Source organism: Platalea leucorodia (genome assembly GCF_965183815.1).
Source record: "Platalea leucorodia genome assembly, chromosome: 3".
NCBI classification, from domain to species: Eukaryota; Metazoa; Chordata; class Aves; order Pelecaniformes; family Threskiornithidae; genus Platalea; species Platalea leucorodia.
Window position 1 is genome coordinate 50,052,117 of NC_138825.1, and position 288,358 is coordinate 50,340,474.

General features: G+C 41.6%; 4 protein-coding genes across 5 annotated transcripts; all 4 read left to right on the plus strand.

Annotated features, from left to right (window-relative positions):
• Positions 1-32,879: 32,879 nt before the first annotated feature.
• RPS6KA2 (ribosomal protein S6 kinase A2) lies at positions 32,880-205,104 on the plus strand (the record flags this gene model as incomplete). The annotated part of the gene is made up of 21 exons (XM_082306308.1): positions 32,880-32,978; positions 104,835-104,951; positions 109,147-109,228; positions 133,146-133,226; positions 134,043-134,122; positions 137,277-137,383; positions 144,294-144,331; positions 145,075-145,217; positions 153,290-153,360; positions 154,210-154,298; positions 162,593-162,657; positions 171,382-171,484; positions 175,352-175,482; positions 177,229-177,354; positions 193,297-193,386; positions 194,869-195,027; positions 196,212-196,373; positions 200,705-200,781; positions 203,141-203,258; positions 204,428-204,565; positions 204,935-205,104. The coding sequence occupies 21 exons, from the start codon at positions 32,880-32,882 to the stop codon at positions 205,058-205,060; spliced, it is 2,202 nt and encodes a 733-aa protein (XP_082162434.1). The 3' UTR covers positions 205,061-205,104.
• A 22,341-nt stretch (positions 205,105-227,445) lies between these two features.
• Positions 227,446-238,871, plus strand: MPC1 (mitochondrial pyruvate carrier 1). Its single transcript, XM_082305979.1, has 5 exons — positions 227,446-227,585; positions 232,583-232,586; positions 235,215-235,311; positions 236,973-237,105; positions 237,858-238,871. The coding sequence occupies exons 1-5, from the start codon at positions 227,515-227,517 to the stop codon at positions 237,874-237,876; spliced, it is 324 nt and encodes a 107-aa protein (XP_082162105.1). The 5' UTR covers positions 227,446-227,514; the 3' UTR covers positions 237,877-238,871.
• Positions 238,872-252,098: 13,227 nt separating this feature from the next.
• Positions 252,099-272,159, plus strand: SFT2D1 (SFT2 domain containing 1). Of its 2 annotated transcripts, XM_082307930.1 has the most exons (8): positions 252,100-252,250; positions 258,519-258,605; positions 261,329-261,411; positions 264,260-264,341; positions 267,338-267,373; positions 268,147-268,205; positions 269,623-269,652; positions 271,893-272,159. In XM_082307930.1, exons 1-8 carry the CDS (start codon positions 252,188-252,190, stop codon positions 271,930-271,932), a joined length of 480 nt encoding a protein of 159 aa, XP_082164056.1. In that variant the 5' UTR covers positions 252,100-252,187; the 3' UTR covers positions 271,933-272,159. The 2 variants fall into 2 exon arrangements, with proteins under 2 accessions (XP_082164057.1, XP_082164056.1); XM_082307931.1 differs by lacking the exon at positions 267,338-267,373 and having other exon boundaries at positions 252,099-252,250.
• Positions 272,160-275,434: 3,275 nt separating this feature from the next.
• On the plus strand, positions 275,435-276,535 carry PRR18 (proline rich 18). Its single transcript, XM_082306357.1, has one exon. It carries the CDS (start codon positions 275,456-275,458, stop codon positions 276,260-276,262), a length of 807 nt encoding a protein of 268 aa, XP_082162483.1. The 5' UTR covers positions 275,435-275,455; the 3' UTR covers positions 276,263-276,535.
• Positions 276,536-288,358: the final 11,823 nt, after the last annotated feature.

A 288,358-nucleotide genomic window follows, 5' to 3' on the forward strand; every position in this document is an offset into this window, starting at 1 on the left:
CTAAATTACTTCTAATTTCTTAAAATGGGAGCAAGTGTACAAATCTGTATGATACCACTTTGTGAATGCTGAGATTTTACGGCAGTTACTATCTTCTCTGTAAAATTGATTTCGGCTGGTTCTTTTCCTTTTCTCTGGGAGCAAAATATTCATTTCCATCCATTGTAGTTATTAATCCACAGCTGAGACATCGCTATTTGGTGCTAACAAGACCAGTTAAATGCAAAAACATTTTTGGTCACTGTACTCACAATTTTCCTTTCATAGATAATTTCCTTCTGTTCATAAGGGAAAAAGGAGCCTGTCTGAGGATTTGTAAAAAGGGACTTCATGAGCCTTAGGTTACTGTAGACCTGATTCTATCTGTTCCTTGGACCTCCCATTTCTTCTTTGCTGCTAATTACTACTCCATACAAGGAATAATCCATGTTACAGTAGAATTGGGTGTGCTTACAGATGCTATCCATCTTTATATTTAGGGTGATGCTGTCTAGCCCTACAAATTATGTAGATGTCTGAGCGTTCAGGTGCTTAAGTGAAATTCTGAGCTGTCTCAGGGTCTTTGTTAAAATAGCTCTCTGCTGCCCTTGGTAGAATGGACAACCAGACATCAGTGAGGACTGCTGCTGTTTCAGTGCTCTTCCTCAGGTGGCTTTTTCTCACCCTTGAAGTACCTTCTTAAAATTTTCTTTTTACCCATGTAGTAGGTGTTTCATCTGCTTCCACGTGTTATGTACTGCAGGCTCTAAGGCAGTGCAGGAAAAATGTTTTGCAAGGGAAAAGTTGAACTGTTACTTGTTTCAAGCGGTAACTTAATGATGAATGTATTTATGAGGTTAAGTATTTTAAAATATATTTCTAGGTTTTGAGAAAAGTCTTCAACTTACAAACCATTTGTATAAATATGGATGACTTCCCCAACATCTTTTTTTTTTTTTTTTTTTTTTTTGCTGTGCTTTAAGTTTTTCCATTTCTGAATACTAGAGATAGCAGAACGACAGAATTAATTACAGGAAGAGCCATGAACAAATACTGCAATTCATGAATACTACATTGACTCTAAGATGCAAATTTAGAGTCCCTTAAGATGTTATTTTGGAAAGAGCATTAGTGTAAAGCAGGTGGTTTAGGAACTGACTGCTGTTGCTTAATGGCTTTCCAGCAACATTAAGTGCTGCCCCACCCAGAAAAACAAATGAATAGCAACTAGAACTGAAACATGCCTCTTACTTCCATAATTTTATCTTTGACAAAGTGTGATTTTTTCTAAATGTTTAAATGATCCAAGCAGGTATAATTTGATCTAAAATATTCCAAACCCATGCCATTACCATAATTTTAAAAGGTTTTGCCAGAGTCTTATTGTTGAAAAGTTTGTTCTGATATGCAGCCTAAATATTCCCTGTTAATTTTATCACATTGCCTCTAGTTCTGATACACATGATCCTCCCTAATATTCCCTTATTACCATCCCAATTAGTTTCTCCTTGCTTTTCATACATTTTAATTATTTCCTCTTTTAGCTTTTTCTTAGTTCTCTATGAATAAATAGCAAAGTAAAATAAAAATCACTCTCACAACTCTGTGTGCTACCCTTTGCTCTTGGAATAGCAGGTGAGTGTTGCCCTGGCCCGGAGGGAAAGTGTGTGCATGGTCTTGCTGCCCTGTGAGTTTCCGTGGGGCTTCTTGGCAGCAGGAAGGCTGGAGAGCGGACAGTGGTGCTGCTTTGAATGCTGTGGCAGTTTGGTTGGGTAACAACAGTCAGAGGATGGTCAGAAATGAGGAAGTTTTATAGCATCTCACTGAGAATTTAACCCAGAGTAGCAGCAACTCGTGCTTTGGTTAAAGATGCTTTTTCAAGGACTTGAGAGAAGGTGACACATGCTCTTCTCCTCAGATGTTGCCTGGTGGCTGTTCAGCTGTGTTTCCACTAACACAATGAGCTGCTCTCCATGAGGTGATGATCCAGCCCTTCTTGGATTGCGTGATCTTACTATGTCACTGTGTATCATAACAATATTGCAGAAAATGTACTGAGATAAATAGTACTGTCAATTGGGGCTTGGATTTTTTTTTTTAAACAATTTTGTTACTATAAGCATAGAATAATAACTGTAGTTGAGAAAAAAAAAATAAGCACTATAGACATCCCATGCTGAACCTCTGTCACAGACTCTGCTAGCTATGTCTGTGGCTCCATCCCTGTGTAACACTTCATTAGTCATTTTGCTTGAGGAAGCAATGATCAGGAGATATGTAAAGAACCAGCTATCTGTGATACAATTCTGATTGCAGAAACCCTCTGTATTAAAAAAAAAAAAAAGAAAAAAATTTAGAAATGCATATTAGCTAGATATCTGGTAAATATGCATATGTGTCTAGTTACTTAGTATTTCTTTTAAAGAAAACAGCAACAGAATGATTTTTGTCTTGCTAACAGCTGAAATTCCTCCTGCAGCTTGTATGATAGCTGTGACTTTGCACACCAAAAGAAGCAATCCGCTGCTCCTGCTAATCCTTTCAGCCCCTCCTGAGTATTTCTGGGGCTATGTAGCCTGAGTTCACCAATGTTAACATGGAATCAAATAAATATTTTTCAGAGAGTATTAAAAATGTTTTTTATAATAAAAGTCCTGTAATTCCTATCTTAGTCTGTTTTGAACGTGCTAGCAGATGGAAGGCTCTCCGCAGGCTGTGCTGGCAGAACACCATCTGCTTAGCTGGGCCACCATCTCCGTGCCTCTCTTGCCAATCTGGTTCTGAAGTGTGGCCTGAAAACACTTAGCTTTTGTCTCCCTTTTGTGGATGCTCTTCAGACTGTTTTGTTTGGATCTGTTCCTCTTGCACCTCTGTGATTCAGCTTTTCCTGCTGCATCTCTGCAGATCACAGATCTCTGTACTCTTGGTGTCTTATGCCCCCACAGTGATGGCAGCCTTGACTTCCCAGTAGTTTTCATGATATCCTTTCCCAGGACACAGTACTCCTTGGGTAGAGAAATGTAGTTTTGAGACTTTTCAAGCTAGTGTAGTCTATATAAAATTGAAAAATTATTACATTCCTAGTCAAGCCATTTGCTTTTCTAACCTGAGAAAGTGAAGAGTTGATAGCAGCAAAATCTGAAGTATAAATGCAAACAACTTGCTGTTTTATTTCTAAAATGTAAAAATATAAACTGAACTGGCATGTTCTTATCCCCCTGGTGGTATAAGAAAAACATCAAAATGGATACTTGCTTGGAAGGAATGCTTTGTTTTAAAGGCATTTTGCCATGTCCTAAGAAAATCTTGAGAGATACATTATGTTTCTGTCTTAATCTACAAAATGGGACTTGAACATCAGTTTAATTTTCCAAGATGTCCATTAAACAGCATAAATACTCAAATGTATCAGCAAATTGAGTCATCCAGTTACACTCTTAGCATTGCATGTTTTCATTTCCCTGCTCCAGAGTAAAGCAGGGCAGCAGTAAAATTGCAACAAACTGCTGAGATACAGTTTCTGGCAAATATGGCCTTGTGGGAATGCATATTCATTAATCTGCCAAGGCTGTGACCCAGATCCCTGTTCCTCCTGTGTTGATTGGATTCACCTAATTACATCAGCTGTCACCTGATTTCTGGTGACATCACAGGTTCACCTCACCTAAGCCCTACGCTTGAAGCAGGTAATTAAGATGAGCAGAAAAGAGCAGCAACTTGGAAAGGCAAACTGGCGGAGACCATTCAGCTTCTATCTTCTTTCTTTCAGAATTAGTTTGGAAGGGAGACTGTTCAATGAATAGCACTCTGTAGTTTTTGCTTGGGCAGACTGGTTATAAAGAAAAGTTGTCTTAATGATTTTAGAAAGCCAACAAGAAAACAATATCCACCTTCCCCTATTCAAATGGTCTTTTATGTACATGGGCGTCCACTACCCTCAGGCCCCTTCCTAGGGCACCTGTCTAGCTTTCCTCAGTACCACCAGACGTGGCGTATATGAGTTTGGCGGTGGTCTCAGCTGTAGCTAGCTGGTCTAGAGATTTCACCCTGATGGCCTGGAGACTTCCATCATGGGTATTCTTGTTGCTTTTCCCCAGGTGTGAGAAGAGTTGCCCAGGGTCTGCCGGAGGAGGCTGCAGCCTCAGGAAATGAGAAAGCCTGTACTTTCTCAGATGTTGCACTCAACAGATGTGTGCCGGGGGTTAGGTTAGAAAATTTTCATTTTAGTCATGTGGAAAGGCAGCTTGCATCTTCAGAAGTAGTCAAGGGAGTTGTAATTTTGACCTTCATTCAAAGTCTATCATTCTCTTTTGCATGGTGTAGATAGGCTCCCAGAAAAATTTCTTCCTTTCTGTGAAAAGTATGGAAAATGCTTCAAGCCTTCTACTCTGTTTCAGCCAGTCCTGGTCCTTTTCCTGCTCATCTGTGCTGGAGAAGAATAGCAACAGTCACCGTGAGCTGCTCTCTACCTTGCATTGACCCAGTGTGAGGGAAGCATGTGCCAGAGAATAAGGGGGCACCTGGAGAGCTCAGTTTCTTTCTGTGTTAGTTTAAGGGCAGGACAATCCAACAAGTTGGTATTTGCAGTGTGTGACTTTCTGTTTGCCTTTCTTAGATGTTTCCTTCCTTGCTCGGAAACAAGCAACGATTTATAAATGAAGCTTAAACATTCCTATTAGAATAAAGCCTGTAGCCATAAATGCACATTTACTCAAGGAAAATTCTACCTGAAATAAATGATGGCTTGTTTATAATTTTGAAGTCTTGTATTGATCTAGGAGATTGATTGGTTTTCAGTTCCATAACTTTCCAGTTGGCATATTTTGTACTTAAATGAATAGCAGAAGCTTTAATTATTGGACTTGCTAGAGTTATCTATTCAAATTATCTTTTAGTGGAAAGATGCATAACTGAATAGCAAATATTCCAGTAGGAAAATATATGCTTTGATGGGGTAGAGAGGCTCTAAGTAACCAAAGGTTTGCTGGTTTGGGGAGGGTTTATTTGTTATTGTTGTTTCTTTTGAAGAAAACTATTTTTCCCTTGAAAACTCAAAAATTCTTTTCCCCTGCAACTTTGTAAACCTTAGTCAACTGGAGCTTGACTGTCTTTGCAACCTGCCTCTTCTTTATGAATGCCTTAGTATTTAGTTCTGAAAACTATGACTCTTGTTCTCATATGTCAATTTAGAGTATAAATTCTTGAAAATCAGTTTTCCAGATAAACTCAGGAAGAACTATTTAACATGTTGTATTTAATCTGCACAGTGGATTTATAAATTTTGTGTATGTACATCAGGGTTAGAGGGATGATAGTGAAATGTATGTATGTTTCAGCCCAGTGTACATCTAGATTACTAGCTATGTGAGATCCATTTTGCACTGTTTAAAATTATAAAGCAAATTTCAGAAAATATTTAATCTTTTTCAGTCTGAGAAAACAATCATTGTTCAGTGGCAAAAATTTTAAGTGCTCTTGTCAAAGTCACTTTTTGGCCCTCTAGAACCACATTTTTAAAGGTAAGTCTTAATTCTACTCTAAGTGCTACTACTTTCATAAATAACATATATCTAGCAGTGTGTTTTACTGTATTAGTGCCTGTCTTCATTTACAGTTTCATGAATAAAGTAGTTGGCAGAGGGAGATGTCTGTATTCGTAATGCAGGCACCACTTTTTCTTTTGTATTAAGTATCAAGGCACAACGCTGTGTATTTACTTCTAAGCTCTATAAATTGTTCTGGGACTCTGCCAGACAATTGCAGTGCGTTGGACCAGTCAGCTCTCGTTACTCTCAGCTGGGTCGGCTGCTTCCATTAGTGCTTGTTCTAATGCATGCTGTGCAGTCATCGCGGGTCGCTATGGATAGGGCGATTGCTGTGAACCACTACATGAACCAGATAGAAAACTATTCTTCCCACTTCCCAAGCAGAAAATCTTCATTTTTGACTGCAATGCACAGTGTCGTTCACAACCTGAGCCCTATAGACTGACTTTTATATTTTTTAATTGACTCAGTGTCAAAGGAAGTAAATACATGGAGAAATCACTTCATACCATAACACACAATATGGAAGTCACTTGACACTCTCCAGACAGATTATTTTAAAATGCTTTTTCAGTATGTGTTTAATAGGACTTAAGAATTATTTCCTTCATTATTTGATTTCTTTGAAGAAGACATCAGATTCCTTGAGGCAAATTTTGGTTTAAGCTATTACTTTCATCATATTAGAAACAATAAGGAGTGGACAGGCCTAAAATTGTCAAATTGTAGCTTGTCCTCGAATTTCCTCTTGCTGTGGAGAGGAGCTGGTTTGATTATGCCTCAGAATGAAATTTTAAAGATGTCAGATGCTGTCTGTTAGCATCATGCTTTTTCCCTTTTGACCAGCTAAAAAGATTTCATTAAAGGTCCTGGCTGCGTATTACATTCTAGTATAGTACATACTGTATTTTAGTATAGGTCCTGGTTACATGTTACACAATCTACTCTTGCTTTGTAGTCCTTGGCCCTATGTCTAATAACAGTGTAAGGTCAGCTGACCAGCACTGGGGCTGTGCTGAGTTTGCTGAGCAAGCCGAATGCTATACAATGGGAAGAAATGACCCAAAATAAGTAATGTCAAAAGCTCTGATTCCCTGGGACCTGTTACATGCTGTAGCTAGTCTTATCTCAAGTGAGGTTGTGGAGTCCCAAGGAGCCCAACATCTCTGTCCTGTAAAATATTCTTGGAGCTCTGCCAGATAGGTGCTGTCTGAAGATTTCTTGTACAAGATACTAAGTCATATATATTTCCTGACCCAGCCAAGTTCTGGAATAACAGTTTCTTTTCAGTAGAAACTTTTAGGTTTTGAAGTTAGGAGGACATTATTCTCTTTAAGCCGCATTGAAGAGAAAAGGCGACAGTGAGCAAACAGAAGCAGTTTCTGCAGTTTCAGGTCCTACCTCCTGGTTTGCAGAGAGAGTCACTGCAGTCGTCCTCATGAGCTCACGAGTGCTTCCAACCAGTGCTGACATTTGGGCAAACTTATTTTCACCTCTAACCATCGTTACTGTGTGGGGTAGCACAATCTCCCTCCTCCTTTTCCTCTTCATTCAGTGGCTCTACATTGCTGCCACTGCCAGTTTAATCCACTGCTTCATTTCTCTGTCAAAATATCCAAGCTGCTGTACTTTTCACTAGCTGACTAGTACTAAAGGAGTATGACTGAATTGGGGTACAAATGACAAATTTGAAGTTAGCATATTGTATACCACGTGTTGATGGATGTTAATGAGCTCCCTGTTTTCCCAGCCATGTCACCTCTGATTCAGTCATTAAATGACAAGGCTCCGAATAATAAAATATATCTGGAGTACTGGCAATTTATTTCCTGCCATCAGAGAAGATTAATCTATACCCATCTTTGGAAGAAAATCAACTCGGATTAAATTTTGCTTTGGCCTTATATGGTACTAAATTACAGCATGTGGTGGTATTTTCAGGGTCAGGAGGGGCAGATCCTCCTTCCTGGAGCTGAGGGGTTGGAATAGAGCTCGTGTGGGACCCGTCGCTCTGCGGGGGGACCGTGGCCATTGCTGTGCTTTCCCCTCATCCTGTGTGTTTGCTGCTCCCTGCCCTCATGGCCCTTCAGAAGGGGGACTAGGCTGTGTGGCGTTCTCTTTGATGAGGTCAAGGTGGTGCATATATGTCATGTTGATCATAGAATTGTTAAGGTTGGAAAGGACCTCTGAGATCACAGAGTCCAACCTGTTAACCTAACTGCCTGGTCCACCTCTAAACCATGTCCCTAAGCACCACATCCACACATTTTTTGAATACTTCCAGAGACTGTGATTGCACCACTTCCCTGGGCAGTCTGTTCCAATGCCTAACCACTCTCTCCATGAAGAAATTTTTCCTAATATCTAATCTAAATCTCCCCTGGCACAACTTGAGCCCATTTCATCTTGTCCTATCGCTTGTTACTTGGGAGAAGAGACTGACCTGAGCCTTTTTTTCACTGTTTCATGTGTTCTGGGTCTGTCTCTACTTCGACACAATATGCTGGAGTTTAGTGTCACCAAAAATGGCACCTGGAAGCAGAGGCTGGAGGGGTCTGTCAGGAACCTGGGCAGCTGTGAGTAGGATTCAAAATAAGAGAAGCAACTTCCATGTCTTGGTACCCCTGCTGGGGTCTGGCCTTTACATGTCATCATCTACAACTCAACAAGACAGGAGAGCGTGTGCAGAGTCAAACGCAGACATTGTTCCACCAAACCCTTCCAGTCGCTGTTGACCTTGTGCCAAAGGCTTTGGTGAGGCCACAGCTTTCTGTGCTTTGCATTAGCCCAAAACTCAGTGTTTCTGGACAGTCTGACCTCAGTGTAATTGTCAAACAACTGGTTAAAGTATTCTTTTTCTCTCTTTGGTTTGGTTTTGCCTGTAAGCCTGTTTGAATACAAAGTGTGGTATTAACAGCTCATATTAACACCATTTGTCACTAATGTATTATTTAAGATGAAGATAAGAGTAAATGATCATGCATTTCCTACACAAATTATAATACAAACTGTATTACATTATTTCCTTGTTCTAGGAGTTTTCATTACTATGAAACAATGATGATGTACTACTATGAATAAAACCTAGTAATATGCAAAATAAGTTATACTCATTTTATGTCACTTTAACTTGGATAGATACTGAGCACAATGTAGAACATAGTCCAGAGTGACAAATATCATTCAGTGGTGGGAATTTCATTTCACATAATTTTTTCAAGGTCACAATATCTCTGTCATCTGGGGTTTAAAAAACAAAAAGACGAGGGTCAGCTAGTAAAATCATAATGAATTCATATGTACAGGTTTTTAAACATATGTTGGATGAATATATAAAGCAATTGTAGTGTTTGAGAGATGCTATCAGTCTTTACCAGTATTCATAATCTGAATAGGGGATATCTCCAAACTGTTGTGTCCAAAATCAAAATGCAGCCTTTGTGGTGTGCCTGCTTTAGATTTGAATCTATTGATCCATAGTACCCACACATCTCTCTACTCTTTTAAATGTCTGCAATTAATCAATAACTTGGGTTTTGGCTCTGTTGTGTTTTTTTTATACTTCCCCTTTCTTTGATATGATGAAACTTTTGAGAAGCACATTATGCAGTCTTTTGCACTCCTCAGAGAGGATCCTCCATTAGATTTCTGAATAATTAGGAGAGATACTAAAAATAAGAAATTTCTCAAAGATAAAGTCTCTTTTAAAGTTGTAACCCCCTTGCTGTTGGTATGAACCACTTGTTGCATTTCAAAACAGTATGTGCTCATATGCATACATACAAAATTATCTGGATTAAAGACACTGCATGGCGTTTTCAAAAGCACAGATGGCAGCTAAGCAGTTCAATCTTTTTTGGCCCAATGCAGGACCAAATGTTCTGTCACAGCTGTGGGAATTAATAATGTAGCAGGAAAACTGATCGAATGTTATAAATGGGTCACTTCTCATTTCTAGAAGTCAAGTAGAAAAGAGAAATGTCTTTGTCTAACTAAGTGTTGGGACTACATCTATTTGCATTGTGGCCCCTTTCCTTCGTTCTGGTGATATGGAGGAGGCGGTACAAGTTGGTGCAAACTGTAGTTTCATCCACTTTTAGCTCTCTTTCTGCTGGCAGGGCAGGTCAAGGGAGGTTGTAGTTAAATGATAATGATTCTATTAATTATAATGTTCTGCTCTATGTTATTTTAATGAGGAGAGACTTCAGTTGGGAGTGTGAATTTGCTCAGCTGTAGGTGATGTCATCTATTACCCTTCCTTGAAGAATAACCATGGCTTACACTTGTGAAGCAGCTTTGATTAGGGAAGGGGCTAAACTTGGGAGGTGCTAAAGAGCACTCTGTGATGGATGTGGCAAGTGAGTTTTATGAAGGTGCTTACAGACCAACTTGCCTGAACATCACACAGCTCATTGCTTTTGCATGCAGATTTCTTCTGCATGAAAATTGAGGTGCAAGGGGAATAAGTGCAATTCAGGATCATCTCCTAAATCTGCAAGCAAGGAGGCACGTAAATCTCTGAGATCTGATGATAGGGGACTGAGTACTAACCCCGTTTTGATTCTGAATGTCTCTATAATAGCATCAGCTGTCATTTCAGATGACGTGTATAGTTCTGCTATGTCATCTGCATACTGTTTTAGGGAATTAGAAATAAATTACAGCATTATGGGACTCAGTCCTGCAAAGATTTATGTGGAACATTTTGCTCTCTTTCATAAGTGTTACAAGGTCATCTGTGCCATTCTGTAGGAACAAAATTTACATTTGTTTTCCTTACTAGGAAATTATTGCAGGAACAATAGCAAAGAGTATGATAAGAAAGATACTTAGTAACTAGTCCTCAGGTCTGGTTTCAAAGAAAGACAGGATAAAGTATTATATTCTGACATTCTGTATAAACATGTTCATTCTCCTCACTCTTTTTTAAATTTCTATTTTAATCTTTTTTTTTAAAATGAAAATTAAAATCTGTAGTTTCATTCTGGAGCAGAAATCAGTGGCACAAATTTTAATAACCCTGAAGTTACATGCCTGTCCAGTTAATTCTTCCTCTCTCTGCAGCCCTTCCTATTCTTTGCTGTTCTCCTGTTCCCTCCCCGAGATTCCTGAAGGAAAACAGGAGAATAAAATCCATGATGAAAATAAAAACTGCTGTGCTTTATCAGTGGCTAATACAAAATCTGCTTTCCCGAATGCTTCTCTAGCAGAAAGTCCAAGTGATTGAGCTGCTGGGTAGCTCTTGAAAGCTGTGGCACTGAGAAGGAATCAGTTTGACCTACTGAGTGGGTGCTAATCCGCATTGGGATTGGCTATCTAATAAAATTAGGGTGATAAATGTTTGAGGATGGGTGAATTGCTTATTGATGTTGATGAGAAGTAGGTAAATCATGGAGGCAAACCTTATGCTATTTGCTTTCTATGATGTGTTTTGATTTTTTATTTTTTTTTAATGGAAATGCATAAAACTGCAAGGAAGTTAGAGCCTTTGCACAGAGACCTGCTGGCTGTATTGGCTTCCAGAAAGACTCTTTTGCTTCTGAACACAAGCATCACGACCCTGCGCCCCATACCTTTTCTGTCCCTGCAAAGTTATGCCCTGTTTTCTGAGTTGGGAATATGTTAATGCCTTCCCTCATGGTCATTTGTCAAGGCTAAGTCCAGTGATTAACATATGTTAAACTTCTCTGGTTTATAGGGGAGAGGGTAAAATGTTCCAAATAGGAATTGTCATTCCAGTGGAGGGAATTTTTAGAGGAGACTGCTGTTGGCACAGAATTAGAGCATTACTTTAACTGAAAGTCTGATTTAATTTGAGAACAATGAAAACCTGAAACAGAAGTCCCTTTAGAAGTGCTTTAACTCAGATTCTGGATATAGCAGGCCTTTTGAGATTGCAGGGGAAGGAGGTGTGTTGTGCATGGCTTTCCACATAGCGACAATATTAAACTAACATAAATGTGTTGATTATTCAGAAACAAAACAAGTAATGTTACTGCTCCCCTGCTTCCTTTACTGCTGTGCTGATTCATGTTCAGTGAATGGCCCTCCACTGTACTACCCGATTTTGATTTCAAGTGGACTGTTCACAAAGTTATCTACTTAGCATAACTCTGCCTGGCTGGCAGTGTACTCGGAGCACAGAATATAGAGCTAATTCTGCTTGTGCATGCTTTTGCTTCATTCAGCCTCACAGATTTCAGTAGCATTCAGATTTCTTTATAGCGCCAATTAGTGTTAGTGAAAAATGAAAGCAGCAATGTTTAGGAATTTATCTTTGAAAAATTGTTGACATTATGGTAACACTTAACAGTATCACCTAAATAGCAAGTGTGGCAGCTGTATGCTGGTCTAATTAAGCTTTTCAGAGCAGGTGTTTAAAAACAAAAACAAAACACCAAAAGTGCACACATATTAATGAGTAAATATTCCTCTAATTATGTGCTTACCAGTCATCTGGGTTGAAACTAAAAACTAGCCTGCCTTTATTCTGGATGTTCTTTGATTCCCTCATTGTTTAATTTGGACATGTCTATTTTACACATTCAGCTGTTGCTGTTGGACCACAAGTGGCTGTACATACTCAGTGTCTGCCGTATCTATATCAATGGGCAGAAATTCCTGCTGAAGGAGGAGTCTTTAATATCATGGATTCTTTACAACAAAACAGACTTTTGTGGAGACAATAGCAGTAAGGTCTTTCACATGATAGAGAATGAAGGCCCCACCGAAATGCATCTTTCCCTTTAGAAAGGCACAATTATGTATGGGGAAAGGAGGGTGCTGTTGGGTTGCAAAAATTTGTGCTTAAAAGCACAGAAAGTAATGAGTTGTTGTAGATGTCTGTCATGTTGTTTGTTGTTTTATGATTGCTGTGGGAAGACTCATTACAAAGTACGTGAGCAGCATCGTACCTAGACCTGGGAAAGATTATGGAATAGATAATATGGATAAAAGCAGGATAGGGTTTCTCAAAAAGGAGTTTTAAACAAAATGCTAATCAAAATAAGCTTTAAAATTAAGTGTTACTATTCTATCTCATTTTCTAGATGTGAGAGATACTACATATAAATTAGAAAAAGCAAGACAAAAGTCTTTGACCTTTTTCAAACCTAAATCCTTCTGAGTGCTCAACTTTTAGGACCTGGATTATTACGAAAGTTCCCTAGGAACTGTCATGAGCTGTATGCTGGGATGGCATGAGGCTGGCATGTAAGCTAGAGTGACACTGCACCTTCTCAGGTGAGATGGAGGTCAGGTGTATGTGTGTGCTATATGAGGAAGTCGTTATATGCTAAAAAGACAAGAAAAAAGTCCTGTAAAAAATAATTCTTTCAGGAATTTATATTTGAGTCTCTTCAGCATGCCCTGACAAATCTGTGTGAGCTGACAGTAGTAGTGGCATAGGAAATCCTAAGTACTATATGGGACAATCGAAGTATTTATGTATAATGAGCCTCTTACGGCAGAGTTGTTATTTTTCATTCTTCTTTGGCACACAAGGAGATTTGGGGAGAAAAAGTAACATTTTGGAACTTTGTCTCTACTTTAATCAAGATTTTCATAAACTTTTAATGTGAGGGTGCTTATTGCTACTTCTTTTCTAACATGCAAGCTTATTGCATCTAAAACAAATTGAGTGCTTTTGGAGGAAGGTTTGTAATGAAGCTGAATTGTCAGTTGCATTTTATATTAAAAACTTATTTGTGGAAGCATCTATTGGAAAAAATGCTTTTTAAAGGATAGTGCATAAAGACATAGCGATTTGTGTTTAGGGTTTTTCTTTTTGGCCATGTGAACTTTTCCCTGAAAAGGAAAGTCTTCAGTTGAAAGTATAACAAAAACTTTTCTAATAAATGAAAAATACAGTGGTGATTTTGCTGTTTATTGAGCATCAGGTGTGCATTAGGTGTGCTTGAAAGCTGAATACAGCTTACATTCAAACAAGCATGCTTTCATTATCTTAGACTTCCCTGAATTATAGTCAGTTGGCTGTAAACTTGTGTTAAAGAGAGAGATTTACTTTAATTTGGCATCTGGGAAAACTCAGATCAATGAATAAGACAAAAAAGCATTTGAAAGCATAATCAACAGCTATTCTGGTGACTGAAAAAAAAAAAAAAGAGAAGTTCATGCTGTTATATTTAACATCGTGTTATTAGACACACAATGAAGCCAGCTATATGAAATGCAAATTGTTGGACCATGTAGTTATTAAATAATCTGTTACTGTTTTCCTATATTTGAAATAATTAAAGGTTCCGATTTCTTTATTTGTGCTTTTCCACATTGTCTTTGATTAGCTGTTTTATATTTTACAAAATGTTTTCGGTCCTCAAATTAAGATGCAGTTACTGATTTTTGCACTGTTATTTTTGTATTAGTCAAGCACCTAATACGTGCTTAATGCTTATATACACGGGACATGTGCCTTCTCCGAACAGCTGACTGTAAAAAAAAAAAAAAAAAAATCCTGATCCTGCGAACGCTGAATGATGCAGGTAGCTTTTTGCAGATGAGTAATCCCTTCCTGACCAAAAAACTGCTTGTGTATATTTTCCTCTATTGGATTAAATGGAAATATGCTTGTATATACTTGCCATGAGTCCTAAATAAGAAGTAAAAAGGCTAAATATTTGTGTTTGTGTTGTAGGTGCTCTCTTTTCTTTTTGCTTAATTTAAGCAAGTTTTTTTTTGTTTTGTTTTGGTTTTTTGTTTTTTTTTTTTTTTTTAATCAATTACAGTATTGCTGTTTTCCTAATAATTCACAATATTGAATCCTGCAAATCTGTTTAATGGCAAGAGATCTTAGGGAATTTTACGGTGAACTTTCAGAAGGTATAATGCTATTGTTGGATGCAGGTTGTCCTTCTTCGTTCCCACTTTTCAAAAAGAGGGGAAGAGGTGTTGTGTCATTGCCTGTATCAATTAGTAAATTAATAGCTTCTCATTAAGTGTTTTGAATGCAGTAATTAATGTCACTTCATGTCATGTTTCAAAGCTTGGCAACCCCTGAGCTCAGAAATGTTTTGAAGCTTCCTAGGTTCACAGGTAAAGAGACATGGTGACAAAACGGATAAAAGAGCTTGCTGTTGCTCCTAGTCTGTGTGTGTGTGTGTGTGTTCCAGCCTTGCTCTGGACCTCCACCCTGCATAAGCACGGTGCACCCACAGTGAATTGTACAAGTGATTTGAGCTCCAGTATGCACACGCTGTACATAGGCACATGTACGTATTTACCATGGGGAATCTCAGACAGAAGCGTGGTAGCCCCAGCATTCCTGCTGTAAGTCCGCACCGGGATCATCAGGGCCATGGAGCCACCGACAGCTAATGGCATGAGCCGTGTGGCTCCTCTGTGTGCTGCTGGCTGCACTAGCTGGCTTGTCTTGCCCATGGAAACCTCGGAATAGACCTTTGACAGCTCTAAAACAAAACACTATGTTCTTATCAGTGATCAGAGCAATTATTCTCAATTCAGTTTAAAGAGGAGACCTGGCTACCAGTAAAATATATGCTAAAAAAAGTGTGAAAGCTATAAAGCTAAAGGCAGTTCAAGGTATGGAGGCTCAGTGCCAGGTTAGGTCAATTTACTGTACCAGGTAAGGTCCTGTTTGGCATTGCAGCTAAGCCCACTTCATGGCCAGTTGTCCTGGAAGGGTGCAGACCTGCCTTCCTGCTTCTGCATGCTCCTATCATCTCCCTTTGCTCAGCTACTGAAGCTCATCCAACCCCTCAGGGTTCAGTTCAGGAGCTAAACCAGCAGAAAATTTGTGTATATGTATTTCTCTGCTCCTTGGATCAATCTGCTGCAGGCTCCCTGGCAAAAGGCAAGAGAAAGTGTTAAGGGAAAGGAAGAGGGAAGGTGGCAGAACATGGGAACCCCTCTATCAGTAGTAATGGGGTGTTATAATCTCAAACTGTACCACTGTAATGATCATGAACTAAAGCAGTGGATGCCTATCAAGTAAAGCAGATGGTGTTATGTGATGAGGCATGGAGTTGGAAGGGCATGACCATGTATTTAAGACGGACCCAGTTCTGTTCTTAACTCTATCACAGACTTGCTGAGAGGCCTTGAGCAAACGGTTTCCTACCTCATTGCCTGTTTCTCTATTTAAAGTGGCAATAACATTGCTTTCTCATGGACAGCTGCTATTCAGGTGCTTAGATGTCCTCTGGTAGGCAATGTTATGAAAGCAAAACCATAAAGTGCGTAACTCTAAATATGGGAAATTAGTAAAAGAGATGCTAATTGTCTGTACTTCAGTGTTGCTTGGACCTACAGGCTTAAAAAAAGGAGCTTCCTTTTAATTAAAGTTAAAGCTTCATTACTCCTGAGTAGAGAAGAGCTCAATATGAAAATATTACTGCTATTCAGAACTACCAGAATCTATTGCAAATCATCTGTGAATCATCTCTAATTAACAAGGTGCTCTATTACAGGGCTGTCTGAACAATGACAGGCTATTCTTTGCAACCCTCTAAGCTAAAGTCTATTAGCTTTTCATTATCTCAATTATTTTTAATATTCTGGAAAAGCAGTTGGTGGGTTTTGCCTGCTAAAGAACTCCAAAAATCAAAGTTGTCATTGGAAAATAAGGGCACGGAGTTTGCCTCTGAACTCCCCAAGAAGGATATGCAGATTCCCTGAAATATATCAGCTCTGATTTCCATATGGAGTTTCTGTGCAATCTGCTTGTGTGAGCTTTAGACCTACTGTTCATTTTCAGCCAAGATATCATCAAAAAATATGCTAGGTTTGAGAGGCAAGTAAAAGCAACAAAGGTGGCCAAATCATCTATGTTTAAGTTGAGAGCAAAGATTTGCAACATGCCAATGATTGAAAGACATTCAATGTGGCTTCATGATCTCCCTAAAAGACAAGTTACTGAGCCTGATAATAGGTGAGGGAGAAAAGAGAAATAAATATGTATTTTCCATGCCTAGAAATTGTAAATAGTAAACTTGAGCTCCTAATAGCAAGTTGTCTATATAGCTAGTGCCTATTAGCTTCAGCAGCCAATGGTCTCAGGGCATTTGAAGAATTCAAACCCAGCTGGATATTAATTCAACTGTCAGTATTTAGTATATATGAAAATAACATATTGTGTGCCTGCTGATTTAGAGATAATACAGTGGAAAGGATACTTATGGAAGTGGTCATGAGGAATGCATTTCCCACTAAGCATAAAGGCTCTGACGTGGTTAGGCAATGACTCTTTGGTCATTGAAGGCTTAGGGCAGCTGCATACCCAGTGTGACCCATTTGGTAGCTGCTAGTGTCAGATATGCTCTTGTATTTTCTAACCTGTATTTGCTAAATCTCCATTCTATAGTTCACGAGTGTTTCTTCCTCTTTCCAGGGACGTGTAAATTTTTCAGATACCTTTTGTTCCTTTTTCCTCCTTGTCTCTCTTGTTTGCTGGTATCTTCCCATGGCTACAGAAGATAAGTGATGCTGGGAGGACAGTGAAGATGAGGCTGGTTGTGTTTTCGCTGGAAAGGTGGGGGAGGCAGTATCATTAGCAGAAGTTATTAGCATTACTTCACTGAGATTTGAGAGACTAAGTGCCAGTAGTTTAGAAAAATTATTTTTGGGCGATGAAAGTAGTTAGAACAATGTTAATGTGGTACCGTAATTCAAAACAAAAAAGACATTTACAAACAGGAAAACTGAAATAGGAGCATTCCATAAATTTCATATTCTCCTGTTAACCAGTTTGACGCATGTCATTTTGCTGATGGGACGCCTGGTATGTGCTTAAGAATAGGAACAGAAAAACTGAGTGACACAGTGGCTGTATGTGCTCTGTGCACACCAGCAGTTGAAAAGGTCAGGTGTTTGGGAAGGGGTTGCGGAAGGATGAAGAAATCACACAGTAATGCCCCTGTAGTATGAGAAGTGCCTAATGTCCCATGTATGTTATCTGAAAACATAATCACAGAGGAAATAAGAAAAGTCTAGAAGAGTAATGCAAATGTCTAGAGACATGCCAGGATTTAGTTGAGATTGATATTATCCAACTTGAACAATAGTGTCTTCAAAATCACAACACACAAAACAACTATCTTACCAGGTCATTGGTACAATCACATAACTGTAGGAAAATTCTCATTAAAAGATACTAAATTCAGATCAAATCCAAGGAAACACAGTGAGCTTGCTGTCAGAAGAGGTTAACAGCAAGGCCTCATTGTGTTGAGAAATTACTGAGGGAAAGGCAACTTATTTCAAAACTATTTTCAAGTTGTATAACCAAAACAAAGGTAACCACATATTATCCCTCAGGATACATATGAATGCACACAACTTTCAAGAATATGTGCCATCATGTCCAGTGGCTATTATGTAAGTGGCTAGGTGAATTGTGTCTTGTTGTCTTTTTTTTTTGTTGTTGTTTTTAAACATTAAATATTGGTTAATGACAGATACTTCTTACTGAGTTGTAAGGAACTTTAATCTGATGAGTACAAGAAATCCCATGTATCCTTGAAGACTACTTTAAAGAATGCAGGTAGCGTTTCCACAATTTATTGCTTATCATGAATATTGCTTATTTCTGGTTCAGGGGCAATTGCTGCTTTTTTTTTTTTTCCCCCCCTCCTGTTTTGATACAGCAAAGTTGCCTGGAGAAAGCAATGTTGCTATTGCTAGTAGTCAGTGTATGTTTCGATTCTGATGCTGAGGTACTTAGAGATAAGAAAGATTTGGGCTGCTTCACTTCTACAAGAATCAAGCAATCTGGTGAAAAGCACATAGTTAAATGAAAGTAATAGATTCAACTAGTTAAATGCCTTTGTAAAATACATGGGCTTATATACTTTTAAATGAAAAACGCTGAAGTAATTTAAATCTGAACTAAGATGGCCAAGTTGTAGAGTACATTGTTTACAAGAAGTTGAGGGAGCTGGGTTTGCATACTTCGGTAAAGATGATGCTAAGGCATGATGCAAGAGCAACCTGCATCTATGTGAAGGATGGTCAGAAGATGAAGGTGCCAAACTCTTGTTGGTAACACCAGGCAAAACAGTTCTGGTCAGTGGCTACAAGTGCCAGCAAGGGAGGCTCAGACTGGAGATCAGAAAAAACTTCTCCTAGAAGGTAGAGTAGCATGGGCCTAGGTCACCCAGCAAGACTGTGGAGACTTCATCTGTGCATGTTCAAGACTTAGCTAGAAGAAGTCACAGCTGACCTGATCTAGTGCTGACGATGGTCCTGTTTTGGGCAAGAGACTGGGCTAGGGACCTTCAGAGGTTCCTTTCCATTCACATTTATGTGCTTTCTATTATATTCTGCTATGATGAAATAATTCAAAATATCGCATGGTAGGAAAGAACGTGCAAGCCATTTAAGAAATGTTCTCAGAGTTTTTCTGAAACTTCACAGGAAATCTTGAGAATGTCTTTTATTTTGTCTGCCAAGTTGTGCATATTTTTCAGAAATACTGAGTTTTAACCATCTCCAAATCAGTGTGCTCTACTGAGCCACAGGCTTTAAAACTTCAAAGTTTTAAAAGTGATTTAAGAACTGTATATTTATCTAAGAAATACTATATGGTAATATTTATCCCATGATGGCTTAGTTTCATTCTTTTTCAAATAAAAATCCTCAAGAAGTATCCAAACAAAACCCAAATCCAAGGTTAGGATAAAATTCAGATTATGCATTAGTGGTCGGGGAGGGAAATTTCTCACAGCGATGTTGAAGTTGTCACCAAAACAAGCATTAATACATTCCAAGTTAATGGTATGCTTAAAAGAAATGCTTATTTATCAAGGGAAGAAATATACTGTTAGGACATATGACTAAGGTGAATTTTGACTATTGGTGATTCCAAGAGGCAGAAAAATATGAAAAAGCCCATTAAAAAAAAAATTCTTAATGCTTCATAAAATTCACAACCTAATAGAAGAATTCAGTTGTACAGAAAAGGTCAAAATACTCCACTGGTGTGGTGATACAACTAACTAATGACTTCAGTGCAGGATTATAAAGTGGGTTCCTGTCCTGAGGGAGCCATGAAGGAAGAAAAGGGAGATGGTTTATCTGCTGTAATTCTTGCCTTCTGAATTTATTTGTGAGAGCCCCCCCTTTTTTTTTTCTTTTTATCTTTTTTTGCCCCAAAATTGATTTCCTCCCTGTTCCTTGAAATCCATCCCTTTCTAACCCACTCTCTGGAGGATCCACAGCTAGATAAAATTAGTTTACTGCTGTGTGGTTAGGGCAAGTGACTCTGCAGCCTCACAGAACAAGAACTAGCATTATCAAGCAACCTCCTTTTTCTTAATGTGCTTTTCAAATTGGCAGCATAACAAACTTTTCTTTGTCCTCCACTACTTCTTATCTCCCATGTGTCTGAGAAAGTAGGTTATTATTTGGAACTCTCTGATAAAGGAAATTGAGAGAGAGAAGCATGTGAAAGGTCTATAGACAAAGTTTGACGAGTGCTTGATTTGCTTTTATTCTGTCAATCCTTTTTCCAAAAGTTGGCTTCATCCTCCTACCTCTTTTCTAACTATTGCTTGACATTTTTGCCTGTTGAATGAGCATTAAAAAAACAGATGTGTATTCACACTGTGGACTTAAAGTAGCCTGAGAAATAAACATCCTTGGTGCCGAGTCATGTCAGTGCCTGAAGTAATTCATAGCAAGAAATGTTGCTTTAGAGTTGTAAAAAGTCATCGTAGGTTCAGCAGAACACCTCCCAGCCTGCAAGAAGCAAAGGAAGGGGCCTTAGGTCCAGTTACAAGCTAGATGTATGCCATTAACTTAGCAAATAATTAACAACACTTTGGTTATAGTAGTATTTCTAGCTCCAAATGTGTTAAAGATTTTTAGCAAAATCCAAAAACCTTAAGACTGTCTTTTAAAATGATACTATTAAAAAAGTTATATTTTGGGTGAGTTTACGTTTCAGCCTTTACTGTGTATGGCATGCAATCTTCAGTCTTTGCCCCCCTCTGCTCCCCCGCCCCCCCAACTGAAAGAATATAATGTTGTGAAATGAAAGGGAATACAATATGCACTGCCCGGAGGAATATCTTTGGCATCAGAAAGGCATTGCTGTGAGAGGTCCCAAAGGAGTGATCTTGAGATTGTTCTGGTTTAATATTTTTATAAATAGCATCAAAACCAAAGCTAAGAAAAAGGTGAAATTTGCTGATAGCATAAAATTAGGAAGTGCCAACAATAGAGAGAACTGCATCATTGTATAAGAAAAGTGGTTAATGCTTGTTTCTGTAGTATTAAAAGTAGAATGAAATTAGTAAATCACTGGGCCAAATCAGATACTGAAGGAAGGAATTTGCCTCACTCTAGCTGCCTAAAGTTAGGCATCTAATCAAAGATAATTGTCTAGGCTCCTTTTGCAGTCAATGTAAAGGCATTCCAGAATATAAATAATCCCTCTTACCCTGTGCAGCTCAGAGGATCCAGAGAGGAGATCTGAGAGCTTTCTGTCTCTCTCCATTGAGTACACAACAGGTGTAGAAATCCCAGTTAGAGTACACCACTGAACAAGACTGGTTTTGTCTCCTGCTCAGTTACACGGCAACAGTGAACCACAAATCTGAAATAGTCATGGAAAAATTGAGGAAAACGCTGAAGTACTTCTTGTGATGAACTTCTAATTAATGTTACTACTGAGGCTCTGATAAAACCTCTTCTGTTCATGGCATTTACAAGGAAGATGAATATAGACATGAACAAGTCTAGGACAGGGCTGTCTATTGGGACAAAAGCATGGAGAGATGGTTGAGTGAGGGGAGGCTAAAAGAGATCACTCTCATTTAGCACAGTGAAATCAAGACTGGGAGGAGGTATGATTAACCTTTAAAAAACAAAATCTGCTTATAGGTAGGGAAAAGAAATACTTAAAGAAAGGTGCCGGCATAGGAGCAAAGGATTTTAAGTTGGCTATGGTGCATCTAGGCTAGGCACTAGAGTGAATAGGAAGGTGAGTTTCTAGACAGCCTCCCAAGGGGAGTAGCAAGTACTGGAAACTTAACTGTATGATGACTTTGTGATGGCATTAAACCAAGTTTAGAAGAGTTCGAACAATTTATATGTTGATTGGCTGCCTGTGGTTACATTCATGTTGCGTTTGATAGTGGTTCTCAAATTCACTGAGCAATGTGCATCAAACACATCCAAACTTCAGAGCTCAGGTTGTGCCATTTGCATTCACACTGATATCTCAGACCTGTAGCACCTAACCTGTACTCAAGTTCTGCATGTGCTAGTATAAATGCTAGTTACATACAGAAATTTGTAAGAGGTGTGTGTTTGTGGGTGCAGTTATACAGATGTAACAGAACATGGAATAGTCTGACAGGGAAAGTATTAGCAGCCACAGAAGATTAGATCAGACAAATGCCAGAAAATATTATTCAGAAAATCAATTAGTGTGGTGCCTGTTAACACCCCTGTAACTTGCAGTCTTAGTTCTGTACTAGACTCCCAGTGGTTGAGCTTCTGCACTAAAAGGGAGCTCAGTCAATTCTAGTAGGGTTCTTGGCTTTCCCAGTGGGTGGACTTGGCACCTCTGAGTCCATTAAACAGCAGTGTAGCCTCCTGAATTTCTGCAGCGCAGCTATAGCTTACTCTTTCTCACCCTTGGGGATCTTTTTCCTTTTAAAGAAGCTGAGAATCTTTTATAGATTCAACTTTTTGGAAAGCGTATAATGGCAATGCGTGATTCCAGTTTCTGTATGTTTTTAGCCAATTTACTTCTGCTTGTTTTATAATAGAGAAAAATACTTCAGGACATTTTAAAATGCTCTTTCTATACCGGAGCTATTATCTTAACCTTCGCTATGATCTAAAGGGTAGTTTGATGTGGCCTGCTCAGTGATTCCAGCACTGCTGGGCCAGGCAGCAGCAGCGTGCCGCTTTCATATCTCGGAAGCGGGCAGTTTATGTTGGCATAACCGATCCTTGCTAATGGAGGAGGCAGAGCCACTGTGCAAGCACACGTTCTTGCCCCCACCACAGGAAAAAGTACAGATATTTGTGTAGCGAATCAGATCAGGGAACTGAACTGGTTTAAAATTAACATTCTGGGGGTGTGTTTTGGCCCAAACCAAAACTTCGACCAGTTGTTCATTTTGGTTCATTCTGTGGCTGTGTGAATACTTGTGCCAACAGAGAGGAAGGAGGAAATGGTGGCCTGGAGATGGCAGAGTGCGGCCACAAGTGATGGCTTATGCCAGGACTAATGATACCCCTCTTACAAGCCAAGATCTTTTTGTCTAAAATGCAACAAACTTCCACACAGCCTCCAAACCCACCACTAGCTGTGTGAGAAGCAGGTGGCATTAGCTCCACTCCTCCTTCCCTTGAAGAACTTGCTTCAGTTCCTGCTTTCCAGCATCTCTTACAGCTGCACCTATCTTGCAGCAGGTTAACTGGGCCAGGGTGAGCAGTTGTATTTTCTTCTTCAGTGAAATGTGATGTTTCTCATGTATTGCCATGACTCCAGAAGCCAAGAGGTTTTAAAGTCAGCTGTGCTAGGAGATGCCCAATAATACTGCAAAAAATCAGTCATCCTGCTAAAAAGATTTCTCTCCGTCTTTCTGTTACCAGCCTAAGTGTTGCTACATGACAGGTATAGCCCCCTGAATGTCCTTTTCTAATTCCCTTTCCCTCATATTTCTTCTTGTATGTTTTTGGACTTTGCGAATTCCAGAGATGTGCCATAAAGTAGTCCCTAAAAATAAAGTACCAGAAAGCAATCCTTCTTACTTCAAGCTAGAGGGGTTTGTTTTGTTTTTAATTATTTCAGCTTTCTTGGTTTAAGGCAAGAGGGATGAAGGTAAGAAGTGAGTCGCACGTTTGAAAAGAAGATCTGAGGAATAGGAAGTGAGAAAGGAGACGAGAAGAAAACTAGGGAGGGAAGGAAGAGAGAAAAGAAGATATTGTATTGTATTGTTAAGAACACAGTAAAATCACAGTGATAAATAAAGCAGTTTTGAGTCCCTAAGATGTACAGCTGCAGGCTCTGCTGTGCCTTTTGAAATGCTCCTTGATGGCCTTGCTTGTGTCCTTTTTCTAGGCAGCCCAACCAGAGCAATCTGCCCTTGAAAAGCTCTTTGGAAGATGTAAAAAGTTTCTATTGTCTGTAATGGAAGGAGGGGGAACCTAGTTACAAGCTTGTGTAGTAATTGCATTATTTGTTCCTCATATCTGAGGTATACATCTGTTTTCTCCCTTGGGAGTTGAAGCAAAAGAGAAATCTTAGTCTTTGCCAGTCTCCTAATGGGTGAATGTTCTGTCCCATATCACTGTGTGATAAGATTGCATATCAGACACCAGAGGAGGTATCTGAATACAAAACCAGATCCCAGTAATGTATTGGGACAAAGGTGTCACGTTTCAGTGAATATATAATGTGTGAATTGCGCACTATACGCAGCATTCTTTATGAATTTGAGATGGCTGTTTTGTGATGTTAACGTAAGTTTACTGTTCAGAGAGAGGTGGTCCCTACAGGAGTTTTCATTGGTTCAAAACTTTTAAACATCAGATTGCTGGTGAAGTAACAAATTTAAGATTTGTGTTTTGTGTTAAAGCGTGTTTCATTTTGTTTGAATACCAGTCACTGTATTTAGGCAGACAGTTTCACTTAGAGTTTTATAACATTTTGGCCATAAGTGTGCATTGTGCTACATAGCGTACTAAGGAGGACAGCAGAAGTTCTGTAGGATTTTAATCAATGCATCTAAGGTTATGAATAAGCATTTGAATGTCTATTAAATGGTATGGCTTACTTTATTGTACAATTAATTCTACGTTTTAATCTCTAGTTGATAAAAAAACAGACGAAACAAACTGCCAATTTGGCATTGCATATACGGGAAATAGATTCTTGTTTCATATGTGTTTGTTATACATAGTCACTGTTGTTTATTTCTATCTATACCTCATGTTGAATTATAGGGTTATTTCAGGATTTGAAAGGATATACTAAATTTACTGAAAGATGTCAAAGGCTTTAATTGACTTAATATGATGAGTTGGCATTTCTTTGTCCGCTAGGTTGTCATGAGGTTAATCAAACATTTGGATGTTGTATATTCTACATGTGCTCTTTACAACTAAATTCACAGACCTGCTGGATGAGTAGGAAGACATATACAAGATGTTGAAATTTCTTCCAGATATTTTTTGAAGCATCAGTCAAGAAGACTCATCTCCAGTGTGGCAGAAAGAGCATCATGTACTTCCTGCTGCCTGGTGGCTTAGGTGAGAGAAGTGGCACTACAGTTAAGAGAAGGTGACACTTTATGTAGCTGAATTAAAATAAGGAAAAGATCATCTAACATATTGAAAATATCCAAATTATAGTGGGCTCCAGCCCTGTAACAGCAATCACTCCTAAACCAGAGGAGACATTTCATATGGCTTGTCTTTCTTATCTTTACCTAAGATGCTTTCACTGAACTGCGACACCTGTCTCTGGACCCACATAGTCCTTGTGGTAAGTGGATCCCTGTTGTTCATCCCTGTGTCTTTGGGACAGCTATTGGATGGAGGCCGCTTTGCTTTGATCCCAAGTGAGCTGCCTACACATACACAACAGTTGAGCACTGCTGTGAGGTTATACACGTGGGGACTAGGGCATGTGGATGTTTTCAAAGTAGCTCTAAAAACTCAGGTTTTATTGCTTCATGATGCCATCAAATCTTAGAGTAGATGCTAGCATAGTAATTTTGCTCGTAGGATTCCCACATCCTTCTCAGTTTCTGGTGTTATGAAATCCTGATGCAAATTTCTTTAGCTTTACTATATCAAGTGGATGGAAGATGAGTTTAATACTGGTTTCAGTTTGTTGGCAGTAAAATGGGATATTGGGCTATATTGTTCTAGGGAAATTAAGAAATCATTATGTGGTTTTATAAATATCAGATGGAACCTAACTAACTTTTTTGGAGGTTAAAATGATCTTGCATGACTTTTTTCAGTTTCACACTCCCAATGTAGCTGTATTAGAGACAGAAAGAGGGTGTGTATCACAACACTTCAGACCTGTTTTTTTTTTTCCCTCTGCCTGTTTCTTCAGCTTCTATTTCAAAAATAGGCAGGAAGAGCTCTGCCTGTAATCAGGAGTTTAGTACTGTTATTACAGTAATTTAAAGCAGTCCTTCAAAATTTGTCCAAAAAGAAATAAAACAAGTCCAACAAAGAAGGAAGCCAATGCTCAAGATTTCAAGAGTGACTACTAATTTTTTTATTTATGAATCTCACTTTTGTGGTGTCTAAACACGGGGTAGGTGTTCATACAACCTTCAGCCTGATTTTCAGTGTTAGGTGTGCAATATATTTTGAAACTATCCCATGTGTTATTTGCTCTGCTAGATAGAATACCTACCAAGGTAAATTTGCATGTCTCATCGGTTTATTCTTTTTTTGACACTACTCACAGTTAATCTGTTTCTGTAAACAAAACTAGCAAATATATACCAGGCTTAAACTGAAATTTTGGCTATGAGCACATAATAATGATCATTGTGTTTACTCTGAAAGAGCTCTCATGCAGTGATGGAGTGCTCCAGCCCTGTTTTGTAAAAGGAGATTTGAAACAGAGATGTGACTAAAGTGCAGTGCAGGTGCAAGCCTTTAGGGTCCTGAGTTTACACATCCACTTGTCAAAATCAGGAACCTCACCCCATTCTAATAGAGGATTTAGGACATGGCTGGGTTTTGTACATGCCCTGGAGCTAGACATAGCCAGAGAGTTTAAGGTTCTTCGAGGTCATACAAAATAGTCTCAGATACAGAGGGATATTAATTCAGGTCACTCAGCTCAACTAAATATGATGCTTTTTGTCTACCTGGTTTGCTTTTGTACCTTGGTGTGTAGTTTTGTTAGCTAATAGAAGGGAAAAATTTTACCTAAAATTGATATGTTCCTGAATAAAAGTTCACAAGCTGCATTCTACACTTGTCTCTCTCTCGGGATTTCAAGGGCAAACAGTGGTCTGGCTTCTCTGCTTAGTGCAGTGTCAGTTTAGTCTGTTGATAATTATTAAAAGTAAAAACGAGGGTTTCAGTAAATGTTCGATGTGTTATTTCTCCTGTTAGGTGTATATCTTTCAGAGCCTACCAAGATAAATTTGCCTATTAGCAGATGTCTAATGAATGCATTCCTTTCTAGTATTGTTCATGGCTAGTCTGAATAAACAGTAAACATATGCTGTGCATAATGAAATTCTTCCATCCAATTTTTTACTGTATAATGTTCACTCAATGTGGATGCTCATAAATATTCATGTGATAAGACTGTTCATACTTCAGTTACCAAGTAGCATCCTTCTTTCCAGAAAAATTCTAGTCCATTATAGGAGAACAGTATGATTTTTCTGCTTATTATCCAAAGGTAAGAAAGCAGAATTGTATCTTCAGCGAACTCTTTCAACCGTGTTGGAGCTTATATAATATAAAGGAGATCGGGCTTTTGGGTTCTTTGCCTTATACTTATGTTTAAACCACCAAAATCCAGCAAGACCAGTATACAGTATCAGCCAAGAAAGTAAAACTCTTAGTGACATCAATAAAAAGAAAAAAAAAAACAAAATTGAAGCTGACACTTTCTGGCCTGTTTTCAATGCAAATTGCTAGACGACCTGATCTCCGTCCTAGAAGTAGTCCACAGCCAACTGACATGTATGTGGCCAGTGATACTCTTGCACATTCGTGTGAGTCTATAAGTAGCAAAGCACATATGGGAGCAGTCAGTGTAGCAGGTGTAACACTTGCCAATCTGATGCTCAAGCACTAACACAAGAGGCTTTTGTGAGAGTTAAGACGTCTGTCATCTGCTGAAAACTCAATCAAATCTTATCATGTTGTCCTGGAACTATTATTTCTGCAGCAGTCCCAGTTCCTCCTGCACAAATAAGAACGAGCCATACGTCCTCATAGTGCTCCTCATTTGATATCTCTGGAAGTAACACTACTCTATCATCACATGACTACAGGGTGTTTAGGAGGGTTGAGGAAGTAGATTTTTAGGCAACTGCAGGAAGGAGACCTCTTCTGCACCAGCATGACACATACAGAGATGGTTCTCCTTCTTAGTGCCACTAAGTAATTTTTTTAATCTCATCTGCTGAAGTAGTCTACTAGAGAGAAAAGTACAGAAGACTTTCCATCTAAGCTAATTGCTTAGATGCAAAATATTGGTTTCAAATCTACCAAGAACCTATTTTGATGCCCAGTTTTAAGAACATCTGAAGGTATAGAATGGAGTTCACTAATCAGAATATCACCATATTGAGCAAAACTGGTCTTTTCAAAGTAAGTAATTCTCTCCTGTGATTGCTGCACTTGTATGTGTACTTGTCACCTTTCATATAATTGCCAACGTGTTGGACAATGCTTCTAACAATTATGGAATTAAAGATACATGGGTATAAGAGATCCTCTGTCTTTGCCCAGGCTCCCAAGGCCTTGAGACTACAAGTACAAGATCAAACAGGTACTGTAGGTCTGTTACGTTGCTCCTTGGAGCAGAGAAGACTGTGGCCGAGGAGTCTGCATCTTGCCAGTTCATCGGACACAGTTAGACAAGTTGTATGATTTTGCTTTCTTCTTCCTTCTGAGCAGTGATTTTAATTTGAAAAATGTCGGAAGGGTCCTGCACCTCCATTGGAAGCTTCTCATAGTTGACTTATGGAAAAGGTTGAAAATTACTGAAGCTCATGATACACCAACAGGAGGAGGAGGTGAAAGAAGAGAGAATAAGCACTTTCTTTCCTGCCTATTCCCTTACATCCCCAACATTCCTGATCACCTATCACTGCTGGTTGGAAGCATGTTTGAGATGGCAAGCTGCTGCGTGTATTCCACAGTGCTGGCAGGGCAGCATATCCTTTTTTTGAGAGAGAGAAAACTCCAGTCAAGTAAGTGGTGTGCTAAACTGGACAAGGTATTTAACTAGGTACAGCAGCTGGAAAGGCTGGGACCCACACTGGTACACTGATCTAATGAGATCAAAGCCCAGGCATTTCTTTGAGCAAAGCACCTTTTTTTTTTTTTTTTTTTTTTTAGAAACATCAATAAGAAATATAAGCACTTATTCACTGAGTAAACAAAAGCCATATGGAAATTTGTCCAGCATTCAAGATCAGGAAACAGCAATCACAGAGTGTCATGTGCCATCTAATCACTTGGGGGAAAGTGTTGTTTCTTACTCTCTTCATTGGTGTCTCTTGGAAACATCTGCTCTTGCTCCTGATTTTCTTTAATGAGAACAAAAATGGTACTGTGTAATTCACCTTTTCTGTAACATTGTCTCTTGGGCCTCTGTTGTGGGAGTCTCATTTTCCCTTTCTCTGCATGCCATGTTCTGCTAATCTTATTTGTTCTGCCTATGGTGTCTGTGTCTCTGATGCTTTCTTACTTCTCTCTGGATTTTTTTTCTGTTTTTCTGATGAACTTATTGAGGAAGGATAGGTAATACCAATTGCATTTGCAAGGAAGATACTATCAACTCGTATGTTTTTACTTTTACAGTGATCTCTAAATTTTCTCAAGTAGCAGTCATTCTGGTTTTGCTCACAAATTGTTGATTCACGTATAAAAGTTAGAAGGTCCATTTTGGAAATAAGGCATGATGTTCTGTGTAATATAGTAATACAAAATTTTCTCAGTAATTTTATCATCCAGCCTGTGGTTTGTGGTAGATATCTTGGACTTGGGCGTTCTTTCATGCAAACAATTAGCTCAAGTTTTTTTGTTTCTTTAGAAATTGATGATTCATCTGGCATCGGCCACTGGCATCCTTCTCGTTTGGGTTCTGTGCAGGCTGCTTTGCTGCCCCATGTGAATTTCCTAAGTCTGGTCCTTCAGTCTGTTACTACTCTTCTTGGTATGTTCCATCTGTACACGTGAGGAAAGGACCTTTGGCTTTCTTTGGATATTAATTGGGAATTCTCCATTTATCTTTCAAAAATTGGAACCTGGGTTGTGTAATATCTAATTTCAAGTGGTTTCAGTTGGAGAGTTTGTCTTGAATCCTGGTTTTGGGCTTTCTTTGTTTGCTTGTTTTTTTAAGCCTTTTTCCAGTTGAAGTAACCTTCATTTTACTGTTAACTTCACTGGGAGCAACCACAGCCATGGTCTTGTATTTATTTATTTTGTGTTACAGCAAATATGACTCTAGTTCTAAAAAGTATAATTCAGAATACAGAGTATTACTGATTGATGCCAATGTGTCATATGCCCCCTCCACCAGTTTTTTTAATTCTTCTTTTTCTATCGAGTTCCTCAGCAGTTAAAATTGCTCAGAGGGGAGCTAATAAATAATTTACAGCCATGAATTTCTAAGTGCAATGAATTTTTCACGTTGTAGGTTGATCTGACAGTTGTATGTTTATAAATATAACAGTGAATATTCCAATTCGATTTATTTTTTTGCTTGCACCTTTTTATTAGTCATTGGGAAAACTGGATACCGTCTGACTAGCTCAAAGTTTGAGTTAATGTTTTTGAAGACTCTTCTCCTTTGTTTTTCTGAAGCAAAGTTAAGTTCCATGTCTTGAAGCATACCATCTGAACGTAACCATAGTAGAATTTGTTCTTCAGGTATCTATCCCTATGCTTTAGTTTTACATGCTTACGTATTTTGTTTTGTTTCTTTTCTTTTTTCCTACATTTTTACAACTCGGTTGCTTTTGCTTTTTCCAGTTGGGAGATACACTCTCTATTATCTCTATTGCTCTGCTCCCTGATAGTTGAAGAGCAATGTCCTGGCACAGGTGGTTGGTTATCCTTCTGTATTTAATCCACCTGGTTGAAAGGGGAGTAAGAAAGCAAGGAGATCATGCCTATTTCCATGCGTGTGGCTTGGCAGGGATGTAAGAAGAGACTTACCTCCTAGCCTGAGCATGCTGTTTGTGTTACAGTCTAACCTTAGCATCAAAGGCTAACTTTTGCTCTGATGTTCACAATAAATTGCCAATACATTGTAACTGATTTTTTTTTTCTTTTGTGGTAAAGAACAAAATTCTGAATGTAATAAATGTACGTGACAGGTATTAAGTCGTAGCCCATGTCATCTTCTTGGAAGTTTATTACAGAGCAGGTACATTTAACGGTGCCTGTGTGTCCTTGTATGTTAAATTACTATGTGCATAATGGGATGGGGAGGCTGTGATAAATCTACTAGTGTAAGTAGTAACAGCCTGTCATATACTACTTCTTACATAGAGCAGAATAGTACCCTGTGTATTCAAAGCTGGGAAATTACCATCTTCTCTGCATAAACAAACATGTCTGTGTCCAGGTGGGACTTTGTTGTATCTGTGATGGGAAGGGTTCAGGGAGTTACCCTGAACTTGTCTGAATGCTATTTAAAGCTCAAGTGGTTTACAAAGGTAAGAATGCGTGTGGCTGCCAAAAGCCTTTGTCAGCAAGAAGCCTAGCCTAGCTCATGTCAGGACAACTCTTTGCCAAACACGGGGCAGGGTACAGGAAGAAGCAGTTTAACACTTACACCAACCAAATTGCTTTTTTTACTTGTTTATTGTTTTGCTTCTAAAAAGGGGTTTGGTATACCTACAGATAGCTCAGGTTTTGCTGGGACAGTTGCCTCTGCTCCAGGATCTTTTGCCAGGAACCAACACAACTGTAGTGGCAAAGGGCTCCTAGGCTTGCCACAGCTTACACCAGGCCAGCACCTTGAAAGCAACCCCAGAAGATATGCTTTTATTGCAAACCAAGAGAATCAGAGAAGCGATCAGAAGGAAGCGCTGAGAAGAGAAGGGGGTAAAGCAGATTGCCACTGGGGTGCAGTTACCTTAGGCTGGGGGAGACAGCAGTGGTCCAGGCACAGAAAAGTCAGAGGCTGTAGGAGATTATAGAGCCCAACACTGAAGGTAGCCACTCCAATCTGACTGCCTTCTTAATGAAACCATAAATGCCAAAATATTCTTTTTTTCTTTTTTTGTTTCTTTTCCAGGTACATATAGACTGTGGTGAGCTCTAGACAGAAGAGAGGGACAGAGAACCCGTGAACAAAGCAGGTAGTGACAGGCGTGACCAGCCAACATAGTTCACGGCAGGGTCCAGACATGCAACTAAAGCAAAATGCATTTCTCTCTGTTAGAGCAGATTGACCGGAGTGGTATTGTCATTTAACGTCCGAGAGTCTTCTCAGGCTGTAGCCATGTCAGCTTTCTCTGGGCTTATTTATCTGAGTCATTAATAAGTCATCAGAGTCGTTCACTTTCCATATGAGGTTATGGGAGAAAGGCATGTCTGGGTGCTCCTTGGTAGTCAGAAAGGAAAGGCTGCCAAGGACAAGGAGTCTGAGCTGTGTGTGGCAGGCAGAGAAAGCTCTTTGGTCTCTGGATCACACTGAGATTCATTAGTTTTTTGAAGAAAAGCTGAAAAATGTGATTATGTTGGGGAGATGGGGGTGCAGCTGTAAGTCTGCATGCTTGCAGTATAGTGAGCAGCTCAAAATTACAGCCTGCAAATAGAGGTACATATTTAACCTCTTAGAAGGGCTGTAGCTGCCTGCTGTAGTACAATAAGAATAGTAATACTTACCATTTAGGTTGTGCTTTCTATTTTCAGGGCTGTGCCAGCATTAGGTATTTTAATGTAAAGTGGGCGGGTAATCTGCGAACAGGATTTTTAAGCTTTTTGATTTCGGGGCAGGGGGGTAGTGTTATTTTGCATACTCCCCAGAGTAAAAGGAGCTTCGGACCCTTCTGCTCTGGCAGTGGGGTCATGGCGTCTTTCAGCCTTCTCCCAGGAGAGAGACTCATGCGGGAGCTGATTTCTTCTCGGATCTGACCACCATAGCCCTCAGTAATTATAGCAGCGCTGAAATTCTGAGCTAAAAACAGAAGTGCAGCATGTGCCTATTCCCCATGTGATTCGGCAACCAGGAAATTGAAAGAGCCTGACTGAGAGGAGAGGGAGTGCAAAGCAATAGACGCATCTAATATTTATCTCAAACCTGCTACGCCTGGGACGCAGGAGCTGTCATCTGCCGGAGCTAATTATGCATGCAGCCAAAGCAGAGCCTGATTGGATGTAGTAGGACCTAAGGCGAGGGGGAGAGGGAGTGGAGAGAGAGTTCGGCTCGCCGCACCAAAATGTAAACACTGGGAAGCGAGAGGGAGTATAACGCCTCTATGCTCCGAACTGCAAGCAGCGGGCTCCTATGGCTCCGGCAACGTACCTCTTGCAGGTCTAGCTGTGCCCGGCTTGATGAACAAAAGCAGACGCTTCGGAGGATCTCCTGCCTGTGGATATAAAGAGGGGGCAATCGGGATGCGCTAGCTTTCTCCGGCGGTGCCGCAGCTCCTTCGTGCTCCGCGCCGCAGCTGGGACGGGGCAATGGACATGAACATGAAGAAGTTCACAGTGCGTCGGTTCTTCTCAGTCTATCTCCGCAAGAAATCTCGGTCAAAGAGCTCGAGCCTAAGTAGATTTGAGGTAAAATTCACCTTAACTTTGTTAAATGTAACAGATACCGTTAGGTGCTGGTAACAGAGATGTAAGAGAATGCCTGCGCTTACCGGTGTGATAAATAGCTAAAGGTGATCTTTCCCTGGAGGTGGTGATGTTCGCACCTGATGTTCTTTGTTTCAGTGTAATTCAGTGCTTTTTCTCGGTAGTATTCAATACGTTGCATAATATATTTAGTGTGTTGCTAAGGATCCTTTTATCAGCCTGGCAGGGGAGGAGGAAGCTAGTTCAGGACATCATGAAGTTGTAGGAAATAATTACGGATCCACTTGAATTAGCACAAATGGCACCATACTTTGCAATAGCCTTATATTTTAGTCTTCCTCCCCTGTGCACATACGATTTTTTCTCAGTGCCAGATTTCCAAATAATTAATCAGTTTGCTAGTGCCTTTTATATATATGTTATGTTAGATGGGGATTTTCTTGCTCGTTTGTCTGTAGGTTCTCATGCTTGCACAGATTTTTGCATTTATCTTCTCTCCTATGCATCCTGGTATTTTTTTTTTATTATTATTTTGTTGTAAGTAGAAGTTGTTCTTCAGGAGCAGGGGACAATGTCAAATTAAACCTACAACGGTTTAGCAGTGTGGGGAGATGAAGGCAGTTCAAGTCAGAGGTATTAGCAGATAGGAATGTGTGAATGGGATAGAACCAGGATTTCTGCCTCCCTTCCTTGAACCATTGTTCTTCAGCCCTATATTTGGAGCTGTGAATAGTCGGCAGGATGTGAGACCAATTGAATAGATGTCAGTTATATTTATGTTGTTCGCTTCATCATTGCAGATGATCTGCAACCTCTGCATTAAAATAGAGGTAGATGGGGCCTGATTCCCCTCTGCCTCACATTTGTTTTATGCTGGTGTACTTCAGTTGACCTCCGAGGAGTTACTCTGATTTGTGCCAGTATTCCCAGGAGGAGGATTAATCTCATGCTGTGTGAATACATTTTAATATGTTATTCCCTTAGTGTCCTATTTAAAGTACCAGGTAATTGTTCGAACATAAAGTTCTTCATGTGTCATTGCTTAAACAGGACATGCAGAAAAGCAGAGTTTTTGGATGGTGTGTTTTGTTGGGTTTTTTCTTTCTTAACTGTTTAAAATCAGCTTTCTTGAAAAATGATCATGTAAGGTACCTAATTTTATTTCAGTCACCGAATAGTCATGCTATGCATTTAAAACAAACTAATAAATGAAAGTTGTTAAAGCTCCCTCCTTGTACCAGCCCTGTCCCTCTAGGACTGAGGCAAGAGCAGGGGAACCCTTCCTTTCCCCATAGTGAACCCAGAATTGCAAAGCCTAATCTGAAATAGGTATTCCTTGTAATACACTGTAAATTCACTAAGCTTGTGCTCCACCAGAGCCAACAGAAAGTACACCTGGAGTCACTGAGTGAGTTACATGAAAGAGTTCTGAGACAGACGACTGTCTTCGCAGCCTGCCAGTGTCAGGGCGTGATGTTAGGAGGGGAAGTGATGTTGAGACAGCAGGGCTCCATCAGACCTCATAACTATTCATTTGACAGTGCCATAGTTTGGGAGAAACCGATTCCACCACACTAACAACTTACTGGGTAATCTAGTGTGAATGACCAGTATGGGTCAGCATTTGTAAGAGGCCAGACCCTTGCTTCATTTAAAAAAAAAAAAAAAAGTCTTTACAATCCCTTTGATCATCAGTATTATATTAGATTTACTGGACTTTTTCAGTATCTATGAAATAGTTTGCTCTTACGTGAGTTGTCTTGTAATGAATTTTTTTTTTTCCTGATTTTAAGTAATTTGTTTCAAGAAGCAGCCTGATACATATCCTATCACACACGTATGTTCAGAGCATTTTGTCCACTTCCCTCCTCTCTCCCTTGACTTGGCAGTAATGACCAACTTCATGTAAAGTGAGTCAGTATTATAATGCAACAGGGGAACAGGGGTTGTTCCAACCAGGAAGAAAAAATGATTCATAAAATCTGTTCTGCTATTTAAGTGTGAAAATCATCAGAGATGTTCCTGCTTAGAGGGGAAAAACCAAACATATGAACATCAAGCCCCCTCTGTGATTTCCATCCCCGAGTACTTCTGTGTATAAATTTGTAATTGCAGGCTAATGAGCTCTTGTCAGCCAAACAGAAAGTGCAAGGAAGCCTGTTGGTAGTTGGATTTTTAGAAGTCAGAATATTTTTTGTTTTAATAGGTAGATATTTTTAAAGAGGCAGTAAAAAGGCACATCATAGAATGAGTAAAAGTAAAATAAAGGTAAGAAATTTGGAGAAAACACATGTGGCATTGCTTTGCTTAGTGTGCGTTAGCTAATGTACCTGGCAGAAATTGTGTGTTGCTAGATGTCATCTGAAATTTGGAAGGGGGTTGCTGTTCCCAGGTTGTGTGCGATTTTTGTTGTGGTGTTCTCTTGGCCAGGCAGGAAAGAAGGTTGAAGGGTTTAAGATAAATACTTCTGGATTCAAGCCTTTGATATCTTTAAAATACCACTATTAGAATAGTTTCAAAATAATATAATATTAATTATTAATATCATATGATTACCTTTTCTACTGTGGTATTCTGCTCTGCTTTAAATGTACTTGCAATGAGCTTCGTAACTTACAGTGCAGGGATATAGATGCAGAAAATGACTTAGCAAATCACAGCTTGTAACTTGACCACGTTTACTTAATCGTTTCATACGCCAGTATCATTGCTATATGTGAGACAACAAGATCATTACCTCATGTAGATAGCTAGGTTTCACACTTTGTAAATGAGATATTACAGGGGTTTTGTTTCATCTTGCCTAAAATGTGTGCCCTTTTTATTACTCTGGGAAAACCTGGCTGTAATTTGAACTTCTGGGTTTTCAGTGTATATTATTTTTCAGTATGGCCTGCATTGCCCTTCATTTATAAGGTATCTAGTGATGTAATTTTATTAAATGTGCAGAGCCAAGTTTTGCCCTTCTGCATGCACATGGAGTTCTTATTGAAGTCAGCTGAAAATCCAGCGAAGTCAATGGGAACTGCATGTGTGCATCTGAGGGAAGGGCTTTGTTTATGGTTCTTGCTGAGTGTTGATGAACATGAATGTGAAACCATCAGGAGACAGTACGCACAGTGTGGATCTGCTAAAGACTTTGAGCCCCAGTGGAATGCATCTTATGGCAGTGAGAAATATCCCTTGATTTATAAATCAAAAGTTAAATATGTCATTCGAATAAGCTAGGAAAGACCTAAGCATGCAAAGAATTTGATTATATTTATTCCAGTGACGCAGAAGCCTTTCTTTTTGTTGTTTGGTTTGTGTGTGGGGGTTTTTTTGTGTGTGTGGTGTTTTGCCTTTTTTTTTTTTTTTTTTGAGAAAATGACCAATTAAAACATTGCTATTGATTCTTTTGGGAGATGTTTCTGACTTTTGCATTCCTGATGTATTTTTAATTCATTATTCTTTATTTTTTTTCATTCTTGTTTTGTCTTACTGGTAGTGGTGAATCCAAATTCTGTTTAGTCTATATATGGGGCTTAGAGCCTACCAGAGTTCTTGCAAATTATTTCAAAATTAATTTGGAGCCTGGTGTGTCTCAGCATAGTCAGTTGTGAGAGGCAGGACCTCCTGTGGGTGATTCAAGTGTGGGTTCTCCTTGGGTTCCAGCACTGGCATGTAGGAAATGGAAGGAAGCCTATCCGGTCTGGTAAGGAATAGCGCAGAAGGACTGGCACGGGCTTTATAATACTTTGTTGGGAGAGATTTTTGGTTCTAATCTTCAGCTCTGATTCTGATTTCCTACAGGTTTAAGTTACAGCAGCCTTAGGAAAGCGGCCAGCAAACGCTGAGCTAGACTGCTCCTTTTGCACAGTGGACTGGGGCAATGCTTCACTTGCAAACGCTTCTGAACTCTTCTGTGCTTGTATAAAGAACAATTCTGTTCTTTATCAGTAGCGTGTCCTTTATTCTGTCTTTGCTTTTTTATATTTATCGATAATCGTTTTGTAGAAGAATGTATTCTTTCTGTCAAAGGTTAGACAGAAAGAGGCAAGTTAAGGAATAGAGATGGGGATTAGCAGCCCAACATCAGCTCTGCAAGGTGCAAGTCCTGAGGCAGCTTTAGGTTTGTGTTTTGTTTTGGTTGTTTTTGGGTTTTTTTTGTTTTTTTTTTTTTTTCCTTGGTATGAACATCTTTATGATGTGTGTTCTTGTTACAGCAGAAGTTACCGACACTATTGTAGTCTGACTTCCCCCAGCTGCAGGCAAGACTTTTATGAGGAAACACTGCAATTCTTGAAGTCTTGCATGGCTTGCTGGGGGGAAGGGAGGCAGGGCAGGAGGGGCCTGTGGTCCATCAGATAGGTCACTTGAGGAGCCAGGAAATCCAATTTTCAGGCTCATTTTTATAACTTGCTGTGTCATTACAGATGGTTCAGACCTCTGTGCCCTGCATTCTCCATTTGTAAAATTAAAATGATGATGATTTTTCAAGTCCTTTGATACGATTCTACCTATTTACATTGGTTTTGGTGGTAAGAGAGCTTACTCATGTGCATACGTGTTCATAATAAAGAAATCGCTCCCCAGCTCCCCAAATACTTCTGACTTTATCCCAAATAAACAGTCTCTTGCACCTCACGCCTGCTAAGTTAACTGCTGACCTACAGAAAGGGAAGATTAAGCAGGTAGATGTAGGGATAACTTGTCCACAGAAAAATCATAGAAAAATAGAGCTGGGAGGGGTCTAAAAAAACTTTAATGTGGACTCCCCTTCCTCCTTTTCAGGCAGCATCAGTTATATCTAAACTGTTCCACCAAAGATGTTTTTTGAATGTCTTCTTAAAGACCTCCAATAGTAAATGCTTGTAACCTGCCTAGGAGGTTGTTTTACGACATTATCCTTAATGTCTGAGAGCTTTTCTAATGTCTAACACAAGTTCTTATGGCAATTTAAGCTTGTGTCTTCTTGTCCTGCCCATTATAACTGAAAAACAGATTGTTTCCTTTTCTTTGCTGTGGGATTTTTATGCTTTTGAAAGCTTTTCAGGTCCCATTCTCAGTCTTTGCTGTAGTTGGTGTCGGTTTTTCCTCCTTCCTGAAAGTTAGAGACTCAGGAGCATGACCCTGTGCCAGCCACAGCAACGTTGTTAGGGAGAAGCTCTTCCTTTCTTTTGGATACTAATGGTCTGTTGTAAAAATCACTGTTGTAAAAATTTCAAAGGACCCTATCCTGTCAAAGGCCAATCCAAATTTGCATTTTATGCTCCATTTCCACCATCTAAATGTCTGCATGATGCCTTAATCCGATGGTATCTGGTATCCAGTCCAGAGCTGACAGACCCTATCCATGGGCTCTGATGTTAGATCAATTCTGACACACCTCACACAATTAAACACAGACTGGTCGCAGCCAGGGTACATGCGCGTTTGGGCATAGAGCAGGGGCCCAATATCCTCATATAGCAGAAGAGGTCTTCATTTGTTTGTGGGATAGGTCCTGTCTGATCAGCTGATAGGATGTGCACATGCATACCTTCTGTGACTGGTGGTGACGCAGTGGTATGGTGAACACGTGTTTCGTCATGATCACGAACAAATGATGAAATGAATGACACAGAGGTGTCTGTGGGCCAAGTAATGGCCTGGTTCCCTGAGCCTGGAGTAGTTGTGTGTGGGAGAGCTGAACCTGGTGGACTGGTTGGAACCTGTAGGCAGCTGAGCCCCCACCTAGCTATAACTTGGTTTTATGCAAGTGGAAAATGTGCAATTTTATTCTAGGTTTTAGCTCAACGTTAAAGGGCCTGTCTGACCCTGTGACACAAAAAGTCTGTTCTCAGAGGACTGAGCTCTCCTGCACCTATTTTTATTATCAATAGCATTCAATTCATCCATTTTTTTGCTAGTCTCAGGAGAGGACACCTTTTGTGCATGCTTTTTCCATTTCTGTCCTCACGGGTGGCTGGAAATATTTCTAAAGACAGAAATCAGAACAAAAAAACTCCTTATGTTTATTTACCAGTTACTCAAGTAGAAATACTTTTCCTCTAACTATTTGCAAGTCAGTTGCCTTTTGTTCGTGTAACAAGACTTACGGTCCTACTTCTGCAATGATTCTGTAAAAGTATTTGCTCTTAAGAAAGACTCAAAGTACTGCAGGGAACCAGCAAGTTAGTTCTGCACTCAGGACAGAGCGTGCATGTGCGATGCCATCAGCTCTTACAGGGCCTTACAGTTTCGCTTCCTGGAGAACAAAGTCTCAGGAAATGGAAAAGAATGAGTGGACCACTGAATCTGCCTTGCAAATAGCTTCCTGACTGAGGATGTGTAAGGAAGCAAGCAATAGGTCTATTCAAGGTCCTCGCAGTACAGCTACCATTCGCACACAGGGAAGCACCTTCCAGGCAAACAGTTTGGGATGCAGGTTCCCTGGGTGGGTGCATGCGTGGTGACAGGGTGGCCACAGCATGGCTTTGGAAGACTTTGAAGGGAGCAGCCACCCTTTAGCTGTGAAATTTCTCTCTCTACTTTGAAATGTACTGCCGGTATCAGCATTTCAGCAGAGCTGCTTTTACTGTGGGATGCAGGAGAGCCTAGAGCTCTCTTCTAGCTGAGCATCAGGAGTTCAAGGATACTGGAAGTGCAAACCATCAAGAGCGCAGAAGACAGAACTGCAATGTTTCCAATGAGGAAAACCTTTTTCTCAGATTGCAGTGATATTATTGGGCATTGTGTAGCAGTGCACAGGCAAGAAGGGGAAATATAGGCTGCTAGCGTCCTTTCAGATGATAAGTAATGATGGTAATCGGCTAAATGCCAGATATCTTATGAAACCTAAATAAATGAGCTCGTATAAACTCCAGGTATAATTAAAGGGTGTCGTGCCTCTTTCCTGCAGGGCCAAATTTGGACCTATTCATGACTGGTAGAAGGCAGTAAATGGTTCTCTTCAAGAGTTGTTATGAATAAACTGAAGGCTTTACAAGGGGGGAAAAAGTGTGTGTGGTTTTATCTATAAAATTCACCTTTACCTGTTGTTAAACAACAGAGGTTAGCCGGTCCTGCTTGTTGCCAGAATTGCCATCCTCCAGACAGGTTTGTGGTACCCTCTTGTGTTGCCCAACAGGATGATGTCAGCTTAGTGCTGCAACATGGGGCTTCTTTAGGGATATCCGAGTGCTGGGTGGTGTCGGTTCCTGCTATATGTTATGCATAAAAAGTAGCGGTGAGCTGAGTGATGGTAAGCAGGAAAAGATATTTTTTTTCTCATTTCGTATAAACATGTGGAATATGTTTTATGCATATGTACATATGTTCAAGGTCTGGGATTTTATGTTGTGCATTTTTTTTGAAGTTCTGTAGAACTCAACAAGGAAAAAAATGGGTATGATTAGACTTTTTTTTAAAGTTTATATGGAAATTTAGTTTAAAAACTACAGAATTCAGTAGAGGCTGCTGTTTTTACTACAAATAATGAAATAATGTGTAAAGCACAATAAAGAATGACATTTCTATTCTAGAGGAATATTAGAGGTTGGCCTTAAAAACTACAAAGAAAACTTAACTCCTTGCTGAATTTGTGAGTCTTTTCTATCATTATTAGCAAGACCAAGCCTTAGACATCTCCATACACAAATTAACGCAAAGATGTATGCCAGAGTCAAAGCTTTACCATGTACTTAGGAGAGAAGGAATCCAGTAATTGCTTCAGCTAGTAATATGGCACAAGCTGGTGTGTGCCATAGAGAGTAAATGAACTAGGTGATGATGAGAACTGTTGTAAAATGCTCAAAAATGTTTTAAAAAGTTCAAACCTATTATTTTAAAAGATTTGTGTATTATAGAATGTGCTTTGGGATTGAGCCTTTTTTGGGGTGGTAACACTGTGGAGAAATAGGGTGTGTTCTTGGCATTTGTCAAGCCTGACCGTCCCACAAGTCCGTACTTTGGTCCCATGTTCTGATGGAGGACTACTGTGCTATGTAATTTATATGCAAAGTGGCAAGCATTGATAAATGGTACGAAAGAAAACCTCCGTAATATATGCTTACACAAGCAATTTTCCTGACAAATAAGTAAAAGGCTTGGGCGGATATTTGGTTTTTTTGGTTGGTGGAGAAGAGTTTTTTTTCTCTTAGTGGAAATTTCTGTTGTTTTGCTAATGAGTAACAAAAAAAATCCTGCAGTAGTTCAACTTTGTCTTCTCCCCTTCCATGTTGAGGGCAATGAGTGGACAGGTCCTGTGACTTTGGCAGATATCTTTGCCTTTAACTTCTGCGTCAGCACATCTCCACGCCAGTCTTTCCTGTATGAGGCAATCTCCATCTGTGACTAGAAAATGCCTGGGACAGCAACTGATGTTGTAATTCAATTCATTTTGAAGTCATCTGTCTAAATATCTTAAACCCTGCTAGTTCTGCTGCTAGTCTGCACAGTATCTACTTTGTTCTTGTATGATTATGCATTGCAATTTTTACTAAACTGTAATCTGAAACCAAGGTTTTATATTAGATTATTTCCATGACACAGTTCAAGACCATTTCATATCACTGAATTTGAATTTTTGATGACTAAATGTGTGCAGATGTTAAATCGTACATACTTCAAAAGTTTTTTAATAACATTTCATTATGTTGAAAAGACTTGAAGCTTTTTCCTGGCAAGTAAAATCACTAATTTTTCTTCCGAAATGAACTCCTTAACGTTTCATTAAATCAGTACTATCAAGATAGCTAAACCAAGACATTTTGAAAATGTGAATGGTTTTCGTGTAACGGCAATACAAAGGAATTTTAAAGTGTTGGCATTTTATGGCTGATTTCAAACACATTGTAGAGCCTTAATTTAAAAAGAATATATGCTTCTCTGGAGATGCAGAGCCTTAATTTGAAAGAATATATGCCTCTCTGGGGAAGACATTGTATCTGTCCTTCTTTTCCAGATTCTTGTACCCTTGGGAGTTACCTTCTCCTTTGTATGTGGCAACCAGTGAAATAGGCACAAATGGAGGAAAGTGTGGTAGTTAATCTTGGCTCTTATTTCTGCATACTGTCAACTTCTCTTCAACTTCTCCTTCCAAAGAAGGACCACGTGTTTAGGCTCACTCGAGAAGTGGGTGGAAGTGTGTTATGTGAATCCACACAGAAAAAGCGCTGTGTGGTGTGAAGGCAGGAAAGCCCCCGCTGAAGTAGACATCAGCTAATCCCTCTCAGTCTCTCCACCATTGCAAAATTGTCTGGGTTTATGATGCCTGCCAGTCTGAGGGAATAAAGCTTCTTCATTGATGTTATTGAAGCCTCCTTTGTCCATGGGGCATTAGCTTAGGTCTGAAAAAAAAAGACAGTTGCATGTACCATGTTAACTGCAAACTGATAACAGAAGAAAAAAAATCACCAGTGTTACCAGAGCTGGAGAGAAACCAGTTTCCCATGATCTGTAACTCAGAATTTTTTTTCCTTGTGATTTCAATTTTTTTTTTTTTTTTGCATTTGCAGAATTGAAGAATCCTTACTAAAAGCATACTTCAAATGCACCTGCATTTTTTTCCCACATTTTTTTGAAAAAGTTAATGTCATATCATAATATATCGAGCGGCAATGCTGGTATGGATGGTGGGCAGCAGAACTTACTATGCCTGCAGAGTAAGCGTAGATAATATTTGCTCACCTCCTTCCCTCTGTTCCACCAGTGCAAATATGGCAGCATCCAGATGTTCTCTTTTTCCCTTCCTACAGCTGTTAATGCCATTGATGCTATAGCATCCCTTCTTGCATAGCAGAGAAATTCAATATGTATATACTTTTCTCTGAAAGGCCATGTGCTGAAAAAAAGAAGTCTAATGGCATCTTTTGCCTGATGGTATGAAATGAATTTCTAAAAGCCTTCTCAACAACAGGGATTTTGTGATCTAGCAAACAAATTTCTCCCCCCCTCCCCGATGGGAAATCCCATATGGGACATTAGAAGGAATACCATTAATGGTTCTGAGGCCCGTCACTTCCAAAGCATACACTACTATAGTGATTATCTGCCAAAAGGTACTCATCCAAATGGTCGTTTTGAAAATATTCTCTCCAAACATTAGGATAAAGTTTACATGCTAATTTACATTTGAAAATTGGTATTCCTCTATCAAAGGGTGTAAATTGCCTTTAGTCACATTGTTTGCTTAGGAAAAGATAATGGTGCCAACTACCTGTTCTTCCCCTGCTTTGTTTAAAAGTGTTTTCTCCTTCTGTAACAGGCTTATAAAAGAAGCTATAAAATTCGTTTGAGTAATGTTTGTATTGAAAGAAATGCTGTAACAGGCAGACGTTTGTGATGTTGTGGGAGGAGTTGTTCTTGGTCATCTTTCTCTGTATGGAACTTTTTCCCTGGAGTTGTAAGGGAAGTCTTAAATTTTTGATTTAATATTTCCATCTTTCTCATAATGCATGTTAAATGAGTGGATTAAAAATGTAATCTTTTCTAATGCAGACAATCTGGGTCATTTCAAAAAAACAGTGTTTTGCAGAGCCTTATTTATGAAAAATAGGTCAGTCCTTTACTTCCCCTCTTGACCACTTGTTCTTTTCTTGATCAGTTTAGGGTTTTTTTATCTGCCTCTTCTTTTGTGCTCATCTGTTCCTCCCTGTTGTTTTCCACAAGCACAACCACGGCAATTACAACCCAATCCTGGGGAAGTGGGGACTTACAAAACATTTAACCTACTGTACACACCACAGCAAAGAAGAAAGTTTGCCCTTTTCCCTTTGCTTTTTAAATCTTTTTGCTGGTGTGACATTCATGGGACTGAGACAGAAATAAGAATAGAGCGCTCTCCATGGAGTACCACTATGGTCTGCAAGCACTCATTTATCTTTCTGGTGATCAGAGAGCTGTTGCTGTCTGGGATTTTGTATCATCTCTTCAGGGAGGCACATCAACTCCCCATTTTCCAGTTACTGAGGAGAAGAAACTAAGTTGTTCTGCCCTCCTGGGATATGATTCTTTACTCTTGTCTTCAGGCTTTTCTTCCCTCTCATAAATAAAGGTTGAGGATTTGAACGTGCTGCGTGCTGGCGTGTAGACTCCCATGGCTGGACCACGGAAATGCTGAGCTCTGCACAGATGAAAACCGTGCCCCTGAGGCCAGGCTCTTGGCTCCTGGTGTCTACCGAAACTCTCACTTTGCATTCTCGGATGTTTCCCTTGTAAGGTAACAGTTCTGCTTTTTCCTTCTCCCTGGCCCTATCATTCATCTGATTCAGCTTTTTAAATTCATGCTTTAGACACAGACAATGGGAATCACATGTTTTTGCTTTGCTTGTACTGCCTCTGTTTTGGTACTTTCCACCCTCAGTTTACTGAGGTAACTTAAGAGTCATCAGTAAAAAGAAAGCTTTGTTTGAGCGAGTGCTGATTCAGAGGAGACACTCAGCCAGAGGCTGGGCAATGGCCAGATAGTTCCAAAGCAAATTCCAAATACAGAGCTTACTACATATCTCAGAAATGTTCCCCCCTCATATACCATAGTCCTTTACCTATTTCTCCTCAACTGGCTCTGCATCCTGGCTTTCCATAGTTCCAATGTCTTGTGATCGTTTTTTTTTTTTTCAGGGAGAGCAGAAGCAAAAGCTCCTAGAGAGTCCCCTTGCATCTCAGGCTCCCGAATGTATTGTTGAGGGTTTCATACCTATGACTCAACTCTGCTTCCAACTGAGCACGAACGTCTGTCTGGGATTTTAGCTCTACATAGTAGCATTTTCACAGCACTGTACTCTGTTTTTAAAGCATGGTTACTATGGTATCTACAATATCTTGGAAAATAGTGAAATGTTACCATTTTGCTTTGCGTGATAACATTTGTTCCTGTTTTGCCTGTATGTTTTCACCCTCCGGGTTTTCTTTTGAACTTTGAACAAAAAACCTCAAAGTGAAATTCAGCTGCCAACTTTGGTCCATTGTCATTTCAGATACGTGAAATCGTGCAAAGCCTGATGGCTTTATTAGTAGCCCAATTAAGGGCTACTTCTCCTTTTAAATTTACAATGCTATAAAGCCTAAACCAGTGCAAACCTACGCAAAGCCTGATGGCTTTGCATGGTTTCTGCTCAGTCATCATCCATTTCAACTTGCTGAAAGAAGTAAACTTGTGTAGTTGTTCATCTTGGGATTTTCATGACAGATTTTCTACTAGCCTGCATTAATTTAGGCATTTATGATAAAAAGATCTTCCATTCAAAGCACCTTACCCTGGTAATTAAGGGCTACTTCTCCTTTTAAATTTACAATGCTATAAAGCCTAAACCAGTGCAAACCTACGCAATTCAAAGCAAAAGGAAAAGCAAATCAAATTGCTCTTGCCCCCCCCCCCCGAGCTGTAATCAGATCTGAATCAGAAGAAAACTTGTATTGCTTTTGTTGTGACACTTAACACATTACCAGACTGGCATTGTTGTTGTTGATACAGCAGTATTCCTTCCTCCCTGCCAAAACGCAAGATGTAACAGAATGCATTAACAACCTACTCTAGGTAAACCTCCTTGGCTTCTGTCTGTCTCCTGGTTGGTGGCCTCAAGTTGCCAACAAGGACTGCACCAAGCAAACGTTGCCTTCTGTTTAAGTGCATCTTAAATTATCACCAGCTTCTGGGCTAGCACAAAACTGGCATCCTCATAACCAGACATGTAAGGGAAAGCTATCCCCTGGCCAAGCCTGTGAATGTGGCAGGCTAAATTTGCTTGAGCTGGAGGTTAAAGTGTAGGATGGCAACATGTTTGGATCTGAAATCACGATATTGTATACATTTGGCCTCTAAATTTATATTAAGATTGTTAAATCTGGAATCTCCCTTTTTCTCAGCGTAATTCTACCTGTTGCCTAACTGGATCTTACTGTCTTGTTCTTTCCTCCTAAATTGAAAAATCTTTAAGGCAAAGGAGAAAAAAAAATAGTCAAGTTGTAGGTGGCAGGCACTTTGATATATGTGTGTGCACCAAGAGAGCTGTATTCATGGAAAATTTTTTTCTATCTATCTATATTCATTAAATAAACCCAAAGTAATTGAATTTTGAGCTGCTGAGGTGCCCAGCCCGCAGTGGATGGATGAGGTGTTCTGTTACCTCAGAAGGGGCTGGTTCCCTTGTATGCAAAACAGAATGTCAGGGTTTTACATTGTTTCTCATTTACTTTTCTGAAACGGTGATCTGTCAGTGTGCTGTGTGTCTGTAGTACAGTCATCTTGATGGGGATTGTCTGTCTATGAATACAGGAAATTACTGAAAAACTGAATTGTTGATTTGGATTCATTTTTAGCCTAGTTTTCTAAAGAAATGAGACTCTCTACATCCCCGCCCCCCCTTTCTGGCCATTTGCTTTGAAACCATTGTCAAATTCAACAGACAGACACAAGAATAGTGTTCTTAAAGACAAAATGTTCATGTAAGATTCATGAAAATACGGGGCTAGAGAAAGAGACCCCGCTAGTACCACAAGATGAAGGAATGGGGGGAACAAGAGGGCAAGCATACTCCTTAGCCACTAAAGAAGCCAAGCAGAGGGAGATGGCAGGAGAGAGGGGGACAACTTGATAAGAAACTGGGATTTATCACTGCACTGTTTACAGAAAAGTTTCTGTACTTCAACACCAGGAAGCAAGCTCGGACTTTTTTGTGAGGAGTGTATTTGGATTTGCTGCAGAAACAAGTGGATCCGTCTATTTACCTGTATAAATATTTGGGCTTTGAAATACTATAGTCCCCAATAATGAGATTATTTACCGTAATAGTGCAGTCTTTTACTAATATTTTTCCCATACTACGAAATAGGCTAGCTCTTTTGTTTTAGCAATTCCTACTTCTAATCTAATGGATGAGGCAGAAGAAGTAACTAGTAGCAGTATTTTGTCAAGATTACTGAGATGCTTTTGATACAAGGGGGAGGCAACATAGCATGATGCTGGCTGTTTTTCTCTTTGGACTCCAGTGATGATCATTGTGTTGGAATATATTAAAGATGTTTATTTGGAGCTACTTATAATATGGTGTACTGAGAGGGGAAAGGAGGCATTGTAGTATAATTTATGGAGAAATAACTCACAGAACATCAAATGACTGATTTATCAGTAAAATTATTTTAACAATTGTATAGATGTTAATGGAAAGTGTAGGCTGCCAAAGTAAGAATTCCTCAGAAAAATTATCATAATACAATAACTCACAAGGTTTTTAGAATGCTTGTTACAGAATTATAATTAGAACATCAGGGTTTGCTTGAAACATCCTGTCTTGCTAGCTGATGTTGGCTTTGCTGACATGAATAATTAATTTCTCTGGATAAAAGTGGATATTTAGACTGTCTAGTAAGAGAGGCTTTGGAATGTACAGTGAGGAGTCCTCAGGCAGGAATCTTTGGAGCAAGCAAGTCTAGGCAGAATATTATTTTTTACTTGTGCTCTCCTTGAAATAATGCATTATAATAATTATAAAGTTTTGTTGGGTATGACTGTAGTTATATGCTATCAAATTACTTAAATAGTTTGATGTCCCATATTTGCATGGTGAATGGTCAAGTGGGTCAATATACAAAACTTTGACATTTTGTGATGATTGCAGTATGTATAAATAGCAAAGCAAGGTTTCTGCATGGTGACACTGTGCAGCTGCTAAATTTCTTAGCCAGGCTCCGGCTATATACCTGTGCCCCACAACCTGGAATTAAAACTGACCTGTTTTGTACAGCCTCCTTACACTTTGCCTCTGAATTACATATGAGACATTAACGCATACAGACGAGACAGGGACTTATGTAGGCATGTATAACAAATGTTTTACACTAACTGGATTACACACATCTTTTTGTCAGACAGTCTGTTCTGTTGTTTGCAATGAAGGGAACATAAGCAAATAATGCCTAGTGGTATTTTTGCTCTGGTTTAGGCCAGTTTCTGAACTGGATCCAGAATATACCATATATAAGGAATATGTTGTAATTACAGCCACGTTTTATGTGTATGTATGTAGCGTTTAATATGAATAATGCAGGTAACTGTGAATACATATAGTATGGCAGTTTCTCCATGGAAAATGCTACGAAGAGGATTAGAGTTTGATCTCATACCACATGCAACCTCTCATTGACTCGGAGTGGAGGTTTGTTTAGTTCTGCTGGACACCAAACAGATCGGCAGCTCAGGTTTTTGCTTTTGTCATTCTTTCTGGACTGAAAATTACAACAAAGTTCACTCTCTTATTCATGGAAATCTCTCATCAAAAATGGTACTGTGTAACTTACTTTAAAAACTGTTTCTTCCTTTCAGGATCTTCACTCCTCCTAAAGTGATTTTTCAGGGCATGGCTGAACAATTTCTGACCTTGTTCCTTCCCTTTTGTTCTCATGATTGTGCTGTTTTTCTAGATCATCTCCTGTCCCCACAGGTGTAGGCTTTTCCCTTTTGGTCCTTAAGAGGCTCTTCCTGCTCCTGAAAAGTGCTGTTAATGAAATCATCTTTCTCCCAGTTGCTTCAGATGTATCTGTTCCACTGCACCCTGTATGAATAAAGGCCAGCTGAACCCTATCTTGTAGACTAAGCCACTTCCCTCCCCATGTTTAAATATCTTATAAACACCTGTTCTTGCCACTAACTGAACCAAATAAGCTCAATAGGGCATGTCATGCTGCCAGTGTCCTTTCCTTGAAACTCCTGTGATCCTTCTGTTGCCTTCATTTCCACTCTGTAGCCTTTCCCTTTTTTGTCCTCCCTTCTGGTGCTGTAGCAAAGGCTGTGGGACCCGCTTTGCTCAGGGAACGTCTGCTAGTCATTGAGGGCAGATCCATGTTCATATTTAAGCCCTAAGTACTAAGAGATGTTCTTACCATCACACAGGCATTTTTCTAATTCACACTATGCACTATCTACTAGTCACACACAGGTTTTCACCCACCAAAATTAAATGTGAAATCACTAGTTGCGTACCTTTTTGGAGTTTTTCAAATATCTGTGATGTTTTACAAAGTCCTCCAGCTTTTGCTTTCATATTTAGTGATACCAGGGAAGCCAATGACTTGCACCCAGTCATCCCTCTTAGCTTCTTGTGCTGCCAATGCATTTACTAGCATCACGTTAAAGACTATCAGAGTTATTGATTCTGTACGATAATCAAAACTGTTTTGCACGATTATAACAGTAAAACTCCAAAGCAGAATTCCAGACATTTCTTTTGATCCAAATCATAGATTTCTGTGTTTCCCACTGAAGGGCTCCATTTCCTGATGATAAATAGGTCTTACTTACAGAGAATACCCGTGCTATCAAGCTTCCCCAGTATTTGTGTGTGTATATGTTGTATTTCACAACCAATCCCTACCTCCACCCCCTGTCCACAAGCTACTTACTATTGGAAGAAACGTGAAGATGGGAAATGCTCTGTTTATTTGCTGTGCAAGTGTCCCTGAGACCAGACAGATGCTTTCTGTGGCGTGGGCACTGGATTGCTGCTGTTTACTGTCCCAGCATAGTGGCTCCGTGCATTCTCATCTGTCCTGATTTCACTTGTGCTGCAGCCAACTTCTTGAGAACCAGCTTTGTGCTTGCTACTCCTCCACTGAAGACACTTTAAGTGTCTCTGGACAAACCAATACTCAACTCCTCAGTAGTCTTCAAGTACACTTTTCCCAGAGCTTTCATCATGTATGCACTCTGGATTCACATTCAGGGGCTCCTGGAAGTTTGAGCAAAGGGAGACGGATATTGTAAAGTTTCCAAACCCAAATTGTTTTATCTTACTTTGGGGGGGGAACACCAAAAAAAAAAAAAAAAAAAACCAAACCAAACAACAGAAAACTACAGTGTCAGAAAAAGAAAAAAAGTGTGCATGTGTTTCCTTGCCTTTGTTTCTTCCCCTATTTCGGTGTTCTTTGGCTTTGATCAGGCTGCTCTAAGCGGTTTTACGGATTTATATTCAGATCTCTGTTTCTGATTAATCTTAGGGAAAAGTTTTATATCCTACACAATCCTGTACAGCTTCTCATCCCAATTACTGTTCTGAAAGGTTTTGTGCTCTAACCACATTGTTTCTCTTCCTGAGTAGTCACATTCAACAATACCTCTCTCTGGAGGGGTGTATAAACAGGAAAACAACTAAATATAGATCACAGACAGAGAAGGAATAGAATGCAACAGTGTGCATAAAAAGGAGTGCTTGGACAGATGGTGTAGGGCCTAGAGGAAACCTGGAGGGAGAGAGAAAGAGGCTTGAGAATGAACAACAGAGATGGGGGGGGGGGGGGGGGGAGATATTTACCTGTGGCATAACTGGTATATGGGAGAAAGGAGGAGGACAGAACATCCCTCTGTTCCTTGGAGCAGCCTGTGATGAACTGGGTTAGCATGACCAGAGAACAGGGGCCAAACCAGACTTGAAACCTTTTATACTTTGTGAGTATCTCCTGCCATGATCACAAGCTGGTCAGCAGAACAGTCCTGGGTACTGCAGCCACGTCCTCCTGGGCAGTCTGCTTTGGCAGAGCAGAGGGCAAGGGGAGGTTAGTCTTTCTATTAAACAGAACATAAACATTATTTAATGGAATAGCAAACCATGAAATTCAGTGAGGTGCTATTTCAGACATCTTCCTGCCTTGGTCTCTTATTGTTTCTAGTTTTATTTTCTTCTGTATTAACATAAGTTGATGACCCAGAGCAGTCTAACAGACTGGCTTAGAGGAGAAAGGGGAGCCTTGCATCTCTCCTCCTCCTCACTGCAGCCCTTACCCAGCTCTTTCCCTTGCTGCCCAAGCCAGGTAGGAGGTGACTGTGGCACATTGTGCTTACACATGTGCATTAGGACCCGCCTGTATTCCCAATTACCACTCACCTCAACTCTTAGCAGGCGTGTGTTGTTACAAGTGCCTCTGTAAAGTGGGAAGATGAAGTGCTCCTGTGGTGGGTTATCTGCCTTGCAGCGATGGCAGCAGGAGGGAATGGGTGGCCATGCTTTGGCAGCCTGTAGACAACTGCTTGGTGTGCTGGCTCGCGTCATGGATGGAGCAGGGCTGGCACTAACGCGCCAGGCTGTGAACTAGGTCAGCGAGGGGCAGATGCACTATCTGTTCTGCTGCCTCCTCGGTGGTAATCTCCAAGGGAGATGGAGCAAATGGTGGGAAGCAAAAACGTCTTTGCCGTTGCTAAATCTGCCAAACCATGATTGTTGGAGCCTCCGGTCATTCGTTGAAGGATGCTCAGGGATCTGGGTAAATTAGGGCTGGATTCAAAACCTTCTGCTGCTTCTTTCTGTGCTCAAGTGGCTTTTCTACAAGTGCGTGCTGTCTTTCTCTTCCCCAGCATCCTTCCAACAAATCTGCGCAGGCTAGACTCTTAGTTGCTGATGACCTGTTTTTGGAACTGTAATGATTACATGGGGCTTTTTATGTTCCCAAGCAATTTTATACTGTTTCGCTTTCCTTTCTATGTTTAAGTCTGCAATTACTCATATTTCTTGTTTAGAAACACATTTGGGAAAAAAATATAGTGACAGAAAATAGCCATCCTATGTCCTATTTAATGTTTGGAAACATTTTTCATCCTGTCTTTTATTCTTTAAGTGAGACATATGTTCATTTGAGGGAATTTTTTCTTGTTTGAGCAAGCATGAGAAAAAATAAGATCATTATAGAAAAGCTTCAAGAGGCAGAGTTTTCTGGAAATTAGGCAAGCAGCACAAGTAACAACATTTTATAATGAGAAACCATTTACATCTTTTGTTCTAAAATGAGGAATAATTCAGTTGTTATTGTTTGGGGTTTTTAAAAAAAAGTCACCAACTTGTTTAGAAGAATATTATTTTACAGTTAATGTGTTTCTTACAAACTAAACATATCTGTGTGAGTAAAGCACTGGAGAGCTAAGTCTGATATTCATCTGATTGTGGAAAGGAGTGTCATCTTTGAGACTATATCTTATAGGCACGAGTCTTTGCAGGATTGAAGCAAAGGTCTTTGTACTGTTTAACTGTTTCACCCAAGTACCTCAGCTTCTGTTTTTCAGGAAGTGATCACAAGGAACTTATTAATTTTGATAATTTGTGATTTTTTAGTCTTAGAATATTTTAATATTGCCATGATCCATACAGAAGGACACGGAAGTTGGTAAAATTAAGTCCTCTCATGGCAGAAACATTTGTAAAGATCATTGTTAATATAGCCTGAAGTATAAAACATTCTCATGTGCTTGTAATTACTTGGGCTTTCAAATCAAAGATATGCATAGTCAGATATTTTGGATTGAGTTTACTTTTTTTTGATCTGACTGTCCAGAAATACTGCTTAATGCTGAGGAAGAACCAGTAATTGTATTTGTATTACAGTAGAAAATTAGGAGGAGTAAAGGCAATGTACACTGTTTGTTCAATATTCTTTAAAATACTGCAGACTGGCTCCATTCCATATTCTCCTCAATGGTAAAATCTACGGGCATACCTGCAAGGTTTTGGTTTTATATCTTTTTCTTGATTTCCGACTGTCACAGCAGATACTTTCCTGTTTGAAAAGATTAGACTGATTAGAGCACAGCAATAAAAGACCGCAAATCTTACCCCTTCTGACCCCAGCAACACCAAGGTGCCCCTGGCAGGGGGACCAAGGCAGGGAAGGCTGTAAAGTGCTGTACCCATCCAGTGTCAAATAGAAATACACCACTGGCCCTTTAGAGCTGGGGGCCTGCTGCAGACTCCAAATTGTTCCATGACTTTTTTTTTTTTTTTTTTTTTTTATCAAGGAGATTATCTAAGATAGAATTTGGGTTATTTTCTACTGTGGTATTAATTGGCATTATTTTTGATGTTGAAAGTCTTTAATGGCAGTACTTGTTACATACGTCTAACCTGTGTTAGACAAGTAACCGTGAGTTAACAAGAAGGTAAATGGTCAAGAATCTGGTTTCTATACACCAAATAAAGCTTATTGTCATGTATTGCTAATGGAGGTCTGCATTTTTTGAGTGCTATGTATTAGCTCTTAGCTCTTATTCTAAAAGTATGTCTTATGCAAATTTAAATGTTATATATTCATGTGAGATTGTAATTCAAATGGACAGTTGGGTAGTGATGAGTTTAAGCCTTCAGTTTTTTTACCCAACATACACACATACTGCACTGCAGACTTTCCATGGCCCCTGCCTGCTTTCCCCAGTTCTAGCTCCTGACACCATCAGCAGTCTTGCTGCAGTCCCCGGATGCATACAGGTGTGTGCACAAATTCATGCACGCATGCATACACATGTCTGCCTCTCCTACCTTGTCCATGCTCCAGACAGCTCGTTCCCCAGACTTTCAAGCCTGTCCTCACCTGCGGACCAGCAGCCACCACAGCCTGACTCCTTTGGTCCATGCCCTGAGCCTTGGGCATGCCTGAGAAGAGGCTGCGATGTGAGGGAGGAGTGAGGGATTACAAATACTTTTCTTTTTAGAACATTTTGCCACACCAGAGATGTAAGAGGAGTGATGAGCTTTCATTTCAGTTGAGGAGCCATTACTATGACTATGGCTATTTTGTGTTGGTACCCACCAGCTAAGTAAGAACAGGAGGTGGCTGTGCTAGGTGCTTTGATTGTGAAGATAGAAGACACCCTGAGGACTTTGTCAGTAGCGGATGTGATGGGGGGGGGCTGGAAGTGAGGGGCTACAGCAGAGAGAGGAAGTTCAGCAAAACTCAGACTAATGAAGACGCAGTGCTTCTGGAAGGGAGGACGGCTCACTTAAAACTAAATCTAAAATGAGGAAAAGGGAGGAGAGATGAACATGGCAGAGAGGAGGAAAGGAGGCACAGTGAAGTAACAGGCAGAGAAACAAGGGTGTGGGGAGGGTTGGAGTGAACAAGCAGTCAACATAAGGCTGAGAAACTCTCATCAGAAGCATACAGAGTGCTGGATGTCTGGAAAAAAACCCTGTTTTGACTGTTTCAGCAGCTGTTCCTGCCAGCTGGTTTTTTACTCTGCAAATCTTGTCCCCCCCGCGCTCCCCGAGGTGCGTGGTGGTGAATCACAACTGGTAACTCCTCCTGCTGTAGATGCAGAGTTTGAGCTGAGGAAAGCTGATATGCTCTGGTGTTTCCAGTTTTTGGCTGGAAATCCTGTGAGTGATAGATAATCTACAGGCTCCCGGTTTTTCTAGCATAACAAAGTTCAGCAAAGAACATGCAGCTTGCACCCACAGTATTACAGAGGAATGCAGTAAAACATCTCCCTGAAAGACAGAAGCAAACCCAACAGAAGGTCTGTGGCTGGTCAAAGTTACATCTGTGTACCAGGCAACATTTCTTTTTCATGTTCACAAATAACAAAGCTAGGCCAGCAAAAGCTTGATGTTGTAGATCAAACCTAAAACACTAGTGACATAAGCCCAGCAAACTTCATTTCCCATTTTGAATCACATCTTTTCCAAGTTAGATTTTGCTGTTTTGTAGCGCATTCAGTAGAGCATCACTGGCAATCTGCCATTTAAGATTTTGTTTAAGTGCTTTATTAAAAGAAGAACCTGCCCTTTACAACATCCACTGCATGTATATGGGGCTACAGTCATGATCTGGAACATATCCCTGGCATGATATTTCTAGGTTATTATCTGTATGTTTTTTCTAGATCATGTTTTTAATATTCTCTAATACAAAAATGCTAATAATTCTTAAAATCTCATTTACACTTTTCTTCTTGCTTGGTTTATGTACTTTGTATTCTTCTAAGCTTAGACAATGAATCTAAGCCAACAGATTTTGTTGGGTTTTTTTTTCTTTCTTTCTTTCTTTACAGTCAGAGTCCATTGTGTTAATTTTATTGGAAAAAATGGGCCAAGAGACTTAAATGCTCATGACCTTGACAAATGTCAAGATTACTAGCTATTGAGAAAAAATGATCCATGCCAGTTTTTCAAAAAAATGCTGTGTTAATTTCTGTAGAGTATATGGGACTGCAGAGAAAAACATCTGTGTGGCTCTATCGCTACAAAGAATTAAAGGCGTGTACAAAAAGAGTATCTCAGTTAACTCTTCAATAATTATTTAATTTACTGAAAAGTAATGCTACTCCTTTCAAAACCAGTTCTATTGACTTTAAAAATATATTTTAATATCGCTTCATTTAATTATATGTTTAAGCAAGGCCTTCAACATAACTTTAAATTCAAGACCTAAATTTTATAACATACATTTTCAGGACCTAAGCCAAAGTTACTTGCTGAGACAAGGCTCCATTTAACACGGAATATAAAAGTAATGCTTCAGAGTACAATGAAAGCTAAAGCTTAAGGCTTAGCTATTATAAATTCACTCTGAGGCCTTGACAGAGGCTTGGACTGATGTGATGGCCTTTTAGATCAAGTTTTCATCTGAAAGGAACTTTCCTTGCTGTTGTGTCTGTGTAGTACTGCAAACTGTATAAAACAGCAATAGGAACCTACTAATGTACGCTCCCAGTCCTGTGCTTATAATGAGTGTGCGTTTCCAGTTGGATGCAAGTCAATGAGCACCTGATAGTAAACTGGACCATGGTACTGAGTAATGTTTCCAACTACAAGTCAGAAGCATGAGTGACTTTCTATGAGCATGAGGGGTATGCAGATGATCAGTTTTCTGTTGGGATTACATGTTATGGTGCAGTTGTTCCTGGGCTGCCCAGGCAAGTGATTCCAGGGCTGCTGGTGTGCAAGCTTGCTGCCATAAGCAGCATGGGCTGGGTTTTTCTAAGCCTTCCCCGGTACTTTTAGCAAACTGTGATTCTCTTCCTTTGAGCTCTAAGTCTGTGAGGTCGTGGGATCAATAGTGTTATGTGAACTAAGCATTAATGTGGAACAACAAATCAGTAATACACAGCACACTTGTGTCAGTAAGTGAATGTCCAGCTCTTAGGCTATCTTGGGCGCTAGTTGATGTAAAAGCCTAATGCATCCTCTTCCTGGCAGTTTTGTGCCCTTACTGTTGACAGGATGTAGTAAAAATAATCTCCAACCTATAGATATATAAACAATGAAATTGCCTATACAACTTAGCGGGGGAGGGAGGTGGGGGGGCGTTGCCTCCGAACTATTTATTAACACTAAGCAGCAGTAGAAGGTAAAACTTGTTTCAGTAGATTTAGCTTAGTAAAAATCTCTCCTGAGGTTAGAATATAATTTCTTCCTTATTTTGTTTTCAGAAAATAGTTGAGATAAGGTAGAAATATACTTTCCCCTTGAGGAGCGTAGTAGTTTGTTTTACATTTCTATGGTAATCTGTACACAGCTCAGAAATTTATCTAGCAAACCTGACGGATAACTGAGCTCTAGCATGTAGAAATTAATGAAATTTTATGTTATGCTTGGGACAAATACGGCTGTTTCCAGTTACAGTGCCTGATTAAAAGGCTGTAAGTCTTAATGGGTATGAATAAGTTTATCTCAGAAATAGGTGAGTTGGTCCTGGTTCATCTTCTAAAACGGAGCAAGGTAGAGATGAAAATCTGTACTCACCTCAAGGCAGAGAGTGGATTCTGCCTTCTTAAATACGTTTCCTGTACCGGTCTCTGTTGAAGCAATTTATGCTCATCCCACTTGTTGTATTTTTACTCTACAACTTCTATGCTAATGTTGCCAACAAGGGCTACAGCTGGGGTCTTTGGCCTTTTCCCACCACTGCAGGTCCGTGGGTGTGTTGTGACAAGTAAGAAGTGTACAAAGGAAACTGTTTGCTCTGGGGGGCACACGGGAGCTGAAGCTCAGTTCCCCCTGGACCTGCTGGATGGATTCCAGGAGTCCAGGCAGGGCAACGAAGGTATGGATCCGTGGCCACGGGCCAAATGCAACTCATATTAAGCAGTTTATGAGAAAGGCAAACCAGTTTCTTTTCCCATCATATTAAAAATTTGATATGATCTATGTTGGAATGTATCATCTGAACTGTTTTTATGCTCTTTGGTGGGTGGGAGATAGGAAATATATTTTACTTTGAAAAACAATGTGTGACCTTGTAGCGCTATTTACATGCTTATTATTGATGGTGTAGCTTATTGCATACTAGGAAAAGAATGCAGATGTTAAACCACTGCACTTGTCACACAAATCATAATTGCTAGGCAAGTCCAGGCAAAGACTGCTAAAATGCTTATGAATAATCCAGCACTATGTGTTTTAGTTGTGACTGGCTCTTTGCAAAAATTTTGACTATTTCAGGAAAGTGAATGAGCTGCTTCCTCTTAAATAATGCTTGCTGGCTCTCAGAAGGAAAAAGATTGTTGGTCTGCACATCCTGCAGCTCTTACTTCTTGCAACCACCCACTATTTTGTCCCAGTTTTTTTTTGTTGACCTCAGGCTGTCTTCTCTGCTTTCTTCTTCTTCCTCTGTTACCTTCTGCATGGTTCCCTGTGCATTCGCCACTGTTGATTTCTCTATTTTTAATAGGTCAAAAACATTGTCCTTCTTGTATGGAGGCACACAGCATTAAGCCAGGGAGGCTGCCTATATGGCATGCACGCTTCTTATCATCCATACCCATGACTGCCAAGTAAGGTCAGGCAAGGGAGGACGAAAGATATTTGAGAAGAAGTTGTTAGGGACACAAGCAGATGCAAGCCAGCAGCCTCCCCGCATCAGTTCTACTCCCAGATTTGTTTAATGTCATGAGGCTGAAGAGATACAGTATACTATGTGCCTCCCTCTACTCCAAGGCCTGTCTCTAGCCATGACTATGTATGGCTTGATGTCATGTCACACAACTGAGGGGCTACAGATCACAGGAAATTTCAGGAACCCTCCTTGACCAATGCGTCCCAGGTTCCACTAGGCATACAGGCTGACCTTAAACCTCCTGAGATTTCTTTTCAGGCAAGACAGTAGAAAGCTAGAGCTGAAGAGTGTATTTTGGCAATGAAACAGCAATCTGAATGTAAAAAAAGATTGAATTTTGGAAGCAGCTAAAAAAAGGGAGATTGACAGAAGGGATTTACATCTCGATATCGGATCCCAGTGTTCTTTCTCTCCTCCTCCTCTGGTTATTCAAGGGGTTTCCTGCAGCATGTGTCAAAAGTGTGCATCTAAGTACTTGGCTGGTGAATTATGCCTTCATGATGAAGTGTGCCTGGAGCCTTCCACTCTTCTGCTGTCTTTAGGTAGAGAGGCATTTCTGGGGAGTGGGTACAAATTGTGATAAAAAACTGCCTTAAGAGAGTCTTATAGTGTGCCTTAGAGATGGTCTCATTCCACTTGACTTCATCCCCTCTGGCAATGCCTTTTACAGCTCAGGCTATTCATCTGGGAGTACTTTACCTCCGGTTCTCACGTGCTTTGCTGTGGTCTCTGCATCGACATGCAATGGTGGAGTTCCCCTAGGCAATCACGAGGAAATGAATGCAAGTTGTGAGCTACTTCATACCTTCCACTCCAAGGAAAAGTAATTAATTCCTAGATCAAGTGGCAAAAATTGCAATGAAAACAATGACGCTAATTCCTATTGACAGCTTCCTTTGGTAGATAAAATGATTTTCCACTTACCTTAAAGATGTATGCATGACTGCAAGTATTAAAAATCAGATGCACTAACTTTAAAAATACATTTGGGAACAGCTGAGTTCTGAAATGGTCAGATATTACCTACAAGCCTCTACTTTTTCCCCTATCTTACTAGAAACAGATCTTTCCTCAGTAATAATTGTCATGAATCACTGAATAGAGGGATTTGCTTGGCAAATATGTATTTATACTCTTTTCATCAATAATAAGGCCCATTGTTTTCTGCTGTGTGCGTTTTTTTTTTTCTTTTTTCCTCTTGTCCTTTTTTTAAGAACTCCAAACAAGAAGAAACATTTTTTTCTGCATGTTCTGAGTGACATGTCACATCTGACTGCCTCCCAGCATGTTGGTTCCAATAGACATGAGTAGTAGCACAGTCCAAAACTGCCATGATAGAATGACATATTTTAATACGTCACTTGGGAAATGTGAAAAGGGTAGGAGTCAATGGAACGGACAATCAAAGAACTTTGGTTTTCAAAGAAAGTATAAACTTTAGGCAGCCATGCCTATTGTCCTTTGAAGGACTGGGGTGGCAATGTAGCTATTAGAATATGCTGGAAAGTGCAGGAGATTTCTACTCTTGCAATTCCCTTTCTATTCTTCATCCTTTCCTTGGTGTATTCTCTCACTTCCATCTTTGTAATGCCTTTTACAGCTGGAGTTACCATCTGTCTGTTTGGAAAAAAAACCAAACCAAAACAAACCACAAAACCAAACCTACCAAACAACAACAACAACAACAACAAAAAAACACAAAAGAAACCAAACCAAAAAAACGACAAAAAAAAGGTGACCTCAGACAAACAGTTGCTGTGTGCAGATATTGGATACACAAAAGCAGCATCTTCAGTGAATCCAGGATACAGGAGGCCTAGTACGAATGTGCAAACTGACTTGTATGTGCCTGGGTTAGCAAGCTGAATCTTGTATGCTAACCGAAAAACCAGCATGGCCAAGCGAAAAACAGAGAGGCGGCAGCCCATGTCTCGCCTGCTAAAGTTCGCGCAAGTCAATGGATTACTTGTACAAGAGCTGTTCTAATACACAGGTATACGTGTAGCTTAGAAAACAAGGGGTTTTTTTACATTGGGGGCTTTTTCTCTGCCTTGCAAAATCCCTGGCATCTGAAGGGCAGTGAAGAACTGTGCCAGCTACAGCAGTGATGTGGAACTGCCACTTGAGCTGTCCCAAATTTCTGGAAGTGATGGGTGAACGTTTGGACATTTTGAATTTACCTGAGTGTCCAGCACAGGAGAAGGAGGATGTTCAACTGCTGCAAGTTGCCTTAGCTCACATTAGCTGTTCCCAAAGATTTACTAAAGCCTTATCAACAATTACTGTTTCCTTCAATTCTTGTAGGAATTTAGTGGGGGAGGAAAACTGATGGGGTCACAGCTTTGGAAACCAAGTCTTTTTCTTCATAAACAGCAGAATCAAGCATCCCTTTGCTACTTTACCAATGCACTTCAGATGTAAGAGAGACAAGACAAGATAGTAATTCAGTTTTTTTATACCCAGTCATATTCCTGCCGATCATATGGTACGTAGTAGTAATGTTTAAAACACACATTTACAATGGATTCATTGCAGAGCATAAAAGTCATTTACACAACTTAGTTTGCTTCTGATAAGTACAACCTGGCAGCATTTTAGTGAATGATGAAATTAATATCTCGCCAGTCAATTTTGTAGCCTTGGCCTCTTCAGTCTTGCTTTTCCCCCTCAATGCCCCCATTTCTGTATTCAGAAAGGTGGGTTTTGTTTTGAGCCTCACAAATAGTCTTCAGCTGCAGCAGAAAAAATTCTCTTGCAAGCATTAGAACTGTTTCAGAGTTGTTTTCTCAATTTCTCATTTTCTTCTGTTTCCCTTCTCGCATGTTGTTACTGTTCCCCCTCACCATGGTCTGGTGAAAAAACAGCTGCTTATGGTAAGCTGTGTGAAAACTACAAACAGAACACTTCACACCTTGTGGTAGCTGCCCATAAACATCTGGGAGTTTTCTTTTTTCTTCTTCTTTTTTTTTTTTTTTTTTTTTTTTTTTTTAGCCTTGAGAGCTCGAAGGTATTGCAATTTTATTTTAGAGGGTCCAGGACAGATAGCAGCTCATTAACAGTCCTCTTTTGAAGGCATGTCATATGCTGATGGTGACTTCTGTCATAACACTTTTGTTCTTTGTGATTGCTGTCTGGGCTTGCAAATGAAATAAGGCCTTTGGAGGTTTATACTGCATTGCTAGCAGTGCGTCTAAGGTGGCAGCAACTGCTCACAATCATAGAGCAACAGTAGCCAGAATGCAAAATTTGAACTTGTTTTCTATGCTTTGTTAGTGGCTCTTTAATGAAATGGTCGAGAGAGATTCCAGACGATGAGTAAGATTATCTTCAGCATCAGGGGCCAAATTACAAAAAAAAAAAAAAAAAAGTGGAAATACAGATCTTTCATGTGGGCAAGAGCAGTAAGATGAAACAACAAAAGCCAACTGTGAACGATTGGACAAGCATATTCATAAAACTGGAGAGAGAAGTGCCTTTAGTTTCCTCTTGCGTCACTGGAACTCTTTATCTGCTTCATGGCACTGAAAAACAGTAAAAGATCATGGAAAAAAAGAATCTTAGCTCTCTGCTGGTCTGTTCCATAGATGAGAAGGATGAATGGGAGGTGCCCCCTTGGAACTGATGACAGAACTTGAGTCATTGTATTTACTTAATCTTTTTAAATGTTGGTTTTAGTAATGATTTTTAGTGGTTTACTTAGAGTGTGCAGGGACTAGGGATATTCTTTGTCAGAATTGCTGAGCTGTGCCTCACCCACTTGATCCTCATGAGATTTTGGTGTGTTGAATGTTTCTGGTTCTCAAAGATACCAAATTAGAATTGTGGAACTGTTTCTCCAGTACATTTTCTTTCCATTTATCAAATTCGTATTTTAAAATCTTGCTTCAAGACTGTACCTGTCATTTCTTTTTATGGGACAATATACCATTGCGTTCTTTTCCACTATTTGATTTGCAATTGATTGCTTTCTTCAGTGAGGCTGGAAAACTAACTTGGATACACATGAAAGCAACATTTAAAAGATAACACATTTTTGCTTCAGTGGAAGAGAAAAAAGGCTTTTGGTGAAATAACATAGGGTACCGCTGAACATGCCTTTTACTAAATCCAAGGGCTTTGTTTTGTTGCGACAAATGTTACAATTTTCTGCTCTCTTGTTAAGGCTGTGGATGAGGAATTGGGAGTTATGCACTTTACTGCAAGACTGTGATAAATATTTTCAGGCATGTATAGAAGAAAGCACAGTGTGTTGCCATGTTCCTATACTAGCTGGAGTTTCAAGAACACTATAAATCATCAGTACAGGGCTGCACAATCCTGTATAGAGACAGGATTAATGACTCTGGCAAAGTGTTTGCAATAATGTGGTTCATGCTTTTCAGATCCCAAGCCGGAGTCTCTGTTTAGCTCCATGTTATGTGAGGTACTTATGTCCCTAATTGTCATATAATTGTTCATAGAGTGATTTGGAAGTGTGGTGTGCTGTGAGTGACTGGAGTTATTTATTTTTGTTCCAAAGTATGGATTGGAAATATGAGTGAATTGAAAGGAAACTGGGAATTAGGCCCATATCCTGCAGACACTTGTGCAGATGTAGCAGATGAGTAGGCATGCTTATATTTAATCATGCACATAAATGTTTACATGAATAGTCCTTCGGTTTCTATTTTTAAAGGGAGGAGGAACTTTTAAATTGTTGCCTTTTGTCAATTCACTTCACGTATTACAAAATTTTAATACCTTTTCTTTACAGCTTCTTGAAAAATCTACTTGCAGTGCAAAAAGTCTGTTCATATGTTTCACAGTAGCCGGGGAATTAGAATAGAGCAATAAACATTGTATAGTTCTAAATAAGCAGTGCAGATACCAGAATTATCCAGTAAAATAATTTTGGTCAAATCAAAGTCAGAATTCAGATGCATTTCAAGTAAGAACAGTATAGAACATATACTTTCTGGCTTTTAAAACAAAAGCCCTCGATACTTGCAAATACTTCAGACACACAAGAAACTTTGTGCAGATGAGTTGTCCCCTTGAACTTCAAATTATTGCAAATTGCTTCAAAACGTTGAATTTGGAACATTGCAAATATGTGAATGTGGTGGGCTGACCCTGGCTGGGTGCTAGGTGCCCACCAAAGCCGCTCTATCATTCCCTCTCCTCAACTAGACAGGGGAGAGAAAATGTATCAAAAAACCCTCGTGCGTTAAGATAAAGGCAGTTTAATAAAAGCAAAAGTAAAGTCTGCATGTGGAAGCAAAGGAAAACAAAAGATTTTTTTCTTTCCATCAGCAGGCGATGTCCAGCCACTTCCTGGGAAGCAGGGCTTCAGTACATGTAGCGGTTGCTTGGGAAGACAGAAGTCATAGTAATGAATGCCCCCCGCCCCACTCCTCCTCCTTTCTCTTAGCTTTTATTGCTGAGTGGACATCATATGGTGTGGAATATCTCTTTGGTCAGTTTGGGTTAGCTGTCCTGGCTATGTTGCCTCCCAAGACCTTGCCCACCCCCAGCCTGCTGGTGAAGGGGGAATGTTGGAGAGACAGCCATGATGCTGTGCGAGCACTGCTCAGCAGTAGCCAAAACACTGGTGGTGGTATCAACACCTTTCTAGCTACCGATACAAAGCATAGCACTATGAAGGCTGCTATGGGGAAAATTAACTGTGCCTCAGCCAGACCCAATCCAGTGAAATCCCTGCTTTGCTGACATTGGAGCTAAAGCACAATGCAAGTAAATATCAACAGTTTCTTACCAAAGACCCAATCTCCAGTGTGCAAATGCTTAGTTGACTGTAATGCAAGACAGACTGACTTTATTGCCCCTTACCCAGGTAAGTAAATTGTAGCTATTCCTTCAGAATGCATAGGGTTAACCCCTTAAATTAACTAAAGCAAACACCACCTTACCTGAAAACAGTAGTTTTTTGATGAAACATGATATGATCTCAGGAATGTGAATATTTCAATTAATTTTTAGTAAGTAAGCAAAATTTGGGTGGAAGTTTAGCTGAGGGTTTGTGTCAGCTTTCAGTTAGCCTTAACTTTTCATGATATCTCAAAATGCAAATTGGAAATGTAGTAGTGCCCAATGCTGTGTGGCAGTGGAGCCACACCACGAAGGTTTCAAGTGTGTGCTCAGCGAAGGCGTGGGTAAAATCTTGTTGAGACTGGTTTAACAGTTACCATTCATTTAGGGTAAAGGTAAGCAAAGATGATCCTTCACAGAGCTCACAGGTAAAACAGCAAGGACTACTAACATAAGTACAGGTTACATGCAAAGCAGCCTGAGATGGTTTGCCTAAATTTAGGGGAATGAATAAAGCTTAATGAAATGATGTGTGAGAAGAGGCGAACAGCAAGGAGGCCCACAGAGGAGATGCCTCAGAACCTGGATTGCACTTTCTGCATGGCCTCAGGAGAACGTCTTGGTAGAGAGTACTTGCTGGCCAGGGTCTTGCACCTGGGATCAAAGGCACAGTTTCTCCTCTTCTATGGCTGCCCTTGCTTTGTAGATAGGATCACATAAAGTAAGTAGCTACTTCCATCAACTCTATTCTAGTAAAAGTGGTCATAAATATTAGCTATTCCTTGGATGAAAGAGGTCAACAAGTATGTTATTAAATAAACCTACCAGTTTTTCATCATACTGCATTAAATTGAGGAAATTAACGTAGTTTAAGCCTTTACATCAGAAGTGATTATGGGGATTCACTTATTCTGGTGGTTTGAATCAAATACGTATGTGTAAAACGCTCTCTAAGTTTCATTTGTGGGTTGATGGGCAGGCAAATATTTGTAGAATATATTTGGGTTGAGTTGTTAGGTTTTCAATAGAGGAAGTTGATAGCATTTTTCAAAGATATGAAAGATAAGGGAAACCAGCAGATTTGAAGCAGTAAAAGTATGAGTTACAATAAGCAGACATGTTGCTTGGAATTTACAGAGGACCCACAGGAATCAGCTAACCCTATTGAAAATCCTGGCCATTGTATTTATATGAGCTATTGTACTTTATATCTGATTTTTTTTTCCCCCCAATGTGTCTTCTGTGACTCATCTTTCTTAAAATAGTTCATCTGGTAATTCAGCAAAGACAATGCATCACATACACTTTTTCCTACAGGACTACAGGCTGATAATGACAATGTGGGGTTGGGGGAAAGATGTAAACAAACAGATCTGTCTACAGAAGAGACCAGAGCTGAGGCTGGCTGCAAGGAACAGTAAAAGTTCCATCTCCTGGATAAAACACACATAGAAAAAAATGTATTTAACTGAGAGGAGAGTGGCAGGCAAATGAATCAATATTTACTTCTGATATCAGTCCATCTAAAGGACGAATATGAGGCCAGAAAAAAGAAAGAGGGCTTGGGCTGGTTTCTGATTTGTGTTTATCAAAATACTGTTGAAGAACATGCCCAAATTCCAGTGTGCTCTAATGAACTTTGGAAGACAGCAGAAGCAGTAGGAGAGAGACAAAGGAAGCCAACAAGGGCAGAGAAGTAAGTTACAGGAATGAAAACTATTTCCAGTATCAGTCCAGTATCAACGGGAAAACTATTTCGAGATCAGATATCCAGTGAATGAGTTCTATCCATAGAGGGGACAGGGGAAAACAAAAGGATAAGAAAACTTTTTTTTTTTTTGGTCCTATTGTGTGCTAGCAACTTAAATATCCTTTGCAGTATCATCTTGAAACTACTATTTACCATTCATTCTCTGCTCCTCTTAGATAGGAATAAATATTTTCAATAATTGTCAGAGTAGATAATGCAGTTTGTTTGTTTGTTTGTTTGTTTTTCTTTTCTTTTTTGGTAGACTTGTTGGTGAGGACTGTAGCATGACGTAGACCAGTAAAATTAGCCTTGTAGTAAAGCAGCTAAAATGGTCCAGCCTTCCTGAGGAGGGTTACAACTACAGAGACTGCTTTGTGGGTGTCATTGCCAGGATACCTGTCCTTATGCTGTTGGAGGAGCTCAGCCATAAGGGACACTGAGCATGTGTAGTGTGTTGTGCAGTCAGAAGGAGCCATGGAAGAACATGCAGAATGGAAAAAGTAACAAAAATTGCATGCAGACCTATGCCTCTTCCATACATCTTTCAAGAGCTTTTCAGACTACCAGTTTTCAAAAAAATACTTTGTCTAACTTCTCCTGTCCCACTTCATTTTCTGATCTCTTCCTGTGTTTTCTTTAAAAGCTCTTGGAAGCACACCCTTTTAACAAAAAATGTCAGTTTTGATTCTAACCTACCTATGACTCTTCTCTAAGGGCTTCAGGTTCTTCAGGTGATTGATCACCTGCTCATATATCACCATATATTGATATCATGCATTCAGCAGGTTCATATATCTTTCCAGTGTTACACTTCAGGATGAGAGAGGTATATGTATAAGCTGCTTGTTGGTTTGTATTCCTGCTGTTAAGATGAAACAACAGCTCTGTTTTGGGAAGGCTCTCTCTCCACTCCTTTCCATACTGATCATACTGGTCTCTTAAAGGAGTGATGATCCAGGTGGACCTTCTGCTGCAGCCCACAGGTGCAGAAGAGCACACAGTCCAGGAGGCAGCCAAGGAAGAATCAGATTTGTCCCTCCAGAGGCACAAAGCCTGGTTTGCAGAGAGGATGTGATCGAAGAGAGCAGAATTATCCTTGCAACCACAGCACTGTTTCTCAAAAATCCATCCAAATTACATGCTATGTGCTCTCACGTCCCTTTGGCTGATGCCATTAATGCTCAGTTGTTCAAATTGGAATGGAGGAAAACCATCATCCTTCAGCTGGGACTGGGACAGGGGAGGCATGGGTAAAAATCACTATAGGCTCCAACTCTATTCAAATCTTGGAGGTTTTAAAGCATGCAACGTAACACACGTGTCTATCGGTGTGTATAATTTCTACATTTTATTTTCATGTTCTTTACTTGGAAGTACTTTCAGGATTTTTTTTTTAATGAAATCCTTATGGAGAAGGAAAATCCAGATTAGAAATTAGTGTCAGCTAAATGAGGGGAGTTAAGTAGATGGCCAGCTGCTGCATAAAGCTTAGAAAAAACTACCTAGTGTGCAAACTTGGAGTTGGGGGGGTTGGCCTTTTGTTTGCATTCAAGTTTAAAAGCTCAAACAGAGATTAATTAAAGTTATTTACTGTTACTTAAAATAGTTTTATTCCTGCTGTGAAAATACTTTCAAAGGTTATCTTTCCAATATTGAATTAAAATGGCTACAGTCTTTAAGACCAACAGTCTTAAAATATATCAAATCCCATAATTGCTATTCTTTTCCTCCTTTCCCTACGACACAGAATCTGTCAAAAAATCTCTGCGTTGAACTCAAATGCATGGCTATATTTAAAGTATGTGTTATAGTTTCCTATGTTTTTTTTAAATGGCATTGATTCTGCTGGATTAATATACAGCCTTCTGAAAATCTTCACTGCAGCAGAAATCTAAGGTCAGTCAGTTTCAACATCACCTCTGAAGCCACAATTCCAAAACCTTCCGCCTCCTGCTTTTTTTTTTTACCTTTCCAGTTATAGACCTCCACTTGGCCACATTTTGAGATACAATGAGTAATTTCAACATAATAGAAGGCACATATTATTTAAAAACAGTTGAACTGTGGAAGTCCTGAATTTCAGGGCTTAAACTGTGCCCTAGTCTACACTGTCTGTTGGACCTATTGAAAAAGACTATGAGAATGTGTTTGCGTATCATCCACAGTGTGATGCTTTGCTGTGATTTGCATTTCTCCTAAGGACAATACTGGTGCAGTGAGCAGATACGTGTTAAGGACCAGTTTATAGTGGTGTGTTGTAATTTGGTGTAATGTACCTGCTTCTATTTCATGTGTATGTGCTTGAGTGCTCCTAGTAAGTAATAATAAAGTCAGTCCTATGGACTTCAAGCGTTTGAAACAGACTCTAAATCCCTTATTTAGGCACATGTTTAAAGATAGATTTGACAGGAGCAGCAGTATCTTCGTGTAGTTAGTTGTCAAATGTATTTTGTATTTGCTTGGCTACAAGTACTGCACTGCACAACACATTGCTTACTCTTTCCCCACACTCATGAAAAGTGGTGAGCTAAGTTATCTATGAGGCTGTGAACATGTATGACATTTCTGTGAAAAGGCTTTGCTTAGAGGATGAAGCTGCTACTTCACAAAATGAAGCATTTGAGATCTTTGTCATCAAAATACTGGGTCATTTTATGGATTGACTTGCCAAATACGTTTGTGAGTATGTGTACCTCTCATTAGTAATTCAAAGTAGCTTGCTGACGTTACCCTACTTACCTTTGCTTCCAAGTGCACGGGGTAGGAAGTATATATGTATCCCTGCCAAGGAACTGTTAGGTCTGGATAATGTTATTGTCTTTGACTCTGTAGAAATGTGTCTGTGGATACTATACACCTGTGTGGTTTATTTGCTCTACGTTAATATTATATTTGCAGCTACAGTGTGTAAACGAAAGTTGCCTGACAGCGTGGTATGAGGCATAATTTCCCAGTCCAAGGTGGAGGCCTGCAACCAAGTCAGTATTAACTCTTGGAGCTCCCAAATTCAGGAGCCTCTGTATGACCCCCCCCAATACAGATGAGATTGATTGTATACTTTGGAATTGCTTTACAACAGAGGACTTGAGCAGAATTTAACAGGTCAGCAGCATGTGTCTTCCATGGAAGCTGAAAGGAGCATGCATTGGAGACTTCCAGTGTCTTCAAGGTTGTGAAGGGGGTTTTTTCCTTACTGTGAAATGTAGTGCTTTGCTTGGGTGCTAGTTCCTAAATGCCACAGGGCTTGTTGTTTGGCTTTCAGATCCAAATATAATATTGGTGTGTTTTTATATAGGCAAAATGGTTTGTGTATTAACTTTATCATTTGGGAGTGAAAATAAGACTAATGTTTTGTCAACTGATTGTGCTTGCTCCTGGATTACCTTGGAGAAAAGTGAAGCACTGATGTGTAAGTTTATTTATCTGCAGTTGTGGAGGAGGATCTAGAAGCTAATATGTAGCGTGCAATGTCAAAAGTTTCAGAGTGTTTTGCATGTGGTATTTGAATTGCTTAGATGGATTCCAGGAGTACCTAATGAAGTACCTTGCTTAAGCTGTATGGCCAAAGCAGACAAAATTGTCAAATATGGCCTACCTTTTTTAATGTCTTTCAGGTGAAGATCATCTCGACAGAAAGAACAGTAGAAGATTAAGGACTATTCTAAGTTTTGTTAATCACTAGAAAATTTTAGTTTGTAGTGTTATAGCCTCTGAAAACTACTTTCATCTTTAAAATATAGCTAGAGGAGAAAATCCCATTAAAGGGAATGCAGGATGACACTGTTTTTCTATTCAGATATTGAGGTTTTGTCCTTTTAAGTCAGGACCAAAAGCAATGCTTGGATCTTGATTTAAGTCTGTATGTGGGATTGGGAGAAAACAAAAAACAACAATAAAATGATATTTAAGTAATGTGAAGTTTGATGAAGGCCATTTGGGTTTTGGCCCATGAGGTTTTTATTTGGGGAAGGGGATGTGTAGGGTTGTGGGAGGAGGAAGAAATGGTAGTTGACCCAGCAATGACCGAAAATAAGCTTGATGGTGTCGGGTTAACCAAGTACATTAGGAACAGCTGCTTTTCATGTATACCAAACAGGATCGCTGACTATCAGCTATCGACTTTTCTAACAGGCATCTGGAGTTCCAAACGTGATATGAAGCGGCCCATTACTATTTTGAACAAGACCTCGTATTTCTTCTGAAGATATATGAGAAACTGCAATTCTGGTGACCTCTAGCAGACCTGTATGACTTAAGCACCCAGGATCTCATTTCTTCCTTGATAATTGTTTTTCTGCTCCATATCTCCCTTGAAAATTGAAGGTATTAGCTTGTTTCAATCATGTGTGACAGTGGTACCCTCTACGCTCTGCATTAGAAATCAGCGATGTGGAGCCAGCCTGACCTGTCATGCAGGAGGCAGTTCTGGAGGACAGAAAGTGGAGGGGTCCTTGCTCTGAGTCCCTCCCTGATAACCCCAATTAGTAATGAGGAATTTGCTGAAATGGAATTTGTGTAAAAATTAGCTAAATTTTTTCGTATAGAGCATATACATTAGAGTAATACCAGAATACCAAAAGAAAAAGTAATTTACAGCAGCTGCTTGTATAAATACCTTTCCTGTTCTGTGCTACACTAATGAGAGGATGAAGGAGTCACACCAAACAGGGAAGGGTGAGTAGCTTCCCAGCAGTTGTCCCTCCTGAGGCAATCAGCCAGCTCCCTTCTTGGGCCCAGACCCTACTCAGAAAAAAAAAAAAATTATGTTGGCTTTGGCACAGATGTGTGTCTGTAGCTCTGGGAATAACTTGTCCCTGACTGAGTGGCATAGAGGATTTGCATTCAATTTTTATGAACCTTCATAAGGCCATTGTTCTCCAATTTCTGATTGATTGTCTTTATGTAATGGGGACAACTAATATAGACTTGTCAGAGTGACTGAGGAAGGTCAGCTGTGACTGCTTCAGTTTAACACAAGCTGCTGAGGTTGCAGGATGAATTATGTTTTGTTGCATGCGGCGAAAAGCACATCAATATTTGCGTTGTTTTTTTTTTTTTAACTGACGTCTGAGGAATGTGCTTTCTCCTTCTAAATCTTATTTTATCATACAATAGTCCTAATCACAGTTTAGCTCAGGTTGATTGATATCCTTTGGCCGCAGTCCCTCTGTCAGTTTTGGAAGGTTGATGTGGAGTAAATGTTTTCAAACGTCCGTGATTAGGGGTGCTGTTGAGGAGGGGTGTCAATTTTCAGAGCAGGTAATCAGTCACAACTCAGACTGAACAGGATCCATAAGTATTCAGTATCTCAGAAAGTCAGGCCCAGGTGTTTTGGTGTGGGCATCTGGTATTATTCATTACTTGTGCTGCCATAGAGTAGGGGTAGGAAGGTGAGAGACTGTAGACTCTGCAATAAAATCTTTTTAAGGTCTGCAACTTTGTACAATTCCCAGCTCAGCTGCATTATATTCATTACAGGGTGATGTTGAAGGGTGTGTTGATGTGGGTATGACAGTGGTGTCTGAATCACCTGTCTGGACTTCTGCAATAAAAAATTTCCTCACTTTTGCCAGACAGCCTCAGTCACAGACCCAGAGCCCATTGCATCAGCCCTCCACAAAACCAAAACACAAAGAGGACAGTTCTGCAGAGAAGTAAAGTAGTCCTGGGTGCACCCTTGCCCCCAAGCTGGAGTAGCAGAAGGGGAGGTACTGGCTGCATTTAAGCTCAGATGAGATTCCTAAACATCTTTTCCTGGAGTCCTTTCTGTCTCTTCCTCCACCCAGCCCCCACACACAGTTGAGAAGTCCCTACACCAGCCCCAGAGCCTCCCAGCACTTCCACCCTTTCTGGAGTTCCCCATTGATCCTATCACAAACCTATTCATAGTCCTTACTCTGCCCCAAATAGCCTTCCACTTGATCCACATGCACCACCAACCTCATTTATTGTAGGTCTCTCCCAGGTATTTCTAGTCTCTATTTTCTCTCCTAGTCCTAAATCCCTGCCCACCTGCACCATCTTCCCAATGCCAAGCTTCCTCTTGGCATTCTTCTCTAACCTCACCTCTAGGTCCCCAGGGTCCTACACCCATCTTATTCCCCTCTGCTTCTTTGCTGCTGCAACTGTCTTTTTGGTGGCCGCTGCTGCTGCCTTGTATGCCAGACCTGACCCCACTGTGGACTCTTAAGGTCACCTACATTCTGGGCTCCCCTTTCAGAAGAAAATTCTTGTCTCCTGCTGTGAGGCTGTAAAAAGCCCAAGTACCAACTGCACCCATCAAAATCATACAAGGCAGAAGGCTCAGAGGCTTGCTTCTCTTTCCATTTGCTCTGCTCCCTGTTCATTGTCCACCTTGGAGAAGCTTGTCTGGTGGGCCAGTTGTCACCCTGGAATAGGTGATTCAATTCTTGAGGCTCTACAGCCATCCCAGGTTTAGTTTGTCTCTATTTTGCTGCTGGATACTGGGACCCTGCGCCTAAGCCGCCGGTCCTCATGACACAATGGCTCATCTTAGTCTAGTTATTATGCTGGTCGCTCAACATTGTCTCTCATAGGGCTCTCCACTTCGTGGGTGTTCTTTATAGCCTGAAGTCTTCTACTTCAGCCTTAGTCTGCCTGTCCACTGGGCAAAACCACCTCTGGGACAGGATAAGAGCCACACAGTCCTTTTGCCTTAAAGGGAAGGGAGTCTTCCTAACTTGAAGGGCTTTTTCTTTCCCTTGAGAAAAGGACTCTTGGAGCCAACTTTGCCTAGCAGTTCTTCACACCAATAATGAAAACAGCAGTTGTTCAGCATGGGAGCACAGGCACAGAAGGGTTTGCCTTTTCTGAGTATGACTATAAATGTCACAGTTTACTGGGCTTTACTGCTGAGCTGGTTTTAGCAGAAAACGCCCCCCAGGTGTGGTAAAAAATACTACCCCATTGCAAGCAGTTCCTGTTCTCCAACAGTGGCCAAATCAATGTGCCTCTCCCAGTGCATAGGAATGGATTGCATTGCCTTCTCCGGTGTCAGGCTGCTAGGCTCACAAAAATCATAATAGCTCTGTCTGTGCGTATTTATAGTTCTGAGGGTATTTTTGGTGATCTGACTGACTTTCCAGCCCTTGAGGCAGAGAAACTGGAAAACCATTCATGGAAGTCTTGTCAGGGAAAGAGGCTTTCCTAAGTGGATGAAGAGAGAGTTCCTAATGAGAGATGTGTTATTGCCTCATTTTTATAGCTGAACAGATTTTAATTCAGTTGTAGTGTGAATTACTATTATAATCTGAGAAGCAGCTAACTTAGCATATTTGCAAGTACGTTAGCATGTGGAAAATATACAACCAGTACTATGCTATTAAAATAAATGGCCATTGTATGAAGTTGGATCAAACATTTTCCTGGTTATAAATTCTGATGGCCAAGTCATGCTGTAAAAGCCTTGCTGTCAGTCTCCACAAATATGCTGAAAATATTTTCTGGAACTGAGGCTTTTACATCCAGACACTTACAGTGGCACTTTAGTGTGGTGAGATTCCCTAATTACAGCTCTTTGGTCAGACTTTTGTATGCTGCGTGGTCATGCCCTCAAAAGGGGGCAGAGCTTCAGTAAAGGTTCAGGAGGTTTCCCCAACATGTTGTTTGTGGGATAGGTGGGTGATAGGGTGGATATTTTGGAGAAAGGTGGCACTCAAACTGGCTTTGTCTTTTGGTTTGTTGCCAGAAGGATTTAGCTTTATTGCTGTGTTGAACAGTAACTGGTGCCCAAGGTTTGGTGGAAGAAGGTTCTGGGGACCTTTTTGGACTCTGCCTGTACAGCATGGCTGCATCTTCTTGTGAAACCTAGTGACTATGGCATTTCCATCTAGGCTATTTCTCTGTCATTATAGAAAGTTTTGGTGGCAGACCTTTTCATGTAGGTGAAATAAAAATATAAAGTTTAACTGTATAAAAATGAATCATGAGCTAAGTATTGACTGTGAATTAAACTTCTGTTAAAATAATGGCATTGATAAATCCATGGATCACTGCTTGCAAACACAGCTATCAAAAAAATCTGCCTTAGGTACTGTTGCATAATCCATGGGAGAGTTGTGTTAATTTTAGGATGAGAGATGATGTTTTTTACGCTGTGCTTCTATACCCTGTAAATAATCTATGAAATTGTGAAGATAGATGTTAAGAACAAAACGCTCTTACCAATAGGCAAGATGTTATTGTATGGAAATTGGTGTAGTTTAGACAGTGGGTCTTGGCTCCTGTGTTTGTTGCTCTTACAGTTTGAAGGGACCCATACTGAGCATATATGTAATATATTCCTGCTACAAGGCCTTTTTACATTTCTAGAGCGGCATGAAGGAAACTGTAGAATACTATTAACTGCAAAATAGAAACAACCTTGTAGACGTTGATTTTCATTTATACTCAGATCCTCAAGAAAAAAAAAAAAAAACAAAGTACCATCAAAAATGTCATTGAATGTAGTAGAGGAGTTGAGAAGCTGGCACTGAGAGAGTAGAATTTATGAAAAAAGTCTCCTTGCCTACAGCACGGCCCTCAACATCATCCCCATTCCAGTTTGCGACCCTGTCTGACCTCAGAGCTGGCTTCGGTGGAAACACTATTTTCAGCAATATTCCACCCCAGGTCGCTTTTTGTTTTGTCTTATTTTATATTTCTTCTGCCTAACAGAAAATTTAGTCATAAATCTGTATGAGAAATTTATTTTTAAGTTGTCTTTAAAAATGAATGTTCCTATTTGGTATCGTTGCGTTCCTCTAATCTGCCATCTGTAGCTTTTCAGTGCTGGCAGAATAGAGACTAGCTAGAAAATCTGATTTAGGATTAGGGTCAGTCTCTAGCTAAATTTGACCTGGATGGCACTGAACACTTAAGGATTCATTGCTAATAAATAATTTATCAATCATCTTCACAAAATCAGGATGAACATTGTCCATTAGAGGATTAATTTATTATTTTAGCTGAAGAATTTTTTAATACAAACTTCAAAACAAAAATTAAAGTATGCTTTATGTATCATATAGTTCTACAGAAATTTAAGAATTTTGCTGATAAAAACAGTGATTATATCATTCGCAAAGAAAAAAAGATTAATTATTGACAAGTTGATATGAAGTACGATTATTTTTATAGCTTTGCATACCTATCTATAAAGATATTTATAAAGGCATGACTAATGCAATAGATTTAGCAAATTAATCAGAACTTTTTTGTTGAAAAAAGGTGCATATAATTTATTTGGGCATTCTATACATCACTGCATTTGTTGAATTTCTTAACTTGTCAGTGCTACTGTTAAAGGTATATTAATATAATTTTATTCAGGCTTGCATCTGATTTTTCAGTAATAGTTACCTTATTTCTTTCAATGTAATTTAATCTTTGAATTCCCAGTAATTCCTGTAATAATCTGGATTTATATTTAAATATTTTTATTTCTCTTTCTTTTTAGAAGTCAAATTTGATAGAATTTAATTTGTTTCCTGCAAAAGTTTTGCAGGCGGTATTCTCTGTCTTTTTTTAAAGGTCAGGCATTTCATTCCTTCAATTTCTGCGTTTGAAAGCCAGAAATTCCAGTCCCTATGAAACACTTGAGACTTGTCCACCACCAAGTCAGGTGCATCAGTGTCGGTAGACAGGTGGGACGTAGGAAGTGGCGGTGAGCATTGCACGTGGGCTCAAGGGCAGCGACGAGTCTGCAGCCTTCCCTGCTATGCCTCCGAGACTGAAATCTGCTATCTGTAACACGTGGCTACACCGCAAGACAAGTTATTAGAGAAGCAGTTGTAGCAAGTGAGTGCCCTAAGCTGCTGCCATACCAGGTGCTCATTGCAAAAAAGCAATTATTTACACAGAGTGTTACAGGTGCATCCTTTGAATGTGGAGATGTTTCACACTTAGCTGTTTAGAAACCCTTTCAACGTAAGGCACATCAAGTACCCTGTCTAATACTGTCTTGTCTCATGACATAAAATCCATGCATTTCAGAAAAGTGTTTTACCATTTGATGTGACTGCTTTGCGGCAAGAAATGCAGTTTCTGCAGTATAGGGTCTCTTCTGCACCTATGGACTGTGTTGTGTTTGTAGGTGTGTGTACCATTTTCAGTCTTACCTCTAATAGAATTAAGTGCCTTTAAAGTACAAGAGGAGTTTTTTAATGAGACTTAATCTCATTATGTGCATTTATCTGATCCTATCATTGCTTGTTCCCTACATCATAGGAAAAGAAAAGCTCCCTGAAATCTTGTTTCAAAGTGTGGAATTGGTGTGAAATCTTTCTTTCTTTTTAACAGGAGGCTGGCAGGGAGGGAAGGGGGTGGATCACAGATCAGAAGCACAGTGCACCAATAAAGTGGTTCAGACAACATTTTGCTTTGGTTTGGGGTTTATTTGTTGGCTTTTCCCAAAGCTGCATGGTTAGAGGATTTCAGTGATTTCTCTCCTTCACTTTGTTATGATTCTCATTAATTATATTGCTAATCTCTGCACTATAAATTAAAGCTCTGGTTCCTTTGAAGTTGTGACCCTCTTTTTGATTTATCCATAGTGCTTGTTAAGCATCTAACTATAGCAGTTTTTGTGTGTTACTACTTTCTGTAGTTGTGCTCAAGCCTACAGTGGAACAGAGGTATTACTCAGCAAATGTCTGTGGCAACAGTGGGTTGTAATTGCTAATTAGGCAAATGTATAGTAATTTAGCAAGTGAGGTATTTTAGCCATCCTTGATTTAATTATGTGCTGTATGGGTTTGAATAGTACATGAAGAACTAGAGAGGGAAAATGCGTCACAAATTGGTCAGATTGCTTCATTAAACAGTTTGGATTTTCCTTGGGATACAGCTTTAATAAACCAGTTTAAGCAGACGATTCCTTTAGAAATTCAGGCATAACTCACTGCCTGAAAAAATGTCATTAATTATTCACAGCAGGTCTCAGCCATTGCTGCATTGTGGTCCCTGCTTCACAGGGGAAGGTTACCTCCTGTCCAAGTGTTGTATTGCTAAAATTCCTGCAGCTTTTCTATAGGCATGGAGCACTGCAGATTTGCTGAAATGATATATTATTATTTCCTCCTTACTTGCATAATCTGTGAAATACTTAGAATCTGCTCAAGTAGTGGGTGTACTCTTTTCTTCCAAAATATATTCATGGTGTGTGGGGGGACAGGAGGAGGAAGGAGCGGAGAGCAGTGGCATGATCCATTTTCAATTTACCAACATTTTTAAATATAATGGGCTGGGTACTCCACTCCAGCAAGTTTCTTTGCTTCATACAACATGGTATGTAGTAAATGTGGAAGACAAGTGGAAATCCTCATGGAAAACTCTTCCTTATCAGGGTCATTTCCGTCTATGTAGTCTTCTCTTCTACAGAATACCCCCTTCTTTCCCCCTCTTGGAATAGAAGAGATGAGGCAGAACATGGTGGAAGGGGAGGATATTGCTCCTCCACTGGAGCTGCTCTTATTTTTGCCAAAAATGGTGCTTACAGCTCAGGAAGCCACAAACCAACCTTTCCGCTTCTGAGTCTGCTGCTTGCTGTGTCGGAGTACAGCTTGGGCAAAGGAGAACTGAGTGCATTGTTACCTACAAGATACTTTAAAAGGGTTGAATGTTTTCTAGCCATAAGGTGGCATGCAGAGATGATGGAGCTGCACCTGCCAACACAGCTGCATTAGGGCTTCTCACATCACAGTGATGTCCTCCTACTCTCCCGGCAGCGTAGTATTGCTGCCTGGATCTAGTGTATAAAACAGATGATACTCTTCTCTTTGTCACTTTTGTGGGCAAGAGGGAAGTCAAAGCAGAATTGAGACAGAGTCATGCCTCTTCTCATCACGATGCCCCACACTTCAGAAGGCCTTTAGGGAGGTCCAAAGAGCTGGGTTATGCACAGAGTCTGAGCTCCGGGCAGGAAAGAGGGAATTGAGAACAGCTTTTTGGTCTTCAATTGCAATAAGGTAACAATGCTTTACGCTACTAGTTTTATGTTCCATAAAATATATGTTCTATAATAATTTGTTGTAAATTATTTATGGCAGAAATCAGCTATTCCAGAGTTATATTCCCTTCCCCTTTCAGAGCATATCCACCCTTCTCTGCCTGACATTTCATCCTTATTCATGAGCAGCATTAATGAAGTAGGTGTGTAATGTAATTCTAGTTGCACAAGAAATATCTGCCTATAGTATCCATAGTTCATTCCAGTGAGGAAGAGGCATTGAGGTAGACTGCTGAAAATGAAACCTGTTCTCTCTGCTTCTGGAAGCTGTAAATATGTTCAAATGTTAAACAGAAGAACTTCACTTCTTCAGGTTGTGGCAGTAAATAGTGGCAGCAATCAATGCTGAGAAGCAATTAATTTGCACAATAATTAGCAATTAGTTGCCTTTGGATGGAAATCAAAGGTTGACAGCCTTTCTCAAGCACTGAATGATCTGAAACTTGGTTCCAAAGCCAACTGAGTCTTCCATGTCTCAGCTCCGGTTGGGTAAAATTTGCTGTAGTGGGTTTGCTGCCAGGCACTGAGGCTGAGTGACAGATCTGTATTAGCAGCAGGGCTGCAGATCTGCATCTTCTCTTTCACGGTGTTTTCAATCATACTTTTGTTTATGCTTTACCTTTCTGCAGTCTGTTTGTTACTGCCTGACAGCATTTATTTGTCTTTCTGGCAGGTCACAGGTAGATGGCTGGGGTTAGTTCACTGCATGTTCCGGGCCACTTTGGTGATACAACTTTAGGATTTTGAAAGGCGTTTCAGTACTCGGAGAATGGGAACTGAACTTTTCAAATATCAATGCACACATGTGAAATAAGCCACATTAAAATTCTGTTTAATGATTCATAATTGCCAGGAGGCTGTGATATTAACATGTAGACAGTTACATATTGTTTAAATGTGTGCAATTTGGTATAGGGGAAAAATAGAGATAGGTGCCTAGTAACAAGGTTTCATGCAACCTGTTCTGGATAAATCCAGGTCATATTTATTTTAGATTGATTTCCAGAATGATGTCTCTTGGAGTGTTTCCAAAAGATAATCAATATATATGGTGTGATAAACAGACTATTTTTAAAATGTGCGTGACCAGTTTCCAGTTTTGGATCGTTCATGACAGGCAGATTATCAGCTCCCTGTGAACTCCTAAGCAAACTAAATTATTCAGCACAATGATGGGGTCAGATTCCTATGATTAGGGGCCTGGAAAAACACCAGTGAGCCACCCAGGACGTTTGATGGGAATAAGAGAGAAGTTCTTCAACCTCCCGGGTTCCTCTTAGGAACCTCCTCCCTTCCCACTCCTCTCAGCTGCACTCTGACAAGTAGCACTGTGGAGTTTGGGCAGGATTTTGCCTAGGGACAGAAGACAAACATAAATACAGAAGACTAATAGTCACTAGTTACATCAAATGTGAGTGGAATTTTCCAGCATTGTTATTGCTTATTGTACATATAGCCGAAACGAACAGCATCCCTGGCTATGGTCCTCCACTCTGGCGCTTCTACGGGGGACAGAAGATGACTTTGCCCAGGGATCTTGCCAGGTACATGCAAGATGGTGGAAAACAAGACCAGACAGACACAATGGCAGACAGGGGAGTACAAGGAAACAATGAGATAAAACTGAGCAAACTAAAAAGCAACATGCTCAGCAGCCAGTAACCCTAATGATGAACAGTTTTGTTTTCCTTTTTTTTTCCCCCCATACAGTAGATGTTTGATACATTCTTTATTTTTTACTAGTGAAATATTAATTCTGTCAGCGATTCATCCTTTACAGTTCCTACCACCTAAATCTCGGCAGTTTTCCAGAACACAATGCACATAACACAAAAATGAAAATATTAGAACAGATGTGGAGAAAACTTGCCTACTTGACCTTAAGAGAATGAATAAGAAGATGAAAACCTCAGTACAAAAGGACATCTGGCATGTTTGAGTAGTTTTATCAGGAAAGGGTAGATGGTCAAGAACAGGGAAACAAATGTTTTCATTCGCACCCTCTGCATTCTAACACTGTTCTCATCAGTGGCTTGCTTGAATATTGCTCGACATGTTAAGGCTCTGTGTGATGCTGTTGAGGGCTGCCACAGTTGCAGAAGAGCTTGAGGACTGTTCTGCTTTGCAAGTGATGTTCTTTCAGTATTGGCAACTTTTGAAAGTCACCCGGCATTTATGACAGCATGTAAAGAACATTGGTAGCAAATATTAAGAACAAATTTTGGGGATATTTGAGGAATTTCCTCTGGGAAGGGTAGCTGCCTGCTGTGGAATGTTTTATGCCAACATTTGTGGGTGAAAAACAAGGCCAAGGATTGTAAATGGTTAAGAGGCATCATACAGGTCTAAAAAGCAGAGTTCCTTTCCTGTTAATTTTATCCATGATGAAAACTACAGATTCAAATGTTAACATTTTAATTCTTATGCTATGAGGAATCTAATAGATCTTCTAATTTCTTTAATATATTTCTGGAATGTGCAGTAGAAATTTTCAGCAGTGAATTTCATTTCATGTTAGAAATGATAGTGACCCATATGAATGATCCCCAAATATAACACTGTGGATTTTATATGTCAGATTCCATTTTGGAAATTTCAGTTGCAATTAGGAATTCTTATTCAATATATATTTGAGATTGGGTGTAATTTTAAATAAAAAGATACTTTACAAGGTCCTAAGGGCACTTAATACTGAACTAATAGATTCTGTTAGGAAAATCATAGCCCCAGTTCTAAAATCTGAGGGAGCGACCCGAAAATATTATCGTCTTCTAAAAATGAGAAATAAAACTTGCTCATAGCTTTCAGCTTCTAACACTAATGGGTACTCAATGTGTAGGTGTGATTAGCAGCATAATAGAAGTCCATTTTCTCTGTAAGAGGGAAAAGAAAGTTACTTTGCCCTTGATGATAACGCTGTTAGATGTGAGTAATCTTTAGGGCTTTATTGAATTTATGAGCAATCATCTGAAGTAACTGCATAGAGCTTTTAAAACTCAGTAGAAGTTTTTTAATTAGCCTTTTTTTTTTTTTCCTTTTGGTCTTAAATTTAATTCCTTATAGAGAAAGCTAATATGAAATTGGCATTTTTGTGCTATTTAAATGTTACTTTATTGAAAAATTACCAAAATCTTTATTTCTGCTAGGAATAAAGATGGATCAGTTTGCTAGTGATTGACTGCAGCAGATAAAACCAAAGTATTACAGCATTGTGAACTTTGTATAACTATACTTGTAGCAAAATGTAGCAAATAATATTCTTCAGATGTGTGTTATGCCTTGCTATCTGCTTGCAAATTATTTCCTGCACATTATATTAGTCATAGGAAAAATAAAAAGCTCAATTAATACTTCAGGAGCTCTGCTGCATAGAAACTGGTGGTGTGTCACATTCCTTCCTATAACAAAGTTGCCTAATTTTTCCCTTTTCTTAGAAAGATCTGAACCACATATTGACTGTGACTGAGAGTTGAAGAATTCCACTGGGGAATGTACCATAGGCACGCTTAGTGCTGGCCTTGACATCAGTTTGGGAAGATGGACTTTTCCCTGGGAGAGCCATTGTGGGTGCTTCTGAAAATGGCAGTATTCCCACAGCTCTGCTGATTGACAGCTTAATTATCTGGAACTGGAGTTATCTTGGGTCAAGGGAGAGGGGGAATGACAGCACTTTGGGAGTTGAAAGCTCCTCTTCATCGCAGACTGTACCAGGAGGGGAGGTTTGGTTGCTGATGTGGAAGGGGCAACAGCACCGCTAAACTAGGCTGGACCACAAGCTCCATAGCACAGACTGCTGTAACACAGGCTGCACATGGTCAAATGACTGCCTTGAAGGGGAAATTTGAACAAGAATAAGCAAAAAGAGATGAAAGAAGTGTGCTTAGAAGTAATTTGGTTCAGTGGGTTTCACGGGTTGGTGAATTCTGTGAATTACTTTTTGCATAAACCTTTTTTTCAAAGCACCTCCACATCTATGAGCTTCTCTGGTACTTTTCTCCATGGTCAGCAGCCCGTAGCACACAACCTGCAGGGCAGTAAGTGGCACTGTTATTAAGGCTGAGCAACTCTACGTTGCAAAGTCAACAGGATAACTGCGGTCACTGGATTTTGTGGTGAGCTTAAGCAGCAGAATGTCTGTTTGCCATCTCCTTAGTCTTCAGGATTGTTTGGAAAACACTGGGTGTGTGAAATGAATGAATTTCTTCATCTTTGGTTTCTGCAGTCCTTAAAAATCAGGGACAGTGCACGTTTACCTCCAGCTGAGGAACCAGAAGAAGAAGGTGGTGGTGATCAGAGACGCAGAGATTTTTAACCCCTGCAGAGAGTGCTACAATGGTTTGAGTGAAAATGCATTGAAGTCATTGATTGACTTCAGCTGGCTTCAGTTCAGGCCTTAATTCCCTGGCAGCGCTGGGCTTTTCTTATTGTGGTGAGCCTATGCTGTAAGCTGGACTGTGGAGGACCTGCCTTTTGAGGCCTGGCTAGAGGGGACAGGGGTGGGAGGTCTGTGTGTGTCCCGGCACAGCCTGCACCTCCTGGGGCTCCTGCAGCTGAGGCAGCCCCTGCTCATCTCCCACCCATCCCAGTTCGCCACGACAAAGGTGAGGAGCTCATGGATTTTACCGAGCAGCACAAGCTTTGTTTGTTTCATGCTGCTGTCAACATGCAAGTCCTGACTTTACTTATTTTGAGCCTAATGCGAGGTACTGCATAACCTTAATTTTGTTCTTTTTGCAGTGCTCAGCCAGTGGTACCTCAGGCTGGGAGAGGTGGTGTCCTTAGCTGCCTTTATACAGGGTTTTTATGGCACTGGTTTATATAAGCCACTTAATGCTTTTTTTCCTTATGTTGTTGCCAGATGGCACCCCTTGTATGTATTTGCCCTTTACAGCTCACTTAACTTTTTTTGAGACTGGTGCTCTGCCTCTCTGCTGTGCTAGAAGGACTTGCCCCTGCCCAAGAGGGAGCAAACAGCTCAGAAGGGGATGTTCTGCTTGACCGAAGACAAGGGAGCAGAGCACGGTCCCACCATGCCCAGCAGTCATTCCACAGCTCCGACCAGCTCATTTAGCTGAGGATGAGGAGGCTCAGAATCTGCTCCATGCTTTCATGTTCAGTCCTGGGGAAAAAGGAGAGCGCCTGTACTTTCTGCAATGGCTGTTGACCCCACATCAGTTCTGCAGAAAAAAAACTGTATACAAGTTTATGAGTGCAGCGACTCTTGAAGCAAGTGTGTCACGTTGCGGTCAGTGTATTTCATTTATTTTAAATAGGTGCATTGGCATGTCCAGGCTGCTGCCACAAAATTTTCCAGAATTTTAAATTTACTGAGATCTTTAAGATTTCCCCTTTTAAAGTCCATACAAGGTACCTGTTCCCCCGACTGTCAGGCTTTCCTCAGCTGGTAGGTGGCTGCATACAGGGTTGCACAGTGAACTCCCTCCTTCCCAGGACAAGCGTTCAGTCACTGGAACGATCCAGATGACACCATCGGACCTCGGGTGTCTCCAGCAGCATGACCAGTCTGGTCTCTGGCAGGGCAAGTGGTTTGGTCCAGGCTTATTTTTTTAATTTGGGAATGAATTGGTCTGTCCTGTGGTGTTCCCCATGTAGAGAGAGGTGCTATGAAATGATGTCATTTGAGGTAACAACAGGCCCAGAAGATTTTGTGCGTATGTATGCGTGTGTGCCTTCCATCTCAGCCTTACCCATGTCTCCTCCTGTTACTCTGGTATGTTTACTGCTACAATACCTAATTTAAATTACAGCTACCTAGCCAACATGATTTTCCATCCATTTTTTATTTAACTGGGGGGACTTTTTTAAGTCACTAAGTCATAAAGTTTATAACAGTTTTCAAAAGTTGCTTTAATTTTACAAACACTTCCCCAGAATTTTTGCTTGAAAACTGTATCATGCTTTTTGTATACAACTTTTCAATTTTTGTCTTGGTATGTTCTTAAAAAGAAACATCTTAATTTTTTAAACTTACCTTCAAACTAAGATCAAAATACAATTTTAAAAAATGAAGGAAAATGAGTTTTTACAGCATATTTTGAAGATCTATTATAAAACCCCAGCTCAAAAACTGTTCTGAAAACATTCTCAATTAAAAAAAAAAAATCTAGTTATCTATATCAAGTGAAATTTGTAACAAAATCCAAGATAGTTAAATAAAATTTCCAACAGATTCCGAGTTGAGTACAATATTCTTTCCAATAAGTAGATTCTTCAACTTAAAACTGAAACAAGATGAAGTCTATTAGAGGTCAAAAAGTGTTCTTACGTTACAGTTGAGCTGAAGTTCTTCAAGAAAGCATGTCTTTATTTTAGCATTATCCAAGTAACTGGGATAACTGGATGCCTCTGGCTCCAGCATTAAACACATGTATGCTATTGTACATGCAAGTAGTTCCAGAAGTCCATGAAGAGGTGATTGTCAGTGAGAGCTGAAGCTGTTACTGGCTAAATGTTTCTGGTTTTCTTTCCCTCATGCGAAGTAGTCCCTTATTCTAGAATCAGTTGATCATTAGAAGCATGACACAATCCACATTTAGTGACATTACAAGCACCAATTTCACTGTTTATTTCCTGAAATACTGGAATTGACGTTTTTGGAAACAGAGAAACCTATTTCACTGTGGGTTCTACTTATAAGATTAACATACTCTTTCTATGCAAATACTCTAGGAATACTGTAATTGATGGCTCTGTCTGTTGGATTTGGGGAGATGACTATTTTCAGAATGTCTCCAGGTAATGACCGTTCTCTGGCTTGTTAATCTCTTCCCTTCTAATTATCCAAGCAGCTGTTGCTTAACCCATGAAGTGGCTAGGACCAGTAAGATCTGAAAGACCAATAAAGCATGCAAGTCAGGGGAAAATTTTTACTAAAAACATGGGGAAGGGACAGTCAGTTAGCAAGAGAGATGAAGGCACAGTGAAGACAGTGAAGCTAAAAATAAATTTTGAAATTGTATTTTGCATGTGCAAAACTTTCTGGAATGGCCGACTTTGGTTTTGGGTGAGTACTGGTGGTAGTTTCTGGACACAGAAAGGATTGTTCGCCATTATGTTGGTCTGAAGCGTGCATGCTTCTCCATGCTTTTTCTGTGACCTGTGCAAATGATGAATTTCCAAAGGTTTGTTACCTGCAGCTCGTCTTGGCTCTCCACATTTAGGGGCTCTTGGGACCTCTGAAAAAAGAGAATTTGGGGTTCCTGCAGAGAGACGTGTTGGGCACACACGTGCCTCAGTAGAAATGGGACTGGGGAACAGGCAGTTGAATCCTCTAATGGTTCCTCTAACAAGCTGCTGTTTCATCTTTTGGAAACCAGAATATCCTTTGAGTGCAGGGTAAGTAACCCACGCCAACACGCATTTGGTACTTATCCCACATAGTGAGCATACACTGAAGGTCTATAAAATCTAATGGGACTGACCTCTCATTGTGGCATTTCAAGGGAGCCGTGCCTGCAAGGGCAGGGTCAAGGTTACGCCTGCCTTACATAAAGAGGAGCTGTACGGAAACGTCCCAGGCAGTCCTGTGCAAGCTGATCGGAGCACTGCATTGCCAGCTCTGATGACATGAGTAATCAAACACAAGAGATGCATACCTAACATGTCCATACAGTTCTGTAAACATTAGCATGCTCTAATCAGCACAGTGTTTTGAGATGGGCTATTTCATTTCCATTAAACTAAAAACAGCTTTTGGTGTACTTTGTGCTTTTGAACCTGAAGTAAAACATTAATACCTGCTGTTACAAACTCTGGAGATTTAGAAATAGGAATTGTACAGACCATTAAATTAAAACTTAGCAATCACACCAGTGTTGCCTTGTGATAGGGCTGGGGAATCAGGAAATTTGGGCTTTATTCCTGGTCCTGTCAAATTCACTGTGCAACCATAGACAAGTAGCTTAACCTCACAGCGTCCGAGGTTAATACGTACCCAACTTGCAGGGTTTTCTGAGACTAGGTTAATGTTTCTGTTGTTACTTTGACATCCTGCAATGGATAATGTGCACAGTGCATACGCTGTTGATGATAACAGTACAGAAACATGAAATGTAGATTACTGGTTTTTTATTTGTTATAGATGAAAAAATGCAGATGTTACAGCCTCTGGTTGTTAACATTTTGAAGAACACTGCATAGTATTTGATAGAAATAGTTACAGATAATCAAGCAAGTAACTTTATGTAACAATTAATTTTTTTTGTTTGTTTTTAAACATGTGATTAATCCTAGGGTTTTGATGACCCAAATTAGGTCAGCATTGCAGTGACTTTAGTAATGCAGGAATACAGAAACTCTCCAATGGAAAATTATAGCAATGGATTCCCCGAGGAAAGAAATGTACAAAGCAGCCCCTTTCTATGGCAGTCAAAAGGAAACCATTAATTTTTCATTGCTTTATAGATGCAGCTACAAATTGCAAAACTCATTTTCTTTCAGAGTAAGTGGTTTTGGGACCTTTGGCATTGGTGGTCAGTGGAGTAAATCCTGTATTTGGATTGTTGAAATGTTTTTCAATGGCAGTGGAAACTCTGAAGAGAATTTAACTTATCCCTCACAGAGAGGGAAAGCAAAAATGAAGGGACACTCCAGTACTAATGTAATGCTGGGCTGTTTGTCAGGCAGTTACTTTATGTGTTTATAAGTAAAGGTTGTGTATTCACCTTCTGTACTCAAGCAGTTTTGTTTGGCAAATCATTTTAACTGGATTAGTAAAGGTTCTGAGTCTTTCATAAACCAAGTGAACCATACAACTTCTCATTTGGCTTTCAGCTGAATTAGCTTTGAATTGCTGGATTTGATAAAGCTCTATATTATAGAAAGATTTTTGTAGAGACTGTAATGTCTGCTGGCATCCTGTGCAAGGAGCTTTCAAATCTGGATGAAAACCTAGATTTTCATAGCCATTTTCTATATATCTAGGGCGCTTTTGTTTAATTGATCATGTGTTCAGACCTGTATCACTTTAGGAAAAGTTTCCTTAAATACCTAGACCACTTCCCGGGATTATTTTTAATCCAGTTTGTTTATGGTTGCTCTTTGTGTAGCATTATATTCTGGAACTGAGCTTTTTCGCACTGAGGAGTGCTAAAATATAAATGGGTATGGTGCTGGAGCTCTTCTGGCTGGGATCATAGCATGGTTTGGGTTGGAAGGGACCTTAAAGATCATCTGGTTCCAACCCCCCTGCCAGGGGCAGGGACACCTTCCACTAGACCAGGTTGCTTAAAGCTCCATCCAGCCTGGCCTTGAACACTTCCAGGGAAGGGGCATCCACAACGTTTCTGGGCAACCTATTCCAGTGCCTCACCACCCTCAGAGTGAAGAATTTCTTCCTTATATCTAATCTAAATCTACCCTCTTTTGGTTTAGAGCCATTACCCCTTGTCCTATCACTATGATCCCTTGTAAAAAGTCCCTCTCCAGCTTTCTTGTAGGCCCCCTTCAGGTACTGGAAAGCTGCAATAAGGTCTCCCCGGAGCCTTCTCCAGGCTGAACAACCCCAACTGTCTCAGCCTGTCCTCATGGGAGAGATGCCCTCCATCCCTCTGATCATTTGTGTGGCCCTCCTCTGGACTCATTCCAACAGGTCCATGTCCTTCTTATGTTGGAGGCCCCAGAGTTGAATGCAGTGCTCCAGGGATGGTGTATCAGGAGCACTGGGAATTCCCCCCTGCAGATGTTCACATCAGGAATACACGGTCTAGGTGCCCTTTCTGAATACAAAAAGAGTCAGTGGCATTTATCTTTTTCAGAGAAGATTTGCATTCTGAAAGGAGATAAACTGGTGGAATTATGCGTTTTCCTTCTACTCCCTTTTACAACAAGAGGTGAAATAATACAACATTATCTGGTCATTGTCTAGACTGCTGCAGCAAAGCAGCAAGTAAAATACAGGTCTAATTCTTCAAACTTTTATGCCTTCATCGATATAGTGTAGTCACGCTGTTGGAAATCCACAATCAGGATCTAATAATTTACGCTTTTCTCAAATAACTTTTAAAAACCCAAGTGATGAATCTGCTCTGCATCCTTGACTTTCTTTCATGGAGTGACGTTATTTATGTATTTTGATCCTGATCTAAAGTCTGTAGAAAGTCCTTTAATCATCTTTGAATTGAGCCAGTAATTTGTTAACAGGATGTTTCCATCTTCTTTTACTGCTTCAAACTTACCAAAAACAATTTTAGAAACCCTCCCTGTTTACAAAGGAGATGACAGTGCTAGTTGATTAAAAGGGGCATAATTTGTTGCCCCACTTATCTCATTTTGTTGATTAGCTGCAACAGACGGTGATGCCCAGTTCACTTTGTAAATGAGTAAATTTGGCACGTATGCATTACAGTTCCTCCTTCTCTTGTACCGTCATCAGCAGGCTCTAACTAACTGGCATTCTGCCACCGTGGAAAGCGAGAGTTGTTTTCACTCAGTGTGCATCTTGTGTTCACCATCTGTATCCTCCGTTTTTAGGGCCTGATCCTGCAAAAATATTACAAGAGCGGTTTCTTCTCAAACATCTATTTACATTACTGGTAATGGAGCTAAAAGCATAAATCAGAATTATGCCTATTAACAAAGTGAGGGTTTTTTTAGATCTGGGCCCTATATTTGTAAGGTGGATCCTGGAAGTCTGCTATAAATCTTGTAACAGCCATCATTTGTTAATAGTATTTATTGTATTACAGCCATGTGCACACTCTGTGGGCACTTGAAAAACACACCAAAAAAGTGTAATATCAGGTAGGATAAGACAAAAAAGAAGCAGCTGAAGAGAGGTAGGATACAAGCAGGTTACACATTGTGGCATCTGTTCTGGTGTTTCTCTGCTCTTGCCAGGGAAGGATTTTCCTGATGTCTAACCTGAATCTTCCATGCTGTGATTAGGTTTATTGCTTCTGACTTTATCCATAATATAATTTAGGTTTGGTGAATGTCTCTAGTCTCACATAATCAGCTAATTAGTGTAGGTAGACATCATTACAAGCTTGGTTTAGGGCTTGCAGTTTCCATGCGCAGATTAGAACGGCCCCAGTTTAGACCAGCACTGTTACTGGTTTTCCTCAAGTCCCAGAGTGGGCTGGGAGATGGTTGCGAGACAAAGTCTGAGAGCTCCCCTGGTACCTGTCTGCAGTGTTCACACAGGTTACAAACCTGTTTGTTGCCTTTGCTCAGGATTTCTGTGGCATTTATAGTAGCCAAGGGATTACCCTGCAGTGTTGAACAGTTGTGCGGCTGTGGTGGGCTGGGAGATTATGTCAGCTTCATTTAGTGTGACTCTTCACAACCCAAACCCTTCCGTCATCGCTTCAAGGCTGCACAGTTGGAACATGCCTCGTGTTTTGCCTTACGTGTCTCCCAGAGCTGACCACAATTACAACACGTCCTGGCTCCTTTCATTAATGCCGCTTTTCTCGGGTGGTATACTTCATGCAAGCTGCAACCTCACTCGCCTGCTGCTTGGTTTCAAGTTGGCATTTAAGAGACTGGTTACAACTCCTGAGCACAGAGCAGCTGGAGACCTCTTTGAGGCAATGCCTCAAAGAGCTGCCGAGGGGTGGCTGCTCTACTCATCTCCCCATAGTGCCCTTCATGCCATGGCTCCCTGGGACCTGCAGCTGCATCCCACCCCAGCTCCCACTCAGCCCAGACCTGCTGCTCCCCTCAGCATTCTCCCAGATTCAGCTTATGACCCAAATTTTTGAGACGGGATGACTGGAAGGAAGGCAGGAGGTTTTCAGGTAGGGAGGGGAGGAACCTGGTTTGGTTGTTTGTTGATGAAGAAAATACTGCAAGGGATTATGTGCCTTTAATTGGTGACTACTGAGGGAGAGGTGTTCAGTAGCTAACTTGGTTGATAGTCACTGTTTAGTATGTGATGGACTCTTTAGGTCTTTAGATGAACTTTTATAATAAAAATAATTTGCTTCTGATTTTACTCCAGATAAAACCCAGTATATACATGTATATTTTTTTCTTTTTAATAATTGGAAATAATGCTGTGCATTTCCTATAATACTTACTGTGTTTGGTATACGGTGCCCTGGGTCAACTTGCAGCCTGTGTACAGAAAGCTGGCTCTATTTTCAGTACCCTTAACTGTGAGAAAAATGGCTTGGATTGCTCTTCTCTCTGCAGTTCCAGGAATCTTAGTTATAAATGCACTTAATCAACCTTTGGTGTCCTTAAAACATACAGTTACAGCTTGTTGGCATAAAAGTAGTTACAAAAATGAGAAGATGATGTGAATTTTTACTTCTCTTTACTCTTACCTCCAAATGAAGACTATTTACACAGCAGTGTTATATGTCACCCAGCTTTACTTACTACTTCATATAACTGGAAGTTTAGATATTGCAACCGTGCAGGGCTGTAATTCTTACGTTATTTTGCTTTTCAGATGGATCTAGTAACATAGCTTAATGGAAACTCACTGATGACATCCATGTGTATCTTCACAAGCATAAGGAGTTTTATGAGGACTAAAGATTTTGATATTGCCCTGTACAAAAGTTATAAGGTCTGGATAAAGTTCAAGGATAGCAGATGTCAATTTTCTCAGCCGTTGTGGGTAAAGAAACATTTCAAACATTGAAAACCAATCAGAAGAAACACAGTCCAAAAATAATGTTTTTGAGAAAACTGAGCATTTAACAAAGCAAACTGGAAGTCTGCTTTGGCTCAGCATGTAGTCGGCAATGAAAAATAACAGTTTTAAATGTAAATAACCTTAAGAATACAAACAATGCAATATTTGTGGCAAATTCGTAATCAGCTTTACACTGTGTTTTACATTAAAGATTTTTTTCCTTAGGGTATTGGCTTAAATATACAGAAACTTTACCTCCCATGGCTTCTTGGAAAAACTGTGGTGTTGCTCATTGTTTATGACAGGGCAAATGGGGAAAACAAATGAGCACTGGACTTGTGTGTTTGATTAAACACTTCTTTGAAGTAAAACTTTTGTGTGGTTTCAGCTTTCCTCTTTGGCTTTCACTTGTCATCTTCTGATTGTATTGTCTAGTTTTCCTTTGTCTATAAAATTAATTTTAGCTTCCTGTTGTTACTGATTGATTGAATTACTTCACTTACCATTCAGTTGTCTTTATGCTATTATTTATGAAACATTTATATAGTAACAAATGGTGCAGATATGGTTAGTTAGCTATGGTTATAAAATAAGACTCAGTATAAAGGGTAGAATCTACTGCGTACATAATCGTCTACAATTCACTGAGGAGCACAATAAATGCCTTATCTGCAAAAGAACAGGAGTAGCTATTGCTTAGTGTCCTGTGTTTTGTACAGGATTACTGAGTTCAAGTGAGCTTCTGATTTTTATGCGGCAAAAAAAAGCTCATGATTATACTGTTGCATCAGTTTCTTCTTCAGAATTTTGTCTCCCAGCTGCATTAAGGATTTCACTGGCATCACAGCCTGGTGGAGCCAGCTGGTGATTTTGACTATCACTGTGATAGCGTCCACCGTATAGAGCATCAAAGAGCATTTTTCTTTTATTAGCTTGATATTAAAAAATTGGATTATGCATGTGTGAAGTGTGGCATTGTATTTTGCTGTTCATTTGTCTTTGTTCAGGTTACTAACTGAACCTGTGTTTGAAATGAACGTTAGAAGTAGAATAGGAAGAACTTTTTTAGTCTGTGCCCATTCAGTTTTCTCTGAATGGAAGGTTAGCCTCTTCCAGGAGTCCCAAGCAGCTTCATGGCTGCTCTGAGCATAGGAACAATCTTGCACAGTTTGCTGTAGGGTAGTCTTTAACTCCTCTACCTTGTTGGGGATACGCTTATGGGAGAGGTCATGAAGTTGCACTATGCACCTTTCTGTTGATGGCTCAAAGATGATAAAAGATTATCTCTGCTCTGGTTTTTTGTAGGTGTAGTTCTGTAATCACTTATGAGCAAATCTGTCTGTTTGGTAGGACAGTAGATATGGGTTGGTCTTCTCTCTCCACCTTGTCTATTTACAGTGTGCAGCAAAGGGGACTGTAGACTCCACTTATCCTTTGGGACTGGGTGGCCTTAGTGGGCCAGAAGGCGACTGTCCCCCACACAGAATCATAGAATCATTTAGGTTGGAAAAGACCTTTAAGATCATCAAGTCCAACCGTAAACCTAACAATGCCAAATCCACCACTAAGCCATGTCCCTAAGCGCCACATCTACTCATCTTTTAAATACCTCCAGGGATGGTGACTCAACCACTTCCTTGGGCAGCCTGTTCCAGTGCCTGACCACCCTTTTGGTGAAGAAATTTTTCCTAATATCCAATCTAAACCTCAGGCCTGAACAGATCAGGGCTCTGGGTTTGTTGCTTGCAACACAGAACCATTGAGCTTCACAGTAAATCCCTTTGTGCCATGATTTCACCCTGAAGATGTGCCGTATGTTGTCAGGAAAATGTGTGTAAGTCTAGGCCAATCATAATTTTTAGTAAAGCCATTTGGATCATCTTTTATTTTTTAAAAAACCTTCTAGCTGTTAAGATGCCATGTGGATTTGTTATAAGTTTTCAGCCAGAACAGGAAAATGTTGAAATAGCCACAGGTCAATGAAAAATACCTGGCAGGAACTTGGTAATTTCAGTTTGACCTTCTGCATGTTTGCATATACGTTAAAAAAAAAATAGTTGTAGAACGGAGGCTAGAGCAGTGAATTTGCTCTAAAACTGGTATCCTCAATATTTTAAAACCCTGGAGGCTTCTGCACAGAAATAGATTAAACAAAAAGAGCTCCTTTCCACTGCCTTCCTTCATCATCATGTACCTTTGCTTTCAATAGGGCTTTTGTGAATAAAGTGACTGAAGATGAGAACCAAGAGCCCCTGATGTAAACGTCCCTTTACACGGCTGTGACAGAGTAAAAAAGCTGCAGGGCATCTGAAAGCCATGTCTTGCAGTCTGCAGGCACGTGGTGGTGAGCACTGCGATTGGGCTCAGTTTTAAGTTGTCTTGCTAGTCTTCTAACTGATGTCAGGGGATCTAATGGGCCAAATAGTGCAAGGATTGTGGTAAAGTGTAAAATGTATTTCGAATTACGGGACTGAAGAAACTTGTGTTTTCTCATATTTGTGGAAGCTTTCCCCAGTGTGAAAGTTTGGCATGATGTTTGACAGCATTGTGGTTTTGCTTCCAGTTTCATGTCCAAGGAAAGCCTTGATTTCTCTGATTCATCGTGGCACATCATGGCAGTAGCCAGGCAGGGTAAGAATGTCCCTGCAGAAGGATGTTGCAATAGTTGGTACAAGTATACATCAGGCCAGAAAGATGAAATGATGGGAGCATCTCGCATTGTCTGTTAGAGACTCTAAAAAGTCTATAGTGAAAAAGGTGGGTCAATCAAAGGCTGGTCTGGAAATATCCAGTATAATGCAGCATACATCTTTTTAAAAGCACATATGCTCTATCCTATGCTAAAGGAGTCATTGAGGGACATGGGAAGGGAGAATTAATCTGTATCTGAACTCATCAGCGTAGCCTTCTTTTACAGTCAGTAGAGAGAAAGGGGCACATTTACTAAGTCCTGTTTTAGAGGCCTGCTTTTGTCCAATGCAAACCAAAGCCGAAAAGTACCCATTTCTCTGTCAGCTACCTAAGACAGAGATGTACATTTGGATGAATCCTACTCTGGAAATCCTTCCAGACTTTGGTAGACTGTGGATCAGCTTTGGCTGAACTGTTGTTGATCCATTTCTGTATTTGAGCATATTTATTTAATGGCTGTTTTCCACACTTATATGTATAGTTCTTTTATAAATAATAATTAAAATTTAATTTTTTTTCTGGTGGTATTTAGGCATTTGGCATTACAATATTATATGCAAAACTTTTGATTGTTGCATCTGTGAAGCTGTAATAAGTTCATCAAGATCCCAATGAGCTGAGAACCATCAAACTTACCACACACGTGCTTTTGTTATACAAAAACACATTATACGGTAGAAATCTCTGCATAAAGGGCAGGACTGGTGCAGCAGTTTGACCTCTTTGAAGTGAGGAAGTCTTCCAAACAATGTTGCAAAAGTGTTTCTTTGCATCCAGATGGATTTTCTGCGTTTTGTTTATTCTTATTCCCAAAATACGCATCTTTTTAGTGCAGTGTATATACATAATATATGCTTCTGTTTAGTACTGTATACCATTGTAATTGTAAACAATTTTTGCCTTCATAGAAAAGAGCATGTGTGATAATCAGTTAGCAGCTCGTTCCTTTGAGATCCACTGTGTGAATCTTTGAGGGACACGAACTAGACTAGAGGCTTCTTAGTAGTTCACAAAACCGCAAAACATAATGGACCTTTTCCTAGGCCAGATTTCCAGTAGACTGCTGAAAATCTGTTTAGATAGGTACTTGTGCATGGTAACAGTCCTTAGGCATTGAAATATGTACTTCTGCAAATAATGACCTGGGTCTTAGCCATGGATGTAATAAAAGTACACAGCTGAAGAGGTAAATATGCAGTTCTAGTATTCCTTGTTAAATATTTGTCTGTGAAATTGGAGCCCAGCATGAGATGAGGTATTGTTAGGTACTTTATGTCAACTTTTTTTTATCTGTGCATTTTTTGCGTAAGTTGAAGAATTAAAGCCGGAGCCTACATAAATAAACAGAGCCTGGATCCACAGCATTTGTTTGTGTTTTTGTGGTCCAGTTGAGTTACTGGGTAAGGCTGGACCCCCAGGGCCCTTAGCCAGCAAAGCCTGGTTCCCATAGTGCCCTCACCCTTCCTTTTGGGAGCAGTTCTGAGCGTACAGGGGCTGCTTGCCAGCTTCCCCGTCGGATCGCTCCAGTATGTACAAGTGTGCCTGCACTTCTCTCTCTTCAGCCCAGGTGGATGGCTAGGTATTTAAACGGGATTAAGCTGCTGCATCAAAGGGACAAAAGTTACATTTCAAGTTGTTTAATATTACAGTTATGATAGTTTGCAAAGTCAGAACAATTTTCTCCCAGTCTTCTCTCAGTTTACTTCTCTGTTGGCATAGGCACAAACCACAGTTGCCCTTGTTCTGTAAGTCTGGTGTCTTTTTTGATACCGCTTTTTCTCTCTGCCCTCCACATCTTATTTTTCTGTTAATGTTGTTGCTAAATCTTGTCATATTTTCTGTGTAGAATTTCCCTTTTGCCATCTTTTCACTGCCTGATTCAGCTCTATCACCCTGTCTCCTTCAGTGCCTTCACTGACGCTCCAAGCTGTGAACAGTAGCATTAAAACTAATTTGTATTTACCTTGATTCCGTAATGACCTCATGTTAGTCCGTTTCCCTATTAATACTCTGCCTGTAAAATCCCACTGAGATAGTGAACCTCATTACAACACGTTTTTTTGCTAACGTAATAGCAACAGTATTCCAGTTTGTGAAGTACAAGCTGGTTGAACCCTTAGCTGATGCTTAATTTAATTAATGGGAGGACACAAAATGTGCTAGCAGGCTAATAGTCCTCTCAGAGAGAAAATGATAATTATCAAACCCTAAAAGTGATTTGTAAACAGCAGACTGGTATTTTTCCTAAATCAACTAATCCAACACTTCAGTAACGTGATTATCTCTTATTATAGCCTTTTGTCCACTCCACCTCACATTTCAAGATTAAACCTGATATTTTTCCTTTAATATGCATATTAAAGACGATTCAGATCTTTAAAATCACCATGCAAATATACCAGGGCTTTGTTACAGTATTTTCCACTTATTGTGTCATGGTGCTATTTACACTGCTATGGTGAGGTGTGTTTTATTTGGATCACTTAAGAAATGGTGAGGAAATGGTTACAAATATGTTTTGCTTAAGCAGTTTATCTTTCTAGTGCAGCTGGAGTTTTTATTTCACACTCAAATGTACTAGTAAAACATCAGGCACTTTTTTTTCTAGTCTATGAAGCAGCTGAGTACAGCAATAAGGGAACTGGAGCCCTTTAGTAAGTATTTATATTTCTTGAATAGATAGACCTTTTTGTCTGCCTTCCTTCTTATCTGAGCCTAATATCATGGTATCTGAGCATTTCATAGTCTTTCTAAAGCCCTTACACTCTGGTAACCCTATGAAAAAGGAAGACGGCCTCACTTGCATTTTACAGATGGAAAGCTGGGACACAGGGGCATACGGGGGCTATCTGTACCCTGTAACAGAAGTGTATGAACGATGGGTTGCCATCACATTAGGACTGTCATTAGGGCTTCCCCATGAGGGCTGGCACACTGCAGCAGCTGCCAGGCAGCTCTGGTGAGCGGGCTGCAGCAACGGGAGGTGGTGGCACCCCTGGCAGTGTCTCTGGCAGGAGCCACCCAAGCCCCTCACAGGGAGTTTGCAAGCAGTACAGACCAGAGCGCACAGGGCACATTACTGAGCTGGGAGCAGGACTTGAGCTGTAGTGGAGGGTAAAAAATGAAAGCCTTCTCTATAAAGTTAATATTTGAAAAAAAAAAAAAAAAAGGGGTGATATATACTGTCCCCTACTATTGTATGTAGTCTTCATAACCCTGTTTAGTAGTGACATAGCATTATTCTAAGGAAACAAGAACACTTATCCTTCTACGAGTAACAACGATTTCTTCTAGGCACTGCATGCAGACTTACTTGTAGTTAGTTCCTTGGAGAAGGAGCAGCAAGTGTTCTTTTGCCTGTTCACCAGCAGAAACAATCAGCAGTGGACCTTACAACTCTTCTGAGATTGTGAAGGCCAAAGGCACACCGGTAAACTATGCCAAGTAGGACGTTGATGAAAATGTTCCTGTTCTTATTTATGGTAGCTTAGAGCAATATAGCTGAGTTCTTTGTCCTTTAATGGTGTGACTCATTTTGAGACTGTTTCTGTTAAAGTTCACAAATGTATTTGAGTATTTGTAGAGTACTGCTGTATGAGTAAGGCTGGCCAACTGTTTGTATTTTTTTGTGACCATATGGTTCGGCTTTTGTTCTGCTTTTTTTAACCCCTTGCTTCAGTCGGGTTTTTTATGAGCTCTTTCTACTCGCCACTCCACATAAATCTTTGTAGTTTGCACTGGAATTAACTCAAAAATTAGAGTTACCCTGGCTAATGATTTGAGTCCAGAGTTGGAAGTTAGGTCAAGAATGGGTGTCTTCCTCTACTTTGTGTATATCTGCACTTTGAATAGGAAGATGGTTCTCCTCATGCATCTTCACAGTCATATTTGTCCTAGTCAGGAACTGAGGCTGTAAAGATGCTATAATCATCAGATAAAGAGCACCAGTCTTCAAGACCAAGATGTCTCAATCTGAGCTAAAGAAGAATCCGCTTGTAGGCCACCTGAATTACGCATTACTGGATACATTTCAGATGGTTTGTCTATCCATTACCGCAGTATGAGATAATTTCACATTTTTTTCTGTGTTAATTCTCACAGTACTCTCACAAAATAATAAGAAGCAACTATCCCTATTTTTCAGGTTGGGGAGGGAGTAGAAATAATGTCTAATTTACCAGAGCTGTAAAGCCCTGATACCTGGATTACTCCAAACACATTAGAGTATTTTTTTAAGTGCCTGGACATTTCAATTATCTAAGTTCTTTTGAAAAATATTTAATTTCAATAGAAGTTTTGTTAAAATTTCCAGGGCATGTATCTGCAAACATCTCTCTTGTAATGCCATTAGAAATCTGGCCGCAATACTACTCTGTTTGAGTGTTTTTCAAAATTTTACAGTAAACGTAAATTCATCTTACGCAACTGCGGAAGCCCCCATCTCAACAAGTTATCTTAGGCTTTCTTTATAGTCAGCAGAGAGAAATGTGCACTTTTAGGATGTGACTTCATCTGATTTCTTTTAATCATGAACTGGCTGCTCATGGCTTGGACGGGCATACTCTTTACTGGGTAAAAAACTTGCTGGATGGCCAGGCCCAAAGAGTGGTGAATGGAGTTAAATCCAGTTGGTGGCTGGTCACAAGTGGTGTTCCCCAGGGCTCAGTACTGGGGCCAGTTCTGTTTAGTATTTTTATCAATGATCTGGATGAGGGGATCAAGTGTACCCTCACTAAGTTTGCAGATGACACCAAGTTGGGCAGGAGTGTTGATCTGCTGGGGGCTGTAGGAAGGCTCTACAGAGGGATCTGGACAGGCTGGATTGATGCGCCGAGGCCAATTCTATGAGGTTCAACAAGGCTCAGTGCCGGGTCCTGCACTTGGGTCACAACAACCCCAGGCAGTGCTACAGGCTTGGGGAGGAGTGGCTGGAGAGCTGCCTGGCGGAAAAGGACCTGGGGGTGCTGGTTGACAGCTGGCTGTATATGAGCAAGCAATGTGCCCAGGTGGCCAAGAAGGCCAATAGCATCCTGACTAGTATCAGAAATAGTGTGACCAGCAGGACTAAGGAAGTGATCGTCCCCCTGTACTGGGCACTGGTGAGGCCGCACCTCGAGTACTGTGTTCAGTTTTGGGCCCCTCACTACAAGAAGGACATCGAGGTGCTGGAGCGTGTCCAGAGGAGGGCAACGAAGCTGGTGAAGGGTCTAGAGCACAAGTCTTATGAGGAGCAGCTGAGGGAGCTGGGGTTGTTTAGCCTGGAGAAGAGGAGGCTGAGGGGAGACCTTATTGCTCTCTACAACTACCTGACAGGAGGTTGTAGTGAGGTGGGGGTCAGTCTCTTCTCCCTAGTAACAAGCGATCGGATGAGAGGAAACGGCCTGAAGTTGCACCAGGGGAGGTTTAGATTGGATATTAGGAAAAATTTCTTCACCGAAAGGGTGGTCAGGCATTGGAACAGGCTGCCCAGGGAAGTGGTTGAGTCTCCATCCCTGGCGGTATTTAAAAAAAAACATGTAGACGTGGTGCTTGAGGACATGGTTTAGTGGTGGACTTGGCAGTGCTAGGGTAATGGTTGGACTTGATGATCTTAAGGGTCTTTTCCAACCTAAATGATTCTATGATTCTATGAAGTGCCTCCTTCTCTCTATTGACTGCAAAGTAAGGCTAGACAATTAGTTCAAAACATTGTCTCCTGTACTATAAATTTGTTTAGCTGAGTCCAACCCGAAGTGATTCATCAAAGGTACATAGGAAATCTGGTAGCACACAAGATTGAACCCAGATCTCCCAAATACTCATACATCCAACTCGTAGACTTCAACAATTTATTTATATTTAATAATTTATTTAATAATTAATTTATTTAATTATTTATACAATAGATTGTATCTGCTGCTTTTGCTCTCTGTGATTCCTCTCTCCACATTTAGTTTGTTTGATTTCAGCTGAACCTCAACTGTAGAGACATGCATTAAGGAGAGAAAAAAAAAAAAGGTAGGATAAAATGTTAGAGCTGGAGAGGGGTGCTAAAGAGAGCGTAATAGGTTTTCTCTTTGGAAAATGGTCTGCTGTATTTAACAGGGACTGATATTATTGCACTCCACAGAAATTGCTCTAAGGATTTTATTTTCCACTAGGTTTTGACCTGCTTGGTGGAATTCCATATACCAGATAACACTTTTGTATTCACATTTGTGAAAGGTCTGGGAAAGAAATCCCAACCTTTCTAAAAACTATTGTGTATTATTTAATTCTACATGATCTTTTGAGAAGGTAGGTGACCTTATGCTTGAAGGCCAAATACAGACCTGGCACAACATCTAGTGAATTCAGTGTGAGTTCCACATACTTTTCTAAGGGCTCAATAAGTTCAATCCATTGTTGCTAAAGCAAATGTTAATTTGACAGTAGAGGACAAAACAACCAGACCCATTTACAGTATTATTGCTCGGTTTACATCTATCCAGACCACAACAGAAGCCAGAACTTGGATTACAAACCATTTAAAATGGAAGATTTCTTTTTCAAATTTTACTCCAGCTGCTGGAAACTGGCTTGGGAAGAGGCTAATGAAAATGCTCCTATAGTTTTTTTTTTTAAATGTGGATACTTGTCCTCAAAGAACTGAACACAGGCCAGCAATTCATTTCCTGCACTAGGCAGCATTTGAATAGCCTATTATGTCCTGACAAAAATTACTCTCCTATGGGTTGAACCAGATTAGAACCTGTGAAACAGAGGTGGAAACCTGGCCTCATCTCTATCAGACATATCCTGTCCTAACTATTCCCATATTAGAGTTTTAAACATGCTTTCTTAATGAACTGTATTATTTTGGAAAGTTGTCTGTGATAATTGAAAGTTAAATAGTTGTGATTTGGGTTTGTATTAGGTGGTAACCTGCCAAGTGGCAAGACTGGTAACAAAATAAAGTCTGTATCTTGAGCATATGCTATAGACGAATAACTGTTCTCTCAAACAATAAATTCTCTTTAGAGTTGCTATTATTTCTTATTTCCTCTTGCCACATTTTCATTTATTTCTTCATTGACCTCAATCCCTAAAGCATGAAAGCCCAACGTATCTGAAGACTGGAGAACTTAGACATCAAAACTGCACATATTTTTACTGGAAAATGAAGCTTACCCTTCCTTACGGTCATACTTGCAAGGCAGTCTTGATCCCATGATAGTGGGGAGATGGCCAGGCAAGGAATAAAAATAAGAATCTTGTCCTACTGATTTTGCAAAACAATAATCATCTTACATTAGCACCATAGCTTTTTCCCATGTGATATGGTTGCATAAAATTGTCCGTCGCTAAAAGTAGGTGATTCTGGAATGACCCTCTCTCCAGATGTTTCAGACTGTTTCAGGAAGTCTTGGTGAAGAGAGGTTTTGCATGTGGTTGAAATATATTGAGCATAATTAAGGTGGTCTCTGGATTTGAGGATGACCTCTGCTCTGCTCCTTTAGAAACTTGTTGGGGATGACCCAGACAAGGCTCCAAAAGGGATTAAACCTCCCCGTTTTCTAGGAAGTATTGTTTCCATAACGTTTGCTGAGAGGCTGTGGAGCAGGCAAGGTAAGAGGCTGTACAGCTGAAGAGAAAAGAGCTACTCTCCAGGAAGGCCTGCCCTTTTGCGTGATTTTTTATACCCCATTCCTAGGTCTATAACCCTGTGCTTCCTGATCCTACTCAGACACGTGACAGTGAGTTGGGAAGTATTGTTGCAGTTGGAAGAGTTTTCGGTGGTTGCTCTCTGGCAGCCACCGAGCATTAGTGCATCTCTTTCTCCAAGATCTGCATGAGGAAATCTTGTAAGTGGGCTGAGATCAGTGCTAGAGGGAGCAGCTGCCTCTGGGAAGCACCAAAACCAATGTGTCTGTGCCATCCAAAGTCACAGGGCAAGAACAGAGGCTCTGTTGTCCTATGTCCCAAAGGAAAGGAGATCAAAATGGCCTTTCCATTCAAATACTGGGTTACTTGTGTGTCCAAAACTTCTGCCAACTTGGGGGGCTTGGGGGAAGGCCTTTAAGTGAAGAATGCAATATAGAATCAGGCCCTGAATAGGTCTTTCTTGTATTAGCATAGAGAAGCACTCTCGATTCCTCTCTCATCATGTATTCCAGTTCATTGCCCTCCCTCCCCTAGTCTCTGCTGCTCGACTATGTGCTTTCTTCAAGCTGCCAAGAACATCCATCTCACTTCTGTCACAGGATGATACTTTTTGTGCAAACATAAATATTTAGAAAAGTTTACAAAAGATTAAGCTTCATCAAGTCAAGCATTCCTTCTAATGCAGTGTTGGGAGAGGTCAGCAGGGAGCAAGAGCCTGGGCTGCTGTGCACAGCTGTTGCAAGACCAAGCTGTGGAACATTCATTTTTGACTCCACCAACTTCACTGATCAAAACTATTTTGGAAGTTGGCTTGTGTTTTTTTTCCAGAGTGAAATCCTCTCCATCAAAACAGCTTCTTCAGTATGCAGGCCTCATCTCTGTTGTGAATCTCTTGCCTCAGTTTTATTGTTGTTGTGCAAATTCCTAATGCAGATATGCCATGCTTGCTGGACCAGTGAAAAAAATCCATGTTAGAGAAGTCCCTAAGATGCAACTCAGAGCAAAAATAGTTGGGAGATCTGCCCCCAGTGCTTGTGCTCTGATAGTTTGTGTTTCACTCTGATCATCAGTACCTGAGAAAACTTAAAAAAAAAGCTTAAAAAGGCATAAATGATAGGGTAAAATCCCAAGTAAGTAAGAATATTAAAAGGGAACTGTAAAACCCTTGTGGGTTTGTGGTTTTTTTTTTTTTTTTTCCCTAGTAAGGTAAAACAAACAAACAGAAGTCACTGCAGAATTCATGCAGCAAAATAAGTAATAAAAATATAGAAATACATGCAAGAGAAATGGATGCATGTGTGCAAACACATCAGCGTACATTTCCTTTAAGGGGCTGTGTCCATCTTCAGTCTCAAGTACTGACAGTTTGGCTTTTTGTTCCACTGGGAAGTGGATTTGTCATACCAGCTAAAATACTATCTACCTCTTGGACAGCTCACAAGTAATGCCGCTGTAGTGACAATTGGTGAAAAAAGAGTTGTCTGGCATGCTTTTCTTCAGTGCTGCTTTGCTGCCCTTTTCTAGCAAGGAGACCACAGGAAATCCACAAGAAATCCTGCCTTCCTAGAAAAATATCCTGCTTCCTCCTAAGGACCCGTGGAGCAGGCAGCTCGTCATGACTGTGGGCATTTCTGAGTTAGGCAAATCGAAAGAGACTAATCTTTTGTAGGAAGTGGCTCAAGCCTCATTGTTTGAGACACTGAGAACCACAGTGGACAAAAACCAGCTGGCCTGATCAAGTGTCGATGATATTTTGGGCAGGAGTGTTGGACTAGATGACCCCCAGAAGCCCCTTTTAACCAACATTTTTATATTTCTGTGAAGTCACATAATCTAACAGGTTTTTTCCATCTTTAAAATCTGTGTTTTTCTGATAAATGCTGCTAGGCCTTGTATTTGATCTCATTCTTCTTAAATAATGTTTTTCTGAGATTTTAATTAAAGATGCATGTAATTAAAGTGTTGGTTTTTATTGCAAGTTATGAATTAATTATGCTATTTTCTGGGAATGCTAGAATTTTTTAAAGCATTCTTCCAGCAAGCTGAATTATCTTCACTTTAATACTTCCAATATATTCCTGTAACTGAACACATTTCATGAACCTAAAGAGGTTATATTAAATTTAATAATACAATGAAAAATATGCTTAAGGTTGTAGGCCTGTGACTTTGATGACTAATATGAACGGATAAATTGAAACTCACTTACCATTTAAACTTGAAAATGTAGCTGAAATGACTCCATGGTTCATGCTGAAATACAATCTAACTGAATTAAAAAGGGTTTTGCTGTTCCCTTAAGGTGGTAGATCTCATCACAGTTTTTGATATTGAGGTGTCAGCTCAAAGGAGAAGTAAATCTGAGGAAGATATATACTGTACGTAAAATTGGGGTTAGTTTCTTGTTTGCAGAGCTTTATCTCCTGAATATACTGCAAAATTTGGATCCATCTCCTGTTTCACCTGGTTCTAGCGGATGGTCCTTGCTTGCTGTGCTTTTGTGCAAAACAGAGATGGGCAAAATCATGAAATGGTGACTGAGTGCCCTCAAGCTGCACTGACTTAAGAAAACGTTATGCAGTTTTTTCATCGTATGATAGCTGTCAGGAGGGCATCCCCACACAGAGACTGGCTTGCGGAAGCCAGTCCTCCCAAGCTCTGCCTGCACTCAATGGAGAGTAAACTGCCAAGCATACGAGGTCTAGTGTAGACAGTAAGGGGTGATTCAGGGCAGGAGCCTGACTCCATGGGGAATCATTTTTAGCTTAGTGAGTAACTGCTGAACAAGATTGGTGATGAGACCTGCAGTCCAGATACCTCACCTAAGCTGTAGTGTGGCAGGGTGGGCTAAGCTCGAAATAATGTTTTTAACAGTGTGCAAGTCTCTCAGCTGCAGGCAGTTTACATAAAGATGCATGTACCTCAGTATGAAAGCTCATCACTTCAGAAATTGGTAGAACCTTTGAAAAGAGCATGTAGGTTATTCCTGGTAATGCAGTACATAGAATTTGCATCAGTTGACCATTGTTTCTGTCACATAGAAAAAATTGAAAAAATGAATGTTTTTAATATCAGAAAGATACTCTGCCTCCCACAGCAATTAAAGCCAGAAAAACAAGAGGAGAGATCCTGGCAGTTATGTACTTGGAAAACCCTTAAATCTCTCTGTGAAAACTGGTCATTGGTTTCAAGCATTTCCTTTCAGGCAAACCTTAAACTAGAGGGATTAGGATCAGAAAAATGAGTTGCTGTCAGATGATGATTATTTTCCATGATTCTGGTAGCATGCACAAAGTAGAGGAAGTTTTCCAAACCAAGAAGAGGATATAGTCCCTGTTCCAAAGCACGTGAGTGTAAAGAGGCGGGGTAGGGAAGAGGAGGGATGGACCTACAGTATAGGGAGCAATCCGGGTAATGCTAGCCATGCGTCAGATGAATTACAGCTGGTAGAAAGGGATAGCAATTTTTCTGGAGGAGAAGGGAATAAAATTTATTCTCGTTTAATAAATGAATGTGGTTTGGCCAAATGTTTCTGTGAATGCATTTTCATTTTAGGACGTTATTTCTATTTTCCTCACGTCAATTTTTAAGAATGGGAAACAAATATTATACTTCCAGGTTTTATCAAAATATTTTCTTGGTGAAAAAAAGGACAATTGTAGCAAAATTCTATTTAAAAATAATGTTTATGATTATTTCTGTTGAGTGCAAAAATATTCAAACCTATTCCTAAGTAAGAAATTACTGGGAGTAGTAGAAGTCCTGGAAGATGAAACAAAAAGATTTTGTACTCAACATCTACATTTTAGTTGTAGGGAAATTAGAACAAGTAGTTTGAATAGGAAAAAAAGCTCAAATTTAGGTGTACAAAACACTACAGAATTAAAAAGGCATGTAAATATTATCTTCCCTCATCATTATGTCCTTGAAGAGCAGGTCTTTTCTTCCAGGTTTCTTTTCAGCCCAATGACTTTCTGGGTTGCTGCAAACTCTACGTAGTCCCTCTGGGTCTCACGTGACTCAGTCGCTCTTTTTTTAGAGGAACATGCCATAATAATATAAAGCAAACAACTAAAGTAAATGCCATATGTCACAGCTTGCGAGATAAAAGTTCCAGTTTAGCTGGTGTCTTTGAAGAATGTGCAATGGAAATATTTTAACAAAAGAACCTGGAAAATCCGAAGTGTTTAAAGCTGACTCCTGAAAGCAAAGAAGTGTGTGTCATTCTTCCTTCCACCACCCCCCCATTTTCACAGCTCATTAATTTGTTTTCTGTTTAGGTTACCAATAGTAACTTTCTATTCTTTGAGGTAAATAGGGAGATCCACTTCTAGCAATGCCTTTTCTTTATTGCCTACTTATAAGAAGAATTACTGCTTATGACTAAGGGAGCTTTTTAAGATGGATTTAAGTGATGCTTCGAGGTAGAATGAGAAAGTACGGGGAGGGAAGTGTGCTGGAGCCCCTATTGTACAGATTTGAGTACATGCCACTCTGGTAGCAAGGTCTGTGATGGGGGCATGCCAAGCTCTGGACTGTATTTCTGTGTTTCAGCTTGCGTATTCTGTCTTTACCTAGTCATATTTTGAGGCTCAATAAACAGAAGCAGCAGGCCTGGATGTCCTGACATTACCCTCCCCAGCCAGTCAGGCACGTGGAATATTTGGACAAGCATTTGTTTCTGTTTTCAAAATCTGATACATGATTGCAGCATCACAGAAGAAGAGATTTTAATAAACAATATGTTTCCTTAGGATAACAGCTCTGATTTGGGGATTTTGGTTTTTGTTGTTTCCTTTGCAGGAAGAAGGTATCGTGAAGGAAATAGACATCAGTCATCATGTGAAGGAAGGTTTTGAAAAAGCAGATCCTTCTCAGTTTGAGCTGCTGAAAGTATTAGGACAAGGTTCATACGGAAAGGTAATTTTTAACGCAATCTAATCACCTAGAGCAACATTGAAAATGTCGCATCCTTTCTCTGAGTTCGTGTACACTGGTAACATTGGCCCTGTATAAATTATATTGTAAGGGCAGATAAGCAAGCCCCAACCCCTTCTATCTTCGTTTTAATAACACTTTTGTCTTTTAGCTGTATTTCTGTATATAAAAGAGTTTAGGAAACAGTGCTTATGGCTCTGGACCTGGACTAATGAGCACAAGTGAGCATTAGTAAGCATCACCATTTATAAAATCAGACCCCCCCTCCCTCTTTCTGACATACCCACCAGGGAGGTGAGTGCACCACTGCTGCTTAGTTGAAGAATGTAAACAGGAACATTTAAAGGCTTAAAGCAGCCAGCTGCCCAATTCCCACTGAGAGCAAATGGGATCTCAAGCACATTTCAAAGTCCCACACTGCTCTTTAGCTCACACTCAGAGGCCCATACGCTTTGCCAAGAGGATTCTGGAGTCAAACCCCAGTGCTGAAGAGAGCAATCGTTGTGGTGAGAGCATGGGGGGAAAAAACCCTACCTGTACGACCACAAGCTAATTTGTGGAGAAACAACATTTTTATCATAAGTCCAAGGCTTTTCTTAATCCCAAAGATAATTCTTCTTCAGCAGGATGTGTCAGTTAGGAATGAGAATAGGAAGGAAAGATGGAGAGGAAAGAGGGAGGAGTCAGTTCAGTCTTAAACTCTTTCCATGGTTTAAATCAATAAGACTTTGAAACCTGTGGGACAGTGTGCCTAATTTAAACCAGGCATGGAAGTCCTTATCATTTTAAGTACATTATTTTGTGGAGTTTTAAAAAAATATTTCCCATCCTGCAATTCAATGGTGGATCATTCTGGCTAACTTGAAGAACTGACTTATACATAAAAGTTGTTGAGGTACCCAGCACAAAGCTGAGCACCCTGACGATGAATCAGGGCCTATAGTTTTATTCCTGAAAGAAGCTATTTTGAGAGTATTTATCAAATTCCTGACTATTCCAGAATTATATTGATAAGCAAATCCGTTAGAAGTTCCCTGAGATGAGAGATATCAGGAAACTTAGTGTTCACTACCAAGTTTTGAACTACAGAATTTCTTGAGAGCACAATAATGATATTTAAGTTTTAAACGTTAAAGATACGTGAAGAGTCAAACAGCTCAAAATTAGATTTACTGTATGTCTCAATACAAGAAGGAGACAAACAAGAGAAGAAAATCTCTTTTGCAAAAGTAATAGAGGCAGAATGGCCAGTTTTCAGATTCAGGCAGTAAGGATTTTAGAAATGGTTCACTGGCTATCTTAGATTGAACTGATGTATTTCATTATTAACTGCCCAAGTTGGCCTTCTAGCTTTAGGCATTTTATAAGCAAAATGCCTGGTCTCTGCCACCACTTCCCAAAAGGAGATCTGATTTCTGGCACATGCTCCACCCAGTTCACTGGGGGATCAGAGCGTGAGTGTGGATATCATACCTGTTTGGAGCTGTGTGTGATTACAATTCACTTTCTGTATCTTATGTGAAACAGGTCAGTAAACTCCCCAGAGCAGCAAAGACACAGGGGAGGGGAGTGTGCTCTGTGTTTCTTATGCAGTCCCCAACCACCTAAATTTTCGTCAACTTGGTATTTGAGCTAATGGTTCAAATCTGTAAGTCTCTAGGGATGCAGACTGGTTGGTTTTCAAGTTGTCCACCTAAGCCCTAAAGAATTTCTTGCAGGATTAGAGAAAATGCCTTTGGTGTCAGAGGGAGTGCTCTCAACACTCTTGAAAGTCACAGCACTTGCTTAGCTTTCTAGGTTGGGATTTGGGTGATATACTTATTGGTCTAGCTAGGGGAGTTTTGCTAGTTGAGGTATTAATAACCTGAGGTGTTTGCATGCATATCAGACTAGAAAATTGAAAGTCATGCTCAGCCACATGCCTGTGCTATTCTGGCAAACTAGTATAGTATAGCTAATATAACCAGTTAAGTAAGCACTCTAGGACCGCTTGGTGGTTTCAAGAACAATATGACTTTACTTTTAAGAATAATCAGAAGGATGACATCATTTTGCAATACAATGCATTTTCATTTGTTATGTTTCCTTTTCGGTCTGATGATTATTTTGATGTCCTCTGAAGCAGCACACAGTGTTCTTGACTCATCTGTTTTGGAGGGACTGCAGACAAGTGCCCTATCCCATGCTACAGGGAACAGCTGTTTAGTGACTAGTAATGTAAATTGATAATTTTGCTTATTACAGCAATATGGGTATTACAAGCTTTGCAAGGTTACATGGTAGATAAGATATTTCTAGAACTGCAGCCTAATATTTCTGCAGATGCAGTATGCTGTGCTGTTCTGTGTGCAGTACAGCTTAAAATCATTATCTTAAGGGTGTAGGGTTTTGTTTTTTTGGATAAAGATTCCATAACCATTTTTACAGAATAATAATACAGTTGAAAATTGAGTGTTTGGGTAAGCTTGATTTTGATTTTCTCCCGCCTTCCAATGTAATGCAAAAATTAAATCTTTTACTTGGGCTGGATAGAAAAATATCCTAACGTTTCTCTGTCTAGCTGAACTTCTAAATGAATTGACTTCCTGTTAATGCTGGAGCAGCTGAGCTTAATTTATCATGAATGTTAATGAAAAACACTTCAGAAAGTCTTACGTGTTCCTGTTGCATCCAGATTTCATCATTTGCTCCTACAGTTGTGAGTACCGGAGGTATTTGTTCATTGAGAGATGGGAGCAAGCAACATGTGCCCAAGCTCAGCTAGTTAGGGCAGCTCAGCTGAGGAACTGTGCATATCTCATATGCACAGGAAACATCTTGAGAAGGAAAATCTCACCAAAAATATATGAGATTGTACTGCAGAAGTGTTGTATCTGTGATGCTGTACAGATGTAAGACCGTGGTTAAGGTGTTCAGGGAGAATGTAGTCTTTTTTTTTTCTTCAGCTTCTCTAGCTGGTTGTTAAAAGTTGTTCTCTCTCCCCACAAACCTTTCCTCAAAGGGTGTTTCAGAAAATCATAACTGTTTACAGATATTATTATTTGCAGGAGGAAGAGTCTTTCAACTTGCAAATAATGTGCTAGAAACAGACTTCCTCCGTTCTTTTTTTGGCTTTTTATATTTTGGGTGGAGGCAGTTAAGAAAGCTGCATGGTTCCTGAACAGGCAAGGAATAAAATAATTGCCATCGATTTTTGTAATCCAACTAGACATTCATTAGTTAGGTAATTTCAGCTAGCCTTTGATAATTTATAATGTTACAAGTGTATGCTATGTATGTGGCCTTATATTTCATTTTGTATTTGGCTTTACTTCCTGCTTCTGTCCAGTAACAAAAGTGCTGAAATAGAAGAGACACTGTTGTCTGGTATTTTTGACCTCAGCAGGCAAAGTCCTAGGAATCAGCTAAAAGATTTTTTTATTTTCAATTATTAAAACATTAAAAGTCTTATAAAGACCAAACTAAATTACCGATTTCTTTGTTTGCTACCCCTCCAGTGCTCAGATGCACTCAGGGGCAAATAAGAAATAGTTGCATGGAGTAAAAAAAAAAAAAGATCAGAATTTTAGGTACAATTTTATTTTATTTTATTTCCATGACAAATTGACACGGTCAGAAGAGGTAGCAAACTAGCTGTAACAGGGAAAACTGTCTTTATTATAATAACCTATTTGTTAATCAAAGTAGTCCTGCCTTTTGTTAAGTACGCGCAACCAGATTTTCAGCTGTATGAACTTTTTGCTTCAGTTATATCTTAGGCTAGTCACCATTCATGATTTACACTATAAATTAAACCAAATTGTTTTTTCTCCTTAATTTAATTGATGGCAATAATTTTAAGACACTGCGCTTTCCTAAGCACAAATGAGACATAATTTTTTTCATGTAAAGCTGGTCAGAATATGAAAAGATGTGCACGCTCTGATTACGACTATTCACACATCTTTAATAGAATGTGTAACTTAATAATGTTGAATGTATTTTCTTTGTGAGGGAGTAAAGGTTTAAAAATGAAGCTTTCCAGAGCTAGCTCAACAAATTGTAGATGAAATAGATACGAAGTGCTTTCAGCTAATAGTTTTCATTTGAATTCCTGCATCTATTCCTCTATCGAATGCAGCAAGGCTTGTAACTGGAAGTTCAGTACTCATCTACACAAGATGTCTGCTTTTTACAGGTATTTCTAGTGAGGAAGATCAAAGGATCTGATGCGGGTCAGCTTTATGCCATGAAGGTACTTAAGAAGGCAACTCTGAAAGGTAAGGATTGGGACAGTGGCTGCAGTCTCTATTTCTATGCTACTTCGTCATTTACTTGTCATTTTTTGCATTGCTGCTGTCTTAGGATATATAAGAGTACACAAATATGTTTCTACCACCCTCCAAAAATCTGCCTCGCTGTAGTGATTGTTCTAAAAAAGTGCACACAAAAATATATTACTTATATACCATGTGGGAGCAGGAAAAGAGGGCTTGGGAGTTTTCTAGCTGCATGCTTTCTTCACTTTCTTTGTGTTATTTACAGGACTTCTATTGTGCATATATTAATTTGTATCATAGTGGCAGTATCCGTCTGTTGCTGAAATAAACAGAAATAAGTATTTTTAAATAAGGATATTGCTGAAGTAAAACATGACTCCTACTGGGCAGAAAGGCCCTCCAGCTGGTGCTTCTCACTATACGCCTGAAAATTCGTGGAAGCATATTTTCAAGTGCAACGAGTCATTCTGAGGTTGTTGAAATCATGCTGTTTCCTAGCTCAGGACCAGTCAGCACATGGTCTCCAGAAGGCTGGGGCCAAATGACTGATGTTTGAAGCTGGTTATCCTCTCCTGGGGCCATTGGCTGCTACAGCCTCACTCAGACCAAAAAGAAATTTCTAGTAAAGCACAGGATTGAAAAGCAAACAGAGTAAGTTTGGTCTCAGCTGAAGTCCTTAATGTTTGTTCCTCCACAAAGTTAGGAAGGTCCAGTTGTTCTCTTGTTTCCCTGACCTAGCACTGTACTCTGTTTTTTCCCCTCAGAAGCCTGACACTTTTTGCAGATAAGGTGGACAGCATTCGTTTTGCCCAGAGCAGCTCTTTCGATTTCTTGGACAATGTGGGTTTGCACAATGCAATATGGTGACCAAATTTCTGTCCTAATGTGAAGAGAGATAATTTTGAGATAGTTCTGATGACTTAAACGTCCAGATTGCTTTAGCGTGCCTCAGTTTGGGGAACCAAAAGAAGAAGGAAGCTACTGGTAATTGCAAGGTAGAGTTACAGCAGGTGGTGGCAGGCAGACACAGCACCTCTTCTGACTGCTAGTTAAAATGGGGAAGTGGCAAACCAGGTATTTACACAGCACTTTTCCCTAAGACAGCCTTTTCAAAGAAATGTTAGTTTGAAGTGATGCTGGTGTGCTGATCTTTTTGTTTGGAATGTAGATGGGAAAGTTTGTTCTGGCAGGACAGCATGGTGTAAATAACCGCTTAAATAGTACTGGGCGTAACATGTAAAAAGTGAAAGGTCAGGCCTGTGTACGCAATACATATAATAGAGTGATTTTCTGATTTCTCAACCAAGAGCAAGACTGTGAAGTGCCCAGACTGAGCTGAACTCAACTCTCAGAGCCTTCCCCGCTGGGGAAAGCTGTCTCCTGCCAGGCATGGCATCTGAGGAAGGACTGTGTGACCCACCCCTCTGATATCAACACGTACCAGAGACTTATTTCTACTTCTTTTGACAACCTAGAACTTTTCACCCAAGGTGAAAATCAGGTATTCCCTCTTTTTCTGGATAACTCTGAGGTGTGTTGAGCAGCAAGAGCTTTGGAGAGGGGAAGGGTTTCTTCTACATCCCCAACTTACTTAATATTTAATAGCTAAATCTGTAATGTTAGATTCTACTGGGAGAAAAAAAATCTGGTTTATGGCAGTATTTTAGGAAATCTCAAAATTTAGATGGTGATTTCAAACTACCCAAAGGGTTCCACCAAATTTCTATTCTATTAAGGACAGGCACCTCTGTGTTGACAGTGCCTTGGTTCATGATACCACAGAACCACTGCTTCTCTCCTCCTTTGGTCGTTGCATCAGGCTATTTATTGTTTTCTCAAGTGTGGGTCACAAGATCCAAAAGCTAAGGCTGCTTTGTGATTTTCCTGGATTGCACTTCTCTCCCATTCAGACTACTTGGCCCTCTGACTGGTAGCTCTGGATTTCCCATTAATCTCAAGATAACTAGCGCGTTGGTAGGAACTAATTTTTTCCACATTAGTTTCTACAAATGAATTAAACTTGACAGCTATTTAACTGGAAGTACAAAAATGAAGGCAAAACCCTATTGGTACAGGGCAAGCGAGAAGAGCAACAATGAGGATTGCTGTCAGTGAGCTTCCATGTAACTTTTGGCACAGAGGTAGTATTTCTGACAGCTTAATTTCATCTTTTAAGTGAGAGTGCTGAATTGTTGCTGCCTACCTACACTCAAAAAGGCTGGAAGTCACTCCAATGTGAAGTATTTGTTATCATGTCAAGTAATGGGAGTAAAGCTGTAAGTACTTGTTAGCACTGTGTTCAGTATTTACTTTACAAAAGGCACGCTACGAGACAAGTTTCTGAATGATTTTGCTTCCTAACCTGTACTGCACAGTACAGCATGGAGCAGGAAAGTCAAAGCTCTTGGTGCTAGTGCCATTGACATGGCCACACAGTCCTAAATATCATAGTGGTTATTTTCTTTAGCGAAACAGATTTGCAAGACCCATAAAATGGAGAAATGAGAAAGAAAAGAAAAGAGAAGGCGGTATCAAAACTGTTTTTTCTTTTCTGGGTTAGTCCAAAGAATTAAAACCCGGATAAATAAAAACGTGAGGAAGTTAAATGGCTTCAGGAGTGATGGGTTAAAATTAGCTTTGTACCTTGCTCTAAAGAACAACCATAGTGGGTCCTGCCAAAGGGTTTCCTGTCCCAGGAGCCTGACTCTGGCCGTAGCTGGCTGGTAATTTTAGGAAGCAGCAGAAGTACAAAGCGGTGCTTCCTTCAGTGAGTTTGCTGCCTCCTTGCCTCATTCCAGGGTAGTTGTCCCTTGTTAGCATGACCCAACTTCACCAACAGCAAAGGGTAGTATAAGAAGGGTATAGCAATCAGCAGCAGCACTCTTCAAGCATTTACAGCTCAAAAAAGTTGTTTGATACAAAAGAGGCTTTGTAGATCAATTACATTTGTAGATTTAAGCTTGAAAAAGATCTGCTAAACAGCAGAACCGCTCCTGCTGTGAAGGGAGAATTAGACTCCAAAATATTCTAGTTTAGATTGTAAAAGTTTGCAGAGGCACATGCTGTACACACAAACATTTATGAAAATGAAATTAATCTTTACTTCATGAAGGTTTATGTTAAATGTAGAGTATATCTGAACAAGTACCTATAGCAGCATGGATCCTTGAAAGTTAGAAAGCTACTGCTCTTGGTTGTAAATGAGAGCATCACACACAAGTTTCTTTCCTTCATGCCTCATTTCCTTTTGCAGGAGCTTGTGGGTATCTGTTTTTTTAAAGCAGAGACCTTCCTGAAGAAACTAGATAAGCGTTTCATTCTAATTATTAATTTTAGGAAAACCTTGTCCAAAATGTTTGAGAATATTATGGCTGATAGGTGCCAGATGGCAAATACATCAGGTTCACGGCTGCATGTATTTATAACTGTAACTTATCTGACTTTGAAACACTATTTATTAAATTACAATACCCTAATAGCTACCTTTGCAAATATAAACCCTTTTTTGGGGGGGTCCAGGTGCTCAAAGACATTTAGGCATTTAAACACCTTCCAAGAGTGAGACTTTTGCCTTTCAGAATGTCATTAGATAATACTATTAAATACCATCTTAAAATGTTGCTTTTGTGTCTTCATTACAGTCTGCTTTTTTTTTTCTTGAAAATCAGATTTTTAGAGAAAAAATTGAAAGAGAATAAAGTTCATCTATATGTTTAAAAACTTACAGATATATATCAGTGACTCTAGACTGCCTGGCCTGAATGCACTATGAGACTTGAGGAAACAGAAGGAAAACAGGGACTGTTTATTCTGTGTGTATGTACACCTTGTCACCAGCAAAGCTGGGACAGAGGGAGGGGGCAGGCTGATTATTTTTATTCACTCAATATTTCTCTCAAGGTGTCTCAGGCTCCATCGGCTTTACTGGATGTGCTTCAGGATTCTGCAAACAAGAGCTGTTTAGATCGCTAACAGTGTAAGCCTCATTAAACACCCGTGAAGCGCCCATAAATCCCCAACAGGTTGCTGTGCTGGAATGTAAGGGCTACCTCTGGAGCTTGAAAATCAAAGACCCATCCCTCCAGGAGACATGCAGTCTTAGAGAAAGCGGCATGAAGTCATAGTTCACTGATATAATGCTTATGAACTTTGTAAATATTACAATGATGATCTAGTGAAGGCTATGTGATGGGTCACGAGGAAGTAGTTTGCATCTGCCCATCTTGTTGGGAGTGGGCTGTGTAAATCTTGGCACTGGAAGCTATTTGACCCTGAGAACTGAGAGAGTCTACCTGTTTCTGCTTATGAGGTTTAGAAATTATAATCCATTTTGTCAAAAGCTCTGAAGTGCTTTGCAGTTTGTGATCCCCTCAGTCTAAGCCAGTAGGCTTATATGTTTACAGTTGTGCTGAGTGCACGTGATGGTTATAGATGTAGTAAGCGGTGAGAGCAGCTTTACTGACTCACAGAGAGCTTGTGATGTTCTCAGGGATGTTAGATCAAGGATATTCATTATAATTAATCATAAACTGAACAACTAACTTAGATGTCACCAGCTGGACTGTGATTTCCATCTAAACCATTGATAAAATTGTAGTAGTGGCTTCCCAGTTTGAACGCCAACTGAAGCGGCTTCTTCAGTTTTCCCCTGTATGTGACTCAGTTTCCCTGCAATGATTGTGGTACTTAGATCTAAGATATTGAACTCCAATTGTTTCCCTTCAGTCTGTAGGGAACGGAAATCCAACAAAACAAAAATCTAAGGACAACTTAACCTTATAAGACAGGATTTAGAAAGAGCCTTCACCTCAGATAAGATTAGCTCTTTGGTGGCCAGGTTTTTAAGGTGTTCTATCCTATTCCTTTCAACCCCTGTGTTTGGTGAGAGGCCCTGTTATTCACCCAGATTCACCCCTTAGTTTTTGGTTTGTTAACTTTTCTTAAAGTTGTTATCTTTTTAATATCCTTCTGGGCCTCTTATTATCCTCTTCTAAACAATTCACTAGGGAAGTCCTGACCACACATTCAGTTTCCTCCAAGTCCAGACCCCACAGCAGAAGTGCCCTTGCTCTGCTGGTCAGAGGAAAGGCTACATGCTCTGCATCCTGGGGAACTGCTGCCTTCATATGGCTTCTTTACTGTGAGAATTGTAACTGTCCAAATGTCAGGGCTCTGAGCTCAGAAAAAACATTGCTGGACCTGGAAGTGTCCTTAAAGATCCAGCTGAGACATAGGCTCACCCCTCTCCAGAAACAGCTGTACACTAGATTTTCAATGGGGAGACGAAACTCTGGGAAGGAAATAGCAACTTCTGTGTGCACAAACACAATGACATTTGATTCCTCTGTATATTTCACAAGTGGCTTTAAAATGTAAAGATCAGCCTGGTCGGTATGTGCTCAGCCACACGGCAATGCTCTTGGGTCACCGTCTGGACCTTGCCTATTCGCATGCAAGCTTTGGGGCCGGGAGTCAAGGAGAAGTTCTCCAGCTTTGTGCTGAGCTGCAGCACATGCCAACCTTGCTCATCACAATTTAGGAGCAAGCTGGAATTAGTAGGTGTCATCCAAGGAAGCAGAACTTTCTTTCGTCCTGTGGGAGTTTTGAAAATGAAACCTGGAAGATCTTCAACTCTCAGTGCTTAGAGGTCACCATCGGGCTGTGGCTTTACTGTGCCTTTGCAAGGCTTCTTGCATCAGACCACCTCTTTCTTCCTCCACTAAAAAGTCAGCTTATCTAGGGCTTGCTTTCTGAAGGAGGAAAGGGTACAGTACGTTTGAGAGAGCTTACTTAGGCTGTTTCTAATGGACTGGGGAGAATAATGTGTTCATATGTTATATGGAAAATGAAATGTGGTTAGGATACTAGCTCATTGTGTGTCAGCAAATATTATAGAGCATCACAGCCTGAATATACAGTAGACTGGGCAGGACAAAAATGACAAAGAGCATTGCTGGAAGTTTATTTGCATATTGTTTGGTAAAGAGCATTGACTTGTGTTCATTGAGATTGTAGCTGCTGAGTTAGATACTTAATATTCTTTAGTGATTCTGTACAGCGTTTGGATTCAGGTTTGGATGAGAAGGGAAAATTTTGCTATAAATATAAACTGAGCATGCATCACTTAAAGATTTTATTATCTGTTTCTATTCAAGCCATGCGGGACTTCTCATTGTATGAAGTCCTGATTAAATTATAGCCTCTTCACAATGCCAAGCGCATCATGAAGATCCTGTTATCAGGCAAATATTCCCACCGTTAAGACATTTAAGAAATGAACTCTGAATATTCAAAATGCTCTCTGCTTTGTAGCAAGGGAACATTTTGGCTAGTTTGTTTTTACACAAAAACCTGTTGTTCCTCATGGAGCTTTTCCTAAATGCCAAAGAAAATTCAGCTTTCTCTTCATGAAAATTTTAACTGTTGGGTTCTGTATAGAATCACCTTGTTAAAAGTGTTGCTCAGATTGCTAGATAGCAAGTTCTTCCTGTTTTCCTAAGGAGGACAGAATTATTAAATCTTTGCCTAAAAACTTGTAAAAATTATAGTCAATCTCCCTATCTTTCTCCCTGTCTTTCAGCCAGACTGATTCACATAGGAGTGCACACTTCTGCACTTGTCATACATGCTGCAGGTAAATGCAGCGATATCACCCAGTCCTTTCCTGTTCACACATTTGTTCCAGTGCAATTCTGCTATGACAGTAATATCAAAATATAGCTCACTGCATTGTTGTATGTTCATTTGGAACACAGCTTCAATAGTATGTTACTGCCTGAAATAGCTTTGTTTTATTCTCCTCAAAGAGAGCACGGGACAGGACTCACAAGCAAACCACAGCTTTCCCCATGAGAAGTTCAGTAGTGTAGCAGAATCTGTGATGGGTGTCCTAGCACCCAACAGCATTGGTGTTTTGGCTCGGACCGGGCTTTTGAAGCAATTCTTTGAGTCATCCCCATTCGCTATGCCTTGGTTTGCTGGGCACAGCAGTTTCAGAGCACACAAGCTGGGTTCCCTCCTGATGACACTAAACCAGGAGCACACCCAGTGCCCTCCAGCTTCTCGTAGGCATTCAGGCCATGGGACCCAAAGGGTGACATCAACCACCAGAAGGCATATAGTGCAAAGGGGACCTCAGGTCCCAGCACCCACTGTTACTTTCCATAGATTGCTGGCCGCACTACACTGCTTGCTAGTGTAGTCATAGGTTTAAGCCAAAGTTTCCGATGTTGCTATGAAGACATTGAGTGCACCTGTGTTCGCATTTTTCACTAGGTATAGCACAGAGCTGTCTTCATTTTTTCCATCTTTTTGCAAAGTTAACATGCCCACGCCCTTATCTTCTAATCCTTGAGCAGTTCCATGGGCCCCATTAGCAGCATCTGAAAGTATTGCGTTTTTCAGGTATTTATATGATGATTCCCTAGAGAGCACAAAGGAGATTCTAATCCGAAGTCAGAGGAAGAAAGCACTGAAAAGTCTGCTGATTTCTTTGGCAGAAAGGATATGTTCTTCGCCTGTGATCAAATTATGCAAGTTTATTCTAAGTGTTTTTGAGTCACACTCTTCTGTCAATGAAATATAGAAAGAATTATTTCTTCAAAGTTTCTAAAAAAGCAGTAGCTCTTGTAGGTTGCATTTGAACGTGTCCCCTGGTTATTCCAGCCAGTCAAGGTATGGTGGCTGATTTTTTTCAGGAATGAGTAGTCTGTCATACCCATTTCATTTTTGATAGTAAAAAGCAATTTTCCAAATTCCCTTGTAATTTTCCGTCAATTTGCCATCTACCTGTTTAAAATGTCAATTGACCCTGCTGTGCTTGACACAGTGAATAAGTAGCAATGGAGACACTTGAAACTGCAGCTTCTGTAGGGGCCATCAGTAAAAGGCTTTCAGACACAAACTCATTCTTCAAAGTCCCCATAGTAGACTTATCAAGGGCTTTCACTACTTCTTGCTTTCCCCTGGATTATTCTTTTTGTCGTATTCATTGCACTGTATATCTAATGACAGCTATTTGCAGTTATTCCCAAATTGGTTGTCGCTTTAAGGAAAAGACCACTTTTGGTATTTTTTATTGTCAAGTAGCAGATTGCTGTTAGTTGCTTTTGGTGTAGTTTCAGGAGCTGAGAGACTACACAGACAGTTGTCCTGAAGCCACAAGTGAAATGTTTATCCGGTTTGACAAATGCAGTGCAATTTCATTTTATCTGTAGAAAACCTACTTTTACCAGGAAAGGACCGGGAGGTGTAATGGCCTTTGCCAGCCCTCACCCCCCTCATTAACAACAGCTGGAAGGCACAGAGAGAGGAGAGGAAAGCACAGCTTAGTTTAATTGGAACAGGTCCATGAAGAGTGATGTGAAGCTCCAGCTGAATGAACGAGTCCAGAGTGAGACAGGCACTGCTGGCTGTGCACAGTGCTCTGCCTGGGCTGAGTACCTGCGAGTGAGGACTGGCCGATCCCCAGGACAGCCGCAGGGGCTCAGTGGTTCTGCTTTGGGAGCTTAACTCATGTCCCTGCCTGGGTCTGAGACAGGTAAACCCACCAGTGTGGGACTCTCGGAGGGCAAACCCTGCCTTGCACTGCTGCTAAAGCATCAGCTGGAAGGCACCTGAAGTAGTCCCGCAACCCACCTCTGACCTAGGCTGGCATAGCTATGCTTTTGTCATTCCTGACAGATGTTTGCCTAACTCATTCTTAGACTGTCTCTACCCCTACTATTACAAAATGCTTCCTAACATCTGTCCTGTATCTGCCTTGCCACAGCTGAAGCCATTAGTTCACATCCTCTCCACTGAGAACAGTTTCCTCTCTGCAGTTTTCTTCCACATCTTGAAGACTGTTGTCATGTTTAGTCTCCACCTTCTGTAGGCTGTGAATCTTTCGTCTTCCTTTTCTTCCTTAGGGTTTGTTTCTTCTAGATGTCTGGGTTAGAAGAAGATTTACTTTTGCTAGTTCTGGGCAAGTTGCAGGTAATGGTTAAACAGTGTAATCTGCTCTGGCTGTGTGCTTCAGACCTCAGATCCCCTGCGAATGCTTTGTTACTACGGTAGTAGCAATGCCCCCATTCTACCAAGTAGATTGTTGAAAGTTCAGGGGTTTTAATTGAACAGATAAAAATGTCCTTCTGCAAAGACAGCAGAGTGGTCATATTGCCCTCAGGTAGAAGGATTTGTAATACGGCTCTTGCTTGCATGGCTGCTTGAGACAGCAGCATTTCTGGAGGGTGTTTTCAGTTTCTCATGGTTGCCCACAGCTGTCAACCTCCATTCCCCTTCTCGCATGTGTTCAGCTTCAGAATTAAGCAGAACATCAGTGGGCAGGATGTACCCAGGCCAGTCTGACTTTACCAGTGTTAACGTAACACTGGTTACTGTTTTATCTTGCCTGCTGCCCTTCTTTTGCCTTTCTGGCTGGTGTCCTGTAGGCCAAATGGGAATCTTCAAGTGAAAGTCTGCTTTTCTGGTTTTCTTTTGACTTGGTCTTGGGGCTTGGATTTCTTTTGTGTCTTGTTTATCTTGCACTGTCTTTAAGGAGCTTTTTAAGCTTTGTTTGCTTGTAATGCTTCTAATTTTAAGAAACCCACTGCTGAAAAAGAGCATCTCTTGCTGGCAAGCCATTGAGTCAGCTGCACAACACGTGAATGAACCACTGGGGAGCCTTTTAATCCTGCCCGATTACCTGCTGTTGGTACCATGAGGCTGCATGAATTACAGGAAGAGAAAAATTACTCTTTTGGCAAATACAAGCTCAAATGCTTTTAGTCTTCATCTCCTTTGAATTTATGTCATGTAGTCTGTTCTTTCATGGCAGGCTGTGTTTGGTATGGGAGCTGCTATCTCAGTTTAGGAGTTACAAGACTTGGGCTCTACTCGCATCTCTGCTGCCAGCCTGCTCCGTGAACATAAACCAGCTACTGTTACTGCTGCTCCTCTTCTCAGTCTCCATATCTGTAATGTTAACCTAATTATGCCAGCCTCCTCTTCACAGTGCTCAATGTCCTTATGAAAAGTAATAGTCAGATATTAATGGAGATGTTATTAACACTCCTTCCTACTTAAGTGCAATCTGCTACATTATGGTATTTAATGGCTAAAGAATCCAAAACAAGAAATTGTTAGGAAATGTTTCTTCTGTATAATGCATTGACTCTTTGAAATAATCAGAGCTATGAATCAACTGTACTTTTGCATAAATTTGTAGCTGTAGTGGAAAGCTGAACTGGAAACACAATAGCTAAATATCACTGGGATTTTTAACCTCCCTGATGGACTCTGCAAGTCTTTGGCTGTGATACAAATCCATTATCTATATGAAAAGCATTTCTTTGTTCTGTTCACTGAATAAGTTGCACCAGTTGGAACATCCAACGTAATTGCCGTTTAACCAATTTCAGCTGCCTGCAACTGCAGTGCATTTATAGTTGGTTGGAAACCAAATTCATAAGCATCCTCTGGGAGCTGCATCCCACTGCTTTTACTGGTTCCCGTAATACAACAGAAAAATGTTATTTCCTTTCAAGCACGAGGACAGATTAACAGAGAGGTCAACGCTGCCACTTGATGCCATTTTAAGTCAGAGTGACAGCAGAGGGTAGGGGGTCAGTTGGCACTGGCGACGGTTTGCCTCACAGCATTGCAGCTGGATCACTTGTAAACCTTCACCAAACAGCTGGCCAGGCGTTCTGTTCACAACTGCTGCTGGAGGTGTGCTAGCATTCAGCTGGCTCTCCATAAAAGTTAGATGGCACAGTGTGGGAGACTACCATCTGGGATTTGTTTCAACGGAAACAAAATTATTCTCTGTGTTTTTATACTCTTCATGTGGGTTACACATGTCAGTTACGGCTTCCTTATGGCTATGTCGTTTGCTCCAAGTTGGAGGTTTTGATGATGTTCAAAGAGAGACCAACAATCAGCGTCTCCAGCAGCTCTTCCTTTCTATTTTGTCCACAGTGTTTTCTATCTGAATGCGACCGTATTTGACACACTCGAGAGGTTTCCATGGTGCAGTAATTTAACTGACATTTTCTCAGCAGCGGTAGATTATTTTTGTAAATTTGGGCAAAGCCTGAATTGCTCAGATAATTGCGCTGTGTCTCTGGTCATCTTTCAGACTTCGTTTGTGCTATGACATAGTTGCCATTTCGTGGGCAATTGTCATCATTAATGCTGTTAAGTCATAGCTTCCTTTCACATTCAGAGGGAGTTTCAGGTTTATGAGATTGTACTGCTGTATAGCTTTTGTCAATGCTGATCAATTCAATTTTGTTTTCATTATGGATACAATAAGCTATACAATGTAAAATACTAATGTCATACATCTAGGTAGGATGTAAATAGATGCAGACACTAACTTGACCCTTGCATGTTATCATAAAAAGTATTTTCAAATGTACATTTAGAAAGACTATTTTGTATTTTTGTTTTTACATGGTGTTCCCCACATTTGGGTCGCCTTTACCACCTACCTCGTTCTACCTCATTCAAGTATTCTACCTCTCCTAGAATACTTGCCCATAAAGGGGCAAGGATGGGCCTCTAGCTTGTGCCCACTCTCTCTTGCTTTGTTAGGAGAATAGCCAGCAGCTTTGCTCTGCAGCTCCAGCGAGCCCCCAGGGGCAGACTTTTACACAGAAGACGTCTTCTTAAACAGCACACTTTGACCTCGGTACCAAGAAAGCCAAGAGGTTCTTCCTAGACCATCACACTAAACTCACGGCCTTCATTTAACTGATTTTCCAACCTACTGAAATTCAGACACCCCCATTTTCCAGAAGCCCCTCAGCTGTCCCCAGGCAAGCTGGTGCCCTCCAGATTCCTGAGGGCAGCTTTCTGGGGCAGCGGGACACTACCACCCCTCGACCCAAGCATCAGGGATAGTGGTGGGCTTGGAGATGTGATCTGGTGTGTGAAGCTGAGAGAAAGCAATAGGAAGGGCAAAACTGCAAGTGGAGAAGCGGAGGGCCAGGAAGAGAGAGAGGATCATGGGCAGCACTTGCTCCAGGTGTCATTTTGAGGGGAAGACTGAGCTTTGCGGCGGGAGCAGGACAGGGCCAGAGCTAGTCTTCTCTGCAACTTCGGGAAGGGCGCAATAGCTGACTGCCAGCTTCCTCAGAGCATCCTCCCTCCTCCCACCCCTTTCTGGTTTGGACCCGAGAGGGGGCTGCGAGGGAAGAGGGCTGCTCAGTCCCAGAGCTGGCAGAGCGGGTGCTCGGTGGCTTCCCTTGGAAGAAGCGGGAAATGGCAAGAGAAAGGCTGTTCAGCCCTGCCGCAGGGGTGGGGAGGGAAGAGATTTGAAGGGTGGCTTATAGGTGAGACTAACGGAGCAAAAAGGAGGCACTCATGAGGTGTAAGAGCTGACTTTGCTGCATGAGATTGGCCAGTGTCAGAGGACTCTTTACATGCATCTTCATTAGGAATATGCAGAAATGCTGCATGCTGTTATGACTCACTTGTTTTTTATTTTGCGATAGAGAGTTTATCACATGAGAGGGTTTGAGAGCACTTTTTCACAAACAGAACAAAGCAAGCGACTTCCAAAGCAAAGCTTTGAGCAAGCCTGAAAGTTTGCACTCTGCGTGGGAGCAGTATGATTTGCTGAGCAGTCACTGGAAAGGCTGCTACAGGGTTGGTGGCCGCTGTGCTGGGTGGCCCCAGAGGAGCTGCATTACCCCTCTGACCTCCAGCTATCACCCACGGAGTAACAGCCGTAGTGATCTAAGGCTCTTGGAAAGGCTATTTGAGATCTCAGAATTCAAAGCACTGTGTGAAAGCTAAACTGCTCATGGTTATTCTTCACAGGGTTGTCAAGTCCCTTCCCAACATGAATTTTTAGTTTCTGATTTTTTTTTCACTTTGCTGGAATATTCTAACATGATGTTACAGGCATTAATCCTGGTACAAATGACTGCTCTGTTTCAGTCAGTCTCCCAAACACTTGTGCGTAGTAGTGAAATCTAGAAGGTTTTTTTTTTAAAACTGTGCTTTATTGAGGTGGAGTCACTGCAGCACAGTAGCACGCAGTGAAAGATGCAATCTCATTCCCCTGCAGCCAGGGCAGGCTGGTTTCTTACTAAATCATTATTTAACTTTTTCTGTTCAGTTTTGTTTTAAAATGTGTCAGGTGATGAGGTTCCAATCTCAACCCTTCACTCTGCTCCATAGGGGTTCATCCAGTTACGGTTTGCGTGACAGCCTACATTTCCTTTTTTTCTGTTTCACTTACCTCCTCCTATTTATATTCCTTTCTTTCCTTTTATTTTGAGAAATAATTCTTCTCTGTCCTTCATGTTTATATCCTTTAAATATTTATCTGCTCTCCTCCTGTCTCCCTTTAGTCATTGCTTAGTACGGTTTATGTTTAGCTCTTGGCAGTTACCCAGTGACATAGGAAAAAGGAAGATTTCCTCTTCAGTTAGGTATTCCTTTAGAGTTCAAGCAGCTACATATATTTTCAGAACTGTATACAGGGACTGAGATGTAGATGGTGAGATCCTATTAATGTCAACAGCAGTTTTACTACTGACTGTTTTAGGGCCATGATTTCACCCGGAGACTCTCTGAACTTAGTCATATCTTCCACAAGGCTCCCTATACGGTAGTGAAGTCTAGGCTGAAAAATAATTTGCAATAGTTTGAGCACTGTGTTTCTCTCCTCGCAGGAGAAAACACTAGATCAGCCTTTTTTTCTTGTTGTTTGTGTGGCCAAGGCTTGCTGGTTGCAAAACTTTAGTCAGTGTGTCAGTAACGACACGAGACTAGGCTTTTACTTAGGCTCTAATTTAGGAAATAACCTTGCCTTGACTTCACACCCTACTTGCTGATGGGACTGGAGGCTTCTTCAGTGACAGACAGCCGTCTTGCAGATGCTCATTTATTTTTACGAGGCAAACATATCAACGGAGCTATATTAAGCATGTCTGCGTAGTATGTCAGGGCCTGGGCAAAGCAAAGGTTTGGTTTGCCTGAATGTTGACATTAAATGCCACAATTTTCTTGAAATATTTGAGTTCTAAATTCCCATCTATTTTATGTGCAAGTAGCTCAGAGGGCTGGATTGCAGGCAACCTAATAAACCATGCAGGACGAGGTTTACAAATAGAAGCTGTCTCAGGGCTTCATATCTCCTAAATCAATGGAGTGTCCTTGGTTTTGGATGATAAGCTACTATCCCAGCTTCCTCAGTGATGCCTTAAATATACTAGTTGCTCATTATACAAACCAAAATATTTAGAATTTAGTAACTAAAATGTAACTAAAATAATTTGTTAGAGCAAGTCAGGGTGGATTGGCTCTGTGTTTATCACATCCAAGCAGCCTAATGGAAGAAGTGTTTAGAGTGAGAAGTCAGCCCAGTGCAGTCGTGGCCAGGGCTGTTGTGTAGCTCAGGGTGAATGTTAACATTTGCCTCATGCTCCGTGACTGATCCATCCAAACCCTCTCTTCTGAGAAATGTACCTCTCACTGTCCAGCCACAGCCTTGCATTACCCATATGAGAACTAAGCTGTCAAACCGCTAATTAGGCCAATCACAAAAATGTTACTTCATACTTCTGTATGATTACCCTACGTTTGGAAGACATGAGGTTGGGATTCTTTGTTTTAAAATTCCTGGTGGGTTCAGTGAACATATGTTTCCTGAAGCACCCGTAAATCCTCTTTTTCATTATTCCATCTTCTTCTGAATGTGCATTATGATTGATAAAGAAAAGATTCAATGTATTTATCCACAGGGACAGGACTGTTGAGTGAAAGTTTGCTTGAAAAAACATTGATAGTAAGCATTTCAGCAGAATACTTCAGTTTGATTGTATATCTTTTTAAAAATTATTTTATAGTTGTATGTTATAATCAGCATTTAAGAAATAATAGATCAAAAATAAATTAAAACCCTTAACAAAACGGTACTTTGATGCACCCAAAACAATTTTTTGCAATTTAATTTTGGCAAAACTTGCTGAATTTAGGCTTTGTGTTCCAATTCAGAACAAAAGCCACAGCAAAAACATGTTTGAAAATGTCCAAAATTACAAGTTTCAAGCAGCTCTAGAGAAAACGTTTACTGAGGTTAGTTCAGCTTATGAGCAAAACTGCCCTAGTAGCAAATGACAGCATCCCAGTACATACATTCTCCACAGAGGGATAATACCACATTTTTGCTCCTTCCAGGAATTCTCACTTAATATTATATAAAAGATTGTTGGTCTCGTCCATAAGTATCCCAACTGGACCAGGCAGAAGGTTCCATACTGTGCCATTAAACAAAATAGTAGGGGTTCATATAACAAAATAGAAAGGCCTTGGGTGGGCTTTAAATCACTCTCACGCAGGGGCACTTTGCCCTCAGTTAGTGTCCCAAGGAGCTCCCTGGGGAGCTCCACCACCACCCCCCTCGTCCCCTTCCAGCTCTGCCAGGCTTTGCAAGTGAACTAGTAGTTGCTCAAAGATCCTGAAGGAGAAGAAACTTCCATTTCAGTACGACTGTATTTTTGGGCCCAGAGAGATTAAATAAAGGAAGCAATATTTTTTCTGTAGAAGACTGGCATAAGAGGGAATGTCTTTGCATTTTCACCGCTAAGCTAGTCATCACTCCCAATACTTTTCAATCATAAAAGCTGTATTTTTGCCTTTGATGATACACTGCGGAACATATTTGTGGTGAATACCAAAGCACAGACAGCTTTCACACTTCCAGAGTAAAGTAATCTGCAAACCTTATTCAGCCCTGCCTGTAAAACCCACAAAGCAGGTGTGTTTTAAGAGCAAAGAGCAGCGACAGTTGATTAAACCACGCTGGGCTTCAAGCTTAAAAGGCAAGCAGTGAAACTCATTACCCTGAGAGACCCAGCAGTTCCTGGACGTCTGGATCATCTCCATCTCAAGAAGGACAAGAGAAAAACAATTTCTTCGTTGCGCCTGTTGACTTAGCAACATCGCAATAGCAAACACAAAGCGAACGCTCATTTAATACTGAAATGCCTCACGGGTAGGAAACATTAGGCTTGGTGCTGCCTCTCCTGTGCAGCTGCATGCCAGTTAGCCAGTGCTGCAGCAGGGCAGTAGCTACAAAGGAATTAGAAATTAACAGAAGACACCAGAGAAGTCTGATGGAGAAAATTCAACCCTCTTTGAACTGTATATGAGAGTAGGATTGAGGACTATATGTACCTGTATATTTTTTCTCTGTTGGATTCTTGTAGGTTAGAACTAAATTTTAAATACCTATTTTGTGGGGGGAAAAAAGGTCAACTGTCTCATAACTGTTTTTAGCAACTTTTCTTTATTGCAAAACTATATGAAACGGCCACCGATTTCTCCCTTCAGGTCATCATAATTCCCAGAGCTACTGATGAATGGGATTTACTGGGACGTCTGAATTCTAAGGCCAGCCCTCTTATTGGATTGTCATTTTGAAATTATGCCTATTCCTAGAGCATAGGTAATTATTGCCTGCCAGTAAGAGTTAATACTGAAATTCTTGCTGTTGCCTGCAATAGTAATAATAATAATAACAACAACAACAACAACAACAATAATAACACATCTGTTCAACTGAAGCAAATATAATAAAAAATAGGAGTGTGTTACAGTAGAATTCAAGAAACAAATATATCGCTTCATGGATCATTTGACAGGATATCACATCCACTAAGATAAATAAATTTAAATAAAACATCTGCTTTACATAAAAAAAAGATGACCCAGGTGCAGCTATGCAGAGGTGTTGAAGGCTTTCAGTTTTGCATAAGTCATGGACAGATGTGTTTCCAGCTGCAGGTTTTGGCTTTCTGGAAGAAGTTCCATTCTAGCAAATGGCAGCTTTCTCTGCTCTTCATCAAGCCGTTTATTCGGTTTGTTTTTAATGATATTAGTTAGAACTGATTTATGCAATTGTAAGGGGTGTACTTCTGACTTCATTGGTGCTGTACGTCACCATAGGATTTGGCTTATTGGATATCATTGCACATCTGCAGCTCACAGACCTTGGGGGGGAATGGGTTCACCTGGGAGCTGTGCACAAGCACATCTGCATATATTCAGTTGGTCCAGTTCCGTTTAAAAATACACAAAAATTGAAATTTCACCCCTGCATAAGGACATGAGGTTTATATGATTATCCCACTGGTCAGTCCATCAGTACTTCTCTAATGACAGGGTTGAAGTCACTGGCTAATTTCAGCCAAAAATCTAAAACACACTTAAGCTCCTGCAGCGTCTGTGGGATTTTTTGGCCAGGGAGAGAGATCCAAGTTGGTGTCCCAGCGGGGAAAAAGTGGGAGGTTGCAGCCGCCGGAGGCTCTACCGGGCAGGAGGGAGCCCACTGAGCAGCACCCGCAGAGCTCAGACCCGCTGCAGCCGCTGCGGCCTGCTCCTTACTGGGCAAGAGTGTCAGGAAAATGCAGGGACAGCTCAGGTTACCAATCTGAGGGTTTGTTTTTAGCAGAGTTAGTATATCCTAGGAACGTGTGTTTGCTCCTGACAACTCCCGTATGATTTTTTCTTTTGTAGCATTAAACTTCATCAATCTGTTCTTTCATTTTCCTTGCTGGAAAATTGAGCAGAGGTACTTCAGAGGGATATTGTGAGATTTAATTAACTTCTCCAAACATTTCGAGACAATTATGAATAGGTGATAAATAATATAAATGGAAACTCAATGTTAAAAGTTTAGGATTAATTTAGAGACATCTGTCATTCCAAATCTCAACAATGAAGCATCCAAGCTACTTAAAAAACAAACAAACAAACAAAAAACCAAAGAAAAGTCTTTGATTTCTTTAAAGCCAAATGCGTTGTTTCATGTAAAAAGGGAAAAAAAAGAAGGGGAGAAGAGATAAAATGACCTCCTCCAGACCCTGGAGTCCTAAAAACCAGTCTGTGTTCGTATTGATTTTTCAGAGTGCCCTTCTACAAAGGAGTGTCTCCTGCTCTGTAAATCTGTTTTTTTCCTTTGCTACAGCAGCACTAGGGCTGAGTGGTAAAGCTCTCTTTTTAACAGCTCTTTCCTCATCTCTAAAAGATTCTATATTTGGGGGCACAGAGCATCTTTCTTCCAGAAAAATAACCTTCATGAAACTATATGCATTTCAAAACAAATGTGCATAAAATCCCTACATGACATTATTGGTATACTTCTACGTTCAAGTGTCAACAGGACACTTTCTGTTTTTCTTTGTGTTGTAATAATGCTCTGCTGATAAGGTACAACATGAAAGGCTGCTCTTTAGAAGATTTGAGTATAATAGTGTGTGGAGCAGAAACACATTAATGCAAATAGTACTTCCAAGCACAGCCATTTAAGTTCGATTATGATCTTTTTTGGAAAGCCTGTGTTTCTCCATATCTTGGGTAATTAGTCACCACACAAGTACTTTGTCTTCCAGATGTACACAGTGTGGATTTGAAATTAGAATCTAGCTCTCTGCTTTTGTCTACAATAGCTAGCATTAAAAACAGACAAAAATAACAGAAATAGAATTGAAAAGCATGTTACACATAGTTTTATGTATATATTCTATTTTCTATATCACTCATATGTTCCAGTGCTATGTGAAGAATTTGAAATTGAGTTGTGTATTTCTGAGTTATATTTTGCTTTTGTTCCACTCGAGGAACGGTGCTGAGTTTTAGGGAAGTGAGGAGGGTAATGGATGAAATTTAAATCCATCCTTTTATTCACTGATTTATTTCTCCTGGTACCAGTATTTTTGATGGTAATTTAATTAAGTTAATATAGTTTCTAACTCCCTCTGTTCTTGCTTTGTATTAAGAAACATTAATTAGTGCCCTGCTCCTGGCTGAGCGGGGACATTTCTTACTAAAAGGTCATTTTGAAAGGTAGGAACAGGCAAATCATTTATAATCAATAATGCTTTTTGCCAAACATCTCTGAGCAGATTGTGAAACCTTTGATGTTATTTGTGTATCTTCTGTGTGTGTCTTCCTGCAAGAACAGCTTTCTGTAAGGGGCAGTTGCAGGTCTGAGGGATTAAGCAGCACTTTGGGTAAAATTGTCAAAAAGGACAAAAGGCCATAAGGACAAATCAGTGAGGCACTAAACCCATCGTCTGACAACCTATTCCTAGTTTAAAAAAAAAAATTAAGCTTTCAAATGCCAGTTTCAGCCTGGTGACACCACAAAGGTTGCCTCCAAAATCAGTGGAGAGAGACTGGCCCATTCAGAGAGGCAACCAGAGCACCGGGTCCTGCCCTGAGCCACCTCCAGAGGACTCTGGGGGGGAGCCAGGCTCCTGTGCCTCAAGGCAGCCAGCAGGTATTCACACTGGAACTAGAGTTGTAAAAGGATCTATGCACCTAACACCAACTTACAAAAAATAAGAGTTATCACTTTAGCGATATTGAAGAGTGGTAGAACCTTTTTCAGCTTTAGATGCCTTGCAGAGCTCACAAAATCAATCTCCATCCCCTTTTTAAAACAGGATTTAGGCTAGAAGTCATTTAATTGTTTCTAGAAGAGTATTGGAGCATCCAAGTGCTTTGCTTGCATTCGCGAGGCTGCATCAGTAAGGCAGAGACATTCACAGCGCGTGAACAGGGAAATGACTGTGGTCATGAGCAAAGCAGAATTGTGCTGGACCTCAGCTGATGTGTACAGAAAATATTTCACCCATGAGACTCTGGCTCCCCATGCTGTTGACTGACAGAGGTGAGAGCAACACCCAACTTCAGCATCTATGGAGGAAGTCAGAATATATCACATATGTCTCCACGCCGTCTTCAGTGGCAACCAAAGCCCGGCTCCCTGCGCTGTTGCTGGTCCCCAGAACAAGCAGGATGGAGGCAGACATGCTCCCTTGCTCTGTGCTGGTCTTTGTCATAGACATACGTCTCTGCTCCTGTCACTTAGCCCTGATGCACCACACCGTGGTTCCTCCTGTGGGTGAGCCTGAGCCGGGTTTCACTGCATTGAGGATTTTGCTGTTTATCAAGTCTGATTTGCAGCTCGGTGCTCTTAGCTAAGGCAGTCCATTAAGATGTCTGTAATATGCACTCCCTTGCTGGATATTTCTCTACAAAAACCTTTTAAAGAGGAAAGCTGTAAGTGGAAAATGGTATCAGTCACGGGAACACGAACTTAAAGTGTCCATGCCCTGACCGGATCCAGCTGGCACCAAGGGAAGCGTGGTGTGGGACACGTGGGGCACCAGGGGGGTTTCAGCCCAGGGAGGAGGGCAGAAGGAAAAGCTATTTCATTTCTATTTGACACTTGAAAATTGAATTAACACCAGTGTCAATTTAATGCATGTGTTAGCTTGTACAAGGCTGTAGGTAAAACCCTCATGCCTTGTAACACCAAATCTATTTGCAAAAATCAAAATTGTACTGCAAGTTAAATTGAAAATTACTTCTCTTGAAGTAGAAACATCAACTTTTACTCTAGGTAAGTCTGAAGACAGAGAAAAGACTAGCAAAGTATTACACACAAATTTAGAAGATAGCTTCAGAATAGTTTTCTTCTGGTAGAACTAAGAATTACTTTGGGCGTCAGTGAGAGGGGTACTATTAAATAAAAATGTTTGGAAGTTATTCTTTGGCCAAAGAGATCCCAGAAGCAATACTCTGGCTCCACTGAAACTAGCGTCTGAACGGTGTTTAACTTCACAGAGCTGTGACTTCAGCTCAGCTATCCAGTCACTAGATAAATGACAAGTTACTTTCCCCTTATGGTGAATTAGCTATAAATTTTAATCAGTATTACAGTGAATAAATTAGTATCTCTTCTATAAACTCCCCCTGTACAGCTCCTGTAGGCCATAGCTTCACTAATTACAGTTCTCATTGGGTCGGCTTGACATCCTGCTGAACTGATACGATGTCATTGCATGTGCATCAAGGGATGTCCCTAGATCATCATTACTTGACAGTGTACATAGCTTAGAGATGCACTGACTTAGTTTTTAAGTGAGACATATGGACAAGAAGTTCATTGGCTGAAATTTCATTTATATTTCCATATTTAAATCTCTACCAAAGTTGATATCATGAGAGCTTCAGAGGGGGAAGCAGGATTATGGTTTTATTTTCTTGTTCAGAAAATATACAGCTAGTCCGTTATTGAGAAGGAACTTTTTTTTTCTCCTTGGAAGATGCTCTGAATATACTTTTCCCTTTTGCTCTTTCCCTTCTGTACTTTATGGTTATTAAAATTAAAACAGCTCAAGAAGTAAAAATTCATACCTTAAATAAAACTCTCTCCTTAAGCATTCAGTGTTAAATAAAGTAAGCAGTAACATCCTCCTCTTTGATGTTCAGAGCTAGACAGACTGAAGTGGATAAGCTCTATTTATTTGCATGTATCCTCAGCTGCCTCCACTTCTCTTTCATACCACATTAATACCTGGAAATGGGAACTGTTTTTATTTCAGGTTAGCAGCTGCTTCCTCCGCTGTTACAGGCTCCACCAGTCTGGGCTCTTCTGTGTCGTGATACCAGGGATTATTTCAGGGATAGCTAATTTGTCCAAGATCATGCAAACAATCTTCATGACTTTGTGCTCATTGCTCCAGGTTATGTTCTCTGCCTCTGTCTGACATATAATTTAAAGATAAGCGGCAAACCCCAACTTTGAAACTCAATTCAATACTGGGTAGAAAGGGCAAGAGTTTAGTATATGAGCACGACTTCCAATGAGCATTTTAATGATAGAGGTAAACATCTGGTGTAAGCATTACCTGCCCAAGCCGCCTGCGCTCCTCACTCTGTGTGCTGCACTGAGACCCCTGCAAGTGGTCAAAATGAGGATGGGCAAGCTGAGTTATTTGCACTTTCCTCTGTGCCTTTGGCGTACAGCCCTTGTCATTCCCAAGGGGTGGGCAGAAGGAGAGGCTGTTCCGCAGCACCAGGCAGGTACCTGTGCGGGGAGAGGCCAGCCCTGTGCTGCATGGTGCTGAACTGAGCCGCTCAGTCATCTGCCATGAGGCTACTGAGCTCCAGTGCTGGTTTTGCAGCTCTTTGATAAGACCATCAGAGAAAAGGGATTCACTCAGAAAGGAATCCATAGAAATAGGTCCTTGTCAGAGATCCAGTCATTTTGGAAATGAGTGGAGGAATTCATGGTGGGACATGTTCACTGATCCCCAAATGAGACTAAGCAAAGACACGCATGTTTGCTTGGTCACCTCCGTAGAAGAAAATATCTTTAATGTTCAGGCCTCATTATCTCTGGCACTGCAGCAGCTATTCAGACCCTGTCCATCTCTCCCCATACTGCTGGAGGAGTCCTTCCGTAGTCAGGATCTAGCAGGCTGAATAAGCAGACAGAACTAATTCAGATCATGCTTGAGAAAATCACTCTAATCATCTAACTGCCACGATGTAAGAACTAGAAGGGAGACTACTTCAGCAGAGCAAACTGGGACCACTGAATACTGGAAAAGCCTCTGAAGTGCAGAAGAGAGGCACTTTTCCAGTCACTGTACCTGGAAGATGACAGAGGAGTCAGACAGAGCCAGAGCCTCATGCTGTTGAAATGTTATGTCAAAGTGCCATGTCTTCTTAAAACCCTTCCTTATGCATATCAGACCCAATGCTTACCTGTCTAACAAGAATTCCTGCCGGGGAGCATCACTGACGTACAGTGTGAGAAATACTCTGCCTTCTCATAGGCTAAACATTTTGTGAGTGTATAACGTGTGATTTTTACTCATGAGATAACATTAAGATTCTGAGATTCTCTTTGTTTTGATTTTTAGCTACAAGGTAGCTTAGGCTGAGTGAGTTAGTAAAGCTTATGTTGCTATTGACCTAAGTATCAAAATAGCAAGAAATCTAAGTGTCCCTCCGCTCCTATTTAAGGTTTTCAGATCAGCTGTTTCAGACCTACTTCTGTGCATCAATTTTTGAAGTACAGCAACAGAATATGTGGTTTCATTACGGCATGTTCATTACTTGGGTGCTGAGAGTACTCGGCTTCTCAGCAAATCCACGACACATGCAGGCGATGACAGAATCTCACTGAGATCTCAGGCTTTACCGCCTAAAATAGTCTCATAACGTCCCTTGGAGATGCTTTCAGCTGAAAAGCATATTGGCATTGTGTAACACAGAGAAAGAAGAAAATTTCAATGCTTTCATTATGGAATTAGTAAAATTGTGATTGACAGAAAAACAAATCTGTAAGATCAAGAGCTGATAATGTGGGGACTTGAATCTTCCTCAATGTCTGAACGTTCTGCTAAATGTTTTTCCTATGAAATCTACAGCGTCAGTTTTGATTAGTTTGAACCCAGCTGACCTCTGTAACTATTTTTTCTTTTACTCTATATTAATCTCAACCACAAAAAGTATTTTTCTCACTGCTATCACACAATAATTTATCTCTTCACATAAAAATAGTTTTTTACTATTTTTAATCAGCCTTTTTTCTTTATTGCTGATTGTTTGAGTGGTTTATTGGAAGCTAAAAATATTTTATATAAATCACTTCCAGAGAGTGCTATTCAGTGATATCTCATAAACGCTGCTAGCATCAGCACAATACAAAAAGTTAATTTGCACAAGGTTAACCCAACAGGCTCTGGGACTGGTACATTCTGTTTAATCTTAAATGAGAGAGAGTTATTAATTTTATATAGTTTTAATTTTCACGTTAACATTCTCTTTTGCAAAGCATAATTGCATCCTTGTTGTTCGTAATACTGTCAACCTTTTAGTTAAGGCAGTTCTTTATAGAGGAAGACAGGGTGCCTTCCTGAAGAGCTTACTCTTTGCATAGACAGGACAGGCAGAAAAGGGGACACCAGAGTGTGACATGGTTTGCCAAAGGTCACACCACAAGCCATCAGCAGAGTGAGAAGCAGAATCCGAATCGCCTGAACCTCATTCCAGTACTGTATCCATTGACCGTGCTCCCTCTTAATATATTGCTGTTCTTATTGTTCTTTCTTTATAGTTCGGGATCGGGTACGATCAAAAATGGAGAGAGATATTTTGGCAGAAGTGAATCATCCTTTCATAGTCAAGCTTCATTATGGTAACTATAATAAAATACAATTCATGTTTGTTCTTAATTTGGTTGGGGAATTGTAACTAGATGTGTTATAATTTCATACAGATACCCCCTGCCTACTTATGACTGTCTCTAACAAAATCATAGAGGCTACCTGTGTGAAATTCTTCATTTATGCTAAAGGAGAATTTCAGTATAAGGAGGTTTTAGCCATTCCTCCATCAAAATACATTTGTCATAAAGTCTAACGTGATAGATTGTGCTGCTGGGGTAGCTGGTGAGTATACATCTGCCAACCCCCTCACCTGCTGTCAGGTATCATTTAGAAAACCAGAGAATCTAAATAAAAACTATTTTTAATAATCAGTACTAGTCCAATTTTGTATATGCGTGTATATGAATGCGGTGTCTTGCTGGAGTTGCCTTCCTCCACCTCACCAGCTCCCTGAGGAGCCCCGTTATTACTGTAAAGGGTCTTCTGAGGACATTTTGGAGAGTGCAGGCTCTCCTCTCACACAAACGTGGCAGCTTCTCTCTGTGCCTAGCCCTCAGTGACTCCTGGTATCTTGTGCAATGGAAAGCAATATTAATTCATAGGTGCTTAGCATAGAAAAGCATGTATTAGTAATACATGGTTGTCTCTCAGCTGATAACATTTTTTCCCATAGTCTAAGCTCAACTGCTTAGTTCTATAGAGAGATTAAATTTTTCTGTTCTCAAAGTGCTGAAATGACAGGGAAGCTAATGGCATGAATGATACACTGCTAGTCAACAGGATTAATTCTTTGGAGACTTTATCTTGATTCAAATTTCCAACATCTCCATCCTTTTCTAATACAGCATTTCAAACAGAGGGAAAGTTGTATCTAATACTAGATTTCCTGCGGGGAGGGGACCTTTTCACAAGACTCTCCAAAGAGGTAAGCTGATAGATTTTAACTTTAGAAATTAAAGACTATTCTGATTTCCAGAACTCAGATGAAGTTGGTGGGAATGAAAAATGGCCTTGGGAATAGTCCTGCTATGTATATGTAATAGACCTGTATCATCTTGCATCTTTAAGTGTGTTCTTAATAACTCTATTTGAATTATGCTATAGGTACTGCAGCAGATAGTATGTAAGCATCACTGTCGGAGAAAACTGCACCACTACTAAGCCATTCCCATAGCAAAATAGCCCCAGACTCATTGCTCACAAAATACATCTTGGATCCGATGAGAAACAGTCTGAGAAATCAATCCTCAATACATTTTGCACAGGACATGGGCAGAGAACTGCTGGAAAATCACAACAGCTGCCAGCAGAAAGAAGAGATGGCCGTACGTCAGGGGCCGACTCCTGCAGCAAGCGTGCAGACAGCAGGGCATCAGCCGGCAAGCAGGGAAAGAGCTGTCTCCTGCAGCAGCTGCTGCGAGCAGGTTGGAGGCCATGCACCGCCCCAGGGCTTGGAGGTTGACTGTCACACCCCTCGCCGGCTCTCCTCCTGCCTGCCTGGGGACAGCTGCTGCTTCCATCACCTCCCTGGCTCCCATCCCTTCCTCCTGCCCTGGGGAGATGCTGCTGCTGGAGAAAAAGGCAGCCAGGAAACGGTCCAAACTTGAGTCTGGCTAATGCCCATAGAGAGTGGCAGCGGCAGGTTTTCTAGGTTCATTTAGCACTTGCCTGCCTCTCCAAATGCCTCTTCAAGCCAGCTGTCTGCATTGCTTGAAGGAGCGCATCCTCCTGCATTTAGCCTCAGAGAGTCCTGCAGGCAGTACCGGAGGCTCCGGCGAGGCAGCCCTGCCACCCCTGGGGATTTGTCTGTGCCCCAGTGTTCTCTGTCACCAACGTGATGTCCCCAGCCCCGGCCTCTTTCCAGGCTGTGGGGACAGGGGTGCCAGTAACCACCTAACATACAATCTTTAAAGATAAAATAGGGATCTTTCAAAAGCCATCTTGAGAGGAAGCCGTGTTTGCTCCTCTTGATTTGGTGAGTTACTGAAGGACTAAAAAAGCTGTGAAAACAGTACTTTTGTTCCAAAGTTCTCTAGCTTTTTTTTTTTCCCATCTGATTCCTGCTTCAGTGACATGCTGCAGGCTGCTGTGTGCGCCACAGCTTGGGAGGCCAAGTATTTGCTTTCAAGGCTTGTTCGCTAATGCAAGAAGACATTAGCAACAGGTTAATTACACTGCTAAGTAATGATACTCGTATAAATACTTAGTACATGACAGCAGTTATTTTTAATGAGAGGAAAAAGATTAAAGAAAATTAAAATATCCTTCTGCTGTTCATTGTGAAATCAGGCTTTGTTTGCGACACAGCGTGATCTCTTAGCAAAGGCCTCTCCGGTTTCATGGGAGAGGAGAGAAAAAGTGATTCTTGCCTCCAGAGGGTAGCTATATGTTCTGCACAGTAAGGGAACTCAAAAGTGAGAGAGAACAGCTCAGATTTTGTAATCCTTTAAAACTTCACATTTTCCCCAAAGCTTCTCCAATGCAGTCTGTGGATTTCTTTGCTTTTTACTATCAAGAATGAGTCCTCTTAACTTGACAGTCTTTTATACATCTTTTTTCAGTGTTTGCAGCTCATCTTGTCTACTTATACTTGGCAGCTGTTTAGTAGTGGCAAGGTATCACAAGGGAAGACCTTGTGGGAAAACTTGTACTGCTTGCAATTTGTTAATTACGAACTTGGTCCAACAGTACTGATTTCAGTGAACTTTCAGTCAGATCCTGTATATTACAGCGTGTGTGCATGCAAAGCTTGTCTCTCTCTTGCTCTGTGTTTCTGAGACCTCTGACTTTAGCTGGGTGTATCTGTATAGATTAGATTTTCTCTGATTCTAATGATTTCATCTCTTGCCTACATTATTTATTTTAAACCTTATAAATAATTTAAATTTATTTTGATAATTAATGCAATTTTTATGTTCAGGCCAGTTAAATTTTTAGTCAGAGTTTTCACTTGTGTATCCTTTTTCTTTCTAGCCTTTGCAGTGATATTCTTAATTAAATTATGTGACATCTGTTCTCCGTATCCTCTATTTTTGCTCTCCGCCTTCTGCAGCTTCTCAGAGTGCTCAAGTATTATGGCTGCCCCTTTCAAAGAGCAGAGACTTAATTTTAAAAATAAGCTCAGCAACTTCTACTGTAGATATTTACATTTACATATGACATGTAAATTTTTATGGAGCTGACCCATTTTATTTCTCTCATACATAGTATTCGCAATTACGTATGCAATATATCAGCCTCTCTTTCTGCATTATTATTGCCGTACATATTGAAATTTAATTAAAAAGAAGTTAATATCATCTGGGATATAATGAAAGCTGAAGCAAAAGGGTTTCTTGCCATCTTAGCTCAATTTTTCTGAGCTTAATGTTTTTTTGATTGCAGGAGTTTCTTCCCACCTAAAATAGAGCTTTCAGTGTTAGTAGCCATATCAGCTATAGAAAGGAAACAACTGCCCTCAGTTTAGACCTCATCAGGCCCTGGATGTTCGACAGCACATCATTGCTTATGGCGTCCGCACTGAGATTCCTTGAACCCTCAATGCATGAGGGTTTAAATCCATCTCTGAGTCTCTTCATGCTGTGTATTCTGCTCATGTTTGGGAACTAAACGCGTTTTGGTTTCTAAAATAAGAAGCATTTCACTTCCCCAAAGATGTTACCCCATGTTATTTTGTGGGAATATAATAACCAAATACCAAGATTTTAGCAAATTAAGAGATACGAAAGCAATAACAGTTGCACTGAACACACTGAATTTTGCCCTTCATTTCCAAAGGCTAAGGAGTTAGAACCTTATTCATGTTATTGTGACATGATGTCATCTAAACAGATCACACAGACAAATGAGAGCAACATGTCTTAAGGAACAGAAGTACTCGTGAGATCAAGTTTTGTTTTATGAGAAGAATCTAGTAAGAATTATTAATCTAAGCTCAGATAAATTATGGAAAATTGAACCTGATACGATGGTCCTTCCAGCATTCCTGAGTTAGGCAATTCCTTCCCCATGTCTGTTTAATGCAAGCCAGCCCACCACTGTCCAGTAAACAGACATGTTCTTCTCTTCCTTCTCTCTAGGTGATGTTTACAGAAGAGGATGTCAAGTTCTACTTAGCTGAGCTGGCCTTGGCGTTAGACCATCTCCATGGTCTTGGAATTATTTACAGGGATCTAAAACCAGAAAAGTAAGTTAATGAGAAAGAGCAAACTGAAACATAAATATGCAAGCGTTTAGGTTGTTTCTGTTCCTTGTCATGCTAGTAAGTCTAAAGGTGCCAGAGGCTCTGCCTTCCTTCTTGTATGTGAGAATCCATACATGAGATCCTCACCATCAGGAGTAGGGTCTTCCTATTGTATCATTTTCGCGTGAGGCCAAATACTTTGACTCTGTTCTGGTATGATGTGGCCTCTCTGTGCCTGGCCTTCAGTTTAGTGAATGATCTCAGTGTGGTATTCAGATCTCTGTGCCTTTGACTTCAGTAGCACTGTTCTCTATTTGCAGCATTTAATCTGGCCTTCCCCTTGGTGTGGTATAAACCACTCAAAGCAACTCTGCTTCCAGCATATGAAATATGTCATGGCACATTTGTTGTTTGATTGTAGCCATTGTTTAAAGTAAATGAGCATCTCTGAAAACTAGTGTGCATATTAGCTCATGAGAGACATGATAATCAGAATTTTAAAAACACTTTTATTAACGACCCAAAATATTTTCCCAAGAATTATTCCCACTTATATTTGCAGCTATTTTCTATTCTTAATGTGGTGCTATGGAGGTTTTTCCTTTCTCTTTTTTCTTTGTAGTACGTCAATAGACTAAATTACATCTTCAGTGCCATCACTGGGAGTGATGTGATATTGTTTTTATTCCATGCCACTTGCCTGGTGCTTTGCCTGCATCTTCTGTGCTGGCTCCAAGAAGGGCAACGAAGCTGGTGAAGGGTCTAGAGCACAAGTCTTATGAGGAGTGGCTGAGGGAGCTGGGGTTGTTTAGCCTGGAGAAGAGGAGGCTGAGGGGAGACCTTATCGCTCTCTACAACTACCTGAAAGGAGGTTGTAGCGAGGTGGGGGTTGGTAGCTTCTCCCTAGTAACAAGCGATAGGACGAGAGGAAATGGCCTCAAGCTGTGCCAGGGGAAGTTTAGGCTGGATATTAGGAAAAACTTCTTCACTGAAAGGGTGGTCAGGCATTGGAACAGGCTGCCCAGGGAAGTGGTTGAGTTTCCATCCCTGGAGGTACTGAAAAGACAGGTAGACGTGGTGCTTGAGGATATGGTTTAGTGGTGGACTTGGCAGTGCTAGGGTAATGGTTGGACTTGATGATCTCAAGGGTCTTTTCCAACCTTAACGTTTCTATGATTCTATGATTCTATGGCTCCAATAAAACAGGCTGCAACATTTCAAAGTCACTAGCCTTTTTAATGTAATGGTAACTGTCATTTAAAAAAGATGACCACTGAGAGCAGTCAGTTTGACTGTTGTTTACAGTCCCAAAGTATAACAGCAGAGCAGCATTTTCCTTCTGTGACATGAAGTTCAAAAATATGCAGCTCTTTCTTTAAAGTGCAGTGCTATTGCTTTCACACTCATGAACAAAATAAGAGACCAAGAGTAACAGAAGGTGAATTTTGTAGGTGAGAAGTTGAAGGGGAGGAGACTATTTATTTACAACACAGTACTGTGTGATTTAAACTTTAAATTCAATTTTATGTTTTGGTTACAACAGTAATAGCAGTAGTACTATATAAATTCATACGCATGCACGTAACCAGAGTTCTCAGTCCTTTGGGCTAGAGACCCTTATGCAGGTGACCAAAATTTCCAGGCCTGCCTGTTTATGCAATCAAAACTGAAAACCAGAGTCTTTGGCAAATACAGGAAGTCATCCTCCAAATTAAACCACTGGGGGGACAAAGGTTTATGGTCTTTGATGTATGGTTAAACAGATACCAGGGGTACAGCTGAATCTGGATACAACTGTTGTAGTACAAAATTACTTTATGTGAGTATGATTATTGTTGTACAGGAAAGGGAATGACTCAGACTGGTATAACTGAAGTTCATACCTGGGAATAAATCGAGGCATCTGCTTGATTGAAAACCATATCCTTTAAAAATAACTTTATAAGTGCAAAGCCTATGTGTAGCCCTGCCTAGGACAGCAGAGCATGACAGCCTATGATTTCACTGGAACTTTAGGTTTAGAGTATTTAGAGTGAAAAAACAGGTACAGTAGAAAAAAATATTCATTCTGAAGGGAAAAAAGTACTATGTTTTTAAGCTACACCTAGGAAAGGATAGCTCTCTAAATAAGAAGATAAAAGAAATTTAGGACCATCCCAGGATGTTCTCAGCCTCCCCTTGCCTCTGAGAAGGGTCAAATATATCAAGGTATTACAGGTCTGTTGCTAACCTATTCTTAAAATAGCTGGTGGAGACTCTATGGTCTCCATAGGAAGCCTCTTAGCAGTGCTCCACCAGTTGTACACCTAGAAAGTTGCTCTTAATAGCTAATTTGAAATTTATATGCTGCAGTTGCAGACCATTGCTTCTTGGCCTGTCCCCCAGACTCCCCAGCAAGCTCGTTCTGCTCTCAGCATCAGGGGACTGCAATCATGTCCGTGTCCTCAGACCTCTCTTCTGTACCCTAAACAGTCCAGCTATCAAACTCTTCTTCACCAGTCAGTCTTTCTGGGTGTTCAGTCATTCTCATTCCCTCCCATTGGTTTCTCTTGATCTATATCTCCTTTGAAGTGCAATGTGCAGAATTACACCCACGTCTTCAGGAGAAGCGTTACCAGTCTGATTAGAGCACAAGGTTTACTCTACCAGATTTGCAGAACTGGAAATAAATGAACTAGTTTGTAATTTCCCAATTCTCTCTCTCCCCCTTTGTTAAAAGATAGGTACTGCATTTCACCTTCTTTCATTGTTCAGCGCTTTTGCTGTCCTGCAGAAGCTCCCAAAAGTAACGGCTAATAGGTTTGAGATTGCTTCAGTCAGCTCTGTAAATATCCTAAAAGGAAGTTCATTGGAATTGTTTATGTCAAAGAAGACTAGCTAGAAAATAGCACTGTTCAGACCACTTGAAAGAACCCTTAGTATGTTAAAATTTAAGGTTCAGCATTTTTTTTAAGATTCCATGAGCAAAAATCCATATTAACAATTCAAAGCTATGAATTAATTTTAAGTGCAAGCAGAATATATCCTCTGGGAGTTGTGACAAAGTTAGCTGTACTTACTTCAAAAAGGCAAGCAATTGAGTTTTGTGGTTGAAGTCTTGTTTAGAACAAGCAGATGCTTCTTCCCTTAAATTGTTGCAGCCAAATTCTTCTCCTTGAGTTGTCTTGGTGGTTTCAGTGGCATCCCTTATGGAACAAGGTACTGTTCATTCACACTGAAACCAGTGGAGTTACTTACATGGTGAGGCATGTTTCTGTGTAAGAACCACGAGATCAAGCTATTAAGTATGGCTATACTGAACTGGAAAAATGGGAACTTGTTATAAAGTAGTATATGATGTGTATGTCATTTCTTATGCTGTAGTTTAAGGGTATGAGTGACTTGGAAGTAACTCTACCTTCTGAGAGTGCACAGATTTTTGTATCTATTTTTGCCTTTTCTATCTCCAGGTACTCAGATGCATCCTGATACAGTTCTGTCATAGGGGCTTTGATTAACAAGGAGTGGTATACGTTGTAAAGCCCTCGGCTGTCTGTACAAGGGACAGCTCATATAGCTGCTCATATAACAACTCCTGAATTGTTGAACTATATTAAAAAAACCCAAACCACCACTGCTTAATGCAGCATGTTGTAAACCGTAGCAATTCATTCATGAATGTAGCTGCCCTGTGTAGAGAGGGGAGATCTGAAAATCAGTAAAGGACAAAGACTTTTGGTGGAAAATCACCATCATCTTCAATCGAATTAAGCAGTCAATGCAGATGAGTTTGGTGTAAGCAGAGATGAGTTTGGTGTAAGACTGTTCAGCATGGTGAGATAGTATGGGGTCATGCAAACACTGAAATGTCAAGAAAGGTGGACAGTTTGTGAGAATCTTCATCTCTTTGGGAGATAATTGAATACTCCACTCTATCTGGTACTTTCATAACAAAGCCTGCAATCAAATCAAACACTCTTTATGAAGTTTCAGTTTTTCTTTCCAACCTGAAATTTTGGCTACAATGTCTGAAAAACATAAAGTGTGGGTTGAATTTTCTGCACAGCTGAGCTGATTTGGAAAGAAACTTAAATCATCCAAAAAAAACCCCCAAGAGTTCCAGCTTTAATAGATTTGGCAGAACTTCACGATGATTTAGGTATATTGGAGTTCAAAGTGAAGCCTAAAAGACATGACTCAAAACTAAAAATAAAAAGAGAGAAAGAAATAGGAGAGAACTGCTTTGGTTGTGATTTGAGTCACTATAAAATAATGTCAACAACTAATAACACAGGCTTTTTATCCCTGTGCTAAAGTTGCAGCAAAAAAACTACTAAGGAGTTTGCAGTCCAAGCTCTGCTATGAGCTTCTCCTGTAACTTGGAGTATGTCATTCCCCTGCTACTAGCTCAGTTTCCCAGCCTCTAACGTGGAGATTTTCAGCCTTTATTTTCTCAAAGAATACTTTTAAACTGAGGTCAATGAAAGCAGTTTGAACGTTTGTGGTGTGATCCTGAGGCTAAAATGTTGTTATTGTTTTGAAATAAAGGACAAGTTGACAATGATAGTATCCTGTAATCACATTCAAACCTTAAACTGAACAAATAAAATGGAAAAATCTTGTAGTGAAAGGTTATCACTCAATGGGATTATAGCCTGGTTTAACATTTAAAAGTAGTCTATTTATGTTTTTTATAATGTCAAAACATTGATTTGGAGGAAAGATTTTTCTCAAGCCTGAATCACATTAACAACTTCTGGTTCTTTTTTCCCTTCTGCAAAGTAGTACTAGCTTATTTCGGATTAGCTGATCCTGCAAACCATAGCTAAAGTAATTATGATTGTCACAATAGAATTTCTACTATGGACAGTGTGGGATAAAAAGGAACTGTAAAGCAATAAAGATAAAAAGAGAAGACAGAAAGCATGGTCAGATAGTAAGTTTGCTTCTACAGTCGAAGGACAACTACTTGTCTGTTGTAATTTGGATGTTTAGAAGCAGGTACATTGTTCTTTTCTTCTTAATGTCACTCTAAGCTAACTCAGTGCAACAGTTATCTTTTTTCTCACCATTAGCGTATTATTTTCTTTTTACATCAAATGTAATTTTCAGTTCATAACTGTAGTGTTCTGTGTGTTGGTAGATGGCAAATGTGGAAACACCCAGCTGTCCAAAGGGTGCTGCCAGGGGCCACAGGGGAAGCTGCAGGCAACTGAGGGCACCGTGTAAGGGTGATTAGGGAACACGAGACAGAGGAGGGAACTGGAGATCGAGTTTTAGGGGTTATAGGATACACATCCATAGGAAACCAGGATCCGTTTATTTTGCTGCTCATGCAAACATTCAGTGTGAGAAAATCTGCTCTAAGCTTTGGCCTTACTTAACCTGAGACAGCACTATCAGTCTGATAGCTGCATTGGTATTGCTTCCATCCCTTTAATGAGGGTAAGGTATGAACCCTCTAATGAGGGCAAAGGTGTGAAAACCAGGTATATATAGAAAAGCAGCATGGATTTTCAATAGGAAATCTATGAAATATAAAACTGATGTTTCTGGGGAAGATCCCACAACCTTTGAATTGTTATTCACAGGAGCTTCCTGGGTGTGGGGCAAAATTTTGGCGTATTTCTGTGAGCTGTACTCCCCCCCTGCCCTTTTTCCGAGCCAGATCTGTGGAGTTTGTACGTTCACGCTCACTTCCACATTGGCAGGTGTTTTATTCTGTTCTCTTCTGAAGCACAAGCCTCTCATTTAGGGATTGCAGTCACAAAAATACATTTAAACATGCTATTACAGGCTAGTACTTAAAAGTTATGGCTCTTCAAGAAATCCAGGGAGAAAGAATAAAGATACTTTTATTGAGAAGCAGCAGCTTTAATTATTGAACACATAGTAGTGACTCAGCTGCTGGCCTTTGATGAATTACACAGTAACGGTCTGCTCTAAACACACAGACAAGTGACAGATCATCTCTTTTCAATTAAGTTTCAGTACAGAGACAACCTTTCACAAAGTATAGCCCAACGTGTTTGTTTCACTTCGTTTTATTTTCTTCCTGAATAATTGGATTAAAGTGAATCTCTAAGAGAAGGGGAACATAAAAAAAGCTGACACCTCGCTAGACCATTTTGAAAAAAGAAATATACTAAACCTAACTAGAACTGAAGAAACACCACCCTCATTACTGTGATGGTATTTATAGGCACAAAAGTTACCAAAAATCTTTTTTTTTCACTTTCAGTGTTCCTTCTTTTTTCCATAAAAGCTAGCAATGCTTTTTGTGCACTACAGTCATTTTTCTCACAGAAATATTGCAGTGCCTTTGTGAGAATAAAATATGTTGGCAGGTGGCAAACGTGAGAACACTTGAACTTGGCTTACAAGCTGAATTTTCATTTATGCTTCTGGGCAGAATAAATTAGCAGGGGCTGAGATCCTTGCAGTTAGGCTGTGACTAGTCATTATGCTCTATGATCACTTTTATTGCTTCGGCATGAACATATCTACCTTTGAAGTTAATTTTAGGTCCAGTGAGTCCAAGCCCTGATTATTTGTGTGCTTGCTTTTATTATTATGAGAAGAGCAGAAAACCTGTAGCTCCTTCTCCTGCTGGAAGCAGATACTCTGCAGTTGTTGGCTTTGAACGCCCTGCTCTTTCTGAGCTCAGTTTGCATGCCCACCCTGAGCTTGCTATGGAGTAAGGAGGAGGCTCCCCATGCAACTGCCACAGGCCGTGTGTACTTCAGACACGAGATTAGACAGACCTTTGAGGATCGTTTTTCTTTCTGGAGGCATATAATACACTGGGGGGTTGCTTACACATGTATATGAGTCTTGCTTATCTCCTTTCCTGTCTTAAACATGTTTTACTCATGGTTGTTAACTGCACTCTGTGCCTGCCTAATGAATGAATATTTGCTTTTTTGCTTTACAGCATTCTTCTTGATGAAGAGGGCCACATTAAGATAACGGGTATGTGAGGAATGGAAAACTTAATGTCTACAAGCTGGGGTTTTTTCTGCAGTATGTTCCATGCATCTTGATCTTTGCGTGGAAAGAGTTTGCTTACAAAAACTCAGAAGCCAGAAGAGTTTGAGTGTTGGGGTTCTCTTCTTTGGCAATTTGTCAAACATCCGTGCTGCACAGCGGATGGAGAACATAGCATTTTCTTGGTAAAACTGTACTCCTGACTGACATGAAGCATGCAGGCTTGGCTGCCTACCACCATGGATGGAGGGGTGCTTCCAGTATGACTGCTTACTCCAAATTAAATTCTCTAAATTACTACTGTGCAGAGGACAGCTGGAAAGACATCCCTTTGCCACCCTGGAGGTGCTGTCTGGCCATCCTTTTCATTGTTGTCCATCTGGGATTATTATTACTAATGCTTTGGTTGTCTGAATAAGAATCCTTACCAGCATTGTCTTCACCAAACCTGAACTATGTATTTCTGTCTATTTAAATTCTCTCTTCTGCTTTGGGCCAGAACCTCATTCTGAACACAGAAAATGATACACCTGCTTTCAGGAGGTATTAATAAATGCTAACCAGGCACTCCACGTAGGCAGGGCTTCAGTGCACATGTGCCTGTGGTCTTTCTGCACATAGACAGAAAGGTGCTTCATCATCTGGTGGGTGTGTTTTGTTTGAACAGTTTAAGTGACCAAAAATGTAAACAAGATCTGACAAGTCTTTTTTTGTTTCAATTTATTTAGATTTTGGTCTGAGTAAAGAAGCCATCGACCATGACAAGAGAGCTTATTCGTTCTGTGGGACAATAGAGTATATGGCCCCAGAGGTGGTCAACCGCCGGGGACACACACAGAGTGCCGACTGGTGGTCTTTCGGCGTACTCATGGTAATGGAAAAGTTGTGTTTGTTTGTTGGAGGGGTGGCTATAGAAGTGATGAGACCCCTCAGATAAAATGTATCGCTTTCAGCAATTAAGGGTTAATAAGAAAGTAGATGTGTAATGATTGCTTGATCATTTTCGTTGCATCAGCAATAGGGAACCAGGTGCTCCTGGCAGCATATGAAGTAGCATTTGGCCCCAGATCCTCTCTGGTCCTTCTCACAGTCCTTCACTGTCTCAGTTATTACTGTGAGCCGTGACTATTTCCATTCCACAGAAACAGGTCAGGGCAAGCTCAGAAGAGCTCAAGCATTTCAGAAGAAACATCCGCCTATCTACTAACATGGTCCCTGTTAGGAAACAATTCCTCAGGCAGCAATTTTTAGAGGTTAGGGTTATCCTCATAGAGAAACTCAGAAGTTTACTCTTTCTTTCTGCAAAATAGAGATTAAAAAGGACATATTTTAGAGGGCGCTCTGAATGTTTCACAGGACCTCAGTGGTTCTTTTACTATTCATCTATCTTCTTCACATCAACATCACTGACTTTATTCCACTAACGAGAATCAGGTAGTTTTTGGACTATCTGGCAGTGGATTTCTAGTCAGTCGTCTTAGCTCGTGGGAGACTGTCACTCAAGAACCTCTCTTTTCTCCTGGTGGGAAAATAGAACAAATACATACGGGCACCATGTCATCCTCCTTTCTTCTTCTGTACCGTTTTGCTGTGTCTTGATTATGACTAGTTTGGGATATTGGCTTTATCCTGAGTGCATGCTGAAGCTGGTTTTACACTGACATATGTGAAACAGTTTTAAAATGACTTCTCTTCATAGGGAGGAAATCACCAGAAACAGATACAAATCTATGAATTGGCATAGCAGAATAGTTAGAAATTCATCTTTTTCTTATATGTCTTTGCATTGGATTAACTATTGAAGGGGAAATTCTAATTCGAACTGCTCAGCAGTGGTAATTTGTGACTGAAGAATATCTGGCACAGAGGGCAAGAAGGCCCATTCCCCAACACTATACAGAAGTAGCAATTTTTCCTCACTGTTGCTTAACATTTGAGAGTCCTGTAAGCTATTCTGGAGGTAGTTTAAATGGATTTGATATTTGAAACTGTGTTAATTCATTTTTTATACATGGAAATAAATGGAAAGTTAGTTAAAATGCAACATGAATTTACCAAAAGTCAGTCGTGCTAGATGAATCTGATATTTTACTTGATGAGATAGCCATCTTTTTATAAACAAAGTGAATGAAGTGGATCTCATGTGCCTGCATTATAATAAAGTATTTGATACAGTGTTGCTGGGGACATTTATTAATTGAAGGTGCTTATTAGTCCAATAATTGTCCAAAGATGGTATGGTACCTATACCATCTATGAATACATCACAGGGAAAAACACCACAGAGAGAAAGGAGCTATTTAAGCTAGAGAGTAACGTTTCCCCAAGAGCAGATAGGAATAAACTCATTGTGAAATATAGTTAGCCTGGAAAGTAGAAGAAAGCTCCTCACTGCTTAAGAAGTGAGGCCCTGGAAAACATTTTCCAAGAAGAGCTCTGCGAGGGATATCTAATAACTACAGTGGAGCTGCTTGGCTTAGGAGAAGGACCCAGTAACATCCTTCTGAGTGCTACAGTATTTGACGCTGGGATGGAGCGTCAGGAAAGTTTTTCAGAGAGGTATTGAACCCTCCACAGGCCAGCCATCTAAAATTAAGTCTTTGGGCGCTAACCTGCTCCCTCCTGCACCCATCCAGCCTCTTCAGTCTGTGGTGCCATTGCTGCTGAGGAGGATGAAGGGAAGATCAATGAGAAGTTGTTTTGTGACACTGTCATTTTTTAAAAGCTATATGAACCCTGTAGGTTTTTTGAAGCAGTTATTCCTAGCATCGTTTTATTAAGCACAGTGCTGTCCCTTGAGCATTTATTGCTCTCGCAGGGATATGTTCAGATAACGAAGGCGATGCTGTTCTCTCCTGAAGCGTGCAGGCTGCAGGTCTACCCAAGTGCTCAGCGCATAGCCACTAACAGGCAACGCAACGCGGCGCAGCACTGCAGCTGTGGCTCACATGGCACCTCACCAGGGTTATCACGGCTCCCCTGCAGAACCAGGGAAGAAGCATAAATTAACATAGCAACCTGCTCTTCTAATACAGCTCCATTTCCTGTGGTATGGAAGCTTTTAGGTAGCTATATATTACATTACAGCCCACGATCCATAGAGTATGTTTAAATGTTTACCCTAAGCAGACAAGTGGTGTCACCAAAGGAAGTAAGGATAGGAAGCAATGTGAAAACTAGTGAAAATTTGGTGTGGGGAGGGCCTACATCACTGATTTAGCTGGTTGAGAGCAGTTAATCTAAGGAAATAATGTAATTTATTACCTGAATTTAAAAGGAATGGAGCATCCTTATCTTCTACAGCCATAAATCCATTGTGGATGCTCAGCACTTCTGAACCATGTATGTTTATACAGGAAAATCAATAGGTTATGTCTTATATAATAAATATATCCTAACCCTTTAAATTTTTTTATGATATGTTTTGTTTTGGAGGATAGCTGTACCTTCTCACTGTCTGTCTCCAGTTAAACATGATGGTGTATTTGGTGCATAGATTGTTTTTCTTTCAACTGCTGATGAACTTGGCTCCTTTACCTGTTTTTTCCTAGGCTTTAATTTTTTTTTTTTCCTCCATCTCTCTTTTCATTCCCTCCCCAAGGGATTCAATGTATTAGAATTAGAAAAGATAAGAATCCATATAAAAGGACCTAAGTTAAAGACAGTAAAATCATTTTAACTGTAAGCTAATGCTTTAAGCCTTTGAGTGCTACCAGACATCTTAGAGAAAAATAGCTTTAATCAATTCAATCTTTTTTCCTTTTCAACAACTAACTGGTTGGGGCAGAAAAAGGGTATTTCCATACACTAGAAGTGCAGGAGGATTTTCAGGTGCTGTCTTTTGCTCTGCTGATCTCTCCTTGTTTTCCTTGGTCTGTCATTTGTATGTTCTCTTAGGGAAGCTGTTTTTCTGCCAGTCTGAAAAACTGAAGAGAATGAAATGGTATCCAAATTATTTATTAGCATTTTTCTCTAAGTTATTTGCAGTATTATGCAAAATATACAAAGAAAATATACCAGTTGGTGGCATATCCACAGACTGAAGGGAAGTGAATGTGATAGTGTAATTTTCATACCTAAAATTTTGATCAATAGAAGGAACATATGAGGCAGATAGTGATACAGTGGCCCGTAACCTAGCCAGAAGAGCAACCAAACGCTCTCTTGTCTGTTTTATTCTGTGAAGAGGGATTAATGCTACTGTATGAAGAGTCAGGTTGTGCTGGCAGCTCCTTACCAAACTGTATTGACCAGGGCACAGGCTAGAATCAAACTGAATGATCTTTGAAGGCAACATTAAATGTGGCATGTCATGATTATTAATATCAAAACAAACTTATCTACAAAAGACTAAATTCTGGTCTTGTCTTACTACTTAATTATTAATTACGTTATTAATCATATTATTAATTATTACTCCGTGGGAGTTTTACTATCAACAACAGTAGAACTTCATTTACCATCAGCTAAGTCTTTGACACAGGCCACAAAACCAAAACTGTTATCTGCTCTGTTTGTTTGCTGCTCGGTTTGTTTGAATTGGTTTATGGTAGCTTAGTATGTGTCAACAGGTATAGTTATACAAATCTTGAAATTCACCCTTTCCAAGCATTCCAGAGGACAGTACCTGCTTCTCATTTAGTATGTGATGACAACGGCTAGGACCCAATTAAAAGTTTGTGCTGGTGAATTTATGTGGTTTATCATGACCAGACAGATTTCATTTTCCGCCTTCCTGCATCTTACTATTGCATTGGAGATTTTGGATAGGACATATTCTACAAAAGCTTTGCGTGAAGAGATCTGCATTAACAAGTGATTGACTTAAATTGTTAAAAAGTCATGTATATGACTAATACCTTTTCAGCTGTGCTGCAAGAGCCTTGATGCCCACACTGCCATCTCTGAAGCCCAGATAAACTGGTCTGCACGATATAACATGCACAAGTCTCTTGGAAGGCCTCTCAAAGCAGTGGTTTTGTAGTTCATTGTACCAGGCGATTTACAAGGCCACAGACCTCATGGAAGTTGTACCTGTTTCAGTTCAGGAAAAAACACTGTACACCTTTGAGAGTCATGTGAGCAGAGAGGGGAATATAACTGGAGAAAGAAGGGGTGTGATGACTCAGTAGGCAGTCCCAAATAAAAAGAAATGTGTTTATGTTTGTCAGCAATGTAGTGAATGTGTAAGTAGTGGAGTCTTCACAAGAAAAGAATATATCCTTTTGGTATCCAGACAAAGTAGTCAGCACTGTAGTAATTTCGTAGTAACTGTACAGCGGCATTGGAAAAATCAATACGAGATATCAAAGCAATACGATCTTGTTTTAGAAAATCCCATCATAACACTTGTTTTATTCCCAGTGCAAGGGATGGTCTTCACGAACAGTGTTCTGAATGTTTATGCTAGCTGCTATGTGAAGGTATTCTAGCCCTTTGCAAACACTAACTCATTATGCCTCACACTTCGCTAATAACAAAAAATACTTAATGCATTTTACAAATGGCCAAACCGAGTGGCTGAGTGGCTCCCAGCTACCTGGAAAATGACTGGAAGTGCTTGGAGGGGAACCCGTCTGTCCTGACAAGAGTGTCTCTCTCTGCTCTCCCAAACTAAGTGGTATCAAGTTTCTTTTGTAACCCTGAATTTTATCCTAGGCTTGCAATACTTTAGCAGACTTGGGCTGAAGTAATTTGCACAATCTGCTCTCCTTCCATCTGCTAGGAAGATTCATCTGGCATTTACCCCAGGCTGTGGATTTTTTCTCATTCATTATCTTCCTCAGTGACCTACCACGGTCACTTCTTGTATCTATTCCCTCAGGAAATGTGTCCCTCTTTCCCCAGGTCTTCCCATAAGCGTAGCTTCGAGGGTCTCCAGTGCTGGTGTTTTGCCTACTGAAATTGGTGATTGCCCTGAAAAGTAGAGAAGGGAAGCACTGCAGAGTACGTCGAGACCTAAGCAGGGGCTGGATTAGGTGACTCCAGAAGCCCCTTCCCATTGAGCTTTAATTCTGTGGTTCTCTTAATAGGCTGCTGAACTGGAACAGGGAATACTTGCCTTTCTTGTGGAATATTGGTACAGAAAGGAAGTCAAGGTTGGAGAGAAGCAAAGCCTTCTGAAGTACTGGCTAACAGAAGGTGGCCCTCCAGAATACCCAAGAAGCAAATCATTGGAAGGCAAGGCGCAAACAGATGATGTATATAGATGGGAAAGTGGGGAGAGTGAAAACTGAGTCTCCTGGGAAAACTATAGGGTCTGCTTTAATAGCCAGAAATACTACAGAGTTTCTTCACACCTAACCTCAGCTCCTTGTCAACCTGCTGTGACCCATACAACTCTGTATTTATGTGGAAGGATGTTAGCAGCAAGTGCCCAATTCTGTTTGCATGTTTAGGTTTAGCAAAATGCTTGATTTTTTGAAAAAATAACCAGGAAAACAGGTTGTTGTGCAGTAAAGCGGTAGCTTTAAGTGATGAGATGAACTATTTAATTTTTTTTCAGTCTTGTAATTTCATTTTTAACCTTCAACAGATGTAATCAGGACTGCAATTGAGAAACCAGTGCTTTCTTCCAGCTGCTGCTCAGCTGAGTTCATTGAAGTAAAAAGCTCTGGTACATTTAACTCGTAGCTGCCTTTCGCTTTAAATATTGATGTTAAGTGCATTTCTTCTGAATCTGAATTAATCTCAACATTAGACCTGCGTAATTGGAGACATGTGGTAACAAAGTGCTAGCCATTAGTGCAGCGCAGTAAATATTCCTTGCAGCCTCCAGGACAGTCATTTCCCCTGCTCCCTCCTGTGACTTAAATGTCTTCCTTCCTTCCTTCCTCCCCTCTTGGACACTGCATCTGAATTTCTTGACTTCAGGTTTCTCGGCCTCTTGCACCCACGGTGCATTTGCAGATCTTTCCATGATATCATGGTGGGTGGGAGCTACAATCATCTTCCCACGTAGTCATTGACCTGGCAGTTGCTTATATCTGTATCATCTGCATCAGCAGTGTCAAGCCCATTTCTGCCAAAATAAATGAGCTGTAGCAGTCATTGTTAGCGCTGTTAAATCAGGTTTATTATAACAACAAAGTAACATGAGCAAGTGTAAGTGAACATTAGGTACTTACCCTGAACATAAACTCTTCAGAAATCATGAGGGTTTGGTACAGTATGTGCCACTTCTGCTGCTGCCCTGGGACGCAATGTTCTCTGCCCTTCATTCCTGGTATGTCTGAGCACTTTTATCAGGACTAGGGCTCTAATGGGTCAGAATTACTTTAAAAATGGTGCCTGAGCTCCAGTGTCATTTAGTCAGTTTTAAAAATTCTCCCCCATCATGTTTCTTTCTAGAAGACGAGCTGCTTTTCTCCAGCTCTAGCAGGCAGCTCTTCTCTGGACTCTCCTAGACCAAGCAGGAGTTAACACATTTGTGTTTTCCAAATCTTGTTTATATTTGTCAGCCATACACACTTTTAAAAAGTGTTTTGCCCTTGTTTCTACTATGTGTTTTGTTGCCTTGAGGTAGTTTTTAACTAATGCAGATTAAACCTTCAATTAATTATAGTCAATTAGTTATTTGGCTTCTAAACCTCTCCTCTGCCTTCCTTCCAATACTAGCATAATAGTTTCATGGTTACAGTTTTCTTATGTTTTCTTATATTTTTCTTACGGTATGGCTATATTTAACCTGGGAAAAGGGAAGAGTCAGGCTGTGGGGCAGTCTGACACAGGTTTTGGTAATGAAAGGATCCTTTTTTGCACAAATATGCTTCCTAAGAGCAGTGAAACTACTTGTGTGATAAGGTGCAAAAAATACATAAGGGTTGCATAGTCTGTCCTGCCTTAACAGGTATTTAATTATAGCAATGAATATTAATTAGTGGGTACTTATTATAGTAGAACAGATCCAAAGGCTGAGTCACAGACATAAGCGAGTAACAGTTCTCCTTACCCTCAACGGACATTGTCCTCCTTTGTGCCCAGGCTGAATTATGTTCTTGGTGTCTTTGTGTTTGGTGATGCGTAACCTTCATCATCCCTCAGTCAGAGGAACCAGCTGCCACTCATACCCCCATGAAACACTGTGGCAAGAGCTGCATGAAGGACCTGGTACTGAATCTATATTAGGCGAGCTTCTTTGGCCGTTTGATTTTGGGGTTTTTTGTGGGTTTTTTTTTTTTTTTTTTACAAATGTGAAATTCCTGTCAAATTTACTGAAAGCACTAATCTGTTTCAAAGGAAGCATAACTGATTGATGTTTTCATGTGTGAGTTAGGCAAATAATTGATGATGATTGCTGAGTTTTGCTTTGAGATTTGGGTTCAGTTAAATGAGACAGTTGCAAAATTCATCACTGAATATAGCCAGGGGAACCAAAATGGGAGAGAAAAAAGCACGCTCAAATGCCTTGAGAATGTGGCGTTTGTGCATGTTTCTCCCGCAAAGGATAGCAGTGGCGTCTCTGAGTGCTGCAGATATACAATCAAAAAGGTGGTTTGACTCAAGCTAAAAAGATCGGGGGTGGCATGTTGAACCCATTTTTCTTGCACCACAGTCTATGCCAAACACCTAAGAACAGCCATACCCATTCAGACTAAGGGTCTTTCCAGCCAAATATCTCATCTTCAGCATTGGCCATAAAACAGGTGCTGGATAATAAGCTGTATATATGGTACTTCTTCCCAAACATACCAAAAGTTGACCCCAAGTATCAGTGTAAACAGTTTGTAACAAGATTCGTGAATGAAACAGTCAAGTTGGTCCTTCATGTTCTGCATAATCCAGACCTGCTGTGTCATTTTTTTTCTGAAGTACAGCCTGTTGGACCATTTCTTTTCCTCAAGTTTTCAGTTGTGTTGGAAATAGAAGGTGGGTATGGTGTCTATCAGCTATGCAGACCATCTCAACGCTCATTTGATTTACCATTTTGTTGTTACTTCACAGTTTGAGATGCTGACGGGATCGTTACCCTTCCAGGGAAAAGACAGAAAGGAGACAATGGCACTCATTCTCAAGTGAGTACTGAAACGGCTTTCGTTCCTCTAACTATGAGTTAACTGTACCCTACAGGCAGCCTATAGGTCCTAAGTATATGAAGGTTAAGAGAATAATAATGTGCATAATGCATTTTTCAAAGCTGTGCATGACATGAATTTGTTAAGGCATGCACAGCTGATGCCTGCATGTAGCTCTAAAATTGCCTTCAGAATAAATAGTAGGAAGTGAATTGCGGAGAGGGCATTACAAAAGAAGTGTATCTTACTTTCTGTAATAAAGAATGTCATTATCCACACAAATGTAGGAAGAGTCAAATTTCTGCAGGACAGCCTATGTTTTGTTGTTGCCAAGTTTCAAATATTTTCCCTTGCAAATTTCCTGTTCATTTAATGTTAAGTGCAAACTTAAGTATTTAAAGCTTATCTTTGCTCAATACTGCATTATTTTCTCTGTAAAAGTGAATTACCAAGGGAAAAGTTTGGTTCTCTTTAATCAATATATGGTTTAGGATAGTGATTTTCATGAAGTTTTGTTTGCTTAAATTCCTCTTAATTCCCAAATTTATTCCAGCAAGCTAAAAAAGTGAAAAAAATTCTGTAGGAAAACGACCTATTTAGGTTGAAAAGGTGTTATGAAATTCGTTAGATCTACTCTACCCCTAGTGAAGCCAGTGGTAAAACATTCTTTAACTTCAACAGAACAAGATCAGGTCCTCAGTCTGTATTGCATTATGCTTAGGTAGCCTTTGATCACCAAATTCATGTGTCTGCCCATCCTGACTATTACAATTCCACTTTTTAAACCACAATGGAATGGAGAAAATTTTTGAAAAATCTATTATCTTTTCAAGTGTTGTGTTCTTTCAGAGCCAAGCTGGGAATGCCGCAGTTCTTGAGTGTAGAAGCCCAGAGCCTGCTGCGAGCCCTCTTCAAAAGGAACCCCTCCAACAGATTAGGTACGCGCACGCATTCAATCGGGGCATTTGTTATGTGCGCTCTGCCTTGTCTGGCGGTGATTGTTTCTCTCCATGCATCTTCCCTGATAGTTATCCTCTTCCTTATGCGGCATTTTGCATTCCTTCCCAGAGTGTAGTGAACCTTGAGTGCTACTAGAGAAATTTGCAAAGAGCACAGGCAAACCATTGGAATCTAAAACATGATATTACCTTGTATTTTATTTTTTCAGTGAAGAGGGAGTGTAAACCGCCAGCATTTATCAAGGGTTTAAGATAACTGCTGTGTATGATAATATAGGGAACTAAGAAACACATATCTTTAATTCTCTATAATTTAGCTGCAAATCTGAGGTGGGAAGAAAAAGGGAGTAGAATTTGTCTCTCCCATTCTCAAATACATTTCAATGCTGTCTTGTTCTTTTTGCTGGGAACATTTTCACAGTGGGCTTTCTTCTTTGTTACCCTAAATGTATTATCTCCTTTCTTACTAATGTGTTTTCACCCTTTGTTAATAATCCTATTTAAATTGTGGTAAACTAGAAGGATAAGTTGGATCATGTATCTTATGCCATCTGTACCTTTGTTTGGGAGTTTTATGAAGAAATTCATTGCATTTGGCGAGGTCATGGACAATGCCTGATGCATGATTTTGGTTGCAAATTTGGTCTTCGGTTTTTACGTGGAAAAATAAGAACGGTCATATCAAGTGAATGTAATGAAGATAATAGCACTGTATTATTTTTCATTTAAAAATCATATCTAGTTCTGTGAAAAAATTTGCAGGTTTCTTTTTTCTCCACAGAAAAAATTCTCTCATATTCTGCATTTTGGATGAACAAGGGAAGAATTTGCTTCTAAAGGAAAGAGACAAACCTTTCCTTTGTATCTCTCTTGGGGTTTCTGTGATCTTAGGAGCAGGAATTTAATCCTTCAATTCTGTAAACTGTATCACAAGAAGAGAGCTGATGGGTCATATTTAAATATGTGATTGACTGTCATTGCCATCCATGGGAGTTCTGGCTTGTCTTTTAGAGAATGGCATAGACTGGTTAAATATTGGGACTTGTGAAAAGCAATTTGCTGTTCTCTCTTGCAACTGTTTATGCTTATAAGATTATTTCAGATTGGAGACGTAAAGTTAGAAGCAAAAAGCTGAATTACTAAATGGCTTGCTCTGAGATGTGGAAAGAGCAAGAGGTGCAAGAGAGATTCCTGTCTTTCCTTCTTGCAGTACCCACACTCGCTTCTCAAATGCTGGAGATGGTGCTACGGAAGGTCCCCTGCGTAGTGCTTGTGGTCCTCTGCATAGCAGTCACAGCACTAGCGGCCAGACAGGCAGCAGAGCGCGATACACTTGACAGCCCACTGCCATCACCATCTGCCTGAGCTGCTCCCGCAGTTTCTAATAGGCACACGTGGGTGTGCCCACACACGTACGGAAGATGCAGGGTCTGCTTTGTGCCTTTGAGCTTCTGCTTGACCTTTTCTTGCTCTGGTAGCTCTGTCCCTTGCTTCAGGTGGGGCAGCGTGTGGGCTATTCCAGTCCTCTGTTTTATACTGAGCACCATCAGACTGTCACATTTTAGGTGAATGAATGTTTTCTGTCTGGCTGCAGCAACTCAGTTGGAGCCCCTGCCTCACTGTTGTGGTTTAACCCCAGCCAGCAACTAAGCACCACACAGCCGCTCGCTCACTCCCCCCGGTGGGATTGGGGAGAGAATCAGAAGAGTAAAAGTGAGAAAACTCATGGGTTGAGATAAAGACAGTTAAATAGGTAAAGCAAAAGCTGAGCGCACAAGCAAAGCAAGGAATTCATTCCCTACTTCCCATGGGCAGGCCGGTGTTCAGCCATCCCCAGGAAAGCAGGGCTCCATCACGCGTAACGGTTACTTGGGAAGACAAATGCCATCACTCCAGATGTTCCCCCTCCCCTTCTTCTTCCCCCAGCTTATATACTGAGCATGATGTCATATGGTATGGAATAGCCCTTTGGGCAGTCTCGATCAGCTGTCCTAGCCATGCTCCCTCCCAGCTTCTTATGCACCTGGCAGAGCATGAGAAGCTGAAAAGTCCTGACTTGTGTAAAATCTGCTCAGCAAGAACCAAAACATCAGTGCGTTACCAACATTATTCTCATCCTAAATCCAAAGCACAGCACTATACCAGCTACTAAGAAGAAAATTAACTCTATCCCAGCTGAAACCAGGACACTCACGCAGAGGTCAGACACAGTGGCTCAGCTGTTTTCTGAGAGATCCTGGCTCCTGCAGCCAAGGACAGTATGGAGCAGGCTGCCTCTTGCTGCGACCGCTGGGGAGAGCAGGAGCCGAGAGCCCTTGCTCCATGCAGGGACCAGGGGACAACCCGACCTCCCGCAGGGCTGGGCGTGAATGGGGAGCCAGTCCCTCAGCACGCTGCTGTGGCCCCTCTCCTCCTGGGGGGACACCCGCACGGCCTGCGGAGGGAATGCTCTCCCATAGGTTTTACCTCTTGACCTAAATGGTAGCTCTTGTAGTTTGATATGCTTCAGAGATGATAGTGCAAAACCACGTTTTCTCAGCAGGTTTCAATTGCTCTCAAGCAATTTGCTTGACATTAGAGAAAATTAGGGTCTTGGGATTTCTAAGTTTAATCTACATTCAGAAAAATAAGATGCTGCAGCAAATATAAACTTTTCCCCACTCCACCCCTCTGTTCCTTTCTGCTGTTTCCTCCCTGTCTCCAGCTCTTGGTTTTGTTCTGCTCTGCTTGTTTTGTGGCTTCCCACAAGCTGCTATCCGTCCAAAATGGGGCTCCAGTGAAGTCAGTGGGGGTTTCTGGATACTGATCGTTAAATGAAAAGCTACTCACTAAAATAAGCAAAGTTGCTTAGTTTTAGCCATGACAGTTCTAGCCCCCATATTGTCTCCTTTTTAATAATAGGGAATTGCTAAGGGTCAAGGTTTTAAACCTGAGGTTTATTGAAATACTGGGAAGTCTGGGAGAAAGGAAGATATTTATAACACAAACATCCAAGGAAATAAAATCTAAAAGAGTAAGAGAAAAATAGATCTTAACATTTCAGGGCTAGGGGTGGAAAGCTTCTGAAGGCTCTCTCTGTTTTAACTGATTGAGAATCAGCACGAAGGACAATGAAAACAGACTTGTTGGTAATGAAAGAAGGAATACTTAAATGGTTGGCCTAAATACTGAACAGAAGTCAGTAGATAAAAGGACTGCTTTAACTTTGTGGATTTTAGCTTTTTCTGGGAAAGGAATAATAGTCTGGAGTTAAAAGAAAAGTAGGCTTAGACATCCCGATTTTGAAAAATCTTTGGAAAATTAATGAAGCATGCTCAAATAAATGAACCATATTGTGGATTAAACACTTGTTTTCAGTCATTGTTTCAGAAGTTTGCAATTCTGGAAAGTGTTTATATTTAGTTCCAAAGTGTTTTTAACATTGGCAAGATGAAAGATGCTGAGCTTCGAAAATCATTTTATTGTGGCTACCATCTTGCTTTTACCATTTGATTTTGATATCTTAACAAATAGAAGTAAAGATTGATGATGTATTCTAAAATTTTGCTTTGAAACTTTATTTTGAAGCTTTGGATTATTAATGGAAAAAAATGTTAGAGTTGAAGGGAGATACTCAGACAAGGCAGAGAAGGAATTTAGTAATGCAATTTACCTGATTCTATTTTTAAGTCTGGTGCCCATATTAATGCTTTAGAACAAATTTTTAAGGAATGGAAAGTCTTCCTTCCTTTGGCATCCCTTGTTATAGGCACTGTCTGTTCTTTTCTGAGCCTATACACTCTGCTGTACAAATAGTCTGCATAGCACTGCTTTGGTAGTATTGTTCTCATTAAGTACAACAAATTTCAGATTATGGACGAGTATAATTTTAAATTCTTAAAAGAAACTAACTGGAATATTCAGGCAAACAAGGAGTAAGCATCTCAGAAAGGACATTGTACGATGAAGGTGTTAGTTCACTGCCGTGCCAGGAACTTAGGTAAGGGACTAATTCTTACTTGCACTAAGGCTTGGATCTACTCAGGTAGGTAATGAATGTAAAGAGATTTCAGGAACTCCCCACACTGCTGAGCCGTATAAAGGTTCCAGAGTCCTTATAATTGAGAAACTTGGCCAAGAAAATATAGAGCAAAAGCATGTGCTAGTAGATTCAGAGTTAAAGCCAAATAAATGGTTATTATTTCCTTAATCCCATGTTCTCAGAGGAGATACATTCTGCTTTGGCACATAGAAAACTTTGTTTTTCAATTTTATAAGATGATGAGTTTTAAAAAAACAAGTTTCACGTTTGTCAGAGTGACTGTAGACACTTTACAAGAAAGACAGATCTTTCTTGTAAACCTTAGGAATGCATTTCAAAAAATCTAGGACACTAAAATTTTATTATCCAAAACTAAAATTCTGGAAACTCTTTCTGCTCATTTTGAATACCCAAATAATCAACTTTCAAATTTCATAGGTCTCCCTCTTTCTGCTTTCAAGGCTCACATTGTCCATAATGATTCAGCAATCAAAACCAATTACAAATAGAACATTCTACTGTTACTACCCGCAGACACTTTTATTACAGGCATAAAACAATCTTAGATAATCAAGTTCTCGCTTATTAACATGAGGCTGCTTTTATATAAATCCTTGCACTCTATAATGTGTTTAAACTGGCAATTTGATCTGAAAGCATTATTTATCTTCTCAGACCCTCGTGGGACTGGATGGCATGTAGGAATATTTGCAGGCAGTAGGTTTCATTGTGCTGATTATTCTTTACAGATAGCTTTGATTACTAAATTGAAGTTAAAGTGAAGTTAAAAAAAAAAAGCCAGAAACCTAGAGAAAGGTGAAAGGTTTGTGGTCATGTGGTGTGTCATCATGTGCTGCACTTCAGCAATCTGCTAAATACCCATCTCTATGCCAAGGAATGTCCATGCCCAGGAAACAGTTACTCTTGTGCTTTTCAGTTACTCCTGTGCTTCTCTTTTCTCCGTGAAAGCACATCTCTTTCCAGTACCACCATAGATTCGCAGATGGTAGATGAATGGCTGAAACATGCTGAGCAAATCCAGAGAGACTCCACCACAAGCACTGGTGCCTATCCTCTCCCATGGACTGCCACAGTGGGGTCAGGGTCGCCCCTCCGGGCTCCCAGAGTTGTCCCCAGTTGAGGAGAGGACCAGGCCACATGGTGCTGCCTGTAGCCACAGCACAAGGCCCGGGAGGGAGCTGTGTGCTACACCAGCAGGTCGGATGGCAGGAAGATCAGGGAATAAAAACTGCAGGAAGCACTGAACCTTCTCCATGGTGTAAAATGAGCTGCTGGGAATTGGAAGTCCTTCACTCTTTGCAAAGTTAGGCTATTACTGTCCTAAATCTCTCTAATACATTAAATTAACCAGAGATAGAGTCAAACCCTGGCACTCCTAACAACGTATTCTCTCTGTGCCAGAGCTCTGAGGTGGCCCCAAGTGGGAAATGCTAATTTTTCAGACAAATGCCTATGTCAACTGCATGCTGCACTCCTTGCTGCACACTGCAGTCCTCCACTGATGGAAGTAGCTATGGGTGGGCTTTTTCCTTGGTTCTGCTTTTTGTGGTTTTGTGGAAAAAAGAACACCAACAGTAGCAAAAAAGTGTGGCTTTCAAATGGATCATGTGAAAAAGGCAGGTTATTCCCATCACACAATCATGTAACCCTAAGCCTGCAAAAGAGGGAAAAGGGAAAGAATGACAAAGGGACAGAGCAGAGAAGATTGAATGCATCCGCAGTTATCCTCTGTCTAGGGAATGCTACCAGTACCTTACAATGTCTGTAGCATTTATCCCAGTCCTTCGAAATCAGTTTGGCACTTGGGTTTCATCCTTATGTATTAAAGAGCAACTAGCGCATGTTACAAAGTTTCCAGTCACCACCACTGAATGCAAGACATTTTCACAGATATTTCTTCTCTGAAGAGTTGCTTAATGTAATTCTCTTCAGAGTAACTGTGTTGGTTTCATGTTTCTGTTGGCACTGCTAAAATCAGAATGAATCTGCCAAGGGTATCTCGTGCAGACTTTAGACTGTGCATTGGAAAAACATGCTGAGGAAGACATAGAACAAGCCTTATTACTAAGTCTTAGTATTTTCTTATTCAGTACCCAGGGGCTGTAAACAACTGCCTAGGGAAGAGTAAAAATATGGTAAGCATATGTGATACTTCACCCAAATGCTCCCCCAGTCTACACCTGCTTTAAGCTCAAGCAAGGGGTTTCATGAACCTCTTGTGGTTTGTCAATGACGTAATCTTCAACAGATTTCATTTCAACATACTTTTCTGGTCTCTCCCTGAACCCATATAAATATTTTGCATCCACATCATCTTTTCCAAGAAATTCCATGTCACACAACTATCTTTTGTCTGAGGAAACATCTCCAGATTGTTCTGAACCTGACTCCTGCTAGCATCATTTAATGACCTTTATTTTTGTACTGGAAAGGATGTGGAAGAGTTAATTCCTATCCCCTCATTCAAAAAAATCATGACCTTTTAGAACTGTATCATATACCCCCTCAGTCATCTGTTTCCACGTTGAAAAGTCAGTAATTCCATACAACTCCTTCTTGCCCTTCTGTGATTTTTCCTACCTTTAATAAATATACCCTTTTATAGGTGAGGATGTCAGCTACTTTCCATACTCAAGCTGTAGGTGTACAACAGACTTATACAGTGAAAACGTAATGATGTTCTCCCTTTTGTCCTCTTTTCTCTTTCTAAGATTTGATTTCATGTTGTGTTTCCCTAGAACAGTCCATCACAACCCAAAGACCTCACTCCTGAGGGGGGATGATCACCTCCAAGCACATAATTTTGTATGGTGGGCTAGGATTGTTTATCCTCATGTGCGCCACTTACATTTGTCTATACTGTATGATTACCAGGATGGGGAAGAACATTCCTCTTGTGTTATTATGCAGGAGGCCTGACAGACTGCATGTTATGCAGGCCTGCATGTAATGTTCACAAAGTGTTTGCTTTTCTTATCCATTCATCAGTGAATGTTAAGCACGCTGTAGGAAGCCGTTCCTGATCAGTGCCTTTTGGCAAACGTTGGTAATGTCTTGTACACAAGGAGAGCAGATGTCACATTTTACAAAAGTTTGAGTTGACAAGACCTTTCTAAAGCTGCTTGTAACATTGATCTTCAAAAAGTACAAATACTGTGTATAAAAAGCTGAGTCCTCTGAGGTGCTGAGTGCCTTTTGCAAGGTGCTTATGAATCCCAAGTCCTTTTGGGAATCAAGGATGCTCAGAATCCTTGTAAAGAAGTGCTGGGTACCTTTCAGGAAGTCATTCGAAAATTGCAATGCAAAGTCTTTGCTTCCAGATGTTATTGCTCCTACTGAAAAATGAAAGGTGCTATTAATAAAGTCAAATCAACCCCAAAAATGGCATGCTAAATCATCTCTGACAGTTGTTTAATTATTACTGAGCACCTGTTGGGTTTTGTGATGGCACTGAAGCAAATAAATGCAACTAAATAGAAAAGGCAATCTTCAGTGAAAACAAAAGGCAAAAGTAATGAAAGAAGTAGATTCATTACCAGATCTCAGAAGAGTTTCCCTAAATTTCCTATGGAGTAATGTAAGAAAAAACTTAACAATATTATCAGTGAAAGAAACATACCAGAGAGAGTGATGATTTTAGTACTCAGGCAAATTTGAAGGCGGTATTTGACAAGGGGGAACCTAAAACCCTGGCTTACCTCAAATCATTTGGAGCCTTTTGGTATTTTGAGTCTGAACTTATTTGTAGTGTAGCTTTGCCCATCTGTGGAGAATGGGTAATTAGACAAGATTTGAAAGTCGGTAGAGATAGCAGAGCTGCTGCTGGTGGCAGGGAGCAGCAGGAGACCTGCCATAGTATTAGGACATCTTGGGGCCTCTCCTGGCCTCGCTGGTGCATGCGCTCTGCTGCAGCTGAAATCCCATGTCTCATCTGAAGCCTGAAGAGAGCAGCTACTCAGCCTTGGCACCAGCCTCAATTAGAGAAAAGTAAAAAACCCTCAGCCATCAGATGTTCATTAATGAAGTGCCATTGTCTGTAGTTATGGTTTATACTGTTTATATTGTTATGGCAGTTGCACTGTTCAGGGTTTCTTGACTAGAAGAAATATTTAGATAGTGCGTCCGGCTTTGTCAGAAGAAAAGAGGGGATGGGAAGGAAGGCTGGAGAAGAGATGTCATGCAGCACTTTTCTAAGCAAGACTTTATTCTGATTCTTTCATTCTCTTGTCAGGTGCTGGATTCGATGGAGTGGAAGAAATTAAACGTCACCCTTTCTTTGTTACTATAGACTGGAACGTAAGTGGAGCAGCATTTTATTTAATTTTTTAAATTATTTTTCTTAGCTAAATTTTTGAAGACAAACTGCCATGCCTAGAAAAAAGATGAAGTGAACTCTAACATAGAGTACCCAGGAGCTAGAGCCTTTTAAGTGGGTGCCTATGTCTCTTGCATACATAAATACATCTGTTCACATACCCACAAATGAAAGAAATAGAAACCTGCTTTCAGCATGGCCAGTTATTTCTAACTGCTTGTCTCTGTTTTGTCTGATGGTCTGGCTTACTACCTGAGGCTATTTGTAGTGTTCTGCAGAATAATTTCCACATTCAGCTCTAATAAACCTGATGCATTGATTGTGGGAGCTGGACTGGAGTGAAAATGAGCAGCTCTAAATGAAAGAATTCCTGTAATATTTCAATCGCAAAGGAAACCATAGCCAAAGGACTGGGCTTGAAAGAGATACTCCAGACGGAAGCGATGTGATGCTCGATGTCCCTCCATCTGTCTGCTCTTATGTTCCATATTGAAATACTTGCCCCTTCTCACTGGATCAGGCAAGCTGGACTAAATGCTAGTTTTATTCTTTCTGATATCAGGGACCTCCAGGAATCCTTTTCTCTCTTGGAATTATTCAGAGCAGTCCCAGGTCTGCTCTTACACATATCTGCCAATAGTGACTCGAAGGAGCTCCCAGACGTCCAGGCACACCCTTTTCCCAAACACCACATGGTGCTACTGCAACTGGCTGGGTATTGGCAGAGCTGGTACAGCAGGCTGTACAGCAGGTTGTGCTACTTTATGCTGGGGGAATCGTAAATCTTCCAACACGATAACTTTGTTGACCCCTTCTGTCACTTTTGGTCTAAGTGACTATAGGACAGGATCTGACCCTCCCACTATATTGCGATGGGGGCTGCAGAAAAGCACAACATAGGTGTCTTTTCAGAAGAGTGATTTTACATCACTGAGTATACAAATCAACCAGCCAGAACAGGAAGCAGCAACTCCTCTTACAAGTGGTTGATGTTTTATTGAGGTGAGTCATTAATTTAACATCAGCACTCAAAATTGGAACAGCAAACATTTGATCAAATGTAACATGGTTCAAATAAGACATGTCGGACGTGATTCACAGAATGGTAAACAAGGATTTATTTTATTGCTGTCAGCTACAGCTCATAAAGCTGGTGGTAGAGATTAGCTAAGTATTCAATTTAGATTTGCAAGAGGTTAAACCTCACATTTTCAGCGTCATATTTGTTCAAATCAACTTATTTTTAGACAAACCTGGAGGCAAACACTTTTTGTTCTTGATCTGGACATCTGCCAATGCATCAGAGCTCCTGTTTGCCACATCCTCTAGAATTTTATAGTTTAATTTTATCTGACCTGTGTTATGGTATTGTTATGTCTCTTTAATATTTGATCTCAATTCACTCACAAATGCTGGTGTAACAGGTCCCATTGATGCAGTTCTCACTATAAATTCTGATAAAACAGCATGAATGTATGTGACAGAGCCATTCTCAAACCTCTGCCCAGGGCTTTAGAGTAAAGTGAATTCCTCTGTGAAAGCACATTTTGTGGTGCTCAGGTGACCCACAGAATCATTTATTTTGGAAAAACTCATTAATCTAATTTCAATTGCATGTTGAAGAGTTGGCATGACTCATAAGCATGTTAAGAGATGATCAATGAAGGTGGAGTTTGAGGTTTTCCTTTATGGCCCAGCTGACTTTTAGTCCCATTACACATCTTTTGGAGTCTAGATTTTCTTTCCTCTTCTGCTTCTTACTAATCATGAGATTCTGTATAAAGACTTTACATTTATGAAAACATTAAGTGAAAGCAAGAAATAGAGAATCCTGAAGTTGGGTTCTTTATTATTATTATTTTCTGTATTCCTCTGATATCTCCACAGTCCTCAGCCTTGCAATCAAAATACAGGTCGGGTGCATACATCTTAATGTAATAAGGAGCACTGGAGCAGTGAGAGGGTTTCTTCTTCTTCTGTGTTTGCTAGTGGAGCAGCTGAGTAACTCATCACAGAGAAATGAGACTGCATCTTGGAAAGGTTTTCAGCAAAGTCAGTTCTGGACTGTGAGACTCCTCAAGACCACCTTCTCTCATGAGGATTGGTGATTGTTTCAAGCTCAGCTCTTTAGGGAACAATTTCATGCCCGTCCTAAGGAAATCGTACAGTCCTCCATCATTTGAGGAGGATCATTTGAAAAAGTTCTTATGGATGCGTTAGGGAAATAGCTACCATGAAGAGACTAGGTATCCTTCAACATGACTTGGAGCTAGAGAGGAAGGTGGATTTAATTGCCCTTTGATGTCTTATCTAGCCTCTAATTTTGCTGTAAAATGTAGCTGTAAAGACCCATTTTAATCCAACATAATTAGTGCTTACTGTACTCTCTTGGAGACAGACAGATCATTATTACACAGATCAGCTATCATCTTTGTAATATATTTTCTCATTTAATCCTAATTTTACTATCGCTCATGGAGATCTTGGGAGGCTTATCTAGTTACAGCCGCAGTATTGTATGCATTTCAGAGCAGTGTGAGCCAGCCTGGCCCTGAGCTGAAGCCAGGACTTTGCCTTAAGATGATCACCCAACCAACTGTTAACACGTTCTCCATGGGCCCAAACAGAGAAGGGTCAGAGAACAGAAGTGGATCAGGCACAGATGTTTAGTGCTAATCTCTGTACTGCTGCAGGAAAAAGAGTCCCCGATGCCCTCATTTTGTTCTTCCATCATGTATACAGAATCTCTCGCATCGATTTGCAGGCAGTCAGCAAACAACATTGTAGAGGCAGGACATGAATGTTGATTTATTTTATACCTTGGTAATATAAAGACCTCAGAGAGCAAGAGGAAAGCTCTCTTGGAGGGCTTCTGAACTACTTTGGCAGCTATGATAGACAGGACTGCTGCAACTGACAGCATAGAACCTTTCAGCAACTGCAGGAAAATGATCCTTCATCAAGAGTCCCCTTATCACGAAGGGTCAGAATGGGTTAGTGCCTTCTAGAAACCCAGTGTGAAACAGGTCTTTTTTTAAGCAAGATTTTTCTTACAAGAGTGACATGATAACCAAGAACAAACTGCCAGGTTGCTTCATCTCAGTTTAAAAGAGATTCAAAGCAGAAATGAGAGTTACCTGCTTCCTTCCAAGTTGTGTGTCAAGTCTAGGTATCACAGTGATGAAGTTAGAATCACAGACAGAAACGTATAAATTGGATCTTCACGTCAGAGTACTGTCAGAGCTGTTCCCTTGGGGTTTGGATTGGGGCTTGGTTATTCTCTCTATCGCTGAAGTGTTTACCTGTTGGAGCAGTTGTTTCCTACTTGTTTCCCATCTTTCACTGTCTTCAAACAGACACAACCAGACAGTGTTTGGTTTGGATGAAGGCAGCAAACACAGTGGAAACAAGACACGCAGTGTAAAAAAGCCCCCTGTTACGATGCTGCAGATGCTCATGCCACGCACGGCAGTGCTTGAGAGCGTGTGACCACTGCAGTAGGTGCAATCCTGGAAAACGTGAGTGTGGCCAGAGAATGACCGTCCTCCTCCCGCCCTTTCCCACAGCTGCTTTATGTCATTCCCATGTTCCGGGGTGCCATTCTTCAGTACAAATCTCCAGCCACCCTAAGTTTAACTTAACTTAGTAAGTAGCACTAAATGAACTGTGAACAATCTGCCACTCAGTTTTTATGCCCAAACTTAAATTGTGGCATGAGCTGATCTCTGTAAAAGTCTCGGTTTTACAGCTATCGTCACCCAGTAACAAACCCCTAAATTCCTACTTCCCAGGGTGAAAAATATCTGCAAATATCACTTACTGCTCTAAGGCATTTAGTAGGCACTGTGACACAAATTCAATAGCTCCTTTGTTAAATGAATGGACTGTCTTTCATGATCAAGGCTGGGATTCACAGGAAGGAGATCAGATGTCGAAATCCTTCTGAGTTTTACCTGCTTACTACCCTTGCACCCCCTTTTCTCCCTAAGACAAGCAGACCCAAACCGAGTTGACCTCAGATAATTTCAGTCATTGGCTCTGAGAAAGCACAGTCTGGTTCCTGATTTTTGTATTACTGTTTCTTCTTTCCAGGTCACGCATAAAGAATTTCTGCCTTTTCATTGAAAATGAAAAATGAAATCCCTTTTTGCAGACTGCAGTCAGAGGAGTGGGCTATAAACAGTAGTTTTTGTTTAGGTGGCAGGCTAAATCGGAACTAGAGCAAATGACATGCTAGAAAAAGAACTGTCAAATACAGCTGAGGGAAGGAGTGGGAAGAAAGTGGACTCAAGTTCTATTTCCTTCAATATTAATCAGAGATCAAACTAAACTGAAAATGTGAATTATTTAATTGTAGATTTTACCAACAGCAAAAATTGATCCCAAGGTCTGAATTCTGCTAGCTTTTCTATCACTTGCAGGCAATAATGTTGAGCCATTAATCTAGGAGAGGACAAACATTTTAGAAGGTAGTTCATCCTTTTGTCTGCTGATTGGGTTTTCCATGACAGGTATATGTATCAAGGGAGTTTATTCTCACAGTGCAAGTGCGTCACTGTGGAGGATAGTATCTTTCTGTTTCTAGAAGGTGTCTAAGCAGTAATTCAGTTCTTCATCAAAGAAGCTCAGTTGAGGAAATGACTAAATATTTTTTAATTAAGTTAAACGATTTTCTTTTTCTTGATATTTGCCAGGCACAGGTACAGGGCATTTACATCTCTGGGGTTTTTTAGGAGTGCATTTTTTTAAAGATGATGAAAAATTAACTGCTTATAAATAACAAGAGACAGACGCATGTTGCAGCATTTTGTTATTAGTCTCCCTGGTATATTACTTGAGTCCCAGCTGAGGAGGTGTTCAGATGAAGCTCATATCAGGGATCTGGCAACATACATTAAGAAAAGGTCATTGGGACCTGGAGGAAAATTAGTTATTTCAAAAAAAAGGTTTTTGTCCCAAATCAGAAAGGAAGTTGTAGTGAAGTATCAGAAGCTCATAGTTTCTCAGACTGCTATAGAACTGTGTTCTAGTTAATTCACAGGTACTTGTTAACCTGAAGGTACTGATTCTCAAAGTCTCAGAAGGATGTGAGGGTTGATAAGTAGGCAGAAGCATGGACATGTATTCAGGTGTAAATATCTAAATCAGTACTGTCACACCTTGGAGTTCATCACCCTCATTCTGTGGATTATGCAGTCCCTCTGCAGAGCCTCTGGATCCAACAGCCATGCGTAATGCACAGTGATTCCTGATACCTGTCAGTCACTTTTTTCTGTAATAAGTCAATGCTGTGGTCAGTTTAAAAAAATGGGCATGGGATGTGGGGGGTTATTCTTTATTGAGAAAGAGAGAAATTACATTCTCAATAAAATATTAAGGGCTAAGGAATACATTTCTCCTTTACGGGTGTGGAAGCAATATGGAAGAAAAAAAAATCTTCAGCTTCATATACCGGTGCAAAAATAACACACATATAATGATCTTAAGCACCTAACCTGAAATTTAAATGCTTCAATTAGCACTAACATATCCAAAGTCTCTTTTGAATGGCTAATAAGATACCCTAAAATAATAATTTGGATATGAAAACTGGGATTTCAACTGGGACAGCTGGGACCTTGTTCCCATTAAAATAGGTGATGGAGGAACTCCCTGTGCCTTCTGCATACAGAGCCAGGATTACCATGACTTGGGATGTAGATAACTTTAAACTTTACCAGAAGTTACGTGACAGCCAGGTAGAAATGGTCAAAGACAAGATTTGAAATTGAACTTCCTATGTCATTTGCCATTCTGGTTTCTGTTGGACGAGATCAAGGTGATCCATCAGCCCCAAATAATTTTGGGACCACAGTAAGAGATAAGAGGTTAATACATTTCACCTAAAATTAGAAATACTCTTGGAAAATCCAGAAGGATCTCAGATGCTCCAAGAGATTTGTTCTCTGTGTGTACAGAAAACAACGGCTGTGATTCTTACTATTTCCTTAGATCAGCTTGGGTCACGTTGTGTTTTGCAGCCTGCAGGATGCGGGTTTTTAAAGGAAGAAGCATTCTGCCTGCAGCAAGCCTTCGTGTTTAACTGTGTTGGGCTGCCCTGTGGTTTAGTTTGCTTTAGTGAATTGGCTTTGGTTGTAGTGGCTCACTCAGAGAACTGGAGCCAGTGTGGAATGGGAAAGTCCACAGATGACACTGCTCTGCTTGTTCTTGTTCCTCAAAGATTTCTTTTAGTTACCCGATTCAAGAGCTTGGGGGAAAAAAAAAAGTTTTAGGCAGTTTACCTTTTGCTGTTCCTAGTTGTCTAGTCAGAAACACCAGAAATAATTTTTATCACAAGTGGAAAAGAAAATGGAAAAGGGAGTCATCCGGGTTGCACTCAGAGGAGGTGCCTTTCACTCACACAAACAACTTCTTTGTTTGCATCCCCTCCCATCAAGCGAATTTGTGATTACACATCTTTAGGTGGCGTGTGACTCACGATGAATCTTAAATCCCTCCCTAGAAGTGGAGGATGTGGGTTAGGGATTCAAAATACAAATGTAGCTCCAACAGCACTTAAGAAACTACAGATGGGGGGAGGAATTAAGAGGCCAGGGAGAATATGGTTACAGTAATCAAAAGAGAGTGCAGTTCCCAAATGATGTACGACTCTCTAAAACGTGTTCCAATTTTTGGACCTCACAGGATGAGGGGTGCATTTAATTCAAGGAGGAAGCATGTGCGTGTGACCATATTGCTTTCTGCAGTAGGAGGACTGCAGTTGTGAATTAAGACAAAAAAAGGGAAGCTGGAATCAAATAGCTTCCTCAAAGTGAAATCCTAGCAACAGAAAAACCTTCAGTAGGTGCTGAGTTCTCTTTTAAAGTTCTGTGCAGACAGAAAAAGATATATGTTAATTACTAGGTTGATACTTTTCAGTTGATGAGTGACACTTCCTGCTTAAGATTGCAATTGGCTTTTAATTATTTGGAAGACTGGCTTTCCATTGTGGCTCACAGCAATTATTCATCTCTTTTTCTCTCAGAAGATATGGAGCAGTTTTACGCAAGCAGGAACTTTTTATGGTGAAATGGCCATTAATTATTGCAGTCATTTCCAGCCTCACCATTCCACTTTTCCAAGGAATCATAATTCAGCCACAAACATATGCTTTATGCTAATGCTAATACTATGCTACAGAATGTCCTGCCTCAAGAACCTTTATTTATCTATGCAAAATCAAGTTCAAATTATGTTGATGTGTATGTATCTTAGGTTTGACCACATGCTTTACATTACAGAAGTTAATTCACCACAAAACCCACAGTTAAAAAGAACCTTCCTGCATGCAAAGAGCTGGGCAAACATGTATTAATCTCCATTAAATATTTGGAAAAATCAGCTCATTATGAAGTTGTTTTAAGAGCTAACCTAAAAATACATATTACAAACAGTCATAAAATTGAACTCTCCAGCTCTTATCATGACTTGAAAGTTTGGATGAAATGTTATATTTATGCTCAGACATGTTAATTATTGGGCGCTGTCTGTGGCAACTAATTCGGCTCTTTGAAACCTGAGAACAAAAGCATTGCTAGAAAGGGGATGCAGCCTAGGGACTGAAAAGTGGGGCAGGGAGTCAAACTGGAGCTCTGTCCCCCATGCCGCCATCAGCATGATGTTCGGTTTTGGCCATTTCAAGCAGACGTGATGCAAAGATAGCTGAATCAATAGGACTCTTTCCATTGACCTCTGTAGGCTTTGGATCAGATCCAGGCATGCTGCACCTCAGTTTGTTCATCTCCCAGAGCGTGTGTGCGTGCATGAATGCTTGCAAAGGAGCATAGTGAAGCAATTTCTTAAAGATCACTAAGCATGAGTAAAGAGGCCATGAATTCCCTGGTAATAAAGGCAGTGTATTAGCATGCATTTATGGTGACTGTTACTTATGTGATCCCTTACGTGCCCCCTCACTCACCAGCACAAACTCACACACCTAGCAGTACTTAGCTGTTGTATGCCTTCCTCTTTTCCTTATGTTTTACCTTGGTTTTGCTCCTCTGCTCAAGCCACGTTTAGGCCTTCAGCATGATTCCCCACCCATCCACATTGCTTTCTTCCTAACATCTTTTGATGGGAATTTCATCTAATCCTCAGCTGTGAGCCCCTTTCCTTTTACCAGATATGCCAAAAGAACAAGTCTCTTGTTTAGGTTGTGAGCACCAGGCAGCCAGGCCTGTTGCTCAGCTCAGTCTGGCAGAGTGTCAAACATATTGCTAATTCCTGACAAATAATAAATGCTAAACCAGCCACTGCTTCCTAGCGGTTCTTTGTGCTCATTGCCATTGCTCCATTGCTCAACTCACCCATGCACAGTTTCCTGGTGTTACCATTGCACGTTCCAATCCTGCCCTTAAGACCACTGAATTTCCAGATGCCTCAGCTGCAATATTGTGCCAATCTACAGGTTAAATTTTTACCAGAAACATCTGTGTTTATATGCTAGATTCCAGTAACTAAAAAGTGAGGGGACCATCCAGAGCACAGGTTTTAAGCCAGCCAGGCAGGCAGGAGCCAGAGCTATGGATACGTCATCCTTTTTTGTCAGTCCTGCAAGGATGGCCCAGAGCTGAGAGAGGACACCCTAAACAAAGCAGGGGAGTCTACCTGCAGATGCTAAAGGTGTACAGATTTTTGTTGATTGTGATCTGTTCTTCTCCTTGTAGAAACTATACAGGAAAGAAATCAAGCCACCTTTCAAGCCCGCAGTGGGACGGCCAGAAGACACTTTTCATTTTGATCCGGAGTTCACATCTCGGACCCCCACAGGTTAGTAAGGTGGCATACAGGTAATGCATCTTTTCAGTGAGTACATTCATTCTTCCTTCCCCTCCCCATTCCAACGGGGTCTAAAAGTCTCATCACCTGTGGCATTACTGGGTTTTGCAGTATCCAGCAGGAAGCGAAGACTGTTTTGCATTTCCAAGAAAAGAAGCTCATAAGCATTTCACCAGCTTCACGTTAATTTGTCTTAAGGAAGGACAGATTTCGCATTCTTAATAGGAAAAAAAACTATTGATTTGCTATTTTATTACTCTTATCGTTGTTTACATTAGCTGAATTTAACTATTTTAAATTACCTTGGCTTCAAAGAACTTTGCATCTCTGCAAGTTAGTATATGATTATATATTCCATAGATGTTTTCTTTAATTATAAAATCCTATGGACTGTTGGAAGTTAATACATGGTTAACAGTAGTGAAGAATCATCAAGTTCTCAGACCAGTGGAGATCTCTTATGCCATCTCTTATCTCCTCTCTTATGCCAACAGGAAATTTGGCCCACAATATTTAGAAAATCCTTGCAGTGAGAATGTTGTTCCTATACTTTCTATTTCCTAACAGGAATATCACATTTTGTGCACTATATATATGAAGGTGATTGTTGCACAAAACACCATCTTTCCACTCTTCTAGCTGAAAGCAAGAATATCAGTAACCTCAGAGTGGTAATCCCAGTTATAATGTTGCCTCTTGCTAGACATGGATAAGCTACATTACATTTCTACCTGTGATATTCCTGTGTAAAGAAGTACCTATTTCTACATTCTAAAATGTAAAAATTTAATTAGCTGTTGTTTGTAAAAGACGTTGAAGACGGTAACCACTGTAAATATCACATGGTATTGTTTTAATAACCAAGTATAAGTTCTCAAGCTTCAACCCTCAAATTGCCCCAGAACTGTTGCAGTGAGAGTAAAAGATCTGAGCTTTCATTACGAAAACACCTGCATTATAGCACATGAATCAGAGCTGAGATGTCCTGTAGTTTATGTTCAGGCTCACCATGACCTTCAACCTTTTTCTTAAAACTAGCCCAAACCTCTATTCAAAGCCTACCTCAAACCTCCTTTCATGGGGTATGAAATTGTGGCATCTACTCAAAATCTTTTCTCAGTCTTGGTTCCTAGTTTTTTGGCAAAGATGTGCTGACTTTCACAAACTATGAAAATATTACAGTCTGGGTTTTTGAATCCAACTGGAACATCCACCTGTCTCCAGTATATGCTAGTCATGTTCTAATATTCCTATCCCACTGCATGATCTTTGGATACCAGACATTTCACACCTTTGATTTTAGCTTTAATTCAGAATTCAGAGGAACTCATTTCTGAGTTGCTTTTTCTGGCTACTTGTTTCCTAAGTACACCACTATGGACCCACATCTCATTTGTGCTGACTCAGCTCCTCAGAGGGAGCAGGAGACTGAAGCAATCCAGGTTATAAACAGTGATTTAAACAAGGATCAAACCAAGATCATTCTGATCATCCAACTTAGATTTCAGTCCACAAATTTTTGTACTGTTGTAAGTGATGGAGCAGCATGCTGTAACTGTCAGGGATGTCTTCGTCTGGCTTTACTGCTGAGAAAAAATAGGTAAAATTGCACCTGAAGTATCTAAATCTCCTACTCTACAAATAAGATAATAATGTTTGCTAACCCCAGTGAAGCATACTGAAGTAAATTACTTAAGATTTATGAAGCCCTTGAAAATCCTGTAGAGTTGGATGCTCTAGTGGGAGAAAGTTTTATGACTTTCACAGGGAGAAAGATAACCATTATGCAAGATTAGTGATTGCAAGCGGGACTAATTCAGACATATGAAATTATTCTGTATTTATCAAGACTAGAAAAATTATTTAGGTCTCATAGCTATCAGTTAATTAACATGATTTAAATATAATTTTGCACTTAACACAGGTGTTTTAACATTTAATTCATATGATGGGTATGTCAGTTGGTGGTGATGAATATTTAATATTGAACACCAAATAATCAGTAGTTCTTCTACTGTGGTTGATAAAGAGATTGGCAGTGAATTATGAAGGAACAGTTATTTTTAAATAGAGATGACCTAGCACTTGCATTTTAGAGCCGGATCACAGCTTTTCTGAAGTTCAGGAGTGTTCAGATTTGAATTATTCTCATTCGTTTTTTAAAACAAACATTTTTGTCTCTTAATTAATCCCTCTTGGAAAATCACTGCTGTATATATGCCATCGTAAGAAGTACCCAGTGATGCAAGAGGTCTGGTGTGATTCATCCATGTATTTGCAAGGAGAGTGCCCATCAATACACTGAGATAAACAAATAGCCCACGTCATTTTACCAAAAGACAAGCTTCTCCACTTACTTTGCAGTGAGGTCTGACTTGCTGTGCTTATTTCTGACTCCTGTCAAAGCTGAGGCGGCTTTGTAATGAGATATAGAATTAGCTGCAGTCTCAGTTTTGTTTATTTCTGAGCAGATAATTTGTTTTTACCATATTCTGGCTTCAGATCCTCTGTTCAGCTGACCAGTAGATTTATACAGGGAATGTCCCCACAAGGAAGTACATTCTTACATATTTTCAGGACCTCAAGCAGTACTCAGTCTTCCACACCATTGCCCTTCACACTAATGGGTGGTGCTGATGGTGTAGGTAGGTGAGTCAGATATAAGATCCAGTGGCGATGTATTTTCTTTACTCTAGTGAAACCGGATATTTACAAGTAGATGGCTTTCTAAAGGAAGTTTAGCTTTGTAACCTTGTCATGGTAAATCACATGTTGCACTGCAAGAAATTGGGGGGGGGGGGGGGGGGGGCGCAAAAAAAATGAACAAATAAAAGGTGAGCAAATTTCAGTACTATAGGTTCTATAATATCCAGCCAGCTACCCAGCTACCCAGGAATGACTTGCAATGTGACTCTTACTTGCTTATGAGAATACCTGGGACAAAACATAACTGGGGAGAAAGATCTCTTTAAATCTTTTCAGAATTTTAAGTGAAGTGCAACTCTTCTCTTCTTGGCTCGGCAGGCTGTTTCTCTCACTGAGAGGTGGCGTAGGTACCAGGAACTGCTCTCTAGTTATTTCATTTCAAAGGTAGAATAATTCAGGGCTCTGTTATCTCCATCTGTTCCTCCCCTGTATTTGCCATGTCAGGGGAAGGAGTGGGCGGAAAATCTCCATGAAGGTTAGTTAAAACACTCCTAGCCATTTTGTTCACCTGAGGACAAGTCAACCAGCATCTTCCCTGGAACAGGTCCCAGCTCCTAAAGCTGCTGCAGAAAGATCCTTATGAGGCTGCAAACCACCACTGCTGAAGCATCGTGCTGTTACACCTGCTTCAAGTCCTGTCTTTTCTACATTCTCCTGACCCACGCAACATACCACATTACTCAGAAAGCACTTTAGCCTTTGTAATTTCTCTAGTCAAGGTGTGCTGCGAAGGACAGATGTAGCATCTTGCAGCTTTTTTCCACTCCCTGGAGAATCTCTGCTAAGCAAAAGGGGTGCCCTGCCTTGAGCCATCTGTCTTTCTCCTAGCCTCGCCGTCCTGTGCCTTCTCTCTGTGCAGACTCCTGGCACAAGCAGTGCTTTGCCTAAGAATGAACATGCACTGTGAAAAAAACAGTATCCAAGAGGAGAGATCCTTGCAAACAATACCACCGCACTGTTCAGATCCAGAGGAAAGGGATGGAGCATGCACAGCAAAGCCTTGATATGGAGGTGGATTATATTTATGTGTGTCTGCCAGTTTAGCAGGATCTGCTGTTGACTGATGGGGGTGACTGTCTGTTGCAGGTGCTGTGCTACTACTTTCTGATCTTTTGTGCAGCTCATGACGCCATTTTCTTCCATCTCCTACAGATTCCCCAGGTGTTCCTCCAAGTGCCAATGCTCATCATCTTTTCAGAGGGTTCAGCTTCGTTGCCTCTAACTTGGTGCAGGAGCCTGCACAGCAGGATGTGCACAAAATCACCGTCCATCCGATTGTGCAGGTACTGATGCTGATGTTACACTTCACATTTGATGGGCAGATACGTATGTGCATAATGTATTTAAATTGCCTCAGCATTCTCACTGGTATTTCACAGCTACCCAGTGTAGGTAGGAGATGTTTACATGCAGAATGTAGGAGGTGGAAAATGAGAAATTTTTCCCAAAGGCTTTAAGTTCACATTCTCCAGAGCCTTTACAAAGGAAATAGGAATTGCATCTTATCACAACGGAAAAGTACTTCTGAATACCTGAAACAGTATTCCAGTTGTGCATACAGGTCAGGTAACGAAGTGTTGTTTCTTCAGTGAATGCATGTCATTCTCAACAGTTTCGTCTTGGATTATGTGATGCAGTCTGTGTTGGCAAAGGTGTTCAATGAACTACTGCTGTAGGCTCCCACAGACACGGCGCCCCAGCTCCTGGGTGTCAGAGGCCACCGTGTTCCTGTCGCTATTGCACAAGTGCCTGGGTGTACTCATATAACCCAGAGCGGCTTGACGGAGGAAGGAGACTTGCCAGACACTCGGTTCTTTGCTGCTATTCCCCTACAACATGCTCTCCAGTTGTTGTAATTTAAACCAGAAATAAATTGGTACAAATGGCTTAATATCTTAGAGGAACAGTGAATTGGAAGAAAGAACTGGGCTGCTCAAAGACGCAGCAAATTTTCCCACAAGGAGAAAGTTCCTGTCCTACCCATAGCCAGAGGTACACATGCCTCAAGGGGAGAGCCCCTGCCTGTGGCTTTCATAGGTTTTCACAGTTTTTATCCCTATTTTAATAATTTACAGTGGAATATGTCATATTCTTAAAGATTCTCTTATGCAACAGTAAGTGAAATGTTGTCCAAGCAATTACATCCCAGAAATCATATCTATTCCTGTGGTTTGTTTTGTAAAAATGTATTCAGTGTTAACACATGCATGTCTTAGAATTTAGAAGGTTCTGTGTGGACTTTGCTAGTGAGGTGACATTTTTAGACTGAGGATCCTAAAGGATTTTTAGAGCTGCTGGTCATTTCTTGAGTCCTGGGATGGAATTTGCAGCAAGGCCTCGGATTTGGGTTTCACCATCTAACCAATCCACCTGCCCAGACATTTCCCAAAGGGCATATGAACTAATGATGCCATAGATCATTCTATATCCTTCAATAAATAAAATAATTTTAAAGTATTTTCCTACTATTTTCACTAGTAATATATTTTCTTAAATTAGGTTGGCTTAAAATAGTAACTTTTCTCTCACATAGAAATCATAATTAAATGTATCCTGGACCAGACTTCCAGTGGTCTGGAGGCACACCCCATATGTGGGGTATCTGTTTTGAAGACTGTGAAGCTATTAGTAGTTTATAAGTTAGCTGGCCCCTCAGTAATTAGAAATAAGTTTATATTGCCAAGACATGTGGGTTTGTCAGGGGATTTGGGCCCATAGTTTCCTGTGAATTTCTAATAGGAGGCGATTGTCTGTGTTCCTTAAATAGTTTAGAAAATCACTGCTTTTTTGCCATTACTTCTACATGGACAACTTCATCTTACAGACTGGGAAAAGGTAAAAAGGGAGAAAACACACTTGTTTAAGTAAAGAGCTTCAGATTTTTTTAACTGCACTTAGAAAAACTGCTAAGGACAAGAGAGCTCTGTGAAGGAGATGAGATCAAGCTCTTCCTTGATTAAGATGAGGCTAGTCCTCACTTTTACATACCCATGTCCTGATTACCTTGTTTCTTTTGTCTTTCCCTATAGCAGTTACATGGGAACAACATTCATTTCACAGATGGATACGAGATCAAGGAGGACATAGGAATTGGCTCCTATTCAGTGTGCAAGAGATGTGTTCATAAAGCTACGGAAACAGAGTTTGCAGTGAAGGTAAGAAAGCCTTCTGGTAGATGCCAGAAATGTGGCTGAGGCTGCTCTGCCAGCCTGGGCAGCAGTGCAGTCAGTGGATATTTTGTTGGCTTATCTCTTCTTGGCAGGTGTTGCTTGGGGTTTTTTTTCTAATTTTGGAAGATGACAGGTTTCATGATAAGCCTTATATTATTTCTCACACCTTAGTCTTATCAAGTAAAATTCCTGGATGGAAAAAACCTTTACAGTCTTGCATGGCAATTCTGCTAATCATTTCAGCCATGCTCCTTGCAAAATAAATAAGATTTTTAACAGATCCTACATTGAATCATCATAAATAAATAAAATAACACATAAAATGATTGCAAAGTTGAAATAGCATTTTGTTCTTCTTTCTCAAGTTATTTACTTCTGACATTTTTATTGTAATTAGACAGATTTGTCAGCAAAAACCATGCTCACCTTCAAAAACTCAGATTTCCTTTTGTCTCCTTGACATTCACCACCAAAATGCTACACAAAGGAGCAAAAGGCAATCTTCTGCAGAGATTTAAAATATTAATTCAGTGCAATTTAGTTGTATATTAAAGACAAGTCAGTGAACTTCAGGCTTGATCAAGCAACACTACATAAACCAGAGTCACCGCAGCCGCAGAGGCCAGGAAGCTGCTAGGACGTAGGTATGAGGGAACCTTTTCTGATAGGGAAGAACTTCAGTAGAACTGCTTTGGAAGGTCACGCTCGGAGGACTAAGTCACAATCTCTATTAAATGCTATTGAATAAACAGTATGCAGCTATTACACAGGGCAGAACAGACCAATGTATGTGGCAAGTGGTTGTGAGGTTACGGCTCAGAGGAAGAGTTCCAAACATTCCATTTTCTTTAAGAAAAAGGCGTAGCAATTAAAACACTCATAAGATAGAAAAGTATTTAATGTTTTTGTTCTTGTACCAAAAAGAGACAAGATTGGATTAAATGAGGAATTAGTATAATGAATTTGAAAATACACAGACAGTTAAGTCAGATCCTTTCATTCTGTAATGGGAACAGATTGCTTAAATGAGCATAAGACAAAAAGTAGCTCCTTGGAATCAGTACATAGAGAAATGTATTTACCAAACTTGCAGTAAACAAGGGATTCTAGCCAGTTGCTGCTCTACTTCTCTTATTTTAAATCTTTAGAAAAGATACGTAAATTTAGCTTATAAATGAGACTGGGTCTTTGCTATTAAATGAGATAATGAGAGCTTAAAGAAGTGATCCAAACTGCAGTCCATGAGATAAATGAACTGCAGGTAGTCAATAGAATAATATCGAACCCTTTATTCAGTCTTATTTTCCATTACAAGACTGATGATAATGCAGTATCCATGAAAGTCCATGAAAGTTTTGGTGTCTCCCCATGGTGGCCACAAAAATCTGGAAACCACTAATAACTGATGATCTGTTGATGTCACTGTTCAAATAACAGTTGATTTTTCTAGGCTACACCATAATTAGGAGCATGGACCTACCAGCAGGTCCGTGGGCTTGCGCATGAACATGCTAGGATTTTAATTTCTAATGAATGGAAAAATTAGGTTTTCCCAGTGTCCAGGTCATTTGTCAACAGATGGCATTATGTTACAGTAGGTATGGGTTCTGTGTAATTAAATTACATCTGTGATGAACAAAATATGTTAAAGTAATAACTTAAATATTTTATTTATATCCAGTATTGCTGACAGTTTTATCAGTGTAATACAGCCAGCGTGAAACCAAAATAGAAAGACCTTGCTCCTCAAAGATGTCTGAGTGCATGAATCCAAGAGGGTCCAGCACCTACTCAGCAGCTGGGGGTTTGGAGTACCTCAGAGGATCCAGAGCAAACTCAGCACTTGGAGACAATCGAAACTCCAGAAGAGTTTAACACTGTGAATGCTAGGTTTCTGCTCTTTCCCATTTTTATTAATCTTTCCGCTTTTTATTCCTTTCTTCCTCCACTTCCTATGACTCTTTTCTTGTCAGGCCGATATGTCTTGATTTTGACCACCAGTTTAGGCAACATATGCAGCATTTCAGCTTCTGACACAGTGCAAGTCAAATGTGTAGCGCAGATTTGGGGTCAGAGACGGTTGGTGGGTTTCTGTTTGTACTGTCTTTCCAGCACGTTGAGTGCTGCCTCTTTGATTATTATTCCTACCAATATATTAATTTTACTTTCCTTTCAATTTTATTTTTATTTCACATTAAGATTATATCATTTTGTTATCAAAGTAGCTCACTTTCATAAAGATTGTACAATGCCATCCATTTCAAGTAATTAGATAGCACAGGAGTTGCAACCAATATCATAATTATATATCAGTCCCTTTTGACATGCATCCTTTAACTCTCTCTATAAAAATCACTGTAATTAGTGTCTTTTGATTTCTTTCAGTAAGTATAATTTTCTCAGTACTCCCTAATACATAACCTTCACAGGAAAAAATATCTGCAGTGATAGTTTGTATGACAGGCAGCAGCCCCTTTTGCCTGGCACCACCTCATTAAAAGCTCCCTCTTTAAGACGAACTGCCGACATGTCAGAGAGCATAATCCCGTCTCCCCAGGCAAAGCTGGTGATAGTGAAGGAGTTAAGGAAATGACGTGGTGGCATCACTGCGGGAAGACACGCATCGTGTCACTGGGTAAATAATCCCTCCGTGGAGACTGCCACTCACCAGGCCTTATTTACTATTGCCGTGTAGTGCCATACTGAGACAGCAGAGTACCGAGCCAGAGTAACATGAGTCAGAGCTACAGCCAGAAAATCCACTCAGAAAAACAAAACCTTTCCAGAAGCAGAATATATTTATTAAAATGCAAAACATTTCATCCCTTTTTGTTTTGCTGGCCATCTGCAACTAATTAGGAGCCATCTTACAGAGATAATTAGATGTCTAGCAGTGCAAAGAAGTTCTTTGCTGGTGGTGTAAAAGCACTTGAACAGATCTGGAATTTCACTCGTTTTAGAGTTCAGTGAGACTAGGCATGTCACTCACTGAGGTGCTTTTGGAAGTCCCTGTAGGCATCTAACTGCCTTTGTAAATCCAATCGCTGAACCTGCAGAAGAAGAGAATTTTCTTGCAACCTATTCCCTCTTCTTCCATGTCATCTCTAAAAATGAAATACTAATAATAAACTCTAAATCTATTTTAGACGTGCTCTCAGGCTCATAAAAGCAATATTTAAGAATTCAGACTTATGTCTCCACTTCTGAGAGCATTTCAGTACCATGCAACAGAAAACCTTGTAGACTGCCAGCTTTCCTGCAAACTGAGTCTACCCTGAAACTAGCAGCCACCTACCTGGGTCAGTGCAGGTAGGTGTTGGTTTAGCAAGTCTTTGTATCATATTCTACTGCATGTACATACTCTGAGGTACTTTTAAAATTTTGTTCTTAGACTTTCTTTCCATTTCATTCCCAAGTGAAAAAAGTATAAAGTTATAAAATGCAAGTAAGTAAATTGTTCATTCTTCTGAACGCTTTATAAGACTCTGGTAGAAAGAAGAGAGATGGGGGAAAAAAAGAGTGTTCTCCTCTGACGGACCTCTAATGTGTTTCAGATTCTTCCGCTAGAATATTGATCATCCTGACTACTGCAGGCATAATGATTTTTGGGAACTGGCATTGTTGATCACAGTTACAAGCTTCGCATTGGTATAAATGTAACAGTGAAGTCAGAAGCAAAGAAAAATCAGATCAAACTATTTCAGTCACATCAGTATCTAGAGAAAATAAGTCAATTAAGTAAAAAAGTGATGCTAGAGCAGATGGGAGGGATTTCTGTGGATGGAAGAAAGTCTGCAATGGAAGCCTAAACAGATTAAGAGCTCTCGTTTGGAAAACAAAGGAAATGCTACAGTTCAGAGTTCATGGTGAACCAGATTTTTCAAAACCTGCCAGAGATTTGATGCAATTAGGATATTCCAAGAGTTTTTCTTTACTTAAAACCTTTGTGCTGGTTTCAAGCTTGGATCCCTACTTGTAGCCAAGCTTTCAAGCTGGATTTTCAGATGTGCTTCTTACTGATGCCAGATTAAGTAAGTTTGCAAAGGCCCTGATTGCATCCCCCTTTTTCTAAAGATTTCTCTATTTAGATTGACTCCTTACCCCCAGGAGAGATCACTGGTGGATAATAGCCAAGTAGAAACTGCTACTGCTATGGCCTGTTGTACCCCCAATACGGTAACTGCCCCAAACGTTGCAGAGGCGGGTGGCATAGGTGCCAGCTTCAACAGCTTGATGCCAATTGTTTTCTTCTCCAGGTCAAAAGAATATCTAACTGGTTAAGTCCTATGGATTTTCAATCCTTCCAGGCTGTTAGAGCCACAGCAAACAACTGGGTAAAAGGACAGGGTATACATTTCTTCCTCCCTTGAAGAAGAAAAACATACAGTAGAGATAATCCCAAATGACAAGTCCAATTTTGCCGATGCCAATATTACAGTGTAATTTGGATCTCAAAACACATGTGAATTTCATGACTTTTTTCCTATCTCTGTAATGTACTAACCAACTATTTGGCTCCAAATGTTCCACAGCTGTGAGCAAAGCCAAATTTTGCACTCTGTGTCTGCCTCTGGGATACAGGTTAGTTTATGCTACAGTCCTAGTAAATCCTACAGTTCATATATAATTCTGGTTATTTCAAAGCACTGAAAGTACATCTATCTTGGCATGTTTTCATATGTGCAGACTGGGGAGAAGGTGCATTTTAATTAGCGATAAGAATGCAATACCAGCGGAGAAGTGATGTCAACATGCTATCAATAAATAGAAGTCAGTAACTCCTGAAAGCTGGTTTTAGCAGGCCTGTGTAATCAGACTTGCTATATACTTCTATTTATTTGATAATAACAGTGAGTGACCTAGTCACCAAAAGCTGTATGAATTCCAGAGTTGTTTCATAATTTCTTTAAATTTCATTTTCCTCTTCCGTTGATGTTCATGGTCTATCGTTTGGTTGTTTCTAGGTGGTTGGTGCAAGTAGATACAATGTCATACTAATCTGAAGGCAGCAGGTTTACACAGTGGTATTTAGTTGGCTCTACAGCTTTTTCTCCATAACCTATATTATGGTTATATCAGGAGTTTAGTGCTGAATGCAGAAAGCGTGAATAACAAAAAAAGGTAATCTTCTAAGATTGACTGCAGTGTGGTGCGCTCTTTTGCAATGCTTTTAAAGAAAATAGGAATCCCGAACACATATGTAGCTTTATTTATTGAAACAGGAAAAGGAAAAAAAAGAAGAAAAAAAATCAGTCCAAAGGTCATCAGATCGCCTTGAGAGTTAAGCCATGTCTGTAAATCTGGAGAGATTTGCTTAGATTTGTTTCTCCTTAACCACGGAAAGTCACTAAAGTGACTTTCCTCTAAAGTGAAACAGACTGTAAAATTTTCAGGGGAGGGTTTGTGTCTATTTTTGTCTGTCTGGGAGGTACCTAGTATCTGGTGGAACATGGATAAATATATCAGTATTTTAATAGGCAAGTCAATGGAAAGTTTGCTGGATAACCTCAGATTTCTGGGCCCTGAGCCTGCCAGCTTGTCAACACCAGCAGGTACCCATCCACTGCTTGTCCGACCTTTCCTCCTTCTGCCTGCACCAGAACATGGTACAGGGGTCAGGCCCCAGGGTCTGTGCAGAGATCTCCAGGTCAGAGCCAGTGGTAAATGCATCCCCTTTAAATTTAGCTTTGAAATTTAGCAGAAGGTACCTGCTGCTGGAGCAGAGTAGGAACAGGACTCTGCAAGGGAGAGGATGGGCTGAATGGGTATGGATCAGATGCTGGGGTCCTGTCTCAGTTGTCATTTGATCCCTCATCATGCAAACTCCTCTTGACTTTGCTGGGTGGCTGTCAGAGTAAGGTTTGTATGGATGAGAGTATGGCTCTATCACACCTCACACTCAGGGGGGAAAATGGCATCAGGAAGAGTATAATGTGATGTAAAAAGACCTCATTGAAAAAACTGTTACCCAACTGAAGGGAAATGGGAGTGATAACTGTGCTTCCATAAGCCTCTGACTGTCCTGGCTCTTCCCCGAGATGGCTTATCAAATTATCTATGAAGCGCATATCTCTTGCCTCTGCAAGATCATACTGATGATTCTGAAAGATACTTTCCAATATTTTATTGAGAAAATATCTCTGATTGCAATCTCCCCAAAAATTTTCACTTCTATTTGCTTTCATTCCCTGAATGATCTGTAATGAAGGTGTTCAATATACTCAACTCATACGTAGGATGGAAATACAAAGATTCGAATACCAGCATCAGACAAGGGTTGCATAAAAGTGTTGCTAGTGTAGTTAAAGTTTCATTAATAAAATTGAAAAACAAGTCTATAGATTTTTGTCTTACTAACATGCTTGCATATAAGTAAGTGAGTTTTGCCTGTAGTACCTGGGTAGGACTACTAAATCCTGTGGAACCATATGCTATTTTGATATCCATGGTTTAAGATAGAATATAAACAAATTAGAGAAAATCTCTAGCAGAAAATATGCAAGAATTACAAGGCAAGCTATATCAAGAGAGCTACAAATATATATGATGTAAGACAGACAAGAGTCCAGTGGGATGCCATCAAAATCTATAAATATCTCTAAGGTGATATAAATGATGGATGACAACCATTTGGCTGCTAAAGACAGCAAGACAAGACAGAATGTCTTGAAGCTAAAAAAGGGAGTTTCAGAAAACAAAGTCTGATGGTGATAGCAGTTGGTAAAACAGACTCTTCAAGGAGGTGACCGAGACGTCCTCCCTCTCACAGGCAAAGAAGTTGGATCTGTCATATTAGTGGAAATCTAGCCTTCCAAAATGCAGGGTCAGAGGTATAAGACCCCTTCTTACCTTGATAAACTACAGAGAACACTTACCATGTTCTTCCTTGAAATTTTGTTTATAAAGCTGGGATTCAGGAAATCTTGTTGTCCGGACACTTCAGCAAAAGACGTTTTTCACTGTCTGAAGGATACTTAAGCTGGTAGTGTGGCACCAGATTCAGTAGGCTATAGGGTGCCATGTAGGAGATACAGGCTTCAGAGCAGATTTAGGCACAAATCTCTGTGCGTCTTTGGATTTGAATAGGGAGGGCTGTTTTCCACAGCGCTCGGCAAAGAAGCCAGCATGAAGAGCCCTAGACTACAATTGGGGTCCATGGTGGATACGCTGAGGGTGATTACAAACAGCATGGACGGATATGATGGAAAGAGAAAATTATTTGCAGTAAAATGGATGAAGTAGCAAAGGAGTGGTGGAGAAAATTGTCTATGAGGATCTTATGTCTGATCTGTGAGAGTGTTTTTGAAGGCTTTCTTGGTTTTCCCGTTTCGAACAACTGGACCAGGGCCGCTGTGTACAATTTCACTCACCACAGCAGGAGGCAACATAGCATATTTTATATGCCGTCCTCATTTTTTAAGATTTGGGTTTAGTCAAATACCTGCAAAACTTCGATGAGTCTCACTTTTCTATTGTTTTGATTTGAGCATGTTCAGATTTCTGCCAGATACTCTCCCCATAGAAATATGTCAGTTCTCCAAGGAGGCACAGCTCAAATAGGCAGGACCCAGCAGCTACAGCTTCAGAAAGGGTGGGCCAGTATAGAGAGCTGGGCACTGCTTGAAGGACTTGGGAGAAGTCGTCAGGGCAGAGAGCCAGGAGTGCCTTGAGCACTTCTACAAGCAGCAAGCTTGTTTGTAGCAGCCAGAACCATTGTTGGCTGGTGACTTTTTGGGTAAACGGGATCAAGGCGTTGCTTAGGTCTTAACAAAATAAACAGAGGAGACAGATAGAAATACATAAATGTGTGCAGACCACCTCTTAAACTCAGCTTCAGAGCAAGTCTTAGATGTGCAGTGATTGTACATCCCCTCAGGCATAAGGATTCCTGCAGTCTCCTTCCCATTTGGTCATGAAGCTCACAGTGCCTCTCTCCTTGGCATGGCTGAGCCTCTGAAGAATGTGAGATGATAGTATTTCTCACTGCTAACTAGATCTTTTCTGAGACCTAGGATCAGGCAGCAGTTTTCCTACAGCTTAGTAATATCATGTTTCTCTTCTCTAGCTTGCTTGCCAAATACTTAAGTATTTTGGACAGAATTTGGTCCTTTGTGGCTCTGTTTTTCTTTTGGGGCCATTTAAACTGTGTTTCTTGTATTTGTCTTCCATATTGATGTAATAATTTTCCCCTTCTATAAGATCTGAATATGATATACTGGTTTCCATCCCTGAAGCTTTTTGTAAAAGAAGGTGGGAGTAGCACTGCAGTCATTTTACGGACTGAAAACTCATCAGTCTGATCCAAGGACGTGTGCTAGGGCTGAGCAGAGCAGACTAAAACACAGTGCAGAGCCTTTCCCACCGAGCTATTCTTCCTCCAAAACTGCAGACTTCTCTCTAAAATGAGCTTTTCTGTTTCACAGGTGCTATTGGAACAAAATTGTTAATGTTTCTGCGTTGCTTAGAAAATGTGTGCCACTGTATAAATGCTAATTAAAAAGTCCTACAGTTCCAGCTGACAGCTTAGGAGTGCTAAGTCGGCAAACAGTGACAGTGAGTGGGCATGCTCTGTGTGCAGAAAGTTTAGTGTCTCACCCGCACAGCTTGATCTGATGGCCAGTGCTTATTTCAGAGAAGTATTGCTATTTAGGCCTGTTTCTCTTAATGTTCATTTCACTATTTTTCTGAAAGATTTAAGCATGGATGGGGAGACTGAATTTCTGGAGCTAATCAAAACTAATAGCACAGCAAATAGTCCCTCAGAAACTATTAGGGTTGGAGTAGTTCTCCTTGGAGACATCTTAAATGTAAAGTTATACCATGTCCTTTTAAATAATGTTAGCCTTTCTGCAGCGATTTTCATCCAGCTTGAGTAATTTGACATCAAAAAAAGGAACCAAATTAAAACAGATGCTTGGCATGAATAGGGCTTATTTTTAGAAGGAAATATTACTGAAATGGAAACCTGTACATTTTCCAGCAGCACAGAACTGCAGAACTCTCTCTCTGTGACACTTTCATTGGAATTAATATTGTAGATGAAACTGTCAAGTTAAAATCTCTGCATGCTGTTGCACCCTCTTTCTTCAGAAGAGATGCAAATCCCACCTATAGTCAGTTCCACCAGTGGTGCCATAAATTTTCAAATATAGCATAGATATAGCGTAGTCATAATGTGCAAAGGGACACAGAATTAATTGTCCCTTTGCTCATCCCTCCTCTCCCAGAAAAGTAAAGGATTTCTACAAGGAGTATCGCATCACACTGTATTATATGAATCTCTTCTTAAATGTGATTAACCCATGCTTACACTCCAGATAGGCTTTAGAAAAAACTTCAAAGTATGTAACAGAAAATAAAGCAGCTTCAAAAAGTATATACAGCTCTCTTCCTCCTCCGTGCTTTTTCCACAAAGCCATCACAAGTTCCCTGGTGCTGGTCAAAAGGTGCTTTACGTAGTCCTGCTGCCTAAACACACTGGCAGCCTCAGCTGTGGCTGTTTAAGGTATTGCAGTGCCCAGGTGTCTGCCCTGACCTTCTGCTGGACTTTCTGTTGCTGTAGCCAGAGCAGCAGATTAGGACTGTACCAGTGGCTCAGCTGCCCCAGTTCACGCTCTTGCATCGCCATTTCTGCTGCCAGGAAAGGTCACTTGGGGCAGTTGAAGATGAGGCAGACACTGGTCCCACTTGGGACTGGGGGCAAAAAGAGCTATGCCTCATGCCCCTGCAACATGACCCGCTAAAGCTCCTCAGCCAAAGCCCCACAACCTACTTTTTATCCATGCCCGTGCTGCAGTGTGTACCTTTAATGCTTCCCAATGTTTGCGGTTCTTGTTGTGGAATAAATCCACTAAAATAAAATGGAGAATTTTTGCTGCAGTCCATGGTAGTGGCACACACTGCAGTGTTAAAGGTTAAACCACAGTGCCAGTATTAGGTACATTTAGCTTTCCCAAGAAGGGAGGTGGCTACCATTGCCCATTTCAATTGATGTGATTTTGCATCCTGTTTCACTTAAGGGGAAAAATCCAGTCAGAGCCAAGCAAATGTTTTAATGCAGTCTTGTTTGTTCATTAAAGATGCACGAAGTCCTTTATCCCCAGCACAGGAGGACCCAACAACAGACAGCAGCTTCCTCACTGCTAGCTCCAGCTTAGCCTGGCCAGAGCCCCATCCTTTCTCCTCAGGCCAGTATCACTGCTCTTCCCATCAGTGCATCTCATGTTTCTTTCCTGTCTTCTTTCTCGCTCTGTTGCTTTTCTCTCACCCCTTCTTTTAGGCTGTTCATTTTCCAGACAGCAAAGGCAGTTAAATTGTCACCTCCTACCTCCTGCCTTTTTCCAATCTCACAACTGTAGTGACGAAGAACTCCATGTGAGAAACACAGCCATCCTCCTCACGCAAGGTCACCCAGGTTAATTTCAGCTGTTTGAAGAGGCAATTTCTATTAACAGGGCTAATTCTGCCCAAAGCAGATTAGGGAGTGCTCACACATACCATTTCTTTGGCAGGGCTGTGAAGGCTATAACTCCCAGCTGGTGGGTGGTATCAAACAGCTGAGGACTGTAACATCTGCTAATGGCATAACTAGATCCAGGAGAAGAAATTTATCTCCACAGTTGGAGGCACGCAACTGCCTTCACAAAACTGCAACAAGCAAATATAAATATATACTATGTAGTTGCTGTACCAATTTCAGCAAGGCTTTACCCACACAGAACTGTATTGATACTCTCTTTTATACTCATCAGTCCACTCTGGCAAGGCTGAAGACATTGAAAACTCATTAGTAAGGGAGAATCAGGTGATTTTTTTCTGTGCAAAAGACTTGTAGAAGGACTTGTAAAAACTGGCCAGATGCGTTAATTAGGATTTTGAAAATGTTCTCTCCTGAGCCTTTCTGCCTTGACAGAGAAAGAGTTCAGTATTGTCCTTAGACGGTGCTCGACTCATTTTAAAATATCATGAGGTTCTTACCCTAAATTCCGCTGAAGAAAATGCACCTTTTCTTTCAGCTAGTCAGTGAAATACACAAAGGATGCAATAGTCAAAGAACAAACAAGTCCTCTGTTAGAACAAAGGACACTATTGCATGTGGTGACCCCATTTTACTCTGGAATTGTTTCATCCACTGTTTAATACAGCTGAGTTTCTAAGCAATCCCTGGGTGTCCAGTACATAGAGAAAAGTCTATTTGTTGTATAGCTCCGTTTCTTATTTTTCTGAAGGACAATAGAAAACCCCTGTGCTTCATAGCTCTTCTCTGCCAAAGTACAATAGAGCTTTTGTTACATTTTCAGTTAAGTTATTTATACATTACGATGGTTTTCTGAGTTGGTGTTCTTCACCACACATCTACGGAGAGAAACATAAAAGTAGCATCATTACATATTACTCAAAACCTCAGGACTAGTAGCAGAGAAAATCTCCCCTTAGTTCTGTAACAGACAGTGTTTATGTATATGTCTAAGTTGAGTTCAAATCAGAATGAATTTCCTAAAGAAAAGACATCGTTCCTTGCACAGGAAGAGCTGCAGGAGGTTCATGGGCTGTCACAGAGAGGAATAAAGAAAAGTCTGTCTTCATGCAAAACACAATGTCTCAGAGGAAACAGTGACCAGGGTGGCCAATGCACTTTGTTACCACAAGAAATATTTAGAAGTTGCATAGTTTTGCTCAGGTTTTAATCAGGGTTCAAGAGTGTCATTGCCTATCTAAAACTCAGACACACATGTTTAGCTTGCCAGCATCCAACAGTAGAGCTTGAAAGCTACTAGGCAGCAAAAAAATTAACTGATCAATAATAATATTAATTCTGAACAAGCAGACACTGTGTCACTTGCTGTGCCCATGTGTGGTCTCATGTAGGAAGTCTGAGAGTACAGCAGTTCCTGTATCCCTATCTGTAACGTTAAATGCTTGCTTTCTTTCTAGCATTGCAGCTTTCAGTATATAGGTAGGAAACAATCTAGAGCCTTTGGTCCTCGTTAGAGCAGGGTAGCCAACAACGGGCTATCCTTGTGGGGTCTCTCTGGGCAGCCTGAAACCATAGCTCTGAGAGATGTATTAAAATTAGTTTGAGAACCATACCTAACTGCTACATTGGTTGGGCGTGAAGTGCCACTTACGGTGTTGTCTGGTCTACAAAATCTGCACCAGTTGAATTCAGTGGACGAAGTTAAACCTCTCCATACGCAGAGGTGGACTGACAATAGAGCTGATCTTTAAAAATTAGGGATAATTAAACTCCAAAGCAGGAGCAGGAGGAAGAAACAGTAACACAGAAACGGAAGGCCAAGTGCCTGGTATGGGTGTCTGCTCTGGTAGTGGTTTATCACTGACCCAAGCCCATTGGAAAGAACATCCGTGTCCCCAACCTGGGAGAGCCCAGGGGGCACCCGCGCTCAGTGCAGCAGGAGCACAGCCCCGAGGAGCCAGCAGGTGCTCGCCAGGTCCCCCCTGGAAAGGACTAGCAAGAAGAGCGCCTTGGTTTGTTTCTAGGAGTCAGAGTACAACCGCGGTTAGACTTTGTAATGCCTTCCTCACCTTCTCTGGCAATCGCTAAGTCTGACTTAATGAACACTCTTCAAATTACTGTCAAGGCTGCTTCATATATCTTGGCATTGACCCCCACCAGGAAGGGGGATGTGTGTAGAGATAAGCATGTAGGATTGTGAACGAGGTGTTCATGGTGATTTTGGATTCTGTGGCAAGCAGCCCAGGTGCTGCTGTCTGGCGAAAAAAGTGGTTACTGCTCAAGTACGGCAGAAGCCACGTGATTTTGCTGGGAGGCCAAGCAGCCCTGTGGCCAGCTGGCAAGCGTGAGGAGAGCACGCAGAGGGGGCCATGCTGGGGCTGCCTCCATCCTGCCTCTCTCCTGCTGCATCTGCACAAGGTGCCTGGAGCATGCTTTTCCTCCATGTTATATACAGTAACACCTGTAGTGAAAATCAGAAAGTACAGCTGCACAAGTAGCGCTTGTTTTGCACCTGTCTAGTGAAACCACTGCCTTTTCACTTACATAATTTAATTCATTTAATCTGATACTTTTTGAGAATCTCAGAACTACTTATGCATATCACCAGAAGCTCATGACACATCTCCCTTAGTCCCTGTGTTCAATAAGGAGCACTGGGCCTGCATTTTACTGCAGGTCATTTTGGCACTAAGTTGGGGCAAGATTTGCAGATGTTCCAGGGATGCAGCACCTCATGTTGTGATGCAGACATCTCAGCAAGCACCAGCCGAACCACCCTGACATGGCAGCTTCCCTCTCTGGAAAGTCTGGTGTGGGTTTAACACCACACTGAAAAACTTTCTGAAGAGGAAGACCAGGAGAATCGGGTATCACAGTGGAGCTATGGGGCATCTTTAAGGAGCTGCTGAGGCCATTGCAGCATATGAATAAAGAAACTGTGCATACTGCAGCCAGTCTGAACTGAGGAGAGATTTGTGCTAAAGTTGCAGCAGCCCCCTCCTTTGCTGCTTTATCAGTCATGGGCCAAGTGTAAGTCACAGGCACGCTGAAGAGAGGCACCGTCAGGGTGACAGTCTCTCGCTGTAGAGGAAAAAAATTGTTCTGGTCTGTCCAACCAGACTGCCCAGGGACTGAGAGGAATTTGGCAGGTCCCTTCACAGCTCTGACAATGATTTGTTGTGTGGTTTGGGGCAGCTTGTCCATTTAATCACTGTATCACAGCCTGTACGCACATTAAAGCAAAAAGCACGCATATTTAGCGGGACTGTCTTGTGATTTATATTTATATAGCATATTGTGAATTAGAAGCATTGCATATCGTCTACTGCTGTTGCTACTAAATCAATAGCAGACTGCTGCAGGTTATGTTATTTTGAGTTTTGTATCAGTAGCTGAGACTATTTTTGATTTGGATTTTTTTTTTTACATATATATACATTTATAGTCCTGCATTATTAATAGTTGCTTAAAATTTTCCACAGCTCTGGATATTTCCTTTCACAGGAAAATACAACAGAAAAGGAATCTGGAATATATTGCTTGCTACAGTACCATAACGATAGTAGTACTTCACACAGTGGTAGTAATACTTGCTGCAGTAAATTCTGCTGGTTTGTACAAGGCAGGCAGATCCTAACAGGTGCACGTGTGTGTAACTCCATTAACTTGACAAGAGCTATATTTGTTTGGCCAAGGAAGTGGCCCTGAGGATCTTTTTATACGTTAGGGTTATTGGTTGAGTGGGACACATTCAGTGACTGTGGTTGCATTTATGAGGAGTCATTCAATAAGGGTTTCATTGGCTTTTTGAGAATGTCTCAACTAAACTGGAAGAACAACATTATTCTAAGGAGAAATTGCTAGTAGAATTTTTTCTACTCACCTGCTTTTGAGGTTTTTCTTTCATTTATTCAAATGTGGACAACAGCCATCTACCTGCATCAGCTCCCTGTTGCACTTTCATTTGTCACTCTGCTATTAATTCAGAATCAAATCACTGATATGGCTTCAAATGCATACCTCCACCATGGACAACTGCTGCCCATCATTATCACTGCAAATGCATGTCAGTCATGATGACTACAAAACCTCTGATATATATTCAAGTATGCACTATTATAACCGATGCATAAAATTCTAGACATGTACTTAAATGTGTATCACCATAATTAAGCCATAAAAAATGCATGTAAAAGCAGCCAGGCATTTATCCTCATTAACAAAAGAGATTTTTAAAAAGTTGTTTCCTTGCAAACACCTTTGTTTTAAATCAGTGCTCTGTGCCTAGTTCTTAGAGAGAACTAACCACATTTAAGGTTGGAAGCCTTGAAACCCAAGCCAATAATGGAATTATGATTTTCTGAAAATGCCACCCATTCCTCTTCGGTAAACCTTTTATTCAAAAGTACTGCTGCAGTTTTCTAGAAATAAGAAATTGTGCCAAAATACTGTACTCCTAATGAGTTTCTAGCAGAATGACCCTTCTGCTATTCCCTGTGCAGTTGCATCTGAGATTCCAAAACACAGAGATCTCCCTTGGGTTAGTTTATAGCTATTTTTTGTTTCATATTTATCATTTAAGTCTGTGAAGTGAGAAACGTTAATCAGTGCTCTCAACTGGGCAAATGATGGAAGCTCTTTGACTGACATCCCAAATATAGGTAATAGGAGAATTGATGAGAAGTTGGTGCCATCCTGACAGGAGGTTTTCCATGCAGTGATGCTCTCTAAGCAGCAGGTGTCATGTTTTTCTAAGACCTGCTGCTATAAAACTAAAAAGTTTTCATGTCTCACTATACTCTCTGATAAGGCAAAAGATGCTGAATACAGAAAAGTGATATATATCTATATATAGCAGATTTCTTTCTAGCTTAGGAATGGGCAGAGTTTGGTTATGTGGCCAAATGCAATCTCTGGCCACTCTGTTGTGCATTACAACAGCATGGCCCAAAGAGCCAAGTGATGACCAATAGCTTCAACTCAGATCTCCCCTGACAGTAAATGTCCATACATTTTCATTTCTGGCAAACCCACCTGATAAGTGATTTCTATTAATTTATGAGCAGATATGCAAGCATATGCCAATATTATGCATGTATCCATTTTTTATGTCAACGAGGTCACTTTAAAACTATTATTATTTTAAAACTCACCAGGTTGTTTGATTTCTTCATGATATTTCTTGTAACTGCCATTATTTATGGGCAAACAAATCTATACGCATTAAAAAGAGGGCCTGCGCCTTTAGAATCTAATTATTGCTCTATCTATCTGGCTTTGGCATATAGACAGCATGGCTCTCATTTGCACAGGGTTTGAGCTGTCCTCTCCTAGAATAATGATTAATAGAAGAATTTTAAATATTGATTTGTTTAAACTGTAGAAATTGCTTGTTTTGTGCTTACTGCTGCTAGCTGGTATCTTACTACACTGTGCTTCATTTATTCCAGATAATTGATAAAAGCAAGAGAGACCCCTCTGAAGAAATTGAGATCCTCTTGCGATATGGACAGCATCCAAACATCATTACTCTTAAAGACGTGAGTAGTCTTTGAGCACTTCAGCATTAAATGATTTTCACCTTATGGTCAGGGTCACCTACTAGTCCACATCTGGAAAATTCTTCAGTTGAAGGTCAGAGCTAAAACGAGACTCATCGAAATCAAGGAAAAAAATGTGACTTAACAAATTACTGGATAGCAGTTGGAAAGACTAGTCACGTTATACATTCTCCAATTATTGTCTAGCCAACTGTAAATAAAACCAAAGGGGCACAGTGCTGGAGACCAACAAAATGGGTTTGGTTTTGCAGCCCTTTTCGGAAGTGAGATCTCCCTAGTTGGGTGTTTCGGAGCAAGTTGCTGAGCACACTCAGTGGTGCTGCTGGGCAGGGGATGCTCTTTCATGAGCAGCAGCCGTTCCCATGCAGCCTGTGGTATTCGCTTTGCTGGGAAGAGGAGAGCTCACAAAGTCGCTAGGGTTTGCCCCGACAGTGTTTTAATGCCAGGGAGTATTTAGCTTCTACTCAAGCAGCCTGAGAAGATATGAAGGTATCTTTCTTTAGCATTTCATATGAAGAGTAGCTTTTGCTATGCTTACATACAGGAATGACCTTCAGTCAGAGATGTTTTACTTACACTGCCTGCAGTCTCACCTAGGATTGTCTACACCGTCCTAGATTCAGAGTTTACAGAACAAAATCCTGCTGGTGTCAGTGGCCAGTTCGTTATGGTTCAGACCTTAGAGAAATATATAAAACATTTCTAATCACATACCCTCAGGAAAGTCTCACCTAATTTCAAAGTGTTAAAGAGTATCTTAAAATCCATGCAAAAAAGGTTTTATATGCCTTTCCAAAAACATTTAGCATTGATGACTATAACACTGCCTATTATTGCAGTCTAGATAAAGGATTATGACATGAAAATGGCTGTCTTCCAATTGAGACAAAAAATGTCTTTTACCCTTTGCAATTGACGTTGAAGGTAAATACATCTTGTGGCTGATGTCAACAATGTGTTCACCAGCATTGCAAATATAAACTATATAATATCACTGGAAGCAGGTTTTGGCCAACAGCATAATGCAGTTCATTTAGCTGATCATGAGTCAAAGGGAAATACTGATATTTGAAATGGCAAATGTTACCCTGTAGAAGTGGAAAGAGAGAACACTACTGAGAAGGAGGCTTGGGTGAGAGCCAGCAGACATTTCAGACTGTGTGAAGTGGTGCTGCTTTTAGCAGCTTGGTCTGCTCTGCTGACATGATAGCAGATCAGGAAAGCTACGTTTCTGTGTGGACAAATCAGCAAGTTGCTACAGACATGAGAAAAAAGTGATGTTTAAGTAATTTTACAAAGTTGCCTTTTCCGTTGTTAAGCGTAATAAGCACATTTCCCACACATTAGCTGGTATTTTCTCCTTGCAACATCTCACACAAGCAAGCTAACACTGTGATTAAAGGACCAAACTTCACCAAGTTAATGGGTCCAAAACATATATTTATTCTATTACCCTTCCAGGTCTATGATGATGGGAAATACGTGTACCTGGTGATGGAGCTGATGCGGGGAGGCGAGCTCCTGGACCGCATTCTTCGGCAGAAGTGTTTCTCAGAGCGGGAGGCCAGCGCTGTGCTGTGCACCATCACTAGGACTGTGGACTACCTGCACTCTCAGGGCGTAAGCATTGCTTTTTTGGCTATCCGCATCAACCTTCTTAAAATCCGACTTTTAGAAAAAGGAAATAGCTGTGATTTTGCTTCTCTGAAATGTAAATACTTTTTTTTCCCCAAAAAAAGTCTTTCTCCATATTTATAATTACATTTGGGGTGTGAAATAGGGTCATAGGCTTTTTAGCCATTTCCCAGCTGAACTGCAGTATGTTGAAGTGGTATTTTCATTCCCAAACTACACTGATTTTCAAGTTCATGCACCTTGTTGAGATATTACATTTTTACTTTTTATCACAGTCATTACTGCAGTACCTGATCTTTTAACAGAATTTCAAATAGGGTAGCTGAGTCAGCAGATAGGTAGAAAATGAAATGCTCAGCTTTCCAAATGAAGTGGCAGTTTGAGCAGCTGATGGGAGAGGCTTCTGACATGCTGTTAAAGAGATGGCTTTTAAAATCTAAGCTCTCTGTATACGGCAGTTTGAAAATCTCTCCTTTTCAGCTTTTCAGGGACAAGCAGTTTAGATGACCAGTCAAATATTTGCTGCTTCTTCTGTTTCATGGTTAAAACAAGTGCATTTTGTGCTTGGGCTTTTATGTTTTCATGACAGTTTTTCAGTCTTGCTATAACAAATAAAGGCTGTTTTCCCACCACTGAAATGCAGAATATCTGGTAAAACATGCAGCCACTTGAAGTTGTGTGCCTACAGAAAGGACTTTTGTGAATACCTTTTGAAATGTGGAAAAAAAATAATCCCCCCCTTCAGGTGTGAGCCACTCACACAGACAGTCACAAGAAGACCCTTACACATGTTCCTCCTATGATGGGATTTCTTCTTCACCTTTCAGCTGAATATTTAGGGCCGTCAGGTTCCAGGAGACTCTGCAACCGCGGTGTTCGTACAGCAACCCTCTCTGACCACCCTCAGGAAAGGTGTCCCCCCTTAGAGCAGCAGCCTCCATCTTAACACACCAGCAGAGGCTGTCGAACATGTTCTTTCCGATTTTAACAGACTGTAACCTTTTTCTTCCTTCGTTTGCCCAAGACTTTTAAGCAACTTGTCTCCAAAACTTAAACATTTTAGGCATGAGCTCTTGACCTACCTCAGGCAGCAGACCAGAAATGGCTGCCAAGCCTGGATGCTCCCTGACCTCCTCTCCTCACTTGTTACTCGCTGCTTTCTTGTTAAGGTGGTGCACCGAGATCTGAAGCCAAGTAATATCCTCTACATGGATGAGTCAGGAAACCCAGACTCCATCAGGATCTGTGACTTCGGGTTTGCCAAGCAACTGAGAGCGGAGAACGGGCTGCTCATGACTCCCTGCTACACCGCCAACTTTGTTGCCCCTGAGGTAGGATCACATTTCAAAGCCGTGAGTAATGAGCGTGTCCTAGGAAGCAGTTCTTCCTCTCGCTATTCCTCGCTGCCTTTACAAGAGGAGCAAGGCAGAAACCAGGCTACCGGCACTTGCACAGCCTCTGTTACCGTCACTTTCCTATTCCTGGAACTTTCCTATTCCTGGTCTTGTCAGGCCAGTTGTTTTTCTCCTGATAGAAGCTGTTGTCTGTCTCAGACTGACGTACACGATTTGGCTCATTACTAGAATAAATACCTTTTTTCTGTAGCTGCTTCAGCTCAGACTGCTTCCCCTCTAGCGCATTGCGTCAGAACGGGATAAGGCTTAAAAGGGAAATCTTGGTATCAGGAATAAGACTCAAAAGAAAAATCCATGCGTGAAATCCTTACTACACTGAAGTCAGTGGGAGCTTTATTGTTGACTTCATTGAGCTAAAGAAACATCTCTCCTCTTGGGCTTTCCTAGTACCAATCTCCACTGTTATGGGGGATGTAGGAAAGGGCTGCTTTCCCATTTTTACAGACAGGGAGGTGGAGGCAGACCAAACAGCCTGCCCCAAGCGTGGGGAGAGGTGGCTCTGCATCACTGGCGAGTGCTGTTCCTTTCATGCAGCCGTGAGGGAGTGGGTTTGGGTCCCACAGCTGTTTGAATGGCTTCGGCTGTTTGCCGTGTTTGACCCTTGAGACATTCATAGCTGCTTCCTTCCAATGAAGGAGCAAGAGTAGTTGTCCATTTCTTGTAGTGATGCTTGTCAGCAATTTTAGTATTTGCAATACACAACTTCAGATATGTGTCTGCCTCTGCTTGTTATGGTCCTTATAAGAAAAATTCAAAACTATTGCCTTTCGATACTTCACTTGTCCTGTACTGTCAAATACCACTTTCTTTCGGTTGGTATCATTCAGCAATCTTTTCTTCCCCATAACTCTCCTCCATCCAATGTTCATCTGCATGGTACGTAACTGGGAAGTGAAAAATGGGGTGATCTCTCTGTACATGGTCCTTTCATGATATCCAAAGATACAGGAATTGCAGCCTTCCAGCATCAGAAGGAGAATTTGTTAAATTGAGACCATTGCCGGGGCAGTATAAATTCAAAGCAGATTTTTTTCAGTAAAAAACTCTTCCATTGCCAAGACAGATTGGTTTGTTATTTTATTGCTGTTTGGTTGGGTTTTCATTTTAGAAACTGGAATGAGCTGTTTAAAATTTATCAAAATAAGTAAAGAAAGTTCTGTGGCACCACAGCAGTTCCATTTCTAAACCAAAAAAATAATCATGTTTGCAAGATTTAAAGCACTGAGATTTTCTCCAAGATACAATGCGCTTAAAATAGGTGTAGCTATTTTTCATGATGGGCTATTTTGTGTAGTGTCTGTAATCACAAACGTTGCCAGCCCAATGCAGTTTCAGATCAGACTCTTCTGATTTGAACTGAAAGCAGAAATCATGCTCCCAGACATTTGTGATGAGTAAGACAGGTCCTGCAAATGCAGGAAACGTTAGAGATCAATTGAAACATTACCAGAACTGGCAGAGAGCTTACATAAAGCCTTAAGTGCTTTTACGTTTTACCTGTGGTATAATGCTGCCCTCCAGCCTAGACTTGACTTTCACGTTCCCTGTCTGAGCCCTGCTGCGACGCCTGCCATAGGCCCAGGAAACTAAACAAGGCGGCAGAAAGTCAGCTGAGCTGATGACACAAGAGGAGAGTGGCGGAGGAAGGATGACATGTTTGCCCACTTGAATCTTGCTTTATTTTGGAAACAGTTAATTTGGGGTTTAGATGAGAGCATGAGCAAAGATGAAGGCGCTCTGAGAGAAAGAGGCAGGCTGCCACCTGGTGCGAGTCGTGCTGCGTGCAGGGAGAGAAGATTGAGGCTGGGACGGGAGGCAAAACCCAGCCTGCGCTTTCCCTACTGATGCAGTAGAGTCCTTTTGGATAAAGCAAATTATTTTATTCTGCAATTTTCCTCCAAAATCCGTGAAGAACTATTGTTTTGGCATTTGAAATGATGAGATTGTTTCTTTGCTTTCATACCCATATGCATCCCTGCTTGTGTCACAGCTGAGAAAAGCCCATATTTGTAACAATATTAATCCACTAAATCAAAGCCTATAGAAATAAAAGGGGGTTGGATCTGAGCCATTATCAGAACTGGATGAACCCAGAGGAATTTTATGACCACAATGCCCTGCCATGTGTGGAGCTAAGAACCAGCTCATGCATGTATTTCAGATCCCACCAAATTCTCTTTTAGGGTGACCTAGAACCCTTCATGGGTGGTAAATTCTTCAGCATCCATTAGAATAGGACACCAGTGCATCTTTTGCAAAGCTCTTTCCCTGACTGATTTGTTTCTAAGACTGTTCCTGTTTGATAATATCCGCCCCCTAGATCAAACACTAATCTTTTTAGCCAAACTTTCCAACAGTTGCTCCTGCCAGCTCAGTGTTCTCGCGTTAACCACAGTTGCACAGACCTGCTGGAGACGTTTTCAAGTAGCAGCGACACTAACTGGTAACTCTCACTAGATCTTGTTGTTATCCGTGGGATAAAGTTGTTGTCGATAAAAAGTAATTCCCAGCAAAGCTTTCCCTAGACACTGGCACAGAGGGAATGCCCTTGTTATCTAGCAGCGTTCTTGCAAACTGAATGACAGCACACAGCGACACCTGCCCATCATTTTGGAGTTGTGTAAGCATTTGCTTAATACCCTGCTCCACTAAACATCATCACTGCCCCATTTTTGTATCATTTGCCTTGGACTAGATTGTCCTTGGTTACTGGAGGAAAACAGTGATGGCAATGAAAATGTAACTGTTCAAGAAGCAACGAGAATGGCCACACCAAAAGATAAATGTTGGGTATTCAGTCTCACAGGTGAAGCAAGAAGCGACTGAGTTTGTCAAATAGCAAAGAAGTTTTTCCCATAAAAACTAACATTAGCAGAGGGGGAATGAATGCAGAACTAAAGAAATAGAAACAATTAAAATAGCCAGGACGTGTATATATGATGTGCAGGAGGGAGAGGCAGAAGCAGGATTGTATCAGTTTTGTCAACAGGAGGAAATGCGGCTTTTTCTCTGTTTTTTTTTCGAGGTAGCAAATGTTCGCTCAGCAGCATACCTGGCAGATGGTTGCTTTACCACTCATCATTTGTAAAATCTGTCGAGGCAACATTTTCTGAAACTGTTTTTTTCCTAGCAGTGCTTGGTCTTTTCTGTGATAGACTTCAGATAGCTGAAATCACTCCTGGGTAATAAGGCTGCAGGTCAGAGAAAGACTTGCTGAATTTGTACATTCCTTTTTCATGTGCTTTGCAAAAAATTAATGTATCTACTGATCCATCAGAAGGGGACAAAACTCTCCTTGTATGTCAGAACTGAATAAAGGGAAGCTTAGTTTACTTTTACAAGCAAATGGAAGATCTGGAGGTGGTCCTTGGGCTTTTCTGAGCCAAACAGAAACAAAGTTCTTCCCCTAATCTCAGCAATGCTGCCTCAGTTGGTGACTTCACTTTCATTTGGACCTGCACTTACTCAAGTAGGCATTTCTTCTCGTACACATTATCATAAATGTGATCCAGATTTTACCCTTACTGTTATAACTCATCATCCTGTACCAGCATTGAACTTACTAGTCAGATCTCCACTGAGTACCATGGGTCATGTTTTTGCCATAGGGAAAAGGGATCAAGTTTTAGCCTATTATCTGTTAAATCCAGTCTAAATGTGGCCACTTTTCTTAATACAGAAGTAAGATAAGAATAAGCTTTTTACCTTTGTAGTTGTCATGCTTCTTTACTAGTCTGACATTAGATATGCGCTAATGTGCATCCATTTGTTGTATCAAATCCAAACTGACTTCAGACATGCTTATCACTATCACTCAGCCCTACATTTGTTGCATCCACAGTGTCCTTAGTAACTCTTATGTTAGGAAGACACATTTCAAAGTATTAATGAGCTTTTTTTAAGAAACATTTTAAAACATTGAAATGTTGTTCTGCTTTCCTGTGTGTCAGATGGTCAGAGAGGCTCCCAGAGCCTCCAACAAACCGCACTCATCTCTGTCGCTGTGGAGGTGACAGCTGGGTTGGGCTTGAACACTGACCAGCTCACTCCAGCCTGCGCTTCACCTTGCTCCACACCACTACTGAACATTTTGCTCCTGAGGCAGCCACCTGTTCAAGCCAGATATGTGGTTAAGCCCTGGAAATGTCAGCAGATACAAACACTAATCAGTGCTTTTTGAAGACCAGAAGCTAAAAATTCAGGAATGCAGATTAACCTATTATCATCTCTCTCTTGCCTTCACATAGGTCCTTAAACGCCAAGGTTACGATGCAGCCTGTGACATCTGGAGCTTGGGGATCCTACTGTACACCATGTTGGCAGGGTGAGTGAAGAAGTTTTCCTAGAGCAGCAGTCTCCAGTGGGCTCAGCACTTCAGCACTGATTAAGCCAGAAAGGAGTCACAGATAGAGACAGCAAACTGCCTGGCCTCCTTTGAGAAATGTGCTGTTGTATGAGACAAGAAAATAGATGCCAAGACATAGAATTAGAATAAGTTTTTCCAGAATGCATAAATATCTTTGACACTTTACAAGTTGTTTAGGTTTTTAACAGCCTGTGCCTGTAAGTGTTCACTGAGACCTAGACTCCTAAAAGGCTCACTCACCACTTAAGCAGTGTGAAAGTTTTACACTAGGAGAGGAGTGTAGGAGTATGAAGAGCCATATCATGTTCACCTTATCCAGAAGAGGATGTTCATTTCAATTAATACATGTATTCTCTTCAGCTTCGTTCCTCTTCTACTGTTGTTATCGAGGTATCTGAGCACCTTTAAAGACTAAAAAACCCCTACCAATGCATTGGCTAAAGTTAAATATTGACACAAGAAGACCCAGAGAAAGAGACAGATTGAAATAAGCAGTGAGGGACAGGAATAAGATGCACTGGGGTGAATGGGAAACACAGTGTGCAAACCCAATCTGGAGTTATTAGGCTCTTGAATTTCCTTTCTCTTGCTGGCTGCAGGGTATGGTACGTGCACATTTATCGTACCTAAGTGCAGCTTGAAACTTTTCAGTGACCTCTCACAGCTCTTTAATCTGCTTCATGATCATTCAGCTGTGGCAAGAAGCTTGGATTTATTCCTATATTTATACAGAAAACAAAGAGTTGGACCCTGCCTTTCTGTTATTCATGTCTCTTGCCTCATAGATTGTAAAAAAGGTGCCAGGAGTTTCTGTCCCATCTATTTTGTTCCTGAATACAAATGTGTTCATCATTAGTTGAAATATATTGTGACTTTCTGGGGCAGTCTCCAAGTCTGCTGGGATCTCCAAAACCCTGTTTCTGTTTGGCTAATGCCATAGATTTGCAGTGATACACAACCAAAATCAGTACACTAAAATCAATACGTTACCCATAGTCACATTTGTTTAGTTGATTATATTAAAAATGCTTCTTTTTTAAATGTGAAAAAAAATCCAAATATATTTGAATCTGAAATACAAATTGCACAAGTTAGCGGATATTAAATTTGCCAATAGGTGCTATTAACTTGTATCTCACTGTTTTCTGCACTTTACAAGAGAAAGTAAGAGCGATGCAAACAGTTGAGAAGTGCTGACTTTTTAGGTGCCACCACTGCATTTAGGGATGGTCTTGTTCTTCCTTGCCAGAGTAGAGTTAGTAAGAACTGACTATTATTGCAGCCAGGATTTTATTCTGCTCCCATCATCACTATGAACAGAGAGGGCTCAGGCAGCCCGGACTAGAGCACAAGCCTGGGATCCTGTTAATGCAGGTAGTAACAGACTTTGGAGTTTAAGCCAGTCTTTAACTCTTAGTGCATCCCTCTTGATAGTTATAGATTGCAATAATATTATGTATCTCTTTGGGCTGTGAAATCTGAAATGTTTTTGAAAATTAGAAAAACAGCATGTGGAATTGAACATGCTATTAGAAACCAGGTGGGATAGGAAGCTGTGGCCAAACCAACTGTTTAACGATCTAAAAACCAAACTGGCAAGTTTTCAGAAGAGAAAAGACAGATGGAAGGAGATGTATAAAAATCCCAGATACCCACTTCTTCTAAACCTACACAGCCGTTCAGGATCACAGAGTAAAATTTGGCCTGGTAGATTTTAGTCAGCTGCAAAAATCACTTGTCACTTGATGAAGACAAAAAGCGTGCCCCCTCTGCAAGTGACACTAAACCTGGGTGCATGTTACTAGTAATTTCTTACTAGCTAGATCAGGAAGATTTTAAATAACCTATTGCAGATCATTTGTTTTGCCCAACAGACTTGCACATTACGGTTAACAAAGCACTGAAAAATCGATTATAAAAGGTTCTTTTTTCTTTTCCTTTTTTCTGTTTCAGATCCTAATTTTTCTCTTTTATTGTTTTCATCCTTTCTTGCCATTATCAAGGCACTTCTATTGGCAATAAAGCAGAGTTAAAACAATTAAAGAGGTAAAAACCTGTCTATTTTTTAAAAAGAATATTTCATTCCTAAAAAATGAGAACAGAACAAAAATTTTTAAAAAACATTAAGGAATTGGTCTTTTCCTCTGCAGAACAACTTAATATGGGGAACCACAGGACTGTATAGTTTGAGTGAAAATGAAGCAGCGATGTCTGTGGTCCATTCTGGAACTTGTTGTAATCAGTGGCAGTTAGCAGGAGATCCTAGAAATCATATATATACAAATTACACTGTATTTTTTTCTGTTTTTTTAAATAGGTTCACTCCTTTTGCAAATGGACCAGATGACACCCCAGAGGAGATTCTGGCCAGGATTGGCAGTGGCAAGTATGCACTTACAGGAGGAAACTGGGATTCAGTATCTGATACTGCAAAGGTCAGTGAAAACTTTCTCAGTTTTTTTTTTCTTGGTCTCTGAAATGGGCTTGCAGCCTGCAATTGTAACAAACTTAAGAGAGAGATAGTCAGAAGGGTTATTTCTCAGTGCCTCATGAAATAAAAGCTTGCTTCTTTATGTTTCTATCACTCCACATGAAATAGTGCGTCAGGAATTTTGGTAGTTTATTTCATTAAACTAAGGCATAATACAGCAGCATCAATTGTGAATGCTCTCGAGAGTTAAATAGCACAGAACTATGTCTTGGTGCAGTTGAACTTTTAAAAGAAGTGTAAGGTAGTTAATGCCACAAATTCATGGTCTATATGCGAATCACGTTTTTGCTCCTCAAAGTTAACCAGGAGCAGTCAGTTTACAAACTAGCATTTTTAACTCCTGTACAGTTCACAGTTTAGGCTGCCCATCTATCACAAAGCATGGAAACCCCAGGAGATAAAACCAATCTGGTGCTGAGACTTTTGGGCATGAAGCTGTGCACTGGTCTATGACACAGGTAGATGGGGAGGAAAGCTGGCAAGCTTCCAGTTGCCTGGTATTAATCAGAAACTTTGACAGGATTTAGAGATTCCTGCAGGAGATTTCAGTTTTAGCAACTGGCAATATCCAATGGAAGAACATTGATATGTCCCACCACAAAGCTGCAAGCAATCCTAGTAACATACTCGTCTTGCTACCAACACCTATAAGCCTCACAATGAATTTTTTATCAGATGTCCAGTTTTGAAATTAAAACGTTCAGACATGGTAGAACTGATCTCATTGAATTTTAGTCACCTGAATGTTAGATTTCTATTCTAAGCTTCTCTTGTAAGCATGCGTTGGAGTCAGTGAGGAGATGCCTCCAGATGGCATCCTCTCTAGGTGGAGTTTATCACCCCTATAAGGTCGCCAGTAATTAACACTCACTCAGTAAGCTGAATACCCTCCATATTATCTTTTGACTGGATTATCAACCGAGAGTTGAACATTACACTTGAAAATTTTGGAGATCAGACTTTATACTTAAAAAATATAAAGCATATCTAAAGTGCATCCCTCTCTCCATTGGACATGCTGGTGATGACACTGCCACCAGGAAGATCTTAGTAAAACCCACACTGCTATTAATCACTTTTTCCCTTTTACTGTTTTCTTCCTCTTAAACCCAGGACATTGTGTCAAAGATGCTTCATGTAGACCCTCATCAGCGCCTCACAGCAGTCCAAGTCCTAAGACATCCATGGATAGTGAACAGGGAGTATCTGTCTCAAAACCAACTCAGCAGACAGGATGTTCACCTGGTGAAGGTACATCTAACCCCCTGCCTCTTCCTTCCTTGCAGAATGAGCTGTCATTTGTGTAAATGGGAAGATTACTTGCCACAGAGACCAAATTTAATATGGCACCATGTTAACAGTAAAGATTTTTGACTTGTCACCTGCTCGATGTTTTTAACTTCAAGCTGCATTGTAATGGCCTGGTGGGACTCTGTGCATGTACTGCCACCACTGTGAATCAGAGACACCCCAGCTGTCTGCCAACCTAAATGTTGTTATCATTTCATGGAAATCATCCATGCATGTCCATTTTTTCAGGAGATTGAATAGGGAGAGGGAGGTGAAAAGCATCAAAGAAGTGAATTTCAGCCCAGCGTTTTCTCTTTCTCTATTTTACAGGGTGCAATGGCAGCCACTTACTTTGCTTTAAACAGAGCACCTCAAGCACCAAGGCTGGAGCCTGTATTGTCCTCCAGTCTGGCTCAGCGGAGGGGCATGAAAAGACTTACCTCTACCAGGTTGTAGCAGTACCCCCAAAAGGCCTCTTTGAAAACCCACAGTTTATTATTTGAGAGATTCATCTTTACTTGGCTAGCAGAACTTTTTTGGACAACCTGCACATGAAATCGCCAGAACTAGCAGAAGCCCAATGTAAGGCAAAGTTCTCCTTTGCTCCGTCATTTCTTTTACATTCCAGCTAGGGTCCCGAGTTTAACAACTTCACAAAGATGTGCCAATTTTGCCAGTAGCTCTGTTTCCTTACTGAGATAAAGCCAAATAAAGTAGGTGTGCTCCATCCTTCCCATCCTAGGAAATACTATTTTTGAGTCCTTAAGATGTTCCATGGGAACACTGTTTTCATTTTGTTTCTCAAGAAAAGCACTTTTTGCTATGAAGAATGCAGTTGGGTTTGAATGTTTCCAGCTGTTCCAAGATGCGTCATGATGAAGTGGCTCAGCTGGTCACCAGTAGACATCTACTGATCTCCACTCACTCCAGGAAGAGTGAAGGCTGCAGAGACACATGAATAATACCTTACTTGAAATAAGTGCTATACAACATGAAGGAAAGAGAGCTGTCGGCAGTGGAAATACCTTCTGATTTCAAGAAATCTTTTGCACTTTGCCCCTGCCCTCTCTGGAACGAAGCTAGCACCGCTCAAGGAGCGTGTGCCACCACCCCTGACTTACTCAGTCTCCGAGAGCAGAAAACCTCTGAGAAACCCAGTCCTCTGAGGAAATTATTCGGTCTTACGAGACTGTCGGAAAGAAAAAGGTGTCTGGTCTCCACCAGCAAGCAGGCAGTCTGAGAGGACTAGGTGAGAGGGAACCTAGCAGAGGCAGGGAGTGGCATGGGTGACTTTGAGAAGTAGGCAAAAAGACCCGTGGCAGCGTGGTGGGGAGTACTGCCAAAGGGAACTAGCGTGCACGTGCTTGGGGGGCAAACTGGGACTCCCTTTGAAAGCGAGGGATGGTCCCTCTTCAGCGGCTGGTACAGAAGAGGGTGGGTGGACAGCTGAGCTGCCGAGGGGCCTGGTGGGTCGGTGCAGCCGTCCTCCCACGCCGTCACCAACTCTGCTCACAGAGACCGGTTGTGGCGGGCCAGAGTGCCACCCTGGAGCAAGCGAGGCCATTTCCAGTCATTGCTCCCTGCCCTTCCTTGGCTGCTCACCCAAATCCGCCTCTGTCACCCTGCGTTTCATGTCCCTGGCTGGCTGTTCTGCTCTAGCAGAGATAAATTCTCTGTGCCACGTGTGTGTGCAGAGAGTACCCACTTCTGAAGAGTCCAGCTAACTCTGTTACAAGCTTTAATAATAATAAATTATGAGGAGAAACAGGAGGATGCTCTGCTTTATATTTATATAAATATGTACATGTCTATTTATATACATATAAAACAAAAGTTCTGTACCCTAATACCTGGATTTTCTAGGTTCAGGGAAAGAAAACTCTGTTGAAACAGTCTCAGCAAAATGGACCTTTTTTCTCATTCCCTGATTTCAAAGAAAGTGAGGGGCGTTTGTGGTGCCGGATGTGAACTATTTTTTTATTCTTTTTCTTACCCATCTTGGCTTACGGTGGTCACAAGCTGACCAGGATTCTTCTTTATACTGCTTTTGTTAATTTTTGTTTTCCAAGTAAATTTTGTCAGCTCAGATGCTTTGTGGGAAAAGCTAATGTGCTGTGTTGGCTTTTTTTCTGTTGTGATGGGAAAAAAAGAAAAATGTGAACACGGAGCTTCATATGCTAGAGATGGTAACTTTTCCTTGCTGGGTAGTATGTGCATCTCGGTGCTGAACTGGAATTACCAGATCATTGCCTCAGAGTGTCCAAGGGAACAAGGAGTTGCATTTGCTATAGCAATATGCTTCCTAAAACTATCTCTGTTCCAATGTTGACTGAACTTTGTTTGTTTGCATTAGTCTATTTTTAAATTTAAATTTATTCTTAATAATTTAAAAAGATATTTAATGTTCAGGTTTATGTGCTGTGCACAGAGGACTGCTGCAAAGCAGCTCTCCTTGAAGCCCTTCTCTTTTCTAGAATAAACAGTGCTGTGAAACTTCACACAGTGGCTGAATTGGCTTGGACTGACGTGTGCAAACACATGCAGAGGTGTGTCTATGGTTATGTACACAGCAGCCCTCATTCTCTCCTCCGGCTCAACTGTGCTCCGTATCAGCTTTTTGCTGCCTTTACACTTTTCCTCTTGTTAGAAGTTAAGTCTCATCTATTTCTGCTAGCAGCACACTGCGAGGCGAGTCCACAGGGAGGGGATATCCCGGCTGATGCAGAAACGCTCTGGCCAGCCCTTTTTTCCCTGGAAGTGACTTCTATCCCGAAAGAAGGCAAGATGGGCACAAGGATGCTAAGGGCAACCTGGAGGGAGGGCTGGATTTTCTGGGGTCCCAGCTGATTTGTGCTGTTTCAAAAAAATGTATTTTTAATGGTCAGTGTAATTGTATTGTATATGGGCAGAAAGAGTGTTGTAAATATTATGTACAGTTTTTGTCTGCCCCTGAGATTTCCTGGTCATCTTTCATTGCTTCAGTTTGCTTTCTCCTCACTGCCATTGGAAAGAGTCTAATCCCCTCTTGATATACTCAGTCTTAATTCTTTGAGCATTTTGAGCATTTTGAGCATTTTTTTTAATCTGAATATTATTGTAGGCCAAGTTTAAAGGATGCTGCTCTTCCCAAAGTTTAATGGTTTGAATCTCTTCTTGATTAAGCTCTGTCTAATCTACCAGCTATCACCCTATTAACCATACAAGGTTTGGGCCACATACAGAATGATACATGTTGATGGTCATTAATTACTTTAGAAGCCTATAAATTACATATAATGGGGTTTGCTTATTAAGATTTTGTTGTTAGTGCATCCAGACGTATGCACATGTGTGTGTATATGTAAATACATACACAAAAAACGTGCTGTCCCAGCTTGTCCAAATGAGGATAGAAGCGTAGTCAGTGCTTGAGCTGATACTCAGAAGAGTTTTGCCTATGGCGTTCTTGAAAATCTGTCATTGAAAACAGTAGTGGTTACCCTGGGTGTGGATAGGCAGCTGTGCCCAGCCATGGAGAAAGCTGTCGCATCCAGCCTCCCCTCTGTCCCAGCTGTGCATCCCCATGCACCCCCAAGGCAGATCAGGCCCCCCCTCCCCAGGCTTGCCATGGGAGGTGCTCTTCTGAGGGTTTTCTGACCTGTTTCAGTCAAGATGAACCCAATTAAACCATTTCCACTGTCAGTCTTCCTGACCCAGCTCAGTTGGACTGAAATACAAGAGCCTCCATCAGCAAATCCAAGGGACAGTCACTCCTGGCAGAGGGGGAGGAACACCCCATTGGCACTCATTATTCCAGACTGATAACACCCGCTGCTTCCCCGGCCCAGCTGGATCCAGGCGAAGATGCATGGCCATGGCCTAATTACTGCTACGGCTGCTTTTATACCAGCATCTCCTTTCCAGTCTCCTTGCTACAGTATAGCTCAGCAATAAGCATTTATTCTTTCTACAAGACAACTTAACTGAAAAAGGCTTAGCCTCTCTCTTCTCTCTCTCTCTCTCTTTACTAAAAGTTATGTTTAATTCCTGAAAGTCTAAAAATCACTTTGAATTAGATCATACCATCTTGAAGGTTATTAGTCCACAAAGTGACCTAGTGCCTTAGGCTATTACAAATAGTATAGTTACATTTCTGAACCATCAAGGTGTGCAAAGCAATGACCGTCCAAGGCATACTAACGTGTATCTGTCACAGATATAGTCAGCCCATCTGGAGAGCCACTTCAAAAGCTGCTGTTCAGCTCAGTAGAGAAGAGTCCACCCAGCAAGGAGGAGGCATCTCCCCACACTTTGCAGAGCTGGACCCCACCTCTGCAGCTCCAGGACTTTGAAGAAGCCAAATGGTTCTGATGCAATGGGAAGAGTTGCCCCAGTTCCTGCACAGCACCACAGCTTGTGTATATGGCAAAGGTGTGGGAGATGCTGCTCAGAGGAAGAGCTGACCCCTGACCCCTGTCCGCCATTAATTTTTACTTGTTTAAAGTCTGTTTCATTTTTCAAGCAAGTTTTACCAGCAGATGGCATTTATAAAGCCTGACTTTTTCAGCAAACCACAAGTGACCCTCACAGACGCTTCGTAATTAATCTCTGTATCTGAAAAAAAAGGCCATCTGACAACAGATTTCAGATCATCTTGAGCAGCTCCATGAGGCTGCCCCTGGATACTGGGGATAACCCAAGCAGACAGAGCTGGGCGAAGGACATCTTGTGTGACATGACATCATGACACAACGTGGTGTGTCATGCTCTCACAAAGTATAGATTGTGTGTCCCAGTGCTCCACCTAACCCTGGATATAATATTGGGACCTTCTCAGGTTTTGGACTGAGTCTGAAAGGGACAGTAAATCTGTTGGCTTACAGGGTAGACCAGACTCTTTTAGAAATCGGTATGAATCTTTAAGGGACAGCCTGGTTTTGCCTGCGTAGTGCAGTGCTCTCTCTAGCAACTTGTACCCAGCTCTAGTGCATCTGAATACATCCAGACCTTGGTCAAGTATGGCAATTGCTGTGTGTCTATGATATGAATTATGCCAGGGCTGGGATCATGCCCTAAGCCATGAGTGCCACAAGGGTTTCTTAAGCCACCGGTACACAGAGTTTATGCCAGCATATGCAAGTACTGATGCTAAAAAAGGCAGGGAGTCATTTTCTCTTGACCTCAGCTGCTCATCTGTCCTTTCGCACCTCCCTTATCCAGGTCACCACGAGGCAAAGCAAATGTTTGCGCGTCAGAACAAGCGGCTGGGGACAGCAGGAAGGCAACAGCGTCTTTTTTGCCAGCAGTGCTGTCAACACATTGGTGTGGCTACAACTTCGGTGTCCCCTCTCTCCCTCTGTTTCTGAGTTATGCTGAGCCAAGCTCAGGTGTGGCTCAGAGCCAGGGCGATAAACGATGGGACGTTTGTACAGCAGCAGGTTACCGGTGCCAAGCTGTACACATAGAGAGGGAGGACAAGTCCAGGCTTCTGAAAATTCACCACAAGTTCACGTAAACTCCCAGTAAACAGGAGGTGTAGGGCTGCAGATGACGTGCCATGGGGAAATAAAGTTGACTGTGTGTATTTTTGCCACCACTGATCTTATAAAGAGAATGGAAGAAATCCTGGGGTTTGTTTTTAAATCACCCATTTTTACAGTGGAAATTACTGATTTTGTAGAGTGCTACAGCTTTCTAGATCCCTACCTAGTAGGAGTAAGAAAGACAAACATGGAAGGTAAAGCAGATTACTGTAGCAGAAAAGGAGATATCTTAGCTTTCACCAGAAAATTCTATTCATTCAGGTGTTTTGAAGGGGTATCTTAAGATACGTGTAGCAAAAACGCCAAAGCAAATATTTAGAAGCAAAGTTCTCCTGTTGAACATCTGCAGATGGTGCCTTTAAAGAAGAGCCAAGTGAGCTCCAGGGTCACATGTCTGAATCCTAAAAGACAGGCAAACAGCACAGGTCGGCCAACCATCTCAGATATTCCTTACATTAAAATAAAAATACCTAAAATAATGTTAATAAGATGCTTTAATACAGTTCATTAAAAAAAAGGAAAATGCACAAGTCTGGGTTTTTTTTGAAGTATATATCATAATCCTACAGAAGTGTGTAGTCATACTTCCTAGCTGACCCTACTCCTAAAACTCCGTATTGCCCCGAAACATTGTGGCTAAGCTGCGTCTGGTAGCTCAGTTCTTGTGTGAACACAGTCCCACACGCCCCCCTCCATGTCGGCCCACAACGGGCACAAGCAGCAATTGCACATCCTCTGGTATGCTGACAGTTAGCAAAAGTTTGAGTGTTTAAACTCAGAGGATCAAGTGAAAAGTAAGGTTTTCACTGTGTACAGAACTAAAATTCTCAGTATTTAGGTGAAGGGTGGGTAGAAGCCTGTGCAGAACAAGAATGTTGCAGAGCAAATAAAGTCACAGTAGTTCTTAGAGCCAAATTTTAGCTAAGATCTATTCGTGTGTTTTGTGAGCCTAGGCCTTGCATTTCTATGTGCAAGTGAGTGACAACACATGCAAGTCAGCCAGCTAACCAGGCATCTGATCATGCATGTCAGTAGAGGCTTGCACATGGAAATGTTTTGCAGCCCCAAGTTTGGAGTCTAAAATTAAGAATTTGGCCCTTTGTATCAGCCTGTGTTGTGTAAACCATGATGTTCAGTGTTGAACTGTACAACCACTACTTCTTGCTTAGGTATACGTAGTTACCGATTCAATTTGTACTCCATCATGTCTCCTAAATGGATGTGATGATGGTCACAGTTTTCAGAGATGCCGTAGCCTGAAAGGCAAATGAGGAAAATGCATGCCCTCTTTGATAAAGGAGAATTTTGAAAGGAGAGGCTGGAAATAAGCATTTTGAAATGCAGAAAATGAAAAACAGTTGCTAAAAGATTGTTTCTGATTTGCTACTCGGAGCCAAATCCTGCCTCCCTCCCTCTTGTTGTATCAGTTCCTTAACCCCTATGCACCTTCACTGAGAGGAGGGGGACAGCTCAGAGCAGGGCCCTCTTTCCTGTCGCAGTGGTGGAGTCTGGCCATTAGGTGATGGCGTGTGCGAGGGGTTTACTTGGGTAGTATTCAATGAATTGGACAAAATATGAACCATGATCTAGCACTTTGTTTACAGGCTCCATATTCATGTTTACAAATGATGATTTCTGAGGCTCACGCTTTTTACGTTTGCTGTATGAAAAGGGCAGCCGGTGTACAGATATTTATTATGTTTACCAGCGTTTCTGAATAGATTTTTTTTATAGTACATGGTTTTATGAAGTGTAATATTTTTATAGCAGAATGATGATCTTTGGACTTTCTATATTGTTACATACAACTGTTTGCAAATAAGCTCTTTGCTCCCTTTTTTCTGTGCACTGTATCCAGTGTTGCTGCTGCTGCTGTTGCTGGCCTCAGCTGCTGCTGCCCCACCGTGACGTGGGCTGACGGTATTGTGAAACTGTGCAAACTAACTTCAAAGAGCTGTGATTGTGCTGAAGGGCTGGCTGCGTGCTGGGTCCCTCCCGGCAGGAGGGATGGGGAGCTCTGCTCTACCAGGGCAAGAGTTTACTGTGGATGGCCCCCGAGGAGAAGCCTCAGTGCTCACCTTTGTCTGTACTCCACCGTTTTGGCTTGGCATGCCCATCCTTTCCTTTCTTTATAAAGAAATAAAAAAGAAAAAAAGGGATCCTGCTCGTTTTTGCATAATTCCTTTCCAGTCCCCAAGCACTGGCCATGTTTGAGTGCTATCCGTTGGTCACACTAAAAGCACACAGTTACCTTTTCAGATTATACCTGGAGCTGTTACCTCTGCGCAGCCCAAATACTCAAACCTCTGCTTTCGGAAGCAACAAGTGAGCCTTTAACCCCTCATCCGTCAGACAGTTCACCCACCACACAAATTTGGGATTTCACTGCCAGAGAAATGAGCGCTTTCACACAAGCTGCCTGGCATGGATTTCCCTTGCGCCTTAGAGATCTTCTGAGGTACGGTTCTTCTGGCAACTGCTGGTCACTGGCAAGCAGCCTGCACAGCCTTTTCTGCTTGCTGAACTTACTAGTGACCACAAAAGCAAAATCAACCTTTTCTACTTTGAGGGATTGGTTCTGCTTGCCCGGCGTTATCGCATCTGAGCCTGCGCACCATTACACTGGCATTCACGTCTGTGGCTTTCCATCAGTCCCAGCAGCATTGCAGAGCTGACAAATCCAGCTCAGGATCCCTGCAGGAACAGCATGTGGTACCAGTTATGGAGAAACTGCATGTGATTCAGGTCCAAGCAAGCACAACCAAGCAAACTTGGACTTCAAATACGTTACTCGTGGGACTTCTGCTTGACCATAGTTAGCCTCATGCCTCTGTTCTCCTGCCAGCTGCTCCTGTCCTCCTCCTCCTTCTGTCCTTCCTTTCTTTTCTCTGCCCCTAAAAGAAATGACCCTTCCTGCTCCTTTAGTCCTCATGGTCCTTTAACACTAGGACACGCGTATGTCCTTCCCATCCTCTTCCTCCACACCCCAGTGCCAATCATGAATTATTCCTCCTTTCCCTTAGCAGGCTTCTGTCCCACAGGTCCATCTTGTGGCTTTTATAGCCTCTCCTGGCAGGCTGGCCAATGACTCCTGTACACCTGTCTTTATAGGCCCAGTGGTTAAAAAAGGATTTTTTTCTGGGGAACCTTAATCATATACTAGAACATCCAAATGGGAAAGGGGGGGGGGAGCTTTCTCTCCTCTCCCCAGTTCTGATTCTTCCTTTAACGTGACCATGATCAGGAATGAGCCAAGTTCAGCCAGTGTTTGACATACATAGCTTTGCAGAGGACCTGGTTAGGAAGCCCTGTGGCATGCCAGGCCCTGGGCAGGCAGATGTGAGTCTTTCTGTCCTGCCCCAGAAAACGAATAAATGAGTTGTCTGGAGGCTTTGCCTCTCCTGTGGTGTAGCACTCGCTGACACTGATACTACTCTCTAAAGAGGAGGCCTTTCCAGAGTATGTTCAAGTGCCTGATAGAAGACACGACCCTTTTCAGAAATCTGCATCAGCAACCATCTTAAATCTCTGCAGTTACTGCTAAGTAACTTTTTTCCCCTGGATGAAGAATAATGCATTTGTTAAAAATAAAAAAAAAAAAAAAGTGGCAAACAATTCCCCTCTCCCTTGCAATCCTGCTCTTTAGTCAACATTTATTTCCTTCTTATGTCTTTCTCCTGCTTTATCCCATTCCAGTTCACCTTTGGCTGCTTCAGCCCCTTTGTGTATTCCACTTGTGTACCATGAGAATTGTCCTGAGGCTCAGAAAGTCTTGTTATATGTCTGAATAGCATCTTGTTCGAGGGCAGCGTAACTGCTGGCTGAGGGCCCCAGACACTACAGCAAGGCAAATAGGTAGTAACAATAACTGCTAATGTCCGAAGATCACAAGAACCAGAGATTTTGCATTAAAAGCTATGAAGACGAGCTGAAGAAAAGGATTTTTGGCTATGCCCAGCTATTCAGGTTAACCATAGATAACCTTGCAGTGCACTGGCTGCTAAAGATGCCGTATTCCCACTGTCTGGATGCAAGATGGAAGAAGGGGATCTCTGTTCATTCATCCTGATGGACTGGAGAGCTATTCATGGCGCTCTCACTGTTTTCTAAACAACCAAATCTGGCTTGAGCTCAATTCCATTCTTTGTTGAGGAAATTAGTTTATAAAAAGGCTGGTGAGTCACAGTCTGTGGTGAGGCTGCGCATCGTTTTGACTTGGCACGCTCCTGCTTAATTGATTCTTCCCATCCTTCAGGTTCTGCAGTCACTGGTAAAAATAGCCACAGATGCAAAGCCTCACCCTTTCCCTACTGTAGAAAGCAGGCTTCAATTTTAATGATAGTCTCTTTGCTAAGACATGCAAATGAAGAGTCAGTGATTTCAAGTGCATTTACCCAGACTTTCCAATTACCCCATTATTGCCTGGGCTCTTCTCTCTATTGTAAACTCTGTTATAATTAGTAATTTGCTTCACTTACCCATTCAGGCTAGCTGCTAGGGGATAGTCAGTGTGAAGCATGAACGCGTGCTTTTCCTTAGCCTTTGACTTGGACAAGTGGGTGGGTTTCAGATGTGCATCTCTACTAACTGCTACATTCCGCAGTGACCTAAGCCGTGTTGGACACAGCGGGGTGGTCATCCCCCAATGTCAGTAACCATGTCCCCTCAAAGTCAGAACCAATGTACTGAGAAAAGAACATTATCAGATTAAAGCATATGAGATTTTTCCTAGAGGCCTAAATTTATTTCACCTGTTGGTACTCTAACAGTTTAGCTTTTAGGAACGGTAGCTGTTACAATGGAGTCTTAAACATAGAGAACAGAAATAACCCACATTTCACTTCAGACAAGTGACGAGAGTGACCCATCAGCTTTTAAACACTTGACAGTGCTGATCTTTTGCTATTTGGACCTCTGGTCTCATTTCAACCACCAGCCTGCTGCCATGTGTTACACTCTGAGCGGAGCTACACATCAACTACAAGGCTGCGGTCTTTGTATTGGGTCTGTGGACTAATACACATGGGTAAAATCTCTGTTCAGGAATGAACAACGTGCTCCTCAATGTGTGCTTAGATGGACAGGAATAAAGTGGAATATACAGCTGAGATGTATGCATGCTTTTGGCCCAGCCAAAAAAGTGCACGTTCAGCTGAGCAAAGGTGAGGATTATTTATTCTGCAATTCAGGTGCAAATTTGTTATTACTCTCCCAAGCCCAGGAATGACAGCAACCTTCTGTGAAGCTCATGTCAGATATCCAACACGCATATTCACATAACTTGCACAATCCCCCGTTCCAGGAAGTCTCCAAGTGGCCCCATGCTCTTCTACCATTGGACAGTCTGTGAGGAAAAATACAGCCCTGGCATTTGAACCAGGGTGAGTTATATATTAGTATGTCCACCAACACATGCAGAAATTGTTGGTCTTACACTAACATGACCTTTAAACTTGGTATGTTTTTATACCATTTATAGCAATTCAAGTCAGGAATACCTCTACCGTCATGCAGTTAACAGCTAAAAACTCAGTCTGAAACAGGCTGGGTGGCTCCCTCAGTCACAGAAGCTTTCTTCCAGATTATGCTTCATTTCAAGTAGGATGCCTAGCTGGGGAAGATCCATTGCCATTGGCCATGTCCTATGTTTAAACGCCAGCGCTTCAATCTTCTCAAAACTTTCAGTCAATACCATCAACAAGCAGTTGATGCTCTTAAAAAAAGATCTATTAAGATGACAAGAAAAACCTCACCAATATAACTGGAAGCTTCATCCCTGGTTTCTAAAGGAAACTGGAAGAAGAGATTAGGCAGTATATGTTAAAGGTAAGAAAATGTCATGCAAAACCCATCATTCAGGCCTCAAGTGCCATTTTTAAAATGCACCGACTAATATCACTCAATATATTTAAAGGGTTCAGAGTTTGGATGCAGGGAAAAACACAAAATGCCTGCCATGGAGATGATTAAAGACCCTGGCATGTTCAGCTCAGCCTGGAGATGGCTGAGAGGCAATTTGATTATTGCCTACAAGAATCTTCACAGGGAGAAAAATCCCACATTCTGGAAGCACAGAGAGCCAGACCAGAGCAGAAAAACAGGCAAATGTCTCGGTGCAAAATCCACACAGCTGCAAAATGGAAATAACGTAGCCATAGTTTTAAGGTGAGGCTGGTTATTCATTGGAACAAAACCATCAAAAGAGAAAAGGTGTTTGCCCTTCCTCTCAGTAGATACGCCTTAGCAGACAAAAGGTTAGCATGGAAGCAAGTGGGTGACTTCAGTAGTCTGCAGTAATCTGGAAATCAACTTAAATGCTATGATGGTCTCTTTTGGCCTCAAAAGTGATATGCATTCGTATTGCCCTACCACAAGTAGTCAGCACTGAGTGAACAGCTCTTTTCCATAGGATGGATGGATGAACTCCAAAGATGAATTTGAAGATTGCTAGGCCACAAACAACTGGAATAATCAACTTTCTCTGTTTAAATCTGTACCTTTACCATGGTAGATGTGGAGAATCTTTGCTGTCTTTGACAATATAGAATATCTCTCTGAAATTTTGTGATGCTTACGACTATCTAGAATGTTAATTTGGAACACCCTGTTTCACACCATTGGTGCAATATGGTTAAAACCTATAGCAAGACTGGGTAAATGGTGTTCCCCCCCAAAAAATAAAAAACTCACTGCCTTAAAACCAAAATAAGTTACAATAGCATTAGTAGTGCACTAATCCTGTGAACCACAGGAGGGCCTTAAACAAATAGATGTCAAACATGAGTGAAACATTCCAGTACAAAGAGATAAAGAAGGCATTAATCTTGAATAAACTCTCCAATTAGAATTAAGCTGTTTAGAAGAAAGTGAAAATTAGATCACAAAACCTTGAATTCTTAAATTTCCAAGGTCTGGAGCTGAGTGATGACTCGTGAACTGACTGACTTCATGCAGCTTCTGCACATCCATAAGATACGCCCCAAGACAGAGAGGCTGCAAGATCCTAATCACAGTATCCTGGGTATTAAAGAGAAAAAAAAAAAAAAAGGAAAGAAGAAGTAAATTATCAATAACAAATGCAAATACTGTTCCTAATAATGCATAGTGACAGTGAAAGAAGGTGCTTCTCCAGGGAAAACACTACCCCATTCCCTCCCCGCCTCAGCTTCAAGATTGTAAATGTTAGCAATTCCCATAAGAACTATTTTTGGTAAATCCTAAACACTAAAGATCATATCTAGTGAGAGTTCTTCCACCTCTGTGACAAACATTGCTGGACCAGCCTCTCTGAGATATGATGTGGCAGAGATTTTTGCTGAGAAGCCACTCAGTATGCAAGTGCTGCATAACCACCCCCATCAGGGTGCCCTGCTGTGGAGTGACAGTCCCTCTTTTTAGCCCAAAGAGCTTTAAATAAGCCTACACAGTTGGAAGTTTGCGTCACGCTCCTGGGAGATGGGATCTGCGGGTCTGACCAACACCAGCTTGAGGAAGGAGCTGATGGGGTTCCCTCCTCTGATCTGCAGCACCCTTGGCAAGTACTGGAACCACAGGGTTTTCACATGATGCAGAGATGATGCTCACGCTGCCTGCTGCTGAGCTTTCCACAGAAAAGAAGTTGCTGCTCTCAGCAGGTTGTAAAAACGTACTTCTGCACAGCCTCCAGGAGGGACACCCTGAGCAGAAAGAAGCACCGAAGTCACAGGGTGGTGTCATGATAAGGGCATTCCTCTACTCCAAATTTCCTCTTGGTTAGGTTTTGTTGAGCTTCCTGCTCAGTGTGAAAGGTTTGGCTTCTGCTCTGGCAGGGCTAACCCTCCCCTCCTCACCCCCATGGTGAAGCTGTGCGTGCAGGGCAGACGCTGCAGTCTGCTCCAGGTGCCAAGGATCAGTAGCTAGGTACTGCACGGCTTTTAGATGTAGACTCTCATACTTAATTTCTAAGGCGCTCAGTGTAAAAACCAAGATATGTCTTGTAAAAAACCAAGATAGTCCTTGTGAACTGAAGCTGTAGCATCACCACCTAATAATAGTGTTTATTGGAAAGATCAATACCCATACAAAAGATGGCCTCAGACGTCTGTGGGACATAATATTTCAAATCTTTCTGATAAGAAAAGGACCCTCGCTACAGAGTTTGGATGTTGTCTACAACCACCCATCTCACTTTTGCACGTGCACATTTGGGTACATGAATAAAAGGCATCTATTTTTTTTAAAAATATACACACATGAATGCGTACTTTTTTTTTCTGTTAGACCTTGTATAAACCTAAATGACTCCCTGTTGAGTCCTGAATGGCCTTGTAGAAGTCCACCAGGACCTATTGTTTATTTCACTTTGATCCCAATAGCTTTGGAAAGGACTTTGGCATGTTTACCTTCAAGTTACTCATCTTGTGTGCCCACAGTTTGTTTATCCACTGTAGTCTACTGAAATTTCCCCCCTTTCTTTTAGTTAAAGAAATAGGCCAAAGGTGATTTCAGGGTCCCTATCTGGATATGCATCACCAATTCGATCAAAGACAACATTTGGCTTCCTCTAGTAAGTCAGGGGCATCCTAGATACTGTCTTGCTCCCACAGTTCTCCAGTGAGTGGAAGAAATCTTAGTCCATCAAGCGAAAAATTGACTCTAACTTAAGCGGATTTAACGCCCCCGAGAATACTGTAATTAGACCAAAGTGAGCCCTGGTGTAATCATGCCTTTCTGGCTCAAGCGTGCTGATCTGCTTTTTTTTCCTAAATCAAGCCTACCAATATTTATGTTCAAAGTTTTCCAGTGGTAGTAGTTGGGGTACTTGTTCTTTAACAGGGGACGAGCTGGAAGAGGAGAGAAGCACAGAACCATACTTTTCTACCAGGAATGATCCCTCCTGGCCATCCTCCAGCCTCACTTGAGTTATTTAGGATGGGCAAAGCCAAGGTACTGGGAAACAGCATATTTAAATATGGTAAGTGAATTTATTAGTAGTGAAACATACCAGGAGCCTATAATTTTATCATGTTCTACTAAATTTGTATTTATTCAGCTCAATAAAGACCCATGAGTCCTGAAGAAAGGATGACATAGCTAAAATGACTGTCATTAATTAACAGTGTGTCTCAACTTTGACCCCTTCACTTTCTGCTATCAGTCAGAACCCTGATTTTAGGCTCCTCCTTACAACCTGTGGGACGTTTTTATTGGATAAAACACTTTAAGAGGGACACAGAAAGCTTGGGAGAAAGCCCATGACTAGTTCTTCTCATGAAATACAAGTGGTTTAGCACACGCTTTTCAAGGCATTAATGGAAGAAGTAAACCTCCTCACAACCTTACTCGAAATGTTCATGCCACATCATTGATACTCACTCCTTCCTCAGAAAAAGGAAATAGTTGTTTAAAATAGAATAGAAAACTATTTCTACTTTTTTTTATCCTGTTGGATTCACTGCCAAGGCAGGTTTTCCATAATGAGGCTGCTTTGCAGCCCAGTTCGACACCTGCTAGGAGCTGCAGCCTGCAAAGTGAGCACTACCAGCCCTCCTGCTCTGCTCCTCTGGAGATTATAATTACAGTGATGAACTGATTATATGTCTTTTAACTGTGAAAGAAGATTTACCTAACTGAGTGAAGGAGGAGAATTTTGCAAGGCAGTGTTAAAAGACAAGGCTCTCTTACCCCAGCTGACCTGATTTAGCAATATAAAGTACAGAGTGCACCTGACTGAACAAGCAGCCCTTATCCCTTCCTTCCCAAACACAAGATAATCATCAACAACTGCTTCAAGGATACCAGCAATGCAGTGGTGCAATACTAGAAACAGCAGTTTGGTGCTTCTTCTCACATGGATGTGGTGGTACGATTTTTAAAAAATTACCATTTATTATCATAATTTCTTTACTTAAGAGAAGAGGATTTTGTAAGTTAAAAAACAAATACTGTTATAAAGGTCCATTTTTAAATAGTAATCACTATACCCTTGTAGCCCAGCACCTGTATGCACATTACCACCTGGAAGTATAAGTATTAATTGGCTTTTTTTCCCACGTTGTAAAAATTGATTTATTCTAAACAGCTCTAGCAATGTAGATTTGTATTTAAAAATAGAATCTAAAGTTATCTCACTTGAAGCATTATTAAATAAGTAAACTGTAGAGATGAGCTTCAGCCCAGAAAAAGATCTTAAAACACTGAAAATCAATTCAGTGTTCTCAATAGTAAAAACACAGGCAGATACAGCCATCACCACTACATGTATTTCAGCATGAAGTTGGCTTAAGTAATTTCAGCTGCAATTTTGGCTGTCTGTTTTATCATGTGTGACTTATCAAGGACTCAGAGCAGCCTCATCACAGAAAAGCCACATCCCCTGGCTGCCCCAAGGCTCTGCTGCACCACACATGTAAGTGCTAATTGTGCAGGGTGCAACCTTCATCTACAGCCATTTGGCTTTTAGGAAAAAAAATTCCCAGAGGAAAACTTGCCCTTAAGAATAGCTGTACTGTAAGCTTGAGTATGGGAAGATATTGTTTTGGGGTGGGTGGTTTTTGTTTGTTTTGAGTTGGTTTTGGTTTTTTCCCAGCTCTTGAACAGGGTCTGAAGCTGGGCAGTTACCTCAGCAGTGGGGTGCTGCTCCTGCCCTTGAGCAGTGGCCTCCAGCTCATCCAGGCTTCTTCCCAGGCGCGGAGAAAAAGCACCTGTGCAGCCTCGCCATGAATGCAGTTGCCCCTCTGCCACAGTGTTTTACTCTTGTTTCCCCTTGTCTACACAACTTCGGACTTTATATGCTTTTCACAGCACGGGACTAGCTACTTTCTACGCACATACGATATAGACTGTGATAGGGACAGAGCTCACATGATTCCTACATATATAGTTTAGAATAACAGGAATAACTATGCTAATAAAGTTTCAAGTGTTCAGACCTGCCCAACCATACTCTAATCATGACAGACAGGTCTTTTTGCATGTAAGGCAGGGAAAAGCAGTGATAATTGCAACAATTGCCTGGAATGCTTGTCTTCTACACTGACAAAATACTTTCTTTTTTCTTTGTTATGGGTAGCACCTCTTGCTTCAGTTCCTGCTGCCCAGCTGTTGCTTGGCTTGTCAATGATGATTAATCACAGCAGTTGCTAATTTGCCAATATTTATGTCTCAGCAATCCAAATTCTTTTCCAGATCCATTTTGCAAGTATTTTACTCTTCACTTCTTGACTTTGTCCATTATAATTCCTATATCATGGTGTTCCTTTGGCCATTTATAAAGGAGGGTCTATCTTTTTCTTGTGGTTTTATAAATATTACATTGTTGCTTTATTTGCAGGTCCTCAGCTGGAAATACACGCTTTTATTTTGATGCTTGATCCTACTCCAGATCCTACTGAGAGTTGCAGATGATGAACTGCCTCTAGCTCCATAATGTAATAATTGAGACTAATTGATCAGGTTTTACATAGAAACTATTAATTTTGCAAATTATATATGCTGATCGTATATGATAGTGTGCCAGCTCCACAGTCAGTGTGAGAACTGTCACCTGCTAGCTACTATATATTTCAGCACTGAGAAAAGTATTTATGCATTTCAGAAAATGTTTTCTAAAATGAGGTATAGCTCCTTCTAGAGTGATTTAGTTGTTATGCATTTATTTCAGTTTTCTTTAGATTAATAATTCATACTTCTACTAGGATGTCTCTGCAAACGTATCAGGGCTGACCATGCATTCTACAGAGATTATTCATTATTTATATGAGGCAGCCTCCCGAGTTAGCATTCTGAAGTGTTCAATCTACTTAGTTACTGCTGTACGCTCCACATGGAATAAAACTCCTCAAGCATCATGCCAGCACCTAGGGATAATGTAACTGTAATCAAAGATGCAAAGATAAATGCAAGTGTCACATCAAGCTGTGGTCTTGCTTGGCGGAGAATGGCTTGAGAGTAGCTCTGAGGAGAAGGACTTGGTGTTGGTTGATGAGAAACTCAACATGACCTGGCAATGTGCGCTTGCAGCCCAGAAAGCCAACCGTATCCTGGGCTGCATCAAAAGAAGCATGGCCAGCAGGTCAAGGGAGGGGATTCTCCCCCTCTACTCTGCTCTCGTGAATCTCCACCTGGAGCACTGCATTCAGCTCTGGGGCTCCCAGCATAAGAAGGACATGGACCTGTTGGAGCGAGTCCAGAGGAGGGCCACACAAATGATCAGAGGGATGGAGGGCATCTCTCCCATGAGGACAGGCTGAGACAGTTGGGGTTGTTCAGCCTGGAGAAGGCTCCGGGGGGACCTTATTGCAGCTTTCCAGTACCTGAAGGGGGCCTACAAGAAAGCTGGAGAGGGACTTTTTACAAGGGATCATAGTGATAGGACAAGGGGTAATGGCTCTAAACCAAAAGAGGGTAGATTTAGATTAGATATAAGGAAGAAATTCTTCACTCTGAGGGTGGTGAGGCACTGGAATAGGTTGCCCAGAAACGTTGTGGATGCCCCTTCCCTGGAAGTGTTCAAGGCCAGGCTGGATGAAGCTTTGAGCAACCTGGTCTAGTGGAAGGTGTCCCTGCCCCTGGCAGGGGGGTTGGAACCAGATGATCTTGAAGGTCCCTTCCAACCCAAACCATTCTATGATTCTACAAATTTGATATTGCAGGCTAATTAAATGTCATAGTCAATGGTTCTGGTCAGTCTTCCTATCTACCTAATAGATGATCTGTGTCCACTTTAATGAACAGGTATTTCATTACAAGGTCTAAGATGACTGTCACAGCGATACATCTTTTCTTCATATTTTTCTGCAACTTTGGAGCTACCACAGCAGGGAAATAATAACTACTTCAGTCCTGAAGTCACAGTTTCTTGAACAGCTTATTTAATTGTTGTTCCCTTGTCTGACATGCAATACTCCAAATAATGTTTTCCTGCAATTCCTTCCACAGCTGGGAGAAGGCACCATCATTTTTCCCCACAGATGTTTGTTAACAGCTATATCAGATACATGCCTTAGGACTGACTTCATGTCTTATGCCAGAAGCTTAACTACTGCATAGCACTAGTAGATCGTTCTGCAATGTCCATAACACATTTTTCTTCACTGGTTTTATTGCCAGACAGGTAGTCCATTCCTCTCTCCCTGATAGGGGCGTGCCACCATGCATGCATATATCCATCCCTGGAGGTATTTAAAAGACAGGTAGATGTAGTGCTTAGGGACATGGTTTAGTGGTGGACTTGGCAGTGATACGTTAACGGTTGGACCTGATGATCTTAAAGGTTTTTTCTCAACCTAAATGATTCTATGAGTCTATGTGCCTGCAAAGGCATGTCAAGAGGAAGAGATGCCCTAAAAGGAGAAAAATTGCAGGCCGCTTTACTCAGCAGCTGGATCTGCATCTATTGAGGTCAAGAAGTGCTGACCTCAAGAGCCGCAGTTCTGGAATGAGGAGAACAGGAAGGGCCATACGTCCCCCACAGCTGGACACAGAAATGGGGAATGTGGGATATGGAGACTCTCTTCTGGGGCAGACACAGTATTCTTTTGCTAAACAGACCCATCATCCAACAGCTAACCTCCTCACAGAGACAAAACCCAAGATACTGTGAAAAATTACTAAGGCTCACCCAGCCCTGGCTACCTTATGTATGTGTCCTTCTGGGCAAAAACACCAGCACTAGGTGTGCTGGCACTGAAGATTTGTGGAGCCAACGCTGAAGGAGCCAGGGATGCTCTCCTCCATCCCCCCAGCTGCAGGCAGTAGTTCAGGAGAGTGCAGATGTGTGCTGGCAGCAAGGGATGACGAGTGCAGAAATGGTATCTACAGAAAGCCTCTGTTACTGGAGAGTGTCCAATGTAGAGTAACTGCTGGACAACCCTAGAGTCTACCTGCTAAAAACAAGGAAGGGAATTCAAGTGCACCACCTTGTTAATCTAGTGAGGAAGAGTTTAAAGTAAAGATGGCCAGTAACAAAAGTCAATGTGATTTAAGAAAGTAGTGACCTGGCCAGAGACTGAGGGAAAACAAGGAGAATAACTGGGCAGCCTAATAAACTTCACAGGCATCTCCTCGCAGAGGTCAGAAGTACAAGGCTAACGAGAAGCAAATGAAAGCAACGGGAATTCCAGGAAGAAATTCCAGGAAATGGCAGGTAGGGGTTTTGTGAAGATAATCTAAGGGATAAAAGGTTGCAGAGGATCTGTCTGTTTGAAAACCAAACCGTCTACCATTACCTGTTCTGATTGGAAGAAACATAGGAGCCATCCTCAGACATATGTGGCTTGGCTTATTCACAAGCTCCTAATGACCTAAAAATCAAAAGGGAACATACAGTAAATAGACAGAGGACATATCAATAGGTGAAAATAAAGAAACGGTGTCAGCCTGAAGATAACAGAATCAGAAAGGTTAAGGCATGAGATCAGTTTCAACTATCATGGGACATAAAAGACAACTAAAGTTTGATAAAAGCATTAGAAATTAAAATAAGACAAAGGAAACGGCAGTCATTAAATAATGCAGAAAGAGCCCATAACAGGCAAAGGCAGAAGTATGATAATAATAACTCCAAATAGGTCTAAATTCAGTGTGAAAAATGGATAGAGGCATAGTTCAGACCAGGAAAAGAACAGGTGAAATATATTTCAGAAAAAAAATATGTGGCAGGACCTAATGAAACTTGCTCTGAGGTCCACCAGGCCCTAGCAGAAACAATTTAAGATCATCAGTGATTATCCTCCAGCTCATGGAAAGGACAGGACAGTCCAGCACTGGAGAAGAGCACGTGTCTGAAGACAAGGGGTTAACAACAACCCAGCAAATTAGAAGTCAACTGGCCTAATTCTGATATCAAAAAAAATTGCTAGAATAATTTATTAAACAATCAGTTAATGTTCACTCAAGGAACAACGTGCTTAAAAGCACACCTAACATGGACTTGTCAAGAGCAACTCATGTCAAACCCCATCTAATTTCTCTATTGAACAGGCTAAGGGGGTAAAAGGGAAGCTGTGAATGGATAGATTAAGGGTGTCTTTTGTATGGCTTTTGATATCCTTATAAGAAACCTAAAATATGGTATGCAAATAAAACTACTATAAATACATACAGAACTGCAGCAAAAGCAAACTTCAAATCATTGCTAGCTGCTTTTGTTGTGTAACTGGTAGAGCCTGTCATGTGGGACTGGTTTCTTCTGGGCACATTTCTAGTTAATGATTTTTCCATTAACTACTTCGAAAACAAAGTGAGGTATTCTCAAAATTAGAGAAGGGCACTGCACTGCTGGTAAGGCTTTGACTGAGACATGATGACCCTTGTTGGGGCTACACCTTAAGAAAACTGTAAACAAAAATGAAGCAAAAGGTTAAAAGATTTAAAAGGCACAGCCTGTGAGAATAGGCTGAAAGAACTTGTTTGCTCCAGGAAGAAAGACTAAAGAACAACGCCTTCCAATGCAGACAGAAGATTTTTTTTTCCTCCATACATAGAGTTAAGAAAAAAATGATGAATTTTCAGTAAAGGAGAATAAAGATACATTTTTAGGTAAAACTGTAGCTGTAGTATTAGTGACTGAGCCTGGCCATATAGGATATGTGGAATCCCGCTATATGAGATTTTGTCTGAACACACAGAACTGATTTCCATAGAACTTCCTTCTGTTGGCGCAAATTGAATCAACTAGGACAAACGATTCTTTGAGACCTCGTTCAGATTCACATTGCTGCTTTTAAATGAGGAGTCTAAATAGTCCACAGAAATATGTTGGGCAACATTGTGGCTTTTCATAATGCAGTCTACCAAGTGGACTAAAACTCTTTCTCCCAGACAGCAAAGCCAGGGGTGGTTGTGGGGTGTCATATCATACACTGCAGATATAGAAAAAGGAGAAGGTGTGTATACGTGATGCTTTTTCTCAAACCTGCTGCTCTCTGAGCAAGCAATTGGGGGGAAAAGGGTGCAGTGCTCTTACTCTTTTTTTTTTTTTTTTTCCTCCTGAGATCCTGCAAGGAAAAGGAGCAAACCAGAAGGAAACGAAGCAGCCATGGCCTCTAGGGCTTCTTGCAGAGCATAGGTATGCCTCAGGCTGCACTCTCAGCCCAGTTCTTGACTATAAAAACTGAGGCTGCAAGTCTTTGGAAAGCAGAGGAGATAAACATCCATTTTCACTATCTCTAGTGCACTGAGCAAAGATAAAAGAAGTAATTCACATACAGGTATGTGTTTGTATGGCCCAAATTTTATGGACATGGTATTAGCAGGGTTAGAGTTTATCTTCCCTTCTAAATAAGTAACCTCTACTCAGGTATGAAATAGAAAGTGGTGGTGAGAGAGGGGATCTTAGACCATTCCAGGTACAGAGGGAAAGGCTGAGCTGTTGCAGTGCTCTGTCATAACCCTGTACTCCCAGCTCCAAAAATTCGAAGTCCATAAATTAGGTTCTTAAAAAACCCACCGGATTATCTTTTAAAAAAAATCACCGAAGCAATTACGGGCCCTCTTAGTTCTATCCTGCTTTATGCGCCATTGCGACACGTTCGTTTTGCGTCTTCAGTCACCGCAGCCGCCGTGCCGAGGGGGAGAACGCCGTGTGCCGGAGGGGAAGCAGAAGCTCGCCCACTCGCCTCCCGGGCGCCCCGGGTCAAGGCAAAGAGCAATCCGGCCGCGGCAAGCCCGCCGCCGGAGGGACAGCGGCCGGCAAGGCCGCTTCCCCCTCTCGCCCTGCCCTCGGGCATGCCGCTGCCGGGGTGGGCCCTGCTCGGCGCCGACCCCAGGCGGGCGCTGGCCCTGCACGGGGCGGCCCGACACAGGCCGGGGGCAGCCGGCGTCGGAGCGGACGCAGGCAGGCACCGCCGGCCGGGGGGCGCCGGGGGGCTGCGGCGCGCACCCCCACGCCCGCCCGCAGCCGGCGGCGACCGCTGCCCGCCCAGCGCCACCGGCGCCCCTGCCACGCGCCACTGAGGCGACCGGCGCGAGACACCGCGGGGGGCGGGATGCGCCGCTCGGCGGCCAATGGGAAGCCACCAGACGCCGCCCTGCAGCCAATAGCGGCTCGGAAAGCCGCCGCACGACTCTCCCCCGCGGGCTGCGAAGGAATGCCGGCAGCTCAGCCGACGACGACCCTCCTCGTCGCGCTTCGCGACAATTTCCCCCCTCCTCCCGCCGAGCTGCTTTACGGCACCCTGCTTTCCCCCCTCCCCAAGACCATCTCCCCGCTCTCGCCGCCCGCGAGGAGGGAGGCGGGGCCGCCGCGGCCAATAGGCGCCGAGAGCGCCACGGTGACGGAGGGGGCGGTGGCGTGGGCGCTGCCGTAAAGCGGGCGCCGGGCGGCGGCGCGGAGGAGTTGTCACCGGCGCCGGTAGCGGCGGTGCGCGAGGCGGGCGGGCTGGGCGCTCCCTGCCGCCGAGGGCCGCCATGGCGGGGGCGCTGGGCCGCAAGGCCGTGGACTACGTGCGCAGCAAGGAGTTCAGGGACTACCTGATGAGGTGAGCGCCGGGCGGGGGTCGGCGCCGGCTGCCGCGCCCGCCTCTGCCTCGGGCCGCCCGGGCGGGTGGTGGGGACCGGCGTCCCTTCGCTCAACGCCCGTCCCGCGCAGCCTCGGGGCGCCCGGGACGGTGGCGGCCGGGCGGCGTCGTTTGACCTTCGCTGGCGGTTGGGCGGGGGAAGCGAGGGGCCCGGCAGGGAGCGGGCGGGCGAGCGTTGGGCGAGGGCGAAGGCGGCCCGTAGGTGCCCGGGGGGCGGCCGCGGGGGGCGGCGAGGGCGCGGGTCCCGCCGTGCCGTCCCCGCGGCTGGTGGAGGCTGTCGGGGCTGTCGGTGTCCCGGCCGCCCGCCCCCCCCCGGGGAGAGCGGGCGTGACCTTGAAGCGACGCGAGGCGGTTTGAAACTGGGGCGGCAGCTGCGGCTGGCGGTGGCCTCCCTTCGCCCGGCCGGGAAACCCCGGGGCGGCGGGGGCACTGGCCCCGACCGCTGCCTGCCAGGAGGGCAGAAAGAGCCACGCTCAGCTGTGGCGGGAGCGGGCTTGGTAACAGATGCGGTCTTAAGACCGCTTACGTACACATCCTCAGAGATTTAAACAGGTACTTCTTTTCAGAGGCTGGTTAAAGCCCCGCTTTCGTGGGAATGTGGCTGAAGTCGCCTCCCAGACAGCTCAGTACTTTTGTCAAACTTCAGTTTGTGTGCTGCGGCGAGGGCTGTGGCACCTTGAACTGAAATCGCAAGAATGCCTTAAAGATGCAATTGCGGCAGACATGCTTAAATCTAGTTAGGCTGCTGCGTACGAACTGTCTCAAGTAGGCAGGCTGAAGTTTTCTTGGCTGACAAGTAGTTTGACAAAAGTAAACAAATAAAAACGGGCTCTTCTAATAAAGGTGGTTGAGCAACTTTTCACTATAGCTGTTGCTTGCTGTTCTACCTGCATCTATTGCAACTGATGTTTGATGTTGAGCAAGTATGTAGGAGGACATCTGTTTATCTGAGAAACTTAGTCTTGGTTAAAGTAGCAGGAGATGGTGTAAGCCTGCATGGTAAAGGCATTGTAATATAAAGGCTCGGTAAGCAGAAGGGTTTGGCGTTTGCAAAATCAAGTTCCACAGAAACAGTGGGGCAAAAGATGAGTAAAATGTGAGAAGGAGGAGAACGTCCTCGAAGCAAAATGAAGACAGGTCAGAGCAGGCTTCTATGTGGATTCCTTTTGAAAGTCTTGAAGATACTGTGTAAGCTTGATAGACGCATTTTAATGTTAACATTTAGTTAATTGTACCAGAATTTGTGTGAAGCATTTAAATGGCCAGTAAAACAGCAGTCTGTTTCTTAATTAGAAAAACAAAGAAAAACTTGGAAGAGATAACAGCTGCTTTCTAACACCACCACAGTTACTTGCTGGAAGTATCCCTTTCCTTGCCAAAGACTGAAAAGGCAGTTGAAATAAACCTTTTTCAGCTGTATTTCATCCTAATTCTAGTCTTGAAATAAGCTATCTAAAAAGAGCATTCCACAGGATTCTACCTTTGTGGGGTGGGTTCTGCCTTGTTATGTACAAAGATACCTGCTTATTTATACTTCTGTTACTGGGTGTGTCAGGAAGGGCTGAAGTCAGTTGCTCCATCTGGTATGGCCTTTCAGCATTGTTTCTTGCTTACTAGGAGACGAGTGTCTAAGTTGTTGGCTTTATGTTGAGTTTAAAATTTAGATTAATGGTCAACAGAAGACTGTGATCTGTCTTCTCCATAGGAGAAATGGAGCGTGTATACTTTAGAGCTGTATCTCTTTACATTCCTTCCTGAAGGCTCTTGCTTCCCCAGGCTTCAGGACTCTCTGCTTAAGAAGGTTCCCTTCTTGCCTCGCTCATAGAGCAACAGTTTCCTCAAAGCTCTGAGACTATGGTATCTGTTCTAAAAATCAGCATGTAATCATCAAAGCGAGGCAAGGCTTTATAAATGTGAAACTTGTTTGTGGGGATTGAGATATTGTTTGTGATACTAGTGTTGTGATTTAAATTGCTTGACCCTAAATAGAATAACTGAAGTTACCCAAAGCAGTAGAATTGAGTGTGCCATTATTATGGCTTGGGGCAATCAAAACTTGCAGACATCTCTCTGAATAAGTAGCTTCAGTTTCAGCTTCATAACTCGAAAACATGAAAGCAAGCATAATGAATGCATGCTGCATTTCTCAGGTGGATATATCTGGCATTAGAATTACATTACATCATGGGTTAGCTTTTGGATCTTGCACAAAGAAACAAGATAAATTACTTTTTAAATTGTCATTAATAATTAAATGTTCTGCCAGTTTCACATCTGGCTTCTCTCAAGTGGTGATGAATAGGCATCTGAATAACTGTAAATCATGTAGTATAGATTTACCCTAATCATGACTTAATGTTTTAAAGTAAGTATAGTAAGAATGTAAGCTGTAGGTAGACTTTTCCTGCTGCTTGTAAAATGCAGCAGTAATGTTAATTTAAAACTAGCTGATTAGCATGTGAAAGCTTGGTAGCTCTATACATTGTGAAATTGAAGTTGCGTTTTTTCCTGTAGATCCTAAAAATGTCAGCTATCACTAAAGTTGTATTATTGAAACCACTAATAGTAGGCAACTGAGCCCTCTTACTTCCTATCCTAAAGATTTAAAACAGTATCTTCTAAAAAACATTCAGTAAAATGGCTTTCCTCTTCTCTTGAGAGAGAAAATCTACAGGCCACTCTGGACAAGCTCTGGCATCTTCTTGTAGTAGAAGCCTAAATTACTTTAGTCACATAATGAAGTCCAAGGAGTCCCAAAATCTTCTACTAACAGAAAAATAAGCATGGAGACTGCCATCTTTTGGGCCACTTCTGAAATGTCTCTTCCTGATGACTCAGCGGTAACGCAAATGTACATCTGTTAATGTAGATGACTTTGAAATAGATAGTTCATTCCTTGTAAAGCTTGAGCACTCATGTTGATGTAAGCTGTCCAGGACCTTTCTTTTAATTGAAATGAACTTTAAAAGAGGTAGCATCAGTGGTATAATTAGAATTAGCTGATCTTTGGTTCTCCTCATTAGTAAATCTTTAAACACAAGGACATAAGAACTTAAAAAAATGTCCTCTGCTGGTCTGTGCTAGAAATTGAAGGACTCGGTGCCCACTGTCATCGTCTTGTATGCTCTGAGAACTGAACAATCCACCGCTTGCAGAAGGGTAATACCCTTTCCACTTAGGGGATGGCAGTGTGGGGGGAAACAAGTAGTGGCAGTTCATCTGTATTTGCAGAATGGTCTCTGCCCTATGAATATCCTAATTGCCAGTACGAGGAAAATACATCTGAAAACTTTTGAAAAATAAATCTTCCCCAATATAGCTTTTTTAGAATGGATTGTAGTAGAAATACAGAGTATTGATCAGCTGATGGTTCCTTTTGTGATGTCTAGATACTTACACAGAAATTAATAAGTGAGTAAATCCAACAACTGTTGTCTGCAGTTCTGGAAACTTTAGTACAAAGTGTTCTTTTTGTTGAGGGATTGAATGTAGTTCTTGGAAACTACTAATTTGGAATGGTGTCATTTCAGGAACAGGCGCATGCACTTGCTGTGGTATCCTTGCTATTAGATACGGTGCATTTGTTGCAGCTGTGTTGGCTGCAGAGCTTTGGGGCTGGATGCCTGCTTCTGGAAGAGTCCATATGACCTTGATCTGCCCTCTTCTAGGAGTATAATAACTGTTCAGTCTCACGTGGATGTGAGGACAACCTTGCAAGACCTTAGCCAGAGCTGTGTACTCTGTGCAGCAGTTTGATTCTATTTTAGGCTTTCACTTGCCTGAAAACAACTTCCACTTTAAAAATGAAGGCTGACTTCTGTTGGCACAAAAATATTGTGTCAAGAGACACATTTGAACTTGTTTAGTTAAGGTTTTATGGAAAAAATGGAAGCATGCACTTGTCTTGTGAACTTCAATTAATTATTGCTGCAGTTCAGTGAATAAGAAAACAAAAAACAAGTGGTTAGACTAGTCAAGGACACCCTAACAAAGTATCTTGAACCAGCCTGCAGCTTGTAACAAAGACTCACCGAGATGTACGTCCAGTGTGATTTCCTAAGTAGACCATAGTTGTTTGTAAAACAGTGCTCTAAGAAGATGGAAATCCGTGTGAGGGAAGGGACAGTTACGAAGTGTTCCCTAGCTCGGGGCAGTGGTAGGTGAGCAGCAATTGGTCAGCAGTAGGCTTTCTATTAGTAGCTGGTTTCTTGTAAGTCATAATTCATAACTGAGCCCTATTAGTATCTTTGTTAGAAAGAGAATGTTTAAAAGTTCTGAAGCATTTTAAAAGGTATAGTAGCAAGCAATCTTAAATATATGCTGTAGTCTAGCTTTTATGCATAGATCACTAAGTTATTACATAAATAAATTGGTACCTATACGATCACTCAAATGAACCCTGTACATGACTGGAGTGTAATTCCATGTTAGATCACTGAAAATGTGTTATAGCTCATGTTTGGTACAGCCACAGTTGGCCCGAGCTTAGTGACAGTAAGATCTCTGGCAGCGTTTGGTTTGACCTACTTATGTGGGTATACAAAGAATTCCAAGTGACTTCTTCAGAGCCTCCACAGAGGAATTGTAGCTGCTTAACTTTGTCATGGGCAAACCTTGACTGCTTTTGGCATCCTTTTAAACTAATTGGGGTGGGATCTTGGATGCTTTGAAGTCTACAGGGGATGAATGGCTTCCACAGACCATAACAGGATTTTATCTTGCTAGGAAAATGGTACTTCAGCAGCAAACACTTGTTACAATGACAGCTCTTGAGGGAAATGGGATTTTTAATACTGTTACATTAATCAAGGTTAATGCCATGGCAATTTCCTGATTTCTACCTGTCTTCTGTTTGTGGTATACTTCTTTGTCAGTTATGAAAGAAACTAACATATTGTTTTTTCTTTTTTCTTCCACGTGCTTTTTGAATGGAAAACAATGATGGCCCACTTGAACAGTACGGTAAGAAAAAGGACACTTCTGGTTTCACTTTCTCCCTAACTGCAGTAACTTGCAGTCTTTTTGCCTCAGCACTGTTATGACCTTGCCTGCATCAGAAGAGCATACTGTGAACCTCCAGGAGTGATGCACTATAATGCTTATTAACAAGTCTGAGGTTAAGGTGACCAAACCTTAGCTCCTTCAGAATGTCTCCTAAAGTAATCACTACAAAATTAAAGAGGCTTCATATTCCCCCCCCCCTACTCCTTGCTAAGGAGATCAGATCAATCTGGAGCCATTCTTCTGCATAGCAACAATACTGGTACTTAACTGAACTACCTGGCTTATTTTTAACTAGCTTTACTTCAGACAATAAATGGTGTCATTTAACTCTCACTACAGAATTTTCTTTCCTTCAGCCTTTGTTTACTCCTGAAACTGGGAGTGGGTATTTTATGCCTGTTATACTGTGAATCATAATGTTGTGGGAGACTTGTTCTTCTACGTAGACCAAAGACAAACTGTATAGGTGTAGTTTTAATTCTTGTGTGTGGAAACTTCAAAAGGCTGCCTGCCTGGAGGCACTTAAAACTGGATAACTATCTCAAGTGGGAAAGTTCCAAATCTACCTCCCTGGTCAGCAGAGGAAAGTTACTGCTGCAGCGCTGCTGGGAGGTGAACTGATGACTCCTCAGCCTGTGCAGCCTGAGCTTGAAGTGGTCCATAGTCTATAGTGTATTACTTATGTTCTAATGGCAGCTGAATTAAGTAAAAAGGCCAAGGTGGCTTGATTTAACTTTCAAAACAGAAGTCACCACTAAGACTCTCAAAGCTGTAACTGTTTCATAGATTCAAAAAAATCAATAAATTTGGAGCCTTAAAGACTTGTTTTTCTGAAACTACACTTGTTTAAATGAGGCTCCTGAAATGACTGTAAAAACCTCACGAAGTACATGTACTGCCTCACCAGTTACCTTTTGCTATCCGCTTTAGAGTGGTCATGCTAACACAAGTTGTCTTGCTGTCTTACTGTACACATAATCATGGTTATGTGGCCAGATGTTTGTTTCTGGTCCTCTTATTGTCCTTTAGAACTATTTAAATAGTTACATTAAAGCCTCTAAAACAATATCCTGTGTGCTGCTGACTTCAGTTTCTGTAAATGTTCTTGTTCTGTTGCAACATAACTTGTGTGTAAGTACAGGTACATTTCTTTACACTCTCTAAGCATAGCTGTATGGTGTAAATACCATGTAACCATGCAGCTCTTCTCAGTTACACCACATTCTCTCTGATGTGCTTGACAGGCTTTAACCATTACAGATGTCAATTTCACTATCAGTAGGAATATAGTAAACAAATTCTTTTTTTTTGCATTCTTCAAAATATATTAAATCTGAGTTTGGACCAATGCACATTCTGTAGACACTTGCAGAAATACTACATTGTTTTGCATATTGCATTATGGTTAAACTATCAAAACAGCGTGTACAACTTAAACTCACTTTTTTCTATACTTTTTTAGTTAACTTTTTTGTATTGCAACCCAAATCTGTGGGAAGCAAGTGTGGCTTTTAATCTTACTGTAGTGTTACAAGCTAGTATCCAGACTGGCAAGAGAATCTTGGAATTAAAATTAATGTCCCCTGACAACTCCAAATCATTGTAATATCTGCAGTGTTACTGTTAGGGGAAGTGTCAAAAGAATGGGTATAGTTGGTATCTGCAAAGCTTTTTCTTGTAAGGTGCATCTCTCTTGCCATATCTAAGCCAAGTCACTTTTGAGCATCCTTAGTTTCCCATTAGGAGAAACTAATGGAAGTACTGCATGCATCTTCTGTGGAAAGAATTCTACTGAAGCCTTGTTACTCGTAACAGTAGTGGAAATTGGACTTAGGACACTATTTTTCTCAGTTTGGAGTCTTTTAGACAATACCCGTCAAACTGAGCTCTCCTCAGTTTCTCTGACTTGATTCTTTCCACTTCTTGTCTCTTTTTCTGTCTGCATACACACCTGTAGCTAATTGCTCTACTCTTATGTCTGTCTAATTGCTGAGTGTTAGGTAGTCACTAAGTTGTTTCAGCAATTGCAGGTGGAGCTCTAGGTAACAATTTGGTTGCATGGCACTCCTTGTTCAAAGAGATGGTGTAAGCACTTGGAAGAAGATGCCTGCTGAGCATAGCTTCATTCTCAGCATAACATGAAAACAGTTCTAGTTCTTCACTCCAGCAAGTCCTTGTGTTTTCATTATATTTTTGAGGAGCCTTATTTCAAAGAGATGAATGCTAATTCTCTGCACAGAAGTGAGCTGTAAATCTGAGGTGGTTATATGACTATACCAATCAGACTGCTTAATAATGCCTGAGGTGTAATTACACAAAACTGCATTTCAGTGGCCTTACAGTAGTTCCTCTTCAGTCTGCAAGAAAATTCAGAGTGGGTTGCTCTTTCTTCCCTCCTGAAGACTAGATCCTGCTAAAAGAAGGGATTAGTTTTTCTCACTTACAGCAAAAGTAGTCCCTGTCTTAAGTTGGAATTTTACCCTTAACCCTGTTCTCTGAAGCTTCGTGTGGCTAAGGAAAACTATAAGAATACTGCAGGAGGCCTGTGTTTCTGTGTAACTTTATTTTCCTTTTCCCTCTTTACAGCACTTTTGGGGGCCAGTTGCCAACTGGGGACTTCCTGTTGCTGCTATTAATGACATGAAGAAATCTCCAGAAATCATTAGTGGCCGAATGACATTTGGTAAGACCTGAGAAAAATTTCTTGTCAGTAAACTGACTACAGAACACAGATTCTGTCCTTCAAGCAGTGATATATTATTAGTTGCTTGCAAACTTGTGATCAAAGCAGATATAGATATCAAATATCTTGTTGTATAACTTCAGAGGCCACTTAAAAATTGAGGTACTGAAAAGCTGCAGAGCTCTTTCAGAGGGCTTTCCAGAAATTTGAGGGGGAAGGAGGCGGGTCTTGAGTCTTAGTAGTTTTGATCACTAGACTCACTTCTAAAGTGTAGTTCTTTTTGTATCTTGTACTACTGCATGCACTGGTTCAGAACGCAGCTCTTCACACAACTTTATTCTTTGTATCGAGAACAATGGTGGCTTGTGGTTAGTGTGAGACTTAAATATCAACACTGACAAAGCGCAGAGATAGTAATGCTTGGTCTGCAGGGTGCAGAAAGCAGCTGAGGGAGGTTAGCTCCTTGCAAAGCAGTTGCCTGTGAGAGGCTAGCATGACTCTTAATGGAACAGTGTGAGAATTTCTTTTTAAATGCATAAGCACTATTTTTCCCCACCTTTTTTGGAACATGTATAGCTTTTGCCTAGGTGTCTGTCTCTGTGTTTTATTGTTCAAATACTTCTCTGGGATCATAAATCTGATAGCTTTAATTTATTAACTTAATTTTGGCATCATGTCTCTTCCTTTACTCAGTTAATAACTTTATTCTGAGTAATTCTTCTCCCTGAAGCAAAATACCTTTGGGTTAAGGAAATTTATAGCCTTGTGCTCACTATGTTCTACTTAGGCTCTTAATCAGCTTTCTAGGGATGGAAGACCAGTTTGAATAGTCTCCAGTATAAACTGTTTTGCAAATAGTGCTTTGGTGGCAACTACCCAGCTCAGCAAAGTTAAGACACTTTTTTTAGTTTTTGTAAGTACACTTATGATGGTGTGTGTACGAATATTTTTTTCCCATCTTCTAGGTTCTGTACCTAAAAAAAAGGCTGTTTTCTTTAACAGTTCATTTCCTGACATTTTTTTCTTAAAGCCTGTCAGAAAGCTAAAAATGAACTTTGCAAAACTAGTGGCTTCTTGGTTTGTAATTTCCTGTATTTACATGCACTTATGGCAGGAGAGTAGATTAAAATTGTTGCTCATTTTCCTGGAAAGCAGGTAACAAAGCTTTATGCTTCTGAATGTTCATGGTTTCCCGGGAATGGAAACCTCTATCTTAAAGTCCATTTTAGAATGTTTCCAGCAAGAACTGTATTTAAGTAATTAGTATTTTTAAAAATACTCTGTCCTATAAATTGTCAGAATAATTGTATAGGACAGGCAATGTCTCATTGGGATTAACTCTCATTCTCTGGCTGAGATAGTTTAGGCAATAAATTTAAAAGGCCTTAATTGCCTCACAGGAAAGCATATCAGGAAAATGAGGTTTTGTGGAAAGCTGCAGCTCTGTAGATTTTCTTGTGTACTAAAAAATTAGCACTGTTCCATTTTTTTCCTGCATTGTATCCTCAAAGTGGATGAATTTGTGGGATTATTGGAAAACTCAAAAGCACTGAGAAGCGTTCTACTTGTCATTACATTCCAACAGTATGAAAATTGAGCCTCAACAGAATGCAGATATTAAAAAAAAAAAATCTACTAACAATATCTATCATGTTTTGCAGCACTGTGTTGTTACTCCTTGACTTTCATGAGATTTGCCTACAAAGTGCAGCCAAGGAACTGGCTTCTTTTTGCATGCCACTTGACTAATGAAGTTGCACAACTTATTCAAGGAGGACGACTGATCAAATACAGGCAAGTCGCACTTTAAAAAGGGGAAGTCATAAACTGAAGGCTCTTGGAATACTCTTACTGGTTTCTAGCTGTGGTGCAAACCCCTGGATGGTTCCTGAACTTGTTTAACTTCATTACCTTTTGCAAAACTACTAACAAGCTTGTTGTCAGTAGGCTGAACTACGACGTGTTGCCTTGCACATCCTTTGAGGCTTCTGAGGGGTGCACACAGAAAAGGCTGAAAACCCTTATGGTCACGCATGTAGACAGGACTTTCAGCAGCTGCTGGTTATTTTGGGGTTTGTCTCATGTATTATGTGGATTAGTCCACATGTCCATCTCAGTAAGAAACACCCATAAAACTGTGAAGGGATTATATGTCTGAAAGAAATCAAGCAAAACCTCTCTAAGCTGACTGTTCTATACATGGGGTAGATCCAACTGAGTGTGACTGGGGAACAGACTGCAAGCAGTCTCATACCCTCATTGTGCAGCAAGTAGTGCAGACACTGCCCCAAGCAATCCTGATGAGTCAGGATTATGGCTTTTCTCTCTTCTGCTCCAAAAAATCCATGTGGAGCAATGAGAGGATGAAGCCTCCTGAACTATAAATTAAAAAAAATGAGACTGAGCAAAACTGCAAGTGGTCCTGCCTTTGCATAAATAACTGGACAAGTGTCCTACATTCCTAAAGTTCTACTGTAACTCCAGATTTTTTCATAGCAATTGCAGTTCAATACTCACTCTTACAAAAGCTGTTCTTCTCTTGGCAGGATGGAGAAAAAGAACTAAATATCTAACTTTAAATAAGCCAGGGAATGTGTTCATCCCGAATTACAACCAAGGAAGACTTGCCATCTACAGTTACTGTGACAATGACAACGGGGATAAAACAGAAACACCTATTATGAATATGACCCCACGAAGAATCCTTCTACTAATGTTTTTTTTATCTTGCCTTTTTAAAAATACTATTGAGCAATGTAAACGATTGCATTTAAAGTCTTGCTGCCTTACAGGTCCTTAATTAACTACCCTTTTAATAAAGAGTTAGTGATCCAAATAACAAGCAATATTTGCAGACCAACTTTTTAAAAATCTAACAGTCTACAAAAATGGCCTGTGATGGTTTGACAAAACTTGTTTTCAAATCAACATGAACAGAGGTCAGTAAACAGAACTGTAGGTGGTATCATTGTTCTATGTATTAACATATTCTTAAAAGCCATTTAACTTGGGTGCATTCAGTCCTATTCTGTCTCTTTTTTTTTTTTTTTTAAAAAAAAACTTAAGCAGTGGTTTGCTAATCTACAAGAACAAATGTGTAGATAGGCAGCCTGGAAGTGACCAGCTTTCCTTCTTCCCTTACTGCATGCCTTGTCGCAGTAAAGAGACTTCATTAACATACACTTTTAAGTGGCACATTATTTAAAGAAGACTCAAGAGCAAAAGCATAGCACTGAATGAAGGAAAGCATCAAAGTCTGATACTGTTCTTTAAGAAGTTCTAAATGATTTTATTTTCCTACTGTTTGAGTTGTTACAGATGTATGTAATCCTTATACAGGCAAAAAATTAACTTGTTTGGAGTCTAAGATCTGAAGGACATGAGGTGCCTTTCAGTAGTTTTTGACTTGATTGGGAGAGTGGTTTTCCTGCATGACCTGCCTGAAAGTTACATTGATGTAAGGATATAGCTGACAAAGAATGTATGTGATGGATTTTATTTCAGTGCAGTGTTTTTGAACAATAAACATGTTCCAAATGGCAATAAATCCCTTCAACATTTTGAAAAATTGTTTATCATATTGTGATACCAGATGCTGGAGTGAAATTTTTAGTATGGAGTGTCAATTTATTATTGTAATAGCGTGAGGCAAAAACAGCCTGGAAAAGCAAATTGTATTATCCTTTGTATATACTGAGTTTAGGCAAGTGTCCTCTGGATCCACTTCTCTCCCCGTCCCCCCAAGGAAAAGGGGGTGTGGGTACTCAACTGAGTATTCCTGCCATGATAGGCAGGGCTGAATTCAGGGTTCTCACTATGCAGCTGAGTAAATATTACATATTGTCTTCTAGGAAATTTAAGATGGTCAATTGAAAGACTTGCTTTAATCCTAGGCTGATATTGTGTTCCCAGTTGCATGATAGGTAAATTTTTGTAACAGGCATACAAGAAAGGCTTATAGGGCACGTCCTGCAGGATGGGTAAAGCTAGTACTGACAGCTACTTGTTGCTTTAGAAAAGCTAGTGCATGCAGCTGCCTCTTCAGTACTGCTGTCTTGTCGCAAAAGTAGTCATCTCTTTCCCTCTCTATCTCCTGGGATAGAGGAATCATTAGACTTTTGTGTAAATAAGTAGTGAGATACAAGCAGGTAAGGATAACTGATTATGTTAGCACCTTATTTGTTATTTCTGGAGAGGAACTAACTTATAGAATCACAGAATAGTTTTGGTTGGAAGGGACCTTTAAAGGTCATCTAGTCCAGCCCCCCTGCAATGAGCAGGGACATCTTCAACTAGATCAGGTTGATCAGAGCCCTGTCCAGCCTGAACTTGAACACTTCCAGCGATGGGGCATCTACCACCTCTCTGGCAGCCACCTCCCTTGACCTGCTGGCCATGCTTCTTTTGATGCAGCCCAGGACGCGGTTGGCTTTCTGGGCTGCGAGTGCACATTGTCAGCTCATGTCCAGCTTTTCATCACACCAGCAACCCCAAGCCCTTCTCTGCAGGGCTGCTCTCAATCCCTTCATCCCCCAGCCTGTGTTGATACCAGGGGTTACCCCGACCCAGGTGCAGCACCTTGCACTTGGCCTTATTGAGCCTCATGAGGTTCACATGGGCCTGCTTCTCAAGCTTCTCCAGGTGCCTCTGGATGGCATCCTGGCCCTCAGACATGTCAACTGCACCACTCAGCTTGGTGTCATCCTCAAACTTGCTGAGTGTGCACTTGATCCCATTGTCAATGTAATTGATGAAGATACTACACAGTACTGGTCCCAATATGGACCCCTGCCGGACACCACTTGTCACCAATCTCCATCTGGACATGGAGCTGTTGACCCCTTTGGATATGACCATCCAACCAATTCCTCATCCACCAAACAGTCGGCCCATCAAATCCATAGGTGGGTTTGAACTTCATAGGTATGAAATGAGCTGCTCTTGGGTAAAGCTTGCAGTAGATGGAATACTCTAGCCTCACCTGGTGCTTTGATCACCATTAGCTGCTGATTGTCTTAACTTCCCCAACTAGGGAATACCACTTACAAGAGTTTATCTTCTCTCATTTTTCTGGTAGCTGCCTGCACCATATTTTCTCATGTATTTCCTTTGACCTTTCCTTTCTTCCCCCCCATCCATTCACTGTGACAAGGCTCAAGTTCTTTCATACTGGAGTAGTACAAGAGTGAATAGCGGGTGGAAAGTGGGCTCTAGCTTGCTTTGGTTAGATTTTAAACCAGTGGTGCTTCCTGCAGTCCGTATAGGCTTCTACAAAAAGGGGACGGGGTGGAGCAGAGCCTCTTTCATGGGACTTGTAGGGACAGGGCCCAGTCTGGGATGGGGAACTTGGGGCTGGGGTGGATGTTCCACAGCCTGTCAATCTGCCTAGTGACAAAAAAGTTTATATGGGCAGAGTGCCACCAAGTAGCTTTTGTGACCTGTGTCCTTCAGAGCATTATTTATCAAGCCATTTACATATCATTTCCTTGTTTAAGTCATGGTGCTTGGGGAAAAAAACAAAAACAAACAAAACCACAAACCTTAACAAGGAGAACTGAGGAATTATTGCAATATAATTGGTGGAGGTGCTCACCAAGCCACTCTCCATCATTTATCAGCAGTCCTTGTCAACCAGGGAGGTCCCAGCTGACTGGAAGCTAGCAAATGTGACACCCATCTACAAGAAGGGTCGGAAAGAGGATCTGGGGAACTACAGGCCTGTCAGCCTGACCTCGGTGCCGGAGAAGGTCATGGAGCAGATCATCTTGACTGCCATTATGTGGCACGTGCGGGACAACCGGAGGATCAGGCTCAGCCAGCATGGGTTTATGAAAAGGAGGTCCTGCTTCACTAACCTGGTCTCCTTCTATGACAAGGTGACCCGCTTAGTGGATGAGGGGAAGGCTGTGGATGTGGTCTACTTGGACTTTAGTAAGGCCTTTGACACTGTCTCCCACAGCATTCTCCTGGAGAAGCTGGCTGCTCACAGCTTGGATAAGTGCACTCTGCGCTGGGTTAAAAACTGGTTGGACAGCCAAGCCCAGAGAGTGGTGGTGAATGGAGTCAAATCCAGTTGGTGACCGGTCACAAGTGGTGTTCCCCAGGGCTCAGTGTTGGGGCCGGTCCTGTTCAGTATCTTCATTGATGATCTGGATGAGGGGATTGAGTGCACCCTCAGTAAGTCTGCAGATGACACCAAGTTGGGTGGAAGTGTTGATCTGCTGGAGGGTAGGAAGGCCCTACAGAGGGACCTGGACAGGCTGGATCGTTGGGCCGGGACCAACTGTATGAGGTTCAACAAGGCTCAGTGCCGGGTCCTGCACTTGGGTCACAACAACCCCATGCAACGCTGCAGGCTGGGGGAGGAGCGGCTGGAGAGCTGCCTGGCAGAAAAGGACCGGGGCTGTTGGTTGACAGCCACCTGAACATGAGCCAGCAGTGTGCTCAGGTGGCCAAGAGGGCCAATGGCATCCTGGCCTGTATCAGGAATAGTGTGGCCAGCAGGACCAGGGAGGTGATAGTGCCCCTGTACTCAGCACTGGTGAGGCCGCACCTCGAGTGCTGTGTTCAGTTTTGGGCCCCTCACTACAAGAAGGACACCGAGGTGCTGGAGCGTGTCCAGAGGAGGGAAACAAAGTTGGTGAAGGGTCTGGAGCACAAGTCTTGTGAGGAGCGGCTGAGGGAGCTGGGGTTGTTTAGCCTGGAGAAGAGGAGGCTGAGGGGAGACCTTATTGCTCTCTACAACTACCTGACAGGAGGTTGTAGCGAGGTGGGGGTCGGTCTCTTCTCCCTAGTAATGAGTGATAGGACGAGAGGAAACGGCCTCAAGTTGCGCCAGGGGAGGTTTAGATTGGATATTAGGAAAAATTTCTTCACCGAAAGGGTAGTCAGGCATTGGAACAGGCTGCCCAGGGAAGTGGTTGAGTCCCCATCCCTGGAGGTATTTAAAAGACGGGTAGACGTGGTGCTCGAGGACATGGTTTAGTGGTGGACTTGGCAGTGCTAGGTTAATGGTTGGACTCGATGATCTTAAGGGTCTTTTCCAACCTTAACGATTCTATGATTCTATGAATATATAATTGTAGAATTAATCTGCACCTGGTTCCTCTAGCACAAAATACTGGGACACATTGGCATATGGCCATTTTGGGATGGTGCTGTCTGGAGTAACCCAAAATAGAACATTTTTAAGAGATTCTGGAGATTTTTATATTCTTGAGTCTGAATACCTTAATGGAGCTAATAACTGTTTGGTTTTTTTTTTAAACTCGTGTAGCCTTGGATAAAAGAACTATAAAAAAAAGCTATGCCAGCTTAACTGATTAATAGTAATCCAAAATTAGAGTTCAGTATTTGCATTTGACTTACAAGATTATAGAGCTTGTCTCTACATGCTGTTATTCTGGAATAGCTATTCGGTTTTAATTTCACAGCTTGCTTTAATCCTAATAACTTTTCAACTGTAGGATATGTCCGGCCACTAGAAACCTGTGCTGCTCTGGTCCCACGCGCTGTCCCGTGTGTACTGCTCCTGTTCCACCCCAGTAAGACTGGGAACCACATGGCCTTTCCTGTCTTGCTGCCGTGGCTGCTGCTGCAGCGTCAGCTGCTGCCTTCTTTCATGTTTTCAGACAGAAAAGAATTTCTCACCTTTCTGAGCAAGTGCTGCTAGACTGCTGGTAAGGAATGTGACACCCTTGGGAATTCAAGTGGGAGATGGTACCAGCTAAGGTCTTAGTCCATCTGTCGTTCCCCATCTTCCCCCGGTTTGAGTTTGAGATCTCTTGACCCACTTCTTCAAGGGGAGACTTAGACTATAACTTACTATGGCATTAAAATACAATCATCTCTTCTGCTGTTGCAAAATTAAATGTCCTTGATCTGGAAGCTTGCTCATTTATGGTTCAAATGTGGAGGTCATTTAGTAGCACAGTAATAAATGCCAAAAAAGTAATAACCATAATGGTGGGGTCAGAACAGAAGAAATTACTTGCAAGGCTCCTTTAATAAGGGTAATAACAGCTACCTATAGTGAATTTTGTTAAACTTCCCACAACTGTGTCATGCTATATAATCATTTCAGCTAATGCTGCTATGTATAGTATACTCTTTTTTTCATTTTGCGTCTATGACTTCTGTATGAAGAAGTGAGTTCTCCCTACTCTAAAACCAGAAGAGAACTCCCTTTAGCCAGGGTACTGCAAATGCAGCCTGCCAACTCTCAGAGAAAACACATTGCAAGTAAAACGTAGTTTTCCGTAGGGTTGTGGGTTATCTTTTGTTCTCCATACAAAGCACAATGGTGCCATCTGAGCAAAGACAGCAATGTAGGGGACTTGGCGGGGTGGAAAGGGACAAAAGTCTCAATAAGGTTACAGACAGAGAAGGCAGCAAGAAAGGGAGAGTTTGCTCCTTGGGGCCAAGACAGGTTTTGACATAGAAGTAAAGTGTTTAGAAAAATGCAATCCCGGATTAGAGCAAAGCAGTCTTCCAGCTACTCCAGTGCCTTCCCTGAGCTCACTCCATGAATGCAGATACTAGCTGCATTATGGTCTAACCAATACGTAGAGCATTTACATGTATTTACTTCAACTGTGTATGTTTCCCGTGTATATGAACCTGTATTATACTGGCACAGGTGCAGAGACATGTTATTGCTTTACATGCCAGTTATAAGAAAGGGAGGGAAGTAAAGAAGAGCAGGAATAAAAAGATGAGATAAAGAATAGTGATTTAAAACCCCCTACTAGTGTGATATATTCATTGGTGGGCTTAGCACAAAGGCCTTTATGAATAAGGCCTGTTCCTTCATGCTAACGTGACAGACTAACAACAATATAAAATGGTAGTAGATGACAGATTCACAAGCACAGTTACCAGCTCTCTTAGGTTTCTAGCCTGTGTCTCACAGTATACTTTGATCCTGTCTGCATTTGGGGAAGATGCTAACTACCTAATGTAATAAGTCTGCAGTTCTGCTCCCATAGGGCTGGAGTCTTTCTGCTGTCATCTTATGCAGAGGCTAAAAAGTTTATTCTGATTGAATAAGACATTGCTGCAAGTTTCACTATCTTTGTAAAGTGGAAAAGCAAGCAGTCTGGTGTTCTAAACTGAGGCAATTTCTTTATTAGATAAATTGTGGCAAAGTCTGTCTCTCCCCACCCAATCCCTTTCTGCTTTTGCTGATCTAATAGCTGCCAGTGCATTGCATTTAGTCACTGTGGTAACCACTTAGAAATAACTAATGTCCATAGAATCAACCCAATAGGAACCAGAAGGCAGAAATACTGGCTTCCTGGATGACCTTCTCTGAGTGTCATCACTGAGGTTCTGCTCCTTCAAGATCACCGCCTCTCTGTATCACATAGCCTAACGCTGACCGTGGTATTGCTCTCTTCTTTTCCTACTTTTTCTGCTCCTCCCTCTCTTCCTTCTCACCTTTTTTAACAGTAGGTTTCAAGTAACCATGGCAACAAGCCTGGGAATTTTCAGCTTATTCATTTAGTCTGAAATCTGGGTCATGTCTTTCTCATTAACTGAAACTATTGTATGGGGATAACTGGTGCAAACTCAGTTCTTGGTGCAAGAGAAAGCAGTGCCAATTACGGCAGCGCTTGCAAGTGCTTACGTGATGGCTGTATTTGGTCCACTATGTATAAGTATGTAAAGGTACAAAGCAACCCACTTATAATTTTGGAAGTATTTAATAATTTTGAAAGTATTTAATAATTTTGAAAGCATTTAATCCATAACTTACCCGGGGAGAACCATGCTGTAACTTGCTTTAATTGTGTTGATTTATAGGACGGTTGGAATAGTCTCATGTCATGCTTGTTGTCCTAGGGTATGTATGAACTGAAGGGATGTGTTCTCAGAGTGGTATCGAGCAATGTAAATGAGACTAGTAGCCTTCCTCATTCTTTGAAGAGGGCATGTGGTGTTGTGAAATCTTAAAGCTGTCTCCTGGCAGGACAAGATATTAATCTCCTCTAACCTGTCCCTCTGTAGTCTGCCTGGATCTGAGATCACCGCTTAAACATGGGAAGTTCTCCAAATTTTAACTTGTAGCAATGCCAAGGGAATAGCAAGATTGTCTCAAACATTCCTCTCTTACACATTCGGATAGACCGTGTCTCCTTGCCCATGAGATCACTTAAAATCCTGAGACAATTATTGTGTTTGTTCATGGGGAAGCCATGTGAAGCAACAATTACAAAGTACTTTTGTACACGGTAAATGTTATGGGTCACCTGGGAGCAAAGCACAAAGCCAGCAGTGTGATCGGTAACCTCTCTAATACTTTGTGTTTCTTATACTGTAAATTGGTAAACATCAGCATCAGCTTTCTGCCAGATTATTGTTAGAACAGGAAAGGGTTCAACAGTTCGAAGATTTGGCAAGGTACCCAATAGTGTATCAGTTAACCAAGCCTCTGTGATACCTGATCTGACTGTATGATGCCACAGAAAGAGATGAGCTCACAAGGCTGCTTGTTACTTCCTTGCATTTGTTGCGTTAGCCATGATGAGCCACTAAAGGCTATTACCTTTCCTTCCAAAGCTTTGCTCACAGTTACGGTGTTACTGTGAACCACAAACACACCTAGCTGCTAGGTGCCTGCCCAGCACTCTGGGAAACAGCTCTTATGTCTGCAGTTGGATTTTGTATGCCTCAGCTCCCCACATCAGAGGCCTATGAGTGAGATCAGTTTCTGACACTACGAAAGTGGTGACTGGGTCTGGAAAGGTTTGGGTCACAGCAGAAACAATTACCATGAAGCTGTATTGAAGCCACCACGTGTCTGCTCTGCTGGACAGGCCTGTGGCTCTGGGTGATGTGCAGGAAGCGTCAGACAAATTAGAAGCAATGGGTTTCCTGAACTGAGGCGTAAGAAAGGGGATGCATTTTTCAGCTCCTTGTTTTTGGATCACCACTACCTGTCACTGCCAGTGATGCAGGCTTGTTGCATTTTCAGGAGCATGGGATCTTTTCAAAAGACACGAGGGACATTCGTCCCCACTGGCAAGCTCCCTTCCTTTCAGTGGGCTTCAGCAGCTGCTGCTTTGTTTGATGCGAGATGTTTGCATCAAGCAGCAGGATTGAGGTGAGGTCTTATCAAGTAGAACGGGCAAGTCCCCAAAGCAGCTCTAGGTTCTCTGTTTTCGACCGTGCTCCCAGTGGGTCTCTGTGAGAGATCCTTTACTCAGTTTTACTTCTGGTAACACCTGGCTTTCACCTTTCAGCAATGTTCATTTAAAGATCCCATTTCCAAAGGTGAAGAATGCAAAGGTGAGGAGGGATATGGGACATTAGAACCCTAAAGTGTGACCAGAGCAATCACAGAACTCTTATTTTTATGGAATAAGGGTTTACAGCTGATAGAGCTACGAGGCTGAAGGGTACAGACACTACTCTATGTACCTTAAAACTGTGCCACTGACTGCATCAATTCAGCAAGTCAGCTGAATTCATGCATGCTTCAGGAAGACAACATTACTCAGCAGATTTTCTAGCTAGCTTGAAATTTAGATGTGGATACATGCAAACTAGTGAGGTCAAGAATCAATGAAATCTGTAAGCAGACCACACCATACCTTAGGAATAAAGAAATAAACTGGGGCTTGCAAATCCACAACACCCTCATCATGAAACCAGAAATTAGCTCCAAATGCGATATGTTTGTCAGCTAAAGGCAAAATGATATTTTATACCAGCTATTTTGACTTGTGTTCAGAAAAAGAATTTGAGCTTTCTAGAAAAGCAGAACAACTTTTTGATCCTACTCCCTTATCAGCCAAAATTCATCAGCACAGAAATATTGAAGAACATAGGCCTTCTGAGTTGCCTGTTTTTCATAGCAAGGTAATGACAGTCTCACGGTATTTGATGATAGTGCAGAGAATTAAGAATTTCTGTTGAGCAGAGAAACTAGGAAAAGTAAATTTGGGGTGACTGTGCCAACCTTCTGCTCAAGAACATAGCAGGGAAGCAAACAAAACCTCATTCAGGAGTGAAACGGTTGTGGGTGCCAGCCAGGCGGTGCAGCCCAGGCGGCAGCCAGCTGGAAGGAGGGGGCAGCGGTAGGATGCAAGCCGGCCCCTGGCACTGCTCAGGGCTCAGGCAGCCCAGGTTTGCACTGCTCTTCTCTGCTCTACAGCGCTGAGACTGTGCGCTTGTTCATGCAGAAGCCAAAACACAGCTTCAGCTCGCTCTCTGCCAGGTGCTTACGTGCCTGTGTTCCCCATACGACCAGAAATCCACCAGTAATCCAAGGCAGAGCCAAACACTCCTGCTTGAAGTCATGCAGACCAGAAGGGTAGACTCAGATGTATCATAGAATCTTAGAATACCAGGTTGGAAGGGACCTCAAGGATCATCTGGTCCAACCTTTCTAGCACAATCAATTTAAATTGTCTGTATCTATCTATATCTATCTATAAATTGGGAGGCGAAAAAAAAACAAAGAGAATTTTTTTTTCTTGTTTTTATATTTTGCTCTCAGATATGCTTTGGAATTAACATGCTTTTGTAGCAAATCATTGGCAATACTTCAATGACATCAATTCTGGGGGCTACTTCTGGGCTTTTAGGACCTAATCTTTTATCTCTCCATTGCTTGAAGTAGCAGTCCTATCATGCTTACTATACGTAGATTTTTGTAAAAGTAAATAGAAGTTATATATACAGGCTGGTCCTGCCTATATTTAAATTAAAAGAGGTAATGGTGAGGTTCATCACCCTAATTCAGCAGACTGAAACTTAGGTGTCTGGTCTGACCTAGTCATCCATGCTTCCTCTACAGTCACCTGAGAGCAGAAGGCAATCTCTCCCTTACTAAAATAACTGCCTTAGATGAGAACTGCCCCCCGAAAGTGCCACTCTCTCTCTCTCTGGACTGTAGCAATCCAGAAAATTGCTCTAAATTTCAGGTTCAATTTTTTGGCTACACCTAGTTAAATTTAAGAAAAGAAATGAAAATTAAAGCCTTGAGGAAGGCGGCTGTGATTTTGAAAACCCAACAACTGCTTGTTGGAGATAGCCCAGGAGATTTGCCCCTGTTATGAAGGTCTTGAACAGATCGTCAGGTGGGATCTAATGCCTGCTTGGACATCTCTGAGCCCTGGGACTGCCATGAGGGCGAGTCCAGAGAACATGCTCTCTGGCGTTATGCCAGATCCCCATGCCTGGACCTTGCAGAAGACTTTTGTGGAGGCACAACCAGCGACACCTGTGTGGCCTGCTCCCCACCACAGCCTACTTCAGTAATTCCTGGTTGCGTCCAACTTGAACAAAAAGGTGCTGCCTTTCTATAGATGCATGTGGGGGGCAAGCTGGGGAAGCAGAGGTGTGTGAGGCTTGTTGCATTGGTCTCAGAGCTATAGAGAGGTGATACACATCACTGGTACTACCACAAAGACTGTTAGGTCTTTAAAAAAACAGTCCCTGGGGAGCCATGGTATGTAGCAGCTGGTGAAGGCAGAGAGCACATACCCAGGGCCTGCCCCATGTGAGGGACTAGGGTCCCAGCACTCGATTAGCTGCGCATCTTACGCACAGCCTCCCCACGGCCTCTGCACGGAGCGTCTGCGGCACAGTGCTTTCCCCTCCCCAAACACAGTGGGTTGGGGCTGATGACGTGGCAATGGTGTTGCACCTACAAATACCCTGGAAGCCATCAGCAGGTCGTGGGGGCATATTGGAAATGGAAGGCAGCCAGCAGCCAAGGCAGTGGTCGTTCAGGGTAACAGGCTTTCCTGCTCCCCGTCTCCCCTGCACAGGCATGAAAAGGCACGTGGCGACAGCTCTCCCTCGGCTGCTTCGGTGAGTGGAGGGGAGCGGGGTCCTGCTCCTGAGGCTTCCCCTGGCCATGCACCATCACCCTGAAGATCAAACACGGCATCTTGAGCAGTCAGCTGAACAGCCACTTGGGTTGGGGCTTTGTGGGAAGCCTATGGAGGTACAGGACGGCTTGCACAGTTTTGGTTTTAGTGGGGAGCCCAAAGATTTCAGCTGCGGGTTGTGTGTCGCTTGGGAGGAGGTGGGGAAGAGACTGCCATGCTCTGACACATTGGTTGTCATGCCGCCATTTCCAGTGGAAGCATGAGCCCGCAACACTTCTGTGGAACAGAGGAACTACTAGAAGTAAACTGTGGATAATTTTTGCCATCCCTCTGCCCAAGCAAATAGCAGTGAAGCAAACAAAACTCTTAGCATCATGCAGCCATGACGCATGATGCAAAGTGCGCTGGATGCTGTACCTAAAAGGTCTCAGTGACCACCTCCAGAGGCACCTGAAGCATCAGGACGTTCTCCCTCCTTCTCCATTCCGTGCAAAACCAACAAAGCTACTTTCTGCTACCACCAGCTGATGCCAGCTCTGCTCCCTGCCCCCCGTATCCAAACACCTTGTGCTTCTAGCTATTCTGCTACTGCAGATGTCAACAGGCCATAGGGGAGAGAGCTTCCTGGGGCTCGAGCTGTATGGACGCAGCCTGCCAGGCCCTGGTGGGCCAAATTCTTCAAAGCTTCGCTTCCCCCGTTCCTCACAGGCAGAAGTCAAGGCAGGGATGGGTCTGTCCCATGCTCCCACCACCCTGCAGAAAACGGTGTCCCCAGGAAGCTGGAGCTGTGGGAGGGCAGCTGTAAGCCACAGACTGCCTTGGCTTCTCACTCCGGGACAGGCAGGCATGCTTTCCTCTCTTCCACAGGGTCCTCTGATGAAGAAGGGAGGCCCTGGGAGGCAGGAGGAGAGAGGAGGGACTCCATCGATGTAGTCACTGGCGGGACCCTCCAGGAAGCAGTTCGTGGTCTGGGGTAGCGGGGAGGGGCATGGGAACAGCAGCTCCTGCTGGCAACCAGTTCGCTTCAGAGCCACCACCAAATGACACTCCCATGTTGACAGCTTTGAGCCCGCTGCAGAGGAGGAGGAGGTCACCGAGAACCTCCGCTCACCACCTGCTGCCCCTGTCAACTGCAAAGCACCCAAGGCACCCGAGCCAAGCAAGCTGCAGACAGGATACCATGAGCAGCTGGGCCTCTTCCTTCCTCCTGGCAGCTGTGGGCACGGGGCCAGCGGGCATCCCAGGTACCAGGAGGATGGGTTTTGCCCTCCCGCTCCATCCCTTTTCTCATTTCTCCTCCCCTGGTCAGAGGCGTCACGGTCATGTTGTTCCCTTACGCACACTCTCCTCCCTGCTCAGGGCCTTGCAAGGTATGGGGGCCATGCTGCCCGCCTCAGGGGGGGACATTTTGCTGTTGTTTGTTTGACTATTTTCACACAGCCATGTCCACAGGTGTTTCTCCCATTCAGGATTTTGGCCTTGACTAAAGCTTCCTGAGATGCTGATGGCCTGTCACCAGGCTGGAAAGGTACGGTCTGTGTCCAAGTGTTTCACCCAAAAGCTGATGTACAAGGCACGTGGGAAACTCTTTCTAAGAGAAGTGTGCGTGGGGAGCGGAACAGGGTGGGAGCTCTCCTCTCACGGAGGGGAGAGAGGGAGGGGAAGGTTTCTGTCCTGAAGGGCCTCACAGGGGGCTCTGCTGCCCTGGCTCTTATCAAGCTTTGCTCACACAGCAGCAGGTTACACAGCCCTTATCGTTCGTCTTCCTCTCCTGCCCCACCCCACGCTGCTGCCTGCTGTCACTTTGCAGCCAAGCAGCAGGCAGAGCACACCCGCTGGCTCCTTCTCCCCCAGCCTCCCGCCTTGTTCCCCCTGCAAACCACTCAGGCCAGAGCTGTGGTGCTCGTCTGAGGGCCGGTCACACAGCGGAGCCACATGCCAAGACGCAGGAATGGCCCCAAAGGGCATACGGGGATCAGCGTCTGAGCAGAGCAGGACAGGCAAGACTCATGCAGAGTCACCATGCTTGATCAGAGGGGCTGGTGGTGGGAGTGCTGCTGGGAACAAGCAGGCGAAGCAGCCAAGACACGGGGGCAGCGCGATGGCCTCCACCATACCCTTTCTCCCTGGGGCAGAGGTTGACAACACAGAGCCATACTGGAAATCTCTGCATTAATGTATGCGTTACATTTACCCGTTGAAGGTCTTTACAGGTAATCCCATTTCTCTCTGCCCCACCCATTCGTAGCTGGAAAAGCACCTGGCTCGCTCACAGGTGGTGTGCAGGGTGCAACAGGCGTCCCTAATTCAAGGAGCGCCGAGGCTGTTTGCGTCGGTGTTTGCAGCGCGCCTGCTGTCTGGTAGCTGGGTGACCACCTGCTCGGCCCTCCTGCACCGCTTCGTGGCACAACCGAGGCAGAAGCAGGCACAGGCCCCGCCGCCCAGGACGACGTTCGTGCTCTGGGGGTGAGGCAGCCTCTCCCGGGACGGGCGAGCCTGCCGGTGCCCCACGCCCCTGCCCTCTGCAGTGCCATCACGCCCTACCAGCCGTTCCCGCAGGGCCGTGTGTGTCACCATTCTGTGCCTCCACCACAGGCTTTATTTCACTGCGAATTCGGACTTCCGAGCTCATGCAAATCACGGTTTCTGTGCGTATCGAAATAAGCCGATTCCGCAGTGAGCGATGAAGCCGGGGCCCACTGAAAAGCCCCTTCTTCCTTGCCACCGCCTCCAGCGAGGCCGGCGGCGACGCCTCGCAGGCGCTGCCCGGGGAAGCGGCCGGGAACCGCCCCCCGAGGGGCCGCCGCCGCCACCGCCCCCTGTCAGGGCCCGCCCAACCGCCGCCGCCCCGCCCAACCGCCGCCTCGCGCCCAACCGCCGCTCTGCCCCGCCCCGTCCCCTCCCCGGGAAACTGAGCGTGGTGCGGGGCCGCGCCCGCTAGGGGGCGAAGCCTGGGGGTGCGTCACTTCCGGTTGGGCCAGCGGCCCGCAGGGGAGAGCGTTGCGGATCCGGCCCGGCGCGGCCCGAGCGACGGCATGGAGAAGCTGCGGCGGGTGCTGACCGGGCAGGACGACGAGGAGCAGGGACTGACGGCGCAGGTATCGCCCGGCGGGGACCCGTTCTTCTTCCCTCCCCGAACCGGCGACCTGGTGGCCGCCGCTAACGGCCGCCGCGCTGCGGCTCGCGGGCCGGCGCCCCCTGCCCCGCCGTGCAGGGGGGGTCGCTGAGGCCTCCCCGCCCCAGGCCCGCACTGGTGTCGGCGGCCTGAGGCGCCGCCGCGTTCCCGCACTCCCCCCTCCCCGGCCTGCGCAGGCACAGGCAGCCCCGCGGTGTCCGCCTGCGTGCCCGCCCGTGTCGGTAAGCGGGAGAGACGGGGAGGCAACGGAGAGACGAAAGTTCGCTGCGTGCGCCGGAGGATGAGATTTGTGGGCACCAGGCCCTGCCCGGGAGTCAGAGTTTTGGCGAATTTTCGTTGTGCAGAGAAACGCTTTGCTGTGTTGGTGGTTTGGGGTCTTTTGGGTTTATTTTACACGTCCTGCTTCGGGAGGGTCTCCTTGTCTTGTGGGTACTTTTCCTCCTGCGTGGCCTTGGTACTTGATGATCGGTTAAAACAATGGGTTTTCTTTCTAAATTGCTTCTCCATTTCCTTATGCCCCTGAATTTGCAAAAGCTATGAAAGACTCTCTAGACAGAGATAGTTTTGTGTATATTGTGCTGACGTTCCTTTTCTTGCCCCATACTCCTCAAGTACAATTTAATTTTTCTATTTCCTCCTCACTGACTTCCTCATCGTCAGTTATTTTTTTACTCGGTTTGAACACTATACATTTCTGAGACTTCACTTCTAGGTTGAAGCCAAGCTGAGCATACTTATAAAAAACCATTTATACTATCAGCTCCCTTTTAATTGGCGTGACTGCAGGTCAAAGTGCCCCACATCATGGAATATCTTGATACTATGTGCTACAGGATGCTGGGGCATGGTGGAGGAAGCTGGAACGTAGAGCAGCCTGGATCTGAGCTACAGCTAATAAACCTTGGTGAACCAGCACAGCCTGATCAGTACAGTTGGTGTCTATGGCACAATTTTAGTTCCAGCAGCTTGCTGCTGACATGCTTCACTTGTCTTTGCACTGAGTTGTTGCTGGTCTTCAAGCTTTATGAACTTGACCTCATTGCCACAGTAAAGCAGCTAAATTGTATCCACACCTGATTGATTCTGGAAGTAGTGTAGCATCTGTGCCCTTTCACTGCAGAGCTGGCTGCCAGCATTTGGCAGGTATGCTTCATGTTATCTTACCGCAATATTAGCAAAGAAATGCTTACATTGCTGTTAATCTTAGTTCAATTCCAAGAGAAGTAATTAATTTGCCATCCCCAGGCGCATTTCACATGAGACACGATAGTGACACAGAGTTCTCCTTTATTTGATGCTGTGATGTTTGTTTTAAGGCAGTAATCAACAGATAAATGCCTAAGATTTAATAATTTTATATTTGAGGTGTATATCCTGAGAAGGAGAGAACTGAGCTAAGAATGTGCCTTTTGTTAAATGTCAGTAACTAAGATATATATGATTTTATTATTGCATGTAAAGATGTTGGTAGAGCCGGAGAAGGCTTTAAACAGGAAAAATCCGCCCATATTTAACGCCTGTCTAGTACATGATAGAAGAAAGTGTATAAATATGCCTTTGGCATAGTGCAAAGGAGCTTTATGCTGAGAAGATAAATGAGAAAGATCTTCTTTAAAGTAAATAAATACCTGCTGAAGATAAACTCAAGTGTTTAGGTTAGGCAATGTCTCTATTGTAGGTTTCTCTCAAAGTAGCAATGTATTTCTGGAACACTGGCAATCAAGCCTCTTTTTAGGGAGGGAATTCATATATGACATTCACTAAAGCTATAGCTTTACAGCTGGATGGTTTGACTATTTTTAAAGTGTGTGTAATGGAGAAAAAAAGTATGTGCACCCATACAGAGAAGGACACTTTTTCAGAGGTAAGGTTGTGAAAGAAAATATAAGGTTATGCATTTTGTGTGTAAAATCTTCAACTGTTTTAAATGACCTTTCTGGAGCTGAGTTATGTATTTGATTAAAAATAATGTCCCTCTCTTTAGAATAGCTGGTAGTTGTGCAATAGTCATCATAGGGTTTATGTTCACAGATGCCTCTGTATTCTGTTCCTTCTTGATTTTTGCAGAACCATTACCATGAAGTCAGCAGTCATTCCTGTTAAGTAAAGTAGAAGAAAAGTATATAGTGAGACAGTTGTGTGATGACTGGATGAAGTCTTTCTGTACTTTCTAAATTCTTCAGATGATCAGCTGTCACTTCATGCTGCAATTAGAGCAATTACTCTAAATATTAAAAAAAGGGAATTAAAGGAATTTATTACAAAAAAAATCAATAATGAATTGTAAATATAGCAGTGTAATGATGTTGACAGGGCAGCATTATGCTGTTTAGTTTTATCAACAGCAAAACTAATATAAAATCAGTCCGTTTGACACATTGGCTTGTTTCCTGGCTGTTGTTTCATGATAGTTGTCAATTGACAACTGCTTAAAGCATTCAACAAGATTTTTAGCAAGGAGAAATAGACCAGATATTTAAATTTCTTATATTTTATTCTAAAGTGTTGATAGAAATACATACAAGGAAACCTATTGGGGAAAGATGAAAATATATCTCTCTAAATATTTTTTGAAATATTGCTTAGGAACTCAATTCTGCAAATGTACTCAATGTTTCTTTGAAATTGAGTTTTCTCCATTACTTGCGTATTCTTAAATTTACTATCAAGAAAAGATGTAATTGTTAGCTTCCAGAATCTTTCTTAAAACCTATAAAGGAAAGTGCTTCTATTTTTTTGCCTGCCCCCATGGAAAACTTTTATAAGATAATTAATGTATGGGGGGAGCCTAGGTAGATGTTCAAAACCATAAGAAATGTTTTTGAACAAAGGCAGCCTTGCAGGTTATTGTTCATATGATTTACTGGGTGTCCATAGTAAGCTATTCAGCAAAGACGCTGTTACCTGTCGCTTGCAACTTGTGTATTAGACTATTGCAAGATTGTTCCTTATGTTTCAGGAAGTCTGCCTTCCGGATTCCAGTTTCCATGGAGGGTTTCCTCTTGATTTCTGGATGTCTTCATCATTTTTTTGATGTAATATTTTCTTGGAATATCCTGTGAATAAAAGTCTTTGCTTCTTGCCCAGGAGTTTGACATTAATGCTTAGCTATAGAAAACTAAGGGTTTCTATTTGTTGATTTGTTTCTTTTTTCTTTTTATTACTTAGAAACAAGCTGATAAGCAGTATAGCAAGAAGGGAATGTTTTACAGGAACTCCCTTGCTGCCACCACTGCACAGTTCTCCATATGAATCTTTCCCCAGCTGTGGAATTTGCATGGCAATTTTTTCAGTCTTCTAAGTAAAAGCTTCTGCTAATGCAAATATTGTAGAGTGTAATGCCAACTCTTTTTGTCTGAAATCTAGGATTAGCTGTACAGCTTATGTCAGACAATAAAGAAAGTCCTAATCACCCTTCTGTTGTTTCCCGCTTTTGTTGCAGAGGCAGCTTAGGCTTACTAACTTTTTCTTAAGGTTCTGGTTCATAGTCTCTGAGTGTAGGTGTAAGAAACTAAGCTGTTACTTCAAGGAGTTTCACAGCCCCTCTTACAGAAATTACTGCTCCTGCAGCACTTACAGCAGAATAGGCAGGCACTGTGTCAGGTCCTCGACTTTTACAGATTGTAGCCTGGCATTTTAGCACAAGCTGAAGTTTGTGGTTTAAGTAGTTGAACTATGTACCTGTTACTCAACTTCTGCAGCAAGGTGCTTCACTACAGGGGTGAAACAGGCATCTCGGAAAGGTAACCAGTTCCATTGCTTCCATGAAACCTAAAAAGTATTAGGTGTCAGGGACTAAGAAAATGCATTACCAGATCTCCAGTTTCAGGATTTCAAACACTGCATTAACTAGGTGCAGCTCGATAACATAAATGGTGATGGCATCAGGAACGGTTGGACGATCAGCCTTCATTTTAATGCCAATTAATTTAATTAGCTTTATTATTACAGAGAATGCTGTGTCGTGGTGCTCTGGCAGCCCTCATGCCACAGCTTATCTTCCTGCAGTTCATGTGCATGTATTGTCTAAGTTTTTAAGAATTAAATCCATAAAATGTATTAAACTAATTTTGAAATCATATTTTAAGTCTTGTGGCATTTTTTGTTCCAAGCCTTTGTGTGGTTCACTTTTTTTATGGTGTTGGTATTTTTTCCACCTAATAACTGTTAGGAGTTTAAATGAAGATAAAGGTATTTTCAAATTTATATGAAAAATGAAATTTCCTGGTAGTTGTTTCAGGAACACTTTCAGATATTAAGACTAGAAGAGCAGTAAGTGGCAGCAATGTGCCTGATACACTTGAAGAAATGACTTACCTTCATCCTTTCCCTGTTTTCTAGGCCATCTGAAATGCGTGCATTGGGTGTACTGATAGTATTGGCCCATCCACACTTCATTTCTGAGCAGGGATGGAAAGGATTTTTACTCTTTTTTTTTTTTTTTCTTTTTTGTGTACGCGTGATTAGTTGCATGAATAGGTGTAACTAAAAGCATGATTCAAATGGGTATCTTCACTTATGTCCTACCAGCTCTTCCTGTACTTCTTATATGTATAGGCATTCATGAATATGACTATCAAATATCATTTCAAATACTAAACCATCTTTCAGTTACCGTTTTTGTCTATTTCTTTAATGCGTACATAAGGATAAAGAGTTGGACCTAACAAGGTAAGCTGCATCTTCTGACCTTTGGGAAGTTCTGTCTTAACTGCTGAACATGGAGAAGGGGGAAGAAAATTCAGAACAATGTTGTATCCCAGCCCTGTGTGTGCTCACACAGTACGCAAGCGTGAAAGATTATTTTTAGTATTCTGATCCTCCTTCTTAAGTAAATATTCAAAGTATTTAATTTTATTAAATAAGGTTAGTAATTTTTTTATAAGTAGAAAGTAGTCCAAGCTATTCCTTGTTGACATACATTCAGGTGGTGATTCATCACAGCATATAAATGTGTGCTTGTATGTGGCCCTTTTTCATTAAACTAGGTATGGATTCTTCGTTTGTACAGATATGAAATCATTCTAAGCAGTAACCAAATTTCATTCATTCACTTACCACTACCTGAGAGAGAAATTTCTCGAAAGAGTAGGAGAAACATCAAACTCATTGGTTGGGGAAGCCCTAACTTGTATATTTGGTTAATTATACTTGATTGAAAATATCTGTAGACTAGATAACAAAAGGGCGAGTTTGCTCGAGTCATCTGAACAAATAGGAGAGTTAGCTTTTTGTAGTCATCTACGAAGTGAAGCAACACTTCACTTGATAGACCAGTTTAGAATAGAAAGTATATTTAATTTTAGTGACCTGGAGTAAGCTGAAATGCATTGTTCTTACAGCAGGGGTGGAGAAAATCAACGGAGCGTATCTACCAGTCACTTCTGCTGAAAGGGGCTGTTCTTCTGCCAGCTATGTGGTGCTGCCTCTTTCCTTGTATCAGCCCCACTGCTTTTCTGACCTCTTGCTGAGCTGGTTTGGCTCATTAGTCTAGCATAGAACTAAGTCATCAGAATAGAAGGAACACTAGTTCTTTTCCCACTTTGTGAGTTGTGGCAGCTAGCTCAGCTCATTAAAGGGTCTTACAGGTTCTGGAGTCACACTGGAGAAGCAGGAGGTAAAATTACACCTTTCAGCAAGGTAGCTGTCTGTTGACACAAGCTGTGTTAATCTGCCTACACCTTCACCCTGTAAGGAACAGTAATTGAAGTGGAATCATAATGCTTGTGGTGGATACTTGTACTAATATGTACAATGGATTCTGTCTAGTAGCAGGAAAAGGTAGTAATGTCTACAGGAACATACAGTGCTGCACAAATAGATATGTTCATCTGCAAATTGCTAGAAGGTGCATTCATTCTTCTGCTTTGGTACAATTGTGATAATTTTCAGTTGTCATTGTACAGTGAAAAGAAAGTCTGTTTGAAAGTGGAGCAGTATTGCTTGAGTGCCAGGATATACCTTCACAGGTTTTGTCTCTTTTGTTTGTTTTGGAAATATGTTTCCAGATTGCTAATATAATTTCTTAAACTGAAATAATTAATATGCAAGCAACTGTTAAGCGAGGTAAAATAATTGTTTCTGGCTAAAAAATTTTGTTTGAAATTAAGGACTTCAGTAGTAAAGAGAAAAATGTCCTTTTGATTGTTCAAAACTGGGTTTGTAATACTGTTGTTTTTTTGTTTTTTTGTTTTTTTTTTCCTTCTCCTTCCCCCTCTCTTCCCATTAAGGTCCTCGATGCCTCAACACTCAGCTTTGGTACTCGAGTCAGATGGTTTGCCATATGTTTTGTTGCTGGCATTGTGTGTTCTATTCTTGTAAGTAAAGTTCCCTTTCCCCCCTACCCCTACTTTATTAATCTTCTACAGTAGAACCTCGTTCATATTCATACTTTATATGTGATTCTGTGTTTGCTTTATCCTACATCCTAAATTTTGTATCCATAAATTTAATTGGACATTAAATGTATAATTAGCATGTTAGGGGCTGTTCTGTATATTATGATTTTGACTATCTTTCTTCCATTCATGGCAGAGAGCATTTTTATTGTAGAGTAATAAAATTTCTTACTAAAAGGTTTGAACACTGACAAAATATGCTATATTTTTAATTTAGATTTGTGAGTAGTGTACTAGGAAAGAGCTTTTGCTGTTGTTCAGTGTGTAGCCATCTTATTTTTATTCTCTCCAATTAAAGGGGAAAAGGAGGGGGAAGCTTGAAAGGTTTTTAAAGGCTGAAGAAACCACAAGTGTAACCTGTCATACTCACAAATCAATAGATGATGACTGTGGTAGCATGTTGACACTTCAAAAACCTGCTGCCCTCCTGTTGATCCTTGCAGTCAGCACATCATTTGTTCATTCTTGAACTTGAGGTGTTGGCAGGAGACTCAAGCCTGCAGTTAAAAGTTGAGATATGTTAATTGACTGGGTCTATCAAAGTCTGACACGAGTAACTAACTTGCAGTACAAACCAGTTCTTCATCTGCATGAAAAGTCACAGAAGCAGGTGAAATAACATTGGGGAAGTATCCAGACTGCTGGTTTTGTTTTTTCTTTTTTTTCTTTTTTTTTTTTTTTGTCCTCCTTATGAAGTAGAATGTTACTTTTGATGTAAGGTAGTCAGCAGCTTTTGGCTAATGTGTGTGGATGACATTTGCAGTTTTTGTGGAGACTGTCAGGCAGATTGCCTTGACTCATAACGCATTCTGGTAGTAGGATGGAGAAACTTGTCCTGTGTGCATTAGTTTCTGGTTTTGCCATTATTTAAATGACTGCTGCTGCTCTTTCATTTGCCATGAAGAGTTTTCTAACCAAGGAGACTTACGTAATGACAGGAAGAAGCAGTTGTGGAGGAGCAACCTATTGATTGATTGAGGCACTCACTTAGAGACAGCCACTTGCTGGATTCTCCTCCAGGTGGAAGCTTCTGGTTCTTTATCAAAACTTGAGGTTTGTTAGACTGCCTGAGACACAGAAGTAAACTAGAACAATTGCTAGTCTTACCTATGAGAGGTCTTAAAGTGGTAATCAGTTCACTAAGGGAACTGGAGAGTGGTATCCTTCATATTGATATCTATGCCAAGTACAGTGACAGAACCTCTGGCCGGATGCTTGTGTTAGAGCACGGGCAAGTTCTAGGGAGGGAGCTCAAGATTGGGTTGGAATATTCCTTTTTTAGGGTTGCGTAAGCATGATTTGGTTGACTGCCTCCCCCTCTCCATTTTTTTTTTTTGCAAGTAGAATTTAACCAATATAATCACAAATTTTAGTATATGCCGTGTTTGTACTTTAACACCTATTTCTGGACAGGTTAACATCACTCTTTTTGCTGCTCTTTTTTTAGTGTTTAATCTTTGTGCCTCTTCTATATCACATAGTGTGAAACTATGAAACAATAAATAAAAGGCTTTAGGATCTTGGTTTCCTAGTTTCCTTGAGTTATCTTGAGCTTGACAGAGAAGAGTCAAAACTCTTCTAGTGTGTTTGTGGACCTCATATCCTGGAGAGTTTGGAGGCAGCTCTCTAGCGAAGCTTTGCCACGTGAATCTGAGAGCTGGCAACTCCACCTTCTTCTGCTTCAGATTATGGACTTTTTGCTGCAGCATTAGGGAGGCCCTCAAAGAAATGCTCAGGTTGTCCCTTACAGGCATGTACCTGATCTTTAGATCTCATTTGTCCACAACCTGATATATTTATTATGTTCTTGGCTGGCCAAAATTGCAGGTGGTGTTTTTTTCTTTAGTCTTTGCAAAGTGTCCATAGGCTTTCCTTGTAGAATACAATTACACTCTTCTCTTGCAGCTTTCCATGATTGTTTGTACTGTGGTATGTGCAAACTGACACCACAGATTCCCACTGAAATTGCAATTGAGTAGAATATAGTTGCCTTTTTTGTTTTGTTTTGCAGGACTCGGTGTCCACATCACAGCTTAAAAAAAAAAAAAAAAAAGTGGGAAAAAAACCCAAACCCTAAAAACCCCCATATTTTACTTCTTGTTTAGGCTATATTTCTCCCTGATCATCATAGGGACTGTGATCAGCAGAAGGCTTTGAATTTTTTTTGTGTTTAGTGGAAATAAGAGATGTCTGGAAGTAAGAGTTCTAAAATATTTCTATTCAGCCTCAGTGCATATCTAGACTGCAAGTCCAGGTGGTTGATTGAAGAAGAAAGAAGATGGTGGATATTAGTGTAGCTTTATGACATTTTTCCCTCTGTGTGCAGAGATGTATGATGTATACTGGGGCATGGTAACAAAACTGAAAGTGTCATAAACAGAATATAAACAGTACAAACATGTTATAAATAAGTATTGCTTAGTTGTAAAAATATTGTGAAATATAGTAAACCAATACATTATTTTGCCAGTAGGTGGCAATAGAAGTATGCTAAATATTGACTACTACAAATCTGAGAACAGCGTACTCTGCCGGTATATGTTAGAACGACACTCTGATTCATAGTCTGAAAATATAGTGTATAAAATCTAAATAAATTTAATTAACTAATTACAAACGTACAAATAATCTATCTTTTATAGGGAACAGCGTTGCTATGGCTCCCAAAGGGAATCAAACTTTTTGCAGTGTTTTACACCCTGGGAAATATTGCTGCATTAGCCAGGTACAATTTCTTAATTATTGTTATTAGAAAAGTACCTTCTTTTTCGTATACATTTCCATTTGCTTTTACTCTAAAATGGTGTCTGTTTATGTTTCATATAAACAACATTGTTTTCATATTGAAATGCTAATAACATAAAATCTTGTTTGTCTTACAGTTTTAAGATTATCATAATTAGTGAATATCAGTTATTCACTTGTTATTGCCCCGTTGTGATGTCTTCTGTGATTGTTTTGTGGACACATCACAACTGCTATCTGAACTATGAATAACAAATTTTTAAGTCCTTCTGCTGGGTACAGAGCTACCTCAGTTTCAGGGGCAAACTGGTAGTCTGCCCACTGTGGGGATGCTTTTTTACTGGAAAGAGCTTTTTGCTTTTAACAGAGAGATCATTCTGTTCGTAGGAAAACAGTTTGAAAAAGGAGAGGTTCAGGAAATCCTCATTTTGACTCTAGGGCCAGGCAGAATCTAAAAATCATTCACAGTGTATTTTTAAACTCTATACTTGGTTCTTTGCAGTGTTCCCCATAGCAGTTTGTCTTATTTGCAGAAGATTTGCAGAAGGGACCTCCTAGGATCTAAAACTCTTCTTTTACTGTTTGAAAGACATGTAAGAAACAACTTAATGTCAGTAAGTCTGGTCTTAACTTTCATGGACTCTGACTTCAGTCAAGTCACTAAACTCTTGAGTCAAAGCATTGTTAATCTGTTAAAACTCGGCAATGTGACATTAACATTTGAGAAATGTGATGGTGTACTGCTCTTCCTCAACAAATTTGTTAGGGGACAAAAATGTTTATACTGGAATTGAGACTCATTTGTATAACTGTTCCACCTCACACTAAAACAAGACAAAAAGTTAATACTGGAGGTAGGGAAAATTGAGTATTTCCCTTTCTCTTCCTTACCTTATTCTTTATTCGTTGTTGTTGGGTTTTTTGGTTGTTTTTTTTCTTACCTAGTATTTTGTGTGTGTTTTCACTGCTTCAGATTAAATTACCATTTTAGAAACTTGGTACTAATCAAGTCTAATTGTCAGTGAACTAAGAGGAAAGCTTTTACAGACAGTATTTCTCAGGAGAATGCTGAAAAGCTTTAGTCTGGACTCCAACTAAAATTAGAATTAAAAAAGGCCCCCTTCCCCTTCAGTAGTCCTTTTACATATAAACAACAGACAACCGTGTTCTAAGAACAGTAGGAAATGACAATAAAGTCCCAAACTGAAAAGGAGATTTAAACTTCTTCAGGCTTGTTTGCAAGTCTGTATTTAAAACAAATGCCGTTACCACTCTTACTAAATAGTCCTGTCTAGCCTGTTTTTTACTATGATTTTCTAGCCACAAACATGAAAATAATGATACTTATTTGATTCTTCTCTGTGATGATGAGTGTGTCTTCTACAGAAAGTGCTATGTGTAAGAAACATCCTGTGTAAGTGGAGGACCTCTAGATTTTTCCAGCCTTTCTGCTCCCTATGGATTCTCTCACATCTCTGGAGAAGCTCTTGTGATGTCTGTCCTTCAATGCTAATCAGGCTAGCATCAATGCATTTTGCTTTCTATATTTTTTCTGCCTATTTTATGTGGCCTGAACCTCCCTCATTTTTACTACCATGTTTTCATCATCCCTGTCCTTCTACTAGCTAACTAATTTTTGTTCTAGTTCTTCGGGTCTCTTTTTTTGGTCTTAATTTTTATGGCCCAGCAGCCAAGATTAAAAAATACTGAGAAAAAATTAGTTTGGATTCCAGTTAATTTAAAATATTTTTTTTTCTTTTGAATCGAGAAAACATTTTTTTCCATTTAATATGGACTTTTGAGGTCTGTCTATGCAACTTCAGAAAAACAAAGTGAAGAGAAGGGGATATGTACACAAAGTTGCTGGTAGGAGAACATCTGGCTGTGGGAGGTCATAGGTTCAGTTTACTTCTTGGGACATGGATTCTTATATTTCTTTTGTCTTAGAAGATGCGTGTTTCACCAGGCTTATGACTGATTTCAGGAGGGAGCTCTCCCAAACTCCTCCCTGCTACTGATTGTTTCATTTCATATACATAAATATTAAGTAGAAAAGGAGTTAAACTAGGTTTCCCTACTCTGTAGTAAAGCATTCAGACCACCACAAGGTTACAGGCATTCTCACTCTCTCACTAAATGTTTTCTACAAAGCAGAATGGCTTCAATGACAGGGAAGGAAGAGGCTCATCTCAGAATATTTGAAGCCAGATAATTACTCCTATGGTTGTGAATTCTTGGTTCACATTGCATTTCTTTGTAGGAACAGGTACAGCTTAGCATTGCTGATGGTTTTCATTCTCCCTTCACATTAACTACAGAGTAGATGAAAGCAGCAGGATTTAATACAAACTACTGAAGTTTCCCCTTTTTTTGCTTGCTGAGTTTTGGCAAAGGGTTAGAGCTTCCCTGTAATACTGGTTGTAGCTACTTGCGAGCTGCCTGGTTAAAAAGTTTATTGTTAAACAGAAATTTTCTACAGAAGTTTGATCTTGGTATTCTTTGTGTTCTTTTGGCAAGTCAGTTCTTAGAACAGCCTGAAAATGAAATTCACTAGGCTTCAACTTGACAACCCTCTGCTATAAGTGGTAATGTTTTGGAAAGAATTTCATGACCAAGGGTGACTCAATACATAAGCTGTTTCCAGAACTAAATTCATGGAGTATTTTACCTTTCATTCTAGCAGGTTTCTGTTGCTAAACACTGAAATGCCTTTTTTAAAGCCTTTGTACTCATCTAACTGTTGGAAAACTGTTTAATTACCTATTGTCTTTTGCAAAGATTTATTTGGAAGTGATTTACCATTTGTTTTGTTTTTTCCTTCCTATTAGTACGTGTTTCCTGATGGGGCCAATGAAGCAACTGAAAGCAATGTTTGAGCCAAAAAGATTAGTAGCTACAGTTGTGATGTTGGTAAATATTCTGTCTTTACTTCCTTTTGCTAAAAAGTTTTCCTTTAGCCTGAAAGCTAAATCTGAGGCTTTACTAAAGAGAGGTTATTTCTCAGTCCAACCCTTCTTTGTACTGAGTAATAATAGTAAAGCTGATTAGCTCTGTATATCACAAAGATTATCTAACTTCTTTCTATGAGCTTGTGGTTTTGTTGCTTATGATATATTTTAATTAATCATTTGGAGTAAAATGTTCTTTACTAAATATTTATTACTAAATGCTAATATTAAGTTGATTATTTTATATTTGTTTTCTAAAACAATTTTTTTGAGAACCAGGCTAGAGAGAGACTTTTCAGCTACTGTGAAAAGTCAGTGGTCACTATGTTTAGCTTGACAGTTGATTGTTGGCTGCAGTTCTGTTTGTATAGCTCAGTGGTTCAGCACTTTCAAAGCAATGGAGAAAATTAATTTCTCTCCCCAAAGTCCGGGAAGCCACATGTTCGGCTTCACACTCCTCCATTGTGAGGACCTTGGCTCCTTTACTTCCATTACCATCATTTCTTCTTCTGGGAGGATGGCAAAAACAGCCCTGTCCCCAGTCTCAACATTCCTATCCCAAAACTCTATGTTAAGTAGTTAAAAACAAGTTTCTGCCCTCGCTGCTTCTCTGTTTTGTACTTTTCTCTTGTTCCTCCTGATTTGTTTCAACTTTTATTTTTGAAATGTAGTTGGCTGTCCTTTTCTCCCTCTCATAGCTTTCTTTCCTAGTTGATTACAGCTGATGTGGGTAAGAAACCCTTCATGAATTCTTTCTGAATGGCTGTCATATGGGTTGTGTATTCTTTCTCTCACACGCTCACATGAAAAAGAAAAGTTATCTCATTTTAGAAGCTCACGTTTGCCCACATCTTTTGGAGAAGTGACCTGATCCTTGCTTGGACTCTGAGCTTTGTTAGAGGTGACTTTTTGCCATCTCTTCCAAATCATACCAAGTTACAAGTCCTAGGGAAGTTATGTTTCATAGGTCTGCAGTAAAAACGTCCAAGAATGTCTCCAATTCTCTAGAGTCTCTGCTGAGCATGAATTCTTTAACACTTTACAGCTGCAGGCTTTTTCTGGTCAAGCTGAGGACCTAAGCCAGACACTAAAGCAGCCAGCACAAAAGTTATTTGCTCTGTTATCCTATCATCCACTGCGATCAGACGTGGTTACAAAGAAAATAACTTGCTTTGAAGGCTGTAGAAACAAAACACATCAGGGAAATGAAAAGAGAGCAGAGTAGAAAAAACATCATAGACAGACCTACCTACCTGTGAAGAGAAGCTACCAACAAGGTTAGGAAAAGGCAGAATGAAAGGTTTCATCTAACAGGGAACAGGAACATTGGATGAGAGCTAAGACTGTTAGGATGGAAAATTTCAGTAATACAGAGAGGAACTGGTAAAATTCTAAAGTTTAGAAAGCTTTTGCTGGATTTTACTGTTTTCTTCCCCATCCTAACACAAAACTAGAATTGTAGGCAGCTCAGGAGTCACAAATACGTTTGGAAAATTTCAAGAGAGCCTGTTATTTTTATTTCTTTCAATGAAACGCCAACAAATTTTTTTTTTCAGTGAAAATTAATTTAGAGCTTCGTTCTGTTTTCTACTATATGTAATGACAAATGGAGGGAGCTAGGTGAGATTTAGTGGAAAAAGTGATGCTTGCACAAATGGTGTGATTAATTTGGCATAGTAAGCCATATCATTGTAATGTTCCATCAAAGGTGTGTAAGTAGCTTGAATAAAGCTTCATGTGAGCTTTTTCACTGTGTATGAAGCAGCTGCTCCCTAGTGGGCTCTTCATTACTGTCAGAAGATGAAAAAACCCTGGCAGAAGAAGCAGAGCCTGTATTTGCCAAATACCGTAATTGTGAATGGGTGTTTTTAATAATGGGTTGTTCACAGTGATGCGCATAGCTTTCTTGTCAGATGTTGATGTTATGAACACTAGATCCAAAATGATACTATGTACTGAAATAATAGAATAGCAGTTCCCAGGCTACGTGGTTGCTTTCAAGCAAGCTTTATCATCTAAGCCTACCTCTTAATAGACCTAATGCATTAGGCTACACGGACCTGGTTATACTCCTCCTGATTCCTGAAGTCAGTTCCTGTTTCCTCTTTCTTCTGAGACTTGTCCCAGCCCTTCTGACCATGGAGCACATCATTCTGTGCTTTGGAAACACCACTTTACATGGAGTTCAGCGTGTAGTCGCTGTGCGACAGCTTTTGGCTCTGCTTGTTTCATGAGTCAGTTCTGAAAATGGTGATTACCCATTTGTCCTGGTTTCAGCTGGGATAGAGTTAATTTTCTTCTTAGTAGCTGGTATAGTGAAGTGCTGTGCTTTGGATTTAGGATGAGAATAATGTTGATAACACACTGATGTTTTGGTTCTTGCTGAGCAGATTTTAACACAAGTCAGGACTTTTTAGCTTCTTGTGCTCTGCCAGGTGCATAAGAAGCTGGGAGAGAGCATGGCTAGGACAGCTGACCCAGACTGGCCAAAGGGCTATTCCATACCATATGACATCATGCTCAGTATATAAGCTGGGGGAAGAAGGCGGGGGGGGGGGGGGGGACGACACACATTCAGAGTGATGGCGTTTGTCTTCCCAAGTAACCATTACGCGTGATGGAGCCCTGCTTTCCTGGGGATGGCTGAACACCTGCCTGCCCATGGGAAGTAGGGAATGAATTCCTTGCTTTGCTTTGCTTGTGCGCGCAGCTTTTGCTTTACCTATTTAACTGTCTTTATCTCAACCCATGAGTTCTCTCACTTTTACTCTTCTGATTCTCTCCCCCATCCCACCGGGGGGGGAGTGAGCGAGCGGCTGTGTGGTGCTTAGTTGCTGGCTGGGGTTAAACCACGACACCATTGAAAACATGACAACAGTTACTGTAATTGCTTTGTTGTGTGTTTGAGTATTCATTCTTATTTTTTTTGTCTCTCCTTTCGTCTCCCCCCCGCCCCAGCTTTTCCTAGTCTTGACTCTGTGTGCTGTATTCTGGGTAAGTGAGAATACTTTGTTCCTCTAGAGAGCAATCTAGCTTGGTTAGCTTATTAATTGTAATACAGCTTTAACAAACAGTTCAGTTATAGAGGAAAGATGAGCTTGTGTGTGTGGTATTTGTGTTTTCAACTGCAGTTCGGTTTAGGTGGAGTGATGGGCCTGCTGGCTACAAAGCAAATGCACCCTTCCGCCTGCATGTGATGCAGATAAGACTACAAAATCTAGAGTATCTGGTTCAGTCTGCAGACCTCTGGAATAAGTACTAAGAAAAGCAAGTTAAAAATTTACTTTCATCTTAGTGACGTATTCTCTGATATTCTCTGACATAAGTACACGTAGTGGTCTTTAGAAACCACAGGTACAGAATATTTAACTGACTAAGGCAAAGGAAGAGACACAGAACAAGTACCTTCAGGCATCTTGATTGAAAAATTGGCTGTAGTTATGTTCCATAGAAGGAAATATGTAGCTGAAGTGAACTTGAATATTTGCAGAAGTACAGTACCATGAATGAAAGTGAAGGTGTTAGCATTGATGTCATTAAGTGTTTTCAAAGCTAGAGAAGGTTTTCATAGCATGATGTGATGGAGTGATGGATAAAATGAATGGAAAGTTGTTAGAGTGGAAAGGAGTAGCAAATTAAGTTAAGACAAGGAAATTCAGGCATCATCAGTTAACTAAATTTTTGGCTGAACAGGCTGTTGCAATTGTTTACAGTATAGACCGGTGCAAAATGAACTAACTTAAGATATTTGCTTTATTTTTACTTAGTGGAACAAAAAAGGTTTGGCGATGTTATTCTGCATATTGCAGTTCTTGGCAATGACCTGGTAAGATTCTTAAAATTCACTTTAATTTGTTCTTCATGCACCTACACCCACATGATTATAAACCTATATATATATATATATATGCTTCGCATAACGTAAGTGTGCCCAAATGCTAGCCTCAATCTGTTTTTCTAAGCTAGTCTGTGTAACTTCAGCAAAATCTATATGCAATCATCTTGCAAAAATGGTAATTTTAAGTATATTCTGCAATGTGTGAACTTATTTGAGGCATTATGAAAGGAATATATATATATATGCAAAAAAAACCTCTCATGCCTTTTCTGTGTTGCGAAACTAACTATATTCATAGGCCCTGCTTTTGATTATCTCCCTTTTTTTTTTTTGAGTTTAACTAAATTTTCATTTTTGAAGTGGAAGAAACTAAACACTTTCATAGGGTGTGTCCTGCCCCAAGAATGTTCAGCGGCACTGGGTAAAGGGTGGGCAGATGTGAAAGGGTGAATGTAGTGCGGCGGGTACTATGATGACCATCCAGATGTGCTTAAGGGCTGGGCTGGGGAATGTGTGAGCACAGTTAGGTGACTGCTTGCAAGCCTGGCAGAAGTTTTGGAAGTTACCGATTTCTCCTTGGAGATACAACTGAACATACTCGGTCTGCTTGTCCCAAGTGAATTATTTGGTGCTAACTCTTGGGTGATCCAGGGTGACCACAGTTCTTGTTTGAACTTGCCCTGAATGCACAGTGTCTATACTGAACTTGGATCTGAGGACAAATAACCATTTGTTCAGGATAGGGACTGTTGGGCATCGTGCAGGGCGCAGGTAAATGCTTGATACTAGATCGAGGGAACATTGCTAACTATGTTCTACATGTTTACAGCAGACGGCTTCACATTTGTTGAGTGTCCTAGAGCTTGATCAGGCTGGGCATGAGAACAAAACATAGCCTGGAGGCTTGTGAGAAGCAAGTTTCAGAGGATAATAGAATTATCAGCTGTTTGAGTGTCACAGTTGTGGAATATTACTCATATTACAGCATATATCTGTATTTAGAGATACATAAATAAAATGATTAGATGCATATTTGCATAGTAACGTATGTTGTCTTTTAAACTGGAAAAAGTTGTCTCTGTCATCTTGAAGAATACAGTTTTCCCAGAAATCTCCATTCCTTTTGAAATCTGCTTTTTTAAGTTTATGTGCTGTAGAAGTTACAAAGTGTATTAAAAAAAAAAAAAAAAAAGGAAAAAGTAAATCAGGCAATCTTTGGCAGTATGTTTAGTTCTTGTCCAAGCATGTCGTCTTTTCTCAGGTAAGCATTACATTGAGTAGGTGATCTTGTTTAAAGCTTTGTTACAACAGGTTGTTTTTATTAATGCTGGACTGAAGTGAAATAATTGAGTTCTAGGAGAGACATGAACACTGTCAAATATACCTTTTTCCTCTTTTTTTTCAGGTATAGTCTGTCATATATTCCTTTTGCAAGGTGAGTCTGCATGATTACTTCCATCTTAACAAAAGTCAGCTATCTTTATGCTAGGGAGAGGGAAAAAGTCCTTAAATTCAGTATGTGAAAAAACATAACCTCCTTCTTTTCCTTTTAATTTTTAGAAAATGACATAGCTGAACCCAAAGTAATGCTTAATATAAGCTTTAAATACAAGTAAAGTGCAGAGTAATTCTCTTTGTTAAATTTCATTCTAGTTTTCATCGCTGAAAATAAATTGAATTTCAGTTTAAATTCTCCAGTGATATAAAAATGCATTGATGCAATAGTGACCTTTCCAGTACTTATGTTAAGGATAACATAGATCTGAGGTCTTAGTTAAAAGCAAACAAATAAGCATAGTTTCAGCTGCTAAGTCTGCTTCTGAATTCCTCCATCATTTTTAGGAGAGGCAGTGCTGCATGTTAATTTTCATTTTGGCAAGCTTCTCTTTCATTTCATCCTTGTGTGTACAAAAAGGGAACGAAAGCTACCCAAATGCATAGTGAAACCACATGCAAGTAAACAAACTGAAGAATCTGTTTTTTCTGTAATGTTTCACATAAAATGCAGTTTTGTCTTTCAGCAGTGTTTTTTTTTAAAAAATGCTTCCATGTCTATGTGTTACTTAGTGAGGTTTTCTGTAGTGAAAGTGGGGAAAAAAAGAATACAAAGTATCGTCTATGCCTTTCATCTGATATCTTTCTGTAGTGTTTCTGTAGCTTTGCCGAAAACTCTGCACTATGGATTTTTTTTTTAAAGCTTCAGATTTGACCTAGGGAGGATTAAGCCGTATATATATATATTTTTTTTTTTTTAGATAGTAGTTGATAATTACAGTGGATTAAATACTTTAACTGAACTCAGGCTTTAAATTGCCATCTTAGTATTCTGACATCTCAAGCTAACCCAGTCAAAAGGAGTATTCTGAATTCCCATAGTTCCTGTGGCCACGTGGCAGTCTCATAGGGTCATTTTTTTTCCTTTTGCTTTTTTTTTTAAATGTTCTTTCTGCTCTACACAGATGACAAGTTGAGCTACTGGTCACTGGTCTTTTCTTCCCTACCAACAGTACTTTAAGTTCTGGTCAGAAAAACATTAGGTTATATGCATCACTTAATTTCTTTGGTTTTATTTGTCTATTAGATTTTATGAGTCAAAGAACTGAATTTTACACAGGCTGCTTTTAGTAGTACAGTGATTTCTTTAGGCATTATTGAGTGATTTGCTTATGTGGAATGATATCATAAATTTCTTGTATAGGCTGCCTTTCTTACAGAAATAGTGATCTAAACTGTGTTAAGTGACAGTGAACAGTATTATGTAACTTGTTTAAAGTATGCATTTATCTTGATTTCAACAAAATTGTCATTACTTGATTTAGCTCTGTTAATGGTTTACTCTTAACAACAATTTATTTGTTGATGGTTGTGTTTTTTCTTTTTCGATTAACGATGGGTCTCCTGCTGGCATGGCAAAAAAAAACCCCAAAACTAAACAAAAAACCAAACCCCAAAACAACAACAAAATACATACATACAGTTGGTATTTTTCTTCATTTTTCAAATTGACTAACTACAGCATACAAATTCCACTCCTTAGCAAGTTATTACATTTTTGAGAAAATGAAAAATAAAGGAGACTGATATAAGTAGAATAGTCAGAAAACAGTTTGTTTATTGTGGGTTAAAGAAATAGACCCCTTCAGATCTTTCAAACCCCAAGGCTGAGCCAGCTCTTCATCCTGCACTCTTAGGACGTGCACTGTAAACCCTTCAGCCTGTGCTTTTTTTCCCTGCAACGTGATGGTCCAGCTCCAGCGTGGCTTGGACTCGAAGCACCTGCGCCTTGCGGGTTGTCTGGCTTTGGCACGCTCCTCAGCCCTGCCCTTGCTGGCCAGCCTTTGCGAAACAAGGCTGTGACCTTTGCCAAGCCACCGAGCGTGCTGCAGAACAATTTCTAACACTGCGTCTGCATTTTAGCATGTGCTTGAGTGTAAACAGCGTGGAAGACACAGACCATACAGGCAGAGCTGAGCTTCAGAATGGGCTCGAGCCTTTGCTGTAGCTGGTGCTGTAGATGTAATCAATGTAACGATGGCTGTTGAGATCCTGCATTTGATAAACTGTTGATTTTTGTCTTTAGTTTATGTAATATTTTTAAGTTTAATATGTAATGGTTGGTATGGATGTAAAGAAACAGCAAATATCTTAACTGACTTTTTTTTTTTCTTTTTAAAGGGATGCTGTGATTAAATGCTTCTCATCCTGTCTAGGGTAAATTAAAACCAGGAACCACTGTATGCTTTAAGCTAACTTTTATTCCTCTGTGAATTTTGCTTGGAAAACTATACTTTTCCACTCTTGAAATACCCAGTAATGATTTAGTATTTTCCTTGCCTTTTGCATTTGGGGGATTAAATAATTTTTACTAGAAACAGTTTTAAAAATAAATTGGGTGAACTGTTTGTGTTTACCCTGGAACTTTTAGGCTTTTTTTTTTTTTTTTTTTAACAAAAAAGTACATTTAAATACCTTGGGCAGAGTAGTCTTAAAACTACCTTGCATCCAGTCACACAGTTTATTCCCCAGTGGAGGCAGGCCACTAAGATCTGGGTAGTGTGCATAAAGATTTCATTTACAGTTATGTCTAAAATTTGCAGTGTACCATTTATGTTTGTATATTATTCATTGTATGCTTTTCCAAAGACAGAGTTTTATAAACACTGTAAAGATTTGGTAAGTTATATGCTCCTTCGAAATGTCTATACATGTGCCTTATGGAAGAAGCTTAATGAGAATATGTGAAAGGTCTGTTTAAAGCCTGTTGGATTTTATTAAAAAGCTATATTTTAAATGATTTTTTTACTTTCATACGTGAGTACTTTTTACTAAAAGAACTTATGGCTAATGTATAAATGAGATTTGTGAAATAAATTAGTTTTAAAGGTGCCTAAGCTATTTTTTTTATTTAGGACTCTGCTATAGAGGGCTGAAAACTTCAGCATTACACTTGAATAAATACAAAAATAGATTAAAAAGTGGGATATGTATATGATTATATCCGAATTTGGTTATTAGATTTGCAGGAGTGACTTTAAAGCTTCTTTGTGTTAGCATTTAGACAAACTGTTCATTCTCACTTAAACTGATAACGGACAGGAGTGAAATACTCTAATACTTTGCCTAGCTTCAATAAGATGTTCTCATTTCTAGTTTTTTGCCACTAAGCGGTATTCTGTTATTCAGGAGCAAAGTTAAATCCTTAATGTTTGGCTGATACTATATTACAGGAGGTTCTTTTTAGCACAGGTTGGATGTGCTTGATTACCTGCAGTCTAAAGAAGAAGGAGGAATGGATTTGAAAAGATGTGAGCTGCAGTGTCAGGAAGGGGAAAAACCCCTGTCTTTCAGTATTCAGGGTGCGGGCTAAAGAGATGAATTGCAGTATGTTCCTGCTAAATCTCAGTGTATGTTGCACAAAATCGCAACATCTTTTGGGGAAGCTGTGTGAAGGATGACTGCATGATTTCGCAGCTAAACTGCCAACCAAGCCACACCTTTTAACGGATTAGCAACAATAAATTGCCAGTGAGGCATCCTTCCTGCTGGTGGTAGGGGACCAGGTGGTCCCGACCCTGCAGCAGGCTCTTGGGCTCGTTAGTATGCGTGGTGTCGTGCCAGCCTCTGCCCATCACAGCCCTTGGGTGCTGGTGGACCCTTGAGTGAATTTTTAGTTCCTTTTAGTTTTCAGTTTGCATTGAAGATTGTCGTGGTTTAACCCCAGCCAGCAACTAAGCACCACGCAGCCGCTCGCTCACTCCCCACCAGTGGGATGGGGGAGAGAATCAGAAGGGTAAAAGGGAGAAAACTCGTGGGTTGAGATAAGAACAGTTTAATAATTGAAGTAAAATAAATTAGAACAGTTAAATAGGCAAAGCAAAAACCGTGCACGCAAACAAAACAGAACAAGGAATTTATTCACTACTTCCCATCGGCAGGCAGGTGTTCAGCCATCCCCAGGAAAGCAGGGCTCCATCACGCGTAACGGTTACTTGGGAAGACAAACGCCATCATGCCCAATGTCCCCCCTTCCTTCTTCTTCCCCCAGCTTATATATACTGAGCATGATGTCATATGGTATGGAATAGCCCTTGGGCCAGTCTGGGCCAGCCCCCCTGGCTGTGCCCCCTCCCAGCTTCTTGTGCACCCGGCAGAGCATGGGCAGTTGAAAAGTCCTTTACCACTGTGAGCGCCACTTAGCAACTACTTAGCAAGAACAAAACGTCAGTGTATCCTCGACATTGTTCTCATCCTAAACCCAAAACACAGCCCCATACCGGCTACCAAGACGAAAATTAACTCTATCCCAGCTGAAACCAGGACAAAGATGAACCAGTATGTGCGCAGGTAGGGATGGATGTCAGCCTGGAGATGGCTGTCGCTGCCCCTGCCCAGCTGCTGCTGCTGACATAACCGGCACGGGGGAGGTCCCATCCCGCCAGTCAGGACTGGGCAGTTGTTTGCTCCAGAGCTGGTTTTGCCCATCAAACCCCAGCTCTGGTACACGATCACCTTCGCTGTAATCTTTAATTAGAATGGTACTAGTCATTCAGATTTTTTTTTTATTTATGTGCTGTGGTAAATAACAAAGTTAACACTCATCAGTTAACACTTAGTATTATATCACCAGAACAGAACGGGTTCAAGAACTGAAGTCCAAAAGTTCCATGCACTGGTGTGCCTTTATATGCACTCAGGTCTGCTACATCATGTGCTTTCTTACGTGTTTTTCTCTCCCGAACATTTAAGGATTCACTTCATCCGCATACAGAGCGCGCACGCTCTGTTCTTTCATTGGTATCTTTTGCTCCTTCGTATGCTGTCCTTGTTTGCTGTGCACAAGTATTCCAAAAGTTCACAGTTGATGCATCCTCATCGTATAATACCCTTTTATGACAGTGCGAAACCATAGATCTGGAGATCTCTACCCCTGTGGATTGCATACACCCTACCCATTTTTTGATAAAATTCTGGTACCATATAAAAATAGTACTTTGAAGTAAAATCTGTAGAAATTATATGGCATGATTTTTTAGAAAAAAATTTTGAGTGGTAGTAATCTTGGATTTATAGGAAATGTATGCTTGCCTCTGTTATTGTTTAGGGTACTTTAAAAGGTAGGAAATTACTGCCTTCCTCCTAAAAAAAGAAAAAAACAAAAACAAAAACAAACAAAAACCACACCACCCAAACAAACCAGAAGCATTGATGCCTCAGTCACAGGAGGAATTGAGGCTAGTAGGAAGGATCCCTGGAGCAGGCTCTTCATTACCAAGCCAGGCTGCTCTTGTCCTCAAAGTGGCGTCTGCATTTTGGAATTCCGTGTCGGTGCAGGTCTGCTCTGGGTCTCGGTGTGGCTGACCGCACTCTTGTCCCCTCTCCCTGCCCGTGTTCACGCTAATTCAAGGAGCTCAAAATGTCACTGATGGTTTGGAGGTGGCCGAGGGTGACCCAAGCGCCTGCCCTTTCACACTCGGGCGCTTGAGGACTTTGGGAGGGACGCGGGGCCCGCCTGCCCCCGGGGCAGCAGCCCCGCCGCAGCTTTCCCTCGGCTCTGCCGTGGGCCGGGCGGGGAGGGGCGGCGGCGGCCCCCCGCGCCGGGAAGGGGCGGTCCCGGGGCGGGAAGGGGGCGGGAAGGGGGCGGGCTGTGCAGGGGGAAGAGCAGCGGCTGTCGGCGGGGGCGGAGCCCACGCCCCGCGCTGCCGCCGCCGCCGGCCGGGGCTCCTCGCCCGGCGCTCGCCATGGGGCTGCAGCCGCGCCGCGCCGCGGGACCCTGCCCGCCGGCGGGGAGATGCGCCGCCCTGCCCGGGGCGCGCAGCGCGGCTGCCTGGGCCCGCGGCGAGGAGCCGGAGGGAGCTCCCGGCCGCACCGCGTCCCTGCCGCCCATCCTGCCGGCCGCCGCCGCCGCTTCCCCCGTCGCCGCCCGGGCGCAGCCCAAGAAGCCGGCGGCGGCCCCCAAGAAGGCGGCGCCGCGGCCCGCGGAGGAGAAGGCGGCGAGGAAGGCGCGGGGGGCGCCCCCGGAGCGGGCGGGCCCCCTCTCCAGCTCCTGGCCCTGCTCCTCCCTGCAGCGGCAGCCGCCGCGGAGGCCGCCGGCCGAGCGGGGGGCGCGGCCCCAGCCCGCCGCGCCGCAGCCGCGGGGCCGCCCGGGGGCGGCGGGGGCGGGCAGCCGCTCCTGCGAGAGCCTCGGCGGGGCGGCGGGGGAGACGGCGCTGCGCCTCTCGCTGCGCCTGCCCCCGGAGGCCGTGCGGCTGCTGCAGCGCCGCAGCCTGGAGCGGCAGCGGGGGCAGCCCGCCCCCTCCCCGGCCGGCAGAGCGGCCCCGGCCCCGGCGCGGCGCGGCGGCGACTTGCGCGCCCTGCTGAAGATCTCGCTGCTGAACGACAGGCACCGCTACGACGACGAGGAGTACGAGGAGGAGGAGGAGGCGGCGGCCGCGGTGGACGAGGGGCTGGTGCGGAAATGCACCGAGTGGCTGCGCGGCGTGGAGAGCGCGGCCGGCCGCGACCGCCCCGACCGGCTGGAGACGCTGCCGCACCTGGGCACCCTCTGAGCCCGCCGGCGGCCCGGGGGGCGGCCGTGGCCTTTGGGGTGCCCTCCGCGCCGGGGGGGGCCGGCGGCGGGCCCGGAGCCGGTCCCCGGGGCGGCGCCGCCGCTGGGACGAGGGACAAAGGAGCGGCGCCGGCCTCCGCCCGCCGGCGCCCGGGCGCGGGGAGGGAGAGGAGCCGGCCGCGGCCCTCCGACGTTCCCCCTCGCCCCCGTTGTTTTTTACGACTTCCGACTACTTTGTAAGATGTGCGTAATGGTTTTGTATATTTGTACATAAAAGCTCATTTTTATTTATTTGAATAAATGACTGGACTTTGGTGTTGCAGTAGCCTTAGCGCCTCGGTGGCTCGGCGTTGGGCTGTCCCTAGCCTGGCTGTGACCGCCACAGCCCGTGTGGTGCCCGGGCGCCCTCGGGGGAAGGATGGCGGGCGACAGCAGCCGGGAGGGCGCCTGCCGATCCAGCGGTTGCTTGTTGCGGATGGCTGCCGGTGCGGGCCCGGACAGCTCGGCTGCGGGCGAGCCCCCGCGCTGCGGGAGCCGGCGGGGGCGGGAGGGCGGGCGGGGGCGGCCGGGCCCTGCCGGGGCGGGGATGGCGGCGAGCAGCGCGCCCGGGAAGGGACCCCGCAACGGGGGCAGGGGCTGCGCCGGTAAACGAGAGAGGAGAGGCTGGGTCTATGGGTGGACCGCCGGATTTCACCCCCCTTCCCAGGCGGTAATCCAGCCCCACCCGGCCTTGCCAGCCGCGGGCGGCGGCGGCACCGGCACCCTTTGTCAGCGGGACCCGCGGCAGCCGCCCCGGGCTCCCCCGCCGCGGGCTGGGCCAGCCCCGGTGCCCATCGGAGCCCCGCCCGCTGGGGGGGGCGAGGAGGCGGCGGGAGAGGGCCAGCGCGCAGAAATCGCGGGCGGAAAGGGGGAGGTGAATCCTAGCGGGCTCAGGGCTGCGGGCTCGGCCGCTGATTGCCGCTCTCCCATTGTTGTTACCCAACTCCTCAGAACAAAAGCGAGACCTAAATATTTACTATGGTGTGGTAAACATTCTGCAAGCGAATGTTTGAACATGTAGGAACATGTTAAGTTGAATTTACTTAGCAGAGTAAAACACAGTTTAGTGACACAAATTTAGAATTATACATTTCATGTCGATGTCAGTTGTTCACACCAAATGATGTCTGTGTTGACTGTTCCATTAAATGGTGGGAGATAAACCTTTCTATAGATTGGTTGCATAAAGTAGTGATGTGCTACATTTAGTGCAGTATTTCCCTTTGCTCCAGGTTTGTTCAACACTTCTTTTTTCCCATTTTTTTTCCTGAAACTTCAAGAATGGCAGTGGAGATGCTTTGAGAAAACATTTATTTATTAAATGCATTAATACTGCCATTGAAAAAATAATGAACCAGTATAACACAGATGTGAAATAGCTCTGCTCAAAAGCCCAGAGAGAAAAGAGCATGGGGCATGAGAGCGTATGGACAGTAATTCTATTTCAGTTAAGCAAATGCAGAGAGTCATTTGTAGTGCTAGCTGTGAAACACATGCGTCTTCATATCATTTTAACTGAGTTTGCATGTCGTTCTGCTGTATTCATCAATTTTCAGTAATATCTTCAAGCAGATCTGCCGTAACAATTGAAAATTTCCTGCTAAATTTAATTTATGCTGGATTGATATCAGACCCACTTTGAGGTCGCCCCCCCCCCCCGCCCTTCTAGCAGTGAGGCAGATGGTAGGAGTTGAGCTTTAGCTGGGTTTCCCTCTTGTGTCTCTTGGGAATGCGAGTTTATAAAGGAGCATCCTGGACTCTCACAAATCTCATTCCTTAAAACTGCTCCATGCTTTCATATCGACTGTAATCAGTATCTCCAAGTGCAAGGAAAAGTGATTCACTCATTAAAGGCTGAAGTATCATAAAGCTCACTTGTGAGACTGAAAGCTGCTTTGTTCGGAGTCTGAAGTGCAGCAAAAAATTCAATAGATTTGAATGCACAACAGCAGCATGACTTGGGAGGGGGGCGGGGGGAGCAGTTGAAGGGGTCTGCCAAGTTTGACGAAGGAGGAACCTGCCCAAAATACGCTAGAAAGAACTTGAGAATGCAGGAACTGCCCGGATAGATTTTTTTTTTTTTTTTCTAAAGAATTAATTTGAACAAAGCTACCCAGAGATCATGCAGAGATCTTCTGTGTCAGTCATCATGCTTGGTAGTGCCGAAAGCCAAAACTTCCCACCACGGCACCCCCGTCCCAGCAGCCCCCGCTCAGCCTGAGCCTTCCTCCGCCCGAGCCTTGGGTTCGGGGCAGGGTGCCGTTAGCACGGCTGGGAAACGCAGGTGGGATGCTGTGAAGCAGCACCTCGCCTGTCCCTCTGCTGCGCCTGTGCCCAGCCAAGGCCAGGGGAGCTCCCCCGGGGCCGTGGGGCCGCTGCCGGCTCCCCCCGTTCTTGGCCTGTGAAGCTGCCAGCACCCCCAGGTGTCCTGAGGTGAGAACCGTTCTTCTGTACTGGCGCCCCGATCAGGTGTGTTCAGGAACACTTTTCAGGTGGCATAGATCTGCTTTTGCCGTGAGAACCAACAAGCGGCCTGGAAGTCTCCACATTTGCTTTTTACAGTACATTAGCCATCCTCAAGCAGCCTCAGCCTGTCTCCCCCTCATAAGCCTTTCAGCTGCTGAAAGAGAGTTACGAGCAGCTGGTGCCATGAGTGCTTAAAATAATCGATACTTGCTTGAGGGTGGATAGCTTCCCTTCTTCCTCGAAACACATCAGTATGATTTATGATGGAAAACAAAACAAAACCCCCCCACATATTCTGGGTCTCTCTCTTTCTCTCTTTTTTTAAAAGATAGGTAATAAATGGTGTCGGCCTTACTGCTGTTTTGGAGGAAGCCTGGAGAAGCCCGGCACAGGTGAAGCCCCCGTTTCTCTAACTGAACAGCCCCAGCCCTGTGCATCCCTGCGTTTGCCCTCGGCTTCCAGCCCGAACCTCATCTCCCCCCCCCCCGGGCACAAGTAGTACCTTTTTTTCCCTTCCCCAAGTGGAAGGGAGAGCATGTTGGTGCCCAGCCCTTACGCCCTAGCGTGCTGTCGCTCAGCAGAAGGCCGGCAGAGCCCAGCCGAGCGGGGCGCCCCGGCAGCCGCCCCGCCGCGCCCCGGGAGCCCGCTCCCCCCCGGCCAGCGCCCGGCGGCGGCGGCTCCCCCGGGGCTACAGCGGGGGGTGGCTTCTTTGTGGGTCGTTTTTGTGAGGTACTTGAAGGCACGTTCTGTCTTTTCGCTGAAGGAAAGCCTCTCCAAAGTGGCGGTTTTGTAAAGGGAGGAAGACCTGCTGAGAAGCTTCGGCTTTGGGGCTTCCCGAAAGAGAAGTCACCGTTTCGCAACGACCGGTCGCAGCAACGTGCGAGCTGCCGGCTGGCACCGGCGTAACCAGGCGAGCCCGGAGCGATGCCGACCACCCACCGACCCCCTCTGCTCAGCTCCGGCAGCACCCGAGTGACCGCAGCTCGGTACCGGGCCTCCGAGAAGGACACGGGCGTTTCTTTTCCCTTCCCAGGGAGGAAAACCTGAAGCGACAGGCCCTCGAAATAGCGCTGGCGGTTTGTTATCACAGGCGCTCGGAAAGCCTCGGGGCGCCAACCGCACGAAGGCCTGGAGCGGGGCTGCCGAGCCGGGGGGCTGCGGCCCGGGTCTCCCCCGGCCCCCGGAGCGAGCCCGCCAAGGGAGGGGGCGGGGGAGGGGAGCTGCGTCCAGGGGGAGAGGCTGGTTCCCCGTGGTAGCACTAAGATGAGTGCACAGACAGCGAAACGAGGGCTTTTAGCCCCTTTTAATTTTGCTGAAAGGGTCGTCAAAGGTTTTTTGGAAGGACATTATTTTAAGTCATTTTTTTTCCCTTCTTTGCGATGTATGGTGAAGGCTTGAGAGCTTTGTGAATGGCTTAAAGTTTTCTTGGTTGTTTTGTTTGTATAGAATTGAAAATATCAAAACCATCCAGTCTGTGTTTGGCAGTAAGGTGTCTTGAGATAATGACCTTAGGTCATTCTTACTGTGAAGGGCTTACGTCTTGGGTGGAAGTGCCAGGTGTATAAAACCTTTCAGAATGATTGCCACGCCCCAAATGAGTTTTCCATTGCGGTTAAATGAACCGGTGAGCGAGGCTCAACTGCTGCTCGGCTTCCAGCACTTTGACTAAAGGACTGTAGTCGTTCCCTCATCTTTCCCGTCGCCATCACACTTCTGAGTGCTGGTAAAAGCTGAGCTTTGAATGAAAAGGGAAAAAAAAGTTCCTAATTAAACATGAAAATAAATTAGCACGGAAGCTATTAGCTTCTCAGCAATTAGCACAGAAGAGAGCAAATTGTAGTAATTTCTGGTATTCCGTTTTTTTTTTTTTTTTTTAACGTTCCCTTGGCTGAGTGAGTGTCACCCGGCAGCGCAGGGCCGGCAGCCGCTCAGGTAGGTCACGTCGTGAGGGGACGGGAAATGATTTGCAGCATTTTCTTTGCCAGGGCATTTTCTGAATAGCAAAACCCGAGTGGGAATAACGCTAAGCGACAGAACTCTCAATGCTTTGAATTAAAAGCTAAGAGAGGCAATTTACGACTAGAACAGAAGTAGGAGGAGATAAAAGCAAAATTAAAGAAAAAAAAAAAAAGGCGGTAGGTGCGTGAAGCACCTGATTGCAATTAACGGGGAAAAAGTTGTCAGGCGTTCGGGAGCGGCTGGACCGCAGCGCGGAGCGGGGGAGGCTCCGCTCCCCCGGGGGCCGGGGGAAGCGCCGCGCCGTGGCGGTGCGGGGCCGTGGGAGCCCCTCGGGGTGTGCCCGAGGCGGGACCTGCGGCCGGGCTGTTCCCGCCCCGCGGGGCGGTGCCGCCCTGCCCGCACCGCACCGCACCGCCCTGCCCTCCCCGGCCCGGCCCGGCCCCGCACCGCCCGGCCCGGCCCGGCCCTGCCCGCCTTTCCCTTGGGGGACCCGCGGGGACGGGGTGGTTGTGGCAGCCGCCTCGCAGCGCTGCCCCGGGGGTGCCTGGCCTCCAGCCCCGGGCAGGGACCCGGGTCGTCGCAGGAAACGGGTCACAGCGCTCCGTAAGCTGCTGTGGCTTTGGTTTTGCCTTTTTTTTTTTTTTTTTGTTAAAGAACAATCGATATAGTAATTATGGTTATGTTCTTTGAAAACATTTTAATCATTTTAATTTACTTACTGCCTAGTATCTGACGGTCTTAACAGAGATCCAACCATTTTAATAGATGCTCATACGATCCAGTCATCCCCCCACCTTTTTTTTTTTTTCCTGTGGCAACCACTACTACAACCCCTCGTATAGTTCCTGATAGCGAGCTAAACCCAACTCCCCTTTCTCCCCCTCACCCCTGCAGTACAAAGTTTCAAAGCAAAGAGAAAAAGAGTAAACAGTTGAAGAAATGTTTCTGGGAGGCTGGCGTGTGGGGCTGTATGTCATTAGGGTTTATTTTTTTACCACCACGTGAAGTGCTGAGCAGATCTTGAGAGTGACTTTCATGACTCTAACCAGGTGGGCTGTCTTACACGTTAACGCACCTTCTCCACATCAGTCTGCAATGACTGAAACCTCTTCTCGGGACAGGCACAAACATCATTAAAAAGGAACGCTGTGGTGCCCTGGTGTAAAGTACTTGTTATGAAGATATTTTGTACTGGTCACTGTATTCAGCCATTTGTTCTATGGAGAATGAATTTTTTCAGTTCATTGGTAGTCACTGAGCTGCTTTTAACTTTGAGGAAAATGTTGTGTGTAGACTTTATGCAGGCCATCTTAGGGTAGAAATAATTTGGCTTGGCAGATGCATCTGGAGGATAATGCACAAGATGCCATTAGCAAGTGATTCCTTTAAATTACAAGTAGAAGGAAAATATTAATCCACTGCTTTCAATCTCATGGCTTCTTAGTTTCTCCTGCTGAGCTTACAATAAGCTTCTGTCAAAATGGGAAATAGTCTGCCCCAGATACTGTTAGTGATCACCGTGATATCTTTAATTTAAAACTGGCAATATCACAAGGGGGCGATTACTGTGAAATAGCCAATATTTGTTGATGTTTACAGTGCCTTTCGGACTGGTTTTCAGTTCCTGGCATGTTTGGGAAAGCTTATTGTGCAAGGTATGGCGTTTGCATCCCTGTTGCTAATCTTGTTATGGGTCATACTGACAGTTTACTGTTTGGGGCTGTCCTTTTTGTTTGCTTTTTCTGGGGTTCTTATGAAATATATGTCTCTATAGTGCTTGTCTCTGCTGCCCATGGGAAATGCCTTCCTGCAAAGTTAAGATTAATCAGTTTCTGTGGTTTGTTTTGGTTTTTTTCTACATTAATTTACAGCAATATGGCAAAGTAGACCGGTTTGTATACCAGCAGGAGTTAAAAAAACTGCAATTGGTGGATTACATGGAATCTGCAGGTTATTTTGAAGGGTTTAATGAAACTTCTGACAGAGTAAGCCAGTGGCCCATAGGCTTAAATCTGGTAGTCAGGAATCTCTACCTCCACTGTCAAGTTATTTAAAAAATGCTGAAAGCCACAGGGACGTACATTAAGAACGCGTAGCTGTCAAAACTACAGACTACTTGGGGCAAAGGAGAAAGAAAAATGGGTTGTCCAGGGCAGTACTGAAGTGTAAGTAGAACCATGGACTACAAAAAGCCTTCTGCCAGATGGTGCCCTCATCTGAACGAGCAACTGAAGAAATGTAGTATGTCACGTTAGAAATCCTAAAACATACCTTTCTTGAGTTTGAAGAGTTGATTGGGGGGGGGGGGTAGGGAAAATCCCATCTTTTTATTTTCTTTTTCCTGACTTCAGAATGATGAATCTCAAGAGAAATGCGCAGGCAGTAACTGCATTGCTAACCTCTGGTGGGTGAATACGGATTGTAAGCAGACCAGGAGGAGCGCAGCAAACCTGGCTGCAGACAGCTGTGCCACCACTGGGTGATCCCCAGCTGCGGCAAAGCTCCCCCTCGGCTCAGCTGGCTGAGCTGCTTAACGTGTCTCCTCCCTAGGCCACCCCACCCAGCGAGCTTGGCTGGCCTGGGCTGGAGACCTTTGCTCATCTGGTTTGCTTTGACTGATACAACCAGGGGAAGCTTCTGCAAGTGGCTGAGTCAATAGATGCAAATGAAAGGTTTTGCTATAAATCTTGATTGCACCCAGCACGACCGAATACTTTATTAGTATTCCATTGACCAACTGAAGAGTTTATTCTGCATCCCACTTTTTGTTTGGGTAGGGGAGAGCTTAAACCATTGCTAGTTAGAAGCAAATGAATACAGAGGAGGTGGTGTCAGTAGTCATGCAGCGCCTGTTTCCATTGCCTCTTGGATGGAGTCACGTAAAAAGCGGGCTTCCATCCCACCTGGCACTCGCCAGTGTGCCCACATTGACTGTTTTAGTTGTTTCCAGGGGAAACAGCAAGTCGTGTGAGTGATCCTTGCTCTCACCATTGCCTGGGTACTGCTAAACAGCAAAGGGGTTCACTTTTGCCTGAGAAGCAAGCAGAGTGGGTCACTAGAGCTTCATTTTTTTTTTTTTTTTTTTTTTTCATGAAAGAGGAAGAAAATACTTCATTTGTGAGATCATATCTCAACGTCTTTGGTGTTTATATGTCATTCATAGCCTTGCAATTTATCCTCAGTTAATATAACAACAAAGTTAATAAAATAACCTTTGTTTTGATTCTCTGAGTGATTCACATCCCCCTTTGTGGCTGTTGTGTTCAAAAATAAAGCGGGGGGAAGAGAGTATATTCGAAGTACAAAGGGAGAAGACAAAAGCATCTGTCTGTTTCTGTACCTCCTACGTAATATTGCCATAGTAACGCGGAGCTGAATGTGGCTGTTCAGCACTGGATGCCGAGGTAAAGCAGACACTCTTCTTATTCAAAGGAATATTAGTAAAACACAGATTTTTAAGGTGTCAGTAAGGAATGAGGAAAAAATTATTTTCCTTACGTAGCTCACTCTGTAAGCTAATAATAAAGTGCCACTTTGAAAGAAGAGAGGGCAATTAAGGCATTTAGCAAACATTTATAATGCTGTAAATCAGAGCGTTTTATCTTCCACACAAAGCCATGCTGAGTTGTGAAGTGCAGTCACAGATAATATATTCTCACATTAAATTTACATGAGATGAACTGCTCTCTCTTTTTTTCTGCCTAATATATTTCTGGCATAACAGTTGGCTGTGACTATTGGCAAATATTTGTACCACAGCATTGCCTGGCTGTGCTCTAATCCGGATTAAAGTACAAGCGGGTAAAGTATTTTGTGTATTCAGGACTGCATGATGTCTCCTAGATCCTGGTACTGTTTTTTAACCACTAAACTACCTCCAGAGGGGATGAAATTCTATTCCAGGTGTGTGCGTCAGGTAAAAATATATATCTTTGAAATGTCAGTGAAAAAAGAAATAGTTCGATTACTCTCAAGAGTAAAATTTGAGAAGGATAAAAAAGTACACCCATTTCAGTGCAGTATTACCGGTGTAATTTGCTATAACTACTGTAACTTTTCTGTGCTTTGCAGCAAGAATTTGACATTTAACTTGTTGCATTTCTGTGTCCAATAACAGCTTTTTTTATTTGAAAAGTTTTCTATATTTGATCAAATGATGGATTAAAAAGAAAACCTGTTACTTTGCAGACACTCTCAAAGGCTTTATTCATTTGAAAGTTAGGTTTTTTTCTGAAGGCTTTTTCTGCCTTAAGTATGTTTAAAATGAAGGCTTGACGCGTGGAGCAGAACTTTGCTAGCAGCTGCGGCTGCCTCCTGGGACGAGGAGGTAGAAAGTGGCCGTGGGAACAGCTTTTCCTAGACCACCAGTGCTCTCTGCCAGCCTCTCGTGCTTCTGGTTGGGGTTAAAATACAAGAAGGACAAGAGCTGGAGGCAACGGACCTGGGGAAAGCGATCTGTCCTCAGGTGCCTGGGAAAATGATACAGATTCAGGTCAGAGGCAGGCTGAAGGGACGGAAAGGCTCAGCCAGGAGGAGCGGCAGCCAGAGACTCTGCTGGCAGAAGTGGGGACTGAGCTGAGAGCGCTGGCAAACCCCTGTGAAGCACCAAAGTCAGTGGTCTGCCCCAGCTCCTCCCATGGTTGACTCAGGTAGCAGGTGACAAACTGGCTCCATAGACAGAGCCGGAGCCGCTTCCTTCGCTCAGCTCTGCGCTGGCACCCGCAGAGTCCCGCCCGTGCTGGCAGCTGGTGGGGCGGGCAAGGCGGCGCGCACCGCGCCGTTTCTTTGAGATGGTGGGAGGAAGGTGGTCGCTCACTTTTTTTTCCTCTTTTCAAAAGGTGCCCTGGGAAGTCACATACACATGCACACCACAGTTGTGGGGTCAAGCACACAAGTTAAGTATGAAGTGATTCATACATCCTCCCTTATTTATGTACTCGTATAGGCTTTTTCTAAGTGATCTCAGCGTCACTTACTGCTTAGGATTTGCTCTTCCTCATGCAGCCCAGTTGTGTTTCTAGGAGTTTATTACATCTTGCCATAATGGTTTTTACAACAGCTTCCTGCACCGACAACTGGAAAATGCCAGAACCTGCCTAATTATGCAGCCTGTTGGGCTGCACGTTGACATGTTCTGGTTGATGTTGACCATGTTGCCCGGTAAAAGGCTGGCAAACCCCAGCTTTCACCTCCTGAGCATACTAATGGGGGCTTTCTTGTGTTTCATCTGCCGGGGAGGCTGTGTGTGGGAAGGGAACAAATAAAGATCGTGTGACTCGGTCCCTTTTCACAGTTTGAACAGTTGCCTGAAGGGTATTTTTATTGCTTGTCTGTGAGTAATAAATACTTTTTTTTTTTTTTTTTTATGTGAAACTCTGGCCAATCTGCCTTGTGGAGCTCCAGTTTCAGAAACAGCTCTTAAGTTTTCAGGGGCAGCTTTGTGTGTGTGTGAAACTGTATGTTCGTGTGGAGGGAGGAGATTGGGTTTGGGAAGAGGGAAAATTTGTGAATTACTGCTTCTTGTCAGATTGCTGTAATTAAAACAGAAAGCACGTAGTTTTAGAAGCAAATGAAGAGCAGGATTCCTCTCTGCCTGGTCCGTGCCCTTTGGGGAGAGGTACAGCCTTGCGTGTGTCCTCTTTTCCTCATCTAGTAGGCTCAGAAGAGAAGTAAAATAACCTCAGTGTAGTCAGCCGCCTGGTTGTTACATTGCTCTCCTGGAAGGTGGGAGGATGTGGGTTTGAACTCCTTCATGCAGAGGAAGCGGGTGCAGTGACTACTACTAGCCTGTTACTTAAAGTTTGCCATTTTGTAGGACAGTTTTCACCATCAGAGAGATGACAGTGAAATGCTTCTGGTTATGAGGGAACCCAGGCTCCTATAGGTGGCTAAGCCAATAGTTAATTTGCTACAATAATTTTTAGTGAAGCATCTGAGTGTAGATTTCAGAAACATTCTTCTTGGGTACTTCATTGTTACTTTTGGAATTTTTTTTCCCCCTGCCTCTACTGCAGTCAGGGTATGAAAAATGTCAATGCACCTGTGAGCGGGCAAATCTTTAGCACTTAAGCTCCAGGCTCTGTCAAGCACTGTTGATGTGGGTTTTGGTGTCTGACTCAGACTTGCATACCAGTCCGTGAGCTGAATGCCTAAAAACTAGATGGGGCAATGCCAAGTGTTGCCTCACTGTAAGTGTATGCCTCTTTTGACTGCTGTGGGTTCGGGCCCTTGTCTTCATTTATATGCATCATCATTCAGGTGGTTTTACACAAGAAAAATCTTTTTGTGTGTTGGAAAATGATAAAGTACTGCGGTTAGGACTATAATGTGTACTTTCTATGGGGCTTTGTTTAAATTCTTTAGAAAAGGTAGACAGTGTATCACCTAACAGAGCGAATGAAGCAATGTTGACACAAGGCAGTGTTGTACTGTACGGGTTCAACGCAGTGTCTTATGTACAGCCAGCAAATAATCTGACACATGACTAGTTAGCGCACACACGGGCAGATTCGTACTTGGGTTTAACAGTACATTTACAGCGACTTCTTAGCAGTTGTGTTTACTTGGGGCCAAATTTGGACCACGTAAAGGAAGGACAGGTACGTTAACATATGTATTTGATTATTCATCTGCTGAATGCTTTTTCTGTTTTTCCTGGTGTACGTGCCAGGATGCCGCACAGTGTAACTCACCTTTGTGTGATGCTGGCCTTGCATTGCTTATGTTACTTCCTTTTCTTCCAACAACCACCCGTTGATTTGTTCCTCGCCTGTCTCGAGGCTGAATTACCCTCGGCTGGTGCTGCAGGAGGTATGGAAACTTATGGTAAAAGATATACTGCATACAGAATCTTAAGCATTGCAGGTGGAGAGTTGCGTAAGCTTAAAAGGAGTCTTAGACTGTCTTGTTCCAGAAAGTTTTCTCGTGGCGGTTTAATTACTTCTTTGTTTAGCTTTCTCCGCTTTTGCTGCACTATCTTCAAGCCCCTTTGTTGTTGGATCTGAAATAAACTTCAGAACTGTGTTGATAGGGAATAGGTGAATAGCCCAGACTCACAACAGTCCCTCTTCATCTCAGCTGATCTATATGTCTGTTCTATATGTCAGTGTCCACCATAGAATAAAGATGTAAGCTCAGCTCCAGGAAGCTTACTGAATTGTCTCAGAATGGTGTTGCTGGGAACCTCTGTGTGGGAAGAGGCAAAGGGGATGTCACCAGGGAGCTGCTGCAAGATGGAGGTGGGGGAAGTAGAAAAATAGGGTTGTCGTGAAGAAGAGTAGGCAAGAGCTTAAGGACATGGCACAACAACAGAATACCGCAGTCCGTGGCATGGTTCCATTTCTCTCTCATAAATCTTGTACTGTCCGCACGGTTCTCAGGAGCATCATCTTGCCTCTGGAGAACAGGAGCGCCTGCACCGTCTGACAGCCTCGTCCTCTCTGAGGCAGGAGATCCCTCTGTTGTTCAGTGTTAAGGCAGTGCGGAATACGTTCATCTGAATCCATAGTGTAATCAGCACTTATTCCCCTTGCTGCTTTTGACAGGACTGCAAAGGTTTGCTTTGCTTCACTGCTGAGGATCCTTCAAATGTTGGATTTAAAAATGAGATGAGAACAGGCACGGGCGGAATTAT

What these genes read in the sequence shown, in the direction of transcription:
- PRR18 (XM_082306357.1), top strand. Translation starts at nt 275,456, where the DNA reads ATGGGGCTGCAGCCGCGCCGCGCCGCGGGACCCTGCCCGCCGGCGGGG.
- SFT2D1 (XM_082307930.1), top strand. Translation starts at nt 252,188, where the DNA reads ATGGAGAAGCTGCGGCGGGTGCTGACCGGGCAGGACGACGAGGAGCAG. An exon ending in GCATTGTGTGTTCTATTCTT is followed by an intron (nt 258,606 to 261,328) that starts GTAAGTAAAGTT and finishes TATCTTTTATAG; the next exon opens with GGAACAGCGTTGCTATGGCT. An exon ending in CAGTTCTTGGCAATGACCTG is followed by an intron (nt 268,206 to 269,622) that starts GTAAGATTCTTA and finishes CTTTTTTTTCAG; the next exon opens with GTATAGTCTGTCATATATTC.
- MPC1 (XM_082305979.1), top strand. Translation starts at nt 227,515, where the DNA reads ATGGCGGGGGCGCTGGGCCGCAAGGCCGTGGACTACGTGCGCAGCAAG. An exon ending in TAGTGGCCGAATGACATTTG is followed by an intron (nt 235,312 to 236,972) that starts GTAAGACCTGAG and finishes CATGTTTTGCAG; the next exon opens with CACTGTGTTGTTACTCCTTG.